Here is a 288,358-nt window from a genome sequence, read left to right on the forward strand (position 1 = left end):
TGGCCCAGAGCCGCTGAAATTATTCAAACTAGTCAGTCCTAAACCTGTTTACTCTGCCTCACTTCTTCCTTCTCACAGAAACCAGGATAAAGGCTCTTGCCCACATCTCCTCCTTGCTCCCTTTGCCTCCTGATCAACCCCAGTGCTTCTTTGTGTGGCCTCTGGAGTGGCATGCCCCCTCCTCTTGGGAACTGTTAGGACCAATCTTTTTACTGGCGGTATTCTGTCTCCCGATCTGATCTGTTAGCCTTCACCATACATGAATAATAATAAAACCTACATTTGAAAACAAAAAACAAACAAACAAAAAGAAATCACTTCTCAGTGCCTTTCACATTTTCTGAGTGATGTCTCTGTAGCTTCGCCCATGTGGGCTCTACCTTTGGGTCTGATGCTTAAGACTATTAAGACTTTGGACAAGTGATCTCTCTGAGCTGTTAGACATTCAAGAATTTGAAGCTATTATTATTATTATTACTACTACTATGACAAATTCCCACTTGAAATGGGGATAATTAAGTACCCGCCTCGTAGGATTGGCATGGTAATGACATGAGACAAGGCTCCTAGCACTTTGGCCTGTGGTAATTGCAGAGTAAATGGTAGTAGCTATGAGCAGCAGTAGCAGTGTCACATCTGCTGTGCAAATTAAGTTATAAAGTCAGCGTATCAAGTCAAAATGAAGTAAAATTATGCTTGGAAAGTCCTACCAATTTCCCATAAAGTACACTATCCCTGCCTTTGTGTATATCCTGTCCAGCTGAATTACTTCCCCCATGCTCACCCCGTGGCATATGCTTACTGAATGGAATGGCAAGTGGAATTGTTTTTTCTATTTCTTTTATTTTCCCGTATTGGATGGGGAGGGAGGGGCGGCGTGCACACACAGCCGAATTTGCGTAAATTAAATGCAGTGGACGGGACACCACTGGCTTCTTAGTATTAGGAAGCTGGCTCCCTTCAGTGTTATCTACTGTGAGCCCTGTCCTTGGCTACTTTCTTGTTCTCTGAGACAAAAGAGACTGAAAGTTTTTTAAAGGCTGACCATGAGACTCCTTTCTATAGAAACAACAGAATTTTAGTTGGAACGGATCTTGAAGGTGCTGGCCAACGCACTAGGTGGCAGAATATCAGAGTTCCAGATGTGACTGTGCTACTTACAAGCCGGATGAGCCACTCAATCTCTCTGCCTTTCAATACGCTCACAGGTGAAATGATGGCCTGTGCTGCCTGCCTCCCAAGGTTGTGGAAAAGACTTCATGAGACAGTAATTATCACAATAAAGATACTAATAATACCTAACACTCACTGAAGACTAAGTTATCTCATTTAATTTTTACAATACCCTTGAATGAAGTAGTGCCCATAGTTACCCCAATTTACACATGGAGAACCTGAGACACCAGGTGTGTCAAAACACTTCAAAACCTCTGAAGTGCTTTGCAAGTGTAGGAATGAGTGGAATGAGCATGTTCAGGGATAGAAATATAAATGTGACCTTGGGCAAGTCATATCCCAAAACCCGGCCTAATTTTCTTATCTGTAAAATGAGAAGGTTGAACTCTTTCAAGGTACCTGAAAAAAGCTTGGAGTAAGGTCTGTTGTCTATACACTATAAAGTAAACTATTTCAAGAACAAATTCTAGTAAGTTCACTTGTCAAGCTCTCTCTAGTAGCTCTATTCGGTTTACATGTTGAAGCATGCATGACATTTCACTCATTGCCAAATCGCCCTTTTCTTTTATGTTTATTTGACAAGCATGAATGCTTGGAAATGTTCTGAATATTTCCTCCTTAGAGCACAATAAAAGGGCAGAGGAACATTCTCAGTAAAGCCTGCTTAGTGCCCGATTATAATTTAATAATATTCATGGCTCCTCTGGTGTGCCTTACTGAAATATTGAATGTGCGTTTCTCTGTAAGGCAAACAGCATGTGTTTATTTCCCCATGTTTTAATTGTAAATATGACATTAAAATTTTTCAGAGAGAGAGAAGGAAAGGAAGGAAGGAGAAAGAAAGGAAGGGAAGAAGAGAGGGAGGGAGAGAGAGAGAAAGACCCTCTGCTCTAACCCAATCCCAATATTTTTCATTCCAAGATGCTTCCTTCAGTCCTTGTTCATCTGCTTCCAGATTTTTCCACAGTTCATTCATTCATTCCACAGGTATTTATTAGCCCATACCACGTACCAGGCACTCACTGTTCTAGGCACCGAATATGCAGCAGTGAGTAAGACAAAGTCCCAGCCCTGGTTGCAAGCCCTGTGTACATGCACTGTTATTCCCTCTCTTTTTTTCCTTTGGCTTAACATTCCATCTTAAGCATTTTTCCATGTGCCTGTCCTGAAAGAATGAGGACAGAGAGCATTGCTGCTAGGGAAGAGACTTGAAGATGATAATAATGACTATTTCTTGAGCAACTCCTTTGCAATAGGCACCATCTACATGATATTCATACATGATCTCATTTACCTCAATCTTTACTACAACTCTGTGAGGTCAGAAATATCATTTTATCCCCATTTTACATATAAGGAAACTGAGACAGCGAGGTTATTACTGGCCCAGATCCCATAGTTTATAAACTGCAAAGCCAGAATTGGAGTCCCAGTCTGCGTCGCCCCAAACATTTCCCTGTAGTCTTGGGATGGAACGGAGCCTTCTAGTTCTTCCTTAAGGGGCTTTGCTTTGGTTCCATTTCTTTCTTTTTGAGGAGGGTAGGGTGTGGAAAGTCATTCTGCACCGACTTTTACTCAATTTCATAACTATTTCAGGTTGGAAAGGAGATAGAAGTAGAGTGAAAGGAAGTAAGATGCAATTCAGAGGAAGTGAAAGAAAATAGGAACTCTTCCTGTCTTTTTCCCTTTTCTCGCCTCAGGCTTTGCCACGACATCTTTTTGTTTGGAGAAATAATGGAGAAAATTAGAAATGGCACAAAACACAAAATATTAAGGTATAGGAATTAGACCGAATAGTCGAGGAATGCCAAAGACCCATAGCTTTATTGCATACATGCACCAGTGGCTGGAGGGAGGCCAGGGTCACCTTGAACTCTTGAGATATCTCCAAGGTAATAACAGCAACAAAAACAAAATTCCAATAACAGGAATCCCCGGACAGTTATGCAGCTCTTTATGGTCTTCAACGCCCTGCACCGCAGTTTCTCAAATATGAGCCATGTGTGGATGCTTTCTATTGGCAAAAAATTCATTTAGACCCTCAGTGTTGATCTTTTATTATAATGTTACTTAAATACATGCTAACGTAAAAGAGACATCAACTCCTTATGCTTATAGGAGTTAAACAACTATATAGTCAGAATGATTTTGCATATTAAATGCAAACAAAACTATAAAAATCAAATCACTAACATTAATTTAATCTGATGGATGATGTAGTTTTGCTGAAACTAAATCGCTTTCCCCAATGTGAGTATTGGCATGCGCATTATTAAAACACTTCCTCCGAATTAACTATAAACTATCTGCCTTCATTTGGAACAAATACATCATTTAGCATGAGGTCCACCTCTGTTCTTTTCTCTTGCATCAAAAACAATAAGACAGTACTCTTGGGGCTGGCCCCGTGGCCGAGTGGTTAAGTTCGCACGTTCTGCTTCGACGGCCCAGGGTTTTGCCGGTTCAGATCCTGGGCATGGAGATGGCACTGCTCATCAAGCCACGCTGAGGCAGCGTCCCACATTCCACAATTAGAAGGACCCACAACTAAAAATACACAACCTATGTACTGGGGGGCTTTGGGAGAAAAAGGAAAAATAAAATCTTTTAAAAACAAAACCAAAAAAACGCCAGTACTCTTTGTACTATTATGAATGTAAATAGAAGTGCAAATTCTGATGCTGAAATTGCATGGCAGTACTTAGTTATGAGGTGGTCATCCACTTAGTACAATCTGGGAGACAACTCGAGGACCACAGTTTTGGGAATATCAGCGATTAAGAGCATAAGCTTTGGAGTCCAACAGATCCGAGTTTGTATCCTGGCTCTGGCTTTGTCACTTTCTAGTTGGACAAGTTATTGAACCACTCTGTTCCTCAGGTTTCCTTCTCTATAAAATGGGAGTGATAATAATAGTACTTTAATTTTGCCAGCAGAAACAGGCACCATGACCCACTTTCTAGACGTGCATGATGTTTAAGCCTGAAACTGCACAGAAACTTCAGAGCTCCTCGGTAACTTACTTCAAAGCTCCTCTGTAACTCGAGAACTACATGGAGTTGGGCAAGTTGAAAAAAAATGTCTCTCTGGCCTCCCACCCTACCCTCCCAATATCTGCATATGCTGTTCCAGGTTCGTGTTTTAGAGTGGAAATGGAAAATGCGATTGAGCCTAAAAGGGGAAACAACTGGCCATGCCAGTAAATAGACAATTGAGAATGAGTTGAACCCACGCCACAAGACAGCTGTTTTTATCTGAAGCCCACCAGTAGGGGCTTGCCTTTTTGCTTCCTGGCCTGGCATGAATCCCTTGGTTCCTGAGGCCCCCAAGGTTGAAAATAGCTTTGCCACCTGCCAATGGTTGGTATATTTTTAGGACCAGCAGGATTGGAAACAGAGCTTCATATGCCTGGAACTTGAGCCAGGCTGCTGGGTGGGTCTCTCACCTCCATTGGGTTGCTAGGTCCTGAGCTGCTGGATCAAATCCAACAGCAAGTCATAGAAGAGGAGAGAGAGTTCTGAGAGGAGCAGATCGGAAGAGTGAAAAGAGGTGGGGTTTGTTTGCTTTAGGGGGGAGAATGGGCTGAGCAGAAGGTCTTAGCTAGTGGATATTTGGATAAAGGATATAGGAAAGTTGTGTACACAGTAGGACCCCATAAGCAGAAATCACAGTACTAGATCTTTCTTTATTTTTTAAAAAAAGGGGAATTAAAATTGCTCTTATTGTCTCTTACTAATCTCTCAAACAAAAAGCCCAGTACTCTTGAAACTGTCCAAATACTGTGTGTTTGAAAAATTATAACAAACAAATCCAAAGATTTTGTTCTCTTCTTCCTCTATCCCCATCCTACTCAAGAGAAAAACTAATTCATCATATCTCACTGTGTGTGTCTCTCTCCCGAGTGATTTATCAAAGGCATTCTTCCGAACCAATACAACATTCCTTCTAGGGGGAACACACAGAGGGAGAGAAGAGATGAATAGGTGAGAGAGCAGAACAGGAGGACCTAACTCAATCAGGGAGACAGAAAACAATTCCCTGAGGAAATAGTAGGATTAAAGCTAATTGTACACAAATGCTCATAGCAGCTTTATTTGTAATAGCTGCAAACCAGAAACAGCACAAATGTCCATCAACTGGTGAATGGATAAACAAACTTTGGTGTATCTGTACAATGGAGTATTAGTAAGAAAGGGGAATGAACTATTGACACACCCAACGTAGATGAATCTCAAAATAATTGTGCTGAGTCAAAGAAGCCAGACCAAAATGAAAGGGACATACTATAAGATTCCATTTATATAAAACTCTAAAAAATGCAAACTATGTGCATTAAATATGTATAGCTTTTTGAATGTCAATCATACCTCAATAAGGTGGTTTAAATATGCAAACTAACCCATAGTGACAAAAAGAAGCTCAGTGGTTGATTGCAGAGGGGTGTAACAAGGGGAGGCAGGGATTACCCAGGGCCATGAGAAAACTGTCCAGAGTGATGGATATGTTCACTATCTTGATTGTGGTGATGGTTTCGTGGGTGTAGACATATGTCAAAACTTATCAAATTGTACACTTTAAATATGTACAGTTTGTTGTATATCCATTATACCTCAATTCATCTATTTTGAAAAATATTTTTTAAAATTGAGTTTAAGATCTGAAGGATGAATAGTATGAAACTGTGGTGCAGAAGTGGGGGGAGGGACAGTGGGATGGGGAAGAGAGCACTCCAGGTAGAGAAAACAGTGCACAAATTTTCTGAGGGGGGAAGGGTATGACATGTTAGAGGAGTTCAGAAAAGTGTTATTTAGAAAGATTTGAGAGATCCAAGGGAAAAGTGGCAGGAGATGACGTCAGAGAGGGCGGCAGAGGCTAGATCATGCAGGGCCTCACATTCATCTATTCTTTTAGCAAATATTTGCTGAGTGCTCACTACGTGCCAGGAACTGTTCTAGGTGTTTGGGATTGTATTAGTTTGCTAGGGCTGCTATGTCAAAGTATCACAGACTGGTGGGCTTAAACAACAGAAATTTATTTTCTCACATTTCTGGAGGCTGGAAGTTGGAAGTCAAGGTGTTGGCAGGGTTGGTTCCTTCAGAGGGCTCTCTCTTTGGCTTGTAGATACCCGTCTTGTCCCTATGTCTTCACACGTCTTCCCTCTACACGTGTCTGCATCCTAATTTCTTTTTCTTATAAGGGCATCAGTCCTATTGGATTAAGGCTCACCCACAGGATCTCATTTTATCTTAATTACCTCTTTAAAGGCCTCCCTCCAGATACAGTCATATTCTGTGGTACTGGCAGTTAGGACTTCAACATATGAATTTGGGAGAGGATGCAGTTCAGCCCGTAATAGGGATATAGCTGTGCACAAAACAAAGATGTGTGGTCTTGTGGAGGGGGTCTCATTCTAGAGGAGAGAGGCAGAGAACAAACAATAGTCATAACAAAGTATATAGACTGTTAGAAAGTGCAATGGAAAAAAGAAAAAGTATAAAATCTTTAAAAAAAGAAAAGGGGCGGGGGGCCGGCCCCGTGGCCGGGTGGTTGAGTCCGTGTGCTGGGCTTAGGCAGCCCAGGGTTTCACCACTTCGAATCCTGGGCGCAGACATGGCACTGCTCATCAAGCCATGCTGAGGTGGCATCCCACACGTCACACCTAGAAGGACCCACAACTAAAAATACACAACTATGTACTGGGGAGCTTTGAGAGAAAAAGGAAAAATAAAATCTTTAAAAAAAAAAAAAAGAAAAAGTAGGGCAGGATGAGGGGACTGGGAATATGAGCTGTGTGACAGGTGGAGGTGAGGATGGAAGCAAAGAAGGAAAGTTACAAATTTTGTTCTTTATCCTGGCGGCAATGAAAAGCTATTGGAGGGTTTGAAACAGAGGTGGGACATGATATTTGCTATTGAAAAACATCACTCTGCTTATGGAAACTAGAATAAAGAGTGGGAGAGGCAGGTAGGAGGATATGGCAATAGTCCAGATGCAAGGTTATGCTGGCCCAAATTAGGCTGGTAGGAGGAGGATGGGATAATGTTGATAGATTTAAGATATGTTAAGGAAATTGAATCAATAGGATTTTTTTTCTGCTTTATCTCCCCAAACCCCCCAGTACATAGTTGTATATCTTAGTTGCAGGTCCTTCTAGTTGTGGGATGTGGGACGCTGCCTCAAAGTGGCCTGACGAGCAGTGCCATGTCTGCGCCCAGGATCCGAACCCTGGGCCGCAGCAGCTGAGCACACGAACTTAACCACTCAGCCACGGAGGCGGCCCCAATAGGATTTGGTTTTTGATTGAATGTGGAGTGTAAGGAAAATGGACAAAACAAGGATGACTCCTAGGATTCTGTCTCACAAAACAAGATGGATGATGGTGTCATTCGCTGGGATAAGGAACGCTGAAAGAGGACCTGGCTTGGGAGAGAAGATCATGAATTTGATTTTGGATGTGGTGCGTGAACTGCCTGTATGATACCAATGGTCAATTAGGTATGTGGGCCTGGAGGTCAGAGGAAATGTGTGGATTGGACGTACAGATCTGGGAACCAGCAACATATAAACTGTAGAAACAATGGGAGTGGATGAGGTCATCAATGCCTGGCAAGACTACTTTGTTTCTCTGGTCTGTTTGCTCTCCCACTTATAGCAATGACAGTTTCACACTTTCTCCATCCTCTGCAAGACTTCTACCACCTGGACTCAATCAACACACAAACATGTACCACCACCACCACTATCATCATCAACTGACCCCCGGATTCCAACCTCTCCTCCTGAATCTTGCCCACTATTCCCTTTCTCATCTTTTTTAAAAATTATTTTATTGAGGTCACGTTGGTTTATAACATTGTGTAAATTTCAGGTATCCCTCTCTCTTCTGTATCTTCAGTCACTCCCTCTTTATTTTCTCCATCTTATCATCATTTAAAGATGCTCAAGCCTTTCACATCTTTAGAACAACTTTCCTCGAGCCCACTTCCCCCTCTAGCTATCATTCTTTTTTCCCCTTCATTGTTAAACTTCTCCTAAGAGTTGTCTATTCTCACTGCCTCCATTTTTTCACTTCCCACTCACTTTTCACTCTACCTTAATCTGTATTCCACCCCACCATCAAGTGAAATCTTTCAAGAAGGTGGGCAGGACCTTCATGTTCCTAAATCTAATGGGCAATTTTTTATTCTCTTTGTCCTTGATATCTCAGAAGCATTTGTAACAGTTGACAGCAGTTGAGAACAAAGGTTGCTCTCTTAAAGTGCCAGGCTCACTTCATTCATGTATGAAAAAAATATCTGCCAAATAGTCAAGTCTAAATAACCATAGTTTTTCTGTCGTTCTTTCAAGTAAATGTGGAGTTCCATGAAAAAAGCAGCTAGTTCAGTTTGTAACTCAACTGAGCATGTTATTTCTTTTGAGACGACCATCACACTTTTTTATGCAGAAGTGCTTTGCGTATTCTTTTTATTTTATCACACAGAATATTAAAAAGACCTTACTCAAAGGTTGAAATTTAATCAAATTAATACATTTTATTGCTTCATCAAGTAAAACTGGATTTTTTTCTTTCTTCAAGTGTGCAGTGATGAAAAGTACAATGACTATTAGTACAGTCTCATGCCACTGCCTTGTTTCACCCACCATTGCTTTTGCACCATCGGTGAAAATGTTCACACAGTAAAAAGGAAAGAGCAGGGCAAATAATAACTATTATTAAGCAAATAGTTTTGACCTGTGGGATCTTGGAAAGGGACCTCTAGGGACCACGATTTGAAAAGCATCATGTTAGATTAATCAGGATTTGCCCCTACACTGGTGCATAGAGCCACATTTCCTGAGAGGTGGATAGTGGAAAAAAGTGGGGTTCTGTTGGCATGGAAAAGGAACAGAATTGGTGTTGATAGCCAAGGAAATATCTTTTCATTGAAAAAAGCAGGTGTAGTGGGATAATTACGGGGAAAATGGTATAATGTGAGGTTTAATCAGAGAGTAGAATTTTGAATTAGGATAAATTTCTGCCGATTACCAGGGTAATCTAGAGTGTTGGAGTGGGTGGCTGAGTGGAGGAGAGGGTCATTGGAAACAAGGAGGTCAAGGGATAGAATGGCCAGGGTAATGGGTGGGTTGACCATGTGGACACTGAAGGCTCCCAGGATGATGGCAGCAGGACTTGCAGTAGAAAATAAGACTAAGAGCCAGTTGCTAAAGTCTCCAGTGGATACAGAACACTGGCCAGAAGTTCAGTTGGTAACAGGGACCAAGATGGAGAAGCGTTAGTACAGTCAAACACTATGGACCTCAAAGGAGGAAGTAATGGTTTGAAAGTGACATTCGTCAATGTGGAGGACACCAGCCCCGCCTCCCAGCCTATGGAATGTGGGATGTTGAGAGACAAAGTAGACACCATTTGTCTACAGAGAGAGCTCAGCCTACAGAGAGAGCTGCAAAGGAAATGTCATCCTCAGAGGAAAATCAGATTTCCATTAAGGTAAGAAGTTGGAAAAGATTGCTCAGAAAAGATGTTGAGGATGTAAAGGACTGTGATAGTTATGTAGCGGCCATTCCAGAAAGGGCATAATGGCAGTTTTTGGTTGCTGAGAGAAGAGTGAAACTTCGGGGAACAAGAAAAGAAACAGAGTATCATGGCAGGAAGTATATTTAGGAGATGGAGTGGGGGGAGGTATATGACTATAGGGGCTTAGAGTTGGGAAAAGACCTCTGAAAATAAACCTGTAAGCTACCCTAGATTTAGTCCTGCTGGCCTCTGGGAGGGCCAGATTTAGGCCTCTAGAATTCAGCTAAGTTTTGAAAAAAGGCCATGGGTTTATCAAGTCCTGAGGATACTAGGGATGGGCTTGGGGGGCGGGGAGGTGTAGGAACGGATGGTCTTGTGTTTTGTTAGACTAGAGGACACTTCAGCTAATTTTTTCAGAACAAAGGAACATCTGTCTCAAGTGTGCAAATCCATACCTCTCAAGAGATGGGAATGTTTGCAGCTGTGATATGAACTTCTCCAGTTTCTAACAATCCCATTCAAGTTATTTAAAATGGAAGGGGCTTCTACTACAGCAGCTATTCAGTTACAACAAGCGCAGTTACAACACTGCATGCTATAAACACAACAAAATTTGAGTTTAAAAAAAAGGCTATGAGAATATTATAAGTGGGACAAAAAAGGGCCAGGATTGTTCTTGGTTTAAATATTTTAAGATATTACTCCAACCAAACAAAATAAAGGGATTTGTTACCTATACCTAAATAATCTCTAGTTATTTTTTTTATTTTAAAGATTGGCACCTGAGCTAACATCTCTTGCCGATCTTCTTTTTTTTTCCCCTTCTTCTCCCCAAAAACCCCCTGTACATAGTTGTATATTCTAGTTGTAGGTCCTTCTGGTTGTGCTATGTGGGACACCACCTCAGCGTGGCTTGATGAGTGGAGCCACGTCTGCACCCAGGATCTGAACCGGCAAAACCCTGGGCCGCCAAAGTGGAGCGTACGAACTCAACCACTCGGCCACAGGGCCGGCCCCACTATAGTTTTAATCTGAGCAGTGTCTTGGTTTGTCATGATGTTTTTAAGGCAATATGACTACAAGTAATCACTTCCATTGTGGTCAATTTGACCTAGAATGCTCCAGCACTAGTAGATGACTGAAGGTGAGAAGGTGGTTTGAGTTGCTGACGGATAAATTGCCATAGCAGTGTTCTCTTACCTATTTTCAGAGGCTTGCTAATGTGGCCACAGAAGAGTAGCGTTGCGCCCAAAACTCCTTGGTCCTTTGCAATCACAAAGGGACAGACAATCAGGGGCTCTCCATCATTGCTGAGAATATACAATTATGCAAACTCAAGTAACCCAGCTTAAAAGTACCTTTGGCCAATCCCATTACTGGGTATCTATCCTAAGAACCTAAAATCAGAAATCCCAAGAGTCCCTTGCACCCCTATGTTCATCGCAGCATTATTTACAATAGCCAAGATGTGGAACCAACCTACATGCCCAGAAACTGATGATTGGATAAAGAAGATATGGTATATATACACAATGGAATACTACTCAGCCATAAAAAAAGACAAAATTGGCCCATTCGCAGCAACATGGATGGACCTCGAGGGTATTATGTTAAGCGAAATAAGCCAGTCAGAGAAAGACGAACTCTATATGACTCCACTCATAGGTGGAAGTTAACATATTGACAAGGAGATCTGATCGGTGGTTACCAGGGGAAAGGGAGGGTGGGGGGAGGGCACAAAGGGGGAAGTGGTGCACCTACAACATGACTAACAATAATGTACAACTGAAATCTCACAAGGTTGTAATCTATCATAACATCAATAAAAAAAAAAGTACCTTTGGCCAAAGTGTATTTTGATGACATAATCATTTGTAACTTAGTTTTTATTGGCTAAATATGATTTTATTTGGGGATTTTGCTTCAAAGACTAGGAGCTTGTTTGGGCGTGTGTAACCAGATTAAACTAGAATTGGCTTCTTAAACATGGAGTTTAGGTGCTTTAAATGTTGGATTTTGTTTATTTAGTAAAGTTACCGATTCTAAATACATATCTAGACTCTGATTTTATTCCACATGCCAACGTTAAAAATGCATTTTATAGAGTTGTACAGAGAATCTCAAAGTTTGTATAGTCACTCCTATTTTACAGATTAAAAAACTGAGACTACAAGAGGCAAACTTGCCCAAGGCCACACACAACTAGTAAGTGTCGAAGATGAGGTTTTACCCAGATCTGAATGCCTCTTACCCATGCTCTTAAACCACCGCACTGCACCGTAGTACACCTGCCTTCTGCAGTGGACATTTGGAAAAATACTTAAAACTGGATTATAGGCCTGGCCACTTTTGAAGTACAAAATCACACGGGCTGAAGTGAAGTATAATTATATACAAGCTACATCTTAAGTATGTGTTATTGCAGGATCTCCCTGCCATGGCTTACTCATCCTGACCATTGAAATCGTTTGTGCCTCTGTGATGAAATGTTCCCAGATGTGCTGTGGCATGCATGCTTACCTTAAAAACATTGTTTTCAAGTATATTAGTTCAGTCTGCCTTGCAAGTGTGCCCATGAAGTGAGTGGATAAGTAGGTGAGTGTGACAAGTTATATACATCTTGGATACTTAATGAAATTTTAGTGCTGCCCTTTGGCGTGTTCCCTCAACAAGGTGTCCCAAAAGTCTCAGTGCAGTTTTAAGCTTTAAATAGAAATATATTTCATTGAACACCTACAAGATTACTTGAGAAAAATCCCAGATTGGTCTGCCTTTTATGAGAGAAGCCAAGGAGCTAAGCATGAAGTGCAGAGTCACAGGGAGAACAGGCTTTGGAAAGGAACAGAGTGAAAGGGTGGAGACAGCAAGATAGCAGAAAGCTACTCAGGGCACGATGTGGGACCTCCTTGACAGCCCTTAACCTTTTCAGTAAAGTTACCAAATTTAGAAAATGCTGACTATCTGGATCTCTTATGGGAAATGGCAAAATTCCTCTGGGTTTCATGCAGGACAGAACCAAGACAGCATGCATGAGTGTCTGACAGCATGGAGGCACTGAAGTATGAGGATGTAAAAGCATGGAAATCCTCTGGAAAGTTCTGAGATATGAGCTGGAATTGGGGGTGACCCAAGCCAGTATCTGGGCTACACCATCATTAGATAGTGTGGACCCCCCTTGAATTTTTACAACAAAGTTGACTAGTCTCAGTGGCCCATAGCCTTTATTTCTTTCTTCGTCAGGTCTCAGATTCTTCATAATAATAACTAACATGTACTGAGTGACTTCTATGTTCTAGTCTCTTTACAAACATGCACTATTTCCTCTATTCAGGCCGTCATCTGAGGAAAGCTTTTACAGATGAAGGATCTGAGCTCAGAGAAGCTAAGCAACTTACCCCACTTTCCACAGCTCGTGACTCTGCTTCTTCTAGTAAACCACACTACCTCGGAGGCCTCATTCCACAGTCATCTTCTATATTCAAAAGGAATTCCTGACTTTTGCTTCTTGTCCCTTAATATTATGCCTGAGACCGTCTCCTTGTCTTGGTCAATTTTCTCTGGCATAGTGAATAGAGAGCTGGTGTAACAGTGTTGTAACCTGACAGGTGCAAAGAGAGCAAGTGCCTGGGTTGCCACAACAGAAGGTAAAAACCATCCTTAGCTCTGCCCACAGGCTCACTAAGTCATAGGCTCCTCTTGGTGTCACTGAGGCCACCTCAAGTTCCTGGAGCACGGAAAATGCTCCTAGTATTTAAACAATAAAACAAAATCATTCATACATAGTGTTGACATTTAGTAGTCAATTCAATAAATGTTCTTGACTAAGTGGTAATATAGTAATTTTTATTTGTAATATGGGTCATGGGGTAGAGAGGAAGAGAAATACAGAACATTTTTCTGTGGTTGATTCTATAAGTTTGAATGGGGAATCAGAGCAGGAGAAAGTCTATTTCCAGGACCTTGAACAGAAATTTCTGGCCAGGCCTGCCACAGACTTGAAGTCCAGCAACCTCATTGTAGAGACGGGTGAGTTTTGAGGCCCAGCATGAAGAAAGGAATTGCCTGAGGTCATCCAGCTCTAGTGGGACAATGGGAATCAGTTCCTACTTTTGCAAAAAGTACTCAAAGCAATTAAAGCTGTCTCTCTGCTCTGCCACCAAATGCCTGCAAGTATGATTCCTACTACTTAATTTTTTCCATGAGATATGGCAAGCATGAAAAGGAGAGGAGCTCTCAGCAAAGGCTTCCACAATGGAATAGCAATGCAGTATGTCTGAACAGTCTAGAATTAAACGAATGGCCCTTAACACATTTGTATGCCTGGATTTGCTGTGTGTCTGGATTGTCAGGGGATGAGAATGCAACTGAAGCCTCGTTGGTGTTCAACCCTGTTATAGCCACCTCTTCTAGTCCCAGCCCCTGCCTCGAGGTAATGGGAGAACTAGGTGATATTCCCCACTCCTCTCAGAAGGCCCTTCTCAAACTAACCTCAGGTCAAAAGTAGTACACCTATATAAAGGCTGTGAGCAATATGTTCTCCTGAGTCCTAATCCCAAGACTGCCAGTGTCAACGCCTAGCAGACTGCATCTCTCTGAAGTACCTAAGGTAGGCTTTACCAAAAGGGAGGTCATTCATTCTTCAACAAACATTTGCTGACCAATGACTCTGTGCATGGCACGAGGCTAGGACATGACGATACAGAGTTGAACTGTGGTTGCCCTCCATGGGCTCCCAGTCAAGGAGGTGAAGCAGACGTAAACAGACAATTTCACAGGTCAGCTCAACATAAGCACCTATAATACATCAGGCACAATGCCACACCCTGGGGATGCGAAGGTGGATAAGACCAAGTCCAGCCCTCACCATCTCAGAGACAAACAGGAAAACAATGACAATATGGTTTTTAACTGCTGTGAAAGAGGTCTGCCCAGGGAGCTGGGGAAACTCTGAAGAGAAGGATCTAAAGGGAGCGTTCATCACCAAACCATTGTGGCACTGAGAAAATCCTGGGAAATCAATTTGATTGAGGCAGTAAAGGCGCCTGTTTAACACTTTGGCTTCATCTGGTAAATCTGATTCGCTGCAAGCCATATAACCTCAAGTCAGTTTCTGAGAGCTTGGGGCAAGGACAAGGAAATTCAGGGGAAAGTTTTGCCCATTGCCTGCCCTTCTGTAGCCTCCTTCCAAGTTGAGCTCCAGTTTTGATTTCTCCTTATCTAAAAGGCCTTTCCCAGGAAGAATCCTAAACTAATTCATTCTGATATGTGAAGGACTGGTAATAGCAGTGTCTCCCAGACTTGCCTGAGGATAAGAATCACCTGGTGTCATTCCTAATTGTGCTGTTGACCTTTCTCCTGGTGTGATATTGTGATTTATAATAAGAAATATATACTTGTCTTCCTTCCAATTTCTGGCACAGAGCTCCTAAATCCCTTGGAATTTCCTAAGTGATGAGAGCAATAAAGATGTCTTGATAGTCATAATAAACCTCTTTCAACCACACCTGAGTTAATGTTAATAAGGTGGCTTTTGGAAAGCACCTAAGGATTGGGGCTGGTTGCCAGGGGGACCAACCAAGTGATTAGAGGGTTGGAACTTTCCATCCCTCTGACCTCCAGGGAAGGGAGAGGAGAATGGAGGTGGAATCAATTACCAATAACCACTGATTTAATCAATCATGCCTGTGTAGTGAAGCCCCCATAAAACCCCAAAAGGAGCGGATTCAGAGAGCTTCCGGGTTGGTGGACCAGAACACTTTCATGCGCCACCATGCTGGGCCTCAAACTCAACAGAGTGCTTGAGGTCCAGAGACTCCTTTGAGACCTCACCTTATGTATCTCTTCTTCTGGCTGTTGATTCATATCCTTTAATATCCTTTGTAATAAACCAGTAATCTAGTGAGTAAAGTGGTTTCCTGAGTCCTGGGAGCTGCTCCAGCAAATTAATGGAACCCAAGGAGGGGGTTGTAGGAACCTCTGATTTACAGCCAGCCATTCAGAAGTACGGGTAACAACCTAGACTTGTGATTGGCCTCTGAAGTGGAGGGCAGTCTTATGGGACTGAGCCCTTAACCTGTGTGATCTGATCCTATCTCCAGATAGATAGTGTCAGAATTGAGTTGAATTGTAGGACACCCAGCTGGTGTCAGAGAATTGATTGGTGGTGTGGGAAAATCCCACACTTTAGAATCGTTGGAGAAGAATCTTACCTGGAAATTTTTATTCAATAGGTCTGGGGTAGGTTCTGGGAATCTGTTTTAACCAGGGCTCCAGGTGACTCTTATCTTCAGGCAGATTTGGGAAACCATGATATAAAGCATTATCCCCAGGAATTCACAATAAAGGCTTTGATTGCTAATGTGGAATCTACAACACGCATACCTACGTAGCAGAATGTCAAGATTTAAAAAAACGTAATAATAAAACATACCGTATGTTTGAAGGGCATCCCAAAGTTACATTATCACGTCCTACAAATATTAACACATTAGAACCTCCTAACAGCCTGGTAAACTGGGTAGGCAAATTTGTCCCTATTTTAGGGATGAGGAAATCCTGCCAGAGTGTAGCTTGTAATATAATTGAAGAGAAATCAAATACGCATTAAATGTTGCAAGAACAACACAAAGCAAGATGCCTACTTTTGCAAAAGAATACCTTATAACACAGTATACAAGGTCTGAAGGGATATGGAGCCCAACGGTGGCCTGAAGGGCAGATAGGAGTCCAAAGCCTCCCAAAGGTAGGACATATGTCTGCATTTGGAAACTCAGTTATTTTCTATGGCACCATGAAATTTTTCTACACTGGATCCTCATGTGAACTGTACCAGTTCCATTTTCCACAACCACATATTATACCATAAACCAGTTTGACCTGCAAGGGAAGTACAAGCTTTGGTCCTTTTGCAATGCTCTGCTGCCTAACCAGTTTGTTTGCAAAATGACACGTGGCCGGGTCAAGATGGAGATGCCCCCGTGAAGGGAGGGTGGTTGTTGTATGAGGTATTGCTTGGATCCTTTCTGGGCCTACTTAGGGCTTCAGATGCAGTGGAGTTGAAGGATTTCATTTCATCCAATTGTGCTGATGTCTTTTCTGGATCAGGCATTGTGCTGGCAGCTGTGGGTGAGCTTTCAGGAATTCATAGTCTAGGTAGGAGAGAAAGGAAGACATATACATACATGCCTGGTGATTACCTAAGTCAGGAAGAATTGCAAAGCAGAATAAGCAACGTTCTGTGGTGATGAAGCAGGAGTTAATAGTTCTCATGGAAGATCCTAGAAGGTTCATTGGAGGAAGTGGCATTTCCACTGGGCCTTGAAAGATAGGTAGGTCTTCCAAAGACAGAGAAGGGCATTATAAACTGAGGGCATCGGTGAACAAAGCCATCAGAATCCTGAGCCCAAGGGAGATCTACTGTCATCCCATTGCTCTGGTGGGGCAACTGAGAATTCTTTGGGTGGGGCAACTGAGAATTCTTTGGGCCTTATACTTGGGGGGAGGGGACGTGTGGTAGCTGCACCTTACTCTTCCTTTCTGAACATCATTAAAATTTAATTTTGAAAATTCTATCTTTAATGATACTCCAAGTGGCCTATGAACGTTAGTGACAGCACAGTCTCCAGCAGTTTATTGGGTTAGAGTATTGGGTGCATCAGAAAAGGATTACAGAGGACCCTATATACCATGCTAAGGAGTTGTAGGTACTGCTGAGACACTGAAAGGTTTTAAGCAGAAGAGCATACAGTCACCTGTACATCTTAGAGAAATCCCTCTGGTTCTGTCTGGGAGACGGTGTAGATAAAGGCAAGAGTGGAAGGAGAGAGTTCAACCAGGAGGCTACTGTAGGCGTCCGAGCAAAAAGTCAGGGGCCTAAAAAGAGTCTGTAGCGCTAAGGATAGAGCAGAGACAGGAGGTCAAGACCTGTCTTAGAGGTAGAATCAACTAGCCTTCGGTACTCACTGGATGTGTGTGTGTGTGTGTGTGTGTGTGTGTGTGTGTGTGTAGGAGAGTAAGACGGGGGAGGAGTCAAGGGTGACTGCCTAACAAGTGCAAAGAGAGATGGCCCTCAGTAAGAGTCTCCAGTCTCCTCAACGGCTCGCAGGAGGGAAGGGGAGGGGGCAGGCTAGAGACCGAGAAGGAAGAAGTTTGGAGCACGGAGAAGTGAGAAACCCGAGAGGCCAGGTGGCATAAGGAAGCCCCGCCCCCCGGCTCCGGACCCGCCCCCGACTCCACCTCTTCTCTCTCTTCCCACCCACCCCAACCGCGGCTCATCCTCGAGGGCGGAGAGAGGTGGCATTTGAGTCCTCCGGTATCCCAGCAGGCAGTGCAGTCTAGAGACGCTGACAAAGGACCGGAGGAGCAGTCGCAGCTGCTTTCCGAGGAGCCGGTGTTGCCGAGGTGAGAGTCCCCCACCGCCCGGTCACCCACTTCCTCCGACTTCGGGAAAACGTGGAAGTTACGTTGCCGGGAGACCCCGCGGAAAGAATGAGCCATACTCAAACCCAGAGCTTGGCTCTGTGACTGACAGCAGGGCTCCGCGGCGCCGGGATGCGGGTGGGAGGTGGGGAGGAGGCAGATGGAATCCTTTCTGCCCCATCTCTGACTGTCAGTTGCCCCACCGCCCGGGGATCCTGGCCCCAGGGTCTGGCTGGCCCGTGTGTCTCTCTCGTGCCCCGGCGGAGGCAGCAGGCTCGGGATCCTCCCGGTGCCTGCCCGGCAGAGTTCGGTTGCCCCGGGGATGCGACTCCAGGGACAACTCTTCGGTGGATGTTGTGAGGAGGGCTTGGGAAGGGAGATTGACTCCCTGGTGGGGGTGACACCGTCCTCGCCCTTCCTCCTCCTTCCTCCTGTTCCACTGGTCCCCCCAGCGAGCAACTGGAAGGAAATCGGCGGGGCTGGAGCGAGGTGTCCCGGGATGGCTGGAGGGAGATGAAAGTGGGGTGGAGAGGCAGGGAGGGAGAGCGAACGCCTTCTTGGAATAATGGGGGTGGGGGATCGGGGGTACGTGGCCTGTATCCTTCCCCCTTCCTGGACCTCCGCACAGATCCTGATGGTTGCACCAGCTGCTCGGCTGTAAACAGGCTCACATGACCGGTTTCACATGGAGCCGCCGGTGTGGGGACGCGGGCTGGAAAGGCTGGGCCCCATCAGGTGGAGCTGAAGTCCTAGGACGGACCGTTTGATACTCCCTCCCCAGCCCTCCAGCCCTTAATCAATGTTACGCAGTTTCCACTCTGGGGAAAGTAACTGACATCTGTCGTCTCCGGGGTGAAGTAGCATTTCTACCCCAGTAGAATCGAAGAGACCTCACATGGGGGAGCGAGAGGGCAAATATTAAATGAAAACGGTCCCACATTTTTGACCTTTGAGGGAAATAAGAGATGGACACAAACCTGAAAAATTGGGTCTTTTAGGATCTTGCCTAAGAAGCGGTCCCATTATTTCGAAATGCATTCGAAAGAATTCCAGACAGAAAAGGAAAAGTCTACTTTTTCAGGCAGGGCACACATGGGATTTAATATATTCTTGATGATGAAAATCGAGTCCACATTTCCTCTAAGAGCTGGGAAATCTCTCTGCCTATAAAATACTCTATACAGGATATTGAATAGGGAGTGGACACCAACTTTTAGATCACACATATATTTGGTATAAAGCAGTGGGAAGTTTGGAAAACAGGAAATGGGACCAAGTGTGCCTTTCACGTTGTCCAGGTCTACATGTCCAAACAGGATGCAAGATTAAACTACGTTCTGAAACATTTCTCGAATTCTCAAAATAAGAAGTTTACTCAAATACCAGGATATTTGAGAATTTGGAATTTGAAAAATTCACAAAATTCTGAGGGGTAGTTGTGATGGATTCCCTTTATGTGTAATACATAATTAAATGTAATGGACAATATTCAGTATAAAGTCACCCCTTTATAGGTAAAGATAGAAAATAGAACAAATAGCTTATAAAGTAATGCTCGTTTCTCCCCTGAAATTGTTCATGCACATTTTCTTCCCAAATATTTTATTTTTAAATTTTTTTCCTCATGGAGCTTTTACATTTAACTCTCATTTCTGAAACATCAAACAAGAAACTACAGGAAAAGTTTCCCCATCCTATACTAGCCCAATAAAGTGATTTGCTATTCTTCTCTTTCTGTTTTTCAAACAGTTTAAGATGAGAAATAGAGGAATTTTAAATCTTGTTTAACTTAGCGGATGATCAGTGTTGCTCTGAATCTTGTTTTGCCACCTTATAGCATTCTGAAGAATCTTGCCCTACATAAAATATATTAAGTGATTTACTCTTTGAGGCCCTCCATTTCCTCATCTGTAATATGAAAGTTTTGTTTTAATTTCCAGGGTCCCTTATAGCTCTCAAATACTATAAAAGAGTCCAGTTTTTTATTAGGAACTATCCTTGGACAAAATAAGCCAAGATGCTAGTATCCACTAAAAGAACGTGCAGTAAGTAACAAGAGGTATCCAGAGTCCTACCAGGAATAGGAATTGCACTCTGCGAAATTCTTATTAGGTAAATTAGTCATCTAGGTTGACCTGTACCTCTCCTCCTTTGTGTCTTCGCCATCAGGAAATTGAAGATTGCCTCAGCTAACTCCTGCCTCCAAAATTAGAAATAACAGTTCCACCTGACTTTCTTGACCTTCAGGGCACAGTACAAAGTGATTCTTTCACTCATTCCAGCTTCTTCCTGAATTGAGTGGGCTATGTGATCCGTGATGAAGTTAAAATAGAAAAAGGCTCTAGCGAGGTCTCCCTTTGGCAGTACCTTGGTTAGGCCACCAGAACGAATGTCTTTTTTCCCCCAGCTTTTCAGGGTTTGAAATTTAATTTGGCCGGCACATCTAGAAATGATCAGTCGGTCTCAGAGATTGAGTCACACTAACCAAACTCACAAAAGATTTCTGTGTTAATAGGAAGCCAGTTTACTAACTTCCAGTAACAAGTAGAACTGCCAGGCAAGCCATAAGACTCATGTACAAGCCAGGGCACCAAACTGCTCTCAACCTCCCGTTTTTCTAGGGTCTATGTGGACTGCATCTTTCTTAAAACACCTAGTGGTGGATACACTCAACAAAATTACAGCTTTCTTTTATATAAAGACCATTTCAGTCACACCTTTGTATAGATATATTCTAGTCACCTGATGGAACGTGGGCCATCTGTACAACATCTCTAAAATCTGTTTCCTCTCCATTCTTACTGCCTTTGTCTAGGTCCTCATCTCTCCATGCCACATTCATTCAACAGTTATTTTTTACTATAACTACACTGGAGTCAGGCGCTGTGCTTGACTGGTCAATGGCAACCTGTTTCCTATTTCAGACCTTATCCAGTCAGTTCTCTGCTTAAAGGTTTCCCATTGCCTGCAGCAGTGGTTCTCAAAGTGCGGTGTGCATCTGAATCATCTGGAGGGTTTCTTTAAAATACATGGCTGGGCCCCAACCCCAATGTTTCTGATTCGGAAGGTCTAGGTGGGACCCAAGAATTCATGTTTTTAACAAGTTCCCAGGTAAAGTTGCTGTTGCTGGTCCAGCACCACATTTTGAGAAACACTGGCGTCCAGAGTCAAGTCTAAACCCCTAAACTTGGCTTGTAAGATCTTTTACCATTTGCCCCCAGCTTACCTTTCCAGCCTTATCTCTCGCCACTCCCCCATACGTGCTATTTCTTAAACATATGCAATACCAAACCTCATTTTAAGAATCCCTTTCATGCCTCTACACATGTTCTTCCTGGAATTCACCCCCTCTCCGCTCCTTATTCAAGGCAGACCGTGAACTCTTATTTAAGGGAGACCGTCACTTTCTTTATGCTCCCAGAGTATTTTGTATCTACCAGCATTTTAACACTTGTCACATCCTATCCTAATTACTATGTATATCTGTTTTTCCTGCTAGACTGAGTTTTTGGAGGGCTGTGACAATGTTTTCATCTTTTCTCCATGTTCCTTAGCGCAGAGCCTGGTAGATAATAATAAGTGCTCAGTAAATGTTTGTTGAATGAATTTGTGATTCTAGAACTTCCAAGAGTGCTACTTGTAGCAACATATATATTTCATATAATAAAGTGATATGAATTTTGCTTTGAGAATGGTACATACATCTTGAAGTAACTGAAGACATTGGGATATTATAAAACAAGGGTTGGAAAGAACTCATTTAAAAAAAATGTTTTAGAAACATTACTGAAGAGCATCCTTATGTTTTTAAATCTTAGAACATACACTACTCAGCTTTTACATCTTGATATGTAGTAGCCTATCACTACCTATCATTTATAGCAGTCAATCCCATTAGTAAGATATCAAATTATACGAAAAATCTAGAAAATGTATAAAGACAAAATTGCCTAATATTGAGCAATCAACTATTTAGAATATAAGGTGAACATTATGACATCGCTTGTGAAAGAGTTGACTTAAGGAACATGCCATCAGAAGTCCTACTGGACAATACTGGAAATTCAATGAGGGAGAGGGCTCAGCTGATGAAATGGTAAGGAAGGAGGTTTTAATACTACTGAGCCTAAAGCAAAAGAACTTATTGCTCTTAACTGTTTAGTATTTCGTTGGCCATGGGCAAGGACTGCACCAAGTATGGAGGAAGGAGATAGCGCCTGAGCCCAGATAAAAGGGAACTGGCCTGGGGGTGGAGCTGGGAACCCCAATCAGAATAAGCACAAGAGCCAGGGACAGGTAGTAAGTAGCTGGTGTACTGTAGCCAAGAAGGTGGGTCACCTTTCTGGGGAAATCTGTACTTTGAATCATCCTTAACCATTTCCAAACTTTGAACCACTTCAGTACAAGAATCCCTAAGGACCACTAATTTCATTTGATTTTTCTTGCTGCCTCCCTTGCCCCCAAAAGGGGGCAGAGAGCAAATGACAATATGCTTTTAAAGTGGTTTCTGTGTTCTTTAACAGTCTCCATGTTTTGAATCGATGGTGGTAAAAGATAGTGAAACTCCCCTCTTTATCTTAGAGTCGAGTCTTTTCCTTCCTCTGCTCAATCCAAAGAGACAAAATAATCACACTGGTCTCCTGGACTGATGGTGGAAAGTGTGTGTGAGGATTTCAGTGTGTTTAGACTTTGTGTGTGTGTGAGAGAGAGAGAGAGCAAGAAAGTAAATTTGCAAACTGGTCACAAGGTGGTGTACACACATAAGGTTTTCCTTCAAATTTCCTTCATGATTGCATCTCCGTGCCTTTGGTATGGAGGAAAAGGACAGGGCAGTTTCCTGGACCACCAGCTCCCAGCTGCACTATCTCCCCATGAGGTCAAGATACGTTGGAGCCTCGGATTTTTAGATGCGGCTGGCCCCGTTGGGCACTGTGGAGCCCAGTGAGATGATGAGAGGGAGAGTGGGGACAGGCAGCTGGGAGTGCTGATCCTCTCTGGTCTCTTTCTACCCCGGCCCACGGCAAGCGGCCAGCAGAGATTTACTGTTCCTCTAATTGAGAGCCTTTGCCTGCATTTTATGAACAAAGCGTGTTCAGCTATGGGGAAGGGGAATGTACCGCGATGGAGGAGACAGTTGTTAGTAGACACCTGCAGGTTGACTGACACGTTCATTGTCTTCTGCTAAGTGCCTAACACTGAGCTTGGGTCTATGCGGGACGCTAAAAGCAAAAACCCCACAGAAAAACAATATGGCATTATGCCTGAAATCTGGAGAGTCAAAATTAATCGCATCACACAAGTGTCAAAATATTGTCCGTACAGTAAGTATTTTAGGAAATAATGTCCTAGAACTAGTAAGATCCATGTAGATCAGAGTGGCAGAGCAAGGCTACAAAGAGGGGGAATTTGAACTAGGCTTTGAAGAATGAGTCAAAGTTTGGTGTCCAGAGAGGAAGAATAAAATAAACTTTGGCTATTAATGCCCTAATGAATAGCTACTGACAGGCATAGCTATTCTTTCATAATCTGGAGAAGGAAATGTGTGCAACTTAGTAAGTGAATTGTCTCTCGATTTTTTCTTTATAAAACTGAAAAGGAAAAACATGCATCAAAACCTGAATTTTGGATCATCCTTGGAGAACTCATCTCTTCTGGAAAAGCAGGGAGACTTTCTAGAGATGAGGACATGCATGGCAGTCAGTGTCAGGGAGGCAGGACTTTTGAACTGAGACACAGAGGAGATGATTACAGTATAGGGAAATGGGAGTCTGGAGACCAGAGTTCTGCCACCAGTACCCTGTGCAACCTTGAGTAAGTCCCTTAACCATACTGGGCCTGCTTTCCTCATCGGTAAAATGAGAAGGGTTGGGAGCTAACATTGTTTGACTTTGTGTGTGCTTGACTTTTGGAAAGCAACCTTATAAACTGATCTTCAGTAAGGTTTTACCAGCTTAGTATATAAACTGTCCCCCCAGTTTTTGCACTTTATCATTTTGCAGTATGGATTGGAGCAAAGAGAAAGAAGTGTTAGTCTCTGGAAAACCATCCATTAAAGGCAGGTATTACGCTTCATTATCTTTGTTATCAGAGTCTCTAATATCGCTCTGGTGATAATTCCTCCTGTTGCTAATTCCTCCCTAATTTCCACTGTTTGGAGTTTAAGAGGCAACTTATATTTTAGCCAAGATAAGTGAGAAATGGGCACAGGGATATGAAAAGAAATAATAAAATGCTCAAAAATGATTAAATACATCTTTAATGGTGACCAGGGGATAAACAGCCTATTCATGATTCATGGGAAAATGTGGATACAGTCAACTTGTAAAGAGAAGGCTTCAAAATTAAAAGAATAAGAATTTGTACTAAGCCAATATTTAAAGCTAGTAAAATTTCTACTCTGACCTGTGCCGACTAACTTCTCCTTAAGGTTAGAACCAAGAGTTTAGCACTTGTTCCATGTGGTTAATTTTGACTTCTCAGTGAGATTTATGAACCATCTCATACTCCTTTATAACAAAGAGTTTTGCATTTCCTAAGTTTGCAAGTGATCTTAAATAAACCTTTGATTTTCTCATTGTAATGAGTTTCTGTTGCATGTAAAATTATTTTAAATAATTGAAATCGTTCTATTTAACACATAGTTTAAGGTTTTCAATGTTACTAAAGGATCATAAATTGGAAAATGCAGTTAACAGAGATTTTTCACACATTGTTTCTAAATTCCATCTTGTGTTTCAGAACTGACACCCTTTTCAAATTAAGCCCTAGTAGAGTTGTTTAATTTGGCCCTTTGTTGTTGTTTTTTTACTTTTGAAAAGGCATTCATTGGGTTCAGAAATCAAAAGATACACAAAGGTATGTAGAGCAAACTTCCCTTCCACCCCTGTCCCCAGTCACTCAGTTCGTCTCTGCAGGGCAGCCCTGGCTATCCTTCCAAAGATATTTTACCCATATCCCAGAAAATAGGTTTACATATTCTTTTCTCTCCCTTTTCCACATACATGGTAGCATACTCTACATTCTGCATTGCACCTTGTGTTTCTCACTTTACGCTTGAGGATCAGTCCTTACGCACACTACATAAAGAGCTTCCTCTTTCTTCTTCTTTTTTTTTAAGATTTTATTTTTTTCTTTTTCTCCCCAAAGCCCCCCAGTACATAGTTATGTATTTTTAGTTGTGGGTCCTTCTAGTTGTGGCATGTGGGATGCTGCCTCAGCATGGCCTGACGAGCAGTAACATGTCCACACCCAGGATTCGAACCAGTGAAACCCTGGGCCGCCAAAGTGGAGCGCTTGAACTTAACCACTCGGCCACGGGGCCGGCCCCTTCCTCTTTCTTCTTGATGGATATCTGGTCTCCCAACGAATGGCTATATCATACTTTATTTAATGAATCCCCTATTAATGGACAGTTGGGTTGTTTCCAACCTTTTGCTATTGACAGCTAGCTCTTAGTGAGTGCGAAGCTTCATTCTAGTTGCTTCACATAAATTATTTTATGTAATCCTTAGTGCTGCCAAAAAATCCTTTCACATACATGATTTCACACAAGGGGAATATTTATGCTGGACAAATTCCTAGAAGTAGATCTCTAGATCAAAGGTGTGTGCATTTAATTTTGGCAGATATAGTGGATGTGCCAATTTATATCCCCGCCAGCAGCACTGAGAACATGCCTGATTGCTCACACCGTGTGCTATCGAACTTTTTGATTTTTGCTCATCCGACAGGTAAAAACATGTATTTCAGTATAGCTTTAGTTTGTATTTCTCTTGTAAGTGAGATTACACATCCTTTTGTAAGTTTAAGAACCACTTATATGTCCTTTTCTATAAAATATTGTAGCATCTGCTCATTTTTAGATTGAGTTGTCTTTTTCATGATGATTTGTAGGTCCTCTCTATATAGTAGGGAAGTTAGACATTGCCTATGATATGAATTAAAAATGTTCTCTTGGCTTTGATTAAAAAGTTTTTTGCCATGAAGAATTTTAGAAGTTTTTATATAATTGATATTATCAATATTTTTTGGTTTCTGGTTGTTAGAAAGCCTAAGATTATAAAAAAAAGATTTCCCATGGTTTTTAGTGTTTTGTGGTTTTATTTTTTTACATTTAAAGCTTTGATCCTTCGAAATTTACCCTAATAAAATTTGAGGATTTTATAAGGAGCGAGGGATAAATTCAACTTTTTTTCCCTAGATAGATACCTGGTTTTACCAACATTTATTGACTAAACTATCTTCTACAAATCAGAGCTGTTGCCTCTTATCATAAGCTCAATTCTCGTCCTAACAGAGTTTTAGAATGAGATGTTGAAGATTATGTAGTGATGCTAAGTTTGGATGTTCTAGTCCTCATAGTCAAGCTTACCAAGAAAGTAATTATGGAGCTTATTATTTCCTATTGAAAACAATAACATACCAAACTTCTGAGAGCACATTATCCAAATAGAAATATGTATGGCTCTCGGCAAAAGAAATTCATGGCAAATAAAAACTGAGAATTATTTAATCAGATGCTTTTCAGAATAATCTTTGTTTTGCTTTATTGAAGTGGACAGTTAGTTTGGTATAAAACACAGGACTGGGAGGCAAGAGACCTGCGGATGTGTTTTGTCTCAGTCTAGTCTCTTCCTCATTTAACAATAACAACAAACACTTAGCACATTGCCTGGCCTACGGTAAGTGCTAAAAGTTTACATATATTAATTCCTTCAGTATATGTAATTAATAAAAAGTTTGTAATCTGTTATGAATTATACAAATGGTAAATATTATTACTTATAGAAATGCTGATAGGCCCTTTCAGTTCAGGGAAAAAAAACCCACTGACACTATTATGAGCTACAGGCATGCTATAAAGTATATGGCTGTAAAGTAGAGTGATGATCCTAGGACGGCCTGTGGGCCACAGCCTTCCCAGCGTTCCCCCTTACCTTCACATTTTTGTGCCTTTGCCTGTGCTGTTCCCTAAGTCTGAATGTCCTCCCTCCCTACACCCCCCCAACACAGAAGTGTGTACCCTTTTTTCCTTTAAGGACTACCTCCAATGTCATCTCCTGGCCTCTCTTCCAGGGAGAATTATTCATGTGGTCTTCTAATTCCCTGGCACTTTATATACATTACCGTAGAGGGAGCTTAAATATTTATTTTGTTTCATCAGTTGGTCAGTTGAGTTTCTTGAAGGCGGGGCCTGCACGTTATTCATCTTGGTATCTCTGCGCAGCTCCTGACGTAGTTCCTGGCCTGTAATAGATGTTCAGCTGGAAGAAAAGAATAAAAATTTGCATGCACGATTATACAGTAGCCTATTTGATAAAAGCTGGAAAGGCCTCAATCAGAATGAGCGCGTGTGAGTCCTGATAGCTGGCAAAACCAAACAATTGAATCATTTGTTATGTTTCTCTTTGTATGAGAACCTGAACGCCGAGTATTAAATGGTTTATGGCCTCTTTTAAAAGGTGTGATCTACAGGGTGAAAATCAGACATTTTCTGTGATTGTATATTTTAGCATTTGCATTTTATTTTAAAAAGCCACACTTAGGGTTCTAGCTAAATGAGTGTTGTTGATTAAAATTAGATTAGGAAATACAGAAACATTGCACTTACCAGTCAGACTTCTGCCAGCTACAACTATCTGGAACATATTCAAAAGCCCCAGAACGAATCCAGAAAGGTCTCCGAAGTTGGAAGAAAATAGCTCTCATAAAGCCTGTGCAGATGACGTAGGAAGGGAGGCACAGCGCCACTCACATGCCAGAGCCGACTTACTGACTGAATTCTCATAGAAAATTCCAAGGACTGCTTAGCAAGTGTAGATATTTGGCTTCCTTTCAAGACATTTTTGCTTGTCTTGGGTTTCAGTAGAAAAAAGGTTAAAAGAATTCTCCCACCCGTGCTGACAAAAGGCACTAACTAAAGCATTGTTGAAATGAGTGTAAAAGTGATTCTCATGTTTTTCTCCCATAAATTGTGGTAACTTACTTTGTTTTATTTTATTTATTTATTTTTTTGCTGAGGAAGATTAGCCCTGAGCTAACATCTTTTGCCAATCCTCCTCTTTTTTTGCTTGAGGAAGATTAGCCCTGAGCTAACATCCGTGCCAGTCTTCCTCCACTTTATATGGTGGGTCATCACTGCCACAGCATGGCATCTTGAGTGGTATAGGTCTGCACCTGGGATCCGAGCCTGAGGACCCCCGGCCACTGAAGCAGAGCGTGCTGAACTTAACCACTAAGCCACGGGGCTGGCCCCGTATATTGTTTAGTCTTTAAGAATTCTGATTGGCTCAAATAAAATGTGTTGTGACAATATTTAATTTATTCTACTATTTAAAAAAATGTGTTTTAAAAAGAGTAATGTCCCTTTGATCTCACCTTTTTGAAAGGGGCTGACTAATTTGAGGTAGAAAGCCTTCTTTACTCCTTTATTCAGGTATTTATGTAATTTATCATAGGTTGAAATCTTTTTTTTTTTTTTTGAGGAAGATTAGCCCTGAGCTAACTACTGTCAATCCTCCTCTTTTTGCTGAGGAAGCCTGGCCCTGAGCTAACATCTGTGCCCATCGTCCTCTACTTTATATGTGGGACGCCTGCCACAGGATGGCTTGACAAGTGGTGCCATGTCTATACTCGGGATCCGAACCAGCGAACCCCATGCACCAACCCAAATGCGGCACCACTAGGCTGGCCCCCATAGGTTGAAATCTTAAATGTGAAAAGAGCATGTGTAAATTTCTTTGCATAGCTTGGTAGAAGCTATATAAACAAGCCAAGAAGAAAAGTCAAAAGGCATTTTAAATGATTTGGGGACCTATTTTAATGTATACTGAACATGCTTTTTGTGGAGGGACAGCAAATGACAACAGGTCTCATTCAGTTTTCTTTCTCCTCTTTCTAGATTGCCAAAATGCTTTGGAGTTTTTAACTGACTTTAAGAAAAGTCCAAAATAGACTTGAGACTGTAAAAACAGAAGCTGCAGCAAGGGGGATTCAGTGCCAATGCATCAACAAAAAAGACAGCCAGAGTTAGTGGAAGGAAATCTTCCTGTTTTTGTGTTTCCCACGGAGCTAATATTTTATGCGGATGACCAGTCAACGCATAAGCAAGTGTTGACTCTGTATAACCCCTATGAGTTTGCCTTAAAGTTCAAAGGTGAGTCTCCTCGGTGAGTCTCCTCGGTCAATTTTATGGATTTTAACTAGTCCCTACTAATTTTTTACTTGTACAAACTAATTTTTTAAAAACCACTAATGGCCATTGTGACTTTTTCTTTCAGTTTTGTGTACTACTCCAAATAAGTATGTTGTCGTTGACGCTGCAGGTGCAGTAAAGCCTCAGTGTTGTGTGGATATGTAAGTCAAAATCACTTCCTGGTAACATGTTTTAAGTGTGTTAATATTTCTGTGTTTAACTTGAAAAAGAAAAGTCTCAAAGCTGTTCCCACATAGGGATTTATTATATTTTGAGTTTTTGCTGAAAGTTTTAGTCTATCAAAATTCTTTTAAAGACGTTTCTAAGAGATTCTAAACAGGTCGACCAAATACTTATATTTCATTAGGTTGGAGCTGATGTGTGTGTTAATATCCATGAATGTTTCCTCATTGTTGTGCTTTTAGTCATTGCAGGGACATTTATGAAGGTAAAGTTTTAACTTATCCCTTTAAATTTCTCTAGCTATAATAGGGAATTCAGCTTTCTTTGGAACATCCTGCTATTATAGTGATATTTGGGAAACTAATAATACTACACTCTTAGAACAATGGTAATATAAGTTCATCTGAGATGATTCACCTAATAAGCCTGGAAGTTACTCTATATAAACAGGAAACAAGTAGGTAACTACTCATCTGTAAAAGGTTATCTGAGCTCTTCCAGATAATTTCGTTTTAGAGTGTCAGATAAATGATTGTTTGTTCAAGCTGTTCATATTTAATTTTCACTTTAGAACTCGGGGTGACCAGATGGGTCCATTGACCAGCCCTTAATTTAAACTACCAAGTAAAATGTATTTAAGTCTTCCGTGAGAGTGAGAAGCGGAAGTCTTTTCCTTTGAAGACATTTTCATCATCTCAAAGCCGTAAAGTGATGTATCTTTGAGGATGTGTTTTTGCATACTTCTTTTGGTTTTCATTCGGTACACAATAAGCAAGGACTATTCCAAAGAAATGTAGTGTCTTGCCAAATAAATGTGTTACCTTTGACCTAGTTGTTTTGTGTTCTCTAATAAGAATGAAGTAAAATAAATGGAATTGCAGATAACGCTCGTAAAAATTAAACTGTTTTATACTTCTGAGAAATACGGAAGTGTATCGTTAGCCTCCTGTTGCATTGGTCACACTGGATTACTTACTTCAGATTCGATTGCTTGTTTTTACCTCATGCATGGACTTCAGTTTTAAATCTAGGGTGAGGTTTGTTACTTGAACAATAAATAAGTGGCAATAGAAATTTATGAGTCTTTTGTGGGAAAGAAACAATTTTATATATCCTATTTAGTAAATATTGCTGCACACAGATATCCAGGGAAAAAATAACATTACTAAAAGGAATTTTCTTTACTTAGCATTGTTTTACTTAAGACTTTTATTCTATTTTTAAGTTATTTTATTGGGGTCACCTGGGTTTATAACATTATATAAATTTCAGGGATATATCATTATATTTTGGCTTCTATGTAGACTGCATTGTGTTCACCACCAAAAGTCTATCCATCTGATCTGTGTTTTAGAGAATGTATTTTTGTCAACTATTTCAAAATGACCCAATTCTTTAGGAATTATACTATTATTTTTTTTTTAAGCATCATTAGCAAATTTCTGTATTTGAGTATTTGGTTATAGCCAGTTAATATTGTTTTACTGTATGCAGTCCCTTGCTGAATTCTGTTTGACAGGCCCCCAGAAATCTAAACAGCATTTCTTTTTTAATGTTTTCAGTGTGATTCGTCATAGAGACGTTCGATCCTGTCACTATGGTGTAATAGACAAATTCCGTCTCCAAGTTTGCGAGCAAAGCCAGAGGAAGGCTTTAGGAAGGAAAGAGGTGGTGGCTACACTTCTTCCGTCTGCAAAAGAACAACAAAAGGAAGAAGAAGAAAAAAGAATAAAGGAACATTTAACTGAAAGTTTATTTTTTGAACAGTCGTTTCAACCAGGTAGTTTGGGGTTGTTTTTAAAGCCTTTGCGTATACATTTCTAACTTTAAAATAATCAGCGAGCTAAGAATAATTACTAGAAAGATAATCTGCCACTTTAAACCTAATCAACCACTTCAAAACTAAACCTAGAGATCAGGTACCTAAAAAGAGGCCTGGAGCTGGACTTTAAGAGGAGACAATGTGTCTCACTAGATGAGGCTGTAAGGAGGAGCAAATGTCGCCCTAGCCTTTTTTTTTTTTAAGATTTTATTTTTTCCTTTTTCTCCCCAAAGCCCCCCGGTACATAGTTGTATATTCTTCGTTGTGGGTTCTTCTAGTTGTGGGTGGTTTTTTTTTGCCCTAGCCTGTTAAATATATAAAACCTGAGGATGCAGGCACCGTTCTCTACAGTGCTAGCACAATTTGGCAATTGTATACTCTTGTTTCTGTGACTTTCCTATATCCTTTCTCATTTAATTAGTTCGAAGGAGAGAGACTGTGTTTGGCAATAGGCCAAGCTTGGTGCACTGTTCATATTATTGTGAAAAAAAAATCTCATTAAAGTTGAAGTTAATTAAACTAAGTAGATTATAATATCCCCTGTGGGCTATTAATTGAATCCCTCTCCATTCCTCATTTCCTTCCAGCTTAGATATTCAGAAGTGTTATGATATATTCTTTCAACATTGACACTATCCTCATATTCAACTCCTTGGGCGTCATTCCTCCTCCCTCTTAGCTTCTCATTATCTCCCTCCTACCCAATACAAGAGGAGAAAGATAAAATTTTCCATAGAAAAACATGGAAACTTTTTGATAGTGATATATGAACGTGATAGCAGCTGTCCTTGAAATTGCAACATTATATATGAGGAGTTAAAACAAATCTACTTGTCATTAAATTAATTCACAGATCCCTATCAGTTTGTTCATCTTAGAATGTTTATTTCAATAACACAGGGAGTAATGCCTCTTTGATTTACTGTAGCCAAGAGTCTTCTCAGTCCATGTAGGGAGGGCCCAGATTTTCTGGTGACACCAAGACTAGGTTCTAGGTAGTAGCTAGTAGATTCTTTTCTTCTCAGAAACTATTATTGACCGACACGACCAGCTTTTCATCTTTTGAAGTGGAAGGAGAACCACTCGTCAAATGCCACTTTGATCTCAGATCAATATTGTGAAGTTGACCTATAAATATTTATGAAATGCAAGATTCCCCTTTTAAAATGCCTCTTCTAGAACAAGAAAGGCCATATAATGAATATTTGTTTTTTATGTTAAATTCATAATTTAAAGTAGTCATTGGAGCTCATTTTTGTATTTAACAGACTGGTTTAATAGCAAAGAATAATAAGGGTTAAAAGCTTAGTTATATATATATATATATTTCCTTTTATATTTAAATTTATTAGAATTCAGGTAAAAATCATTCTAAAAAGCTAAATAAATACAATGTATATTAGTTTTATTTTTATAACAGACCTTTGGTATTTGAAGTATATTAGAGAATTCTTCTAATTGTCAAATTGGAGTAGGTCGATGAATGAGGATAAGTGATATTGGCATAACACATGGTGGTCTCTGTTTTTAAAACAAACAAACAAGCAGACAACTCCCCAAGACATCCATGTCAGGAAACTCAATGAAGTCAGGCACCTTATTTGTCTTGTTCACCATTATGCCCTTGGCACCCAGCACAGTGCCTGGCACAGGGTAGTTACTCAGGAAATGAGTGCATGGGCTGCACCTGGCATGGTCTGTTGGCTTGGTTTTCTTTGTCTTTCGGTTTCCACAGCTTCTGCTACTCTTTAGAGCAATGGTGATACCACAGTAGAGCCCCATACACAGCCTTGGCCAACATGGCCTGTTTGCAGGTAGTCACCCCAATGCTTCTAATAATACGACAGGAAATTGAGTAAAGTTTTCTTCTTTAATAGAGTATAATGGTGACTGATTTAGTCAGTGTTGACAAAGTGATATGTTTAACTTCTGTTTATTAAATTAATAGTAAATTAAGCGTGGTTTCCAGTATGTAGAATTCTAAGGTATTTCACCTAAGTTTCTCTGAACTAAAATGCTGAAACGTTGAGATGTTTTAGGGTAGGTATTTAAATGTCATTATTTTTGCACATCTTTAGCTGAGAAAACGTTTATTAGATTCATTACAAGACCAACAATGTTGTGAGGCTCTGTGAACTAGTTGGAAAATGGTTGAAGGCAATATCATGAAAGATTTGGATTTTAAAATATATTGAAAGGCAATAAAAATGAGGAATTTCTTCTCAAATTGTGTAAAAGACATATAGCTATAACAAATTCAAAAAAGAAAATAGCACCTATAATCCCACACACTTAACAAATCTGCTTATATAAGTGTTCCCTGTTACTTTCCAGACCTTGTCTATGCACATAAATACAATTTTATATATATTTTTTCATTTAACAGAAATTTAACTAAGGGAAACCCACAAAGCATGCTTTTACCAAGTACCAAAGCCCAGGTTATTAAAAAGACGTTTTAAAAACATGCAGCTGAATCTTAGTGGGTTTGTCTTAATTACATTACTAATAAACTGTTATGTCTATGCGATGTTTGAATCAGTGCCCTCTGGCTTAAGAAAATAATGCTCTTTATTATTGTTTATAATAATAAAAGATTGAAAATGACCTACAGGTCCATCAGTTGAGGATTGATTTATGAATATTCATAAGATGAGATGCCAGGCAGGCATTTACAAGGATCTGATAGAAGGATAGATGGTTATATATTGACATAGAAAGAGGTTCAAATATATTTCTAAATGACAGAAAAAAAAACAGTTATAGAATAGTATGTATAATATGGTCTCATTTATGTAAAAAAATTACCTTACATCTTTATATGGGCATTTATAAAATTTGAAAGGATCTATACCAAGCTGTTAACGGTGTTCTCTCTAGGAGGATGGGATTACATAGGAACTTTTATGTTTTCTATATCTCTATGAAATTGCTACAACAATGCTGTAATATCAGAGAAAAAACTATTTCCATTTTGAAAAATTTCAAGAATTTATGCAAATATTTTTGGAATTTCTCTAAATACTAAAAATTCCTTGAAATTGTCTTTGTTGTGGGTTTGCAGCGAGCAGTATAGTTGTCGTAAATAAATGTTTTCCTTGAAAATTTATCTTAGCAACAAATAAAAATATAAAGGTCCTTCATTTGTTAACTAAAATAAGACTTGTTTTTAGGTCTTTATGCTATTGTTGCATCTCAAGCAATAATCGCTATACAATTTGAATTTATTTTCATCTATCTGGCTTTGGTGAGGCTCAATTAAACTTCTCATAACAGCTAAGGTATTAATAATTTAGAAAAGCTGCATTTAATAATAAAATGAACAGTGTTATTTCATCAATAAAACACAAAGATTGTGCTGCTATTGGCTATTTCTTTTAATGAAAGGAAGGGTAGTGGGAAAAACCGTATGACAGAAAATACTGTTATTGAGTTTCTTAAAAATATAGGTATGAATATTGTACACATTTAGCCAGAACTGTAGACTAGCAGACCTAATAATAAATGTTTTTAAATTTTTATTTTATTGTGGTAAGAACACTTAACATGGCATCTACCCTCTTCACAAATGTTTTAAGTGTACAATACAGCGTTGTTAACTATAGGCACAATGTTGTACAGCCGATCTCCGGAACTTATTCATCTCGTGTAATTGAGACTTTATGCCCTTTGATCAGCAACTCCCATTTCATACCCCACCCCAGCCCCACGCAACCACTATTCTACTCTCTGATTCTACGAGTCTGGTTATTTTAGATTCCTTGTATAAGTAGAATCATGCAGTATTTGTCCTTCTGTGACTGGCTTATTTTATTTAGCATACTATTTGCCAGATATTGTTTCTGCTGCATGCTTTCTTCTTTGCTGTAAACGGTATAGAGCAGAGGAAAAGAATTTTCATAGGCAACTTTAAAACACTCAAGAAGTGCCGTTTTGCTACCATAACATTTTCAAAAATGGTAGCAGGACGTTGCGGTTAGTTATTAGGACCAAACCTGTCTGGAGACCTACCTAAGATACTTCCAGAAGGTAGAGGGGCTCTAGTGCGATGAGCTCCAAATTGGAGTACACACAAGCAATCCATTGGGGTACAGGAAGAAAATATCCGAACTTGAATTTCTACCTATTTTTAGCCCGAATCATTCAGTTAAATTCTCTTTGTGTATTTCATATTAAGCATAATAGTACAGTATTCATGCATATAATTTTATAAACATACACAGATGACGCATGCTCGGACCCTTTCTACCGATTACGGTGAGGTGGGGGGGCGAAGAATGGTGACCTTTCAATAGAACTCACCACTTTACAATACCATTCAACATTCCATCCTGTAATGACCCAGGGAAGGTATGGGCTTCCAGATAAGTCCAGCAGATAAGCCCCCATAGAATGGGAACAATGGGGAAAGAGTCAGAGAAGTTAGACAAAACCAGACTCCTGGTGAGCAGTAGGCAGTATATGTGACCGAATTTTTGTCTTAAGTTGTTTTTAGAAGCAAGCTCAGGGATTTTTGTCTTTTTACAGAAAACAAAACTGTCTCCTCAGGACCTAGCTTATTAACTGTCTTCCTGGGAGTCGTGTGCATCGCAGCTCTGATGCTTCCTACGCTGGGGGATGTGGAATCGTTGGTGCCTCTCTACCTCCACTTAAGTGTGAATCAAAAATTAGTGGCTGCTTATATCTTAGGTAGGTGTTTTCAAGATGCATTTGGAGCATATGTGTAGGCAATTTTTATGGCTCGGAGGTGGTAGTGGTGGTCTTGTGTGTATGAGGTGATGGTTTGATTTTTTTTTTAAGAAAAACATAAAAGATGGCTTCAAAAGCATGTTGAGGTGTAAAGTGCATTTTAAGATTTAATTTTTGGCTCACATGTAGTTCTTTTCAGCTTATCTAATACATAATACTGTACTTATTCAATTATTTTCCTTTTGCTAACGTACAATGGTGCAAATCATGTATAAAATGTAGAATGCATATATTCCATGATACAGCAATTCTACTTCTAGGAATTGATCCTAGGAAAACACTTAGACAAAGTGCATACAGTGATAAAGATGAACAATGCAGCCTTATTTAATATTGTGAACCTTTCTCTTTAAACCAGTTCCCTTGTTTCCTAAGTCATTCTTTCAGTCATTCTGGCCTGAAATCTTAGTTAATGAGTTCAACTGAACAAACATTTATTCAGTACCTACCATGTGTCAAGGAGGAGGGTTCTGGTGACGAACGTCTCTTTCCTCATCGTCTCCTCTCACTTCTTCTGACGTGCCAGCTCTTTTCAGTATTCTCTCTCAGTATTCCTTGGTGCACTCTCTTATTTTTTAATTTCAAAGTTGCCTTCTAAATTGTCTCCCTACCTTCTGTCTGTGTTCCTTCTCTTCCTATTCCTGCCCCTGTCATTATTTTCCCGCCCCTAACCATCCATCACATTGCTGTCAGATTGATTTCCATTCCGTCTTGGTTTAACCACCACTCCCTATTCAAAAGTTTTCAGTGGTTCCCCATAGTCCATGGAATGAAGTAGAACTCCATAGTTTAGCATTTAAGACTCTCCACACTACATAAATTCTTGGTTAGAGCCCGTTAGATTATTTATTGATCCCCGAAAAGCTCACCTGGAGCCCTGATCCTACCTCCATGTTGTTACTCTTGCCGTTCCCTCACCTGAAATGCCTGCCCATCTCATTGTTCTGTATGTTTCCTGTCCATCTCTTAGGCTTATTTCAGCTTTACCTTTGGAGGTATCTTTTCTGATTGCCCTAGTCCTACGTAATTATTCTCCTTCTTGGTACTTTCTCACTTTTTTTTTTTTTTTTTTTACCCCTCGCTTAGGGCTCAGCATATCCTTATAATACTAAATTTTTATAGTTTTATGTATGGAGTCTCTTCAAAAGAGACAAGCCAAGCAGGAATCTGCTTCTGTCTTTCTGTGACCCTAGGGCCCTGGGATGCAAATAGGCTCACGTTTTTGTTGAAGTTGGCTGGCTTTACTGACACTTCAAAATGCCATGTCTGCTATTATTATAGCTGATGTGACTGGGAAAGTGGGAGGTATACTTGATGGTTAAAAAATTAGCTATGGCCAGGTGTTAGTGACTTAATTAAATCTATCCAGTGACTGGCCATTGCTGTAAATTGGATTTCTTCTGTATAATACCAACTAAATTCAAACGGACTTTGAGTTCTTCGTAGAGTACCTTCCGATGTGCTGGATTTTATCTGCTCGTTGAGATCTCAAACAAATGCTTATCGAATGGAAAATTTTGTAAAATGCATGTCTTCAACTGTTCTCCAATTTTTTCTTTCAGGTCTTATCACAATGGCTATACTTAGAACATGAGCAAGGAATCCAGTTGACTTCTGAAGTAAATTTATCTTGAAAATATGAATATGGACTGCCTTTTATCTCTTTCACTCCATTAACATGCTACAAACTATTGAATGATTTACAGTAATTGCAAATGTATTAATATATATTTTAAATTACTCTATAATTTTATTCAAAGGACTCCACATTATGTTACAGACAGCAAGGATGCTTCTGAGTGACACCTAGGAAATTATTTGAAGAAGTTCTTTTTATATCTGAATCTATTGTGCAAAAGACTTTAATTAAAACATTTGTTATTTTCTCATCTTTTTTCTAATTCACTTGGATCGTTAAGGTCATGTGTCCTTCAAAGTTAAAGGCCTAAAAGACGAGCCAAAAAATAAAATTACATATATTTCCTAGCTACGAACATCAACGTTACTATGTAGATTATACCTTGTCCTCTGTCATTATAAACAGTTGCCATGGTGTTTCTAAAATAAGAGTTTTACAGTTAATGTGTGGAGGGTAAAGAAAAAAGCATAAAGTCCTGAGGGATCATGCTTATCCTAGGGTCTCACAGAAGACAGGACATGTTTAATTCATCTGGCGGACTACAGAATAGGTTGTGGTCCAGACGCCAAGCATGTGGGGTTGTTTTTTTAAACCTAATAGAAGCAGGGTGACCTCTCTCTTCGGTCTAAAGGAAGGCAGGCGTTTGTTTTGTTGGTTTACCCTGGCTTTACCTCTGGACGATGCTTTGTGTTAACAGGAGGAAAACTCACTTCATCTCTTCTCAGCCCTTTGCCTGACTGTAAGTGACTAGCCCGGAGTGGGATTACCGGATGCTGGGGAGATTATGTGGAGATGAGTTTTCACCTTCAAATTCGAAGCCAAGTATAGAAAATCCTTGTTATCTGTGTCTATTTTATATCAGTCACTGAGACATGTTTTAAGTTTGTATTTATTAAAACAACTTTACCAAAAAGAATCCCTGAAGCACAACTATTTACATTTCTTTATAGCCTCTTCTGGTCTCTAACATATATATGCAGTTTTAACTGTAATTGTCATAGCAACTGATCTTTTGACATAGGATTTTTATCTGAGAGCACAATGCATTAACAGTCTCTTGAAAATCTCTTCCAGATCTTTTTACAGAATGAATTTATGCACTGCTACTGTAGTATTCTCAAGAAATGTACGTAAATACAAAATGTATGCCTGAGGTTGGTTTTTGCAGGAAACAGTACTTTGCTTCTCAAGTAAAAGCTTTTACGTATACTCTTTCATAGAAAATCCTCAATGTTTAACCATTTGGGGAGCATAAATCATTAAATGGATCATGTCTGTACATTGTGTAATGACCGAAAAGCACATAAATGTAATCTATTTTGAACTTTGTAAAGAAAAAAACAAACTTATGTTTGGAGGCTATCTTTCTCTGTCCATCTCAACTCGTGTGTGTGTGTGTGTGTGTGTGTGTGTGTGTGTGTGTATGTGTGTGCGACAACACATTGTAAAGAACAGAAATTACTTTAAAAAAATAAAAGAAAATGGAGATCCGCGTTTCACATTGATTTACACATTTTATTTGGGCTACCTCTAAGGAACTCAAAGTTTTAGTCTCCTATTTCCTAAAGCTGTCTCCAATTCCTGTGAGTTAAATAGGAAAATGAGAAGTGAAATACGTGAGCTAAAATGTCTTAAGTTTCTTAATTTGCCAAAGGAGTTCATTTTCTTTTGAAGTTTTGAGTAGGTAACAGTCACATGCTTCAAAAATGAAAAACTATAAAAAGGTATACAGTGAAAAATCACTCCTTGCCAGCCTGTCCACCCCAGTCCCTGTCCACTCAGCCCCTTACAAGTGACTGCTTTTATTAGTTTAAATATGCTTCCATTGTTTCTTTATCCAAGTACATATATATTATTTTAATGCTTTTATGTGTAAGTGGTAACATGTTCTATATACTACAGTGCACCTAGCTTTTTTTCACTCAACAGTATATCCAGGAGAACTTTCTATATCAGTGATTAAGGAGTATCCTCATTCCTTTTATTACAGCTGCATAGTATTTTCTTGTATGGCTTACAGCATAATTCATTTTGTCAGTTCCCTCCTGACAGTTCTACCAGCAATGCATGAGAGTGCCTGTTCTTCCACAGTCTCATCCACCATGTGTTATGCCAATCTGATAGATGAGGAATGGTATCAGTGTAGTTTTAATTTTTATTAACTTATAAGTGATGTTGAGCATCTTTTCATAGAGCTATTTATTCACATTCTTTGTCTCCCACCATCTACTTTCTGGTGGGTGGGTGGGTTTTTTTTTCTTACTGACTTGTAGGAGCTCTTTGTGATATGCCTTGCAAATATTTCCTTTCAGTTTATCGTTTTTCTTTTGACTGTGGCTTATGGTGTCTTTACCATGCAAAATTTATTCTTGGGTAGTTGAATTTAGAATCTTTCATGGCATCTGGATTTTGAGTCATAGCTACAAAACCCTATTCCACTCCAAGTTTACAAACCATAGATACTAATACACACACACACACACACACACACACACACACACACTCCAGTTAGAAGATAGAGTGAAGAGAAGAATCCATTTACAATAGCAAAAAAGTAAATTAAAAAAACCCTAGGTTTAAACTTAAAGTCCAAAACCTTTATAAGGGAAACTATAAGACGCTCCTGGTTAACACAAAACTAGAACAAATAAAAAGACATCTGGGATGTTCTTGGATAGGTAGTCTTAACATCATAAAGATTGCCCTTCTAAGTTATATAAATTTAACATGACTCCAATAAGAATACCGAGAGGTTTTGGTATCTTTTTTTCACCTAGACAAGTAGATTTTAGAGTTCGTATGGAGAAATAGGTATAGCTAGGAAAACTCTCCAGGAGTAAAGGGAGAAATTTTTGCAGAAATTAAAACTTATACATAACTCCGATAATTCCAACAGTGTGGCACTGGCCCTTGAATAGACCATTGGAAAAGAATTGGAAATACAGAAATAGACCCAAATACATCCGGGAACTTAGATAGAGGTGTCCTCTCAAAGCAGTGAAGAAAAATTACTGGTCAATGAATGACATGAAAACAACTGGATAGCCATCTAGAAAAAGGCAGTTGGATTGATGCGTTCCACCAAGATAAACTCCAAACGGATCAAAAATGTAAATGTAAAGAAATGAAACCATAGAGGTGATAGACAACAATATGGGAGAATTAATCCCTTTGGAATCTTGGAAGGGGTTGATTCTTGATGACTCAGCAGTATTTCATATCAAAGACTAAATTTGTAACCAATGTCTCCCCTTAGCAGTTGTTTGTTTTCCTCCCCTCCTCAGTGTGTAATTCCTCAGTTTTTTAAAAGGACCCCCCCAAAATGAGTTTCCAAAGTAGATTCCCAGAATCATAAAACAATTGGATCTTCCCTATTAGAGATCACTTACTTCAACTCACTTAAGTCCTCTTTAATTCAAAACCTGCCACATTTTGACAGGCTGTAATCAACAAGAACTGGGTGACTGGCAAGTGATCATAAACTGTGTCTACACTGTCTGGATTTACAGTCCACATTGAGTGTGTGGTGGCGCTGGGGAAGGGCAGAAGAGAAAGTGCACCTCAAACAGCCTTTGATCCAATTCCATGCTGCAGGAGTCCAAGGGACCTGAGCGGGCTCTTAAAGGGCAGGCTTGATTCATATACAGAGAGGAGGTGGGTTCACAAGAAAAGGTAAGGATGAATGTGCCACAAAGTGAGGCGAGTTGATTTGCAACAATTTCCAGGGGGACATTTGAGACTATGACGTGTGTGCCCTTATTTCCTGTCCACCATGAAGAAAATATCTTCCTGCCATGATTAAAGGGGCTGAACATAGGCTGGTGAGGAAAGAATCAAGCGTACCATGGGGCCACAGGTAATACAAGGTTTAATGAGGGACAAGGTAAAGATGTAGTTGTCATCATGAAAACAAATATGATTCATCCTGAAAGCAGCTAGCAAACAGGAAAAGCACAGCAAGATGCATGGCAATAGTTGTAATTATCTGTCACTGCAGGTGTTTCTGCCACCTTAAAATCGTTAGGCCTGCACAATTCTGCCACCCGAGTTCACTTCAAAAGGAGTTGTACAAGTCAGCACGTAAAGTTTCAGGTTTCTAGAAGGGATTCTGGAAATGAGCGTCTCCCAGATATTCTCATTCGCCGAACAATTAAATGGGAAGACTATATAGCAGCTGCCGAGGAGACACCTACAGGGTTTCAACATGAACACGGAAATAGAATGCTGAGGTTTCAAAACTTTGCTATTATGAAAGAGATTGAAGATTTCAAGTAGTACTGAAAGCCCTGACATTTTGAGACAGCATGCCTAAAAGGAACAATTTTAAATAGACCCAAAGAAAATTGGAGGAGGGGTGGGACTGGGATCATGTGGCTACACGAGAAGATTCAAATGGAGGGCCCCGCAGAGCCTAGCTGTCGTATCCTAGGATCAGAATGTCATATTAGTGATTATTTCATCAGGAAAATATTTGCTACACCTATAATCTGGAAGTGATAAACAACATACCAGAGCAGAACATCCTTCTCCAGGATTAAATACCAAACAAAGTAACAGAGTTGACCCAGCTACTGGCCATTGGGATGAGGCCTTGTCCAGTTTCCACATCAAAGACCCTTTAAGTAAGCCATAGGCAGAAAAAAGAGGGATCACTTAGGACACTGGTTTGGAGAGGTTTTATATGATCAAGAAAACAAAGAAATGCAAATAGACTAAACTCAAGCTGGCTATTTATCTTGTGCATTTAGGTTCTCCCTGATTTGCCCCCGTCACTTGGTTAATCAAAAGATTTCCAAAAAATTAAAAAAATTAAAAAATTACTGGGCTATGTCAGCTCAGTACCTAATAAAAACGGAGCCCGGTTCAAGGAAGATGATGATGGGGTATGTCCAGCTCACTAAATGCATTTTCCAATTAGCTGGGCGATTGCTTTGTGAATCACTGACTTAATGAGCACACTAGCTAGGCAGTTCAGGACGTGATCCAGGTAGGTGGGGGAAAGCCCTGATTCAATCAAGTGAAAAGAATAAATGAAATGATTTCATGAGGGTGTAGACAGATTTTAGTCCACCAAGGTAGAGATAAATAATGCAAAATCTATCTTGACAAAATAAAGTGTGAGCTGTGCTAATGTTAAGGGAAAAAAATGTGCTAAACCCTGGGATGAATGGGTAAATTACTCTTGCACAATCATAAGTCACGGGAGGCAAGGTTAGGAATGGAATTATTTGGAGAATTGAAACAAAAGTGCTCTCTCTCTCCTAATGAACATGTTTTTGGAGCTAATCTTGGTATGTACTAGGTAACCTGTATCTTCTACTGTTTTCAGGCTGTTAGGAAACAGGTGTTTTCCATTTGTGGGGTTTTTCTTAATAGACTTTATTATTTAAAGCAGTTTGGGGTTCACAGCAGAAAGTACAGAGTTCCCATACACCCCTTGCCCCCACCAACTCATGAACAACCTCCCCCACGCTGTCCACATACAGCAGTGGTGCATTTTTTACAATGGATGAACCTACAATGACACATCATTATCACCCAAGGTCCATAGTTTGCATTAGGTTCACTCTTGGTGTTGTACATTCTATGGGTTTGGACAAATGTACAATGACATGTCTCCACCATTATGGTATCATTCAGAATAGTTTCACCGCCTTAAAAATCCTCCATTGGGGTTTTCTTCTTTAACTTAAAACAAGTTATTACGGAAAGTGTTAAATATGTACAAAAGCAGAAAGAATAGCATGATGAACCCCGTCCATGTACCCATCACCTGCCTTCAGAAGTTACCAACCATGGCCAAGCCCAATAAGACATCTGCAAAGGCTATGGGAACACAGCTATAGGCAGACTCGTATTAGTTTTGTGAGAAAAGGGTTTCTTCTCAGTAATTTTTGAGTAATTGAATTATTTTGGGGTGACCATGCATTAAGTATTAAATGTGCGAGGAAGTTTGCAAATGATATCTAGACCCTTGCTACTCCAAGTGTGGTCTGTGGACTAGCAGCATGGGCATCACCTGGAAGCCTATTGGCAATGAAGGCTCTCCGGGCCCCCCCCCCCCCGACCCCCCACCAGAGCTACTGAATCAGGGTCAGCAGTTTAACAAGATCTCCAGGTGATCTGTATGTGCATAAAAAGTTAAAAAGCACCGATTGTCTGGCCCAGGGTAGACACTTAAAATAGCCTCCTAATAATCCTGCAACAACACCTCAAGGCAAATATCATCATGCCCAATTTACAGATGAGATAACTGAAGCTCAGAGTTATTATTTGGCCTTTTCAAGATCTCACAGTTAACAAATTTAGACCTGTCTGGCTTCAGAGTTTATGATTTTACCACGTATAGCATGCTGCCTCCCAGCTATGGAGTTCACTTTTGGGGCAACTCAATAAAAAAAAGAAAAGGAGATGGTATGCGTTTACACAACACAAAAAACCACTAGTCATCTTGGTGGCAACAACAACAGAAAACCAAACTGGTTGCTATCATGCAAGCAATCGCTCCACCGAGAGACCTTTTCAGTTTGCAACCAGCTATTATGGTATCATGTAGACAGCTAAATATCTCAGAGCAGTCAGAAAACAAAACAAAAAGACTAGAGCACTTATCAAAGTTACTCCCCTTTGACAGTGACTGTTGACCCAAATAGGAACCAAACTGGAAACCACAAGCTCTCTCAGAACAAAGAGAAGATTTGCTATAGACCCAAAGAACCGGTAAATGCATTTAAAAACATCGGTCAGACCAGTTTGACATCACAGAGATAGGAAGGGCAGGTAGTTGACTATTTCACTTTCCAACCAGCTGCCTGGTTTCAACCTATACCTCTGAACTGTTTACACCAGTAAGGTAGGCTTACAGAGCTGAGCACTGCTGGGCAATGCAATAGGGCCTTCTGTTTTCTGGTAGCTTTTTGAAAGGAGTATTACAGGAAAAGGTAGGAAAAGCATAATTCCTGGAGCACACCCCCAGTTTAGCAGGAACTCATTAGATCTTGGGAACTTCTTCCCTGGGAGGAGATTAGGCCATTTCCTTCTCTTTCTGCTGCCCTAATGACTTGGAGGACCTGCATTGATGGATCAGCATGGCTACTCGGTTTTGCAATGAGCTGATTTGATGATTAATTAGCCTCTAGCAGGAACCTGAAGTTCTCAGCTCAAAGCCCCAGGGATCCAGTTCGGGGCAATCTGCCCTCACAAGCAAAGAGCAGGTGAAGAGGCACACAAACTGGCCTGGTGATAGGCTGCCACAGGGGTTATGATTCACTTTCTACTTTACAACCAAATGACCTGGACATAGCTTGCTGTTGTGAAAGTTATCCGACTGAAAAATAGCAAACCCACTGGCTCAAAAAAGCTAATTGTCTCTAAGCATGAAATCAAATTCCTAATGTATCTTCTCTGCCTTGTAAATAACTATTTGGCTCACTTTACCCCACATTCTTTTTTTTTAATCCCACATTCTAACGGATTTCATAATGTTTTATGGCCAACCTCACCCTCATGCAAAAAGTAAAATGAACAATACTAAGAATTTAGTCACAATAGGCCAAAAAAAATAAAACCGCCTAAGGTAAAATAGATAAGACTTATAAAAGTTATTTTAAGAATGTTTTTCTAAACATTGAGGAACATTTCAAAACAGGGTATTTTGAATACTGTATTTTAATGTCTTAATCACTATATTTTCCCTCTGAAACTTTCACAAAGACATTTCTAAGATCTGTTTATCTCAATGACCACCTTCACAAGGTTAGGAGGGCAGTTGCTGTTTATCCCTCTTTTGCAGATGAGGAAACTGAGGCTTGAGAGTTGAAGTGACTTGCCCTCCACAAGAAAGCCTCCCAGTGAGAATGAGCCAGAGCCGAGATCAGCATCTAGACCATGAGCTGGCCGTCTGTTTTCCCTTACCATGGGTTGAAGAAAAAGATAGCACAAGAGTAGCTGCAAAATTACCCCCTTAAAAAAACCAAGGCACCTGAGAATATGTCAGGATTATTAAATTAGTTGGAAATATCTTTTCGCTTTGGAAATTACAAATTACACCCATGGGTTATTTGGTGAGGGGGAAACTGCTGAGACATGAGTAGCTGCATGCATCATGTAAAGTGTGATGCTGACCCAGAGCAATGGCACTTGGGGTGGGACACATAGCTAGCTGCACTTTCTCCTTCCCTCCCTCACTGCTCATACTCTCCTCACCTAAGGGGAAGCGAGGAGTGTTCTGGAAGGCAGGGGCCTCTACTCAGAAAGTTAATCTCCAAAATATATAAAGAACTCATACAACTCAATAGCAAACAACCCAATTAAAAAATGGGCAGAGGATCTTTGGACATTTTTCCAAAGAAGATATACAGATGGCCAACCGGCACATGAAAAGATGTTCAACATCACTAAATATCAGGGAAATGCAAATCAAAACTACAATGAGATATCACCTCACACCTGTAAGAATGGCCATTATCAAAAAGACAAGAAATAATAAGCGTTGGTGAGGATGTGGAGAAAAGGAAACCCTTGTGCACTGTTGGTGAGAATGTACATTGGTATAGCCACTGTGGAAAACAGTATGGAGGTTCCTCAAAAAGTTAAAAATAGATCTACCATATCATCCAGCAATTCCACTTCTGTATTTTTATCCAAAGAAAATGAAAACACTAATTCAAAAAGATATATACACTCTCATGTTCATTGTGGCATCATTTACAACAGCCAAGATATGGAAACAAAGTGTCCATTGATGGATGAACAGATAAAGAAATTGTGGTACATGTATATACAATGGAATACTATTCAGCCATAAAACAGAACAAGATCTTGCTATTTGTGATAACACAGATGGACCTAAAGGACATTATGCTAAGTGAAATAAGTCAGACGAAGACAAATACTATATGGTCTCTCTTATATGTGGAATTGAAAAAAAAAAACCAAGCTCCTAGATACAGAGAACAAATTGGTGGTTGCAAAAGGCAGGAGGCTCAGGGGTGGGAGAAATGGGTGAACTGTGAATAAAAATTTTTTAAAAAGAAGGAAGAGGGCATACACTAGAATGCAGGGTCTCCTGGCCCAAAGACAGATGCCCACCCCACCTCTACCTCTGGGGCTGGCTGTGAAGAAAACCATTAGTGTAAAGTCATTTCTTCTAAAAGGCATGTCCTAAGGAGTCTGAGTGGATTTGTATATGTGCTGCTGCCCAGTTGAGGAGAGCATGGTGCTCGTTGTGAAGTGAAGAGCGAGTAAAATTTGTGCAAAGACCTTAGCATGACTTTGAGTCACTATTTTCTGATGTTATTACAATAGGCTGTAGAGTGCCCTGTAAAGCTCTCTTACCCACAAAGGAATCCTGGGGAATTGGGCTCCAGGGGAGTGGGACTGCAGTTCAGATTATCTCGTGGAATGAGCCTTATAGATATCATGTAGGTAACACACTCACAATCAGCCCAAGAAATAAATTCCACACATGAACCACTTACATTTGAAAGGCCCCAGTTGCTGGGGGCCAGACTAATCTGTAGTTAAGAAAGGGATTTCTGGAATTTTCTGTGAGCCTTCCAGGCTTCTTGCATGTCATCCCTCTCACTAGGTAAAAGGAATGGAAAAAGGAGATGCCTGTTTGGTACAGGACAGTGTGTGATGGGAAAATCAGCACGTGAGAGGGCATTTTGTAATATTTAATCTAAAGATAAGAGTTTTGCTAATTATTGCATAAGTTTATGGAAAGAAAAGTTTATGTCCTTGCTCTAAATATTTATGTTAAATACTTCAACACTCCTAAAATCCTGGAGAAGGTTCTAGTTTGTGTGTCATAACGGCTGGGTGGACTCTTGGAAGAGATATTGTAGAGGGGCTTTGGGCACAAAACGGGAGACTGGGCTGGAGAAGTCACTCATTCAAGCCTGAGATTCTGTGAAAGCCAGAGGTGCCAATCCATTTTCTTAAGAAAACTGTAGTTTTTACAATGCAAAATTATGGAGATGGAGAGCAAATTAATGGTTACCAGAGGTCAGGGATGGGGGGGGGGGGGGGGGGCAGGGTGGGTGTGACTATAAAGGCGTACACCAGGGAGATCTTTGTGGTGACGGAATAGTTTTGTATTTTGATTGCGGTGGTGGTTCCACAAATCTATACATGTAATAAAATGGCATAGAACTATACACACACATTGCACCTATGTCCATTTTCTGGCCTTTATATGGTGCTATGATTATGTGTGACGTAATCATTGGGGAGACTGGGTGAAGGGCAACTTCCTGTGAATCTATAATTATTTCAAAATAAAAAGTTAAAAAAAATTCTAGCACAGTTCTGCATTTCTCTTAAGTGCCTACAAAACCCTTCATTTATCCAATTTTTCTTTTGAGAGAACCACACCCCCACCTCCCCACCTCCACACACATAACTCCTTGACTCTTGAGAATTAGAACTACAGACTTAGAAACAAACTTTTCCTTTTCCATCTTAATTTCTTCATTGGGAAAAAAAATGTCAGAGAATGCACGTGCCCCTTCTTTTCTTTTAATCTGATGTTTTAGATGGAACTATTTGATTGGCAATGCCTTGAGCAGACTGGGGAGATTCTATATCTGATTAGGCCAGCTCTTCTCCCTGCCATAGAAAAAAAAGCAGAAACAGGTTAAATTCTTTTCATGCCTTCCATGTGAATAGAAGCATAAGGGTAGGAAGAAGGGAGCGGACAGGCCAGGAGGGTGTGGGTGTGGGGTCTTGTGGTTCTGAAAGGAGAGGCACCAGGCCACCACACAAAGCAGAGAGGCTCCTCTCAGCTCAGAGGGAGCTGTGCTTCTGGGGGTGAGAAACATGGAGAAACTGCCCCAGGAGGTCAAGCTCTTGGAAGAACAACAGCTCAGCTAGCCTCAGAGAGGGGCAGTTTGAGCTGAATGCAGAAATGTGAACCAGTTTCCCCTCACCACCTCCCCAAGTACACCAGAAGAGGAGACGGACAGAGCCTGAGCCCTTCAGTGGGAACAGATGGCTGTATGGGCAGGTTATAAAGGGATTTGGGATGAGAGCACCTGCCCCAAGCTGTCAGCTTTCTGACATACTCTATCTCCCAGAGGCCCCATCTTGGCCTTTGTAGATTCCACACGTCTCGCTAAAACTTCCTCGGTACATCTCATCTGGCCCATGTAACTGAGCACTTGATTATCAGTTGTCTCATATTATTCTCTTACTTTGAGTTACATGGGGCCTGGGTTCAAATCCTAGTTCTGCCGCTTGCTAGGTATGTGATCTTGGACAAGTTGTCTTAACCTCTCTGCTTCTCAGTTTGCTCATCTGTTAAATGGGGGTAATGCCTTACAGGGTTTGTAAAGTGTCTGGCACCTAACTGGTACTTAGCAAATGTTAGCCTTCTCTTTGTTCTGCTCATTGGTTCCCATGTGGATGCCACATCACTCATGAGACTGGAAGCTCCTAGAAAGAGCTTCTTTCTGTTCTTTCTGCCCCAGGACCTAGCATAGGGTTGGGCACACAGCACATTGTTAATGAGTCCTTGTTGGCTAGGCTAAATGGTGCTTTCCAGCTGCCTCAGTGATACTAATGGAGATCCACAAATGGGTGTAAGGGAACATCAACATTCCATTGCAAAGATATGAAGGTAATATGCTGAATTTTTTACTTCCTTGATACAGTGTTATAGTAAAACTGTCCACACGATAAGGCCTGCCTTTAGTGCAAATATAATTTTAGACAAATATTAGGTAGCTTGAGTAAAATTAAAGTCAAGGTTCAAGTATCTTGACAAAATGGCTTCTTGATCAGTTTATCAGTTGTGGAGCAGAAAAAAATCAATTACAGACTGACATGCTTATTACCACAGAATTGAGAAGGTCATCCAATATAGCAAAAGAAGATGAAATTGACTCAAGTCACATCTATACTCCAGTCATTGTCTCGGGACTACAGCTCAGTCTACAGTCATTTGTGAGGTACAGTGGAAAGAGCAATAGATCAGGAAATGAATACCAGAGCTATAGGCCCAGATTTCATCATTCATTCACTCATTCAGCCAACAAGTACGTGCTGAGTGCCTAACACGGAGCTAGGCTCTATGCTTCACAGACGTGATCCTGCCCTGTATGGAATTTACTATCAGTAGCTGTGTGATCTGTGGGAAGTCACTTCACCTCTCTGGGTCTCATACTCCCCATCTGTCAAATGGTGACAAATCTATTTATATCATCATTATGAGAATTCTATGAGGAGATGCAGGGACCAGAGCCCTGCCGACTGTGACTGTTCTCTAAGATTGTCTTCTACGTAATGGTTACATGAATAGCTTGTGATCGTTTGAAAATTATGCCCAAAATCAATTTCAAGGGCGCTGAGCATGTTCTGCCTATCTCGTTTTCCTTCCCTACATGTTGACAAGCCAACCAAGACCAGAGTGAGCAGGAGGGACAGAGAGCTCTGTTACATGGGGCTGAAGCATTATAGGGAACAGCACTCTGCTTTGTGTTCTCAAATGGCTTCGATTTCAGACATGCTTCCCGTTATGGGTTGAATCGGGTCCCCCAAAAAGATATGTTGAAGTCTCAGCCCTGGGCACCTGTCAAGGTAACCTTATTTGGAAAGAGGGTCTTTGCAGATATAACCAAGTTAACATGAGGTCATTAGGGTGGGCCCTAATCCAATATGACTGGTGTCCTTATAAGAAGAGGGAAATTTGTACACAGACACATATACAGAGAGAATGCCATGTGAAGACACACGTAGTCACAGAGGGGAGACGGCCATGTGATGATGGAGGCAGAGATAGGAGCTATGCAGTCACAAGCCAAGGCATGCCTGGGGCTACCAGAAGCTGGAAGAAGCAAGGAAGGATCCTCCCGTAGAGGCTTTGGAGGGAGCATGGCCCTGCCACACCTTAATTTCAGACTTCTAGCTCCTGGAACTGAGAGAATCAATTTCTGTTGTTTAAAGCCACTCAGTTTGTAGTAATTTGTTACGGCAGCCCTAGGAAACTAAGATAGTCCCCAAACAGAAATGGCCCTGTCACGTACTTCCCTCTGCCCTCCACATAGTCATAGTGCCCTTTCCTTTTCTGTACATGAATCCACATGAAAATGATGCCTTGATCCCTAAAAACGTGGGTGTCCAGAGTGGTGACAAAGCTTTTACAGAATACTGAATTCTGTTTTATGTTTTTCAAATAAGTCAAAATGAAAGGCAAGAGTGCCATCCCCCCCACACCCCCACTTACCCTCATTGCTCTCAAGTTTGATGGAAAATAGTAAGAGCAGGCAGGTATGGGACCCGCAGGCACGAGACCTAGTGAGCAAACAGCTGCCACTGCTAGCCCTCAGCATGGAGACTATCTTCGGAAAATCGTGGAATCCATTTTGGGTCCTGATAAAGGCCAGCAGGGCTTGAGGGAGAACAAACCGCAACCAAGGTTTCCAAGCATTGCAAAGTATCAGTGGGTTCTGAAGCCAAGCTGCCAGCTTGTCCCCAGCTAGACTCCACGCTTGCAGCCAACCAGGGGCTGCTGTCCCAGCAAAGGAGGCCTCACTTCTGTAGGACGAATGAGTGATTCATTTAATCAATGTGTATGTTTTATTTTGAAAATCACTATTTGGCAACAACCAGAGTAATAACTGACTCAGGAAAGAATCATCAACGGATCCTAAAACTAGTGAGTGAAAGTTTTATGAGAAGCCTGTTATTTATGTGGTCTCAAAGTATCTCCCCATACATTAGTTATTAAGTACAAAAAGGAAAATAGTATCTTTACAGTGGGACAACCTGGCAGACATCATCTTAACCAAGCAATCAAAGTTAACATCTCCAACAATCCTCAGGTGCCTTTTTATGTTTTACTTCTGCCCAAAGTGTATAACCCCTAGCCATGAGGACACATCAGGCAAACCCCAATTGAGGGACATTTTACAAAATAACTGGCCTGTACTCCTCCAAAATGTTGTCATGAAAGACAAAGAAAGGCTGAGGGCTGTTCTAGATTTAAGGAGACTTTAGAGACATGACAACTAAATACTGTACAAATGTGTGATCCTAGACTGGATCATGGACCAGAAAAACAATAGCTATGAAGGACATTCTTGGGACAATTAACAAAATTTGAATGTGACCTGTAGATTATATAATAGTATACTGTATCAATGTTATAGTTCTTGAATTTGCTACCTTTGCTGTGTGTATCTAACAGAATGTCCTTGTTCTGAGGAAACACCTGTTGAAGTATTAGGCGGCAAAACTTCTCCGCAACTAACTCTCAAGTGTTTCAGGTAAAAAATGTGTTTGTGTGTGTGGAGACAGAGAGAATGGTAAGTGAAACAAGATGCTAGCAACAGATGAATCTTGGTAAAGGGTATGTGAAGGTTCTTTTTACTATTTTTGCACACAATTTTCTGTAAGTTAAAGTATTTCTAATCAAAAATTTTAAAATATATTACTTTAAGCATTTAACCATGAGCCTGACGCTGTGCTAGGTGTGTGAGATAATTCAAGAGAGAACAAGACATGATCCGTATGCTGAACCCAGGAGCTCACAGCCTGGGGCAGGCGAGACAAATAGAGGCCTGCACAATTCGATGCGATAAGGCATGCTGTGACAGCATAGAGAAGGGATGCTAAACCCAGAGTTGCTGGGGGGAAGGGAGTCAGAGGAGACTCTTTACAGAGGAGGTAAAGGGGAAGCTTAAAGTTGGGGGAACTAATTAAGTTTGGGGTGCCAGTGGGACATGCAAGCAGAGCCAACCAACAGACTGTGGGGTATAGGGAAGATGCCTGGGCCCGTAGGCAGCAAGAGGAAGCCACCTGCCCCTTGAGGACAGACAACAAGGCACGGATTAGCAGGTGCCAGGCCCAGGCCAAAGTCACCATTGCTTCTGAGGTAACATAAGAAGCTCAGACATAAGCAAAACAACTTCAGGCTGAAAGGGTGAACACAAGTGTGCTTACTGATGGCTTAGGCTGAACTTTGTGGTGCTGTATACGGAGTGCCCTAGAGACATCAGCCCCCAGATTGATAAAATATAAGTAACCCGGATAAGGGCATGGCCCCAAATTAAGTTAGGATTGCTAATAATAGCCTGCAAGGCAGGAAGAGAACAACAAGTGATCATAAGAAACTAAAGAAGTGATTTTTCGAAAACAGGATGAGCTTTACAGCAATAAGGATAAGGTAGTACCCAATTAACACACAACAGGATGGGGAGAGATTGTTGTTAATAGGAAAAATCCTGAGAACAGTACTGGGTCCCATAATAAAGGGAAATCAGCGAGGCAGTACTGCTGTTTCAGAAGTCAATGGGGGAATGGGAATTTCCACTCAATTACGAGATACAAGAGCCAGGATGAGAAAGTGTATGAATGTTCCTAGCAAGGGCCTGGTGGGAGGTCATTTTTTTTCTTTCTTTGAAAACTTTTGCATTATGAAAAATTTACAAAAATAATGAGAACAGCATTAGCTTAAACCACATGAGATTGCCAAAATGTGACCATTTTTTACTTAGAAAAATGGTAATTTCATGTTTTAAAAGAAAATGAACCCTCATATACCCATCATTCAGCTTCAGCAATTATTGACACATGGTCAATTTCATTTCATCCAAATCCCCACCCATTACCCTGGCAAACTGACTGGTTTGAAGCAAATCTGTGGTGAGAGTTTTTGTTATGCTTTTGTTTTATAGATTTAATATCTATAGATATTAAGTATATCTATAGATATCTATATCTATTAGATAGATAGATTTAATACGTATAAAAAGAGATTCAAATAATATATATATATAATGTTTTCAGCTAATTATTTTCTCAGCAAGTAATACATACACGGCTCAAAATTCAAAAGGTACGTCACATCGCACACCTTTAACATGTATAATTTTTATTTGCCAATTATACTTCCATACAGCAAAAAAAAAAAAAAAAAACCGTATAAAACAAAAGGACAAGTGAAAAGTTGCCTTTCAAACCCTGTCACCTAGCCAACAGCTCACTCTCCTTGAAGGCAACCAATTTAACAATTTTTATGTCTCCTTCCAGAGATATTTTACTCATATGTTAGCAAATGGACTGAACTACTCACACCAATCTGCACCTTGCTTCTTGCACTTCGCGAAATATTTTGGAGATCATTCCATATCAGCACACAAAGAGCTCCCTCCTTTTTTCCAGCTACTGAGCATTCCATTTTATGAACCATAAATCATTTAACTAATCAAATCACTACTGACAGACTTTTTAGGCTGTTTCTAATCTGTTGCCATTACAGACAGTGCTGCAATGACTCCCCTTACACATTCATTTTGCACAAAAGCAAGTAAGTCTATCTGTAGGAGAACCCCTCAAAGCCAAATGGCTGGATGACAGGGAACATACATTTGTAATTATGATAGATACTGCCAAATTGCCCTTCATCAGGTAGGAGTTATTTTAATTCTGTCTTCACCCTTTTACCACGCACAGTTTCCTTGCTGCTCCTTTCTGCTTACTCCAAGGGCCCCATAGAGAACCACTTCAACATATCAAACTCAGACACATCCCTCTGACTTCAGCCTGCTATGGATCCCCCTCTACCACTCTCTGGCCCCCATGACCATCAGCCTGTCTGTCCTCTCCTCTCCTTTCTCAAAGGCCATCAGTAGCCTAATAGCTTCCTTTCACCCTTCCAAGCTGGCCCCATGATCAACCATTTTAGCCATGCTGGTGTTGACCCCTGGACTTACTCTCTCAGTGACCTTCCGCAGCACCTGCTCTGCCAATCCTCAGCCCTGTGAACACCCTCCCACCCATTCTCTCCATCCCCCCCTCCTAGGCTGCTAACTGTTGCTGGAGAAGGTCATGAAATTGGCTCTGCTACAAAGCCAGGCCAGCCAGCTTCACCGGGGCCCCAAGGGCTGCAAGGCAGTCCTTTTATATATCTGTATCAAATTTCTCCCAGTGATCGTTCCAAATCCTCTCCCTCTCCTCAGATCTCCTACACCACCCTCACCGGGACCCCTCAGTCAAGGTCCTAGCTTTGGATTTCAATGACAGGACACAGGTCATCCAGCAGGAACTCCCTGAATCCCCCCCTCTTTACCTCGCCCTTCCCCACTTCTCTGCATTTTCTCCTATGCCCACTCCTATTTCTCCTATCCACCCCTCAGCCTCATGGGAACTTTCTCCTCCAGGTTGCCTCTTCCACCTATGACCTTGACACTAGGTTCTCTTGCCTTAACCTGCACTTGGCCCCAGGAGCCATCCCCTTTCCCTCTGGGCAAGCTCTCCCTTCCGGTTAGGTTTCTCCTCTTAGCCTAAAAACACTTTCCTCATATCTGTGTCATTGTTTCACATTACCACCAAACTTTTAAAATTTAGTAATCTTTAAAATTACGCAAGTAATTCATGCCTCCTGGCTTCACTTCCTCCTTCCAAGTCAGCCCCAAAGTTTAATAGAAAAATTGGAAAATAATAATAAGCAAAAAGAAGAAAATAAAAACCATCCGCAATCCCACCATCCAACTGTTAATATTTTGATATATTTCTTTCCAATCTTTTTATATGCACATATATACATTTATATGTCTTTATGTATTTCTTCTTACCAAAGTGGACCATAGTATACATACTGTTTTGTCGTAATATATTTCAGACATCTCAGCTTTGCTACTTATTAGGTCTCTGACCCTGGGTAAGTACATTAACTCCCCTGAGTCCATTTCCTCCTGCGTAAAACGAGGACTATTATAGTAACTACCTCACAGGGCTGTTATGAGGATTAAATGAGATAAAAATATATAAAAATACTTATCACAGTGCCTGACACATAGCAAGTTGAATTAATGTTAGCTATTATGATCTTCCCACATCAATAAATATAGCTCTACATAATAATTTAATGAGTTCTGTCACTGCTGCGTCTAATAGGAGTGACTAAAGGCCTGCAGTGACTCACCAACACGTATTCATTTGGCACATGAGCAAGTGTATCCATGGGACAAACTCCTAAAAGCAGAATTGCTGGTTCAAAGGTTATGCGCATGTGTAATTTTGATAGATATTGCCAAATTGCCTGCCATCAAGTGGGAGTTACTATGACTTCTCTAACTTTATCCCTTATCGATGGATATTGAGGCTGTTCCAAATTCTTCTCTGATACAAACCCAGACTGTGAAGAACATTCTAATAACTAAATCTTTGCATAGGTCCGTGATTATTTATTCAGGGCAGAGGAAAGAGTATGAGTAAATGCAGAGATGGGGGAGCAAATGGTGTGCCCAGGAAACTGCTAGCATCAGTGACAGAGGGGAGAAGGACAGGAGGTGAGGCTGGAAAATAGAGTGGGACCAGATGATGAAGGACTGTGAATGCCATGGTCATTTTTTCAGTCATATAATATATATTAATATATTGTATATATTATAAATATTACACTATATTATAAATATATATTTAACATACAAATAATATTATAAATATTATAATTTAGTGACTCTCATATTATAGGCCAGGCACTATTTTAGGCACTTTGATCACTTAGGGAACAAAAACAGAAAAAGATTCCTGCCCCGGGGAGCTTATGTTGTAGCAAAGAGAGAGAAACAATAAAAATAGTAAGTAAACTATAGAGAATAAATGATAAGTCCCATAGGAAAAAGGCAAAGTAGAGCAGGCTAAAGGGGATCAGGAGGGCTGGGAGTGGGGGGCAGCAGGTGCAATATTCAATAGAGTGGCCCCTCCATTACAAGGTCTGAACTTACTCTGGCAGTGAGGGATCACTGAAACAGGCATTCACTTGCATTCATCACCATCTTTGCCATATCCACACACCACCTGATACCTGACGATTTTCTTTAAATCAACTTACCTTTCCCTACTTAAATTTATTTTAAAGGAAGCTTTATAACACCAGCATAAATGGAAACCCAATTTTTCACGCCATGAAGGTCTAGAAAGGGAGACTGGAAGACACCTAGGACTGGCCTCTTCCCTTCCTTTCACAGACCAACTTGTGAATAACAACAAGAACTTTTAAAATTGTAGGCTCGTTATCTGCCAGGTAGCTTAGCTTAGTTTTCTACGCAGCAGATAATTTTATCTTCACAATAACTCTATGATGCAGGTGCCATTATTGAACCCGTTTGTTTAGGAGGAAGCTTGGGCCAGTGATTAACCTTCCCAAAGCCCAGTTTCCTCCTGAATAAATGCGGACAATAATGAGGATATAGGGAGAAAAGGGCCCATGGCTTCTGCCCACTCCATGTAGTGCTTGGAGGAGACTGGGAGAGGTGACAGGGAGGGGACAGAAACTCCCAGCAATATCATCCCCTGACCACTATCCCCCAATTGCCAACGACTGAGATTAGAACTAAATCACTGCTTTAAAACACAAACACCTCCCCCCAGAGTTAAATTTATTGGTCACTTTAATTTTCCTGTGAAAAACTTTAATCAGAATGCCCAAATTGATTTTAGACTTGCTAGGATGGGGGCTTTGATTAGAAGAGGGGAAGAAGATACATTTCTGGAGCATCAGACCCAGCCCATTTGGGGAGAGGGCAGACCTGGGCAGATACCAGGTGGGGGAAGAAGGGCTGGCATTTGGACAGCTGGAGGGAAAGAGGCAGCAGAAAGCAAGGTGGGAAGAAATGAAAGACAAAGAGTATCAACTTCAGTTGTCTCTGATTCAAGTCCTTTTGGGAAAGAAGTAGAATATAGACTCAATGAATAATACATGGGTAGAGAGACAGTGCCTAGGCTATGTTAATCTGCTGAGTCTCCCAGAGCATACCAAGCTGTTCAACTTCCTGAGAGCTGTGTTTTGTTTTTGTAAGCCATTTTCATTTATAGGAAATAATATGGGACTTGGAACCACTCAACCAAAGAATTTAAACCAGAGATATGTCTTTCCCTGGTTTCAGTTACGATTGATTAATGAGAATGCCACAAAGTCACACAGATGAACCCAGCTTCCCTGAGAGGTTTACAACCAAGAAAAGTTCAATATAATGCTGTAACCCTAGAATGTGAGCATTGGGGCAGTCCTTCAATATTTGCTTTATAAAGGGTAGATCAACTCTTGATGAAGTAAGTAATAATATTTTTAAATGGTTAAGAGAAAATTGGAGACTAAAGAAAAGCTTTTCATATAAACAAAAAAGTAGGAACAGAAAGGGTTAGATCTCTAGTACAGAGCAGGCATTGCCTAATGACCCCAAATAGCCCATAAATGTGATGTGTTACGTAGGTCCTACGTCACAGAGGAAAAGAGTATAGGATCTGTTTGGTGCAGACCATCTACGATGGGATAGAAATCCCCAAAGGCAAGTGCACTACCCCTGATTTCACAACATAGGCAAGGAGACATCGAAATCCTTTAGTTGATAGACTGGTAAACGTGGCACCACATTTTCTAGTACACAAACAGCTTCTTTCTCCTGCCCAACATTTGAGGAGTCCCAGACAAGCCTCAGACAACTCTGGCACTTATGTCAGAGCTCCTATTTGATAAAGTGAGATTAGCAAAGCTTGTTGCTTGGTAAGCATGTGCTCTATAAACCCTTGGGTCTTGGGTATGGTGAAAGAAACCAAGTACATCTAAAGTTTCATTTCACTTTTTAAAAATTTCTTTCTTGTCACCAAGATCCAAAGGCTGATACCATGCTTCATGGCTTTCCAGGCACCCACATCACCTAACTCACAGGACACTGGTAAATATCTATGAAGTCAGACTCTTCTCCTGCCAGTAGTTGAGGGAGTTTGGGAGGCTATGTATGTCACTGGGACTACAGCAAGCCGTAGCTTCTCTTTAACTGAATATGATTTCTCTATGAACTTATCTTGAAGTTAACTAAAAAGAAGTAGGAAGTCATACGAAGGTATTCCTTAGAATTTTAGGAGCCTCTTTAGAAAATCAAGTCAGTTTATTTTCTAAATCTTTTGAAGGAAGCATGATTTTAGCTGATCATTTTAAACAGTAATGAATAATTGTATTTGGCCAAATACCAAAACCCAAGATATACAAGGTAAATTCTTTGAAAGCAAATATAATCTGGTGAACATTTTTGATAAAATAAACATATTAAACATATGATAAAATAAACATTAAATAATTGATAAACATATTTCCTCACCCTCATTGATGGCTTTCTTATCTCAAGCAACATTTACCACAACAAATCCTTTTGAAAAGTAAGATCTCAAAATCAAAACATTGTTTAAATGAACTACATACATGAACTACATAAATGAACATGCATTGCTGAACAGGAATATAAAATGGTCAAATCACTTTGGAAGACAGGCTGGCAATTTCTTATAAAGTTAAACACACACTCACTGTATAATATAGCAATTCTACTAGGTATTTACCAAAGAGAAATTAAAACATACGTCCACACAAAAGCTTAAACATGAATATTCATAGCAGCTTTATTTGTAATACCCCCAATTGGAAACAACGCAAATGTCCATCAAAAGGCAAATGGATAAACAAAGTGTGCCATATACATACAATGAAGTGCAACTCAGCAATAAAAAGTAATGAACTACTGATACAGGAAGCAACATGAATGGATCTCAAGGACATTCCAAGCAAAAGCAACCAGACACCAAAGAGTACATACTGTATGATTATATATATAAAATTCTACAAAAGAGAAATCTAATCTATAGTGATGGAGAAAAGGAGATCAGCAGTAACCTGGAGCCAGTGGTGGGGGTGGAGGAAGATTAACTACAAAAGGGCAATGGACATTTTCTGTGGCAATGGAAGTGGTCCATATTTTGGTTGCAAGCTTAAAATGGGTGCAACTTACAGTATGTATGTAAATTATATCTCAATAAAGTTGATTTTAAAGATAGCATAAGTGGAAAACTCTTTAAAAGTTGAAGATTTAAGTTATTTCTGCTTAACAAATATAAGTATTAAGCATCTTGTATAAATTGTATACCCAGATGCAGTGCCTACAATTAGGAAACTACTCTCTTGAAAAAACTAAGCACAGAGGCACATAGCGCGGTGGAAGGCACTGGGCTCAATGCTATGTGGAGCTGGTATATACAGTTTACCAGGCTCTTTTAAATAGTGCCTACCATGTGGAAGAATGGCAAAGGATTCATTAGGCAGAAAAGAAGACCAATTATATACTAGGTTGGTCAGGAGAACTGGGATCAGATCAAGGACAAGAAATGATATTCTACATCATAACGAACCCTGGCTTGTCATTGTCATCTTGTGAAGTCCTTCTCAATAGAGAGGCCCATCAACCTGGATGCAGCTTGACCTTGTTTAAAATCTGGTACCAATGACTGGGACAAAGAGTGAAAAACGGTATAGGAAAAGAGGTTCTTCAGATTCCTTGGTTAGACTGCAAAGAAGTCCTTGCCCTCCCCATCAGTATGGAAGCTCTCTCATTGTCCTTTCAGTGTTTTGGTAAAAACTTTTACTAAGGTTTTAATAAGTGCAGGAGATTGGATGAGGAATTGATCTGGAATATTTTATTCATCTATATAGCTTTAGAAATTGAAAGATGGGGGGACATAGGTAATTGATTATCTCTCATATATAATTTTAGGATAGTATTCAGAGTCCAGTCACACTGAACTGGGAAGTATTCTGAAATTACTTTTTTAATTAGATGAATCTAATAATATCACAATTTTTTAGGAACTGATGTGAGAAGTAAAAAAAAGTGTAGAGTGTTGTGGTCATTTCTGGGTAGCACACTTGTAAGCTATTGACAAACTGGAAAATGTTCAGAGGCCAATGGCCAGGATAGTAACAAGGTCTGGAAATCTTCTTATAGAAAAAAAACGAGAATGGAAACCTAGAGGAGAAAAGATTTGTGGGGACACGGTAGCTGTTGTCAAACATCAGAAAATCTCATCTCTGGGAGAGGAGATGGATTTTGCTTATTTTGTGGCATTCCCTATGACAAACTAAGACCAAAGGACAGAAGGCATATTTTAGTTCATTATCAGGAAGATTTTTGTGTGTGTGAGGAAGATTGGCCCTGAGCTAACATCTGTTGCCAATCTTCCTCTTTTTATTCCTCCCCAAAGCCCCAGTACATAGTTGTATATCCCAGTTGTAAGTCATTCCAGTTCCTCTATGTGGGATGCCGCCACAGCATGGCTTGATGAGCAGCGCTAGGTCCACGCCCAGGATCCGAACCGGCGTACCCCGAGCCGCTGAAGTGGAGTGCGCGAACTTAACCACTCGGCCATGGGACCAGCCCCAGGAAGAATTTTTTAATGAGTAGAACTTTCCAATAGTTTAAAGGCTCTTTGACTCTCCTTCAACAAAAGTTCAAATAGAAGTAAGTGAAGAGTCCAATAGTGGTAAGGGAGTCCTGATCCTTTCATCCTCTCCCTCACATAATTAATAACTGCATATGAGTTTCTAAAACATATTTGTTTTAACTTCCATTATTTCTTGATTATATAAACAACAGATATTCCATGTGGAAAAATCTGAAAATACAGACAAAAAGGGAAGCAAATGAAAACAAAATCATCCATCTTCTCACCTCCCAGAGACTTAAATATTTTGGCATACAGCCTTACAGACTTTTTTCTGTTATATATCCATATAAAATACATACATATACTTTTTTAAAACAAAAATGAAATCTCATTAATCACACTACTTTTTTACTTTACAATACAGGTAAACATCTTTCCATGTCTTTCTCCATACACAAAAATAGACTCAAAATGGACCAAAGACTTGAAGGTAAGACCTGAAACCATAAAACTTCTAGAAGGACATATAGGCAGTACACTCTTTGACATCAAATTTAAAAGGATCTTTTTGAATACCATGTCTACTCAGACAAGGGAAACAAGAGAAAAAATAAAAAAGTGGGACTTCATCAGACTAAAGAGCTTCTGGAAGGCAAAGAAAACCAGGATCAAAACCAAAAAAACAACCCACCAACTGGGAGAAAATATTTGCAAATCATATATCTGACAAGGGGTTAATCTCCATAATATATAAAGAACTCACACAACTGAACTAAAAAAAAAAAACCCCAATCAAAAAGTGGGCAGAGGATATGAACAGACATTTTTCCAAGGAAGACATACAGATGGCCAATAGGCACATGAAAAGATGCTCAACGTCACTAATCATCAGGGAAATGAACATCAAAACTACACTTCGATATCACCTTAAACCCATTAGAAAGGTTATAATCACCAAGATGAAAAATAGCAAATGTTGGAGAGGTTGTGGAGAAAAGGGAACCCTCGTACACTGCTGGTGGGAATGCAAACCCGTGCAGCCACTATGGAAAACAGTATGGAGATTTCTCAAAAAATTAAAAATAGTAATACCATATGACCCAGCTATCCCACTACTGGGTTTTTATCCAAAGAACTTGAAATCAACAATACAAAGAGACCTATGCACCCCTATACTCACTGCAGCATTATTCACAATAGCCAAGATGTGGAAGCAACCCAGGTGACTGACGATTGGATAAAGAAGCTGTGGTATATATATATATATATATATATATATATATATACACAATGGAACGCTACTCAACCATAAAAAAAGACAAAATCATCCCATTTGCAACCACATGGATGGACCTCGAGGGTAGCATGCTAAGTGAAATAAGCCAGACAAAGACAAACACCGTACGATTTCATTCATTTGTAGATGATAAACAAACAGACAAAGAGAACAGTTTAGTGGTTACCAGGTAGAAGGGGAGTGGGGGTGGGCACAAGGGATGAAGGGGCACATTTATATGGTGTCTGACAAATAATAATGTACAACCGAAATTTTACAATGTTATAAACTATTATTACCACAATAAAATACAATATATAAATAAAAATTAAAATAAAAAAAAAATTCCCCATTCCCTCTACCACCAGCCACTAGCAACCTGTAATCTACTTTCTGTCTCTATGAATTTGTCTATTTTAAATATCTCATATGAGTGGAATTGTATAATACTTGTTCTTTTGTATCTGGCTGATTTCACTTAGCATAATGTTTTCAAGGTTCATCCACATTGTAGCACGTATCAGAACTTCATTCCTTTTCATAGCTGAATCATAGTCTATTGTATGGACATACCACATTTTATTTATCTATTTATCTGGTGATGGACACTTGGGTTGTTTCCACCTTTTGGCTTTTGTGAACAATGCTGCAAGGAGCATTGGCATATAAGTATCTGTTTGAGTCCTTGTTTTCAAGGAGTGGAATTGTTGGATCATATGATAATTCTATGTTTTATATTTTGAGGAACTGCCAAAGTGTTTTTCACAGTTGCTGCATCATTTTACATTGCAACCAGCAATGTATGAGGGTCCAATTTCTCCACGTCCTCACCAACACTTGTTATTATCTGTCTTTTTGATTATAGCCATCCTAGTACATATGAAGTGGGAGCTCTTTGTGGTTTTGATTTGCATTTCCCTAATGACTAATGATGTTCAACATCTTTTCTTGTGTTTATTGGCCATCTGTATATCTTCTTTGGAGAAATGTCTATTCATAAAGTCCTTTGCCCATATTTTAATTGGGTTGTTTGTCTTTTTATTGCTGAGTTATAGGAGCTCTTTATGTATTCTGGATTAAACTCATCAGACATGATTTACAAATATTTTTTCTCATTTTATAGGTTGTCTTTTCACTTCTTATTAATGTCCTTTCATGCACATTATCTATTTTTTTCTTTTGTTGCTAATGCTTTTGGTGTTATATCCATTGTCAAATCCAAGGTCATAAAGATTTACCCCTGTTTTTTCCCTAAGAGTTTAATGGTTTTAACTCTTAATATTTAGCTCATTGGTCCATTTTGAGTTAATTTTTATATACGGTGTGAGGTAGGAGTCCAACTTCATTACTTTGCACGTGGATATTCAGTTGCCCCAGCACAACTTGTTGAAAACATTAGGTTTTTCACAATTACAAATAACAGGACAGTAAACATCCTTTTCAACCTGTCCCATATTTTTCCCTAAGAAAAATTTCTCGAAGAGTTGCTGTATCAAAAGATGTGCACATTTTGAAGGCTTTTGATACATACCACCAAACTTGCTCCAGAAAGGACATTAGGAATCCATCACAGTAATTTCAGATACCACTTTCCCAACACTTTCAACAGCCTCATATATTATTAAAAAAATTTAAATCTCTGCTAATCACTGTGGCATGGGAATGTATTCCAAAGCAAGTTTAAGGGAGTTTTAGCTGAACTTCCCTTGACAGCCCCAACATGCTAGCCTCAGCACCCTCCTTTCCAAAGGCTTCACGTTTATGAAAAGATTATCCAAGAATAAGACTCGATGTAAACCACTGCAGAGTTTAATATAAGTCTAGTTAAGGAAGTAAACTAAACCCTTCCTCTCAGAATAAAACTAGAAATGGAAAGTATAATTAGGTTCCTCTGCTGGATAATGTAATTTCAAAATATTTCCTTCCTCAGCACAAAGTCACAAATGAGCTGTTTACAACTTTCAAGTGTGTCCTTCTCATTTCTGTTTGACAGAGAGTTACCAAGCACAGGAACCATGCCAAGAAATCAACTAAAGCGAAGTTAGACAGTTGTTTGTAAAGCCATATAATAATTGTTGAGGGAAAAGAAAAAGCTATTTTGCTGTGGTCTGCTCCTTAGTACCAGTTGAGCACTTCCAAATGTGTATTGGGAGAGGTTTTATAGTTGATGTCGCTTTTGGTCCTGTCTCCTTTGCTTCTCTGAAACAAACATACCAAGTATATCTTTATTTTGTTTTGCCTCAAGCTGTAGTTACAGTAGAAAGAAAATTTTATGGTGAGTGCTTTGTCAGTGGGAACTTGTTATTAATATGGAAATCCTAAGAGGATCATTTATCCACACAAAGTAAGAAACCAGGGGGAAATTAGCTTTCTACATTTCATCATAAATCATGCATAATTCATAGAAGAGAGGAAACTATTGATGAGGCTGAACAAAATGAGTTTCTTGTTGCCAGAAAGAATCAAAATATTAGGTATAAAGCTGTCTAATTTCCTAAATATTTTCTTAAAGCCTTCTGAAGTTTAATGCCATCATGACTTTCACTGTCATGCTAGCAAAGATGAAGGCAGATGTTTTTACAGAACCAATAAAATTTTAAGAGGCAGAAGCGACCTTATAAATATCTTGTCCAATTCTGTTTTATAGATTGGAAATCTGAAACCCAGAGACGTGAAGTGATCTGCCCAAAGTCATACCGAGCCAGTGACAGAGGTGGAGCTACAAGTCAGGTCTCCTGACTCCTGTACTCACTAATAATGTAGTCTGGTCACTCCCCTAAAAGGTTGATATGCACAATTATGTTACCAATTTACTTTGCTGTCAAGTAATGCCACCAGATCTCCAATTTCATACATATAGCTTGTTGGTCAATTTATAGGATTCAGTTAATAACCGCATTAATTGAATGCATTTCTTCTGAGAGACCATGGTCATTAAGTCTCCCACTATTAAGAAAGTTGAGCAAGTTTCCAAGATTCCTATATGATGTTTGACTCTCTCTACCTATGTATTATAGACATTCGTGAAACTCAATCTTATTTGCTCTTGGGTTAAGAACCACATTTTGAAGAATCTGTGAGATATCATGGAATTTAAGAGAAACAAAGCTACCTTTTTGCCAGAGTATTTATTGTTCTCTGGCCTTTTCTAAATGCACCATTTCAACTACCTGACAGTGAAATTTACCTGGATGATAGATTTTTCAAGCTCAACTTTTAAGATCTAAAATATTTAAAAACACTTCAGGCAAATTGTAATTAATTTTCTCCATAGATATCCAAAGTACCACACATGCATTTTCAGCATGGATATTTATATATGGTTGCTTCTAGGTGAATTTTAAAAATTCATTTAGGTGATGAGATTAAATATATCCTGTAGTGGGAGTATTGATAATTCAAGGAGCAGGGACAAAGATTAATGCAGAATTAGAATCTTAACTCATGTGCTTTTAATAGCTCATTTGATTTGCTTCAATTCTCAAGAGCCAATGAAACAGGCCCCCTAGATACAAATTCTAACCCCATCCCCTCTTTTCAATATAAAAGCTTTCTAATAGTGAGAGTTGTTCAACAGTAGAATGAACTGTCGTGTGAAGGAGTCAGTTCATTACTACAAGATTTCAAACTAAGGCTAAAAGACAATCTGTCTGGAGTTCTTCAAAAGGATTCCTGCATTGAAAGGTAGATTAAAAGACTTCTAAAATCTTTTAAGTTCTAAGATTCTGATTCCAATATTGTCTTTCTCTCCTACTTTTATAATACAGAGATCCTTTCATATGTGTATCTGTAGTCATATTATCTTAGAATGCCTTGCATCATTATTATTTTCGTACTTATGCTATGCGCTTGAAGATAAGGATGGTACCTCACCCATCTTCATATATCCTATAATTTTTTTCTTAAGGGTTGAGTAGACTCCATGCATTTTTCTTTTTAAAGATTGGCACCTGAGCTAACAATTGTTGCCAATCTTTTTTTTTTTTTCTGCTTTTTCTCCCCAAATCCCCCCAGTATATAGTTGTATATCTTTTTTTAGTTGTGGGTCCTTCTAGTTGTGGCATGTGGGACACCACCTCAACATGGCCTGACAAGTGGTGTCATGTCCGCGCCCAGGATCCAAACCAGCAAAACCCTGGGCTGCCAAAGCGGAGCTCGTGAACCTAACCACTCGGCCACAGGGCCGGCCTCTATCCTACAATTTAAGTACAGTTTCCTGTACACAGAAAGCATTCATTAGATACTTATTGAATATACTTGAAATTACAAGCTTGATTGGTTGATTTAGTCATTATAAATTTTAAGAACCATATTTGTTTTCCTGATTGAGAATCTAACTTATTACTGCAGTGAGCTTCATGTTAGGATGAATTTGGAGTGCTGCTCTTTTGTAAGGTTACAAGTAAAACAGGAATATTTGATTGAACATGAACATATATTTAAGACTTAAAAATGATGCTTTAAAGGGGCTGGCCCCGTGGCCGAGTGGTTAAGTTCGCGTGCTCCGCTGCAGGCGGCCCAGTGTTTCGTTGGTTCGAATCCTGGGCGCGGACATGGCACTGCTCATCAGACCACGCTGAGGCAGCGTCCCGCATGCCACAACTAGAAGAACCCACAACAAAGAATATACAACTATGTACCGGGGGGCTTTGGGGAGAAAAAGGAAAAAAATAAAATCTTTAAAAAAAAAAAAATGATGCTTTAAAAACATTTGAAAAACATATTTCCTCCTTCATTTATCCTTTTATTGACAATGTGAAAACTAGCATATACATACCGGTACATACATATGTAATATATTTATAAATAAGCATATTTATAATATTTATTATCTATTTTTAATATATATTTAAATATTTAAATATATTTTTATATAATATATGTATTTATAATATATAAGAGGAAGACATACCAACACTTATATACAATATGGTCACCTCCTGTTCTCATATTTTTTTAAGATGGGCTATAAAATAGATGATTTAAAAAACTAATTTAGGGCCGGCCCCATGGCTGAGTGGTTAAGCTCGTGCACTCTGCTTTGGCAGCCCAGGGTTTCACCAGTTCGGATCCCGGGCGCAGCCCTAGCACTGCTCATCAAACCATGCTGAGGTGGCATCCCACACGGCACAACCAGAAGGACCTACAACTAGAATATACAACTATGTACTGGGGGGCTTTGGGGAGAAGAAGAAGAAAAAAGAAGATTGGCAACAGATGTTGGCTCAGGGGCAATCTTAAAAAAATAATATAAAACAAAATTTTTAAAAAACTAATTTAATAAAAATGAAAGGAGCAAAGTAAAAATTCCAAAGTTATCCTGCTGTGGGTTGAATTGCGTCCCTAAAAAGGTAAAGTTGATGTCCTAACCCCCGGTACCTATGAATGTGACCATATTTGGAAATAGAGTCTTTGCAGATGTAATCAAGTTAAGATGCAGTCATACCAGATTATGGTGGGCCCCAAATCCAATGATTGGTGTCTTTATAAGAAGGCCATGGGAAAACACAGGGACACAGGGAGAACCCCGTGTGATGACAGAGATAGAGATGAGTCATACATCTACAAGGCAAGGATTTCCGGAGCCACCAGAAGCTAGGAGAGAGACGTGAGGAGATTCTCCCTGAGAGCCTCCAGAGGGAACCAACTCTGCGGACACCTTAATCTTGGACTTCTAGCCTCCAGAACTGTGTGATAACCCAGTTCTATTGCTTTAGGCTACTGAGTTTGTGGTGCTTTGTTATGGCAGCCTAAGGAAACTAATACATGTTCTGCACAATGGAAAACTGACATGACAATTCCTTGGCACGTGTAGGATGACAAAATACAGCCTTACCATAATTTTTAAAAGTCAACCACAAAATATCATGTAAGAGTTAGAACTGCTTTAGTCTGAAAATCAATAAATGGAAAATCATTGAAGAAATGGATCTTCCCAATACACAAGCTGGAAAAGCAACAGAATGGAAAACTACAAAATCCTTAATTATGAGCATATCATAGTGAGTTTTGACATCCTAGGGTACAACTAAAACAAGAAAAACTAATTGAATAGAGTGAAAGAAATTGTCTGAGTTGAGAAAAGTATACCGAGATAGTCAAGATTACCAAGATTTATTGATAAAAGTTCATTATACAACTGAGTAATAGTCTCACACCCATTGTTCACTTTCTCTGTCCTTAGTCTTTGTCCTTGAACATTCTGCAAAACTTTTTTTTTTTGCTAAAGAGTCAAAAGTGCATGATGACCTTTTTGTCTGGCAATGATCTACAATTTCAGCAAGGAACATCACTGCAATCACACCTCATTCCATGAGGGCCCCCTTATATGTTCACAATTGGTCCACTAAAGGTCTGGCAAGTAAAAAAGCTGAGTAACAAAGGTAATATTGATTGTTTACTTGTCCTTAGCCAGTCTGTAGCATCCTGTCCCAGCTTCGGGAGACCATCATGATCCCAATCATCTCATAAATACTCAGTTTCATTTATTGATAGGTGAACAGAGTCTCCTCCCACATATATGTCCATTCTAATCAATTCTACAGGGGACATTGTCCAAAAGTTCTTGGTGTCACAGTCTTTTTCCCATGTGGGGCATTCTGATTATTTCCCATGACATGGAAAAACGTTTTATAAATATTGTAGGCAACCATTCCTATTTCATTAGGTGAGGAAATTTAAACCAATTCTCAACTTCACTTCATGAGGATACATTTTTATTTTTCAAATTGCTAATATGACCCCCAATTACTTAAAGCACTTACTATAGATTTAAAATCCTTAACACGTGATTTTTCTTATTGAAAAAAACCCCTTAAGACTTTTGAATAAAAAATTGGGGTTTAAACAGTTATAGCCCTTAGGGAACAACTAGAAGCACATGATTCTTGCAGAAAAACCCAAGCATATTAAGCCTCTATTTAATCAAATCAGTAGTCGTGATGACGAATAAAAGGTAATTCATAGAAATGTAGACCACAACTTATCGACATTGTCTTTTTTCCACACTTAATTAGAATACAAAATTACTCAGGGATAATCAGGTTAAGCACAAATTGAGTGAATTTTCCTGCTACTCAATTAGCTTTTATTCATCTTGCTTCCCCTACCTGTCCCTTCCCAACAAATTAAACATTCAAGGATTCATGTGCAAAATAGGCAATGCTTGGATCAGTATGGTATAACTAGCTTAGTTTTAAAAACAGCTTTTGATAGCTAATTTTTCCCTATCAAGTAGAAACTAGTAATTACTGAAAATATTATTAAAAACTAGCATGGGCATTCAGCACATAATAAAAAGTCATTTTACCTGTTGATTAATGGAACAATTATATTTGATCAGAACTTATAATTATCTATTTATTCCCATAAATAAATAGAGCTCAATTATTTTTTTAAAAGTCAAGTTGTTTCTATACATTAGCAGCTTGAAGATGAATGACTGTGTCTTCAACATAGCTCTTATTTGGAAAATACCTTTGAAAATATTACTATATTGCTTTTAAGGGCATACGCAAGAATTAAACATGCAAGTTTTGTAGATAAACAGAATTTTAGGAAATTAAGGAAAAAAGATAAATAGGAAATAATCTAAATTATACCATACAATTCTGTTGTTGCTCCAACGTGTCTGTGTGTGTGTATGTGTGTGGTGTATGAAAGAGAGACAGAGAGCATGTGTGTTCCGCCATTGGTGAGAAAGTCTTGGGATGGGTGAATCACTTAGTTGAAAGTACATCAACTAGAATAAATGGAGAACCAGAATCAGAAGGCGACACAGGAGAGTTTGTGACAGTGCTGATTTTAGCTAGTGAATTACAAGAAGATCCTGCATTGCCGTTGTTCCCATCAAGAGCATCCGAAGATAGACTAGGAGAGGAACATGTAACCCACTGATAACAGAATTAAAGAGATCTCTGTGAACTCTGCTTCGTCTACAAATGAACACAAAATATGTGAAGCAAAGAACTGGCACTCGTTACAAGAGCAGTTTCACCAGAACAGTAAAACAAAACCAACAGTAGCAATAAATAGAAATCCACTCACTGTATTTCCCATTTTGATTATTAAAACATGCTTTCTTGGCACTCTTTTTCAATAATACGCTCAGCCTAACACAGCACACAAAAAGCCAAGGTAGAAAAGATGGGAAGAAGATGACTTTTTTCCAAGTTTGCACTTGTACGCATTTCGCTATTACCTCTTAATCTAATGCCAAAACCCTACTTCTAAGAACGTATCCACCCTATATTAATGTCACACATAAATGTTAGTGAGAAGAACTAAGGTTAATAGTATTCATTTGGGAGATTAATTTTATAACTTCTAAAAATATTTAATAATGTACCCTACTTCTGAATATATACAATACCCAAAGTAGACTTAAAAAACAAGTGAAAATGGTCAATAAATGTTTAAAACCTCATGCTAATACTCACCAGGCATTCATATCAGACACCTGGTTAGTATCAGAAGGAAGCACGTCGGTTGGGCCTTGGAAAAATCTCTTTGGCTGATCTTCAAATGCCATTTCAGCTATGAGAAAAAAGCAGACCAAGGTAGATATGTTTTATGTAACACATTTATTATGCTTTTAATTGCAAAACTAAGACTTGTTCATTGCAGTTAATTTATAAAATACAAAAAAATGCAAAGGAAAAATTTTTATACCACCATTATCCAACATAACTACTTTTCAGTAATTCCTGAATGTTTGTGTATATATATGATTGTTTTTAAACAAAATTGGATTTGTACTGTATATAATATCGATATGTAATCTACTTTTTGTTTTTAATGGTTATAATTCTCATATTATTAATCAAATTCTACAACATGATTTTCTATAGCTATGTAGTAAGGCTGCACCATAATTTAATCGCATTCCTTATTTTAAACCTTTTGGTTGTTTCTATCTTTATTTTGCCAAGCCTATACAATGAACTAAATAGATCAATTCTTTTATAACATACAAGGAACAAAAAATAAATATATTTTTACAGATTTAGAAGAAATATCTAATCTCAAAAAAATGCATTGCTATAATCTTCACCTTGAAGTAAATGTTAAAATCTGCACAATGTTACACATTCATGTGATAATTATATCTGGATGTGAGAAACACCCATAACTTGGGTGTTCAAGCCCATAACTTCTGGAGTGGAATATATTTGAATAATAAAACACTAAGGCCACCTACTCATTAAAAAATATCCCTAGAAGCAGAGATTCCACAGACCTTCCTTAGGAGTATAACCAGGGTTCATAAAGCTCCAAAGAGGTCTGGGTATCCTATGCCATGCCAGACCACACTTACACAGTTATGGAAAAGCTACTCATCTCTCCTTTTTGGTCTAAATTTAAAAGAAGACAAATCAAAACAAATTCATCATAGAAGAAGATTGGAATTTTCTTTGCAAACCATTATTACTTGTAAAACGGTATTTACGTTACCCAGTTCCTGCAGATTTCTCAGAATTCCCACTTGAGGCCTTATCTGCTCTTGCTTACTCCGAATGGAAGTAACTGCTGCTTACCACCATAAAATATGCCTTCATATGCTCGGAGACGCTAATGTTTATCTCACACTCTCCTCTGCTTTACAGAGTCCTCATTCTTTCTTGTTTCTCCCCCCCAGGACCCCCTTTTGGTTTTTCATACCATCGTTCCCTACACTTCACTTGTATTAGTGAGCTCCAAATAGGCCACAGTTTGCTGTTTCAAATAAATATTCATATTCTAAAATATATAAATAAAATTTAATTTCTGTTTAATCTGTTACTGCATCTGAAAGGCCAGATGAATTTTGACTAAATTTGTATAGGCTATGTTTGGGAGGGTTTGACTTAAAATATAGACTATATGGTATATATAGAAACCGCTTCGCAGTTCCTAGGGACACCTCAAAGAAATGAGGCCGTCATCGTCCAGAGCAGCTGCAAACTAGGAGCAAGAGACTTGTGTGAGACATGCCATGTCCACCAAGACGCTTGGCAGAAACCAAGTCTATTATGTTAAAATTGAAATATAAAAGCAATTTTTTAAATCATAAATTCTAAGAAAATTCCAGGCACTTTCAATGTCATAAAACACTTCATGTATAAATGCCTTAAAAGGAGAATTATTTTAATTTAGTAAAACACTAGCTTCAATTTAAGCACATTTTATTTTAAATACGCAAATGACCCAAATTTCTAACAGCTCTTAAACTGTTAATATATTTGAATGTCTTTTCAACAGCAACCAAACTTCACAGCACAGGCAAAAGAGCCCTAAGCTAGGTCATCGATCCATTGTCATAAAACAAGGTGCTTAGTTTGGAAAAGAGTATTTTCCAGAATTGATCTAACCTTAGTCTTAGAATATAGGAAGTACATGTTGAATTAGGTATGCTGTTAGGAATATTACCATTAATCAACCCAAAATACATGGAACATTGGAATACATTTCAATTTCTTTCCCTAGAGTTTTGCTCTCCTCCTTTTCCTTCGCCTCCCCTCCTCCCTCCTTTTCTTCTTCTCTTTCCCATCTTAATGGATTTTTCACAAATACACATTATTAAAGTTGAATATCCTTTCCTATTTATCCTTTTTTCCTCCCTATTAGAGTTAAACTTTGTACTAAGCCTATAATTCAGTAGTGGTATTAACAAAAAAGGAAGAAGAAGATAGCTTAGTGAGGCAGCATTGAGAAATGGGATCCAGGACTGTGGGAGTTTAAGAAAAGCACTTTTGTTCTTTCCACTGCCCTTTTATTACTGAGTAGGTGGGTCATTTTCCATATACTTAACCGAAAGTAACCCTCATAAAGAAATGAAACATCAAAGAACATACATCTTAGCATACATCTTTAGTGTTGTAAGTGGATCTAGTTTGTTTCAACTTCTTCATACGATATCAGCGTGTCCGTGCGGCAGGGGGGCAGGGAGGGCAGGGGCTGAGATTCAGTAGAATATTTGATGACTGACTCTGTGCATTTGTTCATTCCCCACCTTGTTTCAGAAAGTATTTAAGGCAGCTAGCTTGGTGAATTATACTGATACAATGAAAATCATAATAGTTGACTAAACCGAAATTAAATTTCTCAATTCACATTTATGTAGCACATTATAACTTTCAGAATGTCTTTACACATAGTTTCATTTGAGTAAAACAAAAGGCCTCAATAACTTACCAAATACATTTTAAATAAATAAATCCTTTAAAAATGAATTTTATATAACATTTGATTTTATATGATATTTTATAAAAATAATTCAAAGTGATATTTATTTCTGCTGGTAGATAAAAATACCTTTTCTTTTTAATGGTCCAAGAATACTTGGTGTAATAGTGTTGGTGGGGCTTTGACTTCTTCTTCTAAAATGAAATTATGACAATCATTACAAGAAAATATTTGAACAAAATGAGCTACGACTATTTCATTATAACATATCTAAGGACATACACTTTAAAAGAGGACTCTGTGTAGTATCCCACAGCACATTATTTTATTGCTTTTCTCTAAATATGAGTAAAAAAGGAAGCCCCGAGGACAGCAGACTGTCTTGTAATTTATAAGGATTCAGGATTTTCCCAAGTTGTGGGGGAAAAGCTAGAGGGACCTGCAGTTCTCACTGTGACTTGCCTCGAATCAAAATGAGAATCATGGGTGAACGAGTGGGGGCAGTTGTTTAAAGCTTCAAGAGTTAGCTCTGATCCTCACCAACAAGCTCAGTCAGAGGAAGACCATATTCAAAGAAGGTTAATGAGTTACTGATTCTTCATATGTTCACGTTCTCAAATGTTCTCGGTCACTTTATTCTTTTCGATATACAAAATGACGAACCAAAACAATGACATTTAATTTAGCTAAAAAGACATTGCTTCTTTGGTTGTCACAGAACCTGGAACTATAATTTCTTTTCAGTTTCTACTATTCTTATTTTCTAAGCAATTTGGGATTTTCATACAATATAAACTTACATTGCAAATTCTTCCATAGGATTAGCAACAGGAGCCAGAGGTGAACCGGTGCAACTCATACAAGTTTGCGATGACGTAGAAGAACACAGCTAAAACCAAATTGGAACAGAGGTTTTAAAACGACCACTTTTCTCTGAAAGCAGATCAGTGGTTTCCGAGGGTGCGTGGGGTTTGGGGGAAAGGAGATGGAGTGCAACAGATCATGAGGAAATTTAGAGTGTGGGAACTGTTCCATATCTTGATTGTGGATACAGTTACAGGATTGTACACAATTATCAAAATTAATCAAATCATATACTTAAAAGTTGGTGACTTCTGTTATATGTAAATAATAGTTTAAGAAATGAAAAGGACGGCAAAACTGTCATTTAGAATCAGATGTCCTATAGGAAAATATATCCCCCAAGAGATCTGGGTGGACAAACCTTAATGTTTCATAAATATTTCAAGGGACACAGACTTTTAGGCACTCGTTTCTTACCTGCTCAATCCCCATAGGGGGAGAAGCTGCTGGGGATAAATCAAAGCACTTTGGAGAAGCTGGCTTCTCTAGGTTGCTGTCACTCTGTGTAAGCAGAAAACAGTGTACAATTATAGCACCAACTGCTTACCTATCAAATATTTAGGGAGATAGCTGTTACATGGGGAAGGGCATCCTTACTGAGTTAGCCGTTGTCCACGCTGCGGAGCTCTCATCATCCTGAAACAAGCAGAGAACCAAATATTCACTTCAATGAGCAAAGGCACCCTTTGCCCTTTGGGAAGGAGAGCTACATGGCAGTTGAGGGGCTTCCCTAGTCTCCAAAAAGACCTAGAATGTGAGCACTCAATATCGAGCAATCCTGACTATATACATAGAGCCTAAATTGAAATTTTGCTCTTTGGGTTTAACCTGTGCTTGATTATTGAAAACTATAACACTATGTCCAGGAAAGAATAAAAAAGGATTTGGTTAGAACTAAGATACAAATGGAACAGCAAAAATAACTACAGCTATGAAAAATGTTTACAGATTTTATGTAGACAAAATGAGTACTGCATAATTCAGGATTTTAAAATGCGCTCTTTTCCTTTCCAGGTAAAGTTATGTTACATGCTCCCTTCCTCCTCCTAACGCACTCGCATATTCACTCACTCGGTCATTCACTCACGCCAACACCTAAAGCAATTAGAATCGGGTCAGTCAAGGGAATCCAAAGCATCTACAAATTGTATTAGCGTCAAAACATGAAAAGTGACAGGATCCAGCGGTTATCTACTCAGTCTCCAGGACCTACTCCTAAATCAGGGGTAGATGGCCATCTAAGGCACTCAGGGCCCAAAGGAAAATAAGATGTCACTGCTTCTGCTGATGACCCATTTCCTTATGTAATAATTCCCAAATCTGAAAATTGACATCTAACCAGAATCTCTTCTACTCAAATTTCAGCTCAATTCTTATTCTGTCATTATCTGAGACATCCATGGAAAAGAACCCTAAACATCATTCAACTACCACAACTAAGTAATCATAATGTGTACAGAGACATTAAAAGATGTTAGCAAGGGCTGTAACTAAGTTCCAAATATGTTTAAATTAAAGGTTGTATGTTAAAATGCTAGTGGGAGTATATGTGTTACAGGCATAAAAATGTAGTATTTTCCCAGTAAATCTACTGTCATTGGTTTAAAACTCTAATACATAGTTAATAAATTATGTAGAAGGGAGTGAAATCATTTATTATTTTGTCATCTAAGCGATTTAACTAGTACAACTGAACTTTCGTAAGGCCGACTAGGACAGAGAGGAAGCTGGTACACAATGATGGTTTGGTATCAGACAACTATTTACTTTGAACCCCACTTTCAAACAATGCTAGTTATTTTGATGGGTAAATCATAAACTTTCCTAAGAGCAATCAGAAATTATTTATGCAGCACTTGTAATTTTAGTTTCAAATGAGAGCTTAGATTTCTAGAAATTACAGCAAAACTAGGTAGCACCAACACTGAAAATCAGTAACAATCTCAAGTTTTCTACAAAATTGAGTGTTAATACCATACCAGGTTCGAATTTTCTTTCCAAGGTTGACCTATCTGTATTGCGGTTTGTACCTCCCTATAAAAGAAAAGACATCAGTACTGCAGTTGCCTGTCTAAAGGAAAAGATGTGACCGAATATACAAATGATAGAATAGAAACTCAAAGTACAGTACTCACCATGTACGCATTGCTTCTCTATTTATTAAATCCATGCCTTCCTCCTGAAAGGTGAGAACATGAGAATGAACTGAATACAAGTTCCTATGGTTTTAAAAAGTGATTTCATTTGGCTGCACCTTTAGTAGTATTCCCCGAGCTATAGAAGGGCTAGAGTATAAACGAATTTCTAACAAGTGTCTGGTTCTCTTCATTTCATTGTTGCACCTACCATACCAAAGATTTATTACTTACACATTACAGTACATCCGATATGCAGGAACTGATTAGATGAAAAACTTTGTACATTTCTTCATTCAAAAGAGAAAACATCAAACATTCAATATTATACTATTTCTCCTACCATTAATACTATGATATTAATAAATAGTACTCACAGTTCAACACAAACTAAATGTCTATCAGTGTGGGTTTGCTTAAGTAAATAATGGTACTAGGGCCGGCCCTGTGGCTGAGTGGTTAAGTTCATACGCTCCACTTCAGTGGCCCAGGGTTCGCTGGTTCAGATCCTGGGCTTGGATCTATGCACTGCTCATCAAGCCACGCTGTGGTGGCATCCCACATAGAGGAGCTAGAATGGCTTGCAACTAGAATACACAACTATGTACTGAGGCTTTGGGGAGAAAAAAAAATGTTAAAAAAATAATAATGGTACAAGCATGATTTAAATCCAGTCATTGACATTGAAAAACATGTATTACACATAGTAAGTAGGAAAAAAGATAGGCACTATTTATGTAAAATTGTAAGCAAGAGGTATTCAGAAGGATGTTCACCAAAAAGTTAACAGTACTTATCAATGAGTAGTGAGATTTGGGGTAATTTGTTCTTTCCTTGTACTTTACCATATTGTTTGACCTTTTTATAATATTCAAGTATCATTTTTCACATGAATAGTTATTTTTAAAAATAACCCACATATGGAAAGACATTCTATGTTCATGGATTGGAAGACTTAACATTGTTAAGATGGCAATACTACCCTAAGTGATCAACAGGTGCAAATGTAACCCATAACAAAATCCCAATGGCATTTTTTGCAGAAATGGAAAAACCCATCCTAAAATTCACACGGAATCTTAAGGGGCTCCAAATAGCCAAAACAATCTTGCAAAAGAAGAATAAACTTGGAGGACTCACACTTACTGATTTCAAAACTTACTACAAAGCTACAGTAATCAAAACAGTGTGGTACTGGAATAAGGACAGACATATAGACCAATGGAATAGAAGAGAAAGCCCAGAAACAAACCCTTGCTTACATGGTCCAATGATTTTCAACAAGGGTGCTAAGACCATTCAATGAGGAAAGGATGGTCTTTTTAACAAATGGTGCTGGGAAACCTGAACCTCCACACACTAAAGAATGAAGTTGAACCCTTCCTTACTCCACCTATAAAAATTAACTCTAAATGGATCAGACCTAAACATAAGACCTAAAACCGTAAAACTCTTGGAAGAAAACACAGAGCAGGGCTGGCCTGGTGGCAGAGTGGTTAAGTTCATGTTCTCTGCTTTGGCGGCCCAGGGTTCACAGGTTTTGATCCTAGGCATGGTCCTAAACACTGTTCGTCAAGCCATGCTGTGGCGGCATCCCATACACAAAGTAGAGGAAGACTGGCTCAGGTGTTAGCTCAGGGACCATCTTCCTCAAGCAAAAGGAGGAAGATTGGCAAAAGATGTTAGCTCAGGGCCTATCTTCCTCACAATGAAAAAAAAGGAAATAGAAAACATAGGGCAAAAACTTCATGACATTGGATTTGGCAATGATTTCTTCAATATAATACCAAAAGTACAGGTAACAAAAGAAAAATAGATAAATTGGACTTCATAAAAAGGTAAAACTTTTGTTCAGCAAAAGAGACTATCAAGAGAGTGAAAAGACAATCATAGAATTGGAGATGTTTGCAAATCATATATCTGATAAGGAATTAATATACAGAATATGTTAAAAAAAACCTACAACTCAACAACAACAACAAAACAATTCAATTAAAATATGGGCAAAGGACTTGAATAGTGTTTCTCCAAAGAAGATATACAAATGGTCAGTAGGCACATAAAAAAGATGCTCAACATCATTTGTCATTAGAGAAATGCGAATCAAAACCACAGTGAGCTACCACTTCACATTCATTAGGATAGCTATTGTTTAAAAATATGGAAAATAACAAGTGTTGGTGAGAATGTGGAGAAAGTGGAACCGTCATACATTGCTGGTGGGAATGCAAAATGGTGCAGACTCTGTGGAAAATAACTTGGTGGTTCCTCAAAAAGTTAAACATATGATCCAGCAATCCCACTCCTAGGTATATCCCAAAGAACTGAAAGCAGGGACTGAAATAGATACTTGTACACCAATGTTCATAGCAGCAGTATTCACAATAACCAAAAGGTGAAAACAACCTAAGCGTCCATCACCAAGTGAATGGATAAAAAAAATGTGGTATATCCATTCAACAGACTATTTTGTTGTTGTTAGTACTGTCAAGTGGATTCTGACTCCTAGCAACCCTGTGTACAGCAGAGTGGAACCCTGCCGGTCTTTCTGCGCCATCCTCTCACCTTCCAGTGCTATATCAGACAATGCTCTGCTGCAATTCATACGGTTTTCATGGCCAATTTTTTCGGAAGTGGGTGGCCAGTTCCTTCTTCCAAGTCTGTCTTAGTCTGGAAGCTCTGCTGAAACCTGTCCACCATGGGTGACCCTGCTAGTATTTGAAATACCAGTGGCATAGCTTTCAGCATCACAGCAACATGCAGCCACCACAGCATGACAAGCAACAGATGGATGGTATGGTCCTCTGACTGGAAAATGAACTCGGGCGGGGTAGTGAGAATGCCGAATCGTAACTACTAGACCACCAGGGCTGGCCAATAAGAATGAAGGTCTGACACATGCTAAAATATGGGTGAATCTTGAAAAAACTATGCTAAGTGAAACAAGCCAAACATGAAAAAACAAATATTGTATGATTCCACTTATAAGAGGTACCTGGAATAGTCAAATTCATAGAGACAGAAAGTAGAATACAGGTTACAGGAAATGGGGGGGGGTGAAATGGTGAGTTATTGCTGAACAGGTAGAGTTTCTGTTTCACATGATGAAGTAGTTCTGGAAATGCAAAGTGATGATGGTTGCCCAACATTCTAAATGTATTTAATGGTACTGAATTGTACTCTTAAAAATGGTTAAGGGGCCGGCCCGGTGGCGCAGCAGTTAAGTTCACATGTTCCACATCTTGGCAGCCCGGGGTTCTCTGTTTCGGATCCTAGGTGCAGACATGGCACCGCTTGGCAAAAAGCCATGCTGTGGTAGGCATCCCACATATAAAGTAGAGGAAGATGGGCAGGAAGATGGGCACAGATGTTAGCTCAGGGCCAGGCTTCCTCAGCAAAAAGAGGAGGACTGGCAGTAGTTAGCTCAGGGCTAATCGTCCTCAAAAAAAAAAAAAAGGTTAAAAAAACCTCCACAGTCCAAATTCATCCTGGCATTCTTATTTTTATTTCTTTATTTATTTTTGGTGAGGAAGACTGTCACTGAGCTAACATCCTTGCCAATCTTCCTCTATTTTGTATGTGGGACGCCATCACAGCATGGCTGATGAGTGGTGTAGGTCTGCGCCCGCGAGCCAAACCTGCGAACCCTGGGCCACCAAAGCAGAGTGTGGAAACTCAACCACTACGCCACCAGGCCAGCTCCCATTCTGGCATTCTTAAAAGCATATTTCACACATACTAAAGCATCTAGGATAGTGCTGGGCAAATACAGTGCTAAAAATTATTGGGAACATAAAATAAGCAGATGAGCGTTCCCTAAATGGGCCTAGAATCATATTTGAGAGACAAGCTTTATTTATATTGTCAGTACTCTCCAAAGTAAGCATGATCATAGCCCAGGAGGTGTACAAGATGATCTAGAGAAGCAAAAAGAAAAAAAATAGAAATTCAATTTTTATATTTTTTAAAATTTAAGATAGTAAGTAATGAAGGCTCGCTGATATTAGACATCCAGATTGATGCAGGTGCCCTCACTCAGCCCACAGAGTCTAAAGATCTCATGAAAGAAGAGCATTTTTTTTTTGCCTTTAGCTAATGAGAACTAATTGCAGTTCATCTGTGCCAAGTTAGGTGGACGTATACATATATTACCCAGTTTTAACTAAACCAAGTTCCACAAAATGCACAAGCACCTTAACAAGATTCCTACAAGAAACCTTGGACAGAAGATTAATAATGAGAGTCTAAGTAAATAACAGGGAAATGGCAAAGGTGTAACTTATGCTACTCTTAGCACAGCTCATCATCTGCCACGTTATTGTGAAAACACAATGCTGAGCTAATCTGTTCTATCAAGGAGCTGGCTAAAATAATGTTAAATCCTTAAGACTATTGGAAATATGAATTCATATTCACTCTCAATAATCTACTATAAAATTAAATTAAAATTTTTCTGAGATCATTTCATCTTTATCTCATCCTTTTTATACTTCTATTTTGTATATATCCTATGATTCACATTATATACAAGCACAGTAGTATAGATGTCCATAAGGTAAATACAGTATACATATATTGGAAGCATGTGCTCAAACATTTTTTACTGATGCAGTGTGTGATCAAAAGTTTAAAGATTATTGTCTACAGTATAAACAAATGTTATGAGTAGTCTGTAATGGAAGAGTGGTGCGAGTTGTGTGAGTCAAAATTTGACCTAGGCCTTGAAAGATGTTTAAAATCCGGACAAGCAGAGAGTGGAGGGAGGGTATTCCAAGCAGAAGGAACCACATGAACAAAAGTTTAGAGGAGAGAAAGAATATTCAGGTTGGAGGGTAATGAGACGAGCTCGGCTGAAACCAAGTTTGTGCTACAAAGCAATGAGAGAGAAAACTGGAGAGGTAAGACAGGGCCAGCTTTATAGGATCTGAAATAATTGAAGAGTTTTAACTTCAAGAGTTTGGGCAGAATAGCATAGTTGTTAGGACCACAGGCTTTGCAGCCACACAGAACTGAGTCGAATCCCAGCTCTGTACCTCACTACCTGTGAGACTTTAGGCAAACAACTTAACCTGAGCCTCAGTTTCTCCAGCCATATGAAGATGCTGATAATAATGAGGACAATGAGGTGTGGTACATTCTTATCATAGTGCCTGGCATATGAAGATGCTGATAATAATGAGGACAATGAGGTGTGGTACATTCTTATCATAGTGCCTGGCAACTTATGTAAGTAGGTGTTCAATACAACCTAGCTATTCTTCTTCTCATTTAATAGGTAATGGAAAGCCATTGTAACTGTTTGCACAGGAGAGAAAAAGGTGAAAACGATGTTTTAGAAAAGCTATCTTGGTACTGGTTGTGGAAGTTGGATTAAACTGGCAGAGACAGGAAATCTATTAGAATACTGTTACAGTAATCTGGACCCAAGGGACAGAAGGAAGTAGTAATGGGAACAGAGAGGATGCTGTAAAGTAAGAATTAATAGGATTAGATGTCTAATTGGATAGAGTGGAAAAATAAGGAAGAACTGAAGATGAACCTAGAGCTTTGAGCCTTAAAACTGTGACTGACTATTTTGATGCCATTATGACAAAGGAGGGAAATTGGGAAAGGTAGTTTAAGAAGTTAATCAGTCTTTTAAAATAATGGAGTAACAGTAAATCTTTTCAGTAAAATGTAATTGCTAGTATAGTTCTTCCATTTAATCTTTATGTAGATGTTTTCCTGTAGTGAGAAGCTCAAAATATTTTGTAATTCATTCAATCAACAAGGAAAGAGCAAGTTTTCCCAGAACTAGGGCAGAATTTTACTTATTGTTCCTCCCATCGTAAGTTGGAACATTAGCCAACATCAGCTATTTTGAGGGTCGTTAGTAAAGGCGGGTTGGTTCTTTTATCAATTATATCTTGCCTATTTCCAAAATGAATATAAGATGGCTTATAATGAAATAAGATTGTTAAAATAAGGATAAAAGTTCAAGAGCCACGTAAGTGGCAAGGGCACGGAGTACTGTATCCTAGAAACCCACGTTAAGGAGAGATGCTGCACTTGAGCACTAAACTTACCTTTCAACTTTTTAGTACTGAGGGTAAAAATGGAAATGGTAAGTTACTCGCTTTTGCTCTCTAAAGAAGAGTATGCTGGAAAGATTTTAGTCGCCCAGTGCCAACACAGTGCTCAATAAACGCTTGTTGAAAGAATGAAACAATTTGTAACGTAAGAGAAAATTAAATTTCTTTTAAAACAAGCTGGGCTATTTCCTTAAAGAACGCCTCTTCCTAAAAGAGACTAGGTACTTAGTAGGTTCCAAAGAAAACTCAAAAAGATATCACAGAAATCTAATGTCATTGCTTTACTAGACTAGAAAATGGTGGCAAAGTCTGTAAGAAAGACTAACTGGGAAACCTAGCCAGCAGAAGAAAAGCTCACAGACACACCTTCCATAACAGATGATATCTATAGTTGTTCCTACCATAATCATGCCTGGTTCTCCAGTTGCTAAAATCTGTTTTAAAGGGCTTCATCTCATAAATCTCCCTTATACTTGTGTCTAACCCAATTTAACTTATCCAATTCAGGTAAGACAAAAACAAAACTGTAATATGTGTTGCTAAAGTTGCTTGCGAAAATATAAATACAAGGGATATACATTTGTGAAGATATAAATACAAGGGATGTACATTTCTGAAGATATAGATACAAGGGATGCTGGAAATGCATAAGTAGATAATTTTTAAAATTGATTTTACTTAAGACACTACAGACAAAGTCAGGTTCTTTCTGCATGCCAATGATTTTATATCCTATTTAACAAGTCAGGAAATAAAGTTATAGAACAAAATACTGGGAGCAAACCACTATAGACTGAATTGTGTCCCACCAAAATTCATATGTCAAAGTCCCAAGCCTGGAGTGCCTCAGTTGTGATTTTATTTGGAGATAGCGTCTTTGCAGATGTAGTCAGGTTAGGATGAGGTCATTAGGATGGGCCCTAACCCAATATGACTGATGTTCTTATACAAAGGAGAAATTTGGAGACAGACATGTATACAGGGAGAAGAGCATATGAACATGAGTCTGTCCATCTACAAGCCAAGGAGAGATGCCTGGAATAGATCCTTCTCTCACAGCCCTTGGAAGGAACCAACCTTGCCAACAACTTGATTTCAGACTTCTGGTCTCCAGAACTGAGAAAATAAATTTGCTCTTTAAGCCACCCAGTTTGTGGTACTTTTTTATGGCAACCCTAGAAAACTAATACACAAACTATTTCTGCAGGGCGGTTATTTATGTTTAGGGCTTTGGGAGATAGCGAACTAAAGGCCAAGTGCTTTTAAACCTCTTGAAATACAAACTCAATTGTTATTAGGAAAGAAAAATTACATTACAAGAATAATTCCTGAATATTTGCAAATTGCTATGTGTTTAGAAAATTAACTTCCACAGTAATCATTTCACAATATATGCATATATCAAATCATTACATTGTACACCTTAAACTTACACAACGTTATATGCCAATTATATCTCACTAAAGCCAAGAAAAAAGAAAATGAACTTCCAGCTTGATGTTCTCAACCTCTCTAATTCCTAAAAAACACATAATAACCACAGTCAAGAAGAAATGATCCATTAACTACTTTAACAGGAAGGGGCAACTGAAACCATATACTTATTTAAATTTTGACCCAGAAACTAATATTGACTTGGGGCTGTGTGCTTATTTACAAATAAAGGCAAATTTAATCAAGTCAATTTATAGGAAATATGGGAATAAAAGAACATATTAAACAACACCACATGGAAGCAAAATCAGAATGTGGGGCATTCTACAGGACAAATGGCCTAGCTTCCTCAATAAATAAGTTGCATGGAACAAAAACAAAAGGGGAAAGTTGTTTTAAATAAAAGAGAACTAAGAGATATACCAATCAAACATGATTGGAACATGTTTGAATCAGTAAAAAAGGCATTTTTGAGAATCAGGAAAAATTGAACACGGACTAGTTATCAGATGACATTAAGGGATAAATTTTGTTAAATGTAATGATGGCATTGTGATTATGTAAAAAAAAAAAGTCCTTCTTAGAGATTCATATCAAGTGTTTACAGGTAAAAAGATATCAGGTATTTACTTTAAAGCACCCTTCTCCCCCCAAAATAGAAGGAAGTAGATGAAAAATGATGTACAAAATGTAAATAATAGTTAAAGCTGGATATTGAATACATGTAGGTTCTATTTTGTGTTTTTAAATTTCCATTTAATTTTTTTTTATTTTAACTTATATACTAGACATTGTGCACATATTAATTCCTTTCATCCTCACAATAATCCCATGAGGTAGCTACTATTTCCCCCGTTTTACCAAAAAATGAAATAAATGCCTTTATAAATATTATTAGCATGAAAGTTCAGAATGTAATGAGGTGAGAACCAGACATTTCTGTTTTGTACGTAAAAGGTTAAGTTCAACAGCTAAAAAGAAGCCATGGATGAAGAATGCAGGTAAAGAAATATGAAACTTAAGGTAGCTATTGGACCATTAAACTATTGATAACGTCTTAATTTTCCATTCAATCACTACCCAGATTGAAAGTTAATGTTATTTCTGTTTTCCCACTTCATTCATTTTCCACTTGTGTTTCATTTGAAATGCTTATAATATATATTCTCTCAATATGCAAATAAGTTGGTTTACAATTATATTACAAACCAGTTAAAGTAGTCTTGATTTCAAGCTTCATAATAGAATAGCAACATGTAATCAATTTTCAAACATTTGGTCTAATTTAGAGGAAGCAACAAAACAAATTGCACAGATAAACCGGAGATCATTTTACTGGTTTTAGGTTCTTTCATTAAGAATTTCTAAAATGGCTACATAGTCACAAAGACAAACAGTAAAAGAATGTTTTATTTACTAAAAAGCAAAAGAATCTTTTTACCTTACTTTCTCACTAGTGGATGATAAGCTGGACCTTAGGGAAGCCATGGTGAGGGAGGGAGAGAGGGAAAGGAAGCAGGAGCTGGACAGCTAGAAACGAGAGTTACAAGATGCTATGGCTTTTGTGCCACTGAAACAGGGAAAGGATGGCTGGAAAAGAATCCAGTAATTTGGGGCTAAATCTTGGCTCTGACACTAATTCTGGACATTGGATAAATTACTAAATTTCGCCCATCTTTAGTTTCTGATTGTATAAGGTTGTTATGAGAGTAAATGAGACACAGATGTAAAGTGCCTATCACAGTGCTAAGTGAAGAATAAGTGCTTCCTAACAGTTAAGCCCCCCTTGAACAAAAGTCTGCTTGTAGTTGGGTCAAAACAAAATCCCACCAACAGTGGTGGAGTGGTGATTTGATCTTTTGAGTTCTGTGGCTAATCCTTGGATAAATAAAAGGTTTAATTCTGTATTAGGCTTTTGCTATTAAACACACACACACACACACACACACCCCTGCACAAAACATAAGCCAGAGTGGTACAAGTGTTCCTGAACTCAGATCACTAAGAAGTGAAGACAAAAAGATAGCATAAAGATCATTTTATCTGTCAAATAAATTCATCTGAGGGTTTAAGAAAACCATGATAACTATGGTTATTATGAGCCTGAAAATTATCATTATTTTTGCCGAGGAAGATCCACCCTGAGCTAGCATCCACTGCCAATCTTCTTCCTCTTTTTGCTTGAAGAAGATTGTCCCTGAGCTAACATCTGTGCCAAGTTTCCTCTATTTTGAATGTGGGATGCCACCACAGCATGGCCACCGCCAAGTGGTGTAGGTCCATGCCCAGAAACTGAACCCGGGCTGCCAAAGATGAGCATGCTGAATTTAACCACTAGGCAATGGGGCCAGCCCCTGAAAATTAATTTTTGTGTATAGCCTTCATCGTCTTCTTTAAGATCTTTGGAAGAAACTAGATTCAAGGTAAAAGAACTTGCCATATTTCAGGAAATTATCAATTTATTAAGATAGTTAATAACCTAAATAAATGTAGGACTCCTCAGTTGTTTTTCTTTTATTTTTTAGAGAAACTATTCCTGGAATTAAAAACTTAATCACATGTGGCTTCACTTAGAATTATTGAACTATAAGTTGTCTTTTTTATTGAGGTAACATTGGTTTATAACATTATATACATTTCAGGTGTACTTCATTATAATTTGACTTCTGTATATACTACCTTGTGTTCACCACTAAAAGTCTAGTTTCCATCTGTCACTGTACAAATCGCCCCCCTTACCCCTTTTGTCCTCTCCCCACCTCCTTCCCCTCTGGTAACCACCAATCTGTTCTCCGTATGTATGTGTTTGTTTGTTGTTGTGTTGTTTCTTTATCTTCCACATATGAGTGAAATAATACGGTATTTGTCTTTCTCTGTCTGACTTATTTCACTTAGCATAATACCCTCAAGGGATCGGGAGAAGATATTTGCAAATCATACATCTGATAAGGAGTTAATATCCAAAACATATAAAGAACTCATACAACTCAACAACAAAAAACCAAACAACCCAATTGAAAAATGAGCAGAAGGTCTCAACAGACATTTCTCCAAAGAAGACATACAGATGGCCAATAGGCACATGAAAAGATTCTCAACATCACTAATCATCAGGGAAATGTAAATCAAAACCACAATGAGATATCACCACACCCATGAGGATGGCAATTACTAATAAGACAAGAAATTACAAATGTTGCAGAGGATGTGGAGAAAAGAGAACACTGCTAGTGGGAATGCAAACTGGTACAGCCACTATGGAAAATAGTATGGAGATTCCTCAAAAAATTAAGAATAGAACTACCATATGATTCAGCAATTCCACTTCTGGGTATTTACCCAAAGAACATGAAAACACTAGTAATTCAAAAAGATATATACATGCCTATGTTCACTGCAGCATTATTCACAGTAGCCAAGACATGCAAACAATCTAAGTGCCCATTGAAGGATGAATAGATAAAGAAGATGTGGTATACGCATAGGTATTTTTTAAAAGAAAAATAAACTTTACATTTTTTAATACACAGCTATCAGTTTTGAAAGTCTTCTTATCTGTTTGATTTGATGAAGGTGACTAATGCAAGTGTGAATAGGAGAAGGCAGCAAAAACTGAAATTTAAAATATAAGTCAAGCTTGCTTTAATGTTTCTGATTAATTATTTCTAAACAGTAAGTCAATGTTGAATTACCTAAAATATTTATTGAGTGCCTAATGCATGTTAGCAACAGTATTAGTTAAGTTTAAAATTTTTAAAAAATCAAAATTCCAATTGAATCTTGACTGAAAATTAATCAAAAGTCTCTCTCTCTATATATATATATATGTGTGTGTATCAAAACAGAACAAAATAACTGTTAACATAAGAAACATAGGGCAGAACATCAATAGAACACTTTGCTTATCTCCACCTTTCCTCTCCTAAGGCACCAGATGTTAAAATCACCTCATTCTTCCTGCCAGTTTCAGCCCATCATCAAAGCTTAGTGATAGGCATTGCCCAGAAAAGGCTGAAACAGTCATTAAGTCAGCAGAAACAAAATGACTCCATCAAACACCTTGGAATCTAGCTGGGGAAACCAAACTTTCATAAGATGGAATGACTTAAGGCAATCACTTTCAAGTAGTTCAGTACATCTGACTCTCGCTCAGATACTTGTTGTCTAGGCCCTTTCTCTTTTCAGGGATACTTTAGGAAATAGAAAAGGAGTTTGGTCTTTTCTCAAAGCTTATGAGGACTCATACAAGAGGGAAATGAAAGAATGGAGGGATTTAAGCCTAAGTGCGGAAATGAGGCTTGAAAATTACCTCTAGAATTCATTCATCCATTCCATCAGTATCCTGGTTAGTTCTTGAAATGCCAGATAACGAATTTACTAAATCTTACTTTCACATTATACCTTAAGAGTACATTGAGTTTTCTGTTCAAAAATATTTAACGAGTACCTACTATAAGCCTCAGCGCTGTGTCAGGCCCTGAGGATCCAAAGATAAGTAAGGCATTTTCCTGTCCTTGAGAAATTTGAAGTCTAGGTAGGAAAAACTAGGCCACAGGTAAGTGCCAGAACAAGTTATGATTTGTGGGCATTCAGAGGACAGAGAATCTAACTCTGTCTGGGGTCTCGGAGAAGGCTTCACAGAGGCTTCAACAGAGGAGGGAGGAATCATTAGACGGAGACGAGGAAGGACGGTATTTTACGGAGCGGGAAGAGACGTTCAGGCAGAGAGGCATACGTGGGGAACAGGGATGTTAAGGGTGGCTGAAACTTGTACATGATAGGGAATGGCAGGAAGTAACTTTTGGGAAATTTGGCTGAAACCAGATTGTGGTTTATGGACTTTAGCCTTTGAGCCCAATAGGAAACCTAAAGCATAGGTCCCTCTGAGTTCTTAAACCTCAAAGATATTGTACACAAGAAGATCACACCTGTTTTAGAAAGGCAGCCCTAGCAGTATATGCGGAACAAATTGAGGGTGGAGGGAAGATGGACTAAAAGCAGGATCTCAGGCCAGGTCAAAGATGAGGGTGTAAATGAAAAATGGGGGCATGAAGAGAAGGAGGCAGATTGGAGAGATGATCAGAAAGCGTAAAAAGAGTTAAAGACTGGCCTGAGGTTTCTAGCTGAAACCTATAAGCGGACGGTGGCCAAGAAAGGCAGTAAGAGGAGCGAGTTGGTGGATGGGGAGAAGATGAGTCCTCAAAAACACGTGTTGGACAAATAAATGTTTTCATGAAGCAGATAGTCTGAATTTTTATTAGGTTTTAAAATGTATCATATGACTTTTTAAGGAGTATATTACCTCACTAGTTATATTTTGCTTAAGAAAGGGTTAAAATCAGTTTGTTTTTTCTAATTTGTTAGAAGGTGGAGGAAACAGCCAAGGGTGTAAAAATAACAGCAGAAAATTCATATGTGGATAACTGAAAATTCACTACATATAAATTATGCCTGAAATTAGTGACAATTACTTCATCATCATAATTCACTATCAGAAAGATAGGGCTCTTAAGTATTTCAATATTTAGTGAGCCCTTATTATGGTTAAACCACAGTTATGACCCTCAGAGACCTTACACCAGACATGAAAGCAAATATCATACAAGAGACAAGGAAATGAGTCCTAAATGGAGGCAAATTGAGGTGGGAATAAAAAGCAAAGGTTAAGTGAATGGGCGTAGGGGGTGGGAGTGGGGGACAGGTAAGAAAGGCATAAGGCGGCATTTGAGTTGGGCCTTATAGGATGAGTTTGACAGCACAAGCAACAAAAAAGAGAAAGTGCTTGGCATGTTTTAGGAAAGGTTATTAGTCGTGTGTGAGTGGAAGGCCAGGTGTCTACAGAGAGACAGAAGTCTCAGAGGCCAAGAGGGTGAAGATGCTTGAAAACCTTGAAGGCAATACTCAAAAAGTTTGAACCGTGGAAAAATTACCTTCTTTGGTATACAAAGAAGAGATTATACCTAATAGCACCGTCTATTTAACTTTGGAATAGACATTCTCAGATATTTATCAGCCCTGAGCCTGGTTAGTTTCCATCCAGAGGATGGGCATAAAGGAGGTGTCAGATGGCTATGGACTACAGACTGACCAGAAACTCAGACTGCATGGTACTTACTAATCATGTCCCAGGGTTGATATTTCAAGAACATTTTTAATTCAAATCAATAATGCCACTAGCTGACCCTCCTCACAAAAGTCAGGAAACTTTTCTGGATAAAACTTACATAAAAGGAATAAATTGGATATATGATTTGTTGCTATATGGAATAGTGTTCTGAACAATGTAACAGAGTTTCTCCTTCAAGCATCTATTCATAGTAAATGTGATATTGGTGATAATGCATGTAATATGCTTAGCACAGTGCCTGGCACATAGTATGTGCTCAATAAATGGCAAATGACTATTACCACCACTACCGCCATTATCACCACCATCATCAAACACATCTAGAATTCAATGTTTAGTGATCTATAAACAACAACTTGGATTATCTGTGGCAGATTTATAAAACTAAGCTATCTTTTCCCTGCTACCCAGAGTTCTTTATTCTTTTTCCCCGCTGATCTTTTAATTAGTTAATTTTTAAAATAGACTATTTTTTAGAGCAGTTTTCGGTTCACAGCAAAATTGAGTGGAAGGTACAGAGATTTCCCCTTCCTTCAGGTACATATAACTTCCCCCACTATCAAAAGCCCCACAAGAGTGGTAAATTGTTACCATAGATGAACCTACGTTGACACAGCATTATCATCCAAAGTTCACAGTTTACTTCAGAGTTCACTCTTGGTGGTGTACATTCTATGGATTTGGACAAATGTATGACGTGTATCCACCATTATAGTATCATAAAGAATAGTTTTGGGGCCCAAGTAGAGGTGTAATGGTTAAGTTTGCACGCTCTGCTTCGGCGGCCCAGGGTTCACAGGTTTGGATGCCAGGTACGGACCTAGCACCACTCGTCAAGCCATGCTGAGGCAGGTCCCACATAAAAATAGAGAAAGCTGGGCACAGATGTTAGCTCAGTGACAATCTTCCTCACCAAAAAAAAAAAAGAGAAAGAATTTCAGTGCCCTAAAAGATCCTCTGTGCTCCACCTATTCATCATGATCTTTTATTTTTCAACAGAAATTGACTCACCTTTTTTCTCATTATAAAGCAATACATGCTCAGTATAAAACATAATTAATAGGAAAAAACAGCATCACCCACCATCATGACCATAGTAAATATCTGTTTTATTTTTTCAGACATGGGTCCTACTTCACATAGTATTTTGCAGTTTGGGTGTTATTGGTTTTTTTAAATAACTTAACACATTCTAGTTCTGCATCTGAGGATGCTCACAGCTCTTGGCTGTTATTCTCATAGATAACTCAGCATATCTATACTGAAGGCAAGTATATACCTACATAAGTCTTAAAATAATAATGAAGTGATACTTTGAACAAAATCAAAGCATATGCATAATGCTGATACAGTAAGCTAAAGCACTAAGCCTTGAAATTCTCATCATCAAATAAGTTAAAATGACTTCAGTTCTGCCAAACACAGTCCATTATATAAAATGATTTATTTTAAATATGCATTATATTAAACTTAACCTTATGCAAATTAAGAGCCTAGAATTCCTAAGGAAAATTATGCATTTAAAGAAATGCCAGGTACATGGTTGCTCTGTATATGTACTATTACTAACAAAAACATCTAGGGGGCCAGCCTGGTGGCATAGTGGTTAAGTTCCCACACTCTGCTTCAGTGGCCCAGGGTTCACTTCTTTGGATCCCAGGAGTAGACCTAGCACCACTCATCAAGCCATGCTGTGGTAGCATCCCACATACAAAAATAGAGGAAGATAGGCACAGATGTTAGCTCAGGGTCAATCTTCCTCATCAAAAAAAAAAAAATCTAATACTTATTGAGCATTTAGTATGTGCCAGTGCCACGCTGAGTGCTTTATACTGATTAATCACCACAACAAACCTATGAAGCAGATACTATTACATTCCCATTTTACAGAGGAGGAAATTAAGGCATAGAAAGGGTACTCTGCCCACAAATAACCAAGCTCGTATGTACGGTGCCATTTAAAGGTCCTCACCTCTCAGTCATTCTTTAACCCAATCCAATCTGCGTTCTTCTCGCCCTACCCCCCTCTCCACTGAGCTTGCTTTCAAATATAAGAAATTCATGAATAATCTCCATTTTGGTAACTGAATGTACACCTTCAGGTCTTTATCATGTCTGACTACTTAACAGCCAATGACAATATTTTTCCTTGGTTTTCATGGTACTACTCTCTTCTGAGTCTCCTCTCGCCTCTCTGACCATTCATCTTTGTTTTCTTTGGTGGAGTCTCTTGCGACTGATGTTTAAGTGCTGGTGAACTTTAAAGCTTTTTCCTGTAGCCTCTTCTCTTCTTCTTTTATACTCCCTCCATAGGTCATATCATCCATTCCCCTAGCTTTAAATTATGATCTACTGATGCTTCTTATGTGTGTCTCTAGCCCAAATCTCTATCCTGAGCTTCAAACTAGTATATCTAACATCTCCAGTCAGAGATCCCAGAGAACCTCAAACTTAACACGTCCAAAACTAAACTCGTCTTCTCTTCTAAATCTACTCTTCTTCCAACATTCCTTTCTTCTTCTGTGGTAGCACCATCCCATCAGTTGCCCAAGCCAGAGACCTAGTAGTCACCTTTGCCTCCACCCTTTCCCATTCTCCATCAAATCTATCAATTGATTCCACTTTTCAAATATCTCATGAATCTGGCACTTTCCTCTGCCCACTGCCATCATATTAATCCAAGTTACTATTAGCTCTTTGCCAGGGTTACCGCAGTTGCCTCCTATCTGATCTTCTCACATCTACTTTTGCCCTCTTCCAATCCACCTTCCAGTCTGCAGGCAGGGTAATCTTTTAAAAATGCCAACCTGATTACGTCAATCACAGACTTAGAATTCTTCCGTGGCTTCTCACTGACCTTAGGATAAAGCATAAAATCTTTAACATGACTTGGAAGGCTCTACAAGATCTTGCACTAGTCTGTATCTCCAACCTCTTCTCCCACCACTTCATCTTTACTCCCACTCTAGCTAGAATGCACTTCTTTCAAATTCTCTGCACGCTCTATTCTCTACACACCACACTCCCTTTCACTTCCAGGCCTTCAAACATGCCATTTTTACCTGGAATACTGTCTGCTCCCGCAACCAATATCCCAAACTAACTAACTCTTACATATCAATAAGATCTCAGCTCAGATGTCATTTCCTCCTTCAACTCCTCAAACTAGATTAGATCTCCCTGGCAACTAGATCAGGGCTTAATTCACAGTACACTCCTAAAAGTATTTGTTAACTTGGCTGAGTAGAAAAGAAGCCTGGATAGGTATGGAGAGCTTTGATAGACAAGCAAGTACTCAATAAATATTGTTGAATGAATGAGGAAATAAGTGAGTGAATAGAAGGAGGAAGATTCGTTTAATGAATAATTCTAACTCTTCCCAATACAATATAAGTGCATCTGTGGGAATAATGATAAATATTCTATGAAGAGGAAAATTTCCAGTTTTAAGATTAGGAGGCAATATTTTTAAAGGGGTTCCAACCTATAACATTTCACCAAAATATGTTCTATAGATTCCATCATATTAAAAAATCATGGGGCCGGCCCCATGGCCAGTTAAGTTCACGTGCTCGGCTTTGCTGGCCAAGGGTTTCGCCAGTTCGGGTCCTGGTCATGGACATGGCACTGCTCATCAAGCCATGCTGAGGCAGCGTCCCACATAGCAGAGCCAGAAGGACCTACAACTAGAATATACAACTATGTACTGGGGGGCTTTGGGGAGAAGAAGAAGAAAAAAGAAAAAGAAGAAGAAGATTGGCAACAGATGTTAGTCTAGGTGCTAATCTTTAAAAAAAATCATATAAGAGAAATCTATGAACAATTATATGTCAACAAATTGGATAATCTAGATGAAGTGGACGAACTCCTAGAAACACACAAATTACCAAAGTGATTTCAAGAGGAAATAGAAAATATCAACAGACCCGTAACAAGTAAAGAAATAGAATCTATTTCAAAAACCTTCTAACAAAGAAAAGTCTAGGACTAGATGGCTTCACTAGTGAATTCTACCAAACATTTAAAAAGAATCACCACACCAATCCTACTCAAACTCTTCCAAAGATAGAAGAGGAGGCACATTTCCTAACAGATTCTATGAGATCAGCATTACCCTGATACCAAAGCCAGCAAAAATGCCAGAAGAAAACTACAGACCAATATCCCTTGTGAATATAGATGGATAAATCCTCCTCAAAATAATAGCAAACCCAATCCAATAGTACATTAAAAGCATTATACACCCAATCTATCCTAAGAACCTGAAATCAGCAATTCCAAAAGTCCCATGCACACCTATGTTCATCGCAGCATTATTCACAATAGCCAAGTCATGGAACCAACCTAAGTGCCCAGCAACTGATGATTGGATAAAGAGGATATGGTATATATATACAATGGAATACTACTCAGCCATAAAAAAGGACAAAGTTGTCCCATTCAGAACAACATGGACAGACCTTGAGGGTATTATGTTGAGTCAAATAAGCCAGACAGAGAAAGATGAACTTTGTATGACTCTACTCATAGGTGGTAGTTAACATATGGACAAAGAGATCTGATCGGTGGTTACCAGGGGAAAGGGGGGGTGGGGGGAGGGCACTAGGGGTGAAGTGGTGTACCTACAACATGACTAATAATGATGTACAACTGTAATTTCACAAGGTTGATAACTATCATAATCTTAATTTAAAAAAAAGCATTATACACCCAGATCAAGTGGGATTGATCTCAGGAATGCAAATGTGGTTCAACATAAGAAAATCAACGTAATACATCATACTAACAGAACGGAAAGGAAAAACCACATGATCATCCCAATAGATGTAGAAAAAAACATTTGGAACAATTCAACACCCTTTCATGATAAAAATATTCAACAAGTAGGACTAGAAAGGAACTTCCCCAATGTGATAAAGAGCATTTACCAAAACCTCCAGCTAATCTCATACTCAATGATGAAATACTGAAAGCTTTCCTCCTATGATCAGGAACAAGACAAGGAAGTGTGCTTTTGGAAACCAGAGAGAAGTGGTGGGTGAACCACACTGTAAATGCACTAAATGTCCCTGGATTGTATGCTTTAAAATAGTTAACTGTATGTTATATGAATTTTATCTCAATAAAAAGATTTACACAGTGAATCATTTATTCACTTTGGCTTACTGATCAACAAGCATATTTCCTCTGTTTACAGGATAATTAGTAGATAAGAGTTGTAATTTAGAGATTGCATTATAACACCATGAAAAACAAACTTTATTTTCAATTCAAGATAACTTTGAGATAAAAGTCCAACTAAAAGCCTGAAAAATACTCTTAGGAGAGTCTGCAAATTTTCCTCTCAAAATGAGAATGTTCTTTTAAAAATTAGAAGCCAGATGGTCTTAAACATAAAACAAATCTCAACGTTAAATCCATATTGGATTTAAAAGTTAATTCTGCTGCAGCTGCAGCAAAGCAATCATAACTGTAGTCAATGTGTTTATTTTTTTCTTCACTAACGTTTAGAGCTGTGGTTCTCAAAGTGGGAACTTGTCAGAAATGCAAATTCTCAGGTCCTGCCCCACATCTCCTGAATCACAAACTCTGGGGTTGAGGACCAATATTCTGTTTTAACAAGCCTCCCAGGTGCAAACTCAAGTTTGAGAACCAATGGGTAAAACCAATAGCACAAGTCTTGGCCAGTGAGGCTGCCATAAGCATTTTCTTACCATACAGTGTTGGGTTATGGATGTTATACTGTTTCCTCTAGCTCTTAGCGTGTCAGCTTGGAACATCTGTGAATTATCACTAAGAAGAAAAAGAAAATATTTGTCATTTAAAATCCATTACAAAATTTTTTAAAAAGAAATAAGATTTCAAATACTTAAACAGCAATGCCATTAATGTAAATGGCTTCTTTGTGGAGACAGCTGTGCAGATGTAGAAATTAAAACACACACATATGCACGCGCACACACACACACATACACAAAGCCTTAGTTGGCTGAGCCTAAACAAGTGTCCATGTCAGGTAAGGAATTCTCAAGCAAGCCACTTTACATCTAATCGTGCTACCAAGAATAAGTATAACTTATTGTGGCCTTGGAAATACATCATTTTCTGTGTAAACCTGTAACTGATTTAAATTTATGATTGGAGCCATAATGTGCTAGAACTAATTTCCTCTCAACTCCCAAACTTCCACATGAACAAGAGGGATAACCAATAGCAGGTGTCGATAGAACTGAGATTTTCACAGATATGTTTCCTTTGGCCTATTGTTAAAAATGTTTTTGAATTAGGTGGGCACATTCGAAACACTGAGAGATGTCACGTAAATAATCCAGATTCCAGATTTCTGACTTCTACTGAAAAGTTGCAAGATGTCGCCTCACTGGGTCACATTCCCACAAGGCAACAATGGACTGAAGCTGAGCAGATGCTGCCTGCTGAGGATGGTGCTTGTGTCCTCAGCTTTGATGGTGCTCACCCCACTGGCCTTAGCCCTATCCGAGCTTGAGACCCGGAAGAAGTCATCTTTTCCTTTGCCTGTCTTCTTTTTGTTATAGCTTTTTAATCAGAAACACTTTAAGACTCACAAGATATTGCAAAAAGGATACAGAGGGTTCCTGTGTACCTTTCACCCAGGTTTCCCCAATGACAATAAGAAATCATCTTGAACGTTTTCTTTCTTGCCACCTATATCCAATCAGGCCAGGGCTTTTAGGTTTTACGGATATAGTCTCTTATATCCATCTTATTCCTTCCAGGCTCCTTGCCAAAAAACAGTTCAAAGCCTTTTACTTTTCCACAGACTCTGCTAATCTACTTGGTCATCTCGCCTCTCTTCTTTCCCTACGGCAATCTATCAAACAGACTCCCAGACCACCTTCCTAAAGAACAACTTGCTCTCCTGCTCATGACTTTCAGAAACTGTCTTCACGGCTGGCCGAATTCAGTTACACTCTTTACTAGGACATTCAAAGCTCTCCACAATTTAGCTCCAGAGTTTTAGATTTCATGGACTAGTAAAATTTACAAACAAAATCTTGGTACAAACACAGTTGCTACCATTTTCTTTTGCCAAGTAAGGTCATTAAAAAAAACTCACCATCTACTGACACCATTGTTTCATTTATAAAAGGACATTTTGGTATTTAAAAAAAAGAGTAAAAGTAACAATCCCAGAGCAAAGCACAGTCCTGCCCAGGAAAGGATGATTGGCACCTACATAACAACATATTTAAGTACGCTGTATTTAACTTTTTTTAACCATGGATTGGTGAAAATGTCACCGGGGATCAGCACTGGTCAGCAGATGAACATTTTGGAGCCAGTGATCCAGGTAGAGTGGATCAGCTCTCTGGAATACATCTGTGCTTTTCCACCTTCAAGCCTGTTCCATATACTTGGAATGCTGTCCCAGCTATCCAGCCCCCTCTCTTCCAGTCTGCATCCTATCATTCTGTTTGTTAGGACCCATCTCAAATGACACCTGTCCAAGAAACTTTTCCTTATCCCTCACCAGCCCCCGTGTCATTTCTCACTCCGTTCTTCCAATTCCCCTTGCACTTTCTTTCCCTCCCTAAGCACAGATCTTACTCTACCATACACAAGTGTTTGAAGTGTTTATTTTCCCTATTAAAAGCTTATTGAGCCTTGAGATACATCTTTGCAGCATGGTAATTTGCACAGGACAGTAACTCAATACTTTATGAGAGGATATATATATGGGTGTAATTTTTACTTCCTGTCCCAGTCATTTTTCCCTATCAGAACAGGAATATATTTGAGCAGTCACTTATAAGGGAGTTGGAGGGACACTAACGGGTTATATATTTCCACTATCTTTTGTGTGTGGGGGTTAATTCTTAAGGCTGGCAATTATATTCTCCCCTAAATTATCGTCTGCCAATTTTAATATTTAATTTTTATTTAATATATTTTTAATTATCTTAATATTTAATATAAATTTAATAAAACTATAACTGAAAGAGTTAGGCATCATTGAGGCAGCATATACTTCAAGTGGTATGAGTCACTCAACATGAATTGATAAAATCCTAGGTGATACCTAGAACTGAGTTAAGTACTACTTACACTTTGGAAAAAGTGAAGGTAATATAACTAGATAGATGTTCAATGCTCCACATCAAATGATCAGTAAACAACTCTGTGTAAACTACAATAGATTTATGCCAGTTATATTCCCAAAGCAATCATTCTTCATAGCCGCTATTCTTCTGCCAGGTTGTAAGAGTTTAATAAACCAGACGGTTGGCAAATTTTTTTCTGCAAAGGGCCAGATAGTAAATATTTTGGGCTTTGTGGGTCATACAATCTCTGTTGCAACTACTCAACTCTGCGATTGTGGGAAAGCGGCCATGGTCGATAAGTAAACAAAAGAGCATGGCTATGTTCCAATAAAACTTTATTTACAAAACCAAGTGGCAGGCTGGATTTGGCCCACAGCAGTAGTCTGCCTTTCAAAACAGAAGTGAGGCAGCAACAGTTTAAATGCAGGGTCAGGCTAAAGGTATTTCAGCGGGAAAAGCGCTGGCAGAAAGCCAAGAACTTAATCTAGGATTCTAATAAGGGCTAGAGAAGGAGAATAAAAAAACTGCTCCCTTTAAATAAAGTCATTGACACCAGTAGTGAAGTCAGTCAACTAGAGGGCTAAAGAGTATAAAGAACCAAGAGGTTCGAAACTTTCAACTTTGATATTTTTATTAATGCAAGATATACACAAAACAGCACAGGAACTTCTTAAAGACAGTAACACTTGTATTAAAGAGTTGACATTGAAGGAACACACTCTGCAAATGCCAGTACAAGAGAGATTCAAAGTCCTCATACACAGGAAGCATCAAGCGAAATGGGAAAATTACCTGAAAGAAGTGCAACAATATTTAGTGAGCTGTGAAAGAGGCATGGCAACAGTGTTAGAGGGCCGACCAAGCGAAAGTGAGGCAGCGAGCAGTGTACACATGACACTGAAAAGAACAGAGGTGAAAATGAATTCAACTAAAGCTCAGTGTAATTCTACTCTAAATTTTTCTTGCTTCAGTGTAACTTCTCTGGCCATACTCTAAACTTGCCACAACAGCATAAAATATGCCCTCAGGAGATCATTTGGACAAGTTCCCTGACCTCAGGCGTGTCATATATCATTCCTGTGTTACATCTTTTTCATAGACAAGAGTCCCCTGGACGTGGTCTACTTTATGGTTTCTTTAACTCCTACTAGCTAAATATGCAATTGCCGCTCATCTTTCTGTACAAATTTCACTTCACGCATCAGGATCTTAAGCTATGGAATTCAATACCGTTAACTATGCTCTAATATAAACTCAAAAATTTCAAACCCTTTACAGAACAAAGCAAAGTATAAAGGGATAACTGCAATCACTCTCTTTGCTTCCAGGACTTTGGGGATTGGGGAAAGCAGCCTGCCTGGCTGCCCCAGCACCTATTATGTTAAACAGGATCCACAGGTTCCTTCAAGTACATATCCTCCATCATCTCTTTGCAACTTGTTTTTTCATTTCATAAAGGGGTCCAGGGGCCAGCCCGGTGGCATAGTGGTTAAGTTCACACACTCTGCTTCAGCGGCCCAGGGTTCACCAGTTTGGATCCCGGGTGTAGACCTACACATCGCTCATCAAGCCGTGCTGTGGCCGCATCCCACATAGAAGAACTAGAAGGACTTACAACTAGGATATACAACTATGTACTAGGGCTTTGGGGAGAAAAAAAAAAAGAGGAAGATTGGCAACAGATGTTAGCTCAGGGCCAATCTTCCTCACCAAAAAAAAGAAAAAAGAAAAAAGAAAAAAGACTGCTATTTCCAAATTGACCAGGGTGTCATTAAAAAAAAAAAAAGGAAGATTCCCAATAAAACCAACACTCTCCCTAAGTGCTTTCTTCTACTAGCATAATGGGTCCATAAAATACTTCCATTCACACAACAGGATTAAAATTCTGAATTTATAGAATGTTCTTATTCTCAGCACAGCATGCAGAGCCGCCCCTTTTAATTTTTCTATCTGCCTATGGAAAAAGGTAATGTATTATTTCTTGGTCAATCTTCCTTTGTTTTTCATTTTGTAACAATATATTCTCCCTTACCTAAAATGACCAGGAAGCTGCATTTGTTTAGACTTAACCAGCTTAGACGTTGATTAGTAGTGGACACAGCACTATCACAGGGGTCACTGGCTCTACTACTATGTCATTTTGGACATTTATGGGCCTCAGTTTCCTCCTATGTTAAACAAGGAGGGGAGATCTGGTCTGAGTTCACTTCTAACAGTTGTGATTTACATCAGTTAGTATGATGCCAGCGAAAGGTGAGGAGCAAAGTTAATAACACAAGTAGTGGATGCATTTTTAGACATTTTTATGGTATTGAGAAAACTTTAAGATACTGGGATGTGAGATCCAAGATCTCACTTTAAAATTCTATTTTAAGAAATAATAAGTTTGAGTTATGCTAGACCTTTGGATATGTGCAGAAAATTCAGTTAACCATCCGGGCAGTGTTTCTAAATCTTTTATTTTTTCATTAGCAGCCCTCTAAGGAGTCTGTTTAGATATTTTCCCCCTCCAATTGCTTCCTCTTGAAAATTCCCACACAATTTTCACATGTATATCTGTGCTTTATACACAAAAAGAGTAAGATTTTTTCATACACCCCTAAGAACCAAGTTGGGAGCAATATCAGCCATTGATAATGCAAAATTTAGGAGATCAAGTTTCTGTGGTACCTAAACTTTTTGTTCAAATAAAAACCAGGTGTAAAAAAGGCCCAAGCTTATTTGTTTGACAACCATTTCTATTTGATGGAGGTGAGGGTAAAGAGGTGACAAAGCAGCTGAGAGAATGACAAAAATTACAGTCATCACAGAAGATCTGAAGGCGAGGGTGAGGCGCGCTCAGTTTCTTCAAAGGAATGGGTAAGAGATGGAGTGAAGTTAGAAAAAGTCGTGCTCAAGACCAATTGGTTGCTGCTTTCGGGTCCTGGTGGCCTGTCAGAAGAGGACGTTCAGGTTCCTGTGTGTCACCCTCAGGATGAGTGTGCGCTCTCCCTCCGGCCAGCCCATCCCACTTCCCCCCAGGCCAAGGGTGAGATCTCCGAACACCAGGGACAAGGGAGATACCTGCAAAACCTCAATGAATAAAGAGATGGGACTGCTATGGGAAGTCACTTTCTCCAACACTTGCCACCCACCCCCCTGCTTGCCTCCTCCGGTATCTCAATCCTGCTCACCCAAGCCCATTGATCACAGGGGCGCTGTTGGATCTTCTCAAGATGCTGCCATCTGTGGTGCTTGAACTCGGCTGGAGCTCCAAGTCTAGTTCCATTTTTTCCAGCGGCATGTCCGTGTCAAGAGAGAAGCCACTGTTTAGATCGGAGTTCTCAACGTTTTCTGGCTCCCATTCACATAAGGACACGTCAGCTTGGTCTGGAGACGATGTAGGGAGAGAGAAAAAGGGGGGAAAGAGAAGAGAGGAGGAAGCTCTTAGACGAGTGGGATGCTCACTTTTGCAGCCCTACCATCCCTAACACAGTGGGCACAAAGTGGGGCAGGACTGGATCTAAACCTCCTAACCTCTAAGTTCGGGCCCCTAACGCTGACATCCTTCCCCTCCAAGCCTAAATGAAAATGAGGAATTTATCTTAGTCCTCCTCCTTGATCTCTCTCAGCCAAGGCAAACCCAGTAAGCCTTCCCGGCCAAAATAAAAACTACAACCTGCCGCCTCCGAAAATCAGTTGAGCACCGCCCCTCTGCGCATGCGCCTCGTGCCCTGCCCGCCGACACAAGCTTACTGCGCAAGCAATGACCATTATTGCAGGCGCCTTTGTCCGCGTTGCCAGGGGCGCATGCGCAGTTCGCGGGCCGCCTGTTTTCCCAAGCCCGGTCTTTTCCTGTTCTCCTAGTACAGATTCACCGTGGTTGTTCCTCTTCTCCCATGTTAACCCTGGAATGGTTTCGTTAACCATTATTTAGGAAAGAAAGGGTGGGGAAGAGTAAGGTGTATGGGAGCGCCGTCTTTTCTGCCCTACGTCTAATACTCCATTTTCTCAGTTTTGGTTAGCCCGCTATCCCCTTATGACTGAGATCAAAAGCTTGTTACCTCTCATGACGAATTTTTCCATCCTGTTACAGCAGACACACCACACCTTTGCAATTTTAAAAAAGCTAAAGCCTGAAAAAAAATCCCAAAGCCACTCCTCAATGCTTAGAGGCCACCTGCTCCCAAAGGGTTTTGGTAAGGCGCTAACCCAACTGAACCAATTGCACAGACGAATCATTACTTTCTACGTGGTTTCTTTCTTTTTTTTTTTTTTTACCATAATCGTACATTGTACGTTTTTACACTGAATAAAATCTAGCTCCTCAAAGCTATTAATCTAAAAAAAAAAAAAAGATTTGAGCTAAAGCAGGGAGGCTTATTTTCTTAAAACAAATATCTCAGAATTTAGTATCCATCCAAATCAGTGTTTGCGTTTAACATTCAAAACATTTTAAGAACTGCTCTTTTAGAATTTTTCACCACCAGTTAATGAGCCACATTGAACGCTGAAATCTTAACTCCATGCTAATAATTTTGTAAAACTACACATTTTAGGAGCCATATAGAGAATTGGCAGAGAAGGCAAGTGAAACTAGTGAAATAGGAGTTACTAGTTAAAATAGTCATAACATGGTATAGCACTTTACAGTTTAAAAGATGTTTTCACATACTTATCTCGATTGGTTCAATCATTAACCCTGCTCAGCTAGTCAGTGGTGAACTTAATATAAGGGGATTGTCTTAAAACAGCTTATGACAAGTTATAGCATGAAAGATCATGATCATTCTTCATTCATTCTGAGAACAGAATAGGAAAAGCTTGATTATATTAAGCAGAATTAGGTTACCTAAATCCCAGACATGAGGACGATTTGGAGTCTCCATTCCTGATGTAAGACAGACTAACAATAGCTGCCATTTGGGGGACACTTACTATTTGCCAGGTACTGTCCTAAGCACTTTAAATATGTGATCGCATTTAATGCTTACAATAACTCTGAGAGGCAGGTACCAGCATAATGCCCATTTTTCAAAGGAGGAAACTGAAGCCCAAAGGGGTTACTCAAATTGCAACTGCTAAGTGGTAAAGCCAAGATTCCTGTGCCCTATTTAAGTGAAAAGACAGGTGAGGTGCCTCTGGATATTTCTCTGAACACTATTCATATACTCGTAAGCACTTGATACTTGTTAAATTATTTTATGGATAAATGCAGGTTTAAATAACCTGTCATTCACAACTATCTAGTAAAGCAGGTAACTCATTTCTACTTTACAGTTGATAAAATTCCAGAGAGATTAATGGCACATAATTAGGTAGCAGTAGACTCAGCTAGTACCAAGATCTCCTGAAAGCCACTGTCAAAGTTCCTAGGGTACCTGGAAAGTTTAGGAAAGATGGCAGTTAAAGCTCAGTAAAGTCAGGGTGAATGTAGAAGGCAGTGGTTAAATACAGAACAGAGGGTCAAAACCAAACTTGACTGAGTAGCAGAAAAATATGGAGTACACCACAAAACCAATAGATCTTAACTCCATTCTACTGCTCATTTTACTTTTCAAAGAGTTTGTTAATATGCTTGGCAGGTAATAAGGCTTAACAGATATATTTTGAATGAATAGACAAAATCTTATCATGCCTAAGCATTACAGATATCTAACTTTTAAAAGTCTAAGTACAATAACACTAAGAAAATAGGTATAACAAAATGACAAGGAAAGAGCAATTAGGAGACTGTTTATAGAAAAGGGGTAGCAATATGAAACAACGAAATACATGAGATGGCAATAAGTTTCCAGCTATCACCAAAAAGGAAGAATTCTCTTTAACTAAAGTTCAGCTACATGTCAGGAACCCAAAACCTGTAAAGATAGAGACAGGACTCATAGGTCACACATAAGGTGGAATGTCAAAAGGAGCAACTACTACGAAAACAGAAATAACTCTGTATACTGCAGTGGCAAACACAATATTTAAAGAAATTATTTTTACTTCTTCCAGTTTCTACTCACACACTATTATACCAACCTAGCTGTGTTTCATGATCAGCTTTCTCCGTTCCATAGAAATGTGCCATGATCTTGGATCTGGTTTGCTTAAAACTATACCTTGACACTTATGCTACTCCTCTCTTCGTATGTCTGTCCCAGTCTGCTGCCATCTGCCTCAGGCCTTTTACCTATAAGAGTTGTGTCCTACAAACATGTCATAATCAGCTCTTTATTTGGCCAGTTGTCATGGCAACCTTTAAGCAACCTATTTACCTTTAGTTATCACAAGACCAAGTCAAATACACCTTGAATCCAGGCTCAGAAACCAAACACCCCAAACTTCCCAAAAGATTTACATGAAGGATAAAAGAAACTAGGTAACTAGGTATAATAAAATTTGAAAATGACGGCTAAAGTAGCATCCATCTTCTCACATATCCTCGAGTTTCTCCTAATTTTAAGCTCCTGAAAGTTAGAGATTCTGCTAAATTGTTTGACTCCTCTGAGTTAGGGACTGTGCATGTGGTCAACAAATGATTGGTTAGTAGCTATTGTAAACAATAGAATGTAGTATGTTTTTTTTGAGCAGATGGAGGGGGTTGCTGAGACCTTGAGTTAAAAAGAGATACATAAGTTGATCAAAAACAGAGCTTGCATTTATAATCCATCTGGAGGGAAAAAAATAGGCAATTTAGAGGAAACTTTCCAAAAGTGCTTTAAAAAATCTTATGTTACAAGCAGAAAACAACATTGAGAAACAAAATGATGATTGGGCTTGGCAAGTTTAATATGGTATAACTGAACTGAAGAGGCTGGTAATACTATTTTTGCTAAATTTTGAAACCAATTTTATAATTATTAAATTTCCTGTACTTTCTACCTATGTATGATTAACACAATACAATGGCCATTTTCTCCCAGGGTCATTCCAGTGGTAAAGATTAAACGAGTTAACATTTCTGGAGCTCTTAGAATAGTACCTAGCACACAGTAACTGCTATGTAGGTGTTTGTTAAATAAAATAAATAATTCCAGGTCTCACGTGCTGAACCCTGATTGTTAGGGTCTCCGTAAATCCTAGAAAGACAAAAAAATCTAGTTCTGCTACTTGTTCTTCAGGACTTTTCCTAATACGTCTTGTTGAAGCTAAAGATGCTTGTAAAATGGAGATGAGTATTTCTCACTAAATATATGAACTCTCATTGGAGATTCTCTTTATTTTTACGCCATTGTTTGTGTTTTTTCATTTCCTTTTGGCCTAGTGCATCCAAATGGATGATGTGAATAAGAAATCGGCCCCTGCAGACAAAGACCAACAAAATCGAGGGATTTAAGAAATAAGCAGACATCACAGAGGTGAGAGCATACAAATTGGGAATGAAAAAACGTGTTTCTTTTTCCCTTAAATATTGGCCCAAACTCCACTTGAAAGAGGATGCTTCAGTGTCTCCATACTATTGGTTCTTTTTAAAATCGGGCGCCAGAGTGCCCGGGCCAATGCCATCGAGGAAGGCGCCGGGCCCCCTGGAAACGCTCCTCCCCTTTGGAGGAGGTTTGCCGGGCGGGGCTCCCACGCATGCTCCGTGTCCGTGGGCCCATTGGCGCGGCCGCCGCGCGCGTGCGCAGGACCCGATGGATGCCCGGACGCGGAAGACCCGGCCCGGCGGAGGTTCCCGCTTTGGAGCGTGGGAGGCGGAAGAGGCGGCAGGTTGTAGATTTCGGTCTTGGCCCCAAGGGGTTTCCCCGGGCCATTAGACCCCAAGAGAGGAAGAGGAGGCACTGCAGCGGCAGCTGACGGGCTGGACCCCCCACCTGTCCTCCAGGCGGGGAGGGGGGCAGGGAGGGAACCACTGATCGCAGGGCTGAGGAGCCTCCGGGACCGGGTCCCGGAGCATGGGGGCTGGACCAGGGCCCCAAGCATGGAGAGCTGGAGCCGCCGAGGCCGTCTGGCCGGGCCCTTCCGGATTGTCAGCTCCTCCGTGCTAGCGCTGCCCGGGCAGCCGCGGCGTCTGTAGCCCGGCCCCGCTTAAGGTCGTTGGCCGAAAGATAGCAGCATGAGTTCCGCCGCTGCCTAGTTTCCTTCCCCTCCTTCTCTTCTCCCTCTGTCCTCCTTCTCCTTCCTCTCTCCTCTTCCCCATACCTCGTCCTTCTTTCCCTCCCCCGTGCTCCTCTTTTCCCTCCACCTTGCCCTCTTCCTTCCCCTCTGTCCTCCTTTCCCCCGTCTTTCTCTTTCTTGCCCCCTTCTGCCCTCCTCCTTTGACCCTCTCTGTACTCTTGCTTTTCCATCTATCCTTTTTCCCTCCCTCTTGCTTTTTTCCCTCCTCCCTTCATCCCTGTCTTTCCTTCACCCTCTTCTTTTATTCTGTCACCCTCCACCACAAGCTCTCGCTCCTCCTCCCCTTTCTCACTGTCATCCTCTCTTCCTCATCCTCATCCTCCTTCCCTCCTCCTCTTCTTCCTCCTCTCCTGCTTTTCTCCGCCCCAGCCCCCGCCCCTAAGCCTCCGCCCCTTAGCCCCCGCCCCCAGCTGCCAGTCCCCAGCAGCCCAGTCCTGCAGTGAGAGTCTTGGGAGTCCATAGCTAAGCACCAGGAGCCGAGCACTGTCCGCTGTGCCTGGCTGCAAGTTTCGACATGGCTCAGGAGAAAATGGAGCTGGACTTTGAGCCTGACACATCTGATGGGGCCACCCTGAGGAGATCCAACAGCGCTCCCCTGATCCATGGGCTCAGGTGAGCAGGGTTGGGGAGGATGGAGTACAGGCGTTCAGGGGCTCCTCGCCCCCTGCAAGCAGTCTTCCTTCTCTAAGGTGAGAGTTAGAGGTCGTTTGGACGCTCCAAACTGAGGGGTTGGGCGTGTGTTTGCTTGACAGTGACCTGGGTCCCAAGGTGGAATGAAAGTTTGACCCCAAACTCTGGGCAGTGTGGGGAAAACGGGCCCCTCTCTTCCTGGGGCTCTGTCGGCCCACTTTAAAAGGAACTACAAGAAGCTTCTGGCTCTTATAACAAGTTGCTTGCCCTGCCTGATTTACACCACTGAATGTCAGACTGAAGCCCCTGGAACTAGACTTGCAACTTGACACCTGTCTCTAAGAGCTGCTGTTTCGAAGCTCAGTTTAGGAACTCTGGCATTAACAGAGGTTTACTTTCATAAATCACAATTTATCTGATAACTTGTAATTAAATGGCATGTTCATGTCATATTAAGTGATTCAGATTTGCTGTAATGTTTTCAGATCCTAAAACTGCCTAAAACGCATTCCAGTGAATAGGAAAAGAAGGGTGGCATGTAGCTTAGGTCAGTGAAAACACAGATTTTAGAAAACAATGGAAAGAATTGACCCTTGAATTTTAGTGGTAGAGTCTTGTGTTTTCATGTGAATAAGTCACCAGAGAGGCTATTTTAAGGTAGAATTGTGCGATAGTGAAGGATAGGTTGGCAGACCTCCTGAGCCTATTACATTTCACTTTTATCAGTAGATAATTCATCTTAGGTAGAGAGCCAATTTATGCGACCCTGTAGAAATGGAATTAGTCCAAATAAGGGGATGGGAATAGAATTAGCCAAAAACGTTAATCAAGCACAGGGAAGGCAAAGAAAGAGGTAATTCTTGTCTAGCTAACTGATTATAATATCCATATTTTGGGGGAAAAATGGATTGACTCTTTTTCTTTTATTAAATTTTGAAACTGAGGGGCTGATGGAGTGACTTTGCTTTCCTAATGCTATCCTCAGTTCTACATTTATTTTTGATACTGTAGGAATGAACTGGTCTTTTTTGGTTGTCTTTTTAAATCTGGTAAGCAAGCAATTGCTAAGGACAAGTCAATCCTGTTGACCTGCATTTAGACTGTTGTAGAAATAACATACTGTGTTTTGAATCACGATTTAAGTAATTACTTGAAAGGGAGCATGATGTGACAGAAGAAGGGGTGAGGAGCCCAGGCCCAGTCCCGATTTTCTCCCTGACTGGCTCTGATCATGAATGAGTCACTTAGCCTTCCTGAGTCTCTGTTTTCTCATTAAAATTTAGGAGGGCTGGATTAGGTGATCTCAGTGGTCCCTTGAAGCCCGATCCAGTTCAATCCTGAAAATCCTCTTGACCTCTTATCATGGGCATGGTACTCTGCTAGGCACTGCAGGGATTTTATACAAAGATGAGCACAACACCTCTACCAAGGGGTTTGAGACACATGCACGCTTTTCTTTAATAAAAGGTAAAGTCAGTGTCTCAAGAAGCATCTCATTTCCCATCGTGCCCTTTGGGTTCAAAGGAGGGAATGACTGCATTAGATTTGCGGAATGAAGAGAGGCTTCATCATGGAGGGCATGGCACTTGAAATGGGTGTTGAAGGAGAGGAAGGATTTCGACAGATGGTGGTGGGAGGGAGGGCATTTGAGGCAGAAGGGGCAACATGAGCAAAACCCCAGGTATGTTTATTCAGTTGAACTGCAGGGTCCGAAGGTAGAACACACGTTTAGGGCAGTAGTGTGAGACGTGCTGATGGGGCTCATATTGTAGAAGAGGGACCCCCAGCCCTTCTCACGTCATGGCCCACACAGAAAGCAGTAACATTCGCAGATCCCCTGGGGTAAACAGATGAGGCTGCTGGTGTCTGGTGGTAACCGGTTTGGGGGCGTGAGCTCTGGCCAGAAACAGCTGGAGGCAACTGGCCTGGAGCTCCGCCCCATACCTCTCCTTGCTGCCCCCCTGGCCACGGAGGAGATCAGTATCTCAGCCAACCTGTAACCCACAGCACACCACTGGAGAAGCTCTGACGAGGACGGTGAGGAGTTTATTCACTGTATGGAATGAGGAGCCATTGACGATTTCATTGTTAACTAGAGAACTGGCTTTAATTTAGCCAAAGGATATCTTAAATGAGGAGACATTAATAACTTTATTTTTATTTTTCAGTGACCTTTCACAGGTTTTTCAACCTTATACGTTTAGAACTCGGAGGAATAGTACAACGATCATGAGCCGTCACAACTTGGTAAGTATAGAAGTAAGTATCCTTAGTGGTTTGGATTAGGGGAAACACTTCCAAATGTAGTTCTTTCTTACGATGATATGCTATGCACAATTGTTTACAAAAGAAAAGAATATCTTCCTTATCTTGTTTATCGCTTATGCTGGGGCCGTTTTCAGCTTTTGGTGCAAAAGGAGACCTGGTTAAAAATTTTCTTGGTTGTGGGACTTTGTATTTTTAAGAACCCTTCATTGTTTTTTGTCACTGCTTGCATCATGGTTGTGAGATAAGTCAGGATTAACTTCTAGTCATAGCTGAGAACTGGGGTCTTTATTTGTCCTTTGATGCGAGAATCACTTTAATGGTAGCAGAGTATGTATTTCTGCCACTTATCTGTTGGACAGTGCTGTTTATCCAAAGACTCTTTTCATATGCTTGTGCTTATAGTCTCAGTAGAGTTGCTGATTGTGACTGTTCCATCTAGCCAGAGCTGTCGGGGATCCCCTCATTCATTGGTCATGTTAGGAGAAATTATGCTGAGGTTTTTATAGAGTAGCACTTCCTATGTGGAGCCCACTTATCCAGTAGCTGCAGCTCTCTCGAAGACATCTGAAATATAAGCAGACAGACCTCTAAATGGCTGAACTAGATTTCCATAGTCTGCGCACAAAGGTTCATCAGTTTATTTATAGGAGAGTCTTTCTGACCCCTGAATCATGTAAAATTTATGCACAGTAATAATAAGCTTCCAACCCAGTAGTGTGTGAGAAGCAGCAAATTGGAAGAGGTACATCTGGGTTAAAGGTGTACTGATAGCTGCTAGCGGGGGAGGAGAGGGGAACACTGAAAAGTAGACAGAGGTTTTTAAAAAATTAGTCTGTGGCTTAGTCTAAGGCCTAAGAGCCTGTTAATAGACCCTGAGGGTGTCACTGGCATAGAACCGGAAGATAATTGACGTTCTTAAGGAGACCTGGGTCATTAACCTTTTCTTAAATTATAGTCATACCTACACTTGTATGGTATTTTCATGTTACAAAGTACTTTCACACGTTTAATTCTCATAGCATCCCCTGTGAAGTATGCAGGGCAAAAGATGTTTTTCCCAATTAAAAGAGGCAGCAGCTAAGACAGCCGATAGGAGTGACTTGCTCAGAATCACACAGTTAGTAAGTGCCAGAGCTGGGACTGGAATAGAGGTGTTCCAGTGCCATTCTGTTTGGTAAAATCTGTTTAAGAAAGGGAAAAATATAACACTTTTAAGAAAGATATCCAGCTGACTAAAAATAAGGGAGAAATGTCAGCTATCTGGAGATTTGCTTCGCTTTACCTCCTTCTTTGAGGATGCTAGAAAATACAACTACTTATTTTTGCTGAAATATATGAAAAATGTTTCTACAAGTTACACAGCTATGTTTCTGATACCAATAGCATAGCAAAGGGAAAATGAACTTGCCTCTCTACTCTTCACTTTGCTCTTTTCTAAGATGTGAAGATTCTTATCAACTCTCTCTAGGCTCACCTCTCCCAACTGCCTGACAAATACCCTTTGCTCTGGCTGCCTGAAATACCTAGTTTGCTGCGGGGGCCATGTTGATTCAGTGCTCTTTGTTGATCCCTAGGCTATCCTTCATCCCATCCCCTTCTCCTTTCCAGCTTTCTGGTTTGGCAAGCCTTCCACAGCACCCTTTGGGTGCTTCTATCATAATATTGATGACATCAAAAACATTATATCACAGTGTACTCTATAAATCTTAATACACTTACCTGTGTCCCAAATTAACCTGCAGAAAGTAAGGTGTTGGTGAATGAAACACAAAGGAGGGACTGATGAAAGAGAGATGCAGAAGTAGAGTCTTCCTGCTTTGACAACTGATTGGATGTAAAGGCAGGGAGAAGGAGGACTCAAAGTGACTGAAATTTTGTTTCTTGGTGACCAGGGGAAAAGTGTTGCCTTTATTACAGATCAGGGAGATTGAAAAGAATTGGCCGTTTGAAGGGACAGAAGGTAAATTCTTTCTGGGTATGTTGGGTTCATGGTGCCACCGGCCCCATGCTGTTCTCCAAAGCAATATTCTAAATCTTTTTTTAAAAACTCTGCAAGCTTCCTATCTCACCACCTTTCCCTCTCGGCAGATGACCGTTCTCGCTTCACAGAGAAGGCAGGCACCTATCTTCTGTAAATGTCAACTTTCTTCTCCTTAAAATGTCTCTTCTTCACTGGCTCTTTTCCCCCCACCTTCTTCTCCCGACTCACACATCTAATAACTGGAACACTAACTATTCTTTTTCTCATGGGCCTCTCTTTCCCTTTTTTCCTTTCCCCTCTCCGAGCCTTTTCAAAACTTAATCTACACTCAACTGCCTCTAATTCCTCGTTTCCTAATTTCTTGCTGACTATTCAGCCAGTTTGTAATCTCGCTACTTCTACCACCGCTCCATTAAAAAACTGCTCTTGCCAAAGTCACCAATGCCCACTTGATTTCCAATGTCAGGGGCCTCTTTTCTTATCCCGCTTGAGCTCTTTGCTTTACTTAACACCACTAACCAGCACCTCTTTGAAGTTCTTGGTTTCTTTCTCAGCCTATTCGTTACTCTTGTTTCTGGTACTCGACAGTTTTGCTCCTCTCTGTCCCTCTTTCGAGTCTACTTTCCACTTCTGTCTAAAATTGACAACTTGTACGTCATGTAGATACAGCATCTAAATTTCTGACTTTCTCTGCAATCAGCTTTTGGCAATACTTACTTTGGCTTTCCTGATTATTGCACTGTCTTTGGGGTTTCTTTTGTTCTCTGCCAGACACATCCATACTGTCTTTCACGTTGTGCTGTTAGAGTCTTTCCTGCCTTAGTTACTTGCCTAGTAGCTTCGCGTTTTTCAAATGACCTTATTAAGAGTTCACCAGTAAATGTGTTACTTTCATAATGGAAAAAAGTAACTTTTAAAAGGATTTTACTGGTAAAGTTTTTCTTTTCTTTTCACAGCCTAGAAGAGGAAAAAGTAAAAGAAAGGGGTGGGTAATGAAGGGATATCTTTTGAGGTAAACTCATATTTCAGTGGATAATTTTTTAAAATTATACCTGAATTAGCCTTTGCCTAAAAAACTTAGAACAGTTTATTACCATTTTATACTACTCACTACATTAATATTCAAAAAGGTTTTATAGGATAGGACAACTTGTAAAAGGATAATTGTCTTACTTGGTTTTTTAGTATTACCAATTCACCTGCATTTCATCAGGGAATAAATAGTAGTTGTTTACATTATGGCTATTAGAACCCTATAAAATCTCTTGATAGGAATTGTTTTCTACATTTTGTGATCAGATTATGATTATCTTGAAGAAACGTGATTTGGCCCCCAAATCATTTCAGCTTTGTGTTATTAAAAAATGATTATCTAAGGAAAAGCAGCAGTTATTTTTTAAAATACACCTTGCCTTCCACATTGATTTTTCTTAACTAGTAAGGTTTGTGATGATTTGTGTGTTAGTGGTCACATTTTAGAACTAATTTAGATCATGCAAACCAGATCTCCTTATTGCAGTTTTAAAGTATTTTCGATGAACATTAATCATAGTCGAAATGTTAGACTGAGCTTATTAGCCTGTCTTCCTCTGTTGCTACATTGATAATAAAACTGAGTAAATCAGTTTTTTCTTTCCCTTCTTATCTAGTTCCTTATTTTAGGTAAGTGGGGTAATGGATATTTCCAAGGCCTGGAGTCTTTTTTTACATAAACGTACACAGCTCTGCGTTCATTTGGGAAAAGTGTTAAAGTCAGTGTGTGTCTAGCGCCAGATGGTGCTTTGAGGTTGGACACCTGGTGTACTTTCTAAAGACTGAATGTACTGCCTCTAGTGCGTTGATGTTCAGTGATTTAAAGAGCTAGGTTGCTAAGAAGAATATGAAAAATTATCCGAGAAGAGGTTGTACACCGGTACTCACAACAGACTGCTACTTTGTGATTCAGAAAATAGTAAATGTTGATTTTTTTCTTTCCAGCTGCTGTCATCCTCACCTAATCGCGTTCCTAGCAGCAGACTACATCAGATCAAAAGGGTAAATTGTACTTCGTAGCTCAGATCTACAACTTTCTGAATTTGACATATTGATTTTATTTTCATTGTGAAGATTTCGACATTAGAAATGAATCAGGCTGCAACTCTGGCTAGTTGTAGACAGATTAAAATGCTTCTGAGTATGCTGATCAAATGCAGATGTGGCATGGGTGACAATCTTCGAATGTTAGTTCTGCTTTACTTTGATTATGTCAGATGAAGTAGAAAAGTCTTTTTTATTGTCTTTGAAATAGAGAACTGTGTGGATAAATATTATGTTTTCAGCACATTTGTCTTTGCAGGAGGAAGGCATGGATATGATGAACAGAGAAACTGCACACGAAAGGTGAGTGCTTCACAAGAACAGGGCATAGCCTAATGTATGCCTTGTTTGTGAGCACTGATGGCATTTCATTTTTGTTTGTTTTAGGGAAGTGCAAACAGCAATGCAGATAAGCCAGTCATGGGATGAGAGCTTGAGCCTGGTAAGGTTTTCACGTTTGCTTGCTTTTTATTTTCTAGAAACCTTTCTGTTGTCCGTTGGCTTCATTAATTTTTTCGTACGCTTCTGACCCTTCTGTTTCCAAAGTTCTGTTCATTGCTGATCTCTGCTTTTCCACCAGAATATTAGATTGCTACTTTTTAGAGTCTGTACATTTGTACTCTAAAAATGTAGGTGTGTTTGAGTAGTAAAGAAGCACTGTGATGTGCTGAATTGTGAATTATGAGGAGCTAACACTTTATGTTTACAGAGTGATAGTGATTTTGACAAGCCAGAGAAATTGTATTCTCCTAAAAGGATTGACTTCACTCCAGTGTCTCCGGCGCCATCACCCACCAGAGGATTTGGAAAGGTAGGCTTGTTAACAAGATATTAACTCTCTTACACTGAGCCGTTTACTCTCTAAAACACACACAGGAATCCCCTCACTTTTAAAGAAGCCAATGACTGGAAGGAAAATTAACGAAAGTCTATGATAGTAATTTGAAAAAAAAATACTATGTATATTCTCTCATGTATATATATATATATATATATAAACAGCTAGGAAACATTAAGGATATTGTTTCTGCCTTTTTGAGAAGAACCTATTGGAAATCTGAGCACTAGAACTATTTCAATATTAAATATGTTTTTTCTAGCAATGTTTTTCACCATCCTTGCAAATGTTCGTGAGCAGCAGTGGGCTGCCACCAAGTCCCGTTCCTAGTCCGAGACGCTTTTCCAGGTAAGTGAACCTGCTTTGTAAGTATGGTTGAAATGCTATTCATGAAATTTATCTCTTCGATGAACTTTTTCCCCAACATTTTATTCCGGAAATTTCCAAACAGAGAGCAAAATTGAAAGAACTTCACAGTGAACGTCCATATGCCTGCCACGTATATTCTACCATTAACAATTCACCAGATTCATTTTTTGAGACTTAGTGCCAGTTTATATTCAAAGGGCACGCGCACACACACACACACATCCTTTATAAGGATAAGGAAAAATTTAAGATTGTAAACCAGTCAAATCCAAATAACTTTAATAAGGTTTATCTTTGTTTTAAAACTGTCGTGGATATTTTGTCTTATAGAATGATTTTTAAAAATAGCTTAATGGGGGGCCGACCTGGTGGCGCAGCGGTTAAGTTTGCATGTTCCACTTCGGCGGCCCGGGGTTCACCCATTCGGATCCCGGATGCAGACATGACACTTCTTGGCACGCCATGCTGTGGTAGGCATCCCACATATAAAGTAGAGGAAGATGGGCACAGATGTTAGCTCAGGGCCAGTCTTCCTCAGCAAAAAGAGGAGGATTGACAGTAGTTAGCCCAGGGCTAATCTTCCTCAAAAAAGAAATAAATAAAAATGAAAAAATAGCTTAAGGGGCTGGCCCAGTGGTTTAGCGGTTAAGTTCACATGCTCTGCTTTGGTGGCCTGGGGTTCGCCCGTTTGGATCCCAGGCACAGACCTACACATTGCTTATCAAGCCATGCTGTGCAGGCATCCCACATATAAAATAGAGGAAGATGGGCACAGATATGAGCTCAGGGCCAGTCTTCCTCAGCAAAAAGAGGAGGACTGGCAGCAGATGTTAGCTCAGGGCTAATCTTCCTCCAAAAAAAAAAAGTCTTAAAATACCATGTTATTCGAGATTGCCATATGCTAGGTCAGATCACGCATTGGTATATCAGTTACTCAGCCTACAACACAGGCATTTTCCATTTCTCCCTATATGACTGTCAATTTTATTGATTTATTGGTGGGCTATATTTATCTTGCATCTTAGAAGTATTTCAAGTCATCTCATTTGTTTATTCTTTGAAGCAGGAGGAGTCAGAGTCCAGTCAAGTGCATTAGGCCCAGTGTTCTTGGTCCTCTTAAAAGAAAAGGTAAGTGTCACGCTTCTGATGTTAAACCTAGTCGAGCTTAAATTACAAATTAGAATTTCTGTCTGAAATTAGTTCAAGGCATGACTCCTTTTTTCTAAAGAAATGTGAAATATTCTTCCCAATGTGTGCTTTACTGATTCCAGATTTTGTAAATTAGTTATTTGATACTGTCTGTATGTTATTACACTTCATAACTAAATCTTATTCATATATTCATGTTATCAATATATATTCCAAAAATTTTGCCTCTCAGTGATCTGAATATAAAAGAGATGCAAGTTGATATGTTGCAGAAATAAATGCTTATGTCATAGCAAATAGGTCTGTAAACATGCTGTATACTCAAATACAAGCCACCACCAAATTACACCTCGGGAAAGAGAATTGCCTTATATTCAAGTCTCCTTAGGGTTTTTGATATAATGGGATGCTCTCTTAATTACCTTATTTTGAACCACAAAGCACTAAACTAAAATGATCTCATTCAATGCTAGTTTTGGATGCTTATAGAGGGGACCTGATAGAGTCTATTAAAAAAAGGCAAAGAGGGGCCGGCTCCATGGCCGAGTGGTTAAGTTCGTGCGCTCCGCTGCGGTGGCCCAGGGTTCGGATCCTGGGCGCGGACATGGCACTGCTCGTCAGGCCACGTTGAGGCGGCGTCCCACATCCCACAACTAGAAGGACGGGCGACTAAGATATACAACTGTGTACAGAGAGGGGGTGGGGAGATAAAAGCAGAAAAAGAAAAAAAGAATGGCAACAGTTGTTAGCCCAGGTGCCAATCTTTAAAAAAAAAAAAAAAAGGCGAAGAAATTTAACACCGGTTTAGTCCTTATTCCTGGGGCTGTGACCACATAGTTGCAAGTGTTGGATGGCATTTTAAATAAGAGTTTTAACAAAAATTTTCCAAAAGCAGTTCAGTAAGTGATTTCTTTGTGCAGATCACCTTCAGGGCCAGTAAACAAATCAGATCTCCTAATGTTAGGTAAACAGATGCTTGTGGCTTTGGTACAAACTTTCCAGTGATACACAGATTCAAAAAGTACTGTGATTCACACGACTTTAAAGATGGTGTGATCTGGAAAATAGATCCTGATACAGTGACTATAGTTGTATTTAGTGAATACATTTTATTTTATAAACCAATAGCCTTTTTCCTTAATGCTATAAGGAATTATTTAGAATCCTAAGAACCTTCTGAGGAGCTATTACATGAAAATAACACAGGGGAATTAAAGCTATTATTATTGTTGTTATTATTATTAATTTTAAATTTGTTGCAGGAAGTTGCAACAAAATTGCAGAAAGTGTAATTAGTATGGTTGTTTAGTTTCAAGGCTATTCCAAAATATACCAGCAGATGGAGGGGTTCTTTGCTAAAAAGGGCTGAAGCCTTTTGCTGATGAGGTGGAGTTGAAAGATGGCAGCACCTTTTAAAAGCTGCATATTAAAGTATGGGAAGAGCAAATAAAAATACCACCTTTCCTGAATTTCAGCAATTTTCGGAATAGCTCAAGAGGAAAGATAATATGAGTTTATTGATAATATGGAAAAAAATGAATGTGGCATTCGTTCTTCGTTGATCTTTTTCCATCACTAAGAATGTTGTACAAGTTTAAGTTCATAATTACTAATTTCCTAGTGGAGTATAGTGAGGCCCATGAATTAAATTTTCTTTAATATTCCGTCTAAGGCTCAGATAAAGAGCTTCAAACCCAAGGTGTGTGCACGTTGTAAATCATAGCTTCGTTGGAAGGGGGCTTTTTCCGTCTAATCTGCGGTTGTGAGTCTTTGCACTTCTAGTGCTAAAATGTTAAGCATTATTCCTATTGATGCAAAGTTTTTCTGTTAACCAGTTATGAGAAAATCTATAGGATTGAGGTCACCACCAGTACAATAGCAATTTTCTGAGTTGATTAATAATTGCTGTTGGGGCCAGCCCGGTGGCGCAGCAGTTAAGTTCGCACGTTCCGCTTCTCAGTTGCCCAGGGTTCGCCAGTTCAGATCCTGGGTGTGGACATGGCACCACTTGGCATGCCATGCTGTGGTAGGCATTCCATATATAAAGTAGAGGAAGATGGGCACGGATCCTAGCTCAGGGCCAGGCTTCCTCAGCAAAAAAGAGGAGGACTTGCAGTAGTTAGCTCAGGGCTAATCTTCCTCAAAAAAAAAAATTGCTGTCAGTTACAGATGTGCTTTCAAACTTACATTTTTTTTTTTTTGAGATAATGAAAGCCTTTATTTGTCCTATTAAGACACTAGGCCATCAGAGTCTGCCTCAGAGGAACACCTGGGAGCACCTTCTCTCTCTGGTCTTCTTCTCTGTTTTCCACTCCCATCGACCCCTAATTCTTTTTCTCCATCTGCCCATCTCCTAGTGTCCTAGCTCCCAATTGCAAACTTACATTTTTAATCTTCATTTTCACTAAGTAGCCCAAAGCAACCTTTGATTTATATGCTCTTTATCAGACTGCATGCTTTTTAACCAATTTAACTTCAACTCAGGAAGTGTTCTGATATTCAAATATATAAAATCAGTAGTCTTTACTAATTGTCCAGCATAAATGATTATCTGCTAGGGCCTTCAGCTGTTTGGGGATACTTTATTTCTACTATGCTTAGCTTTGATTCATTCTGTCTAATGCCATCGGTGTTTTACTCTTCTTTTGAAGAACTTGACTGTGTCTGTAGCTACAGATAATCTTAGGGCTGCTGACTTTTTGGTTGAGGTTCTGTGGAAGTATATTTCTTCCACGTTAAAGCACGTGGAAAAATAGCCTTCAGGGGCCAGCCTGGTAGCGCAGCGGTTAAGTGCACACGTTCCGCTTCCGCAGCCTGGGGTTCACCAGTTCAGATCCCGGGTGCCAACATGGCACCGCTTGGCATGCCATGCTCTGGTAGATGTCCCACATATGAAGCAGAGGAAGATGGGCACGGATGTTAGCTCAGGGCCAGTCTTCCTCAGCAAAAAGAGGAGGCTTGGCAGCAGTTAGCTCAGGGCTAATCTTCCTCAAAAAAAAGAAAGAAAAATAGCCTTCAAGTAATGGCTTGAAGACGTATTCTGAGCCTTGGTTAAACAAAGATTACCCCATTTTAGCACTAGGCCTGTATCTGTAAAATCGTTTTACAGCGCCATCCTGTCTTTCTGTTGTAGGTGAAATGGAGACCGAAAGCCAGCCTAAGAGGCTCTTCCAAGGCACTACCAATATGCTGTCTCCGGAGGCTGCGCAGTTGTCTGATCTCAGTTCATGGTAAAGAATGACATGAAATCAAAAGGGTGTTAGGATATGATCCATTTAAAAAGAGCCACATTGAAAGTATATTGGTTCATTTAAAATATATTCAAGTTTTTATTGTGCTCTGTAGAGGGGAAATCTCCATGGAGGTGTAGATAATGTGAACACACAGATCATTTGAAAGTCATGAGTGCTTCCTTTGTATTTTTTTGGCACCTTTACCTTCGTTCCTAGCTCCCGTCAGGTCAGCCTTTCTCAGTAGATGCTAACGGTATGGGAGAGTGTCAACAGCTGGATGGCATGAGAAAGTTCCTGGGTTGCTGTGGGTAACGTGCATCGACTGCAGCTGCTCTGCCTGCGTTTTGTATTACCCCCTTTTGACTTAGCAGAGCATACCAGCATTCTCTTAAGCATGGCATTTTGTAAATGGCATTATCTGTTTTATAAAATCTGTTTGAAAATTTGGGGGTATTCCGTCACGATAGTAACTAAGCTTTCATTTTTATGGTAACGCTTCCTGATTCCTGTGGTCTATTCACATAATGTTTCTTAGTCTTACTCCTCCTAGGTTAGGTGTCCAACTTAAGGCCCTTTAGTGTTTTTGTGCTAGAGTTCACTTCTTTTCCAGTCCCTGAAGTTGAGCACTTGAATGCTGACATACATTTTGAAAGGAAGGGGAAAGGATAGTAGCAGTGGCTAGGGGATATTTTGAAATCTTTTAGTACATTCTGATGAACTCACTGAGCACCCGTGCTGTACACACAATTGTGTAGTGCCTTTCAGAACTTGTTTCCCTGAGTTTTATAGCTGAAGGTCTATCTTAAGAGCTCACGAGGGCATTCACTTTAAAAATAAAAGGATCGGGGCCAGCCCCATGGCCAAGTGGTTAAGTTCACATGCTCCGCTGCGGCGGCGCAGGATTTTGCCGGTTTGGATCCTGGGTGCGGACATGGCACTGCTCATCAAGCCATGCTGAGGCAGCGTCCCACATGCTACAACTAGAAGGACCCACAACTAAAAATACACAACTATGTACCGGGGGGCTTTGGGGAGAAAAACGAAAAATAAAATCTTTAAAAGATAAAATAAAAATAAAAGGATGGTGCCCTCTAAATGGGAGAATTGTGTAAGACACTTATACGGTATCAAGATTGATGATTCCTTCCTTCCAAGTCACTTATTCATTGTTTTGTGTAGGATAACCTGTACTTCTAGTTGACCAAGAAGTCACATATTATTCTACTTTATTAGACTCGTTGATCAGCACTGTTCTAACCTTGGAACAGATGCCTTTTAGATTGTTCTAGCTATTTTCAGCCCTACAGTCTTTCTCATCTCTCTGTCCTTGGTAGCTCAGTGTGCTAATTTTGGTACAGAGTGCCTTTCCAGGTATGTAGATGATTGCAAAGAGAAAACTTGTCAAGCTTGTCAAGAGGACTAGTGGATGAAACTCTATACTTAGTGGAAACTGCATATCACTTTTATGGTAAAGTGTTTTAATATAGGCACATGACGTTATAAATAGATCTGCTTACCCAGTTACTAACGAAGTAACCAAGTTAGGTAAAAGATACGAAGGCATTTTGCCAAGCTGAAAACATACAAGGTGAGGTGATTTTTTTTTCAAATATTGCCTTAGGCTGACTATGCAGGATGCCATAAAACAGTTCATACGAATAAAGAAGGAAGGAAAGAGAAGGTATGGTATTTACCAAGGGTCCTCTCCCCTCGTTCAGACGTTTATTCCTCTGAGCAGCACAACCTGAGCTGTGGATGGTGGTGGCTGTGGCGAGGCTTCTGTTTCTGTTGCTACCACTCCCATTCTCCATAGACCTGTCACTGCCTATGAGAGCCCGGGGAACATCGACATTGGTGATGAAGGATGTTTTTGATCCAAATCCACAAAAAGTTTTGCCTTACACTGGACAGGTTTACTTTATTCACAGCCGCTCATAGAGTGCAAGCAAGCCAACATATGGCTTAAGTAATATGTTAAAAAGAAATTTATTGCTCAGAATTCACAAAACTAAGTATCAACGATATGTAAGTAATTAAACATTCAAATGATGTTTTTAGTAAGTTTGTAGTATCTGGACTTCTGAGGATGTTAAAGCTTAAAATTGCACTAAGATTTTTGGGATACCTTATATACTAATATTGCTGACATTTATGTCTACAACTAAGATTTTAAATATGAGTTATTCTTGATATGTAAAAATTGGATCCTGCTTTCACAGAAACTTTTTTTCTGTCTCTTTAATGCAGTTTCATTGATCAGACATCCATATTCTTAGAAATGAGGAGAGAGGCAGGAACTAGGTGTGTTCTGGTTTTTATTGCCAAAGATAGCAATCTACTTGATAACGAAACTAAGGAAAACAATTTTTATACCATTTAGGGAGCAGAAAAAGTATCAGGTCATTAGTAGATGTTATCTCATCATTTAAATCGTGATAGTTTATTCCCTGCCCCACCCTGCAAAGAAAATACCGGCCCCGTGGCCGAGTGGTTAAGTTTGCATGCTCTGCTTCGGTGGTCTAGGGTTTCGTGGGTTCGAATCCTGGGTGCGGACATGGCACCACTCATCAGGCTACGCTGAGGCAGCGTCCCACAAGCCACAATTAGAAGGACTCACAACTAAAAATGCACAACTACCTGGGGGCTTTGGGGAGAAAAAGGAAAAATAAAATCTTAAAAAAAACAAACTCTAAAGTTTATATACTACATAATCATCTTTAAAATCTGACGTCTTTGAAGTAGAAATTAAATGTGAAGTTTGATTATGGACTCATTTGGACTTTGTGTCCAGTGTGCCAACTGCTGCCCAAAGAAATAGTAGGTCTACTCCTTATGTCATATTTTTTACTAAATGAAAATTCTGAAATCTTTGCCAGTCAAATCTGGGGAATATTGCACGAATTACGTCATTCCACCTTTAGTCCGTGTGAACATCAAGAGTTTGAATATAGCCTGGAGATCCATCTTTGCATGGGGCTTTGATTCTTTTGCATCTTGGGAACTCTTATTCTTCTTCTCCTCCTTTTGGGAATAAAACTACCTGTGGCATGCTATAGAAAATCAAGGAGTTTTCAGGGCTATTAACCATGTAGTGAAGATTAAGTGGTAGTCTTTTGCTCTTACAGAAAAGGAAAAAGTCTCCCATGAATTTTCTTGCCCAGTGCATCACTGTTAACGTGACTGCTAATTTAACCTTTATGGTTTTATTTTAACATTTTTCATTCGATTTACCTTAGTGACTGTAACGGTTTTTTTTAAAGATTGGCATCTGAGCTAACAACTGTTGCCAATCTTCTTTTTTTTTTTCCTGCTTTATCTCCCCAAATCCCCCCCCCATACATAGTTGTATATCTTAGTTGCAGGTCCTTCTAGTTGTGGCATGTGGGACCCCTCCTCAGCGTGGCCAGACAAGCAGTGCCATGTCCGTGCCCAGGATCCGAACTGGCAAAACCCTGGGCCGCCACAGCGGAGCGCGCAAACTTAACCACTTGGCCACGGGGCCGACCCCTGTAACATTATTTTTAATGTTATGTGTGTCATGCCAAGAAAATTTCATAGTGAATGTGTGATGTACAAAGAATAAGATTTAGTCATAATGTATTTAATAATAGAAATGTAGACATGTAATTTGAAGATGTCTATGTGAGCAGCTTAGACATTGGTGCAGATACTTTTAAACTCCTCTCCCCAAGGTGACTATGGAAATGATCATATTTAAACGTGTGATCTTAAAAACTTAGAAGTTGGGGCTGGCCCCGTGGCCGAGTGGTTAAATTCTTGCGCTCTGCTTCAGCGGCCTAGGGTTTTGCCGGTTCAGATCCTGGGTGCGGACATGGCACCGCTCATTAGGCCACGCTGAGGTGGTGTCCCACATGCCACAACTAGAAGGACCCACAACTAAAAAGAAAATATGCAACTATGTACTGGGGGGATTTGGGGAGGAAAAGCAGGAAAAAAAAAAACTTGGAGGTTGTACGGAAAGATAATGCTGGGCCTTCCTAAGGTAACACAGTAGAGACCAGGGAAGATACCCTATGGATCAGTTTAACCTACACCAAGGGATAGGAGGATGCTGCGTAGTCTTACCTTATGCCACAATCTGTGCTGGGCTTGATAGGGCCGTGGCTAATTTCTAGTGCATTTACCTGCCTGCCATTAATCTAATGGCACCCATTTTATTGACTGGACAGAGCACTAAGTGGCTCAACCACATGAGGTGATAGCACAAGTCACACTGGCCATCCTAGTTTTGTTGTTATCATTTGAATGTTTTAATGATTCTCTTATTCTTTCACCCTTAGTCTTTTTAGACAGAGGGCGCTACTTTAACGGTCACAAGTACTTTTGGTTGTGTGGTTTATATATTGTCTCAATATGTGTATTCAGTGGCTGGGATGAATTAGTTCATTTTTGATTCATGTGCTCCTATATTCAACTTGAATTGTCCAGGTCCTTTGCTTCCCTACCACTGTCTGGCTTTGGGCCATCAACCTAAGCCTCATTAGCACCTCCATCAGAGCTTAAGCTAGGAAAGAAAGAAGAGAGAACCTCAGATTGGAACATACTTTGTTGCTTTTTGAAGCCCTGGTGGAAGGTTTAATAGCAGACACTGTGAAAATCACTTTTATCCGGTGACCTCTCTATGGGTTAAAAAAATCCCGTAAATCTTGTTTTACACGGATATACTAACAGTGGGTAATTTGTGGCCCTTAGTCTCTGCTTCCATAACCACGTGTAGTAGTGCCAGATTAGTTAGGACAGAAACTAGATTTTAGTTTAGTGAAATGTCTGGTTAAAGGTTTACCAAGTTCTGAATCTAAATTGCACTCGAGACTAAATGTAAGTATGCTATTTTTCTGTTAATGAACAAAATTTTATATATGTTTATATTTAATAATAGGGAAGAAATTCTTGAAAAGATATGAAATGTTCAGATTTATATATTTTTTCTTGGTAACTTCTTGCTAACTTCCCCATTAGCTTATTTCTCTTAAGGTAACCAATAGTGTTAGATGACAGATTTCTCTGCATGAGTCATGTTCTGTGTTTTTGAGTGAATACAAGATTCACCTAAGCAAACAGGTCTTATTACAAATGGAATCTTTTAAACTAGGGCTCACTATAGGTCTAGTGGTTGGGATAAGAAAGTCTTTATTTATATTCAGATTATCTGCTTGGTGGCCAAATTTTAATCTAAGCCTATTTCTTCCTGCCAAGTAGCACAGAGCGTGTCCTTCGGCTGCCCAGCCAATATGTGCTTTGGGAAAGTAAATTCATTTTAATATTAGTCTAGGCAAAATGCTGCAGGAGGAAAAATCACATATGTTCCAAAGGGAAATATAAAGGTCTTTTGATTTTCCAATGTCTTAGATTATCTGTGCAACTTTCAGTAGTTTGAATAATTCATAGTTTAGACCCATTTTGCCATTTGGTTGAAGAAATACCAGAACCAGCTAAATTTTCCGAATTTCTTACTTAAAAGGGCTATTATTAATGATGCATTTGACAGCAGTGAGTGTAGAGTAGGAGTACTGTGGCGTATACTGTTTCCATTTTTATTTTTACTTTTCCAAAGCCTATTTGTATTCTGTCTCCACCTAAAACAATCCAGAGGCAGTAGAAAGAAATGACGTTTTGAAGAAAAATAGAAGCGAAGCAGGGGGGAAAAGTTATATTTCATTGAGGGTGGTACGGGGCCCAGAAACTTCCAAATGTACCATAGGTTGCTTAATACTGGAAATACATTAACTTGGAAATTCATAAAAATGATAATACTAGAGACTCATAATGTTTAGCCTCAGAGCACGTTAGACCAGGATGGGCTTTTGGAGAGGAGCTAGTGACATACTTAAACTAGAACTCATATTTCCTGATTCATAATTTCTTTTCCAATTCTATGCTTTGTTTCCTTTTTAAAAATAAAAAGTGTGTCTGTGTCTATCCTAAAACTGCCTGACTACCTCTCCAGCTTTGTCTCTCACCGTGTTCTCTTTACTCTGTACTGCAGCCACACTAGCCTGCTTTTGGCTTCTAGAAATACCCTTGCTTCCTCCCAAACCTTACCTAGTTAATGCGTACTCATCGTTCAGATGACAGCTCAAATATCCTTTTGGGGGAGCCTCAGTCCTCCCTATACCTCCAAATTAGATCAGGTTACCCAAGTTAAATACTCTCAGAGCCCCTTGTATCTTCCTTTATTGCTTTGATCACGTTATAGTTCTATGTTTATTAGCAGGATTATTTAAATGTCTGTCTCCTGCACTCTACTGTAAATTCAATGAGCGCAGAGACCACATCTGTCTTTTTTTAATGATTGGCACCTGAGCTAACAACTGTTGCCAATCTTTTTCTTTTTCTGCTTTTTCTCCCCAAATCCCCCCAGTACATAGCTGTATATTTTAGTTGTGAGTCCTTCTAGTTGTGGCACGTGGGACGCAGCCTCATCGTGTCCTGATGAGAGGTGCCATGTCGGCGCCCAGGATCTGAATCAGCAAAACCCTGGGCCACTGAAGCGGAGTGCATGAACTTAAGCACTCGGCCACAGGGCCAGCCCCCATATCTGTGTTATATACCATTGTATTTCTAATATCCAGCATCTTCCCTGAACTTAGCAGGTACTCAGTAAATATTAGAATAAATGAATGAGTGGATTTGGGCCAAATTAGAACATAGAGCTTATATGCTGGATTGATGGGAGTCAACTAGGAAGGCAGCCTACTGCCAAATTGTGAAGGCTTTTAATTGTGAATGCTGAAATATGAAGCCAGACTTATGAGGCAGGTGGAGTGATTGTTGGGAGCTGTGAGGGCCTGGGCTGGGTGAGTAGGGTGTCCCTGGGCTGGGTTATAGAGGCTCTGATGCCCAGATCAGGAGTTTTAGTGAAAGGATGGGAGCGGAAGCCAGTTGTCGGGATTAGAGAGCAATGGACTGCGAAAGTATTGAGTCTATAGATATAGAGCATTTCTTTAGAAGGTTAACTGGATAGTAACTAAAGGCATCAAAGAAAGGAGTCTTTAGAGATAGCAGAGAGACCTTTAGGTTTTGAAAGCAAGAGGAAAGGAAACAGTTTAAGAAATTCATAAAATGAGAGGAATATAAAAGGCAAATAATGGAGGGGGAAATTAGAAGAAAATGTTTGAAGTGAAGGCCTGTTGGCAGTGGGGAAGTGGGAAATCTCGAGCAGTTGAGAGACTTTGTTCTGAAGTCGAGGAACCGTGCAGCAGTGTACTTGATAGACTGCTTCAGACGGTCCGAGGCCCCTCCATGAGGAACCATTCCTCTTACTCCGAGGCTGATGGGAAGATAAGAAAATAAATGTAAGGGTAGAAATCTCTTGAGCGGAGGGTAAGGGAAGTCCCTCATGAAAACCCTGACCTGTGCAGAGGAGTGCTTATTGTGTGTTGGACATTCTGGTGCCTCCAGGAGAACACTCAGGTGATACAGAGCCTTGAGTGTCTTATTTGGGATTTCCGTGACTTTGTCCTTTTGCAGGTATCCGAATATCGTACGTTATGTACTTCATTGCTGTTGCTTTTATGCTTTTTATTATTTACAAATGCTGTACTGATTTGTGAGTTCTTGAAACTGTGTTGTTGCATGTTATGTTTACCTTTACCCTGATAGATGCATCTGCTTATAATTCTTTTTGCTTTGTCCTCAGTTCAGATATTTTGGATGGCAGTAGTAGCAGCAGTGGCTTATCCTCAGACTCACTGGCTAAAGGCAGCACAACCGCAGAGTCTCCAGTAGCATGCTCCAATTCATGCTCTCCGTTCATCTTGATGGATGATCTCTCACCCAAGTGACTTACCTATTTCTGATTCAGTGTTTTAACTGCTGTTTCCTACATAAAATATTCAGTGAGGAACGCAGAGAACTTTGATCCATAATGAGGATTAAAGTGTTACAGATTGAAACCTCTTTGATGCCGTTCTTTTTTGGCATCTCTCTTCTCTAAAGTTCAATTTTACGAGTGTAGTGACCTTACTTATGTCTCTTTGCTGATCTCATTTTAGATCTAGTGACTAAATCTCAAATACTCACTTTTGATTGCTTAGAGAATATATATTTTTTTCTCAGTGCCTCAAAGAGCACCTATTTTAGAGTCTATATGTTTAAGGAAAGCACTGATAATGTATTTTCAATAATGGTTCTTTTTTCCAACAGTTGATATGACAGCTAGAGTTGATCAGAAGTTCTCTTGCTTGAGAGATTTTGTTTTTGCTCTCTGTTGACTACGTAGTTTCAAACCTCTTTATTTCACAGTAATAGATGAATTGCTTTCGATTATATCAAATTTTTATTTTTCTGCATCAGCTTAAAGTACATTATTTTGTTTCCCTTTCCTGTTTGAGCTGCTTACTTGCCATTTCTCACAGAGGGGAAGAAATAGTTGCTTTCATTACTATCCATATCGCTTCTTTGCTGTTGGAGTGTCTGACATGAGGATTGATTTTAGTGCCGAGAATGGAAATGGACTTACAGGATGCCTGGATTAGTCACCACAGATTCTTATGACTCAGCTACCACAGTTGACATTTTTCTCCCCAGACCTGTTGCCCTAAGGAATATATAAAATATTGTTAATGTTTCTAGGTGGTGTTATCAAGGAGAAGAAATTCCTGCCTTGACCAGATGTGTGGAGCATCTACAAATGAATGAATAATGTTATTTACACACAAACCACTGTGTAGGAAAGCATACATGGAGCTTGACAGCTTGTCTTGGGTGGTACTGTGGGGCCTGAGGCGCCTTGGGGTATAGTCATAAAGATCTGTACCATGATGTAGGATAGACAAGGGGGCTCTATGTGTGTGATTGCCACATACTGTTTCAATTGCTGCTTTTTGCCAATTACTTTTTGTCATTGGATGCGTTCGTTTTGTCATGTGGTGAGTGGTGCCGCCGACTGTGTTTTGGTTACGTGTTGCCACCAGAATCAGAATCCAGTTCCTGTTCACGCTGCCTTATAGTAAGGGCAGTTGAATATTTACGAGGAAGCTTTTAGGAGCTGAAAAAGTCAATGTTATTGTGCATCCTGCTTTTTAAGAAGCTGTTTGAGCTGTGAACAGTGTACATGATAGTAAGTCTGAGGTACCATAAGTTATTTAACTTTTAAAAGAGGAAAATCCTGACAGAGCTATTTAAAAAACCTGAGTGTAATCTATTGTTGTGTTATTTATTATTTAAAAGTGTGTAGAAATGTCTGTTGTGATAGATTTTTTTAGTGTTCAGGCATCATGGTTGGCTTGTCTGTATTTAATATATGAAATTTGCCTACTAGGATCATACTATTCCATTTTTAAATGAATGTAAGAAAAGAAAACTACTGCATTTGTGTCTTTTGAAGGCAAAGATCCTTGAATGTTACAGGAATATGATGTGCTGCGGGTACTCACAGGCTAGTAATGCTGTGTGGCTTGAAGGGAAACCTATTCTCTTTGAGTCATGAGAGCGCTTTCCTTAGCTTGTTGTAAGTGGTTCTGTTACAGCATCAGATGTGTTGTTGGTTTTAAATCGTCATAACCGCCATAATGGCCATTAATGGCTTTATTTCTTGTATTGCTTTCACCTATGCAAAGTCCATAATCTTTCAAACCTAACAGAAATGTATATATTATGAAGATCGTTCCCTAGTATGCCACCGTAAAGAAAAATTATTTCGATGGTATTCAGTGTATTTATTCTGTTTGTGAAAGAACCATGTTAAGATGTTGCTGCCTATGTCATACTGAGAGATGGTTTTATCTTACAGGATATTTATCCACCTTTGCTCTACTGTCTTCTTTGCCTTAAAGGGACACTTTTGGCCATCCTTTTTTGGCTCTAATTTAGGACTCTTTAAGAAATAACCTTTGGAATGTGATGATATTTAAATTTATTTTTGAAATTCAGTGGTGGGGTAGAATTGGGACAGGAAAATGAAATTGTTCCAGTAGTATGAGAACTAGGAGGCAAGATGATTCGCTTTATTGTTTAAACCAAGGTTCATTTTTGTTGTTTAAATTGACTAGAAAGTTAAGTTTGTGCAGGAATTGTTTTGAAATAAATAAAAGATAGAGATGCTAATGTTCAGATGAGCTTTGTTGACAGTACCACTTTATTTTTATATAAAGTCTAATATTTGAAAAGTGATCATTGTTATAAATTAAAATTCTCTCTTCCTATTCTAATATTATATGATATGTCAGGCTTCTATTTGGAAACAAGTACAAGAGACGATATGATAAGAAAATCCTATAGATGCTTTTTTTGCTTGACTGACTTATATAATCACTGTGTTTCACGATAATTGCTTTTGGAATAATAGGAAGTTTTGTGAAATGCTGACTTTGTGTATATCTTAGAATGCAAATTTAATAAAGTGTGTACACATGCATAAAATTCTGTAAAAGTTTTTAAAGTCTATTTCTTTTCTATTTATTAGTAATTATTTTCTGCCTCCATATCTCAGTATTGCAATCTGTGTGTCTAATTGCAGTCAAGTTTGGAATCAAAGGACATCAGGACCACAAAAGCACTAACAGCTGTACTGAAGTTTGGGCTGTTTCCCAAAACAAAGAGAAACCTCTCCACACGATCTGTCAAATTTTAAAGAACATTTTGTAGAATTTGATAATGTAGAGGTTCTTGCCAAGACCACACATATTTCTTACTTATTTCCAATTTACTTTATCTTGTTATTTTTTTTACATATTCATAAGACTCTAAATTGTTTTTAGAACAAGATAGAGGGGTAGACAGGCAAAAACTAAATGCCTTTTATATATGACTCAGGTTGTAAACACTCAGTTTTCTTTTCAGCATTTTAAAAACATATGAATATTTTATTTCACACTTACAGAAAAGTTGTAAGAATTTGCCCACAGAAGTCTGTGTCTCCTTCATCCAGGTTCCGCACTTGTTAACATTTAACTACATTTGCTTTATCATTTCTGTCTCTCTCTCGTATGTGTGTGTGTGTGTATGTGCATGTGTGTATATATAAATGCATGTGTACACATATTTTCTGAACCATCTGAGAATGTTGCAGATACGATACCCCGTTATCCTTAAATGCTTCAGTGTAAATTTCCTAAGGACTAGGACATTTTACATAACCGTGTTACAACTATCAAAATCAGGGAATTAACTTTGATACAAAACTACCATCTAATCCACAGATCCATTCAAATCTTTCCTGTGCTCCCAATAATGCTGTTTTACCAAAAGGAAAAAAATATCTGTATCTTTTCTTCTGACCCAGAATTCAATCCAGGATTATGTGTTATACTTGCTCATTATGTGTGTTTGGTTTCCCTCAATCTGGAAGTCCCCCAGTCTTTTCTTTTGTGATCTTCATGTTTTTGAAAAGTACTGGCCAGTTATTTTTAAAAATGTCCCTCAGTTTAGGTTTGCCTGGTGTTTCCTCATTATTAAATTCAAGTTATGCATTTTGGGCAGAAATACCACAGATGTGATGCCATGTTCTCAACATCTCATTGCAGGAGGCGCGTGGTGTCCTGTTCTGTTACTGGTGATGGTTTAAAGGCCTTCTCAGCACAGAGAGATTACATGTATATGTCTAGATACATACATACCTATATCTGTTCATCTGTTAAAAATCGTGAGTTCAAACTCGTACCTGATTCCAGTTCAACCCCACAGGGTTCGTTCCAGCATCCACCCTATCCATATTTACAACTCTGACAGTTACAAACATTACATTCTCTGAGAGTTACAAACCTGATTTTCTTTTTCTTTTTTTTTTTTTTTTTGAGGAAGTTTAGCCCTGAGCGAACTGGTGCCAATCCTCCTTTTGCTGAGGAATACTGGCCCTGAGCTAACATCTGTGCCCATCTTCCTCTACTTTATATGTGGGACGCCTACCATGGCATGACGTGCCAAGCAGTGCCATGTCCGCACTCTGGATCCAAACCAATGAACCCCGGGCTGCTGAAGCGGAACGTGCGCACTTAACCGCTGCACCACAGGGCCGGCCCCCTCAAACCTGATTTTCTTTATCCTTGATATAATTGCTCATTTCCCCTGTACGTGACCAGTTTCTGACCCTGCTACGCTGGCTGATTCCTCAGCCCCAGCCATCTCTTTGGCTCTGACCCTGATGTCCTTCCAGCCCCGCCAGCCATGACTGCCTCTACAAAAGGAAGGGAAAGGGAAGAGGGTCTAAATACTCGTTTTAAATATCCCAGGTGCACACAACCCTAGCCACCACCCCTATGCTCCTCTTTCTCTGGGTTTAACTGTTCACAGCTCGGGGATTTCATATATTCATCAATCTAACAAATACTTATTGAGCTCTGTCCTGGGAACTGTAAATGCAGATAAACTTTGTGCCTTCAAAGACCAGCCTAGCAGAATAAACAGAAGTACACCGATCATTAGAAGTACTGATTCAAGTCTGTTGGGGAGCACAGAGGGAGAGCACCCAACATAACCTGGGCAGTGCTTCTGGAATGCTTCCCAGAAGACATAGTAACACTGAGGCTGGATCTTGAAGAACAAACTTGAGGTGGAGGTGGGAGTCAGGTAGAAGGAAATAGGATACAGTCAAGAAAAAACCAAGGCACCATCACAGAAATTCACAAGTATCTCAAGCAGCTTGCTAGTCTGAGAAATGAGGCTGGAGTGAGAAACAGAGGCCACACCTGGTCTTTTAGGATTTGAGAGTCTTTAGCTTATGTAGGTGGAAGCCATATATGTAGACATCAGCAGGCAGATTGTATGGAGAAGAGGCTTTAGCACAAAATCCAGACAAGCATCAGCATTTAAGAGCAGGGTTAAGGAGAGATGGGGTGGCAAGAGAGGTAGGAGGAAAACCTGGAGAAAGCAGCTAACAGTATCAGTGAAGCTAAGGAAGGAGTCGTCTCCAGGGTCACTTAAGATGAGGACTGAAACTTCCGTTGGATCTGATAATTAGGAGGCCCCCAGAGACTTCTGTTAGTGTACTTTTGGTGAGGTGGAGGGGGCAAAAGCCAGATTGAATAAATGGGGGTTCAGGAAATGGAGACAAGCAGTACAGTCTATGCTGAAATCTTTTAACTTCCTCCTTCCTTTCTTTCCCAACCCTTGCTCGACTACAATACAAAATCGTTCGCATTTTCTCCTCTGTATCCTCAGCAGCGAGTACTTTCTCTGAAACATAATAGTCACTCAATAAAATTTTGTTGAAGAGTAACCCCACACTCTGACCAATAGAGGGAGCTGAAAGAAAGTCACTCTCGCCTGTAGAGGGAGCTGAAAGAAAGTCACTCTCGCCTGTAGGGGGAGCTGAAAGAAAGTCACGAGGGGGTGTTAACCTAGGAAGGAACTGGAAGAAAACCCCTGGAAGCGTTAACCACACACTCTGACCTCTAGGAGGAGCATCGAGCTTCTTGTCTTTCAGACATTCCTGAGGAAAACTTGCCTGAGGAGTCTGCATCAAGGAGTACCAACTTCAGGTAATATTTATTAATATACACCTAGTATGTATCCTCTGTTTGTGGCAGTAATACCGATTTTCCGTTTGTGATAATGATATGAAGTTTTCTGTTAAATTTAGCAAATAATATTTTTAATATATTTTAAAAAATAAATATAACAAAGAAAAAGTAAAGAAACATCTTAAGTAAACAATAGTATGAGTGACAGATATTCTAGATATGGCTAAAATCTTCAGAGTAAAATATAAATCAGAACTCAGATCCACGGAAGCATCGGGTCACAGTGGTGTGTGGAATTGTCGGTATGAAGAGGTTAAAAGCTGTTGAATGGGTGCAATGCTCGTTTTGGCTGCCTCTTTGGATTCTCTCTGGAATTCTGATTCTGCCCTTTCTTCTCCTATGGAGTGTGGTGAGAGCAGTCTGACATCTCTCCTTTAGCTTCCGAGAAGACACCCGCCTCTCACCTTGAAGGTCAAGGGGGAGCTTGGTTGGGGCTCAGGGCAAAGGGGCCTACGGAGCACTTGAGGCCTGGTTTGCTAGGTCCTGGTTTGCTTGGACCTGAGGGGTTTCCCAGGGACTTTCAGTGCTAAACAAGAAAGTCCCGGGCAAACTGGGACCAATCAGTCACCCTAAAAGGTTTCTTGCCTCCCGTAGGTGTGGTTTTTCTTTGCTTTGTGTTTCCTTACCTGTCTCTTCTGACTAAAGGAGTGGTTAGAGCTCCAAAGCTAAGGTCAGCATGTAGCCCTCAGAGAAAGAAGCTGCTAGTCTGGGTCACCTGAGCCCTATTTTGTGCAAAAGAAATTTTTAGTGTCATTCATCTGGTGGTTATACTGAAGTGTGAGGTGAAAGCCTGAGGTAGTAAAATGTTTCTCGTCTGAATCCGTATTTCAGGCATTTATCTCCCCCAGGACCTGTAGGGTGGGGGTGGGAAGTGGGGGACTGTGGCTGTTGTAGGTGGTGGGTCAGGAATTCTAGGATTTGTAGTCCTGGCAGTGTATATTTCCTCCTCAAAGACCAAACTAACATCTCATAGCAGTGTTTAAAATTATTTTCTTTTTTGTTGTGTTTTTCTTCATTATTTATACATTTTTAAATTATAAATTATGAAGAAAAAAAGCTCATTAAAAAAAGTAGAAGCCTTATAGAAGTATGCAAATAAACTCCTCCCAGCACAGCCGTCTCATCCATAATGTAATAGTTTGATTTGTATACCTAATTACCTTTTTCTATACATATGCAAACATATTTACAATATGTACACATGCATAGTTTTAAACTTTTTATTGAAGTATAACATACATACAAAAAAGTGTACAGCTTGATAAATTATTACAAAACTGGATGTTCTGGGAATGTTCTAGAATGTTCTATGTGACCTAGGTGATGTTTACATGGATTTATTCACTTTGTGATCATTCATAGAGGGTGACTGGCTAGAAATGGGCACAGGGGGGCACACTTCAAGAGTTCTGGAATGTTCTATGGGACCTGGGTAATGATTACATGGGTTTATTCAGTTTGTGATAATTTGTAGGGGTGAATGGCCAGAAGTAGGCATTCGGGAGTGCTTCAGGAGGTCTAGAGTGTTCTATGTCGACCTGGCTGATGGTATCTGGGTTCATTTTTACCAACTGTGTAGTATTCTCTTGTATGAACATTCCATAATTTATCTAACTAATCCTTAATTGGTGGTCCTTTAGGTTCTTTATAACTTATTAGTATACACAAGTAATAACATATATTTATCTTTGCTTCTGTAAGTATTTCTGCAGGAGAGATTCTTAGAAGTGATAAGTTGCTGGGTTAAAGGGTGTGTACATTTTATTCATTATTTTCCTTTTGCAAAGGTAATACAAGTTCAGTGTAAAAACTTCAAACGGTAAAAAGAGCATATAGGGAAAGGTCCTATAAAAGGTCTTTCTTCTGCCTTTGACCCCCAGTTCCATAAGGTCCTTCCTCAGAAGCAACCACTGTTGTCAGCTTCTGGTGGTTCTTTCAGAGGTAGTCTATTCATTTACATATTTTATAGGCACTGCCTAAAGCCATACCTCCACCCCACCAAGATTGTATTAATTTATAATCTCACCAATAGAATATGAGAGTTCCCATTACCCATTGGAGATGATTCAAGAGTTGTGAAAAGATTTGAGTAAAAGAAACAGATTTTATTCCTTCACTACTTCATTCATTGGGAATACATTCACTTGTTTCAAAATTCCAAAGGTACAAAAGGGCAGACAGTGAAATGTCTCCCTCCCATCTTCATCCGCCAGCCACCATAGCTTCTCTCCTCACAAGCAATCGTGTTTTCAGTTTCTTGTGCATCCTAACAGAGAAAGTTTGTATATGCAAGCAAGTACATCTATATATTCTTCTTTCCAAAATTTTGCACAAACAGTAGCATATTTGTATGAGCTATCACTGGTAATCTTGCCCTCCACCCCTACAAACCTTAGTAACTTAAAACAATAATTGTTCATGTTTTCTCATAAGTCTGTGGGTAAGCCGGATGGTTCTATTGTTCAGGGCCAGGCTCAGCTGATCAGTTGATGAGTCAGCTGGGGATTGGTTGCTCTAGAATGGCCTCAGCTGGGATTATTTGGCTCTACTGCACAGGATCTTTCACCCTCCAGCTTGTTCTCATTGTGGTGTCAAGGTTTCACAAGTATAGAAGCACTCAGGCCTCTGCAAGCCCAGGCTTGGACCTGGCACACCGTAACTGCTACTATTTTCTACTGACCAAAGGAAGTCACAAGGCTATCCAAAATTCAAGGGATGTGCGGAGCTGCAGAGTCACATTGGAAGGGGTGTGAGTTTAGGGAGGGGAAGAGGTAGGGTCATTGATTCTATCAAACACGATGCTATAGGAATTGTTCTGTATCTGACCTTTTTTTCCTGACACTACATCTTGGAGATGATTCCATATTAGTCCTCAAAGAGCTTCTTCAGTTTTTTATTCCACTTTATTTTGCTAGTCCCCTGTTAAAGGAAATTTTGATTGGCTCCCAGTCTTCTGCTGAATTATCTAACATTATCTAAGAATGCTGCAGTGAATAACGTTGATCATATGTGAGATAAATGCCTCAAAGTGGGACTATTGTGTCAAAGGGTGTGTGTGTTTGTAATTTTGATAGATATTTCCAAATTCAATTTTTAAAAAATGTTCAACTTTTTATTTAGAAAAATGTCAAACCTGTGGAAAAGTTGAATGAACACCCACATTCCCTTCACCAGGATTAAACTGTTGTTAACATTTTGCCACATTCGTTCTCTCTCGCTACCTCTCTCTCTCTTTCTCCATCTCCTCCCCTCTCTCTCTATATGTATATATATATTTATGTTTACATGCACATTTTTATAAACCATTTGAAATTAAATTGCAGACATCAAGATCACTTTTTCAGCCTGTATTGCCTAAAAACAAGGGTGTTTGCCTACGTAATCACAATTTTGTTAGGACACCCAAGAAATTCAACATTGATAAAATAATAATATTTAATTCGCAGTACATATTCGAATTTTGCAAATTGTCCCAATAATCTCCTTTAGCGCTTTTTTTCAAAGATCCAAAATTCAGGATTGAGGTCATGCAAATTCATTCAGTTGTCATGTCTCTTTAGTTTTGTTTTAGTATAGAACAGTCTCATACTGTTTTTCATCTTTCATGAAATATTCATTTTGAAGAGTCTGGGCCAGTTGTCTTGTATAATGTCCTGTAATTTGGATTTGTCAGATTGTTTCCTCATGATTAGATTCGGTTAAACATTAGATTGAACACTTTTGGCAAGAATACCACATCAGTGATTCCCCTTGCGTCACACCAGGAGGTACACGATGACAGTTGTTCCATTAGTGATGCCAAGTTTGGTCATTTGGTCAAGATAGTGTTCTCCAGATTTCTCCACTGTAAGGGTACCTTTTCTCCTTTGTAATTAATATTATATTAATATTTAAAAAGTAGGCGTGGCCACATAAATATACTGTTTCCCAACAACTTACACCCAATAATTTTAGCATGCATTACTGATGCCTGCCTGAATCAGTTTTTATAATGGTGGCTGCAAAACGATGTTGTACTAATTCTGTCATTCTTTCCACATTTATTAACTAGCATTCTTCTGTAAAGAAAACTGCCCCCCTTCTTTTTGCATATCATTCAAATTCTTTTTTTTATTATTATTCAGTATGTTATGAGCAGTTACCATTATTGTACTGGTACATGAACAAACAGATCAATGAAACAAAGCAGAAAGTCCAGAAATAGATCCAGGCATATATGAAAATTTAATTTATAATAAAAGTGGTATATCCAAATCACTGGGGCAAAGATGGGCTTTTTAATACATGTTGTTGGGATGACTGGATAGCCATAAAAAATAAATAGATACAGGGCCGGCCCTGTGGCCTAGTGGTTAAGTTTGTGTGCTCCGCTTTGGGGACCCAGGTTTGCAGGTTTGGATGCTGGGTAGGGATCTACACCACTCGTCAGCCATGCTGTGGCAGTGACCCACATACAAAATAGAGAAAGACTGGCACAGATGTTAGCTCAGGGAGAATCTTCCTCAGCAAAAAAATAAAGAAATAAATACATAGGTAATTTGGTTCCACACCTCATACTGTGCATTGGAATAAAATCCAAATGAATCTAAATGTAGAAAATAAAGCCATACAAGTACCACAAGGAAACAAAGATGAATTCCTTTATAACCTGGATGTGGGGAACGCCTTTCTAAGTATGCCTCCAAATCTAGATGCAATGAAAAAGATGGATAATTTCAACTACATAAAAATGAAAGTAAAAACCTTTTGCATGGCAAAAAAACACATAAACAAAGTCAAAAGACAGATGACAAAACTGGGAGAAAATATACATCTTGCATAAAAGGCTAATATCCCAAATATATAAAGAACACTTAAATTCCAGAGTGAAAACACAGGCTAAAGATCCCAAGAGGAAAATGGGCAAAAACATAAATACACAGTTCACAGAAGAAAGTATGCAAATGACCATTAAGTGTATGAAAAGATACTTTCTTATCTTTCTATAATTATTTTCTCATGCAGCCAAACAAGAAAACTGCAAAATAATTTATTGTTAAAATTATTCCAACATTTGTTTGATCTTATTGCTAAAACGGCTTCCTACAATTTCATTGCAAACCTGCAGTATTTTAGCTTGACTTTTGTGAATTAACTTGGGACTGTAATCACTATAACTTTGTTTCTTCATGAAAATGAGTTCCAGGCACAAAAAATAAATATGTCAATAGACGTTTGAAATGTAACACATTCGCAAGTAAGTCGAGGGGCTGCATGTTTGTGAGTGCCTTTGAATTTGTTCATGAGCCCTTAAGCAGTTGTCCTTTTTTTCTGCCACTAGAAATCCTTGATGTATTTTTCTATTACACTTAATTTTCAACATGGAGAATAAGCCTTTCTTTACATGTTGGTTTTTTTACCTCGGAACTTGAATGAGTCACTTGATTTTCCAAGCCCAGAAAAGCAGGCTTCCCCTCAGACAGTCATTGTGAAAGGGGCCTCTTGGTAGTAGATCCTATTTTCTCTAATACCGTAATTATAGATTGATCCAATAAACGTTACTTTGGAATTTCGCTGTGTTTAAAGGCACTATAGAAAAGTCACATGGATTAGACTAGAGCAGCTTGAGTCTGCTACAAATCTGTTTTATCCTTATCTTTGAGTTTTGATAGTCTATATAAACAAATGTGCTGCTTAGCAGCAGTTTACTACAGTAAAACAACAGTTTGCAGGGTTTGTGTTTTTTTTTAAGGCTTTGCTGAATGTGAATACGAAGTGAATTGTGACAACTAAGGGTTTGACGTTAAAATTTAGGTAGCAACCTTTCAACAACTTATTGTAGATGTGCTATATGCTCGTTGGAGAATATATGAAAAGTAATGGAAAATAGAAGAAAAAGTTTCAAGTGAAAATAAAAATCACCATAATTACACCAGGCGGAAATGGCTGCTATATGTTTGTGGGTTTTTTCCTACATAATTGAGCTCATATTCTGTATGCACTATTTTAGTCTATGAAAGCACTTAAACATTGAGAGTAGTTTTTAAAGAAATAAATTGTCATCCAGAGTATTTCAGTTTTATGGGCTTGCACACTGCTGTGATGAATGGTTTGAGAATTCCGCATCTTGAAATCAATTCATACAAGTCCGGTTTCGATTACCTGCAGATGTCAGTGTGGATCTGAGTGTGGTTCAACAGTTTGTTCCAGGATGCGCTGGGACAGTTGAAGTCCAGTTGTGAACCAGTTGCTTATTAAACAAACACCAGTTTCGTTTGGATGAGAAATATGAGCTGCAAGGGCCTTAAGTCCTCCAAATTTCTTGTTACAAAATTTTAATAAGCATGGATATATTCTTTAGTTACAGAGGTTCACAGAAGATTATACACTCTCGTTCCCACCCCTGATTGTTTGACCAGCCTTTCTTAAATTTGTTATAGTGCTAGAAAAGTGGAGGTGATGTACTTTGCTTATTAAATTCGGCGTCAGCCCAGATGGCAAGTCTGAGGGCTGTATACGAGCTGTGTTGGTTTACTCTCTGCTATTACTGCATATTTGAACACAAAGTTTAAAACCAGTAATTCCAGCTCTCGAAGAGCACCGTCTTTGCTATCCCTTCCAACTCTTCCTTTCTTTTCTACATGAATCCACTGTCCTCCAACTTCACAACATAAAAGGTCAAAGTGTTTATTAGGCTAGGAAATTGTCGGAGAGATTTGCAATGGCTCATCGTGGCAAAACCCTGTTTTTCTCAGACAGGCCATAACACAAATCTGCCATCTGTTTCGTAAGCTAGCAAGCTTCCTCTCAGCTATAATTTGCTGTATATACTGGTACATAAATTGTTGGTAGCTTATGTTTACCTAGCAACACAATCTGTTTGGCAGAAGGCTGTGGGAAAGGAGGCTCTTCTTTTGCTTCCTTTCTTTTTTTTTTTTAAAGCAGTTTCTTAATCTACAAATTTTTTTCAAATGCAAGAAAGGCAGATGTACTGGCTTAAACAATTTGCCTTTTATATCACTTTAACCCAGACTGCCTAGTAACTGCCTAATTTGGAGATTATTTTTTCTACTTGGATTACCTTTATGTATTTGAATGCCCTCTTTTAAATTTGTTTTCGTTTTGTAAGCAAACTTCATACAAATCACTGTGAAAAACTCTCTTGACCTTGTGCAGTCAAAGGTCACTGACTTTTGGGACTGCCCACATCTGTCCAGTGTAAATTTCTCCTGTTTTCCCAGTGTTCTTAGTGTCACTTACGGGTTTTGGATGTTGAATTTACATTTCAAGAACATTGGTCAGGGGACAGAGAAAGACAAACACTGTATGGTATCACTTATATGTGGAATCTAAAAAAAAGTCAAACTCATAGAAGTAGATAGTAGAATGGTGGTTGCCAGGGGTTAGGGGGTGGGGGAAATGGGGAGATGTTGGTCAAAGGGTACAAACTTCCAGTTGTAAGATGAATAAGTTCTGGTGACTATAGTCAACAATGCTGTACTGTATACTTGAAAGTTGCTAAGAGAGTAGATCTTAAGCATTTTCACCAAAAAAAAAACAGGAAAGTATGTGATGTGATGAATGTGTTCATTAACTTGATTGTGGTAATCATTTCACTGTTGCACACGTATGTCAAATCATGTTGTACTCTTTAAATGTATTACAATTTTATTTGTCAACTATACCTCAGTAAAGCTCAGGGCAAAACATTGGTCATGACCTCGTGGTCCTTAAGTGTAACAAAATCAAGCACCATGCACTGTGTTGTCTGCATTACTTTAATTTTCCTTTCAGCTGAATGAGCTGTATATTTCTACCTACTCACTTTCGTAGCTTTCTAATCAGCAGAGCAATGTGTCTGCTGAAAGAAAAAAAAAAGCCAAACAGAGAAAAACAATTCTGACTTCCTTTCATAATACTTATAGACATATGCTGTTAAAGGCTAGAGTGGACTTTATGCATTCATTTTGAGAAGGGAAGGGGGTGTCATCCTGTCAACTCCCTTCGCACAACACAGGGTGTAATTTGCTGCTATTGCCTCTGTGCAAGTGACTGGTTTTGCATTTTGATCCACAACTATTGTGTAGTTTCCTATGAAGAGGCTGTGTGGAAGTTACTAACCCACTCCTCCCTCCAAAAAACAAAGCAAGAAGAAGAAGTCAAAAGGAAGAAGAACTTCTATACTATCCTGAGATTTTGAAACTAGTCATAGGAAAGACTATAGTGGAATTATTATATGGAAAAAGTTCCTTTGGCCAGAGCCTTCCCATGTCTCTTAGTTTTCAGTCTTTGTTTCTGCCCCCTTCAGTAACTGACTCTTCACATGCCCAAAGTGTTGTGAGGATGTGAGAATTAACTGGGATGGAGAGGGAGATTTCTCTGCATTCATTGATGATACGAACACTTCTTCATGGTGCTCTCCCAGTAATGCCAGGCATGTAGGTGAGAAATTAGCATCTTGAGCCGTGAGATCGAGACTCATTTTCATAGAGCAGGTAGTTAAAGGTGAACAAGGGAAGATGAGCTCATCATAGAAGGGCTGGCAGGAGAAAAGTAGAGGACTGGGCCTTCGGGACGAGAGGGAGATGTAGGAAGGATCCTGGAGGAGTGAATGATCAAGGAAGGAAGCTCGTTGCCTCATCTAACCATCACTTCTTTAGCAATGGTGATGTCCCAGGGACAGGAGGTGGGAGAAACAGTTTTGACAGGAGAAATTTTAAGAGGGTGATGACTGGGAAAAAATGGTAGAGGATGCCTCAAAAGTTTTTGGTGGCTTCATTTCTGTAAAGAAGATAAAGAAGTCATATTGCAGAGGACAAAGAAAGAATTGCAGGCAGGAAAGCAAATACGCATTCTAAAAGTCGGGCAGCATTTAGAGACTGGTAGCTACAAGAGTAGGAGGGTCACTTGTAGGGTAGCTGTTACCATTGTTGTTGATGATAATGAGATTGAAGAGACCGTGGGATAGGTAAGAAATCAGAGGACCCTATTGAACGCTGCTATCCAGGAGAACTTTCTGCAATGATGGAAATGTTCTATGTCTGTGCTGTCCCATACAGTAGCCACTAGTCACACGTGGCTATTGAGCACTTCAAATATGGCTAGCGCAATCGTGAAACTGAATTTTTAATTTAATTTAATTTTAATTGATTTACACTTAAATAGGTACATGTAGCTAGTGGCCACCGTGTAGGGCAGTGCAGGTGTAGGGGATACATGCGGCTGGAGAAAAGTGGGAAGGGATGAATCCTAGAGTGGAAAAGGAGGGGATAACTTAGATAGTATTCAGAAAAAATGGTCATTGGATGTGAGAGAGATTCTCTCACATCTCCTTACTGGAGACTTTTAAGGGAGTTCGGACCCATAGCTTCAATTTTTTCAGCAATCTTTGTCAAACTTATCTACTAGGAATGGAGGAGTCAGGAGGAAGAGGATTTGGGGGCCTGAGGAGAAAAACTAGAATCTTCACAGTATAAGGGATATAAGGAACAACTGGGCAATGGTGGAAGCCAAGCTGCAGCTGACAGCATAAATTTGTGGTGGGTCAAGTCTAAGGGGGTTGATATGGGCCAAATTTGTCCTGGGCCAAATGTGTGCAATTCCATACAGGGACCTTTTTGAAATAAGATACAAACTAAAAGGATCTGGAAAAGATTATTATGCAGTTCAAGTTTAGAAAGCTATGTTTATGTGTATCTCAGTAGTTCTATTACTCTACCCTAAATGTTTCCTGGTAAATTTCTTTTTTTTTTCTGATGAATTTAATTAAACCTTGATAGTATAAAGTGTATTTGAAAGAATCTCACCAGACAGGTTGAGCCCCTTCTGCCTGGGTGGTGTTTGGTTAGGGTGATCTGCCAGATTTCACTGTTTGTTTTCTTCTTGAAAGAGTTTGGGGGCGGCTCACCCATCTCTGGTGTAGGCGTAGCAGTGACAGGAGGCTCCCTTACATCTATAAAAATTATAGAACTGTGCAAACCCATTACTATTCAACTATCACCCTTTCCAGATGTCCTTGGGGGACAGGAGCAGGAGATGCTTACTGCAATATAGATCCTATTTGTGGGAAAGGAGAAAAATGAAAGGAATGAGCAGATAGGAATAGAAACTGATCAGCTAGGGCTTTTCCGTATGTCAACAACATCAAAAGAATTATGAACTAAAGAGAGTGTTTTTAAAGTCCAGGTATAGACAGCATTTAAAATCTTGATTTTTTTTTTAACAGAAATATCTCACCAAGCTCAAAATTTTAACTTCAGAATAAAGTGCACACTTTGGCTACCTAGTCAATTCTGTGGATATTTCCATGTAAGTCTTTGATTCTTGTTTTCATTGCAGCTTAAAACTCTTGGGAGAGGCTAGTTTACATCAAAAGTCCATGACAAATAACCCTGATTGGAACTCTTCCTCTAACATTAAGAATTAAAATGAGCATGGTGTGTGTCATTGAATACGTTCCAATGGCCAGAAACGGACAACACAACTTCTCCATTCTGTGGAATTCCGGCCAGGGCTTTAAAGGGAAGTAAAATAGATGTTGGATCCTCAACTTGCCAATATCTGACCTAGATAATTGCCTCACCAATTGTTTCGTCCATCTAGAAAGGTGATCTGCTATAAGATATCACGACATTCCATGTATCTAAGCCCTGATATCAGGGTAACTCCTGCCTAAGTGACCCCAGTGGCTACAACCAGATGAAGTTTCCAAAGATGAGGATAAAATCGTGGGAAGTAGAATCTGGCATGCCTCTTGGGTATAAGGAGTAACTCAGAAATTTTAGAATCTCAATCTGTTCATTCAGGCATTTGTTAAATATCTTCCAAGAACCCCTAACATTCATGGTGAGCTGGGGAGAGGACAGAGATTCAAAGACGGTATGAGATATGAATCTGGTCCTCAAATATGTTGTACCCTAGTTGGGGTAACAGATCTGAAGCTTCTAAAGCAATTCAAGAACAATTAGGTGTTAAATTGCACAGTAAGGACCAGAAGGGTGACTAGAATCTATTCCCTTAAAGATAAAAAAGATATGTGATAGCATAGAAAGGACCCAGGACTAGCATGTCTGAGGCCAGTTTTGTCCCTAATTGACTGGGTCATCTTGGTCTGGAACTGTCTAAGTCCTTCATTGGTTTTCTTATAAGATGGAGACAGTGCTACCTGCTAAGCCAGCTTCCACCGAGGGTTTCTTTGAAAAATAAATGAAAGAGATGTTGTAGATGAGAGTCTGGCCTGGCATGGAAGGCCATACTGGATAATTCGTGGAGTCCTTTTCCACAGTTAACATTCTATGATTTTGTCGTAGTAAATATGAAAGTGCTTTGAAAAGTGTAAAGAAGTATAAAATGTAGCATTTGTATCACTATCATCATTATAAATGCTCCTTGTGGATTCCCAGGGGCTGATGTTCTCCCTGCATCTGCTAATGGGCCCACCCCGTAGCACATTTCCTGACTTCCAGGCCAGGGTTCTCTTCCTGACCCCAGAATGTCTCTTAAAAATGAATAAGCTAAGTGACCAGCAGAGAATTTCCCAAGGAGGTCCCTACTATTTCCCCACTCCCACACACATTTATTTTCTCTTCCCTGGCAGAGTGCAAGCTTCACTACAGGCCAGTGAACCAAATAATGTCTTCTTTTAAAGTCATTAAGCTGAGTGACCAAGCAACTCAAAATATAGCAGGGTGTTTCCCAGGGAGGTCAGGTCACCACTCTCCCCCCTTCCTTCCACGTTTATCTTCCCTTCCCCATCAGAATGCAAGCTGCCATGCAAACCACTGGGCAGCTGCTCTTCTGGCTTCCTGGATAGGCCAACTTTAGCCACAGGAAGCAAGCAGCCGAACAGGGTGCTCTTGATGCAGATTGGCAATGGGTTAATGAGACATTTCATTTAACTCTAGATGGTCAGTGGTGTTTCACCTCACTGAGTATATTACTGTCCTGAATGGAAAGGCCCAAGGGCAATGCTTAGAAATGAGTTTAAGCTGTTATACATCAACTAAGGATAAAGTCCTCCGTGCTTCTGTCACACGTTCACTCTGCTCTATACCATTCCTTTGACTTAGCCTACACTACCTTGGATTGTTGATAATTTTTCCAAAGCATATGGCATCTATCCCTTACTAAAACCCTTTTCGGCCCTTGAACATTGAGCACAATGTTCTGTACACAATATTCACTTGATTTGAAAAACAAATTCCAAGTAATGTAGAAAATACGATCTTTCAAAGTATTTACAGTCCAAAAGAAATTATACTGATACTAATCCAAGAAACTTGGAAGTCTTTTCGTTTCCACCCTTTCACCTCAAATAATGCAGATTGGTTTAACAGCCCACCACGTCTCACTAATATTAATGTATGGTTACCTCTGGCAGTCAGTGCTGGGGTCTAGGAGTGGAGTTTGGGCATTAGTTAGCATTGCCAATGACTGTGATATATCATCTATAATATATGATACGTGATACAGCCAGCAGAGCCAAACAAGTCACTCCAAGAGTGAGTTATTGGCTTTCTGGACAGAAAAAGGTATTGGGTCAAGTCCAAAAACAGCACTGAATTTTCCTACTCTGTGAGCAGCAAGAAAAATGAGGGCCAAGGTGACCACAATCCTATCTAGCCTCTACATCTGCATTTACCAAGATGTTTTTAACATCCTTGATGTTAACTCCAGAGAGGCAGTGAAAATGGACCCAAAGTGGAGAGATGTAAAGGGTGCCTTTCTGTCACTTGGGACACTTAGGCAACCAGCCAGCCTGGCCAGCTGAGGGAGAACAAGGCAACCTGCCCAGGGAGACCAGGCAGAGGTCAGGCAAGGAACCGAAACCGTTCTGCAAGAGGGGTGGGAGTTTTGAAAAATTAAAAACAGGTCAAGGAGGAAGCCAGTGGTGGGAACTGAGCCCTGAGGCACATGCCTATGGTTGTATACCTTCTAGAACAGGGTGTCACACTGAGCTCTGCCAGTAGCCCAGCCTCGCCTGTGTCAATGCATGGAGTCCTCAAACTTGGCTTGGATGACTCTTAGTTTCTCAGGCTGATTCATTTTAAATTCAACATCAAACAGATGAGGAGTAAGGAGGGGAACAGATTTGAGGGCCTCCTTGCCTCTGAAACTGCAGCTAGCGTTTTTCAACCCAGCATCTTCAAACAAATGGAGAGCCATGTTAGCTTCCTTTGGGGAAAGGAAGGAACCGGGCTCGCTGTGGTTTGGGTCATGCTTGCTACTGAGGCATTAATCAGGATCCTGACATAGCTGGAAAGGGCTGGTTTCCTCTTCATGTATAGAATCATAAAGGGGGCACAATATTCAAACAAAAGGCCAAGGAAACCTCTCCCACAGATCCTATCAACTGCAGTTTTGGACCAAGGAGACTGGCCAGAAGGGAAAGCCCATTTTAGAAAAGGACCCTGTTTTTCCAGGCAGTGACATTCCTGTTACTCCGGATATGACTATATTTCCAAAGAGGTCACTGGGGTAGACCTTAACTTCAACTGGCTTTCAGGGAGTGGCCAATTATTCATTGTAGGGTTATGTTTTTATTATCTCTAGCATTAAGGAGCACAAGTATCCTACACTTAAGATGCTGGCCATTGCAGTTTGCTATCCTAGCATCTATTCTACCTGTCTCACATTGCTTAGCACAAGTGTAGTTTGGGGGATTGTTTCCAACTTCAGTGGGCGGAGCCTGATCAGCCTAAGCCAATCTTGGTAATGCCATGCCCCTGGATGTTTCAGATCGACCTGGCTACAACGATTAGTTTGGGAACGGGCATGTGACTCAGTTCATATTAATGAGAGATGAAGGAAGATTTACTGTGGGCTTCTGAGGAAAGCTTCCTCATTGGTGAGAAAAAGGTCTTTCTCTCTAACATGTTGTTATATATGGATGTGAGATCTGAAACTGCTGCAGCCTCTCGCTCAAACTTGAGGAGAAAGTCAACTCCGGGAGGAGGTCAGGACAAAGAGAACAGGAGGGAAAAGGAGCTGGGGCTACAGTTTTATGTCAGCTCTGAACTTCCTCTGGACTTCAAGTTCTGTGAGCCAAAAACTTTCTTATTTGGGGTGGGCAGTGGGGAGATGGTGACAAGAGAGGCTGGCTGGTCGCTGAGACAGCAACTCCCAGCTCATCCGGCAGGGACTCTGGAGGACTGACATGCACTAACTAGACCCGGAGGAAACTAGAATTCAGAAGACCGGTTTATTCATTGACAGTGGAAAGTATGCTTTCCAGTGCTTGGAATACTTGTGTCCTCTAACTTCCCTTCCCAGTATCAAGATACCTGGGCAACCAAGTTGGTAGTAATAATAGCAAAAACAGCAAATAATAATAACAAACAGCCTAATTTGCCCGGAGCTCCATAGCTAGTGAATAGCAGAGCACAGGATCTAGACTCCAATCTATCCAAGTCCAAAGCCCAAACTCTTAACCACGAATTTATCTAGCCTTTAGTGGCAGTCAGGAGGTTATTACGGTTAAAAAAAACTATGGCGGGCTGGCAGGTGGCGCAGTGGTTAAGTGCACATGTTCCGCCTCGGTGGCCCAGGGTTCGCCGGTTTGGATCCCGGATGCAGACCTACTCACCGCTTGGCACGCCATGCTGTGGCAGGCGTCCCACATATAAGGTAGAGGAAGATGGGCCCCGATGTTAGCTCAGGGCTAATCTTCCTCAAAAAAAAAAAAAAAAAACCACCAAAAAGCAATGGTAAACTTTTACTGAGCTCCTGCCATATGCAGGCCCTGTGCTAAGCACTCCATGTGTATTAACTAATTGAATCCTCATCATAATCCAGTGGGGGGAGGTATTATTATAATTCCCATTTTAGGAAACTGAGGCTTGGAAAAGTGAACTAAATCTCCAAGGCCACATGGTGGGGTTAGTAAGTGGTGGGGTTACCCGGTATGAGTTTAGAGGACCCACTATTCTCTAGGGAATCATAAAGGGAGGGGACGAAGAGTAGCATCTGGGTTGTCTCCTCTGTTCTGATCTCGGAATATGCCTTTCTGATGGCCCAAAGAACGTAGGGACACTTCTGTAAACACTGCTGCACACTTACTGACAGCTTCTCATGATCCAGGTTTCTTTAGTCAGTATTCACACTCAGTTACCAAAAACTTTTATCACAACCACATCGAGATAACTGATTTTGTATCAGTTAGCCTTTTCAATTGATGCCTTACGGTTGAGATTTTAGAAACCATTCTCAGTCTCTTGTTGATTTTGAGGCAATACCTTAGTTTTAACCAGCAGTTAGAGGGTTTTTTTCTTTAAAGATTGGCACCTGAGCTAACATCTGTTGTCAATCTTTTTTTCTTCTTCTTCTTCTCCTCCCCAAAGCCCCCCGGTACATAGTTGTATATTTTACTTGTGGGTCCTTCTAGCTGTGGGATGTGGGACGCTGCCTCAGCGTGGCCTGATGAGTTATGCCATGTCTGCGCCCAGGATCCCAACCAGCGAAACCCTGGGCTGCCGAAGCCGAGTGCGCGAACTTAACCACTTGGCCACGGGGCCGGCCCTAGAGTTTTTCGTGTTAACATCAGTTGCAGAGCGTGACATTGGCTGGCCTTGTTCCTAAAGCCTTGGAGTCTATCTTGTTTGTATCCTGTAGGCCTCTCCTTACTATCTTCAGCATTTTTGTGGTGTCAAAATGGCCATTCTTGCCTGAACCATACATCTTTGCACTAAATTATGTTCCTTTTGGTTCTTTACTCTGTCTTTATTTTCTAATTTAATTGTGTGAGTTGTTCTATGTTTGGAAGTCTTCTCTCTCTCTCAACAAAATGGCAAACTTCTTGCAGGCACTGACTGTGCCTTCTTCTTCCTACACGTTCCCCACAGCACCAAACAGAGTGTGGAGCACATAGTAAGCATCAGTGAATGCTGATAGAATTGAATTATGAACTATTGTCTCATGTTCAGTCTTTCCTCAAGGGCTTTCGGTTAGAACATTTGGCCGGAATGCCATACAGACAAAACTGAATTAGGAAAAAAACATGCAATATATGTTACAGTCAAGGCTCAGAATTTCACATTACCTAATGTTTTGACTTCTTTTCAAATCAGTTAGTTATTATCTGGTCTCACAAACGTTGCCTTTCTTTTCATATCTCTTAGGTAGGAATTTTCTTCTCTTTGCCCCCTAACTTCACATTTTTCTCTCTCCAACAAATCCTTGAGTGAGGTTTTTCTTCTTGCTGAAGAAGTCACTGCTGTGGCCATCTCATAGTGACCTAATTTGGAACGTATGCCATTTCACTTCTGTCTTCACTTTTTTTCTTTTTTTTATGTTAACAGCTGCATGTAGATGACAATAGCTCAAAGGTGACAACAGAAATGGAAGGCCCAGCCCTTGCTGTCCTTGTAGCTTACACTCTAAAAGGAGAAAGATGGAACATCCACACAGGACAAAGCACACATGTTTGAGGATTCCAGTGCAGGAGCAGTTTTGTGGAGTCATCAGTTTGAACCGAATTTGGCCCCTTAAGGAAGTCAGCACCGAAGCCAGGGCTGAAACTTTGCTTATGCCCTCTGTGGACTTCAAAACCCCACTGTTTTGAATTGAAAGAAGACCACTGTTGTCTTCTTTACTTCGTACTCCACACCCTGGACAATGCGGCCACAGTCCCGTGTTCTCATTGCCTGGGCAGGGCTAAGGCGGGGGTGGGGGGGGGGGGGGGCCGGCTCCTTGAGGGGGGGAGGGGGGGGGGGGGGGGGGGGGGGGGGGGCGCTGCTCCATCATGGAGGAAAGAGTAGGCGTGTCTGCCCACCTTCAGTGATGAGGTCTCCTTGACCTGACAAGTTCAATAACTTGATTTAGGCAGCAGTGGCCCCCTTTAAGCAGACATACATGAGAACTGACTTATCTGAGGATGAAAAAGGCCCTTCCCCGGCACCCCCTCCCCGGCCCTGTGCCTCTCTGCACCTGTGACTGTTTGAAATCCCCACCCTGCCAGCTTTGTTCCCCAGTAATCCCTGCTGAGGGAATTTGGGCCTGCTCTCCCCAGCCACTTCCATCTGCACTTGGCTTTCGTCTTGAGTCCACAGTTCTGGCAAGTGCTGACTTCTTTAAAGCCAGTGTGAGGAGAGTGCACGTTCAAAATCATCTGCCTGGGGTTGGAGGGAGTGGAAAATGGAAAACATGCTCATTTTGGAGGCATCTCAGTTTTTTGGAAAAAATATGAAACCTCCACTGGTTTATTGTTTGTAGGCTGCCAAGTGTGTTCTTTTTTCCAAGACAGAGGAAACCATCTTTGAATCTCATTCTTAATAACACACACATGAACTATACACAGTGCTTCTCCCACCCAGTGCAAAACTGCCAGATAAGGTGGGGTGAGGGTTTGGCTGCTTCTCCTTGTTGTTGATCACAAAAGGTTCACAACGGATCCACTTTGAGCAAAAGCAAGGTGTGGATCACTCTGTCATTACTCAAAACTTCCAGACAGTTCCTGTCCTGGAGATTTGTTATCCCTTAACTACCCTGCTACCTACTTCAACAAAAAGGGAAATATGAAAAATGGATGTCCTCTCCTTGCTTCTGACGTTTTGTCCTCCAAAGTCCCCCTCCCCATACTGTGGTGGAGGGAAAGACTGAGTATCCATTTGTTAGGGGCATCCTTTTTTGATTTGGTGAAAGGCCTTCCTTCCCATTTGAAGCACAGCTTAAACATAAACAATAAAACCTCATAAATCCAGCCTCTGTTTACTCAAAATGAGGGGTAATTGGACACTAGATTAGAGAATCATATGTTTTTAAAATTTTTTTTTTTTTTTTTTGGTGAGGAAGATTGGCCCTGAGGTAATACCTGTTGCCAGTCCTCCTCTTTTTCCTGGGGGAAGATGGGCCCTGAGCTAACATCTGTGGCAATCTTCCTCTATTTTGTATGTGGGATGCTGCCACAGCGTGGCTTGATGAGTGGTGTAGGTCCACACCCAGGATCCAAACCTGTGAACCCCAGGCCACTGAAGTGGAGCACACCAAACTTGACCACTAGACAACCGGACCAGCCCCTAAAATAAATTTTTTGTTGGAGCATAACATACACGTTAAAAAGTATGTAAATCATTAGTGGGCAATTTGATGAATTTTTACAAAATGAACATACCCATGTAACCAGTATCCAGATCAAGAAACAGAACGCTTTCCCTGTATTCGTTTCCTAGGGCTGCTGTAATAAATCACCACAAATTTAGTGGCTTTTACAACAACAGAAATGTACTCTCTCACAGTTCTGGAGGCCAGGGGTCCCACATCAAGATGTCAGCAGGGCCGGGCTCCCTCCAGGGGCCATAAGGGAGAATCCTTCCTTGACTCTTCCAGCTCTAGTGGCTCCAGGCTTTCCTTGGCTTGCGGCCACATCACTCTAAACCTCTGCCCCTTCTTCCCATCTCTTATAAGGACATTCATTGGATTTAGGACCCACCCAGATAATCCAGGATGATCTCATTTTGAGATCCTTAATTTAATTGTATGAGCAAAGACCCTTTTTCCAGATAAGATCACATTCACAGGTTCTGGGACATGACTATATCTTTTGGGGGGCCACCATTCAACCGACTATCCCCCTCATCTCCTCTCCCAGCCACGCCCCTGTCAAAGCTAGCCACTGTCCTAACCTCTAACAGCATGGGTTAGCTTTGCTTGCATTTGAAGTTTATATAACTGGAATTATATAGGATGCACTCTTTTATGTCTGGCTTCCTTTGCTCAACATCACATTTGTGAGAGTTATCTACATGTTTGCTTATAGCTGTAGACCATTCATTCTTGTTGCTCTATAGTATTCCATTGAATGACTTTATCACAATTTATCCATTCTACTCTTGATGGACCTTTGGGTGACTATTCCTGTACATGTGTCTTGCAGCACATGTGCATGCACTTCTGTTGAGTATACCCAGGAGTAGAATTACTGAGTCTGAGGATGTGTGTATGTTCAGCTTTGGCAGATAATGTCAAAGAATTATAGATTTTTAAAGTTAGATAGAGTAAATTTTTGAGATCAAGACCAGATGCCTCACTTATATAAAACTCAAATAATCCCAAATCCACTTAATTCAAAGTCCTCTCTTTCCCCTGGCCTCAGACCTTTTGATTTGGGCAGATTTTATTGCATATTGTCATTCTGGCTTAGTACTACATCAGAGTGTTAGGCCAAAATCACACTGTGTTGCCTTTGTCAGCTCACACAAGTGAAAGAGAGCTTGGTGGCATTGGCCATGGGAGAAGCAAGAAGCAAACCATGTGGCCAAGAGTGTTAGCTGGAGTTGGTCACCTTCCTCCCTACGTTTAGGCCTCGGTTTGCTCCAGGAGTAAACTAGTGAGGATTAAGTGTCTCAGGCAGGCTCTTTCATCCTCACTTGTGGGGGCAGAGGAGTGATGTGTGCCTAGAAAAGAGCAGTACACATGAAGCTTTCAAGTAAAGAAGTGTACGTTTCAGAAAAGAGTCCCATCTTTTGGACCCTGAGCTACGGAAAGCCAAAGGCAGCTCAAAGCCAAACAGAAAACAATTAAACAAGATAGCTCCCCCAACACCCACTCCCACCCTGCTGTGTCTAATTTTTTAAAAACCATTTGTTGTAATTAAGCCATTGCCTCATAAAGTTGTTTCACCAGAAACTTTAGTTTCCCCAGGAAGAGATGAAAATAACTAAACATTTTGTGTCACTGTTCCCACGATTCTTAAAAAATCATGCTGGTCTTTAATAGCACGATATGAAACGTCTCTTGTCGATAAAGAGTTGTTTCACCTCAGGATAACAAGGCAACATAATCTGTAATGACAATTTTTACGCACATTTTAAACATGAATTCTTCATATAGATTACCAGGCATGTTTGACTCCAACTGTATTTTCCCACATAATTATTTCTTTTAAATCTCCTAATTATTCCATTCTGTTGAATACCATCTGTCCTACTGAGGGACAATTGTGTCTAAACAAATCAACAGGTTTTGCGTCATTGTCTAAATATGAGGGAGAAACAGCCCCCAAACTATACTCTGGCACTCTGGTGGAAATTAACAGAGTTCTAAATCCCACATTGGGAATGCCTCATCTCTAGCTCCCCTGGAAGCTAACTTTCATAACTTGTGGAGCCCAAAACAAAGCCAAATGAATTTTGGAAGGGTCAGTGGGAAAGGGATTGGGGTGGGACTTTCCCAGAGAATGTTTGAGCCTTTGCTTCATGAGCTGTCTTGTCTCCCGGACAGTTTGTGCTTCTCAGGGAGGGTGGAGGAGAGAAGAGAAGCCATTCTCTCTTGGTACCTGGGTTCAGGGGGTCTGGAATCCTGGGCTTTGCCCAGTTTGCTTGGGGACAGCTATCTCACCCTGGGAACTCGATGAGCAGTGTAATTATGTCAGGAACCTTGGAGAAAGAGCACAACATCTGTGGGAAGAAAGTTGCCGAGGATTGTCTGCCTTGTGTCATGTTATCTAGAGAACTGCTGATGGGTTTCAAATAATCAAATACCGTGCACTGGGAAAGTTCTTCTCCCTGCAGCCAGTTCCAGGCACCCCAGAGCTCCGGTGCTTCTGCTAAGGGCCTGCAGCCGTTGCTGTTAGCACTCTACCTTCCAACAATAATTGACCTTTCTCCTTTTTTATTTTCTTTTTTCTCACCCTCTCTGTCTTGCTCTCACTGCCTGCCCCCCTCCAACTTAGTTTTCTCTTTATATGTTTATTTCTTCCCTCAAAGATGTAGCCAAGAAGCCCCAGTTGCTCTTGGGGTTAGAAAGGAGGTCAAGTCCACTGCTCTGAGCATAGCCAGCAGTTCTGAGAAATCAGTAAGTCCCTGGAGATTCTTTTCCTCTCTCTATGATTGTATCAGCCTCACTCGCCCCTATCACATTCTCTTTCTATACATGCTCACTTCTAAATCAGTTCTTTCAAAGACAGTAAGCATCTGCCTTCAGCTAATTAACTCTGATTTGGTTCGAAGCCCAGTCAAAAGGGACAAGAATGAAGGAGTAGACTGTCCTTCAGCCCCAGCCTCATTTCCCATAGACCCAACTGGCTTCTTCAGAGGCCTTGGTGTGGTTAGAGATTCCGTATCTGCTCCCCGCACAGCCCCATGCAATGTCAGGGGGAAGGGTAAAGGAGCTCGCCACTATACTCTTGGGAATTGGCAGTGCTCCCAATTGGGTGGTGGGCACATTAGCACACACACACTTCCCGGACTCTCCCCTGGCCCCTGCCCAGAACCCCAGCAAACTAATCACGAGGAAAATGTGTGTGCGTGAATGTCAAGAGTGAACGGGCAGGTGGCTTGCTTCAGAATTAGCCTACAGCATCTCTTTTTCGAGCTGCCATCCAGTATTGGATATGGTAACCACACCAGTTAACACCCCAGATTGGTTTGGGATTATGAATGGAGGGAAGGGAGATCCCCGTGCAAGCAAGCAGCTGTCCCTTTGGTTAATTATTGGGATCCACAAGCCCATCCCCATTGCCAGGGCTCCAGTGTCGAGATGATGAAATAGGTGATTAAGGGACTTGGAGGCCAGTCCACACTGCAGCTTTGTCTGGCGTGTTCCAACGACAAGTGTTATTAGTCCACTAATCATAACATTGCCTGCAGTGGAATTTCCTTGGGAAGGAATGGAGCAGCGCCTCCATGCCAGAGGGCTGCACTGCATGAAAATACTAACACATCACAATTGGCTGTTCTGTGGGAAGGCGAGTCCAACATCCAATTCAGGAAATAGGTCACCAGGCTGCTAGATGCACTGTTATTTTGATTTACTTCCTTAGACTCTTACAGATTTTATACACTTCTCTCTGGGTAGAATCGACCTCCATTGGCTTCTGGAGTGCCACATGGGGAAAGATGCAAGCAGGTTCTGAAAACATGGCATGAGTTTTCTGTGGGCAGGCCTGTGGGAGGAATCAGACACAATGCCATTCAGGTTGATCCTCCTCGCCTTGACCCCTTTTGGTGGGTCTCCTGGACCAGAGGTCTGAGGCCATGGCTTTTAGGAGCTTGCAGCTGTGCCTGCCAGACAACAAATGTTTAGAGAGAGGTTGAAGAGATACAAATGGGTTGGAGGGCGCCAGAGCCTTCTCAGTAATGAGCATAGCAAAGCTTCCATTTCCAAGGATCTTGGGAGGACGAGATGTACTCATTTGGAGGATCGCACTGCCAAGGCTGTTAGTACCAGCTGTCGGATTCAGGGACCACCCTGTTGGTGGGGTTAGGGGCCCGGCCAACACTTTCCTTTATTCTATACCTCTGGTCACTTGGACTTTAAGAAGCAGGAGTCAGGGGGGCTCTGGGGCTCTGTCACCAAGCAGCTGCCTTCTCTTTCCTGGATCAGTCTAGAGTTCCCCTGATTTTTCCTAAACCCGAGCAGTTGTCCACTGCCTTGGAGTGTTAGCAGAGGGTATTTGTGGGTCCACTGGTATTTGCAGATTTCACATCAGGCCAAAGCTTATATTTCTTTTTTTTTAAGGTAGACAGATGGTCTGACACTGGGGGCTCTGAACTTACGCTCTGTTCTCTCTTTGCTTTTAACTATTCAACTGCTGGGTATTTCTGGATTCATATCTTTCTCGGTGCCCAGAGACATACTGTGTTTTATTGGGGCATAAGTTCTTGGCTCCAGCTCACCTGCCCAGAGATGCCATCCCAGCACAGTCTTTTAGGAGGTGGAGATTTGTGCCAATGGTGCACTGGGGCATTGAGATACCATGGGAGAGTCTGAAGAGGTCTCTTGGAGAGTAAGACCAGAGGGCTTGCTCCGTCTCTCTCGCTCTCTCTTCCTCCCTATTAGTCATAAGCCATCTAGGCAAACAGGAAAGGAGAATCTTTGTGATAAACTCCCCTAGCATATTTTCTATTTCTTTGAGCTCTGGGCTTAAGAGTTTCACTGCCTTTAAAAATTCTAAGGAGCCCGTTAAACACAATCTCTACCCTTCAGTTTTGTTTGTTTTATAAATCTTTAGAGCAGAGGTTGTCACACTTAAGTAACTGGAGTCGAATTTATAGTCAGCCCAGAACTACCACATGGTTACTGCATATACTGCAGAGACGAGGAAAAGATAGGCCTCTGGACTCATGAGAGCAAGCATGGCACAGTGCTACAGCAGACAGTAGTGCAGAATGGTTACAGAGGTGCTGAGCTAAGCCGCTGGGTTTGAGTCCCAGCTGGGTTGCTTCCTAGCTTCCTAGCTGTGGGGCTAGGCAAGTTCCTGAGCCCCTGCTTCCTACACTCCAGATGAAAATGAGAGAGTTCTTAGCGTCAAGGGGCTGGGAAGGTTAAGTGAGAAAATGTAGGTGACATGCTTTGTTAGGCCAGTCCTGGAAATTAGCAAAGTGGCCTCTAAATATTGACTTTTCTCATTATGAAAATCACCTCCTCGGCTCTGTAGTCCCATTTCCTGTTTAACAGCAAATGAAGGCGTCACAGGAGCCACCCCCCATCTGAGTCTGGCTATTTTCGAGGCTCCCTTTGGAATAGCCCGGCCCCAGCGGTCCAGGGGGTGGGAGGTGGGGAGGGAGGCAGGCATTATTCTCTGGGTTGCAGCTGTGGCAGCCAGTACAGTATCCCCCACATGCCAGATGAATCAAGCTGAGGGCCAGATCTGGGCTGTGGGCCAGAGGCTCCCCACCCTGATTTATGGTGTGGACAGAGATGTGGGTGTTTTGTGAATATATTTTGATGATGATAAAAAAAAGAGAGGGAGAGAGAGAAAAAAAAAAAACACCCTTCCTAAAAAATGTGCTGAGGGAGGGAGGTTCAGGCCTATCTGCAAGATTAGAGCAGCCTGGGAGCAGCAGCAACTCATTAGAAGGGGGCCCCATGGAAGAGCAGCCTGTGATAGGCAATGCCCCTTGAAACGCAGTGAATTGTGAATGAGGCCCCTGTATGCCAGCCATTGGGGGCAGATCAGGCCTGCTGTGCCTCCGCAGGTGTAGAGTAGGGGACTAAGCCTGCATTTTAACCCCTGCAGGCCCCACGAGCAGGGAAACAGAGCACTGGACTTGCTGGGCTCTGGGGAGACCCCCAGCTCCCATGCTTTCCTGGTGCTAACACTTCTCCAGAGACCAGCCAGGCTTTGCCTTTGTGGTCAGGCCTAGGTCATTGCCAATGCGCTGGCGACAATAGGGTAAGTGTGGGAAGGCCGCCCTGGATGGAGTTTGGAAAAAAACCACATCCAGGATTTATTCTCAACCTTCAACCCAACACATTTGAGAGGGTTCCCAACTCTGAGGCTGAGGGAGCAGAGTGGAAGCAGGGAGGCTGAGTAGGGGCTGGGAGTGGGGGCCCTCTCCAGAATGTTCCCCCTCCCAGACAAGGCAGAGCCAGGCACAGCCTTCTTTGCTTTACTCATGAAATATCAGGCACAGCTGTCCTGCCTTACTGTATTTCATTGAGAAAGAACCTCAACCAGGTTTCCTAAGACCCATACAGATCTTTGAAGACAAGAGATTTATTCCCCAAAGGAGAAGCCACTAGGCAGACGTTGTGCTGGAGCACACAGCGTGTAAACTCACGTTGGTCTGCAAACATTTTTTCTCCGAGGGAAGGGCAAGTGAACACTGTCATGCCGATAACCTGTAGTATCTGACAAGTAAAATCTGTTTGGATCTTTTTACTTCCTCACCTCACAGTGCTCCTGGCCTGGGGCCCTCAAGCCAGGCTTCATCCGGGTCCACAGCATCCCCACCACCCCATCATGCTCATTTTTGCCTTGAAGCTTTTGCTCCATCTGGAATCCTCTTCTCTTTGATGATCCAAAGTCTCCTTGTCCTCTCACATGCCAGTTCTCTGAGGAAATAGCCCCAGCTACCCCTGGTCCCCCCATTGTTGCCCGGCCCAAGACTTTGGGGCACATATTGCCTGTGTGTACATCCTCATGAACTTCAAATTTGCCCACCAGTCCAGAGGACAAAGAAAACTTGGCCAATAAAGAAGTCTAAAGGAGAGAGGCTAGCCTCTCTCTGTTTGGCTGCCCCTTCAGGCCCAGTTCAAGTGGGGTTTTTAGAGCTTTTCCTGTGATTTTTTTTTGCACATACTCACCTCTTTTATGTGTTCACTTTACCAAGACACAAATCCACCACACCCACAAGATCAACCCTGGGGGACTTTCAGAGCCTATGGTGATTTCCCCCATCAGGCAAAGCTTCTCCTGCCCTGAGCCCTGGAAGTTCTCTGCTTTATATCTGGGATGAGAAATAAGACTCCATGAGAGGGGCTCTGGTCTGTATCACTCGAGGCTGGCTCCTTTGCAGGATGGTGAGAAGCCCCCTGAAAATGAAATAAAATGGCTTCTCAGGCTCTTCTTTTTGAATTTCCCATTTCCTGCCTCAGAGCTCAACAAAGGACTTGTGTATGGAGTGGGTATGTGAGTGTGTGTACCATGGCAGGAAAATGCACACAGGATCCTTGTTGTTCATTCACTCTTCTTGGGAGGAAACAGAAGTGGGTGTCTATTCTCAGCAGTATTAGGGAACGGCAGTGGGGGCCCCTTACCATCTCTCCTTCCAGCTTGCTTGGGACATCTTTTACTAACAGCTTGGTTTGATGTAACCAAAATGTTGCATCTCTGGCTTCTGACGACATCCCACTCCCCACGAGATGCCCACAAAAAAAAAGCGTGTTCAGTTGACATTTGGGGAGACTGTACATATTCTTAGCAGACAAGGGAGCCTGGGGCCATTCCCATCTCAGAGTGCTGGTGTTTCATTCTAATAAAGGTCAGGGTTTCTCCTCCCCCACACTACTGCTTTTTGATGACCTGGCAACAGCCAGCCTTCGGTCAATGCTTTGGATGGCCCTATGTCAGCATTTGAGAGCATCTGCTGGGGGCTGGGCTTCATAAAGCTTGGGTTTTCCTTGAGATCCTGTTTAAAATGGAGTAAGGAGTGTGGCTACGTGCTCATCACAAACCTGGGAACAAACTGTTGGCTAGCACTATCGTGGGGCCCATTTACAGACCAAATGTCCTAATTATAAATGTTTCTTATCTTGTCATTAAAGCAGATCTGGCAGGCCCGGGACTTGGCAGCCCTTGGTTAGCTGTTAGTTCCATGCTACTGTACGGCTGGGCAGTCATAAAACTGTATCTCTGTGAAAAATAGTCCGTAACGTAGACCAGCCTCCTCTGCACCCATTAGCCCGAATTGGTATGACTTGATGGTCCACTCTTGGGCCGCTCAGACACTGGATTGAACTTCTGTCTGGAGTTTTAGGTGGACTGAAGGGAGGGACCCAAGGGCTGCGTGTAGTGAGGTTGGATCAGAGGCTATGGCCCCCAGCCCCCCTCCTCCTTCGGCACCACTTGCCTTCCTGCTGCCAGTTATCCCTCTGTTCATATCCGCATTCTGTGCCCTACTCTGTCAAACCCTGCTAAGGAATTAACTGTGCGTTGGGAGTTAGTTGGTAAGAGCCTGGGGCATAACAGGAATACTTGCATATTAACAGGCCTCTTGAGGAGGCCAGAAGCCTCCAAGGATAGAGGCCACAGTGCTGGGTAAGAGCTGATAGGATAGCTGTTTCTGAACTGGGTCTCCTCAGAAGACGGTGGGCATTTCAGGCATCAGAAAGGAGCGATGGGGAAAACGGGTGGTGGGGCTTCCCAATGCCCCAGAAATCCCACTGAATAGACCACACTGAGTCTCCAGTGAGATGGTGCCGATCCCTCTGCTCCTCCCTGGTAGCGAGGTAGAGAGCGTTTACGAAGTACCAGGTGGCACGTGTACCTTTGTAAGTTTAGGGGCAGGGCCCTACTGTAGCTTACAGTCAAGGAGGCTGAAGGCTTTACCCAGCGTTTCTAAAGCCTGTTCTAAAGGCTTTCATTTGATTTAAATGTCTCAAAAATAGAGAAAGGACCCAATCTTCCATTGACACAGAAATATAAATTTGGGAATCAAATCCAACCAGTGCTCATTTATTCACTTTTAAAAGCAGATATTGAGCACTTCATATGTGCCAGGCAGGTCCGATTATATCTCCATTTTATAGACCAGGAAACTGAGGCTCAGGCACATTAATCGGGGTTGCACAGCTCTGATATGGTGGCACTGGAACGAAAACGCGGTGCAGCATAGAGCACAGATTCTGGTGTCAGGCTGCCAGGAGCATTCTTTGCCTTATAGACAGACGTGTAAAATTAAGGGGTGTTTCTTTTTGTAAGTGTTCTCTGGAGGGGACCTCGGCCGCCTAGGACAACAGCTGTAGCTCAGTGGAGAGGTTTAGTATAAAGATATAGACACGGGAGCCATAGGCATGTAGAAGGCAAGTGAAGTCCAGTGGAGATGAGAGCACCAGCCAGAATGGCTTGCTCAAGGTCATACAGCCGTCAAGGGCAGAGCCAAGTACACGCAAGAGCACTTCCCTCATCGCCACTCCCTTCAGCTGGGTGGAAAAGCGAAGAAAAGCAACTTCACACCAGGACGCTGCTCCACACTTCCCCCATCCTGACCCTCAGCCCCTTCTTCTTGCTTTACAAACAGGAGTTGTTTCCCAGGTAGCAGTAAGAGTATTGATGATCAGAGGAATTTGTGCTGAGAAATATTTCCAAGCTAACTGACGGAACTCCAGGATAAACAGACTACTCCAGGGTTTTCGGCACCACTTCCCCTGAAGAACCTTGCTCCAAAGGCTCCCACAAAAAAGACTCTCCATCTCAGAAACTGGGTGCTGTCTGTGAGGATGTTTCCAGAGCAATGGCTATCATTTGACAGAGGCTGGTCCTCTCTGAAATGGTGATATTTATCTGTTACAGCTCTCCACCTTGTTCCTTTCTCTTCCATGGATCCCTCAGACCCTCATGCTCTCATGTTTTCTTCCTTCTCCAGATATGATTGCATCTTATGTTGGCTGTCTGCATGTGCACAATAAAAGCATCTCTCTGGAAAGAACATCATGATGGCCTATATGCTCTTTCCTAGGCCTTTGTTTCAAGGGACGGGAATCTTAAGCCAATAAATATCTAACAGTGGAATTTCAGGCGTTGGCCAGCAAGTGGGAGGGTTAATAAAGGGATATCTAGAGAAGGCACCTTTCTGGGACTTCTGAAATTGTACTACTGGCTCTGGCTCTGAATGTCAGCTCCTCATTTGGGAACTAGTATCTATAGCTGGAAAAATCTCAGACACTCCTTACATGGTCGACTGGAAAGGGCATGGGCTCTGGAGCCAGACTGTCTGGGGTCACATTCCAACTCTGCTACTTACCAGCTGTGGGACCTTGCATATGTTACTTAAATGCTTGGTGCCTCAGTTTCCTCATTCGAAAAACAAGATGGTTATAGTACCTAATTCACAAGGTTCTTACATGGGTGAAACAGGATAATTTGAATATATACAAACACTTAGTATGGGGCCTGGCACAATGGTAAGCACTTAACAAATGGTATCTAGCCTTGCTATTTCCTTGCTCAAGCTGCCTTTTCCTTCAGGTCCCTGAACCATATGGGTCACTCTGGGGAACTCCATTCAACTGGAATTATTGAGTATCTGCTGTGTGTCTAGCCCTGTGCTGGGGACACTGTGAGGAATACAACAGAAATCTACAAAGGAGCAACTTTTTCAAGGAGCTTCTTTGGTGAGATGTTTTGCGCTTCCTCCCAAGAGCCCCATCTAGCAGCCAGGTAGAGAGGCCCAGGGCTCTTCCTTACACAGCACAGCAAGGGGTTTAAACTCTTGGGCTCTGCAATCAGGCAGGCGTATGTTCACTTCTGGCCTCTGCCTCTTAACTGTGGTATGACCTTGGCAAGGCACATTACCTCCCCATGCCTCAGTTTGGGCATGCCTTGGTTCTGCATCTGTAAAATGTGCATCATAATTGCATCCTTATACATGGTGTGCCCATCAACATAGATGTATAATTATTGCTTTACGCAGTTGTCTTTTAAATCAGATAGAAAAAAGGGAGTCATAAAAATACATTAATATCTTTAATATTTACCTATAAATATTATATTTACTGGTGTTCTTTATTTCTTTACTTCTTCATGTCGATTTGAGTTACCCTCTAATGTCCTTTCATTTCAGCCTGAAGGGACTCCCTTTGCCATTTCGTGTAGTGCAGGTATCCTAGCAACAAACTCTCTTTTTGGTTAGCTGGGAATGTCTTTATTTCTCCTTCATTTTTAAGGATAGTTTCGGTAGATATAGAATTCTTAGTTGACAGCTTTTGCCTCTCAGCACTTTGAATATGTCTCTGATTCCTGATGAGAAATCAACTGTTAAACTTATTGAGGATCGCTTGTATGCGATGAGTTACTTTTCTCTTACAGCTTTCAAGATTTTCTCTTTGCCTTTGGCTTTTGACAGTTTGTTAATGATGTGTCTATGTGTGGATCTTTTTGTGTTTATCCTACTTGGAGTTAGTTGAGATTTTTGGGTGCGTAGATTAATGTTTTTCATCAAATTTGGGAAGTCTTGGGCTCTTATTTTTTAAATATTCCTTCTGCTTCTTTCTCTCTCTCCTCTCATTCAGAGACTCCCATTCTGTGTATGTTGGTACACTAGATGGTATCCCACAGGTCTCTGAGGCTCCAGTCGTTTTCCTTCATTCTTTTTTCTTTCTGTTCTTCACACAGGATAATATCAATGGCTTCAACTTTGCTGGGTTTTTTCTTCTGCCTGTTCAAATCTGCTGTTGAACTTCTCTAGTGAATTTTTCATTTCAGTTATTGTGCTTTTCACTCCAGAATTTATATTTGGTTCTTTTTTCATAATTTCTATCTCTTTATTCATATTCTTTCTTTATTGAGATGTCATTCTCATACTTTCCTTTCATTCTTTAGACACGATTTTCTTTTGCTCTTTGAACATATTTAAAATAGCTGATTTAACTCTTTGTCTAAAATGTCCAATGTCCAGGCTTCTTCAGGGACAGTTTCTATTGATTGTTTTGGTTTTTTCCTGGCTATGGGCTATTTCTTTGCAGGTCTCATAATTTTTTTCTTTTTTAAGATTGGCACCTGGGCTAACAACTGTTGCCAATCTTTTTTTTCTTTTCTTTTCTGCTTTATCTCCCCAAACCCCCTTGTACACAGTTGTGTATCTTAGTTGCAGGTCCTTCTAGTTGTGGGATGTGGGACACCGCCTCAATGTGGCCTGATGAGCGGTGCCATGTCCACACCCAGGATCCGAACCCTGGGCCGCCGCAGCGGAGCACGCGAACTTAACCACCTGGCCATGGAGCCAGCCCCTAGGTCTCATAATTTTTTATTTAAAACTAGACATTTTGAATATCATAATGTGGTAATTCTGGAAATTAGGTTCTTCTTCCTCCCCTGGGTTTGTTGTTGCTGCTGCTTGTTGTAGTAGTTGTTGTTTGTTTGTTAAATGACTCTCTATTTGAACTTCCACCGGAGCTGGTTGTCCCTATCTCGTAGCTACAGTTTACAAAATATAACTCCCCCTACTGTTTACTTTGGCTGCCCCACGACTCTTTTGATGAAACTTGAGGCCAGTCATTGGGAGAAGCAAGTTATAAATATTAAACTTGTCTTATGCTTCTTAGATCTCAGCTGAGCAACCTCTATTCAAGGAACTCATAAATCACAAGGCCAACCAGTATTCATTATCTGCCTTCCTGTCAGAAGGAGAAAAAAATAATGAGACATTTATATGGCATGAGAGAAGATCCCGTTCCACTCTTCTAAGAGGCCTGAAAAGACTCTCCTAAAGAGAATAAGTGACAATCCAGAAAGAGAATTGCAATCTGTGTCACTCAGGATGGATGCCCCTAGCACTGTCCTTCTATTCCTGATCCTCCCTACTTTTGAGGGAAGAGGAGCACACCTCTGCAAACTAGAGTTGGCTAAATCCTGCAGTGTTGCCAGTGACAGGGGTTCCTACGTGAGGTTCTCTCCCCACTTAGAGGGCAGCTTTAATGGCAATCTGGAGGCAATCAGAGACCAGGGCAGAAAGACTAGAAAGGTAGCATGAGGACCATGGGCAAAGTGTCTCCAGCACTGGATGGGGAGTGGGGAAGGGAGAGAAAGGGGGAAAGGGAGACAGGCAATGGGACAAAGAATGACAGATAAATTCTGTGCCACTGGGGCAGGCTTAGAGCAAGATGCAGTTTGCTTTTCCCGATTTCATGTTTTCACCAAATAGTTTTTAACGTTTATTTGGATTCTTGAGATGTTCCTCAACCATCCACTTTATACATTCATTCGACAAACATTTACCAGATGTCAAGCACTGGGACTACTGTTATGAATAAAACAAGTCCCTCATGGTTATGGGGGAAACCAATGTATAGAAAATTACAGTATAGTGAGAGCAGGGCTATGACTGAGGGAAAGCCAGAGAACTGAGAGCCCCAAGAAAGCCCCTTACTCCAGCTTGGAGTGGGAGTAGGAAGTAGGATTCTATAAGGCTTCTGGAAGGAGGTAATACTTAAGCTGAATCTCTAATCTTAAAGCACAAGATGTTTGTCAAGTGTTGGCAGGAGGAGCGTGTGAGGGTGCAGGCATGCTAGAGAGAAGGAACAGCAAATGCAGACAGAAGCCAGAGAGAGCTTCTGGTACATTTTGGAATGGAAAAATAGCTTTGGAGGATGGACATGGAGTGTACGGAGGGTACCAGAAGGAGATGAAATTAGAAAGCTAAATAGGGCCAGATCATGAAATGCCCTGCGTGTTTTAAGAAGGCACCTGTGCTTTATCTTGAAGTTTTTAGGGGAGTCAATGAAGGATTTCACAAGAGAATGACCGGGGTAGTGTAATAAGGCAGTTAAGAGTACAGAACCCATACACTATAGATGTTCAAAGAATGGCCCCTCTACCAGCAGCAGCAGCATCACCTGGGAACTTGTTAAAAGTGCAAATTCTTGGGCCCCCATCCCAGACCTACTGAATCAGACACTCTGGGGGTGGAGTCCAGTCATCTGTGGTTTCGCAAGCTCTCCAGGTGATTCCAATGCGTGCTCAAGTTGGAGAACCGCTCCCTGGAGAGACTACCTTGGTTGGAATCCTAGCTCTCCCACTGCATAACCTTGGGCAAGTTTGAAACTTTTCTGAGCCCCGGTTTTCTCAGCTGTCAAATGGGGATTATAAAGTTGTTGTGAGGATTAAGTATGTTAATATATGAAAAGTGCTTAGAGTAATACCTGGTCCAGAGTATGTGAACCATCATCATGAATATTATTTTCATCCAAGTTCCTTCCGGATGGCTGAACATTTTTACCTGACCTGTGGGCCTTAGGTTAGTATCATGGCTCTTCCATTTCTTCCCTTCTCTTCCCTCACACGTAGAAAGATACCTATTAAACATCTACTACAAGCAAAGTGCTGCTTAAAGGGAATTCACCTGGCGATAGTGGTCGCACCCGAATGAGAATCCAGGTCTGCTGACTTTATAGAAGAGACGGAACTCAGAGTGTGGCCTTGAGCAAACCTCCTTCCCAGGTCTTGTCCTCGGTATGTTCATCTGTGGGGTGAGGGAGTTGGAACAGATGATTTAGGAGGACTCTGACATTCACTGATTCTGCTTACCTTTAAGCGAAAGGGTAAGGGAGGTAAAGGGGCCCTTTTGTACGGTGACGGATGGAAGCTGGACTTTTTGTTTGTTTTTGGTTTTTTTGAGGAAGATTAGCCCTGAGCTAACTATTGCCGACCCTCCTCTTTTTGCTGAGGAAGACTGGCCCTGAGCTAACATCCGTGCCCATCTTCCTCTACTTTCTATGTGGGACGCCTACCACAGCATGGCTTTTGCCAAGCGGTGCCATGTCCGCACCCGGGATCCGAACCAGTGAACCCCAGGCCACAGAACGGAGAACTTAACTGCTGTGCCACTGGGCCGGCCCCAGAAGCTAGACTTTTGAGGGTGAACACAATGCGGTCTATACAGAAGCCGAAATATAATGATGTGCACCTGAAATTTATATAAAGTTATAAACCACTGTGACCTCAATAAAAAGATAAATAAAATAAAATTGAAAAAATAGAAAACGAGTCGGATTCAGCGGACATTGAGTACTATTCTACTTAACTTTCACAGAATTGCACAAGCCTATGAGATAGATATTATTATTATCCCCCAATTAAAAATGAGAACGTGGAAGCTGAGAGAAGATGAGCGTGCCCCAAACTGCACAGCACCCAAGTGGCAGGGCTGAGATCTGAGCCAGGTCTGGCTGATTCCAGACCCTATGTCTCTTCTGCCAGGTCACATTGCCTCCTGTGGCACACTGTGCCTTCCTTCAGAGAGATAAATTGGCTTTCCCAAGGTCACACAACTAAGCAAGGGGCAGAGGAAGGACTAAAACCCCAGGTTTTCTGACTCCAGGGCCGGCCTTCGGTCTACAAATCACAGCGGCCTGTAACAATGAAAGCTAACAGCATGCTGAGTGCTGGACAGATTAATGGCCCGCCTCTTGCCTACAGGCTCCAACAATATAAAGTCAATAGACAACACATAAGCCGTGTAAGAATAGCAATGTGGCACAGAGGTCTGCAGTCCTCTGTAGGAGTCAATTTGAAGCGCCTGGAGGGATCCGAGAAGGTTTGAGATGGACTTCCTGACTGAGGACTCTATCAGAAGCTAATGAAGGTGTTAGGAAAAGCAACATGCTGCCTCTTTTTCCAAGCAAATAAATGGATCGAGTCGAAGATCTCCCCATTCAGCGATCTCCAAAGTACAGTGTGCACATTGGGGTACAGGAAGAAAGTATTAGAACTTCTATTTCTATCGCCTGTTTATCACTTTTGAATCTCTATTTTCTGTATGTGCTTTATGATGTAAAATATACATACTGAACAGGTTCAGGAGTGCGTGTTTATAATTTACAAATTCTAACACACACATAATTCATAAATATTTTTCTATTTTTGTATATGTCCGTAATTATTATATGTGTGTAGTATGTTAATATAATTTGCAAACTAGAAATATATATATACGCAAATAAAATGTATAAATCAATATATTAAAATTATGTATACATGATATTTGGGGATGTCCTTGAAAGCTGTTTTCTAAATAGGGATGTGGGGAGGTAAATCCCCCAGCCCGCCATCATCCACTAAGACTAGCAGTATTCTGAGGCCTACTTATGTTCTCGTAGAGCAAAAGCCCAATCTCTTTTGGCATTTAATAGCCACAGATGTGTGTTGGTCCATCTGGCCTGGTCTAAGTGCCCACCCTGTGTGCAGAGACTGTCCGAGTGAGAGCCCTTGCCCTTGTAGCGTTGACAAGCACGTGGTCCAGGAGTAGGGGGAGTCAGTAACATCAGTTTTGATCCATCCACACAAAGGAATTTTATCTCATGATTTAAAATGATGCTGGAAAAATATGTTGTGATGTGGAGAGATGGTCTTATATTGTAATTGTAAAGAAAAGTAGTTTACAATTACAGGGGGATGATTAGTATCTTTATTTTTTTAAAAAAAAACCCACAAATCATGTATATATGCATGGAAAAATACAAAGAGGAAAATAGCCTAACATACTCATCGTGGTGTGCAATTACAGGCACTTTTATCTTCTTCTTTGTAGTTATCTTTGTTTTCTAAAATTTCTATAAGAAGTTCATATTGCTTTGTAATCAGGAAAAACGTTCTTTTAAAAAGAAATAAATTGTTCGCCTGCACTTGAGAAAGATGTAAACATGCTCTCAGTGAGTAATGCAGACCCACAGAAAGAAAAATGAGCCCTACTTGTCTGTTTCCTACAAGAGAATCCTGCAGACTTGACCACACTAGCGTGTGGTGAGGGCACTGGAGAAGTTTCTCTCAGGTCTCAGAACCAGAAAGAGCTGCGCTGGTTTGCTTTTATCTTGTGGACTCTGTGACTCATGTAACTCAATGATCTTCAAACGTATTTGCCTGAGAATCCCCTGGGATTTGCTTTTAACTTTTTATTTTGAAGTAGTTTTAGATTTACGTGAAAGTTGAAAAAAATACTACAGAGAGTTTCCGCATTCCCTTCATCCAGTTTTCCCTAATGTTAACTAACTTAACCAGAGCACAGTGATCAAAACCAGGAAGTTAACAATGGTACAATAATGCCAACTACATGTCTTAGTTCAGGCTGCTGTAACGAACTACCACAGACTGGGCAGCTTATAACAGACAGTTATTTCTCACAGTTCTGGAGGCTGGATGTCTGAGAAATGCATGCCAGAATGGCTGGGTTCCGGTGAAAGCCCCCTTCTGGGTTGCAGACTGCCATCTTCTTCTTGTATCCTCACATGGCAGAAAGAGAGCAAGAGAGCTCTCTGGGGTCCCTTTTGTAAAGGCACTAATCCCATTCCTGACGGCTCCATCCTCATGACCTAATCACCTCCCAAAGGCCCCACCTCAATACCATCACGCTGGGGGTTAGGATTTCAACATGTGAATGGGGGGGGGGCACAAACATTCAGTCCCTGCACTAAACAACTGAGTTTATTCAGCTTTCCCCAGCCTTTCCACTGATATTTTTTCTGTTCCAGGATCCAATCCAGGATCCCACATGGCGTTGAGTTGGTGTGTCTCCTTAGTCTCCTCCAATCTGAAACAGTTCTTCAGTCTTTCTCTGTGTTTCATGACCTTGACACTTTTTAAGATACTGGCCAGCTACTTTGTAAGAAAGCCCCTCAACTTAAGGTTGTCTAATGTTTTTTCATGATTAGATTGGGGTTGTACATTTCTGACAAGAATACCACATAAATGATTGTGCCATTCTCAGAGTTCCTTGACCTTTTAATAACTGTGTCCCCTTACACATTTTCATCATACAATTTAAAAATAAGTGTGAATAGGGGCTGGCCCCGTGGCTGAGTGGTTAAGTTCTCGCGCTCTGCTGTAGGCGGCCCAGAGTTTTGTAAGTTTGAATCCTGGGCGCGGACATGGCACCACTCATCGAGCCATGCTGAGGCAGCATCCCACATGCCACAACTAGAAGGACCCACAACTAAGAATATATAACTGTGTACTGGGGGGCTTTGGGGATAAAAAGGAAAAAAAATTTTTAAAAAGTCTTAAAGGTAAGTGTGAATAATTTCAAAGATATTTCCAATCTATTGAATCTATTGTAAATATCAGCATTTAAAATAAAATGGTTACTTCATTCTTTTGAATGTATTAAATGGAACCTAAATACCAAAATGACTTTTACCCACCATCATTTTATTTTAAAACATATAAATAAGATCTTTTTAACATTTAACATTTTACTCCACAAATCTGTATTTTTAGTTCACTTCCCCCAGAGAATTTTATCTTGAGAATACATTTTTATATATGAAAGTCTTATAATGCTTCCCCTATTTGACTTCTCTGTAACAAAAATATACTTATTTTTAATTCCTGTGTCCATAAAACACTAGTTATTAAAAATTATTATACTTACTGCATACAAATAATCAAAACAAAATAAATATATTAAAAGATTTTGAAAATGACTATTAGTTACAAAAAGTAAATTTTTCTTTAAATGCGTCTCTTAATGAAATGGGTGGGACTTTTTTTCAGGTATCCATGGATAAATATTACCAAAAAAAGACAGTATTCAGCATCAATTCTTCTCTAATTTTCTTTCTTTATACACATAAGGACTGAGAAATCTTGTTCATATAAATAAGAAGATGAGAACTGCAAAGTTTTGTTTTTTTTTTTTAAAGGTATAACTTTTTTTTTTTTAAAGATTTTATTTTTTCCTTTTTCTCCCCAAAGCCCCCCGGTACATAGTTGTGTATTCTTCGTTGTGGGTTCCTCTAGTTGTAGCATGTGGGACGCTGCCTCAGCGTGGTCTGACGAGCAGTGCCATGTCCGCGCCCAGGATTCGAACCGACGAAACACTGGGCCGCCTGCAGCGCAGCGCGCGAACTTAACCACTCGGCCACGGGGCCAGCCCCGAGAACTGCAAAGTTTTATTATAACAGTCACATAATTATATAAGTTCCTTCTGAGTTACATACCAAAGATCAGAGTGATCTCCCAACAGAAATAACTTTTTTCCATTTCTTATTGCAATATAATTCACATACCATAAAATGCACCCTTTTAAAGTATAAAATTCAGTGGTTCTAGTACATTCAAAAAGTGGTACAACCATTACCAATATCCAATTCCAGAATATTTTCGTCACACTAAAAAGAAATTCCCTACACATTAACAGTCACTTCCCATTTCCCCCCTACCCCCAGCGCTTGGCAACCACTAATCTTCTTTTTGTCTCTATGGATTTTCCTATTCCTGGCATTTCATATAAATGCAGTCATATAATATGTGGCCTTTTTTGTCTGGCGTATTTTCCTTTGCTTAATGTTTTCAAGGTTCATCTTTTTTATGGCTGAAAAATATTACGCTGTATGGATATACCACAATTTCTTTATCCATTCATCGGTTGATAGACATTTGAGTTGTTTCCACTTTTTGGCTATTGTGAATAGTGGTCTTATGAACATTTGTATACAAGTTTTTGGATGGACATATGTTTTCATTTCTCTTGGGTATATGTACCTAAGAGTGGAATTATTGGGTCATATGATAACTCTATGTTTAACCTTTTAAGGAAGTGCCAGACCATTTTCCAAAGTGGCTGCACCATTTTACATTCCCACCAGCAGTGTATGAGCATTCCAATTTGCCACATCCTTACCAACACTTGCTATTATCTGTCTTTTTGATTATAGCCATCCTAGTGGGTGTGAAGTGGTATCTCTTTGTGGTTTTCATTTGCATTTCCTTAATGGCTAATGATGTTGAGCATCTTTTCATGTACTTATTCGCCATTTGTATATCCTCTTTAGAGAAATGTCTATTCAGATCTTTCGCTCACTTTGAGTTGGGTTGTCTTTTTATTATTAAGTTGTAAGAGATCTGTGTATAGTCTAGATATATGATTTGCAAATATTTCTCCCATTCTGCATGTTGTCTTTTCACTTTCCAGATGATATAATTTGCAGTACAAAAGTTTTTGATTTTCTTGAGTCCAATTTCTGTCTTTTTTGTCACTTGTGCTTTTGGTGTGCTATGTAAGAATGCATTACCTAATCCACAGTCATGAGGATTTACAACTATGTTTTCTTCTAAGTGTTTTAGTTTTTATAGTTTTAGTTATGAGTCTCTTGCCATTTCTAATTGAATTTTAGGATCAGCATGTTAATTTCTGAAGAAAAGCCAGCTGGGATTTTGTTAGAGATTGCATTGAATCTGTAGACCGATTAAGGGAGTATTGCCATCTTAACAGTATCATGTCTTCCAATCCATGAACAAGCAATGTCTTTCCATTTATTTAGGTCTTCTTTTATTTTATTCAATGATGTTTTATAGTTTCCAGTATGCAAGTCTTGTACTTCTTTTGTCAAATTTATCCCAATTATTTTATTATTTTATTGTAAATGGAATTGTTTTCTTAATTTGATTTTCAGGTTGTCCATGATTAGTGTATAGTAATACAATTGATTTTTGTATATTGATCTTGTATCCTGCAACCTTGCTGCACATAATTACTAGCTATAATAGTTTTGTTTGTGGATTCTAAGATTTCCTACGTGTAAGATTATATCATCTGTGAATAGGGATATTTTTCCTTCTTCTTTTCCAGTATGGATGCCTTTTATTTCTTTCTCTCGCCTAAGTACCCTGGCTAGAACCTTCTCCAGTACAATGTTGAATAGAAGTGGTGAGAGTGGATTTCCTTCTCTTGTTCCTGATCTTAGGGAGAAAGCTTTCAGTTTTACACCATATTAAATTTGATGTTAGCTATAGGATTTTCATAGACATCTTTTGTCAGACTAAGGAAGTTGCTTCCTATTCCTAGTTTGTTGAGTGTTTTTATCATGAAAGGATATTGGATTTTGTTGAATACTTGTCTTTCCTTTATTGAGATGAACATATGGTTCTTGTCCTTTGTTCTATTAATACAGGGTATTACATTGATTGATTTTCATATGTTGAACCAACTTTGAATTCCTGGGAAAAGTCCCACTTGGTTTGTACATAATTCTTTTTATATCCTGTTGAATTCAGTTTACTAGTATTTTGTTGAGGATTTTTTTATTATTATGATAAAATACACATAACATAAAACTCACCACTTCAACTATTTCAAAGTGTCCAACTCAGTGGCATTTAGTACATTCACAATGTTGTGCAATCATCACTACTATGTAGTTCCAGAATCTTTTCATCACCCCAAAAGGAAACCTCATACGCATTAAGTAGTCGCTCTTCATTCTGCCCTCCCCCTAGCCCTTGGCAATTGCTAATCTACTTTCTGTCTCTGTGAAGAGTTTTTATATCTATATTCATAAGGGATATTTCTCCTTGGCAATTGCTAATCTACTTTCTGTCTCTATGGACTTACCTATTCTTAATTTTATTGAGAGTTTTTACATCTATATTGATAAGGGATATTTGTCCACAGTTTTTGCCCAGGTGTGAGGTGAAAATGGCTTGGGTGAAATACTTTCTATTTAGACAATGACTACTACAAATTCTTTATCAGTAAGCAACCTGTAAAGAGGGGGCCTTGGCTTTCTGTCAAACACAATTATTCACAGGCCCCTTTGTGCCCCCTTTATTTGGCAAGGGAGAGAGAGGTGGGCAGAGAAAAGGAGAGTAATCTTTCAGCTTTGTCTCCCTTTTGTCTGGTGGAGGAAGAGGGCTGCCCAGCATTGCTCCAGGCACAGTGTAGACATCTGTCTTCTTTACCTTCTCATCTGCCCTTTCTGTTGCTGTGTCTAGCCCCCGGTGGCCTCAAGTAGCCAGGTCCCAGGATAGTATCTCTGAGGTCTCTGCTCCCCAGCTGGGGCCTTAGGCCCTAAGACTACTCTCAAAATTGGTTCCCTGTTGGGTGTTCCTTGCCTCTAAGCCTTGCTAACTGGCCAGATGGCGTCCACTTGCTTGAGCCATGTGTTCTTGTTTGCTAAGGCCTCCCTAAGTTACCCCATCCAAGTTGCCTGACTCAGGAATGTCAAGCCCCAAAGCTGTAAAAAAGGTGGCTTGCTGGAGGCCAAGAAGGAGGTATTTCTGGAGCCCAGGGTGCTCTTTATTTACTTTTCAGGTAATGCTCATGGGCGAGTTCATTATTTGGTGAAGTAGGTTCAGGGAGTAGGGAGTGAAAGGTTACACTCTTACCCTCACAGTGCCCCTCGCAGCCCAGTTCACCCTACAGATTTGTCGAGAGCTAAAAGTCTCTGGAGAGAATTTGTGATGGAGAAAATTCTTTTGCTTTCGGGAGGCTTCCTGGATCACACCTCTCCAGCCCACAAGGACACTTCCAGACTCAAGGTGATGTCATTGGAGTGTTTTCAGATAGAGAATTTAAGGCTTGCTCTGACCTCATGTGCTTTGTGTTTACGGCTGAACTCAAAATTTCCAAGACTTGGATTCATTTACCTTTAGTCAAAAATTCCCTTTCTTGGCTCCATTTCTAATTACACATGGGCCTCTTAGTCTTCTTGGCCATCATGTACCAGTTGATCAAAAGTGCTACACATTTAGGTGGGACCAATGTGACTGACGTGTTCTTTTACTTTCACATTAGTGCAATATTGCTGACATGATGTCAACTCACATGTGTGAAATATAATGTGTGATATTTGACAAACTGAAGCACGTGGTAAGGCAGCCATTCTTCTTTCAGAGCCAAAGACTCCACTCGAGAGTAGGGTAGTGACTTCCCATTGGGGTCTTCTCTGTTGATGGCAGAATCAGACTGGGGAGCTCTTTGATGAAGAATCAGAATGCTGGGACCGGCCTGGTGGCGCAGCTGTTAAGTTCGCACGTTCTGCTTCTCAGCGGCCCGGGGGTCGCTGGTTTGGATCCCAGGTGTGGACATGGCACCACTTGGCAAAAGCCATGCTGTGGTAGGCATCCCATGTCTAAAGTAGAGGAAGATGGACACGGATGCTAGCTCAGGGCCAGTCTTCCTCAGCAAAAAGAAGAGTATTGGCAGTAGTTAGCTCAGGGCTAATCTTCCTCAAAAAAAAAAAAAAAAAAAGAATCAGAATGCTATTTCCAACCCCTAGGCGAGTAATGGACTATATGAATGGTTTCAGAATTTTAGTAGGCAGGCCTACCTTCAATTCTTGCCCTCACTCTGGGGGGCAGTCCCCACTGAAGGCATACGTTTTTCCTCCTAGACTTGCATGGCTGATAAAAGCTACTTGTCATATGTACCTAATGTGCTTCTGCTCCCTGAAGACTACTCCAGATGGTTTGGTTTTGGGCATCTTCATGGCCAAACCAGAGAAGGCAAATTCCCTGCAAGTAAGCTCCCACTTTTCCCATCTTCATCCATAGCAGGCCTTAGAGCCCTCTTTTCCATTGAGTCAGGATGAGACCATAAAATCTTTAATTCAGCACCCCTGGCAGTCTGGACCAGTTGCCTGGAGTTGGTATACAAAATAATAATAATAGCTAACATTTTACTGAAGACTTATGGGTCAGGCTCCGGCTAAGTGCAGCACAGGCATTATCTCTAATTCACACATTAGGCTTGTTATGATACTATTATTCTTATTTTACAGACAAGGAAACCGAGGCCAAGGGAAGTTAAGTTATTTTTCCCAAGGTCAAATTGACAGAACCTGGACTAAAATTCTGGTCTGTCTGACTCCAGAGACTGATCTCTTAACCATTACACTATGACAATTCATTCATTCACTCAACAAATATTTAATCAGCACCAGTGATCTGTCAGCACTGATCTAGGCACTGGGGATACAGCATTCAGAAGATCTCCATCCAGTGGAACAGGATACCGTAGGGGCCTCTTGAAGGAAGAAATCTATCGATGACTTAACAGTGGATCATACATCCATTTCCTAGCGGGATAAGGGATCTCAAAAATGTGAGAGCTCCAAACTTGAGCACAGGGAGTGTGTGAAGAACTCACGTCACGAGGCAAAGGGGCAATGGTAGAGTTTGAGCTCAACTCTGGTCCTAACAGGGCTCTGTGTGCTTAGTATAGGCTGTGGCTCATGCTCCAGTGTTTGAGGTGGACAACATGCCCCATTCATCTCTATAACTGTGAAAGTCAATCACCCAGGGCCCCACTAACCATAGGCCAACCTTAAGTTTCTCAGGTATCCCATGTCTACTTGCCTTTTTTGCCATTAGCAGCTGGATGTGTGAAGTTCACAGCTCCCTCCAAAGAACCCTTGGACCAGGTCACAGGCAGGGCTGAATTTACCCTTCCTATAGATACATTTCTCCATTGTAAAGGGCAAAGGAGATAGATCAAAGGACACCTGGGCCCATTTGCTTGATAGGGAGACCCGGGGGAGCTAGAAAGGAAGGGGGAGGAGGGGACCAGGACAGGCTAGAGCTGTGCCATGATTTATTGGCTTGTTTTGCTCCTGCACTTCTGTTTACCCAGCTGGGCCTGCTGCTGCCCTGGGTACCGGCATGTGCACAGCCACTTTGGCCAGTCTTTGGGGCGGTGTCAGAGAGAGCTGTGGACTGGGCCAGCCTCTGGCAAAACCGAGGCAGTGGAGTTTGTGTTTTATGTTTCCAACTTCCCTGCCCCACTGGGCCTTTTCTCACTTCCATGGGGCACCCCTCACACACAGACACATCCCAGTATCAGTCACAAAATCCCTCAGGGCTTCTTCTCCTTAGTGGAAACTGGTGTCACTCAGGCATCTAAGACACACTTATACTAACAGGTAAATATCTGCCAATAGCCTCAAGCCTAATTCTTCTAGCATTTTAAAATACCGGGCACCTCTTTAATTAATCCTTTCAGGGTAGAGAAGAGCAGAGCCTCAGGAGAGGAAATGAAACAAATAGCTTACAGAAGAGATGCAGATCCAAGAACACGATTCAAATCCCTGGTCTAGGCCAGTCTTCTTTCTGTTAATTGGCAAAGTTAAAACAAATCCTGGCATCTCGATAATGCTAGCTGCCTCGTTTAAACAGTGATAGAAAAGTCTTGGCAGGGGCTGGCCCTGTGGCCGAGTGGTTAAGTTCACGCGCTTCGCTGCAGGCGGCCCAGTGTTTCATCGGTTCGAATCCTGGGCACGGACATGGCACTGCTCATCAAGCCACGCTGAGGTGGTGTCCCACATGCCACAACTGGAAGGACCCACAACTAAGAATGTACAACTATGTACCGGGGAGCTTTGGGGAGAAAAAGGAAGAAAATAAAATCTTTAAAAAAAAAAAAAAAGAAAAGTCTTGGCAGTCCCCGAACTAGAATGATTTCAGAACTCAGTGTGTGAGCGTGTGTGTGTGTGTGTGCGCGCGCGCATATGTGTGCATATGTGTGCATGTGCAAGAGGAAGGTGGTCAGGATTGGAGGGTTTAAAGGGCCCTTCCAGGCACATGTGCTCAATGTTCTGTCAGTGCATGGAGTCAGTTCTATTTTTCTTAAAAACTAACCCAACCCCAAACCAAACAGATGAAGGTAGCAACTGGTGGCAAAGGACACCTGAGCCTGGGTAGGCAATAGAGAGTGGTGGTTCTGAGTGGGGGCTTTGGGGTCAGACAAACTTGAGCAGGGGTTTCAAATCCAAGCTCTGCCACTTACTAACTTTGACTTTAGGCAAGTTGGTTAGCTTTTCTGAGTCTCAGTATCACCCTCTGCAAAATGGGGGTAACACCTACCTCACTGCATTGTTGTGAAGATTTAACATGATGAAGCTTGCTGAGCATTTAGCAACCGATTTGCATGTGATCAATACCTGGGGCCTGTGAAGATCAAAGATGAAGATTCCAGAGAGCAGGTGATGGGGCACTTGAGAGCTTCAGCACTTTAGGTGTTCGTTCCTAATGTTTTCAGTTCAAAGGAAAGTTTAGAAGGCGGAAACATCCCAAGTGTCCACTGATGGATGAATGGATAAACCAAATATGGCATATCCATGCAGTGGAATACTATTCAGCCTTAAAGAGGAAGGAAATTCTGACACAAACTACAACGTGGATGAACCCTAATGGCATTATGCTAAGTGAAATGAGCCAGTCACAGAAAGAAAAATAATTTATGATTCCACTTACATGAGGTACCTAGAGTGGTCAAATTCATAGAGACAGAAAGTAGAATGGTGGCTGCCAGGGGCTGGGGGAGGGAGGACTGAGGAGTTGTTGTTTAATAGGTACAGAGTTTCAGTCTGGGAAGATGAAAAGATTCTGGAGATGGATGGTTGCACAACAATGTGAATGTACTTAATGCCACTGAACTGTACACTTAAAAATGGCTAAGATGGTAAATTTTATGTTGTGTATATGTTACCTCAGTTTAAAAAAACTTAAGTTCGGGGCCGGCCCAGTGGTGCAGCAGTTAAGTGCACACGTTCTGCTTCGGTGGCCTAGGGCTCGCTGGTTCGGATCCCAGGTGCAGACATGGCACCACTTGGCAAAAGCCATGCTGTGGTAGGTGTCCCACATAGAAAGCAGAGGAAGATGGGCATGGATGTTAGCTCAGGGCCAGGCTTCCTCAGCAAAAAGAGGAGGGTTGGCAGCAGTTAGCTCAGGGCTAATCTTCCTAAAAAAAAAAAAAAAAAAAGAATTGATGGGATTAGGGGTATACACATGAGGAATGAGAGAAAAAGAGAAAAGCCCTGGTAAATAGGTGACTGCCCCAGTGACAGCCTTGCTGGGCTTCCACGCTGTTCTACCGCAAGATGAGAGGGCAGCCGATTTCCATGAAGGGGCAGAGAGACAGAGAATACAGAAGCAGGAGAGGAGGATGGTCTGGGGCTGTCCAGGTGAAATAAAAGATAGAAAAGAATGGAGGTTTCTGAACTCTGAAAATGCAGCACGCAAGGAAAGAAGGCTCCATCCCTAGGCTGTGGTCCCCCAGGGTGAGCCCGCAAGCCCATTTGGGCCACAGCTGCAATCAGGCAGGGAGACCTCAGAAAGGAAGGAGGAGGAAATTTGGACTGGCCTGGGGTGAAAATTGCAGAGATTCACACATGCAATCAGCTCCTCAACTCCCCACCACGTCCAAGGCAGAGTGACTGGGACCAGCCTCTCCTCTTCTTCCAGTCCCACACCCTCCAGGCTCCACAGGGCCCCTCAAGCCTGCCCTTCTCCTTCGGTTCAGCTGCCTAATTTCCCTGAATAGGAGGTTGCTGAGGCGGGGCTGCCAGTCCTCACATCCCTAGAGGGCCTGCCTCCTCATTGGACCATCCCAGCCCCTGCACACATGGCCCCTGTCCATGTGGACACACCTGAGTCCAGGAACGACACAAGCTGCAGGGCTCCCAGCCCAGGCACGGAGGTAATTAGGCACGTCTTCTCTGCTCCTGAAGTAATGTTTATTTGTCTTGCAAATTCTGCCAACCAAAATGGCTTGGGCTGTGATTTACCAGCACACCGTTATGTCATACTTCCTTACTGCTTTTATGACCAAGAAAGACTCCAGGCACAGTAGCCATATTATGTCCCAGCAAACTCCTGCCCAAATTAAGTCACTATTTCTAGTCCCTGTCGCTGGTCAAAAATGACATCTAAGGTTAATTGCTGTTTTAGGGGCACATTTTAAGGCAAATGCAAAAAATAATGAATGTACCTATTTTCTGACTGAAATTTGCATCCATCCCTTTGCCCTCTCCTGGCAAACATGTTTTATGTTTATTTAAATGGCCCTTAATAAAAATGTACAGCTGCAAAGCATCTTACTACTCAATGCTTTCTACTTAAAAAAATTGCCCATAATCACAGTTGACTTTCCTATTCGTAAAAGAATATTATTTTTCATCAGTGTCTGGCTGCGGCCCAATGTGTGAATGTTATAAATGCAATGGGAGGCTTATCTGAGATCTTAGGCACTTCATTCATTCACTCCTTCAGTCAATCAACAAACTTGTTTTGTGGACTTATCATGTAGGGTTTAGTACCTCTGGGAACAGAGGGAAAAGCATGTGTGGAGACATGAGAGAGCGTAGCAGGTCACTGATATAACAAGGGTAGCCATTGTCAACCACAGTTGATGTGTCATGATTGGCTGTAAAGTGTGACATAAATAATTTGTTACTGATAATAGTGAAAGTACCAAAATTGCTGATTGGTTTAGTTATAATTTGGAATGGGGTCAAGGTTATCCTTGTAATAAACAGCGTCACTCTCACCTGCTTGCATTTTTGTATGTCTTAACGAGAGTTAAAGAAAAGGGTCCGATTAATAGCCAGCATGCCAAGAATCATGTATTCCCCAAGTACACCCATGGGAGTGTGTCATGCACACGAACATCATCTGTCAGTTGTATCACAGTTTAGATTTTTGGAGTGGCCCACAAAGTGTGTGTAATGAGGGGGTGTGGAGAGAGATGAACCTGGGAAGGCAGGCTGGGTAGGTGCAGCTTTTCAGAGCTTCAGTAAGCACATTTTCAGCTGGGTTGCCCCCAAATTTGGCAGAGCTAATTGTCGTTGATATAGAGCTACTGCTCCTCTATCAGGTTCCAGGATTTCCTCAAATACAGAGATGGGCTCTTAGGTAAGGTAATGGCTGTCAGCCCATACTTGTGAATTTAGCCTGTCTTGGAGATCCCATAATTAACTACTTCTAGCACTGGCTGCATTGCATGTTGAGCTTCTAAAAATGAGAATGTGACCCAGCAGGCAGTTTTCAGGTTAGGTTGCATGGAGTGAGTGTATTGTGGGCCTCATATATCTGTCTTGGAAAACAGATGGAAATTCTCAATAGTGAGTCAAACTAGAAAAGGAACTTACTAATAATGAGCTTGATATGCTATCTCTCCTGGGTCTGTGGGAGGCTGCTGGAGTACAGAGAAGGGATGCCTCAGTTGCCTTATCTTTCCAACATAAAATGGATTTCTGGAGTTCGCCAGAAGATATTAGGAATGATACCTCACGTGCAAATAGAATAAGCGATTGGCTTGGTGTTCTGATTTGAAAGGAGCTGCAAATGTTTTCCTGCCCCTGAAAATGCTCTCCCACTGGTGCTTGATTGTCTGATATTAGAAATTGGGATAGAATCACTTTATTTGTTTAAAAACTATGCTTTGTTCTTTTAACTATTTTTCTTTCTTTTTTTCAAATGTGTGCTTTGGGAAAGGAAGATAGTTCTTTTAAAAATAAGAAGCACATTCAGGAATGAACTGGAAGCCTGCTAGAATTGTTGTTAAGAAGACCAATTATGTGTAGATGCGACCTCAGTAATTAATCAGTGAACATCTAGCAGCCAATAATCTGAAGGGAGGGAGGAGGCCCTCTCCTCTGAGAGGGAGAAAATGACTCCCTTCTGATTGAAAAAGCACCATCCCAGACCTTCCCGCTGCTGACATGCAGATGTACATCTGGCTGTAATCTCTCACTCCCTGCTAGCCTTTGCCAAACTGCGTGGAACAGAAATCCAGTTTCTCCCCCAATGTAAAGAGACAGAGAGAAATTGAATAGTTAGATAGTTAAAATTCTGAGCACTGGCTAGGAGAAGGAACATGCCCAAAGCAATAAAAAGACTCTCACTTAAAAACTGTGGCTGAAGAAAGATTTGAGCAGTTTAAACAACTGGTAGAGTTGATTGGGGTGAAGGGAGTAGGAGTCTGAAAGCCACGGACAAGCCTTGATACTCTGCAGACAGGCCGAGAAATATTTCAATTGTGTTAAATCTACTCAAGGGTGATGAGCAAGATAGAATAAATGCTTGATAAAATGTGAGGGGATTTATTTGCACGTAGGTGTCCATGTTTCTATAAATCTTGCTCTAAATTTTATTTTATCTGGAGTTGTTTTAAATGCAGTTTTATTTATAAAGAATGAAAGCATAACTGAGTGAGGAAATGTGCTCTGTTCCCTTTCTCTGAGCTATCCAAACGAAGGGAAACCTATCATTCTGTCAAAGTGGTGGCAACTTACCCAAACTGCAGGACTAACACACAGGAGGAAAATAACACCCTTTGAAGTTTTGTCTTCAAAACTTCATAACCCACAATTCATAAGTGACAGCAAACACCACAGTGCCTCAACCTTTGGATTAAACACTGCAGCCTTCTTTAAAAATGAAAACATCCCTGGGAAGCTTAACATATAAAGTTACTAGTACCTTAATATGGTGGTTCCCCCAAACGGAGCATTTATCATTTGACACCAAACCTTTCATTTCTATTGAGAACTTTCAAAATGCAAGAAAGTACAGAGAAGAATATAGCCAACGCTTGTGTTCTTGCCACGCAAAGTGGAAATACACCACTGTATTTACTTTGTTTTCCACTTTTTTTAAATGAAAAGAATAAAATACTACAAGAAAAGCTGATGTTCCCTTCATCTCCCACTTCCAGGTAACCCATTTTCCTTCATTTGGTCTATTTTCTTCCAGGCCATGACTAATGCATTAAATGGTTTTGTGTGTACTTTTGTTACTCAGCACGATGTTCTTGAGATCAGTCCACGTGGATGCATATTGACCTAGCTTGTTTTCACTGCTGAACAGTAACCTATAGCGCAACCATGACACATTTAATTTATTCATTCCCCAACTGATGGATATTTAGGTTGTTTCTAACATTTTGCTATTAAAAACAAACAAATTGCAATGGGCACCAGTGTCCACGTGTCTTTGTACGCTAGATGGAAAGCTCTCTGGGGTACGTGCCTTTTAGAAAGTAGTGTAGGATTGCTGGGTTAAAAAGTGTGTGCACTTTTAGTTTTTCTGGGTCTTGGCAGATTGCTTTCTAAAGTGCTCTACCAAATAACAGCCCCACCAGTGGTCTATGTATTCCATGACACCATACCATTAGACAACTTTTCAGTTTTAATTTTTGCCAATCTGACAAGTAAAAATAGTATCTCCTTTTTTTTTTCTTGTATTCCCCTGAATACTAGTGAGGTTGAGCATCTTTTTATGTATTTGTAGATCTTTCCAATTTCTTCTGTCTGTTGCCTATTGGTATTCTTTACCCATTTTTCTTTTCGGTTGGTTGCCTTTTTAAAATTGAGTTATTATATGCCTTTTGCATGCTGTTTCTTTATGTGTGGCAAATGTCTTCTTCCACTAAATGGCTTGTCTTTAACTTTATGGTGTTACGTTTTCTATAGACATTTTAATATTTAATGCAGTTACATTTATCAATCTTTTCTATTAAAATTTGTGAGGGTTTTTTGTGTCTGTGATTAATGAATTCTTCCCTACTCTGAGATCATAAAAGTATCCTATATTTGCATCAAAATGTTATAAAATTTTGCTTTAGACATTTAGATCTTTAATTCATTTTGAATCGGTTCTTAGGTAGGATTTGAAGAAGTTGTCTAATTTTATCTTTTCTCACATGGGTAATTTTAACCCCACTTATTGAATAGTCTATATCATATCCTCCATGATTTATAATCAACCTCTGTCATATACCTAGTTCTCATAGATTTATATGAGTTGTTTTTAGGCTTTTATATTCTACTGGTCTATTTGTCCATCTGTCAATACAACACTATTTTAATTGCTCTAACACTATAATAAGTCTTGATAATCTGTCCCCTATTGCTCTTTAAAAGTGTTTTGTCTACTCTTGGTGCCTTACTCTTCCATGTAAATTTTAGGATCAGTTTGTCAAGATCCACAAAAAGTCCTGTTGCGATTTTGATTGAATTTGAAATAAATTTTTAGATTAATTTGAAGAGAATTGCCATGTTGATGTTAGGTCTTCTCATACATGATCATGGCATAGCTCTCCTTTTTGAGGTTACCTTTTTCTAAACTTTTTCTTTTGATATAATTACAGATTCTCAGGAGATGGAAATGCAGAACAGAGACACCCTCTGTACTGTTCACTCATTTTCTCACAGTCGTTCCATCTTGGTTTTTTAAACAACTTTATTGAGGTATAACTGATATACCAAAAAACTGGACATATTTAATGTATACAAGTTGATGAGTTTGAAGATATGCGTAAATGCCTGAAACCATCACCATCACCACAATCAGGGAATAGAAGCATATCCATCACCTCTAAAAGTTTCCTCCTGCCCTTTTTTTGGTTGTTGTTGTTTTGTGGTAAGAAACTTAACATGAGATTTACTCTCTTAACAAATGTTTAAGTGTGCAATGCTGAGTTGTTGACCACAGGCGCAATGTTGTTTAACAGATCTCTAGAACCTAGCCATCTTGCATAATTGAAACTTCTATCAGTGATTACAGCTTGCATAACTAGAGTACAACAGCAAAACCAAGAATCTGACCTTGGTACAATGTTCGTGTATAGTTCTAAGCCATTTTATCGTGTGTAGATTTGTGTAACCACCACCGTAATCAAGATACAGAACTATTCCCTCACCACAGAGAGCCCTCATGCTACCCCTTTATAGTTACACTCGCCTCATCTCTAACCCCCAGAAACCACTAATCTGTTCTTCATCTCTACAATTTGGTCATTTCAAGAATGTTATATAAATGGAATCATACAATTTGTAAACTTTTGAGATTGTCTTTTTTTATTCAGCATAATTCCCTGGATATTCATGCAGGTTGTTTGTATCAATAGTTTTCTCCTTTTTATTGCTGCGTAGTAGTCCCTGGATTGGATATACCACAGTTTGTTGAACCATTTGCCTGTTGAGGGGCATTTTGGTCATCTTTGTTTTTCATGTTTTATATACGTTCTCTCTTTCATTTCTGTTTTCATCTTCCTGTCCTATAGGTTACTTGAACATTTTTTAGAATTTCATTTTGATTTATCTACAAGTTTTTTAGTGTATCTCCTTGTAGAGCTATATATATAACATATCACAGTCCACAGGTGTCATCATTTTACCTATTAGAGCTAAGTGTAAAAACGTTGCCTCCCTTTGTGTTCCTTTATCCACCCACCCCCAGTTTGTAATATAATTATCTTAAATATTTTCTCTACATACACAGAGAAACATATCAGACAAGGTTTTACTTTTTGCATTAACCATCAAGCATAATTTAGAAAACTCAAGAGAAGAAGGAAAACCTACTGTATTTACCCATATTTTTTGCTCTTTGTTTCTCCTTCCTTCCTGATGTTCTAAGATTCCTTCTTTTATCATTTCTTTCTGTTTGGAGAATTTCCTTTAGCATTCTTTAAGGGTTGGTTTACTAGTGACAAATTCTTTTTAATTTTCCTTCACCTGAGAATGTCTTGATTTCCCTTTCATTCATGAAGGATACTTTTGCTGGATGTAGCATTCTGTGTTGGCAATTCTTTTCTTTCAGCACCTGAAAAACATTGTGCCACTTTCTTGTAACTGCTATAGGTTCTGATGAGAAATTCACCGTCATTGGAATTGTTTTTCCCTTATAGGTAAAATATTCTCTCTGGCTGCTTTCAATATTGCTTCTTTGTTTTTAGTTTTTAGAGGTTTAATTAGGTATCTCAGCCTGGATTTCTTTGGGTTTATCTTATTAGGAGTTAACTAAGCCTATTGAATATATAGGTTTATGTCTTTTCCCAAATTTGAGAAATTTTCAGCCAGTATTTCTTTGATTACTTTTCCAGCCCCAACTTCCCTCTCTTCTCCTTCTGGGATTCTTATGACACAAATACTATATCTTTTGCTATAGTCCAACAGGTCCCTGAGGTTCTGTTCCTATTTTTTCAGTCTACTTTCTCTCTCTTTTTCATACTGGGTAGTTTCTATTTTTCTATCTTCAAGTACTGCTTCTTTTCTCTATCTCTTCCATTTTGCTACTGAGCCCATCCATTGAGTTTTTTATTTTAGTTGTTTTATTTTTTCAATTCTGAAATTTCCATTTGATTCTTCTTTATATCTTCTATTTCTTTGCTAAGATTGTTTTGCCCTTTGTTTCACATGTATTTGTAATTACTGGTTTAAGCGTTTTTATGATAGCTGCTTTAAAATCTTTGTCAGCTAATTTTAACTTCTGTCATCTCAGTCTTGGCATCTGTTGATTATTTTTTCTCATTCAAGTTGAGATTTTCCTTTCTTGGTATAACAAATTTTTTTTCATGAAATTTTGGCATTTTAGATATCATAATTCTTTGAATCTTCTGTTTTAGAAAGCCTCTGCCTTGTTACTGCCAGCTGGAGGTGGAAGCTCAGACCCCCCACGTAGTCTCCACTGTCACCGTGGGGGAGGGGCCTTGTTATAGTCCCACTTCCCGCTCAGCCCTCTCTGACAACATCTTGGCCAGGTGGTGGTCAAGGCACTTCCTTATAGCCTGGGGAGGGTGAAACTCCAGGCTCCCCACTCAGCCTTTGCTGGCATGAGTGGGAGTGGAATCACATATTTTTTCTGTGGGTGTTTGGCTAGAGTAGAGAGCAGTTATTGTTAAAAATTTTCTGCCCTACTAGGTTGCTCCTTTCCTGGTACTTTGGCTAGAGAGAGCAGGATTTGGCTGGGGCTTTTTTTTTCTGTCTTTATTGGTGTTTCTGGGTTGCCAGTTCCCCCAGCACCCAGTATGGGATAGATGAGGCAAAAAGAACTCACTCACATGTCTCCTCAGTTCCCAAGGTCCCTAGCCAGTCTGTCTGACTTTTCTCTCTACCTGTCACAGTCTTCTTATATTTGTTTTATGCATAATGTTCATGGTTTTTAGCAGTACTTAGCAAGAGGAAGAGCAAAAAGTACTTCTACAGCATATTGTCCTGGAACTGGAAATACAAGTTCATCTTTTATGACTCTCAACATTTTTCATAATTTTCTCCATAGAGGTCTTACACAACTTTCACGTGTATATATGTATATTTATTTATTTATTCCTAGATTGTATATATTTTGACTAGTATCACTCATTTTTTAAAATTACATATTCTAATTGATTATTTCTGGTATACTAAAATGATACTAATTTTTCATATTAATATATTCAGCACTCTTGTTGAATTCCCTTATTAGTTCTAATACGTCGTAGATTCTATTGTATTTTCTATGTAGGCAGCCATATCATCTGCAAGTATGATGATTTTTTTCTTCCTTTCCAATCCTAATATATTTTTTTCTTTTTCTTATACTATTGCATTTGCTGGGTCTTCAATTACAGTGTCAAACAGAAGCCATAATGACAGGCATCCTTATCTTTTTTTTCTGAATTTTAAAGTAAATGCTTGTACTCTTTTATCATAATGTATGATTATTATAGGTTTTTCATAGATACTTTTTATCAGAGTGAAGAAGTTTCCTCTTATTGCTAATTTGGCTGATATTTTTATCATGAATGGGTGTTTTATCAACTTTTTTGCATATATTTTGATGATGACTTGGTTCCCTTCCTTTAGTCTGTTGATGTGGTGAATTACATCAACAGATTTTCTGGTATAAAACCTTCCTTGCATTCCTGGAATATACTCTATATGGTCATATGCATATATGAATTTGGATTCATTATATTTTACTTCATAATATTGCACCCAAGTTTACAGGTGAATTTGAGCAATGTTTTCCTTCCTTGTACTGTTCTTGTCTGATTCTGGGATCAAATTACACTAACCTTATAAAATAAGTGAAAACATTTTTCTTTTGCTGTTCTCCAGGTTGGTCAGTGATGATTTCATTTATTTTCAAATTTATTAGCATAGGGTTGTTTAAAATATTGTAAGATTTTTATATCATTAGTATTTCTTTTGCCAGATACATACCATTTGGATTATTATAGTGTCTTGTTGAAGTGTTCCTTTTAATGGGTAATGACCTCTTTATCTCTAATGATATTTTGCCCTTAAGTTTCAAAATCTGATATAGTTATGCAAGCTTTCTTTAAGTTAGTATTTTCTTAGTTTATACCTTTCTGTTCCTTTACTTTCAAACTTTCTATGAAATTATAGTCTAGGAGTGTTTCTTAAAAATGTGATTAAACAGACTTTAATCTGTTCATATTTATTGTGTTTCTGTTATATTTAGATTTATTTTCCATCTTATTTTGTATTTTCTATTACTATGTTTTTTCATTGCTTCTTTTTTCTTCCTTTCTTGCCTTTCTTGGATGGATTTAATTTTCTATCTCTCCTGCCTCTCTCTAAAATTTTGGAAATTGTATTTCTGTTACTTTAGGGGTTACCCTTAAATTTTTTACATGCATCCATTGACTAGACCAAACTTCGAGTTAATATATATCTCTTTGAATAATAAAATAACTTGAGTATGTTTTAATTGCAATCTTCCAGTTCCTATTTTCAGTCTTCTACTTCCTGTCTTCTTATCTTCCATCTTCTACTTCCTATCTTGGGCAATATTTTGGTTCCACCTTACTTTTCAATACCCCCAAAATTGGTGATCATAGTGTTATTATTGGGCTTTTTTTTTCTTTTTCTTTTTTTTAAAGCTTTATTGAGATATCACATTTTAGATCAGGTGAATTTCATCAGGTGAATTTCATCAGGTGAATTTGGTATATTTCATCATATAAAAAAGAAATCTCATTTTTACATTGATGTTTATTTATATTTGCCTAGATGTTTATCAAGTTTTTTTCTCTATTGTTTCTTGAACCTCACTCCTTTATTCTGGTTTCAATTTTCTTTTTCTTAGTATACATCTTTTAATAGCTCTTTTAGTGAAAGCCTATGACTGATGAACTCTCTCTGTTTGATAAGGTTTTATTTGAATTGTCTCCACTCATGAATGTAATTCAACTCTATATAAAATGTTAAGTTAATAGTTATTTTCCTTTTGCACTTTGTAAATATTATTCCATTGTCTTCTGTTGTTGCTGACGGGAAGTATATTTTCTATGATCTACTTTCAGTCTATTTTTTTTATGTCAGTCAGTTTTTGTATGTAGTCTGTCTTTTATCTCTGGTTATCTTAAGAGTTTTCTATTTGTTTTTACTATACATGTCTGGGTTTGTATTTATTTAATTTTTTTTCCTTAAAGATTGGCACCTGAGCTAACAACTGTTGCCAATCTTCTTTTTTTTCTTTCTATTTTTTCTCCCCAAATCCCTCCAGTATATAGTTGTATATATTGTAGTTGTGGGTCCTTCTAGTTGTGGCACATGGGACGCCGCCTGAGCATGGCCTGAGGAGTAGTGCCATGTCCGCGCCCAGGATCCGAACCAGCGAAACCCTGGGCCACCCAAGCGGAGCACGCGAACTTAACCACTCGGCCACGGGACTGACCCCCGGTTTGTATTTATTTTATTTATCTTACTTAAGACTTGGGCTTACTTCAGTCTGAGTTCCTGTAGTCTTAATATAAACTACACTCATAATACATTGTTTTCAATTTACAGTTTCCATTTTTTAAAAGTGAATTGGGATCTTAAAGACACTTACAAAGCCATACTTCTGATCATTATTATTTTTCCCAGTCTTTTATGATTGTCTTATCCATATGCAATCCCACGCCTTTGGGGGGGGGGGTTCTTCTTTATTGAGTCTTTCTAAAGCTTTCAAATTTCATAGAAAGGACTCTTCATTTTCCCACCTATATATCATCAGTTTAGAGAATGTTTATTTCAATTACATAACATGAGACTGGGAGCAAACACAGCTGACTCTTGGTAAATATACAACTTAACTGGTGTGAGCAAAAACACTTGGATGTACTAGAGAATGGCCTACTAGCTTCAAGCATTCAGCATGTCGTGGATATCAGTCAATATATTTTACAGGAGGAATAGACAGAGTTGATTAATCAGGAGAATAAGTAAAGGGGAGGTTAGATAAGAGAACTTCTACTGTGTTGAGTAGCTACTTTGGGCTAAGTACTGATTTCAGATATGGGGGCAGAGTGGTGAACAAGATAGACGAGGCTCTTGCTCTAGTGGAATGAGGAGAGAATAAACAAATAAATAAATAAACAAGATAATTTCAAATAATCATGAGTTCTATGAAGGCAATAAGAAAGGGCAATGAAATAGAGGATGACTGAGAGGTGAGAGGTAATAGTGGCTTGGATTAAGATGTTAGTAAGCGAATATATCAGTAAATATAAAGAGAAAGGGACAGATTTAAACTCTATTTTGGAGATAGACTTGAAAAGACTTGAAAGATTCGTTATGTGGGGACTGAGGGTAAAGAAAAGAGGAGAAATCAGATCAACGCCTTGTTTGGGGCCTGAGTAACTATATGGCTGGTGATGCCATTTTCTGAAGTATAGAAGACTGAGGTAGGAGTATATTTTGGGGCAAAATTAAGAGTTATCTTTTGGTTACATTAAATTTCAGATTCTGTGACATATATACAAGTGAATATTCCAAGAAGACAGCTGGATATATGAGTTTAGGGCTCAAGAGGTGATGTCAAGATTGTAGATATACATTTGGAAGTCAGCAGTTTATAGATACTGTTTAAGCCATGGGATTGTATGAGATAACCTAGGGTGTAGTGAAGCCAGAAAAGAGGGCTAAGGATTGAGCTTTAGGGAGCTTTAACATTTAGAGGTCAAGCAGAGAAAGGGAAGACAGCAAAAGATCCTGAGAAGAAATGGCAAGCCAGGCAGGAGTAAAACCAGGAATTTATCCTAATAACATGATTGGACAAGCTTGTAAAGATATACTTGTACAAGTATACTCCTCACAGTATTTTTATAATGGCAGAAATAGGAAAGAAGTGTCTGTAGGGAGATGATTAAATAAGTCATGGTGCATATATACTATAGACTGTGCTAGGCAGACATTAAAATGATGACAGAAATCAATGTTTGTTGACACATAAAAAGCTCCACAACACATTATTACACGAAACAGCAGGTTACAAAACAGCGTACACAGTATTAGCCCATTGATGTAAAATGATAGGTGTGTATGTGTTGGTGTATGTATGTAAATAGGGCCAGGAGGGTAAGAGTTGTGTTTTTCTGCTGTTTATTCATGTATCGCTTGAGTCTAAAACAGTGTTGAGCACCTGGTAGGCACTAAGAAATATTTTTCGAAGGGATGAATGAACGAATGAATGAATGAATATTGAAAGATGCTCACCAAAGTGTTGAGTGGTTATCTCTGGGTCTCATGATTATGGATATTTTATTCTCCTTTCTTTTATATATATTTTTTAATTTTTTGTAATGCGCATACATTCTTTTTATCGGGAAGAAATTCTTTTAATATTTGAAACCACTCCCTCCCTCATCTGTTACCTATGACCTCCAAGTACCCCTATTTGGATGAATATACTGCAAAGCAGTTGCTTTGCCATTGTAAATCCATACTTAGGAGGAAGATCAAAATGATAGCAAAGAGATGTGTTGGCATTTGGAGAGCTGGAGGCAGGAAAAGTGACCTAGGAGGTGAAGACCAACAGGAGCTGCAGGAAAGAAAGCCTTGTGCCTTGGAGGAAAGAAAGGAGTTGAGCTGGGTTTCTCAGAGCAGAGCAAAGCACAGCACAAGAAGCTGAGAGCCCCTTGCAAAACCTGCCCTGGGGGGAGAGGAGCCTGTGGAACCCAGAGGGCACAGTGGATTTTGCAGTCTACGTTCTTAACTCACAGTTGTGAATGGATATAGGAGTTTATAACAAAGCCAACCTGTGGCTCCAAGACTGTGCTGTCTTGTATAGAAATGCCTTATTCCCTTTGGCAGTGGCAGTAGAAAACGACAGAAGCCTTCTGTTTGAAGAAGTCCTTGGTTCTCTATTTTTTCCTGAGGCTGTAAGAAAAGCAAGTGGCATTCTGTTTTTTGAATAACTGATTGGTCATACTTTGGGATTTCATATGTGTATTTGCCCAACTGCTCTCTATCCTCCCCTCCATTCTCCCGCATTAGCTTCCTACTCCCTAGCACCAGAAGATACCTAGATTTCTCCAGTGTAGAAGGTTAATTTCATGCTAGCATTTCTCCTGTACTGCATTATGCTAAATGAGTGCTCATTTCCTTCCTGGTCTTGAGTTACAAAATGCTCTCTTCTGTTGCCCAAATCTTGGAAAGTGCAGGCTCCAGGAAAAGGGTGGTGGTAGAGATAGGATTGCCAGATAAAATACAGGATGCCCAGTTAAATTTGAATTTCAGATAACCAATGACTTTTTTAGTGTAGGTATATCCCACATATTGCATGGGACATACTTATGCCAAAAGAAAATTAATCGTTGTTTATCTGAAATTCAAATTTAACTAGGCGTCTTTTTTCCCCCCCTAAATCTGGCAAGCCTAGGTAGAGAAAAAAAAACATCTTGTGATACAAGCATTTTCTCAGTGCTTTTCATCCAAGATTTACCAGATGTTTCTTAGATGGACTTTCAATTTACAAAATGGGAAAATAACTAACTGATTAAGTCAAGATTAGCCTGGAAATCAGTGCTAGGGCTGAAAATTTAAGTTTTTGAGTTCTCCAACACATGATCGAACTCAGTGATCCTCTTTATCAATAATTTATTGGCTAGAAGGACGCAAGATTAGAATTATCGAAAAGACACAGATTCCCACGAAAAGTAAAATTTAAAAAGAATCTAAAGGCAATGACTCTTAAGGTTTTAATTTTCTGTAGACATGGACATAACTAAGTTTAGTCTCCAAGGCAGTGTTTCTCAAAGTGTGGTTCCTGACTACCTGCATCACAATTATCTGCGAAGCAGTCCGTAGATACAGACAGAAAGTGAAAATAATGGATCCTTTCAAGGATTGAACCCATGATCTTTGTCTCATTGGCACCACAATCACTTCCTCCTTCATCTCTAGAGACTTTAGTTTCACGAAGAGCTTTTATCTGGAGGATCTCGATGGCAGAGGGTTTGTGGGTTATTTTTAAGGTTTTGTTTTCTTAATTACACATTACAAAACCAAAATTGGTAAAAGGTGAAATTATTAAAAGGCAAAACTGAAGAGAGGTTTGACATCTCCCCCAACACACCCAAATAAAGGAATCCCAAATAGCGTTTAAATGTAAGAGACTAGATGATGGACCTGGCCTATATTAAGTCAGCAAATTTAATTTGATATTGGAAACTGGAGAATTCTCTGTCACCTTCATCTTGCCTTGATGCCCAGCCATTCCATAAAACTTACTCTCTACTTTTCTTGGGCCTGCCTCCAAGAGAGCAAATCAGATCTTAATAATTTGGTACAGAGCCGCAGTGTAATTGCTCCCAATCAATATTGTACCCTATCAGATTGGACAGCAGAAATTATTATCAAAAATTAAAAAGAATAAGGTCAAGAGGTACAACTGGCTTTCAAAGCATCCCTAGGACATGCGTAAAACCAGAATGACTTTTTTAATTGAGGAATTATGATTATTCTCTATTAGAGCAAAGCAAATATGTTCAGTCAATCTGTCACTTCACATTTATAACAAACAGTCTCACATTTGGTCAATTCCTTAATCACACACTAATAAAAATAACATAAATAGTTTGGTAACTCACCCCATGCTACTAAAATGCAAGTAACCCAAGATGGCTCTGCTATGTCATTCTCATCTCATTTTATCACCAGGGACTTCATTCTTCTTAGTTGGCCTTATGTGCTGCCAGTTGATACTTGCCTAAATATTTCCTTCATACTCAGAACATTATAGTTACTTTTTCAGGCTTCAAATATTTCCAACTAATTCTAGAAATACGTAAGGTACGCCTGAAACGCTGACAGCTGTAGCTTAGACCCAAAATAGTCAGGCCTGCTTTAAGAGACACATCGAGCAAAGAGAACCAGGAGTTTGAAGGTGACAGCTGAACAGGCATCAATAGGAAACTGCCAGGTGCTCAGTTGATCCAGTTAGAGATGGGAACAAATAGATTCCATTTCTAGAAATAGCACAGAAGATGCCAACAAGTCATGGGATATACGTGATAGAACAAATCTTCCTTTCCATTTTCTGGGTAGCTTGGAGGTGTCTCAGGAACCTTAAACTTGCTGCAAAAATTAACGTGTCTAAAAAATAATCTTTGACATTGATTTGTTTAGCTGCTGTTATTTTCAAGTCACTTTGCTAGGCACTTTGGGGGAACGCAAAGAAGTTCATGATACAGGCTCCACTACTCACAAGGAGTTTTCACACCAGTTGGGGAAACAAGTCAAGTATGGGGAAATCCTGTCTTAGGAGAGGTTAGGTTCCTGGTAAGCAAAACAATATAATTTTTAGACGAAATACACCTCGAAAATTGCTTTGAAAGGTGCTCAATTGGAGACAGACATACTGTTTTTCAGTAAGTCCAGCACAGGTTTGTTTTTATTTTTTCCTCCAACATTATACCAGATCACTCTTTCTTTAGTCAAGAACCAAGCCAGTTGGCTTGCATTTAGGGGCCGTGTTGAATTTATAAAGCACATATATTTAAGCATGGGGATCACACAGTGAGAGGCCCACAGGAACTGACACCATCTAAAGTAACAGTGGATTCACATCTCTCAGTTCAAGTTAACTCCAGGGCAAAGCTTACTGAGCTAAATGGAGGATAGAATCGCCAACACGATTTCAATTACTCTCTCTCTCTCAAGCTTGCTTTCTGTATATCGATGGATTCGTATAATAATGGTTTGCTTATGACATACTTCTCCATACCCATGTACCAAGATAGGAGAGGCCATGAGAAGGCAAGCTTCACCACTTACTGACTGTATGACTTTAGTCAAGTGAAACCCACTGAGCATCCATTCCCTGATACATAAAATGAGAATAATAATTGCATCTTCCTGACAGGATTGTTCTGCTGATCAAATGCAATGATGCTTACCAAATGCTTAGTCTAGCGCCTAGTAACATAAAATTTTCAATAATGGCTAATTATTTATATATATAATATGTATCATTGCCTTTATTTTATTTTTTCAGCTCTATTGAGGTATCATTGGCAAGTAAAATTGTAAGATATTTAAACTATACATGGTCGTGATTTGATGTATGTATACAATATGAAAGGATTTCCACCATCTAGTTAATTAACACGTCCATCACCTCAGGTATTTATCTTTTTTTTTTTGGTGAGAACATTTAAGTTCTACTCTGTTAGCAAATTTCAATTTATAATACAGTGTTATCAACTATAGTCGCCATGTTTTACATTAGCTCCTCAGACCTGATTCATCTTATAAGTGAAAGTTTATACCCTTTTTCCAACCTTTCCCTATATCCCCCACCCCCAGCCCCTGGCAACCACTTTCCTACTCTGTTTCTATGAGTTTGACTCTTTTCTTAGATTCCACATATAAGTTATACCATGCAGTATTTTTCTTTCTCTGTCTGGCTTAAGTCACTTAGCATAATGGCCTCAAGGTCCATCCATCTTGTCACAAATGATAGGATTTCCTTCTTACTCATGGCTGAATAATATTCCATTGTATATTTATATCACATTTTCTTCATTCATCCATCGATTGACACTTAGGTTGTTTCCATATCTTGGCTATTGTGAATAATACTTCAATGAACATGGAAGTGTAGCTATCTCTTCAATAGCCAGTTTTCATTTCCTTTGGATATATACTTACAAATGAAATTGCTGGATCATATGGTATTTCTGTTTATAGTTTTTTGAGGAAACTCCATACTGCTTTCCATAGTGGCTGCACCAATCCACATTCCCACCAGCAGTGGACTAGGGTTCCCTTTTCTCCACGTCCTCACCAACACTTATCTCGTCTTTTTGATGGTAGCTGTTCTAACAGGTGTGAAGTGACATGTAATTGTGATTTTGATACGCATTTCCCTGATGATTAGTGATGTTGAGCACCTTTTCATGTACCTGTTGGGCCATTTGTATGTCTTCTTTGGAAAAATGTCTATTCAGATCCTCTGCCTGTTTTTAATCAGATTGTTTGTATTTTTGCTCTTGAGTTGTACGAGTTCTTTATGTATTTTGGATATTAACCCTTTATCAGATATATGATTTGCAAATATTTTTCCCATTTCATAGGTTGCCTTTTCATTTTGTTGATGGTTTCCTGCTGTGCAGAAGCTTCTTCATTTTTATTTTTTTAAAGATTGACACCTGAGCTAACCTCAGTTGCCAATGTTCTTTTTTTTTCTTCTCTTTCTTCTCCCCAAAGCCCCCCAGTACATAGTTGTATATTCTGGTTGTAGGTCCTTCTGGTTGTGCTATGTGCGATGCTGCCTCAGCATGGCTTGATGAGCAGTGCCATGTCAGCGTCCAGGATCCGAACTGGTGAAACCCTGGGCCACCGAAGTGGAGCACACGAACTTAACCACTCGGCCACGGGGCTAGCCCCCAGAAGCTTTTTAGTTTGATGTAGTCCCACTAGTTTATTTTGCTTTTGTTGCTTTTGCTTTTAGTGTCAAATCCAAAAACTCATTGCCAAGACCAATGTCAAGGAGATTTTTTTTATGTTTTCTTCTAGGAGTTTTAGGGTTTCAGGTCTTATGTTCAAGTCTTTAATCCATTTTGAGTTGATTTTTGTGTATGGTGTAAGATAGGGGTCCAGTTTCGTTCTTTTGCATGTGGTTGTCCTGTTTTCACAACATTGTTTATTGAAGAGACTATCCTTTCCGCATCATGTATTCTTGGCTCCTTTTTTGTAAATTAATTGACCATACATACATAGGTTTGTTTCTGGCTTCTCTGTTCTGTTCCATTGATCTATATGTCTGGTTTTATGCTAATACCACACTGTTTTGATTACTATACATTTGTAATATAATTTGAAATCAGGAAGTGTGATGCTTCCAGCTTTATTCTTCTTTCTCAAGCTTGCTTTGGCTATTTGGGGTCTTTAGTGGTTCCATATGAATTTTAGGATTATTTTTTCTATTTCTGTGAAAAATGCCATTAGAATTTTGATAGGGATTGCACTGAAACTGCAGACTGATTTGGGTAGTATGGACGTTTTAATGATATTAATTCTTTCATTCTGTGAGCACAGAATATCTTTCCATTTATTTGTGTCTTCTTTAATTTCTTTCATTAATGTCTTATAGTTTTCAGTGTACAGATCTTTCACCTCCTTGGTTAAATTTATTCCTAGATGTTTTATTCTTTTCAATGCAATCGTAAATGGGATTGTTTTCTCAATTTCTCTTTCTGAGTTTGTTATTAGTTATAAAAACGCAACTGATTTTTGTATGTTTATTTTGTATACTGCAACTTTACTGAATTTGTTTATTAGTTCTTACAGTTTTTTTGGTGGAGTCTTTTGGGTTTTCTCTGTATATCATGTCTTCTCAAATAGGGACAGTTTTACCTCCTCCTTTCTGATTTAGATGCCTTTTATTTCTTTTTCTTGCCTAATCGCTCTGGCTAGGACTTCCAGTACTACGTTGTATAAAAGTGGTGAGAGTGGGCATCCTTGTCTTGTTCCTGATCTTAGAGGAAAAGCCTTTAGCTTTTCACCATTGAGTAGGATGGTAGCTGTGGGCTTGACATTTATAGCCTTTGTTATGTTGATGTACATTCCCTCTGTACCCAGCTATTTGAGAGTTTTTATCATGAATGGATTTTGAATTTTGTCACATGCTTTTTCTGCATCTATTGAGATAAGCATATAATTTTTATCCTTCATTTTGTTAATGTGGTGTATCACATTCATTGATTTGTGGGTGCCAAACCGTCCTTGCATTCCTGGAATAAGCCCCACTTGATCATGGTGTATAAACCTTTTAATGTATTGTTAAATTCAGTTTGCTAATATTTTATTGAAGATTTTTGCATCTATGTCCATCAGGGATATTGGACTGTAATTTTCTTTGCTTGTGGTGACCTTGTCTGGTTTTGGTATTGGGGTAATTCTGACCTCATAAAATGAGTTTAGAAGTGTTCCCTCCCACTTTTTGGAAGAATTTGAGAAGAATTGGTATTAATTCTTCTTTAAATGTTTGGTAGAAGTCACCCATGATGCCATCTGGTCCTGAAATTTTCTTTGTTGAGAGGTTTTTGATTATTGAATCAATTTCCTTACTAGTAATCAGTCTGTTCAGATTTTCTATTTCTTCATTAATTCAGTCTTGATAGGCTGTATGTTTCTAGGAATTTATCCATTTCTTCCAGGTTGTCCAATTTGTTGGCATATAGTTGTTCATAGTAGTCTCTTATGATCCTCTGCATTTCTGTGGTATCATTTGTAATGTGTCCTCATTCATTTATAATTTTATTTATTTGAGTCCTCTCTCTTTTTTTCTTGGTAAGTCTAGCTAAATGTTTGTCTGTTTTGTTTTTCTTTTTAAAAAACCAGCTTTCAATTTCATAGATCTTTTCTATTGTATTTTTAATCTCTATTTCACTTATTTCTGTAATCTTTGTTGTTTCCTTCTTTCAACTGACTTTGCACTTGGTTTGTTCTTTTTTCTGCTTCCTTGATGTGTAAAGTTAGGTTGTTTATTTGAGCTTTTTCTTTTTTTTAATGTAGGCATTTATCACTATGAACTTCCGTCTTAGATGCTTTTGCTGCATCCCATAACATCCCATCATTGACTGTTATAGCAAGTAGTTTTTATGTGGTGTATCAAAGGAGAGACATGCCTTATGTGTTGATGAAGTTCAGGGGAGGGAAACATAACTGGAAGAGTGTTGGCAGGGAGGGATAAAGGGTGAAGTGATTTTTTAATTTGGCAAGGAATGGGTAACACTGGAGAATTAGAAGAGAGAATACAGGTAGAACACAGAGAATGCCAAGGTATGGACAAGTGCGGGTGCTCAAGAGACCAGGAGTAAATGGAGGTGAGTGAGAAAGCCTGTGTAGTAGAACATTAGGAGTGCTATTGGACCAAGAAGGTGGGAAGGCGGGGCCATATGATTGAAGGCCTTGAATGCCAGGCTGTGATTCTGGAAGAATTGTTTGAGATTTTTCACTCAAGGATGATAGTATGCTAAAACTTATCTAAATATACTTTCCAAATGCAGCTCATCTGTCAAAATCCAACTCACAGCCACTTCCTTCTGGAAGCTTACTGGACCACTTCCCCCTCCTGGATCTCACTCTTACTTTTCCAAATTCTGTTGAGACTGATTGCTCTTCCCCCGAAATAATTTTGACCTTAAGCTTCTACTGCCTCATCTTAGGAACTAAATGTTTTCTCTGTGTGCATATGGGGGGGGAGGGGAGTCTTTTCTCTGAAGATATAGCCCTGCCTTTCACTTCCTCTCCACCACACAGAGCTCAGCACAATGTGGGATCTGAAGGAATGATTTGTAAATTAACTCAGTTATTATGATTATGGGCATGCCCAATTGGAACAGGAAAAACGAAGTGTCCCATAGGCAGGGTGAGTGCTGGCTCTGTGAGGAAAGTAGGACAAGAAAGATGGACAGGCTTCCCTGTCATAGGCTCATTCCTGAAGCCCCAGAGTCAAGTTTTTTGAACATTTTCCTAAATATCTTTGCCTAAGTTAGCCAGGGACCTGCCAAGTCAAACAAAGGCTGGTTGGCTGGCTGGGCTAACTGGTATAATGGCTGCAGGGAATGGAGGGCTGGCCAGAAAGAGATGCCCCAAGTGCAGTCCTGTGGGGGAGACCAGCTTCCTCACAGCCCAGAGGAGGAAGAGAAATAGCTTCTATCTTTAATCATAGCTGTTCAAGAAACAGGCTCTGCTGAGAGCAGCAGACTCTAGGAGAAGAAAAAAAATAGCATCTTTGCAAAGGAAACTTTTTTCCAACCTGAGGTCAAGGCCAGGAGTCAAACGGTAAAGGGGCTGGGAGGGAGAGACTGGGTATGACATGAAAGAAGACAGCCTGTTACACCCCTGGTTCCAAAGAACCACCTATCCGTGCCTGTCACAGTCCATCTTCCAAATACTGATCATATAAAGTAACCCATCTGTGACAAACCTTCATTTGTCCAATACGGAAGCACGATGCTTTTCTAATATAAATCTGCATGTTATGCCGGTTTGCAGAAGCCTCCAAACACATCAACAGAAGAAGCTATTTGAAATGGATTGTGGTTAAGACTTGTCCTCTTCCTCATGTGCAAACTGATGTCATCCCTGACAATTCAGAGCCCTGATACCTGTCGCTCTCCCTGGGCCCCCACACTGCTTTCTGGATTCTCAGCTGAAACTGTTTCCAGGGCTCCAAAATGACCCCTCCTTGGGCCTCCACCAATCAGAGTCTCATCCCTCAGCCCACCCATGTTATCCAGATGTTGGGGAGAAAGCATTCTGATTTAACTAACGCGCACTAAGGTGTAAGTGAAGTCATACACGAACTAGTCCAGGTGTGTTTGCATTTCCAGAAGGGCCATCCTAAGGAACAGAATTCTAAACAGTCAAATTTCCAGAGTTATTTTGGGGCGTTGTGTGATGAGACAAGTCTTATTGGGCCAACTCAAATATACCACATGGGTAACCGCCTCAGCCACGTCTAATGCCGTTCCCTTCTCTTGGAATGTTCTGGCCTCTCCTGTCTCTCTAAGTCCTATTTTTCCTTCAGGGCTCAGCTCAAGTCTTACTCATGAGCCTGCCCAGAGTGCACCTGGCTCAAATTTCTGCCCCACTCGGAAGTCACTGCTCCTCACTTGTTCCATCTGGGTTAGTTTGGTTTCCCCAAGCAGATCCTGAGCTCTGTGAGAGCAGGAATCATGTTTTAAACTTCTTGTCTATCTTCCACAGCTCCTGGCATGATGCTGGGCTCGTAGGAAGTGCACAAGGAATTTTCATAGTAACAGTCATTGCTTTCCCACATGTTATCCGATTTGAGTCACAGAAGACTCATAAGGAAAGGTGTCATTACTGTCAGCCCTCTCTATCCGCAGATTCAACCAACCAGGGATCAAAAGGCCTATGATGGTTGCCTCTGTACTAAACATGTACAGACTTTTTTCTTGTCATTATTTGCTAAACAATACAGTATAACAGCTATTTGTTAGTATTTACATTGTATTGTAGGTAATCTAGAGATGATTTAAAGTATACAGGAGGATGTGTATAGGCTATATATAAATACTATGCCATTTTATATATGGGGTTTGAGCATCTGCAGATTTTAATATCTGCAGCATGGTGGGTTGGGGGGAGTGTTCCTGGAACTAATCCCCCATGGATATTGAGGGACAACTATACTCCTATTTTACAGAGGAACTTATAGGGGAAGGAATACTACTGAAAAGGAAGAAGTTAATTTAAAAATTTGTCTCCCTTTTATTTATGGAAATTTTCAGTTTATCAGTTAATACGATATTTTTGAGTTTGACCTCAGTGATCAGCACTGTGCTGTTGGAAAAATAAAAGAGGCATAGACCTGGAGCCCCGCCCTCAAGTCAGTCATGGAGCCATGGCTCCAAACCTGGTTGATCATTACGAATGCTTCAGGAGCTCGTGAACACACAGACTCCCAGGCCATCCCCAGAGACTCTGATTGAGTAGGTCTGGATAGGGCCCGGGTCTTTTCTCAAAGCCGCTTGAGGAATTCTGATAATCAGCCATGTTTGAAAACCATTGCTCCAGTGATGCATGTACTTTTAGGGCTTGACAGGCCTGTGGAGATGATCGAGTCAGGTGTTTCCCAAAGGGCGGGCACATTACTGATGGGACTGAGGCACCCCAAACTTTATTTTTAATTGTTACGTATTTATTTTAATGTATATTAGAAGAAATATAACCATTCCATAAAAAACTATGATTTCACAGATAAGATCATTTCCTTTTATTAAAAATGTATTTAATTCTGACACATGCTACAACACGGATGAACTTTGTAGACATTATGCTAAGTGAAATAAACCAATCATAAAAGGACAAATACTATACGATTCAACTTATATGAGGTACCTAGAGTAGTCAAATTCAGAGAGACAGAAAGTAGAATGGTGGTTGCTGGGGGCTGGAGGAGGGGCATGGGGAATTATTGTTCAATGTGTACGGACTTTCAGTTTTGCAAGATGGAAAGAGTTCTAGGAATGGATGGTGGTGATGATTGCCTGACATTGTGAATGTACTTAATCTCATTGAACTATACACTTAAAAATGTTTAAAACGGTAAATTTTATGTTATGTATATTTTTTACCATAATAAAAATGTATTTAAATTAAAAAGCAAGAGAGAAAAATTTTAAGTAAGTAAAAGTAAAGACAGGTTGCAGATACAGCAAACGTGAAGGTGCTGTGCAAATGACTGGTGTTTGAGAAACACAGTTGTAGTTTAACTGTCTCATTTCACTTAGGAAGACACTGAGGCCAAGAGAAGGGGAGGGACTTTCCCAATGTCACACACTGAGTCAGAGACAAGGCCAGGACTAGCACCCAGGTCTCCTGACTCTGTCAGTAGTTTTTCATTTATATCATCTGATTAGTTGCTAAAATATCATAGTGTAGGCTACAGACACAGGAGGTACTCCATGGATGCCAGAGAAGTCAGGAGAGCTTGATGGAGGAACTGGAACTAGACACAGGTCCTGACAGATGGAAGAATTTGTAAATCAGAGGAAATGGAAGGGGGCACAAACACAAAGGCCGGGAAGCAAGAATGAGTGTGGTTTGTGGTTTATACTGACACTGTGAAGCCAGAACCCTGATTAGAGAAGTGGGTTTATGTTCTAAAATCATAGAAATCTGTTGAACGATAGGTTAATTTAGACTTGCTACAATAAGCAATAGGCAACTCTTAGAATTTTGAGTAGAGGTGTGACATGCTGAAAGCAGACTTGTGGGAAGATTAATCTGGCAGTGGCCAACAAGATGGATAGAATGAAATCAGACCAATGAGTGGGCTCTTCTAGGAATCCAGCCATGGTGTGACAAGATCCAGAACTGGGATGATGGCAGTGGGACTAAAGAGGCAGAGGAAAATCAAAGGCTAGTTCAAAGGCAAGTTCAAAGGCAGAACAACCAGAACTTAGTCATCTATGAAAGGGCAGATGAAGGAAAGAGAGGAATTGAGGGTGATTCCAAGGTTCTAGGCCTGGATGATGGGGTCATGGTAGTGCCCTTAGCTGAAACGAAAGAAGTCAGAAGAAGAGATGGTCTGGAGTAAAGGTGAAACATTTGGTTTTGGACATAGTGAGTTCGAGGTGATCGTGGGACATCCAAGTAGAGATGGTCTCCAAGTAGCTTGAAATATGAGACTGGAGCTTGAGTTAGAGGTCAGAGGTCATTAAACTCATTTCAATTCTGGATACTTTACCCAAGGATGGTCTTCCAGTGACATATTCATTTTTATTTAGCATTAATTTAAAAGACATATTGTTTTCATAAAGAAATTGTGGTGTAAGACTTTGAACGCAAGGGAGCAAGTATTTAAGTGCCTTCAAAGCCAGAAAACATCAAGGAAAGGGTGGGAATGGCCCAAGTGAGTAATTATAAATTTTCCCTTCTGGAAAGAAAAGAGAGAAAAACCAGGGTGTAATTTCCAGTTGTCCTTTCTTGGAGCTCTAACGCATAGAAGGATTTAGTGTCCTTGTCACCCAGTGCAACATTTCAAAGAACTGCTGGATGAGTATTTAGTAATGAACCTTTGGGAACACCTTGTATGGAATCCAGCTCCTCGGCAGCTAATGCAGTATGGCAGCTGCCTGAATGATTCACATCAGGGCATCACGTAACACCATATAATTTGACAAAGTGAGAATGGGAAGATTGACAATATTTGCTGTGTTGTCTGTTACACACTTGCTCAGTGTATGAAAGGCTATACCCCCTTAAGTATGACTGACAAAACTCTTGGACTTGCTAACCCCCAAAAATCTCAGCTCTGATTTCTATGAGTCAAATTAATGGAAAATGTCTGAGTTGGGAAAAACAGCAGGTTTAGCAGATGTTCCGGTGTCTCTTAGAGAGAGCAAGAGGGAAAATGGTTTGCTCTGGACACATTTGCAGAGAGGACTGTGTGAGCATTTTCTTCTAAACCTGTTTCCTGGAGTCAGGGCTGGTCATGAGGGAAACACGTGAAGTTTCTCTTTAGCGCTTTCCCCTCTCTTCCCGTCTTCTGTTCCTCTCCTCACAGCTAGTTTCAATAGTCTAAGGGCTTACCTTCAAGTGCCCGGAGCTATCACACAGCCCCCAGTCCGCACTGTGAGGCCTCACTAAAACTAATCATAACTGCTGTGTATTGAGAGTTGACAATGTGCCTGATGTTGTGCTAGGTGCTTTAATATGCATTATCTCATTTAGTCCTCAAACGATCTTATGAGGTAAGTACTAGTATTCCCCTTAGTGTACAGACTGGGAAAGTGAAGCTTACAGAGGTTAAGTAGATTCCACTAAGGCACAAACCCAAGTCCAGCACTTTCACTACATCACTCTTTGTCATAGAGTGATAGGAAAGAAAGGGGCCGTAACCTAGCCAGCCAAAGCAGCCAGGTCAACTCGAGCAACCAGCAGACTCTCACATCATATTTTTGAGCAAGGAACTTCTCAGAAGCCCTTAAGTCTACCCGCTAAGACAGACTTCACTCATGGTCTAAAGGAAACCGAAAAGACTTTTTCTACTCTTGACCTGTGTGAAGGGAGAGTTTTGGTTTGACAATAAGTTTACAGTCACTCTTTAGATGCTTTCAGATGAGGGAACTATAACACACATTTTCCTCGGGCTTTTCAAACAATTTTGAACTTGCACTTTGTTTCTATCTAGCTCCTCCCATGACTGGTCTGTGGCAGAGCCTTAATGCCAGCATCCCTTTCATAACCTCTTTCTACTGATAATCAGTCTTAAGAGTGGCACAAGATTTGAGGGACACTTGGAAAACCCTTATCCCTCTATTAAATTGCAAGTCCTCTGAAAGGGTACTATCATCTCTTCTTGAATTATCGCCCAATTCCTTATTGCGATTAGTTCATTTTACTGTTTTCCAACATGAAGGCTAAGAACAACCCTTTTTGGTAATATTGGAAGAAGAAAAGGGGCAAGGGCAAGCTGCAATTGGGACTTTGAAAGGGGGCAACCAAGAGGAGCCTAGGCTCCTTCTCAAATTCATCAAGGGTCGGCACTGGCCCTGAGCACATGGCTTTCTGTATGGCTAACCAATGCAGAGCTCACACTAAGACCCATTGTCTTCCACCTATGATTCACAGGAGGTTGGAGGAGGCTCTTTAAAAAATATAATAATAATTCAAGTGCTGTCCTACTTTGGGGAAGCTGACTACTGCTGACACACCCTGCGTAGGGCTGAGTTTCAAGGTATTTTGTCAAGCAGTGGACAGGGCTCATACCAAGAATTTCACACTCTGTCGCTTAGCCCTCCCTGCGCCAAACAAGATGGCTGGCTGAGGTGAAGGGGGATGTCTAGCCAGAGAAAGTCATTTTTCTTTGTTTATTTACTTTTCAATAAAACTAACCAGCCCACACAAAAGCCAAACCAGCGATTCTGCTGCCTTGGTATATCCTGGGTTTTGTATTGTACTCTACAAGAGATACTCTTGGCCACCAACTTTCCCATCTTCAGACCAAAGAACAAGAGAGCTGGAAGGGAACTCCTAACTCATCTAGTTACATCTTTAGTTGCATGGATGGAGGACAGAGAGGCTCAGAGAAGGAGATAGATTTCCTCAAGGTCATTCAGTCAGTTAGCTGTGGGCTAGAACCCAGATGTCCTGATTCCTGGATGAGCACTCTTCCACTTCACCACATTGTAACCTCATCAACAGCAGACCTCCGATTAAGGGCCTCTTGGCTTACGTCCGTTTTAGCTTCCAAAGTATTCTCTTAGCTGGCTTTTAGGACTCACTTGGTAATCCAAGGCCGTTTGGATAGTGCCTAACTGTCATCCTGGATTGTTCTTCCCAGATCAGCTGCAATCCGGGCCAGGATGGAACACTGCCACAAAATCAGTCCTTCCTGGCCTCTTCACTATGAGTAAAGGAAAATGAATGTCTCCATATTCTGTCTGGGGCTCTCAGATTGCTGAACAGATGTCTGTCTCAAAATGACTCCTTAGACACTGGGCATGGAAAAATATCAGTTACAAGCCCTGATAAGGGAACACAAGCTTTTAAAGTGCGAAAGAGCTACTGTTGCCTACCTCACTCTCCCCCTCAGGACCATATCTACAAAATGTAGAATCTTCTTTGTCAAAGAAGATGTGTATACACTCCCCTGACTTGAAACTTCCTGATGAGCCCTGTGTTTTTGAAAAATTGGCTTTTAAGCCCAAAGCTTGAGCTCCTCTCAGAAGACCTTACCTGTTCTTCTACTAGGCACTAGAATCCAGACAGTTTTTCCATTCACATGAAATAACCAATATTTCCCCAATCCTGACCGAAAAAAGAAAAGATGCCATTTTGTCCAGCCTGATGTATTCCATATGTTTGCATGCTTCACCTCCTCATACCCACCAGCCTGTGGCCCAGCATGGGCACTATTTTTGGAGCTAACCTAAGCGAAAGGATGGTGGCATTGGGGTGAGGAATTTGAGAATGGATTCCTATGTCCCAGGTGCTAGGCTCAGCTACTCTTTCACTCTAAGCCTCAGCCCAGTAAAAGTAATGATCTGGGGTTGCTGCCTAATGCTGCAGATGCTTAGTTCCTGCTGGGTCTACTTTCAACAGCTCAAATATAGCAGGGACACAAGTTGGAGCATGTTCCTCAGGAAGGGCACATGACATGTGGCCACTCACTCCGCAGAGCCAAAGCTACTCCTCCGTAGAGGCTGACAGCTGCTCTGCTGAGGCCCTCTGGAGGGGCTAGGCAGCCTTCCAAGATGGGGCCATTATTCTCCACCATCGCCTCCTGCCATCAATAGAGAAGCTCAAGTGAGGCTGTCCTCCTACATAGTCCAAGTCAGGGGTGGCCCTGCATTTACTCTGTGGGATTTGAGGTAAATGCCTAGGGCCAGCTTTAGGCAAAGCTGAAAGAGGTAAACGTCTACGCTTTCCCGTGTAAGGGCTGTCCAATGGAGCCCTAATTATCTCTCCTCCCCAGCCATTATGCTGTCAGAAATTTTAGACCAGACATGCCAATTATGGAGTCTGCCATCTCCACCATTTCCTTCTAAGGGAAACTACATGGCCCACAGTCCCTCACTGAAGAAAAGGACCCTAGACTGATTATTCCTTAAAACTGGAGTGGTGACTTCCTAGGTCGTTGATGGGCACCTGGCCCCAGGGCAATCGATCTCTCAACTCGTGCATGACCTTTGTATGAAGTGGCCTAGCAAGAAAAATGGTACTCAGAGGGACAATGGGCAGGAGCTAGGACACAGGACTTGTCTCCCTAGAATGTAACTGTGAAAATACTGTGGTTTTCAGTTTGTTAGTAGCGGAAGTACAGATGAAAAGACACTGGGTGAACGCATAGACCAATTGCAGTGTTTTTTTAGTGGCAGAGTACTTGAGAACATTCTGGCTATTAAGGAGTTGAGGAGATTCAATGCCTAGAACTCTCTCGGTTCCTGAATGATGCCAAATCCTGCGTTCCCACTGGAGTCCCATTCAGAGGGACATTCACTTGCCTTCATGTAGTTGGGAGTCAGGCTGAGCTATGCAAACAGGGATCCTTCTGTTGAGGGTGATTGGGAAAAATTCTTAGCACTGGGTGGGCTCCTTTCCCTTGGAACTCAGTTTAGACTTTGTATGGGTAAGCCTACCTAATCTCTTACACATTTTAGAGCAGTCCAATCCTCAGTCCTTTTCTTCCACTCCGCTCCTCTGCCCACTTTTAGTCTAGATTGATCTAGCTCTAAATTGATCGTCACTTGATGTGGCCAGCTTCCCCTCAGGGTCACAAGATCACCCTCCCTCTTTCTGACTGGGCATCACAACCCAAGTCAGTCCAGCCAGGCAGTGTACCAGGGGCTTCTGCCACTTTGCCCGTAGTGGGCATGCCAATTTAGGTTTTTCCTTCAGATCTAGGCCAACATGATTTCAGATGCCCAATTCAATTTTCAGACCTTATACGTGGTACCCACACAGACTGATGTGGCACCAAGAGGGGTTGGGCACAAAGCCAGTGTTGACTTGTGGCAGCTCCAGAAGCGGAAGGCCTTTCATGAGAAATAAGGATCCTTCCAAGCCTCTTGACACAATAACTTGCATGGATGGTTTTGCAGTATTTTTCAAGTCACATGGACACTCCATGTTTGGGCTCGGTGTTATGGACAAGACTCTGGAAGAACTCTATCCCCAACTTTACCAAAAGCCAGCCCTATCATCTGTTTTCAATCTGGACTGAATTAGCCTGCAATGGGAAGCAGCAAAAGATAAATGATACAAGGCCACTGTTTGCAAACCTCTGGCAATCTGTGATGGAAAAGATCTGTGACACTCAGATCTTTGTGCCATCATATGGCAAGAGCTGACCAGAATTTCTTCTAGAAAAGGAACCTAGATTCTAGACTCCTCTGAGCAGACCTGTCTGAACAAGCTTGTGAAAGTCACCTCTCCAGTTTTGCTGTTTAGGGTGGAGGATGGGCAGGCCCACAATGATGGAGAAAGGGTGCTCTAGCTAACATCTCTAAGATCTCTGCAGATGGTGGGAGAAATGGCCATGGAAGTTCTGGGATGATTCCAGGGCCCACTGGACTAAGCCAAACTAAGTCCCATTTCACTGCTGAACCCACACCCCAAAAATCAATTTTGTAACTTCAATTGCAGGAAAAATGAAAACTTCGAAGTTTTGTACCCCTTGATTTTTCTCAGTGCACTGAGACTTCATGGAAAATTCTGGAAATGGAGGCAGGGAAGAAGAAAGCATTGAAATTGAACAAAAACTCACACACAAAATAACACTGTACATATTTTCTGGGCTTATCTCTACCACTTGTGAACTGGACAAGGATAAAAATGATATCTTGGTTTCACAATTGAAGAGTTCATATGCCCTTTTACTTTATCTGCACTTACTGTCTGAGTTTGGCTTTAAAGGGATTTATGTGACACTTCTCCTAGGCCATCTGATTAGCTTACATCCTAGACTGAAGGGCAGATAGGGAGGCACTTGAATCACCTATGGCAAGGCCAGACTTCAGTAACCCTGACCGAGACAGGAGAAGCCATTTGGCCAAAGGTTTTTCCTTCTCCCTTGAGCCCCTCAGAACCCATCTAAGCTAGCTTGCCTCCCTGACACCCCCAGCGGCCTCGGCTCCATGCCCCATCGAACTGCCCTGTGAAGAGCTTCATTTGTCAATAGCCCTACTCTCCAAAGTGCCTGCTATCAGATAAACTAAATCAGGTTGGAGCCGGCCCCGTGGCCGAGTGGTTAAGTTCACACGCTCTGCTTTGGTGGCCCAGGGTTCCCTGGTTTGGATCCTGGGTGTGGACACAGCACTGCTCATCAAGCCATGCTGAGGCGGCATCCCACATAGCAGAACTAGAAGGACCTGCAAATAGAATATACAACTATGTACTGGGGGCTTTGGGGAGAAGAAGAAGAAGAAGAAACAAAAGATTGGCAACAGATGTTAGCTCAAGTGCTATTCTTAAAAAAGAAAAAACTAAATCAGGTTAATTATAGACGCACAGAACATCTGAGTCAGAAAGGGCCTTAAAAATCACTTTGCCCAGAAGAATGCCAACAAATAAATATGGAAGAAATCATAGAATTAGCAGATCACCATTTTGCAACCATCGTCTTGATAATGAATGCAGGCAATAATCATCAATATATGCTGAAACTCTAGGGCACAAGGCTTTGTTAGTTTCATTTCTTGTTTATGGTGGTATCTGCCTGATTTCTCCATTGTAACAGTATCTTTTCCCCTTTGAAATTACAAACCTAACATCACTAACAATAGAGCAAACTTACATTACGTGTCTCCTGATGTAATGCAATGATAAGGACACAACATCATTTACATAATATTTTTAAAATAAAAAGCACTTTGTTGCACAAATTGATACCCAAAGAGGGAAAGGAACTGAGTCAAAAACTAGGATTAGTATCCTTGCTCCGTGGCCTCTTGGGGCACCGTCTAGTTCCAACCGTGATGATGTTGCTGCTGCTCCTGCTGATACCTTCTTTTTTTTTTCCAACACATGTTTTTTGAGTTCTACTATGACCCAGGTACTGTGTTTGGCACTCTGGAGTCATTAGTGAATAAAACAAAAGATCTCTGCCTTCATGGGGCTTACATTCATCTTCACATTTTTGCATCTTTACCATCTTAATCCCCATCCTCATCATTGCCCTTCCGTTGTATCCACCTTCTTTTAAATTTGTGGTCCTTTGCAGAGAGATTCCTAAATGGAAATATCTCCAGGGTGTGGAACAAAGTAGGAGTTTAATAAATACTTGTTGAATTAATGAATGTGGGTGTGCATGTGTGTGTGTGTTGAGACTGTGTGTATATTCCCACTCCACAGCTGCACTTTAGCTCAAGCTATCCCCCCAGCTTGAAATAGTATCTGCACGTCTCTCTTTTTATCCTTTAAGGCAGCCTCATTTCCTCAATGACGTCTTCCCGAGAGGATCGCCTCCTTTTAACAACCAAAGCTTTTACCACTAATTTCATTCTCATCACACACAATACTGTGACAGCTCAGGGACTGGAGTTTGGTTATTTAACCCCGGTAATGGCCACCAATGGATTCGGGTGCATTCCTCCAAGGTAGAATACTTTCCATTTTCCCAGGGAACCTGTGGAAACAACAATACCCAAACAAAAGAACAGCTAATGCAATTTTAGGCCCTGAGAAGAGGGAGTGACCCTCCGCCCCTTCTCTGATGAGGACCCTTGGCATGCAGAATTTTCCTGGCCTCGTCACATGAATCTGATTGTAATTCTTTCCTCAACTTGATTGTATGACTCTGGGCAAGTCTTAGGCCTCAGAAATTCAATACACTCACCTGTACAATGAAAAGGTTGACCTCTGGGCACTGGAATCTTTTGCAGTTTTCTATCTATTAGGCTTGATCTCCCCTGACTTCAGGAAGGGAGGAACTAGCCACGACTAAAGGCACAGTGACTTCTCAAATGGCCCTCTGCACCACCGTATCTGCCCTGTTCTAATTAAAAGTGCAGTGTACAGACACTTGGATATTGGCCTTAATTAAGGCAGCCAAATGAAAAGCTAGAATTACAGCCAATGCCACACATACAGAACAGGTTTTCTAAGCCTTGCACTGCATAATTTTCCCAAGAGGTTGCAAACAAGTGATGCAAGGATAAGGGAAGGTGTTTTGCTTTCTTAGAATACTGGCTCATACAGAAGCCCTTCCAAAGACAACGAAATGGCTAACACTTGAGGCAGGGCCTGTTTCTCCTTTTCTCTCCCTTTACTGCTCAACATCTCCAGGGCACCTTGAAATGTGATGTAAAAAGCCAGGCAATAGAGTAGCTAAGATGGTATGCTCTGGCATCAGGCAGACCTGGGTCTTCATCTCAGCTCCGTCATTTGCTGGCTGTGTGGCCTTAGTCCAGTTACTTAACCTCTGATGCCTAGTATCCTCATTTGTAAAAGGGAAGAACAATGGTACTATGTGTAGGGTCATTGTGAGGATTAAATGAAGTGATGAAAGAGGAGCACTTAGAATAATGCCTGGCACTTAGTAGGTGTTCTGTCAGTGTTAGGAGAAAAATTGACAAATCAAAATACTGGGACACAAAAGTACCCACGTTCTTCTGGGGATTTGAGGTGACAGAATGTTTGAAATTGGGGCTGTCCTAGAAAATTCAGTCTCTGTGCCTAGAAAGTAACTTGCATTCTGCTCTTTGCGAGCTAGTCCTGAAAACTCTGCCCAATGGCTTGACCAACTGGAAATTTACCTCTCATTGGGGGAAAAAACAGAGACACGCAGACTCTAGGACCTGGCAGGAAGCTCAGAGAGCAGCGAATACAATCAACATCCTCTCCACCTTCACCCCTAGCCACCCAAAGGACCCAGAAGGTCAGAAAAAGGAAGTGAATTGCTCAAGGTCATGCAATAAACTAGTAGTGGAAAGTTGGTTACCACTTCTTGATCTTTTTCCTGAATATTTTATAAATAAGAGTTTAGAAAGAAAATGTGTGCAGCACAAAACAGGTAAAAAAAAACACAAATCCAAGAGAGTTAAGCTGGTCCCTATATACCAGGGTTTCTCAACTTCAGCACTATTGACACTTTGGGCCAGATAATTCTTTGTTGTGGGGGCTATCCTGTGCACTGTAGGATGATTAACAGCATCTCTGGCCTCCACGCACTAGATGCGAGTAGCACGCCCCACCAGCTGTGGTAACCAAAAACGTCTCCAGACTGCCAAGTGCCCCCTGCCGGGGGGTGAGATGGCTAATCACCTCAGGTTGAGAAGCACTGTTGAATAGGGACAGCACTGTAACTGTAGCCCTCTAACTTTTAACTGTCCTGTCTCCAGTGTGGATGGCATCTAGCCCCATGGTTGATGGCTCCCAAGTCAGTGTCTCTAGCTTTGGCCTCTCCTACCCACTCCAGTCTCAGATATCCACTGCCCACTTGACGTCTCTCTTGCACATCTAACAGGCATCTCAGACAATATGTCCAACACTGGACTCCTGATTCTTGACCCTGTCCTTTTCCCAACTCGTTCTTGCCCATGTTCATTCATTCTTACGTTATACAATATTGCACACCTACTGTATTAGTTTCCTGTGGCTGCTGTAACAAATATACCACAAACTTGGTAAGGCTTAAAACAACAGAAATTTATTCTTTTACAGTTCTGGACACCAGAAGTCCCAAATCAAGGTGTCAGCAGCACCGTGCTCTCTCCAAAGTTTCCAGGAGAGAATCTTTCCTTGCCTCTTCCAACTTCTGGTGGTTCCAGGCATTCCTTGGCTTGTGGCTGCATCATTCCGGTCCCTGACTCTGTCTTCACATGGCCGTCTACTCTTCCTGTGTCTCTCCTATGTGCGTTTCTCTCCCTTTTTTTTTTAAAGATTTTATTTTTCCTTTTTCTCCCCAAAGCACCCCCCCCCCCCAGTACATAGTTATGTATTTTTAGTTGTGGGTCCTTCTAGTTGTGGTCTTTTTTTTTCAGTGAGGAAGATTTGCCCTGAGCTAACATCTGTTGCTAATCTTCCTCTTTTTTTTTTTTTTTTTTTTGCTTGAGGAAGCTTAGCCCTGAGCTAGCATCTGTACCAATCTGCCTCTATTTTTTGTATGTGGGTTGCCACCACAGCATGGCTGATAAGTAAAGTAGGTCCACACCCAGGATCCGAACCCATGAACCCAGGCTGCCAAAGTGGAGTGTGTAGAGCTTTAACCACTATGCCATGGGGTCGGCCCCTATGTATCTCCTTTAAGGACACTTGTCATTGGATTTAAGGCCCACCCATATAATCCATATGATCTCATCTCAAGATCCTTAACTTAATTACATGTGCAAAGATCCTTTTTCCAAATAAGGTCACATTCACAGGTTCTTGGGGTTAGGACACAGACATATCTTTTTAGAGACCATCATACAACCCACTGGGCGTACTCTGCACCAGGGATGTTCCAGGCACTGGAGATACAGTGGCGAACAAAGCAAATTCCCTGATCTCATGGAAACTACACTAGACTGTAGGAAGATAGATAATAAATGGATAACTATATAATATGTAATGTCAGGATATAATATAAAATGCCAGGATATAATAAATATAATAATGCTAGGAAGAAAAATACAGCAGGGTAAGAAGACAAGAAGATAGAAAGTGACAGGGGCTGCTCCTTTTGATAAAGTGAAAGCCTCTTGGAAGAGGTGACATTCAAGTAGAGAACTGAAGCATGGGAGCAAGGCATGGTAAATTTCGGGGAAGGTGCTAGAAGCAGAGGGAACAGCAAGTACAGCGGCCTTTAGAAAGGCTCCTTCTTGGCATGTTTGAGAAGGAACAAAGAGGCCAGGGTGAATGTTGCATAGGAAGTGACCAGAAGAATGACAGGAAATGACTTTGGAGGGGTTAACAAGAACCAGAGCACATAGGGAATTGTGGTCCACGGAAAGGCCTTTGGTTTTATTCTAAGCGTTATGGGGAAACCATTAGACTGAGGCTGGAGGTCAGGAGAGTGACATGGCCTGATCTGCGTTTTGAGAGGCTCAGCCGGGCTGCTAGGCAGAGCCCAAAGTGCAGCAGCAGGGTAAGCACGTAGGGATCGGCGGAGATTCCAGCCAGGGGAAGGGGAGAGATGGTATCACCATCCATCCAGTCGCTCAGGCCAAAAACCTGGGAGTCATTCGGATTCCTCTCTTTCCCAATCCCCCTCATCTAATCCATTGGAAAATCCTGCTGGCTTCATATTCAAAATATATCCAGAGTCTGACCACCTCTCACCACCTCCACCACTACCAGGCTTGTCCAAGCCACCGTCGTCTCTCGCCTGGACCACGATAACAGCCTCCTCACTGGCCTCCCTGCTTCAACACTTGCCTCCTAGTCATTCCCAACACAGCAGCCAACTCAATCTTTTGAAAGCATAAATCAGAACATGTCACCCCCTGGCTTAAAACCCTCAATGGTTTTCCAGTGCACTTAAAAATAAAATCCAAATACTCTACCATGGTCTCCCTTATATGGCTCCCACCTACCCCTCCAACCCCATTTCCCACCATTCTCACCTTCACTTGCCACATTTCAGCCACTCTGGCCTTCTTTCTGTTCTTTGAATCCTTTCTGCTTCTTCCTACCTCAGGGCCTTTGCACTAGCTGTTCCTCTAGATAGTAATATAGGTGTTCTCAGCTGCTATCACCTTCTTCAAAAGGCCTCCCTGATGACCCTCATGAAAGTGGGATCCCGACAGTCATGCTATTTTCTTTCATTTTCTTCAGAGGACTTATTACTTTCTGAAATTATATTATATCAGGAATTTTTAAAATTTATTATGTATTTGTATGGTTACTTGTTTAATATTGTCTCTAGTCTAGAAGGTAAGCTTCATTTGTTTTTTTTTTAAAGATTGGCACCTGAGCTAACCTCTGTTGCCAACTCTTTTTTTCCTTCTTCTTCTTCCTCTCCCCAAATCCCACCAGTACATAGTTGCGTATTTTTAGTTGTGGGTCCTTCTAGTTGTGGCATGTGGGATGCCACCTCAGCATGGCCTGACGAGCGATGCCATGTCCGCACCCAGGATCCGAACCAGCAAAACCCTGGGCCGCCTAAGTGGAGCTCATGAACTTATCCACTCGGCCATGTGGCCGGCCCCAGAAGGTAAGCTCCTTAGGCAGAGTTCCTGCCTGACTTGTTCACTGCTGTAGCCCCAGAACCGAACACAGTGCCTTGCAAATCATAGTCCCTCAGTTAATATTCGTTGAGTGAATGCGCTTCACTTGTGGTGTTTGGCTAGACACGTGCTTAAGGACCTTCTAGTGGCTGGGCATCAGAATCACCTGGAGGGCTTTGTAAAAACCCATATTGCCAAGGCCCCTCCCAGACCCACTAAATCAAAATCTCTCAGGGCAGGGTCCAGAAATCTGCATTTTGAACAAGTACAAGTATTAACTCATTTGATCCTCACAATAATAATTTTGATATTCCCATTTTACTGATGAGGAAGCTGAGGCACAGGGAGGTTTAGCAATTTGCCAAAGGCCACCCAGGTAGGAAGGAGTAGAGTCAGAATTCAAACCCAGGCAGTCCACACTCTTAACCACTATTCTATGCTGCCGCTGCACAGGAGACTCTGTGATCAGCTCCATTGGGACCCACAGATAAATCTTCTCTGATGAGAACAGTGAGGCCCAGACAAGAGAACAGACCTCTTTAAAGCCACAGTCAGAAATGAGACAGGTTTTGTGTCTCCCTATCTAAGAAGCGCTCCATTTGCTCCAGTCATTCTGTGTCCTGTGAGGAGCAGGGCCTGGGAGCACATTGCCCACATAAAAACCCAGTCACAGAGGTTATCTAGAAATGTTTCTGCTATCAGTGCTGATTGTCAGGGAATGCAGGAACACACACGCATTGGGTTCTCTAACCATCTCTCCATGAACACAAGCTTAAAGGCAGAGATCCCCTTCGCCCAGAAGACAGTTAGCAAAGCCGAGGGCATGGAAGCCTGGATCAGTGGGGCGTGGACCAGTTGAGCATGGTATGCAGGAGCAGCCCCCATAAAGTCTGTGGAGGGGGTAGCATGTGTGGTAGAGCTTATCCGCTCCAGCCACAAAAAGTGTACCAGGCCTAGGCAGCCTCCACTCCCCCGCCCCTGCAGCCCCCACTGAGGGAACCATGGGATGGCCCAGCCAGATGACATGCATCAATTACTCTCCAAGGAGGCCCTGGGCCAAACAGGCTTTTCAATTTCCAGATGCTTTTTAATTAAAATAAAGGCCACTCTGTAACCTGACTTTGAATGGACAAAGTTTCCTTAGTAGAATAACTATACAAGTTCACCCTTTTTCCATTACTTTTCATTGAGCAATTGAAACGTTTGTAACCAATAAATTATGACTTGAGTCACATGGCAGCAAGGGGCATGGAAGGGTTAAGTGACTTATGGAAGGTCACTCTGCTGAAGAAAGACTCCTTTGTTTCTGCCTCCCCTTTTGCTCCTGCCTCTGCTAGTGTGCAATCTACCTTTGGGGGAGAGAAAAGAGGCTAGGCTGCCTTGCTCAGAACAACAGAGGGTTGAGCAATGATGTGGTGACCTTGTCCATCTGGGAATTCAGGCTCTCCATCTCTGTCCCAAAAGGAATCCTGTGAGCTCAGATTTTCTGTATTGGTCGTCCACACTGTGAGTTCTGACTGTGCCTCATCCTCTGGGATCAGAGGTGGCAGGGGGAAAAAGGACCACTTTTATTTCCAGGCCACAGCGAGAGGAAATGTTTGGGGAGGCCTCTGGGGTGACAAGCAAACCTCACCAACTTTTATCTTGGACTTGCCTTTTGTCCAATTCCAGCATCATAAAGGAGGAAGGGGCCAGACAGCAGCCGTGGGCTCTACTGAGATGTGATAGCTAACTGTTTCTTCTTGATTATAAACCAGCTCAGCCCTTAACAGAGTCCAGAGACAATGGATGTCTATGGGCCCAGAACAAAGCCTGCTGATCCCAGATCACAGGGGTGGATGTGGTCTCAAATGATGAGCAGTTCAGCTCCCTTGCCTCCGATGCATTGATGTTACTGTTCTCCGCACACTATGGACCAGGCAACTGAGATCCAGGTGGTTATAGGATTTGTCCGAAGACCCTCTGCTAAGAATTGTGGAGAATAACCAGTAGGTGTTTCCTGGATCTTACCAAACATCCCCAAACTCCTATCCTTTGGATCTTTTTATGTGAGAAGAGCTTTTCCCAATTTCTCTTTTCCTTGTTCTGCTGAAAGATTGGGCCTAATCTGCATTGCCAGCTGTAGAGACAGAGAGAGGAAGGAACGAGAAACCAATGAGGGAACCCATTTTCACGTTTTCCTGGAATGCGCCAAAATAGTTTCTTCCACAACCTAGAAGTGCCGAAGCACTTAGTGAGGTCTATCTTGGGTCACGTGCACGTGAAACTAACATAGCCAGTAGGAGAGTGGAGAACCCAATTAACCCCTGTTTGAGAGGCTGTTGATGTTTGTTTTTTTACAATTCTAAATTACCCATTTCAGTGCACCACAGAAACTTGGGGGTCACGGTGCATGCGATTGAGGTTATGGGAAGAATGCTGTAGGAATCAAGTTTATTTTGTCTTGGGTCTTTTCTCACTTTGGCCTTCTTTTGTTGGATGTGTGAGCTTTCCTTGTTTGGATCTACTGAAAACACAGAAACTTCCCCGCCCCCTACCACAGCCCTCCCATTTCTTTCCTGAATGGCCTTTGGGATGGAGGCTGTCGATTGAGGGTGTCTCCACAAGGTCTTTTCAAGCTTCCCAAGAGACTTTGGGGCATGAGGCTGAGAAAATGAGTTTTAGGATTTAGTGCTTAGAATGTGTTTTCACACGTCATCTTAAAGCTAGAATTTCTGAGGAAGATCCAGGATATCAGGTCCCTTTGGACAACCTTAGTATCTTCCCATAGCCATTAAACTTGTGAAATATCACCAAAGGACCATATCCTAAATGGCTCCTAAGTGGGCTGCTGGACCAAGATTGTGGTGTCCAAGGCAAGCATCTTGTGTTTCAGCCCCATAAGGGATCGTTGTAATCATATCCAACAGATGTGTAGCTTCAAAAAGGCAAAGGATGGTAGCCTTTAGAAAGATCCATCTGTTGAACGTTTTCCCTTTCATCTCCAGAATAGATAGAGACTGTGTGAACAATACTGCCCAGCCCTGCACTAGATGACAGTCACATTTTTTCTCGTTAACAGAAGAGTGAAAACAAGTGAGGAACATTTGGGGATTGACCAGCAGTACCTAGGCCACATTGTTCGAAGCTCTTTGGGCCCTCACTCTGGGATTAAGTTATGTCAGAGAACAAGGCAAGTCCCATTCTTCCCTCTACAGATGGAGATCAAAAGGCAGCATCGGCCTAACCATCCACAAATCACTCCAGCATTTGACACCCGCTGTCAATAAACACCATCTCTCCGCTAGCAAGGTGGCAATCTGGAACAGCCTCCTTCAGAGATCCGGGTGGGCTCTGCATCCTATGCCATTTCTCATCTGGGATCATTTGGTTCACTAAGTCTGTTTGTAGAATTTAATTTTTAGGACTATGATGAGGCTTTCATGTGTAGAGTTTCTAGGTTGAAAGGAAATGGTCATAGAATGACGGGCCATTTCCTTTCTCACACCCTGTCACCAATCCACTCAGCTTTTTGTTTTCCGTCTCCTTCCTTCCTTTCTTCCTTCCTTCCTTCTTTCCTTTCTTTTTATTTCCCTATTTCTGTCTCTTTTTCTTCCTTTTTTAAAAAATAAGCCTACAGAGGCTCACCCAGTGTAATTTCAGCAAGTTCACAAGCCTGGGATGTTTCTCTCTCTCACTTTTCCTCCTGTCAGCACTGACTGGACTCCCCAAAAGGGCCATTTCAGCTGAAACAGATACAGAGGGAAAAAATCCATCTTCTTATGACTTACATAAGGAGTTGGAGCCTCCCCGCAGCCCCCAGTAAGTCTCAAGTTTGCTTCTAATAGTATGGCTGAAGAAGCCTCTGAAATGACAAGATTTATCAGCACACCTAGCAGTGGATTCAACAGAGGAAAAACTCACCCCGTGCAGTCTCTGAAATCCCAAGCTTGGCCCCGCTCTTCACCCACCAGCCGGTCAGCTATCATAGGGCATTCTTAGTGCAGCAACTTCTGCACAAGAGAGGTAATCACCCCCTCATTGTTCACTGGTATATTATGAATTGGGATTTCTTCCAATGAAGCCCCCTTTGGAGTAATTTCTGAAAGAAGTTGACTTCTGAAAGAGTTTCTTGCTCTGTTTCATCAGAATCGTGAGTTTTTATTAAGGTTACTATTTATTAAAGATATTTCCTTCAGAGCAGGGATGTGCCTCCAAGCAGCTGGTTAGATTAGTAACACCGTCATTCTCAGTCACTGAGGAAAATAACTGAGTACCGCGTGATTTTATTACAGCCACCGAAGGACTCTCTGGAGACATCATTTAACATCAAAATAGAAGGGAAGAGAGAGTGAGCAAGGAAGTGCACGAGAGAACTCATGCTTCATGTGCCTCTGAGCACAAAGCCAACTAGGGTATTGGGACCACCCAGAGTCACCATGTCAGCCTCTGCATTTCCCACAGTGGATGTTATTATAAGCCCTTGGAACTTGTGGGAGGGGTGCTTCAAGGTCATCTAATGATCCTTGAACCCCCTCTACAGTCTCCACCCCAAATGGCTCTCCAGCCTCTTCTTGCGCTCCTCCAGCGGTAGGGATCTCACTTCCAGGGGTGATTTGACACTCTTAAACGGCTCTGACTGAAAAAGATTTTCCTTTCCTTTGTTCAGTCTCTCTACTCTATTTACTGAGCACATACTATGTAACAGGCACTGCTCTATGTCCTGGGGATACAACAGTGGATGAAGCAAGCGTGATCCCTGCCCTCATGGAGTTTACAGTCTAGCAGAGAGATAGATAATAAAAGAGCAGGACTCCCCTCGCCCCGCTCCTGACTATTCCCTTACACATTGGTTGGCAGTGCCCAAAATGTAACCCAATGACTTGGGAGGATTGTGCTTGATGTATGGGGCCAGAGCAGAGCTCGTTGATTCTCAAGACTAGACTTTGATGAATGCAACCTGAAACCACTCTTCTTTCTTGGTTTACTGGCCACATCACACATTGTCTTACAGTGGGCTGTCACCAGAAACCCCTAAGCACACTCCTCCCTTTTTTTTGTTTTTTTTTTTTTTTACATATTGTACCATTAAGCCAATCTTCTCCTATCCCGTATTTGTGCAATTGATTTTTTGGACCGAATTACAGGACTTTACATTGATTTCTCTTAAATTTTATTTTGCTAAAATACCCTGTCATTCCTGTCCATTGAGCTAGTTGGTGATTCAGCAGGACAGGAAGTCCTTTGCAAAATTTACTCAGGAGCCTGTATATAAAACTAATAACACTGGATTATCATGGAGAGAAACTGGGTCTAAGCCAAAAGTCGGAGGCCTGACAAAAACCAGTGTGTCACAAGAGTTTCACCTCATGGGGTTAAAATTTTTTTAAAAACAAGGAAACAAAGCAATCGTATTCTGCTTTCATTCCATAAAATAGCGCAGGAAACTCCAAAGCATAGCATAGATCGCAGTCTTCTCAGACAGATCCCCAACTGCTCACCATGTGGTTGATATCCAACTGGGTCTGTGAACTCGAAAGCCATCAGTGTCTTTGTTAGGTGACAATTGGGAAGGGGGATTTTCAGATGCCGAATCTTCCAGGCAATGGGACATTATTGGAGAAGGTGCCCATGACCACTAGCTGTGGGAATGAGCTGTGTGAGTTAGGGTGGCTCCTTGTCTTGTCTACATGGCAGGGCTGGGGGCTACGCTGTAACTTTGGTGTTCCGTGGGACAACAGAAAGAGCAGCCAATGACCCTCTGTTCTGCGGAGGCCAGGCAGAGCGGGTTCCCTGGATGGTGTGCTTGGGTGGATAGGTGTGTGCTGAGAGACTGGGCTTCAGGGGCTAGCAAACTCAGCCAGCTAGGCAGGCTGGCAAGCCTCAATTAGGCAAACACCCCTAACCTCCTCCACCCCCGCCCCCAGCTCCACATTCTTGAGGTTTCGTTCCCCAGACCTGAGTGAAAGACTGGCTGCCTGACTGCTAATTATTCCTGGAAGTGGCATGCTATGAAGTCTGCAAACATTTTCTGCAAACATTGGCCCACAAGAGGCGAGCTGTTGAGTTCTGGAAGCCAGGAGGCTGGAGGTGGGAGGGAGTTTGGGAGGCATTCCTCAAGCATGAGGCAGTAGGATCCCTTTGCCTGCTGGATCTCTGCTATAAGGTCAGCGGGAAACAGATGCATCAAGGACAGTCCCCAAGGTGGAATGGGACCACCCAGGGGAGCTGGGCTTTTCAGACTTGTTTTTCAGGTGAACATATGAGCCTGGGCTGGGGGCTTTCATGTAGGTGGACTGTTGATGACTTTCTGTCGTCAAAAAAGTTTCATCTGCCACCCAGCCAAAGTTTGCTTGCACACATGTTTTCCAGAGAAGAGACAAAAATGTGTTTCGGGGGGGAGGGGGGTGAGGAGGAGACTGGAGTGACAGTTACATTAGCCGTATGCAGGGCCATCCTCATCACCTCGGCATTTCCTGGAGATTGTTGCAGCCTCCTGTGAACCCCAGCCAAGGTTCTATCGAGATCCAGGGCAAGCCCCATGGCCAAGAGCAGGCTGGCCCGGCTCAGAGGGAGGAAAAGGAGACCTCAGAGAGGGTAGTCAGGCTTCTAAGGCCCTCTTCCATCAGCGCCCACCCCACCAACTTCTTCAGCCTCATCCACCACTGCTCTGCGTCTCCAGCTTCAGTAACACCAGACTGTCCCCCAGCACCCTGCTCGTGCCAAGCAGTTCCCAGCCTCTCTGCCACTGCTTATGCTCTGCCCTCTGTCCACAATGCTCTCCCCCCACTGCTTCTCCAGCCTAACTCCTACTCATCCTTCAAGACTCACTTCTGATGTCACCTCCTTTGGAAAGCCTTCCCTGATTCCCTCGGTCTGAGTATGGCCTTCCCTGCACTCCCACGAAACGCTGTGCTTTCTCATCACAGCACTTCTCACACTGTGATGACAATCGCTCGCACTTACCTTGGACTTAGGATGTGCGAGTCACTGTTCTAAACTAATTCTCTAAGTGTATTAACATTTAATCCTCACAACTCTACCGTGCTCCTGGTGTCCTGACTTGGTTGATGAGGAAACCCTCTTGGGAAACCAAGAGGTTAAAGACCTTGCCCAGAGCCACACAGGTAGGGAGTGTTGAGGCTGGACTTTCAACCCAAGCCATCTGGCTCTGGAATCTGCCCCACCGGAAAATGAACTCTTTGAGAGCAGGTGAGTAAAATCATCCCTAAATTCTCAGCGTAGACATTCTGGGAGCTGTTGAATAGACTTAACTGAACCACATGTGACTACTAAGCCCATGGGGAAGACCCTGGAGAGGAGGGAAGGGCCTGAAGAGGCCTCCTCTCATGACATAGCTCTCCCGCCTGCCCCTGTCGACAGATGTCCAGGCCTAGCAGACCCCTCAGTGGGTGAGCTCCCTCCTCCAAGCCCAGAGCACAAAGGCCGGAACTAAACCCAAGAACCCGCCTTGGGAGGCCGTCTCTAGGAGGCCATTTCCACTGGGCCTGCCTGCCTCCTTGCCACTAGTGTAACCATGACTGCTCATTTGGTTTTGGTTAAAGACAACAATATACTCGCTCGCTGGGGGAGTGGGTGGGGTGGGAGCGGGCTTTGTTTGGAGGATTCACACAGTGCATCCTGCCCTAATCCCAGGGAGATTTGGAGCAGCCAGGAGAAAATCTTTCCGAGTCCTAGAACTTTCTGTCTTCAGCCTCGAAGCCTTTGCGTGAAGGCTTCACCTATGTGGCATTTCTATAGACAAGTGTGAGCTGGCCATTATGACTGGGTCTAGACCCACCACCAGTCCTTTCCAGGACTCTCAGAGGCCCTTTTGAGGCAATAAACAGATATCCCTGTTAAAAAAAACAAATAGAGCCTGATGCGCAGGATCCAGAGCACTGAATGATGAGGCTGGGCATTCGACTCTGGGCAGGGTGGCTATGGGTGTGGGTGCTGGAGTAGGACTGCCCCCACTCGCATCTTGGCTCCACTACCTGATAGCGATGTGGCCTTAGGCTCCTCATCTGTAAAATGGGTGTAATAACAGCACCCATCCCCCTCATAGGGTTAAGGGAAGCATTAAATCACTAAACTGAAAGCAGCTCCTGGCACGTAATAAGTGTTCAAAGATGACAAACTAATATTATCAGCCTTGATTCTCATACCAGTTAGCTCATGGCGTTGGGCAACTCCTATTTTTTCCGGTTCCCTCATCTGTAAAACAACGGGTTGGACTTGATCCCTAAGGCCTCTTCTAGCTCTCAGTTTGTCTAACAACATAGTTTTTCCACCTTAACTTATATTTTCTTTTTTCTTAATTGAGGTACCATTTACATTCAGTTAAGTGTTTGAACCTCATGCTACAGCTCCGTGAATTCCCACATATGTGTGTACCTGTGTATACATCTGTGTACACCACCCAGACCAAGATCTAGAACGATTCCAGCCAATCACAGGCTTTCTCGTGCCCCCTTCCAGTCAACACCTGCCCCCAAAGTTGGCCGCTATTCTAACCTTCATTACCGTAGATTAGTTCTGCCTCCTTTTGTACTTTATATCAATGGAACCATAAAAGCATGTGGTCTGCTTTGTGTCTGACTTTTTTTGCTCAACAGTATACCTCTGAGATGCATCTGTATTGTTACGTGTACCAGCAGGGTTTTTTAAATTGCAAAGTAGTGTTCCACTTATGGCTATATCACAGTTTATCCTTTATCCAGCTGATGGACATTTGACTTGTTTCTAGTTTGAAGCTATTATGAATAGGCATACTGTGTCCATTCCTGTATTTGTCTTTTGGTGAACATACTTGTGCCTTTCTATTGGGCGTATACGCAGGAGTGGAATTGCTGGGTCATAGGGCAAGCATCTGTTTGGCTTTAGCAGGTATTGTCAAACCATTACAAAAGGGTCTTACTAATTTACAGTTCCATCAGCAATGTATGAGAGTTCCATTTGCTATAAATCCTTGCCAACCCCAAATATTGTCAGCCATTCTATTTCACCTGTTTTGGTGTCTGTGTTCTTGGCTACAGCTTTGTCTGTGTGGCTATAGACATGGTAACACATGAATGTCATTGCAGCTCATCTTTGACTAGCCAGATGTGGCTTTTCAAGAAGGAAGCCATCCCTAGCAGAGCCTCTGAAATAGGCACTACTTTCAGGGTAAAAAATATCCAAGGGACATATGTCCAAATTGGCCTTCTGACAGTGACTGTTTCAGAAGAAAGACCGCACTGTGCTAACATCATTTAGAAAAATGTTACTTGAGAGCAAAAGACAAAAGCAGCTCCAACGTTAATTCCTAACTTCTGGCTGTTTGTGCTGGCCCAGGAATTTAGACTTGAATAAAACTGGCCACCCACCCAGGGCAGCTCAGAGGAATCCAAGGGGGTTAGTGCCAGGTATCCACAGCATATTTTATAGCAGCTTTATGGAGCTATAATTCACCTACCATACTATAGTCACAGAGTTGTGTAACCTTCACCACTGCTCTAGAACATTGTCCTTGCTCCAAAAAGAAACCCTGTAGCCATTAGCAGTCACTCCAGTTCTTTTCTCCCTTCCAGCTCCTGGCAACCCCTAACCTACTTTCTGTCTCTATGGATTTGCATATTCTGGATGTCTCACATAAGTGGAATCATACAATATGTGGTCTTTTGTAACTGGCTTCATTCACTTAGCATAACGTTTTCAAGGTTCACCATGTTGTAGCATGCATCTGTACTTCGTTCCTTTTCCTGGTTGAATAATATTCCATTGTGTGGATATACCACATTTTGTTTATCTATTCATTTGTTGAGATGGACATTTGAGTTGCTTCTACTTTTTGGCTATTGTAAATAATGCTGCTATGAACATCCGTGTACAAATTTTTGTGTGGACATATGTTTTCAATTCTCTTTAGTGTATACCTAGGAGTAGACCTTCTGGGTCATGGGACAACGAACTCTATGTTTAACTTTTTCAACAACTGCGAAACTGTTTTTGCAAAGTGGCTGCACAATGTTATAATCCCACCAGCAATGTCTGAGGGTTTTGATTTCTCCATATCCTCACTAACACTTGTTATTTCCCATTTTATGTTTTAGTCTAGCCATCCTGGTGGGTGTGAGGTGGTATCTCATTGTAGTTTAATTTGCATTTCCCTAATGACTAGTGATGTTTAGCATCTTTTCGTGTACTTATTGGCCATTTGTATATCTTCTTTGGAGGCCTGTCTATTCGGATCCTTTGATCACTTTTGAGTTATTTGTATTTTTATGATGGAGTTGTAAGTGTTCTGTATATATTCTAGATACAAGCCTATTATCAGACATATAATTCACAAAAATTTTCTCCCATTCTGTGGGTGGTCTCTTCCCTTTCTTGATTGTGTGCTTTGAAGCACGAAAGCTCTTAATTTTGATGTAGCCCCATTTATCTATTTTTTCTTTGGTTGCTTGTGCTTTTGGTGTCATAGCTAAGAAACCATTGCCTAATCCAAGGTCAGAAAGATTTACACCTATGTTTATTTCTAAGAGTTTTATAGTTGTAGCTCTGTCATTTAGACCTTTGATCTATTTAGAGTTAATTTCTGTATATGGTATAAGGTAAGGGTCCAACTTCATTCTTTTGCATGTGGATATCCACTTGTCACAGCACCATTTATTTAAAAGACTATTCTTTCCCCCATTGAATTGCCTTGGCACCCTTGTTGAAAGTAAATTGACCATAAATGTGAGGGTTTGTTTCTGGTCCACAGCATTTTTAACTGACAGAAAAGAACGGTCAGATACAGAGGGCCCACAATAGTCCCAATGTCTTAGGCTAGCACACCCAGAGGCCCCTTATCCCTCCACTCTGTAGAGAAAGGGTACAGCCCAGGGAAACAGTTGTCATAAAAATTAGGTCTAATGACTCAACCTGGAAGCAAATTATGTTGGAAAGTTACATGTGTTTCCAGAACTAACCTTCATTTCTCTGGAAAGTTATGCTTCAATGTAAACCCCATTTCTCTCTCTGAGCATGCTGCACTGAGTTTAAGGAAAGCCTTCCCTTCTGACTGAGGCCTCTTTCCTCTTAGCTTGGCACTTCAACCAATGTTAACCCTCTTAAGACGGCCCACTCTGAGTTTAAGCTGTAATTAGAGCCCAGACTTTCAGAAACCAGAGGAGTTTGGCTTCAGTTTTTTTCTCAAAGGAAAATGCTCTTATCCATGCCTTGTTTGCCTCACACACGGCCTCACACTTTGGGCAGCATCCCAGCAAGTGGCAATGGATTTATTCTGGACCCGTCCTTCCCACTTTTGTTGACAGGATTCCAATTGACCGTAAGCACCTAACAGTTGAGGAAGATTGCCAAGGACAGAAAGGGAACCTGACCTCCCCCAGCTTTGGCCCTACCTAGCACCTGATGCCCCAGCTCATGCTGTGAAGAGATTCTTTACCTCTTCACTAGAAGAGTTCCTTGACTTGGGGGAGGCAGTGTGCCAGAGTGAAAAGGGGGACAGTCTTTGGCTTCAGATAACCTGGGCTTAAATCCCTGATTCTGCATTTACTTGCTGTGGTGGACATGGAGACGCACCGCTCAGAACCCCTGTGGAGAAAGAAGCCGCTGCCCAGCTGTGAGGAGTGTGATTAGTTGAGAGCCTCTAGCCATTAGCTCCTTCAGGGTCTGCCTCAGCTTTGGAGCCAAGGTCATGCTGTTCTTGGGGTGGCCCCCAGCCAATGACTGATCAAGGAGGTGATCCAAGGCCCATTTCCACCACACAGAAGACTCTTCTAGAAGGGAGTCTTTGCTCCGGAGCTCCCCTTTGGGCTGGTAGACTTTAACGGGTCTGCACCGTGGTCTCACAGACCCCTTACCCAATCCTGCTTCCATTTCTCTCAAGTTCAAGACTAGGGGCGTGAAGGAGCCTTCTGGGGAGCTGGAAGTGTTCTCTACCTTGGTCTAGATTCTGGTTACGTGGGTACACACACACACATGCACACACAAACATGAAGCTTATACTTACAGTTAGTGCAATGTATGGACTTAACAATATATGTTATGCCTCAGTTTTTTTTAAAGGGAAAAACAGTGAGGAGTTTTTTTACTGATTAGCATATTTAGATGTTAAGGTTTTTTTAATTTAGAAAATGCAGAGAAGTAGAAAGAAAAAAATCACCTATGGCCCCATTCCCCAAAAATAAGCGCTGGAGACGTTTTAGGTTTTACATCGTACTCTCCAACTCTCTTATCACTCCACCTCTTTATGGCACTGCTTTGACTCACGGAGAAGGGAAGTTACATCATCACTTCCACTTTCCTGGGAGCAGTGCTGGGAGGATTGTTTCCAGACTCACTTTCTAGCCCTCTTTCACTCCTTCCCTCAGGACCTGAAGCTAAGTAGGGCCCAAACTTCGATGTCTTAACATGCACATCACCCCACACTGAAGCTGGGATCTTCTGGGCCTCTGGATCCCTTTCTGGAACAGCACAAATCTGGGACCCAGGTTCACGGGGTATTTTGCCTTAACAGGAGTTGAAACACTAACTCAGGCCCCAAAGGACTTTTTGATGGGAACGAAACTGACTTTCTCCAATGCTGAAATGGTCCAAATTCAGAGCAGCCAAGCTTTTTGCCTATTTTTTGTGTGAATTGTGGGAGAAAGGCATTTTCCAGTTTGCTTAGATGACCACAAACTGTCGAGGTGACTCTGTAGGAAACATCTCAAGGCAGATTGTAATTGAAACCAGGCAGCTGGAACACAGGGGCTTTCTTCTTAGACAACTGGTTCTCAAAGTGTGGTCCCCAGACCACAGCGTCAACGTCACCATCACCTGGGAACTGGTTATAAAGGCAAATTTGGGGCCCTCACCATAGACCTGGTGATTCAGAAACTCTGGGGGTGGGACCCAGTCATCTGTAGTTCAACAAGCCCTCCAGGTGATTCTGATGTACTCTCAACTTTAAGAACATCTGTTCTAGAGGTTTCTAAATTCCACTGCCAGGGAAAGAAAGAATGTACTCACGCATGCTCTGCTCACGCTCAGAACTAGTGTACTGTGTCCTTAGCATGACTTAGGGGCATGTGCCAGGTCCACATAACTTCAAAGTTTCTTGTTCTTTATATCATGAACCCAAGGAAATGCATTCCTTTTGTCTCTGTTGGCTGAACAAAGATGAAATATAGTCTAATGTTCCCCCAACAAAAAGATTTATTAATTTGTACTAATGACTGTTTAGAGAAAAACATAAAAACCAATGTCCTTGTTGAGTGCTCCTTCTTGAGGGCAAAATGTGGATGTTATCTGTAAAATCAACACATTTGTCACCAAAGTGAAATGTTGTCTTTTGCTGAGGATTTTCCCAGGCAGCTCAAGGCCTCAAGGACTAGACAACCTCCCCCGATCAAATGAAGCGGGTTAGAGCTTACACCCATAACTCAGATGCCTTCAGACAGCTCAGATGTAAGTTTGCTTTCAGGTTAGTAGCTTTGCTCATACCGCGCTGAGGAAAGGAGACCACGAACCTGTTCAAAGCCTCAAAGAATTCCCACAGACCTTTGCCTCCTGAAAATATGACCAGTGCAATGATCCCATGGATAGGACAGCAAAGGCACAGGCAACAAAAGCAACAATAGACAAATGGGACTACATCAAACTAAAAAGCTTTAGCACAGCAGCCAATCAACAGAGTGAAAAAGGCAACCTATGGAATGGGAGACAATATTTGCAACCCATTTATGTGATAGGGATTAATGTCCAAAATATATAAAGAACTACTACAATTCAATAGCAAAAAAAAAACAAATAAGCCAGTTAAACCATGGGAAAAGGAACGGAATAGACATTTCTCCAAAGAAGACATACAAATGGCCAACAGTTGTATGAAAAGATGCTCAACATCACTGATCATCAGGGAAACGCAAATCAAAACCACAGTGAGATCTCACCCCACACCTGTTAGAATGGCTATTATCAAAAATCAAAAGATAACGAGTGTTGGCGAGAATGTGGAGAAATCAGAACCCTTGTATATTGCTGGGAGGTAAAATGGTTCAGCCACTATGGAAAACAGTACGGAAGTTCCTCAAAAAATTAAAAATAGTACTACCATATGATCCAGCAATTCCGCTTCTGGGTATTTATCCAAAAGAATTAAAATCAGGATCTCAAAGAGATATTTTCACTCCCATGTTCATTGCAGCATTATTCACAATAGCCAAGATGTGGAAAAAACCTAAATGTCGATTAACAAATGAATGGATAAAGAAAATGTGGTATATACATACAATGGAATATCAGTCAGCCTTAAAAAAGAAGGAAATCCTGCCATTTGTAACAGGGATGAACCTGGAGGACATTATGCCAAGTGAAATAAGCCAGACACAGAAGGACAAATACTGTATGATTCCACTCATATGAGATATCTAAAATAGTCAAACTCAAAGAAGCATAGAATAGAATGATGATTGCCAGAGGGTAGGGGGAGAGGGGAATGAAGAGTTGCTAATCAGTGGGCATAAAGTTTCAGTTACACAAGATGAATAAGTTCTAGAGATCTGCTGTACACCACCGTGCCTATGGTTAACAATACTGTGTTATACACCTAAAAATTTGTTAAGAGGATAGGTCTCACACTAAATGCTCTTACTTCAGTAAAAGATATTCACTAAATATGGTAACTATAAAATTGATGAGGCTGGCCCAGTGGTGTAGCAGTTAAGTTCGTGCGCTCCATTTTGGTGGCCCAGGGTTCACTGGTTCAGATCCCGGGCACAGACATAGCACTGCTCATCAAGCCATGCTATGGAGAGTATCCCACATATAAAATAGAGGAAGATGGGCACAGGTGTTAGCTCAGGGCCAATCTTCCTCAGCAAAAAGAGGAGGATTGGGGTGGATGTTAGCTCAGGGCTTACCTTCCTGAAAAGAAAAAAGAAGAAATTAGAGATCTGAAAAAAACCCACAAAGATATGATCAGTGGTGTGCTGTTAAATGTTTAGTAACCTGCTCTCTGAAAAAAAATGCATGTATATATCTTGATTATAAATGTGTAGCACACAATTTACAAATAAAATAAAGTATATAATATTCATTCTTGTAAATTTCATATAGCCAAATAACTCTAATAGAATACTTTATTTGATTTTTTCCTATCTCTTGTTTCCAAAGCCAACCTAAGGTAGCAGTTAACAAACAAATGTGGTTCCCATGTGACTATTGGTTTATATATTGATTTATTGAGTAAGATAAAACTGAAATAACAGAATGTATGTCGAAATGTCACTGGTTCACACCAGTGGCATGAGTGACTTCTTCACTAAATCAGATAATAGTTTTTGAATACTGGAAGAATATTTCCTCAATTTTTTGTGTTATTTAAAATGTAACAGCTACATGGGGCCGACCCCATGGCCAAGTGGTTAAGTTTTTGCACTCGGCTTCCCTGGCCCAGGGTTTTGCCGGTTCGGATCCTGGGTGTGGACATGGCATCGCTCATCAGGCCACGTTGAGGTGGCGTCCCACATGCCACAACTAGAAGGACCCACAACTATAGCATACAACTATGTACTGGAGGGATTTGGGGAGAAAAATTTAATAAAAAACATGTAACAGCTACAGAGATGACACAATTTTAGGTTTAATCTGCACTATTAACATTTCTCCGTCACTTTCTTGAGTCTAGACCATGGGTCATCAAAAATTTTCTGTAAAGGGCCAGATAGTAAATATTTTAGGTTTTGTGGCCACATAGAGTCCCTGTTGCATGTGCTTTTTCAGTTTTTTACAAACTTTTAAAAATATGAAAACCATTCTTAGTTGGTGAGCTGTACAAAAACAGGCTGTGGGTGGAAGTTCACTGACCCCTGGTCAAGACAATCAACAAAAAAGATAGATAAAGCACTGATTTGTAGCATTTGCTAATTTCCATGATGTAAGTACCCCTAGCATGGCTGAGTTCAACCTACCAACTTGACGTCACTGAACGTGGAGTTGCAAAGAGATGAGCAGTCAAAAAACATTATGTAGTATTTCCACTACACAGATACAAAAGACATAAATAACCTCAAGAGCATAGATAATAGTAAAGTGTAGTAAAATAATTAGGAAGTGATGAGTTTTGAGGATTTCTTAGATTTGTTTTTAATCTAATTTATTTAATTGTAAGTTTCTATAATTTAATTTTTAATGATGGCTGTATTTAACAAGCAGTTCTCAAAATTTCTGAAAATCTAATAATTGGCTCTCGCAAGCTAATATGAGCAACCACACCAAATTTCAACCCATTTGTTTGGTTCTGTTGGATAAAAAGAGGATCCACTCGATTTGCTCCATTATTCCCTGTAACAAAAGGATTTACTACAGGGTTTCTTTGAAGCTTGCAGTTTCCTTGGCTCTTCTAAAATAGGAAATGATTTTAGATGTTATTTTTACATATTTTCAAAAAGAAGTCTGTCTCTATTCTCAACAGCTTCCTGACCACCTTTTGCTTCCAAATAATGAGAACTATTTAATGGAAAAAGGAACTACTGTTGTGTGGTTTTAAGAAAAGCACGTACTTTGTTCTTTCAGAAGTAGTTACACAACACCTCTGCTTATAAGCTGGGGAAGAGTTCCAATAGCTTTTCAAGGGCCCTCCTAAGGCCATGACTTTCTTCTCATCTTCTCAGGTAATGCCACTCATTGCACTTACTCATTTATTCAGCTATTTGAACATCTACCATGTGGCAGCCACTGTGCCGAGCCCTGGAAACACAGTAGAATGCAAGAGAGACATGGACCCTTCTGGATCAATAAGTACACAGATCATTATTTACTTATACTTTTCGCAAGTGCCTCAAAGGAGATCATATAACATAGGTGCCTGACCTATTCCGGGGGATTCAGGGTGTGACATTTAATCTTGCTACCTGAAGGATGAGTAGAAAGCCAGGCAAAGGAGGAGGGAGAACAAAGTAGAATAGTCTTCCTCCCAGATGATGAGAACAGCCTATATCACGCTTGTATAAAGCACAGTGCATACAGTACACGAACAAATATACCGTATCTCTTTGGTATTAAAATTTCATGGGAGGGGGTGATTAGGGAAAAGTGTCTAAAAAGGCTCCTGGGGGGAGGGGAGGTGACAGTGAAGAAAATGTTGAGAGACATTGGTCTGTATAAAGAACTTGGCACTTTTGAGCAATTACAGTAGCAGTGGCAGAGCTAAGATGCTGGCCTCCTCCCATGAGGACTGATGACCTACCTGCAAGCTCCTGAGCCTGATATTAAGGCAGGAAGTTAGAGGATGCCTGGTTTTCAACAACTCTGGAAAATTTCTTCTATTATCTTTCAATACTGCCTCTTCCCCATTCCTTCTATTTTCTCCTAGGGGACACTTGTTAGAACTTCTCATTTTATCCTCCCTGTAGCTTAATGTCTCTTTCATATTTTTCATCTGTTTATTCCTCTGTTTTGAGTTCTGGATAATTTCCTCAGATCTATCTTCTAGTTTATTAATCCTCTCATCAACTGTGTCTGGTTTGTTGTTTAATCCATCTATTAAGTGTTCTTTTTTCCATTTTAATGCCCATATTTTGGTTCTTTTTCAAGTCCACCCATATTTTTCAAACTGTTCTATTCTTGCCTTATAATTCCTATTCTTTTAAAATATATATTTTTGAACATTCTAGGCATGCTGATTTTAACGTCCCTTTCACATTTCTCTATTAGCAGTAGTTCCTAAAGGGTGAATTCTCCCATTTGTTGTGCCAGTCCCATAATGGTTTATTTCCTTACGGACTTAGTGAGTTTTGGTTGTAAGTTCATCTTCAGAGTCATAGTTACAAACACAGACTCATATGCTGTACTACCTGGGTTTGAGTTCTGGCTTTGCCACTTGGTAGCTGTGTGACCCTAGGCAAGCTACTTAGTCTCTCTGATCTTTAGTTTCAGTATCTGTAAAATAGGGCTGTTCTGAGAATGAGTGAGTTGTTATAAGCAAAGCACTTAGTACGGTGTCTGGCATGTAATTAAGTACACGGTTACTGTTGTTATTACTGTTATTTGGCAAGAATTGTTTTACCTGGAAGGCCTGCCTGCATACCTTGGGTTACATGACTCCCTCTCCACTCTCAGCTCAAAGTTGCCAGGACACTTCTGAACTGCTTTTTTCCTACCTCCATCCCCATTTATGGGCCAGCCCTTCCAGCTGCTGGCTTTCTATAGGAGCTCAGATCCTGCTCCCATTCCCACTCTGCCATTAAAACCCTGCACTCAGGATCCATGTTCACTTTTGATTGCTATGTAGCCTGTGTAATTGCAATTCTTGCTCCCTGCTGTGGCTTTGAGCTACCTCTTCATTTCTGGCACTAGAATTTGGTTTTGCTTTTGATCTCTACTAAATCTTTAAATTTTTAAAAAACAACGCACTTGGAGTGGAGGAGGAGCTTCCCGCAACAGCTCAGGCAACCAAAATGACCAGAAATCCCTGCCTGTCCTTTCTAAAGAGGCTTATCTCTCATTTGGACATGAGCTACTTGAGAGAACCCAGGACACGAAGGGACATGTTTTATTTGCTTTTATATCCCCTGTGCCTAACACAGGTCCTGATACATTTGACATACGTTTACTGAATTAAGAAGTGAAAGACCACATTGGCAACAGCGAGCACTACAAGCAGCCACCTCACTGCTTGGTTTCTCTAAGAATTACCGTCACCAGCACGGTGTTGGGCCTGACCCTCCTTATCCCTGTGAATGAGCTCTGTTAAAGCGATATGATTTCTAACAAATGAAAGTAGGTATAATTCATTCAATCAGTGTCTATCTTGAGAGTAAGCAACAGATGTGTGTTTCTTCTACTTTCAAAGAAAATACCAAACTGGAAACACTTCAGAGGCAACAGATTATTCTGATTTTCAGAGTGTTTTCTTAAAGCACCAGAGTAAAATGTTAAGCAGGTAGCTGATGCAATCTGGCAGAGTGTATAGCTCTATTTATATAAAGACACACACATATATCAGCCCATCAGCAGTATTTGTGTAAACAGTGACTCTCCTATGAAGGTAAAGGCCACCCCCCTTCAGTGCCAGTGACTGAGATACATTTTTCCAATCCTGGGGGCAAATACAGACGCGGCAAGTTCCTTCTTCGCCTTGGAAATTTGGCAGGCACAGCAACTTTGCCTCTGTTGCCACATTCCCTTGGGGTTTTATGACTCTGTGCATATGGCCCGTGTGAAGGCTTCACTTAGGTCACCTTACGCCTTTGGCAGCCAGCATGGTGTATGACGATTCAGGAAGACCCTGGTGTTTCCCAGATGGGTCCAGATCTGGCCATGCAATTACTGCCCTCCAGCTGGGAAATGTGACGCGGGGTGATGAAGTGGCTGCTGAGAAGGAGGCAGTTTGACTCTGAATTTGGTCTGTTCTTTATTTAAATCCGAAGATTGAACAAATACACACACATATAAGCACGCACACGTATAAAATCAATATCATACACACACACACCACTCCCCAATTGCAGGGGGTGTTCTTAGGGACTTCATGTGGGATTCCCCCGAACATATATTTCCTAAGCTGATCCCCTATCCTGTCCCCCGTTTACTTGCCATCTCATCATTCTCTCTTCCTTCGCTCTCCTTCTTATTTCCTTATCATTACATTTAATGCTCAGGGAGTTCCCATTAATCCGGATGCTCAGTCTAAGGCCCTTTGAGACAGAGGCAGGGACCCTAAATCCTTTTCCAGGGTGAGCCGCTTTGCTTCATTCTCTCCCAGGTCCGCAGAGCGGCCTATCTCTGGGCCTGGATTCTGAGGAGAGCCAGATCCACAGCAGCTGCCCCATCACTGGTGTTACAACACTACTCTCAGGGGGGCATTCTCGTTTATAAAGGCGCGCGCTGGAATCAACTTGGTCCTAATCACAGCAGCTCTAATAACGCGTCCCTCCTTCCATCAACAAACTGTTTACTGTGATGACAGAGGCAGCGGAGAAAGAGTATGGGCATTGGCTTTAGACAGACGGGGGTTCAAATTCCAGCTTCAGCGGTTAATAGCTGGGTGACCCTGGGCAAGTCACTTAGCCTCTCTGAGCCTCCGTTTCTTAATCTATGTAGTTGGAATCAAATAGAATATATATTCAAAGTGCTAGACACATAATAAGCACTCTATCAATGGGAGCTATTACTCTGATTGGTTGGATGATGGTCACAGCCCTTGGTTCTTCTTGTCCCACCCAAGGCAGAGATTCTCGGAGTGTTTTGTCAGAATTAAAAGGAGGGCTCTAAAGATGGACAAAGCATCTTCTCCCATTCAGTCAAGTGGTAAGCTCTGAGCTGCCAAGGGCTCAGCACAGCACTAGCTCTAGGAGAAACAATAAACAGATCTACTCCTGCCCTCAAGGGGCCCCAGCCATCTAAACTAGCAGATAAGATGAAAATGTAAACATTGGAGATTAGGTTTCAACAGACGAATTTGGGGGGGAGGCACAAACATTCAGTCCATAGCAACTAGCATCTGCTCAGTTATTCCCTAGAGACCACAAGCGCCGTGGCAGTTCAGAGGGGGAGGGCTGCTGTGGGCAGGAAGTCTTCCTGGAGGAGGCAGGGCTTGAGCAGAGACTCAAAGATAGCACAAGAATTGGAGAGACGCTTTGAAGTGGGAGCAGTGTGGGCGTGTGCCGGGCAAACCCAAGAGGCAGGCACAATTGTTATTTCCTACAAATAAGAAAAAGGAAGGCCAGATAAGCCTAGTGATTTCGCCCAAGCCACTCAGCAAGAAATTGGCAGCACTGGGATTTAAGTAGAGATGTGTCTCGGACGCTGAAGTCCGTGTTCAAAGCCGGCTCTGACAGAAGGAAGATGAGCTTCTGCTGGAAAGTAGGAAATAGGGAGCCACTGACAGTTGTTCAGAGAAGTGACACGATGAAGGCAGTGTTTCTTCTACATTTACGGGGCAGCAGATGTTTAGGGGAAGATTCTAGCACTAGAGGGTCAGTTAGGAAGCAGTTGCAGTAATTTAGGGGTGAGGCATCGAAGGCCTGACCCGGGGTCAGGGGCATGGTGGGACTGGAGGGGCATAAAAACAGGAGGCGTGTCAAAGTGCAAAGAGACAGACTTGGGAACTGACTGAATATGGAGAATGCAGGGGGAGGGGACTAAAGAATCGGGTGTGAGGTCCAGGGACTGGGTAACCCGCCGCTGGAGATACTGGGAAGACTAACAGGGACTGATTTCCTTTATTACTATTGCTGTTAAATGTTTTTATTGAAGAAAATAATGTTTACTATGAGGAAACCAACAAATTTGCGGAGCCAACTCTCAAGATTAAACGATGCTCTTCATTTCCTCCGAAAAACGCACTGAGCCGCCGGTGCGCTGAGAATGTGCTCCCTAGTAGGCCCAGGCATTTCTGCTCGAACTGACTTCTAATCAACTGGCCGACCACCATCTACGAACTGACCAACTAGCTAGTCTTCCCAACATCTCCAGCGGCGGCATTACCCAGTCTTCTGGGCCTCAGACCTGATTCTTTAATCCCCTCCCCCTGCATTCTCCATATTTGGTTGGTTCCCAAGTCTGTCAATATGCCCTTTGACACGCCTCCTGTTTTTAGGCCTTCTCCAGTGCCACCACGCCCCTGCCCCCAGGTCAGGCCTTCAAGGCCTCACCAATACGGGGTATTCTACAACACAACTAACCTGAACTCTGCAAAGAGTCAATGTCACACACAAAAACATGGAGAGCAGGCATCATTGTATATTAAATGACGCTAAAGAGCCGTAAGTAAATGCAATGCACAAATCTTCATTTTGGATTCTTTTCTTTGGATTTAAAAAAACTCTAAAAGGTATTTGGTGGCTATTAGGGCAATTTGAATATGGATTGGAAATTAGGTGATATTAGATTATTTATTTGCTTAGGTGTGATAACGTTTTGTGGTGAGGAGGGAAAATTTCCTTATTCTTAGGAGAGTCATTTTGAAGAATTTAGGGTAGTGTGTCATGAGGCCTGTAACTTACATTCAAGTGGTTCAACAAAGAAAAAACTATGTGTATGTACAAACAGATCGATTGATAGAAATATACACAAAGCGTGTCAAAATGTTAATAGTGGAATTTTAATAGCTATATGTGTGTTCATTGCACTGCTTTTTCGATCTCCTTATATGTTTGAAAATTTTCAAAATAAAAACTGGGGGAAAAATAATTCATGAACATGCTAAAAAAGTTAAGAGTACAAAAGGGTATTTGGTGAACCTTTCTACCCCTGACATTCAGTACTTCCTTCCCAGAAACAACCACTGTTCACATTTTTTGAAATTTTATCTGCATTTACCAGCCTATATAAGTATTTGTGGATCGTTTTTTTAAATAGATAGGTTCATGCTATAAATCTTTTTAGCTACAATAGTCTCCCTTATCTATGCAATTGGGGGAGTAGCTGGTCAGTTAATTAGAAATCAGTTCAAGCAGAAATGCCTGGACCTACTAGGGAGAGGCGTCCCGGCGCACCAGCGTTCAGTGCGTTTTATGGAGGAAATGGAGAGCATCCTTTAATCCTGAGAGTTGGCTCCAGAGGTCAGGTAAGCGAGCTTCCACTGTAATGTTGGCAGCTTGCTTTTTTTTTTTTTTTTTTTACCACTTTACAAGCCTTCTGAGAGACTGTTCCATATGACCATGTGTAGATCTGCCTATTCTTTCAGCACAGTTTTTAGGATGAGTTGCTTTTAGGATGAGTATGGTTTTAATCATATTGTGCTTGGGGTGATGAGGGGGGCATCTGGGTGGAAATTGCCTGGGCTTCCTGAACTTGCCTGATCCTAAGAATCAGTTGGGTAGTTTTTGAACAAGCTCCTAAGCTTGGGCAATGCTGCTACGAGCAGCTGGAGAAACGCAGCTGGGGCTCCAGTCACAGGACTGCTCTGAGGGGTGGAAGTTCCACTAATGGCGCTAGTTAAAGGCATGAGAATAGATGGAGAGAAGGCAAGACGCCAGAGAAATGCTGAGGGCCAAGGACAGAGCCCACAAACTCCCATGTGAGCTTCCGCCCCCTGCTCCTCCCCACCAAAGATAACTGCCTCCTGTCGCAATCATGGGGGGCACATTTCCAAAGCATGTGCGCCTTTGAATATGAAAACCCTCCCTAACTGCCCGCACCTGGGCAAATTCAAATCCCGCACTCGGACCTCAGGCTTCTCCCTGCAAATGGGAAGGATTTGATTGGAAAAATGTGACTCTGGAAACCAGCTCTGGGATTGAACTGAAATTGCCTGAAAAATGAGAGCATTGGCACAATTAACCAAAAGGGACTGGATTCCTTTACTTATTTATTTCTTTCTTTTGCAGCTGAATCCTGAACAGCTTGCAAACCTTGGGAGGCAGCCATCCCATTATCATTCCTGATATGGACTTGAATTTCTAAGAAATGACTTTTTTTTAAGAGCTGTGGAATTAAGCCCGTACTAGAAGCGGTCCTAGGAGTCCCAGTCACAATGTTGTAAGAACAATCCTGAGACGAGAGCCAGAGCTCTGTGGGGCCCTGAGTCCCCACCGACCCCGGAGCCATCCACTGACCCCAAATAGGTCCCCTCAGGAGTCCTGGAATACCCAGTTCTGCATGTATTCCCCCTCTGAATTGGGACTAGGTAGGGTAGGCAGCTGGGTCCCTGTCATGTGAGGGAGCCAAAATGCCAGAGGACCCCACTGGCTTGTCACACTGCCTAAAATGTTCACCTTTCAGTGTGAAGCACTGAAGTCCCCTGCCTTCTCTAGATCAAAACGTCTTGGAGGTACAGACAGGATCCTCAATCTTTTAAGAAGATCGGCTTTTCACTTAAAGTAAAAAACCAAATGGAGAAGGGAGGGTGGAGCTGTGTCTGGTCTTTGGTGTAAGCCTGGAGGGTGGGCAGGTGGTAGGGCGAGGAAAGGAAGCCGAGAGGGATCAGGGCCTGCAAACACGGCCCCTGAGTTACTGGTAGAACCTTTGGGAATGAGGGAGATGAGGCGTGGGGCCCAGGGAGAGGCGAAGTCAGCAAATGCATGAGAGGCCTGGGCCAGGACTCTTATATATAGCCCCACAGGCACACGCTGGCCCTAATGATTGTGACATCGGGAAGCCACCACCACAGTTCCCAACTCCCTAACTCTGTTGTTACCGTGGCCATGCCGAGTGCATGTGCTTCACATTTTCCATGAGCCTGCAACCTGGAGACACTTCCATATGCCCCGTTATTTGGTGGCACAGACAGATGGACCCCAGTGCCAGGGTGGAGCCACAGACCCCGTGGCTGAGAGATCAGGCCTCAAGGATCTTGCAATATACTTTATTCCAACTCTGCTATGTCTCTTAAGAAATCCACAATTTTGAAATTTATTTTTTTACTTTTAGCTCTCTCCACACACACTTTTTAAAGCATACACTATGTGCCAAGTTCTGGAACAAGCATGTTAGATGTATCATTTAATACATAATCCTCATCACAAGCCTGTGAGGTAGGTTCTATCATGAACCTCATTTTACTAATGTGGAAACTGAGGCACAGAGAGGTTAAGTAACTTGGCCAGCACTGCTCAGGTATCTCTTTAGTAGCAGAGCTTCCAGAAGTCAGCTAGCCTGCTAGAATCCTTCAGATTACCTTTCCTAACTCACACTTACTTCTAAATTGTCTCTCTCTGTTGATTCAACTCCTGTAGTGAGAGATTCATCTGCAAAACGAGGTTGCCTGGAATAGCGTTGCTGTGGCGTCAGCCTGACCAGGGCCCAGCCTCGCCACTCACCTGGGTGCAGTCACCTGCAGAACCATAGAACAGAGATAACAAACCTCGCTAGGGTTGTTTACAAACCTCAAAATGTTTTAGAAAAAGGGCCAGCCCCAAGGCCTAGTGGTTAAATTCAGTGCGTTCCACTTCGGCGGTCCAGGTTCAGTTCCCAGGCAGGGACCTACACCACTCATCAGCAGCCATACTGTGGCAGCAACTCACACACAAAATAGAGGAAGACTGGCACAGATGTTAGCTGAGGGCGAATCTTCCCAAAAAAAAAAAAAAAAAAAAAAAAAAAAAAAGCTTTAGAAGGATCCCAAAATGTCCCTGAAGAACAATAGTCAGATCACTGCCCTTACCACCAGAGAATGAAAGAGCATCGTGGTAGCAACTATCCATCCAATTTGAGCCACATGACCTGCAAATTTGGGTCTTTTCCAACAAAAGCCTTCAGTTAATTCAGCAATTCTGGCCTAGGCTCCTTTCAGAGTCTGCCTAAACTAGCTAGATGGTTGCATCTGGGTCACTGTAACCCAAAAAAGCTTAATTAAAATCAGGAAATATAGGGGCCAGCCCTGGTTGCCTAGTAGTTAAGTTCAGCATACTCTGCTTTGGCAGTCAGGGTTCAGTTCCTGGGCGTGGACCTACACCACTCTGTTAGCAGCTGTGCTGTGCTGCTGGCCTGCGTACTAAAAAATAGAGAAAGATTGGCACAGATGTTAGCTCAGGGCGAATCTTCCTCAGCAAAAAAAAAAAAAAAAAAAAAATCAGGAAGTTCCTCTTCTGCAATGCTATAAACTCTAGATATGGCAAATTAGGCTGTGAGGACATAAAGGCAGAAAAGGTGCTTTGGGTATAGCATAGTCATTTGGGACACACACATACACACAGACACCAGCATAAATTGAGAAATGAGAAAAGGGGAGTATTTGGCTCTAGATGAGTTTCCTTTGGTAAGGACCGTAGAGAAAGGGACTTGGTACTGAAGACACTTTGTTTGGATATGGGGGAACAATCTCCAGCCTGCAGGACCTCAGGCAAGACTTTGCAAGGTGGGTGTTTGGGTGGGTGGGGAGGGGCAAGTGGGTGATGACTGGCAGGCTGAGGGCATGAGGAGGACAGAGGAAGAAAGCAGGGCAGAGGAGAGGGGGACGAGAGACTGGAAAGTGAAGGGAGCAGGCATAAAAGAGAGAGAAGAGAAACAACAGAGATGTTTGGAATAGGGACAGCACGAGGAGAGCTGTGCCGCTAGCAAGCTGCCCACCACCTTGATGAAGTCATTTCCTGTTTCTCAGCTACCACGGGGGCACTGGAGGGCTCACAGCGATGACGTATCCCATAACGGGCGCTTACCCGCTTCAGGATCAATCCTTTCGGAGCTCCGTTTGGGATAGATAGCTTTTCAAAATGGATTCACACTCCGCTGCTTTCTGAAACAAAAACATCCTGAAGTACCTTTTCTGGAAATAGTGGTGAAAAAGGCAAGGAGTTTGCTTATGAAAATTGGTTTCATTCTTTCGATAAATAATTATTAAGGGCCTTCTATATGCCACGCACTGTGGACACTGGTGGACACCACAGACCTGGAGCCTTCTTTTGGACCTTGTTCTGCCTGTACTTTAGCCCACTTTCAAGGGGTCGTTAGGATCAGCACTACGGCTTCCTGAGCTGTGCTGGGCCGTGAGGGTCTTAGGAATAAGTTGGGTTGTTTGCCCTTAGAGGAAAGGGCTCAAGACTGTGATGCTGGGACCTCCTAATGTCAGCTGACATTCATGCTGTTGTTACCATGTTGCTTCTCAGCTGCCACGTTATTTAACACATATTGGCCTGGGCTGGGGCCTGGCAGCGGCTTGTCTCTTCCACAGAGTAAAGTGTATGTGTTTTGTGATAATGGCCCCTCGGCTGCATTTCCTCTTCCCCTCCTGAGTCCTAAGCCGCATTCCTCGTGGGTGAGGTTGCTGGAAGTAGAGCTTCCGGAGAAGTGAGGACTTACAGTGTAGTCAGTGGTGCGCTGGTAAATGTTTAACAATTGGCCTCTCGGTTGGTGGGGGAGAAGGCTGCTGATTTATAGCGTTTGCCGACTTCCACGGTGTAAATACAACTACTGTGGCCAATTTCAAGCTCCCAACATGACGTCACTGAACAAGGAGGTGGGAAGGGATGCACATCAGGGCGCCATTGCAGAGTATTTCCTCCACGCAGATGCAATAGATGTGAATCAAGAGCATAGATAATAGTGAAGTGTAGTAAAATGATGAGGAAGTGATGAGCATTGAGTATTCATTTGCTTTATCTTGAATATAACTTAATTGTAAGTTTATAGAATTTAATTTTTAATAATGACTGTATTTAACAAACCAACCTCCAAAATCGATGTTCAGTAATCAGTTCTCATTATCCAGCTGAGTGTGGTACTACCTCACTTTTCTCAGCCTCAGCAGTAGAAAGAGAAGCTAAGTAGACAGAGCCCCGAGGCCCTCACCCCCACTTTAACCAGAGCAGCCCCATTTGTATTCATTTTATGCATAACGGGGTTCTGTGTTTGAACAGAGAGTTCCAATGTTTAGAAGATGGTTTTTTTGAAAGGCACTGGTGTAGATAGTCTATGAGGCTCCTTCCATTCAGGATACCCTAAGTTAGCCAAGACTTGATACCATCCCATCTCCCCCTTCATTCCTGTGTCCGCTCTTGTCACTCAGGCTTCCTATTCCTGCTGTTCCCAGAGATCCTTCTGTCCCATTGCAAGGATCTCCGTCTTCACTGAAGAGAGAGCTGTTGTCGCCTGAGCTGGTTTATAGTGAGATCCCTCCCAGGCATATTTTACTCTTCAACATGTGACTCCAGAGGACTCTAAAGGTCTTTCAGTAAACGGGATTGATTTCTAAAGGGCAGAATTCCGGGGGGGGGGGGTACCCTTAAAATCAACCTGTTTTATATTTTTGCATCCTCCTTCAAAAATCTCTGGATTTCAGTGGATTGCTGGGTTAGCCCCAAAGAGCTGCCCAACAATGTATCTCTATTTTTCTTTATACAACATAGTTTTCTTTGAGTAAAAACTAAAAACTTTTCTCAGCAAACCTTTGGTTGCTTTTCCCCTGAATGCAAATTTTTCAGCCATGGAAATGCAGAGGGGCCGCGGGAGTTATGGATATGACACAATCCTTTTCTGAAGGCAAATTCACTTTCTTTAGCCTGCCAGAGAAATTATTTTTCCAGGAAAACTAAACAGTAAGCACATACTTGGATGTTCCTTTCAGGCAAGAGAGGAGCCCTTTCTATCCCATTAAGGTCAGGCAATTGCCCAAATGATTTGCTTCACTGCCTATCATAACGGGGAGTGTGGGACAGAACCAGCGGGGGCCTACTCTCATCTCTCTCCGTCCAGCAGTCACAGTTGAGCAAAGTTCATAGGCACAGGCACCCTCTGAAGCCTGCAGTCAGAGAAGCTGAGGCTGGGGCCACTCGGGAACCCCCCAGCACACACACACACACACACACACACACACACACACACACACACACACACAGAAGCCCACAATGTTCCCACAGCTCAATGCAGCAGCTCACCAAGGTCAGTATTCTGAAACCAAAAGTGGAGTGATAGAATATGGAGCATGGAAGCTGGTAGCCCAGGAGTCCATGGAATGAGACACGATGGTGAGTTCCTGGCCAGTTGTCAAGTCTGTTGGGTGCACACTGGTCAAATGCAGATAGGCTAGCCAGTGGCCCAGAAGCTAGGGTTGGGGGCGCCTACTGTTTCCTGCCTACATGGCTACCTTCAGAGGCCTAGGGGTACTCTCTATAGCTTTGCTTCTCGGGTTTTGTCCACACTCCTGACACCGGCAGCAACCCCCCTTTGCCCCCATTTCACTGAGAGTGATGGCTCACTATCTGAAGGCTCCAACTGTAAGGAGGTATGAATGCATGCCCAACACATAAAACAGACTCAAAGCCAAGCTCTGTCCAGTCTAGGCCAACTTAGGTGATAAATCTTGCTCAATTCCCTGGTCAGAATACCTCTGGCTACCTCTGCAAGCCCAGTCTATTCTTGATCCAGAGCCCTTTGGCCAAGGTCCCTGCACAGTCGGCACTTTCTCCTCTTCTCTGTCCAAGCTGAGCTCACTCTCCCCTGGCTCCCCCCAAAGTCCTTAACTTTCAGAATCGGAATCTTTTGAACCCAAATTTACTCTCTTACAAAAATCTCTTCTTTTACCTCTAAATTTATTCCAACCTAGACTCCTGAATTCTCTTGAGTCTTCCAACACTTGAATGCTAGGGGAATTTGGTCTCTCCAGCAGAAGCAGAGAGGCACTCCTTATTTGTTTAGTAACATCCAATGGCTACTCTCGTTTATAGAACATCCAAAGAAGATATCAATTTCAGAGTGTGCTTTCCCTGTATCACTTGCTCTTGACCTTGGAGAGAGGTTTGAAATCTAAATGTAAGCCACCAGCAAAATATTGTCTCTTCAATGCACCAAAAGAAGGGAAAGTTAGCTTATCTTTCAGAAGCCCCCAAAGTATTGTGGACTAGCTGAGTGCGTATAATTAGAAAAAGGAAAAGGGAAGGCAAGGAAGATTCACATGCAGCTGGAGAAGTCTCATGATAAAGTGAGTTTTCTCAAGAATTGCCAGCAAGCAAGGCTTGCAACCTTCGGGAAATGATGAGTCCAAGAATTTCAGAAGAGCCCCTGCCCTTCACCTGGTCGAGGCCTTGATACCACCAAAGAGCTCTGATTGCTCCATTCCAGGCTCAAGAAGCCAGCTGCTTTTCATTGCCACTTTCCAAAGTGTGCTCGTATCCATTATCTCACTTGATTCTCACCATGACCTTGTGAGGTAGGTAGGACAGTGATTAGTTTTCCCCAGGCTCACTTCTGGAAGATGCCCAGGAGTCAGATTTTGCACAATTGTAAGTTGATAGATTTGGCTCCATTTTCACATGCTAACAAAACCTGGCCTGGTCTAATCCTTATGTAAAGGGAAGATTCATCATGCAACGTTGACCTAAGCTAGGCAGAGAGAAGCCTGATCATAGGGGTGACAGGATGGGGGATTTAGTAATTCTACTCCTCCATTCTTTTCCTGGAACTAAAACCCAGGCTTTTGAATGGGGAGGGCTGGTGTTATCCTCAAGCTACTCAAACTTTCTTTCTCGAAGACTGGATGCTAAGGCCAAGTTCCCATATATTTATCTATATTTGATCCATCTTTACCAATTAATCAAGTGCCCATTGTGGGCCCAGCTCTGTGGGGGCACAGAGATGTATGAGACGTGGGCCCTGACCTCCAGAAACTTACAGTTTTGCTGGGAGCTAAACTTGTGCACACTAGACTACAATGCATAGCAGCCAGAACAATGAAGAGAAGGTCAGGGAGGACTGATGTAGCCAGAGGAGGTGTTCCGGAGAGTTAGAACAGAGAGGTAGTTAGGGGCATGAGCTCTGGGGTCGGGTAGTAAACATGGCTTCGAATTCCAGATCCACCACTACTAGCAGTGTGAACCTTGAGCAAATCACTATACCTGATCCATAAAAAGGAGTGAACATTAATAAATGCTTATCACATAAGATTGCTGAGAATATTAAATAAGTACCTGGCACATAGTTAAGTGTTCAACAAATAATATTATTAAGGCACTATTTAAGCTGACCATTGAAGAATGGGAGAGGATTTGGAGACACTCAGGGAGAGAGACAGGACAATACAAGACACTGAATTAAACAAAGGCATCAAATTAAAAAGGAAAGGAGGTGTGTGAGGATACCGTCTTACTAAAGCAGAGGGTACATATTAAGGGAGCAGGAGAAAATAAACTTTGTTAAGTTGGGTGCAGCTAGATGGCAAAAGGCCTTGACCACCAAGCAGAGGAATTTAGACTGAATATGATAGGAAGTGAGAAGCCACCAGAGATTTTTAAGCAAGAGAATGACTTAAGGGTAGTGGTCTTAGAGTAAGATTGGCCTGTGGTGTATTCAGTGACTTGGAAAGGGACTGAGGGATATTCACTGTTTTAGGTATGAATTGATATGAGCCTCAACTAGAGACATGAGTAGAAAACAGAATAGAAAACATTTGAGGGCCAGCCCTGATGGCCTAGCAGTTAAAGTTTGCCATGCTCCACTTCAGTGCCCCAGGTTCAGTTCCTGGGCACAGAAATACACCACTCGTCTGTCAGTAGCCAAGCTGTGGTGGTGGCTCACATAGAAGAACTAGAAGGACTTACAACTAGAATACACAACCATGTACTGGGGTTGGGGGAGGAAAAAAAAAGATGAAGATTAGCAACAGATTTAGCTTAGGGTAAATCTTTCCCAGCAAAAAAAAAAAAAAAAATTGAAAAATATTTTGGGAGTAAATTAACTGAATAGGTAATTGGATATAGGAAATGAAATAGGAGGAAGAGTTCAAGAGGGTTCCAAAGTTTTGAGTCTAGATGACGTGGAAAGTGGTGGTGCCATTGACAGAAAAATGAGAGTCAAGAGGAGAAGTAGGCATGGAGGAAAGATAACGGATTCAATGTTCAATTTGAGATAATGATGAGACATCCAAGTAGATATGTCTAGAAAAAATAATGATACCCAAATGTCCGAGAGGGTATAGTTTTCTTCTTTTACTTTCTCTCTGAACAGAGGCAGACTTCATTCCTGGTTAGATGATTATATTATCTGCAAATATTGACAGGGTTGTTCTTTCCTTTTTGGTGCTGTTAATTATTTTTCTTGTTCTATTGCATTGGCCTGGACCTCCAGTAATATGTTGAATAGTATAGTAACAGTAATACTAGACATTCCTGTCTCATTCCTGACTTTGAGAGAAAGCATCTAATGTTTCAAAATTTGTCAATGAACAGTTATGTAGTGCTTCTCTGTGCGAAGCACTGTTATGAACACTTTACAAATTATTTAATCCTCCTACAATGTTATATGTATTATTATTATTATTATTATTATTTTCATTTTACAGATGAGGAAACTGAAGCATAGAGAAGCTAAGTAACTTGCCCCAGGTCACACAGCTCACAAGTGGAAGAATAGAGATTCAAACCTCCACTATCTAGCTTCAGAAACTGTATTTTTAACCACTTTGCTATGCTTGCTACCTCTTTAAGTGTGGAGTTTTCTGTAGATTTCTGGACGATACTCTTTATCAAATTAAAGTTTCCTTTTATTCCTAGTTTTCTTAGAGCTTTCTAAGAGCAAATGGGTGCTGAGTTTGTCAAATATTTTTGCTGCATCTATTGAAATAATCATATGGCTTTTCTCCTTTAATATGCAAATATAATTAATTACATTGATGTCACTTTAATGGTGAACTAGCCTTGCATTTCTGGGGTTAAACTCTAATTGGTTATGTTACATTCTTCTTTTTCAAAAGTGCAGGATTTGATTTGCTAATAATTTATTTAGGGCTTTGGTATGGTGTTATTTTTCTGTTCTCCCACAATTTGGTATTGGTGTAATGATAGTTTTGGAAAATAAGTTGGAAGTTTTTTTATCTTTTCCAATGGTCTGAAGTAGCTTGTTTGATAAGGGGATTATCTGTCCCTTAAAGGCTTTGTACAACTTACCTTTAAAACCTTTGTGTGGGTGTTAAGAGGGCTGAAGTATATGCATCTTTGATTCTATTTCGATTTCTTCCCTAGTTTATCGGTGTAATCGGATTTTCACCTTCTTCTCAAGCCAATTTTGGTTATTTATATTTCCCTAGAAAACTGTCCGTCTCATCTAGGTTCCAAATTTATTGGTATAAATGTTAATACAAAATACCAATTATTTATAACTTTACACCTATACCAGGACTTACACAATTACTAAGAATATTCAATATTTTCCTACACTTTTTAATGTATTCTAAACATAGTTCTCTCTTTTCTTTCTTTCCCTCTCCCTCTCTCTATCTGTTTTTACTCCTGAGCATGGTTTATTTTTTTTAGCAAACTTGCTAACTTTGCCTATTTTAATGGTGTTTCCGAAGAGCCAGCTTTTGCTTGTATGGATCAACTTTCCATTTTTTGTGATTGTGTATTTTATAAATTTTTGCTTTCATCTCTATTAGCAAGCCTTACTCCTGCAAAGCCCATCTGTCTGGAACAGCCTTGCCTCCGTCCCTTTAGCTTGGCTAACTCCTACTCATTCTTCAGTTTATGCATCATGTCTTTCAGGAAGCCTTCCCTGACCCTCCAGCATGATTTAAATGCTCATCCTCTGTCCTCCCCCAGCAATTTCCAGCGCTCATCAACCTGTTATAATTAGCTGCCTGCTTGTCTCTCTCCCCTATTAGATTGTAAATTCCTTGAAGGCAGGGACCGTGTCTGGTTCATAATTGTACCTCCAAGTGCTTAACATTGTACTTGGCATCCCCAGTAGGAATTCCAATGGAAATGTTATTGGAGGTAGCAACCCACGAGCTTGCAGACAGATCTAACAAAGGGGCTCCCACCAGTCTGTTGCCTGAGGTTTGGGGTCTTCAAAAAAGGAAAAAGCAATCACCCTTGATAGAATTTCTTTTCTTGATTTTTAAAAAAATCAAAACCCTTCAAATGTGTAATTCCAATGGTCATCCCTTGGGAAGGAGTCCTTTCTCACTCCTCTTTCAGCCTGCCTTCCAGCATGGATCTAGAAGTTTCAACCCCAAAGGAGACAAGGCCCAGAGTTACCCATAAAGAAGCTGAGACTAACTGGAGTTAAAGGGTCTACAGATTGCCCGAGGACTTTTCCATTTAAAAGCAGCTTTCCTGCATAGGGGCACTTTCCTTCTCTGCAGTAAGGGTGGCGGGGGGACCTCATCCCATACTTCCACTTCTCTTGTTTCCAATCTAATCTGAAACACCTTTCCCTCTGTATTCACCTTTCCCCTCAATTCCCTCCTTTTATTCGGCGTTGACCCTGCAGGTTTTTATTACTTGTGTCCAGGAGGTGTTTCGAGAATATGAACTGAAGTAGTAGTTTATGAAATTGGCAACATCTATGCATTGCTGCCCTAGGTTTTCTTCTGGAAACTTCTGTGGTTAGCAGTCAGGTCCAAGGAAAGCAGAACACAGGCCGAACTGAAAGAGAAGCATACCAAAATCATGGAACACCGTGAGCATTAGGGCCGGCTCCTGCCCACTTCTCAGCCCCCAACTCCACCCTAAGCTACAGTCTGAAAGAAGACTATTTCTAGAGACAAAAATCAAACTGGAGACTTAGGGTTTTCCTACTCACTGTGAATTTACTCCCTAGGAAAGATGGTCTCACTTCCTCGCATAATCTGGATTCCTCTTTGAAGAAGCGATCATGAAACTAAAAATACAAAAACACTTTCAAAAGAGAATTCAACCTGAAATTGAAGGGAAGTCAGAAGAAGCAGGACCCAAAGTATACCCACTCTATGCCACCTGCTTAAGACAGAACCAAGGGAAGCAATATGGCCCACAGGGAATGACGTGGGCCCCAGGGCTGCAGGGAGAGGGCAAGGGGCTGATGTTGCCAGGCAGCCTGCTTTAGACCTTTCTGAGGTTGCTTTGATGACAGCAAATGTGTTCCAGGCACTGTGCTAGGGTCTAGGGATTTAGCAAAGAACAGGACACAGTTATGCCTTTGAGGAGCTTATAGTCTGGTGTCTGTACGGGACAGTGTCCACATTTGGAACTCTCCTGGCTACTGTGATATCTGGCACCTTGACTTGAACATGCATCATCTCCTCAGCATTTGCAGGCCTCAAAAACAGGAACTGCATCTCATTCATCTCCATACCCCCAATATCTAGCACACTACTTAAAACATGGTAGGCACTCCATTAATATTTGTTATATGAATGAAGAAAGGCGGGAAAGGGAGAGGGAAGGATGGAAGGAAAGAGGGTTAGCTGTGAACACTAGTGCCAATACTCCAGAATCCTGAGGCAGCCCCCACTCATGGGACGAAAACCCAGGGATACCAAGGTCAGCTTCATAGATTCTGATGACTTTGAATCGGTCACTTTCATTGTTGTGTTTCCTCATCCTCGAAGGCATTAAAATAATAGAGTAGGAAAACAGTTTGGTGGCTCCTCAAAAAGTTAAACAAAGAATTACCATATGACCCCACAATTCCACCCCTAGGTATATATCCAAAAGAATTGAAGACAGGGATTCAAATTAGTACATGCATACACATGTTCATAGCAGCACTACTCATAATAGCCAAAAGGTGGAAACAGCCCAAAGTCCACCAGTGGATGGATGAATTTAAAAAGTGTGGTATATCTATACAATGAAATAGTATTCAGCCATAAAAAGGAATGAAGCACTGGTACCTGCGACGACCTGGATGAACCTTGAAAACATTATGCTAAGTGAAAGGAGCCAGAAACGAAGACCACATATTATATGGTTCCATTTCTATGAAATATCCAGAATAGGTAAATCTGTAGAGACAGGACGCAGATTGGTTGTTGTCAGGGGCTGGAGGGAGGGAAGAAATAGGGGAAGTCTGCTTAATGAGTAAGGGATTTTACTTTGGAGAGATGGGAATGTCTTGGAGGTAGATAGAGATGATGGTTGTACAACACGTGAATATACTAAATGCCACTGAATTGCTCAGTTTAAAATGGTTAATTTTATGTGAATTTCACTTCAACAAATTATTTCTTTAAATAGTAATATTAGGGTAACCTTAGGAAAAGCCAGGCTAGAAAGCCCCAATTCTGAATCTGGGCAGACTGGGTAGCTGTGGGCAGTGGTAGACTAGATGGGCATAGAGTGGGAACTATTTCCTTCTCTACCCCCCACACCCTCCACCATGCTCCAATGCTTGTTTCTTTCCTACTCAGCTAGGTCAAGTGTTCATGCCTATCTCCATTCCTGCTCATATCCAAGAATCATCTGGAATTATTCTTAAGAATATTCCACTGTTGATCATAAAAAACGCAGTCGTTATTTGTTGGGATTTCTTTCAAGAAATCCCAAATATCAAAGATTTTAGGAATACAGGAAGCCAGCATGAAGACATAGGTCAGCTTAAGAAGATGGCCTTTCAAAGAGAGTCTTGAGAAAACGTTGATGCAGCCAAGGTGATTGGTGAGCACAAAGTGTTGGGTACCTGGGGAACGCTAGGAAATTCTTGTTGATCGACTGATTCCTTGACTGAACAAATAAAGACGTTTACACAAAGGACCTCACTCCAGTGAGTCCCTATCTCGTTTATGGTCTTCAGGTCACATTTTGAGTAACAGCCTTCATTCATCCATTCTTTCTTTCATTCAACAAATATTTATTGAGTATCTCCTCTGTTCTAGAAAGCACAGTGCTGGGGATTCATCATCCTAGACATAGATAAAAGAAATTCACATACAGTCACAAAAATTCTTTTTAGGCATAATTTCAGCCTTTTACCATCTCCAAACTTGGAGCCTGAGTAAACTGATGGGCAAGAACAGGGCAAGTTATGGTGACAATGATGGTGTTTCTGTAAACTAGAATGTGTGGTCCAATAAGTATGGTTAAGGGGCAACAGAGCAGAATACTTTAAAATAGGGCCATCTAGGGAAGCAGCCCTGTGACAAGGGAGGTGGAACAGCTTGGGGGAAAGTGTGATCAATATCTTCTTCCCATCTGTCCTGTCCTCTCTGGCCCCCTCCCCACACCTGGCCCACCTGGAGACCAGGGATTGAAGCAGTGCTCCCCTAGACTGATATAGTTACACACACCCTTTGTGTATCAAATGCTCTCTCCCACCCCCAGCATAGCTCCTGAGGGGCCCCGTGTGAGCACTAGGTCGCCTGAAATTGAAGGGAGGCAATCTGGTGAGAAGTAGGGAGGGTCTGCTTCTTGCCGCCTATGCTACAGTTAATCCATTGCCATCTGTCTTTATTTTGCTGACTCACTGCTTTCATTTGGGTTGGCAGTTCTTTTGCTGTTGGCTGCAGTCTTTAACTGTTTACAGAGGGCTGAGATGGATGGAGAATTAGGGGCTTTGCATTCACTCCCTGGATGAAATCCTACCCAGGTACTGTGGGCCTCTTGTCAAGGGGCTGAGGCCAAGGCCCCTGGATTTTGATGGATGGTGGAGATTAAGTGTAGGGTAACACATCATTTAGTCTGATTGCAAGGCCAGATTTCTCCCAAGTGCTGCCAAATGAGCTGGGAGGTCATGTGAATTGTCTGCCCAAGCACAAGGGAGCATGGTGCCTTTTAATTAGAAAAAGGATGAAGGATATTCGGGACCTTGGTCTGTCAGGGAAGTTGGAGCACCCAAATCCCATACTTCATTCAAGGTTCTCTTTAAGCTTCACCTCATCCATGGAAGCCTTCCCTGCGTAAACTCCCATCCCCACACTCCATCCCACCCCTCCTCCAAAATGCACTCCCCTACCCTTTGAATCTCATCAGCATTTGGTTGCTATTGTGTGCGATCCTGGCTCACTGTCATTTTGGAGCCGACCTTCATCAAGTTTGCTAGATTCCTTCTCTATCCCAGTGAGACATAAGCTCATCAAGATGTGAAACTTTGTAGCCTTTATAGCTCTGAGTGTGATGATGGACATGACACATTTGCAGCCTAAGGTTGGGGTGATTACACAGTTTACTGTCCAACCTGGGACATTTTGTAGGGTGAAGGGCAGTGCTATTAATAATGACACTGGGATAGCTGGAGTAAACTGGAACCATCCTGGGCAAACCAGCACCTATGTCCACCCTACCTAAAGCACTAGGTTCTTTTCGACTTCTTTTGTTCCTACCTCGGTTCCCAAGCAGGACTGCTCAACAGTGAGGCTGAGTAGGCAGATAGACTAAAACCCCCTCAACTCCCTCTAACCAAGAAATGATCTAATGCTGACAGAAAGCAGCCTTAAAAGGGTTAAAACTGATGTGAGCCTATTACAAACCCAGGGCATCTTATTACAAGTCATTCTATCAGATATCCTGGAAGTGTTTCCAGTGAAGATTCCTGTAGATTTCAGAGGCCAACGGTGGCTTCCTCCAAGTCACCTTCTCCCACGATCCAATGCTATATGACAAAATAGAGATGACTTACTTACAAAAATTATCCCCTTGGAAACTTAACCTTACATGGCCAAACTATCCCAGGAAGATGGCGTTTCCAAGCCGTCAACCCTGGAAAGTATTCTCTACCAATAGGACAGGATTAAAAAGTAGCCTCCAGAAATTGGAGCCCTCATACACTGCTGGTGGAACTGTAAAATGGTGCAGCCACTTTGCAAAACAGTTTGGAAGTTCTCAAACAGTTAAACACAGAGATACCATATGACCCAGCAGTTCTACTCCTGAGTTATACCCAAGAGAACTGAAAACAAATGCCCACACAAAAACTTGTACACGAGGGCCACTCCGGTGGTGTAGCGGTTAAGTTCACGCACTCCGCTTCGGTAGCCCAGGGTTCACGGGTTTGGATCCCGGGTGCAGGCCTACACGCCACTTATCAAGCCCCACTGTGGCAGCGTCCCACATACAAAACAGAGGAAGACTGGCACAGCTGTTAGCTCAGCGACAATCTTCCTCAAGCAAAAAGAGGAAGATTGGCAACAGATGTTAGCTCAGGGCCGATTTTCCTCACCAAAAAAATCTCCACAAACTTGTACATGAATGTTCATAGCAGGATATTCATAATAGGCAAAAGGTGGAAACCACACAAATGTCCATCAACTGATGAATGGATAAACAAAACGTGTATATCCGTACAATGGAATAGTATTCAGCCATAAAAGGAACGAAATACTGATGCACGCTACAACATGGATGTACCTTGAAAACATTATGCTAAGTGAAGGAAGCCAGTCACAAAAGACTACATCTGATGATTCCATTTCTATGAAATGTCCCGAATAGGCAAAGCCATAGAAACAGAAATATTAGTGGTTGCCTAGGACTGGGTGGGGTGAGGAGTTTGGGGAGGGGTTGGCGGGGAGTGAGAGCTAAAGGGTACAGAGTTTCTTCTGGGGGTGATGAAAATGTTCTAAAATTAATTGTGGTGATGGTTGCACAACTCTGTGAATATACAAAAACCACTGAATTGTACGTTTTAAATGGGTGAAATGTATGATATATGAATCATAGCTCAATAAAGCTGTTAAAAAAGTGGCCTCCAGACCTGAGCAGGGCTTAGTACCAGCTGTCCAAGCTGGACTAGTGCTCCTTTAGTAAAGACATGGGCACTCTCTTCCAGGCAGTTCTTCTCAGGCTTCACAATGGCCAAGCACCAACTTGGGCAAATGCCTTACAAAGGCAGACCAGGGGGAGAAGCCTTGTTAATACCCACAAGCCTTTGGCATTTTCTTCATTAGCCTTTATGGAACCATCCAACACAAAGTCACAGGTCCGATAATATTTGACAGGAAAAGGCCTTAGAGCCTACCCATTCCAATCCTCCCCGTGGAGATGCTCAGAAAGAGGAAGTGAGTTGCCCAAGTCACACAGCTAGTCAATGGCAGGGCTGGGACCAGAACCCAATGTTCCTGACTCCCACTCTAGTTCTCTTCTCCTGCCCTGGCTTCTCCATTGCCTTCCTTTTCCCTTTGACCCTTCCTGCTGAAATCCAGGAGGAGTCAAGTCTGAGAATCCAAGGTCAAAATCAGAGTGAATTTCCAATTTTGAAAATATGGTACAACTTGACTAAATAGTGGGTCAGGAAATCTGCATTGTAGGTCTCCCAGCATCAGGATGTGGACAGAGTACAGGATTTGACCCCTGGTACAACTAAATTTGTGGAATAATCACATGCTTCTCTTTATACTGTATTTGGCAGTATTAGAAGAGAAAAATAATATTCATCTTAGGAAAACCTTGGTAACTGCAAATTTGCTGGCAACCTTATTTCCTCTCGCTTTCTTGGAAGAAACCAAACGAAAAAGCAGCTGTACAAATTAGCCCTGACCAACAGGCCCGGGACCAAAACAAAACAAAACAAAAAAAATAAAGCCAAAAACAAATCAGGCTAAATATTTAAATCAGAATGGAAAACATATCCAACTGCATACGCCTACTGGAGCTCTTGAAACTGCTAATCTCCACTTGATTATCGACAACATCATCTTTCTGGGAGGTCAGGACAAAGCCGAGGACAGCGTGACTGAAACTTATCAGCAATTTTCCACACCCCTTCATCTGCATTCCCAGATTTTTCCGATAAGTCTAATTGAAGCAAAACCATTTATCCTGCTTGTGAGAGTCAGACTAATACCATAGTGAAAAGGAAATGTGCTTAGTAGGGTATCAATTAACAGCCCCTGTGTGCCAGGCACTGTGCTGGTGCTGGAGGAAGATGTGAGAGGAGAGAAGGAAGACATGATGTCTGTCCAACAGGAGCCATACACCCCCAAAATGAGGTGAATCATGGCCAAGGCAAGGGCAAAGGGCAAGAGCAAAGTTGAGGAGGTCGGAAAATTTATATATGTTGAGTAACAGTCAGGGGACCGGTCTTTCTGGAATAGAGATTTCTTTTAAGGAAGTCATGAGATATTTGGTTGAAAAAGAAAGTTGGAGACAGATTGTGGAGGCAATGTATGGTTTTGAGGAGGTGAGTGGCCAGATGAAAACCACATCAGGGAAGCCCTCTCTTGCCTATCCCCTAAACACTGGGTTAGGTGCTCTCCTCTGGGCTCACAGAAGCCCTGGGCACTTTGCACACTTTCTTATAATTCTCTGCTCCCTGGACTTCTTCCCTTCAAACTAATTTTCTTGTGGGAAGAGCTTGTGTCTGGTTGATGCGTACATCCCTAATGCCTAACAAAGGGCTTAGCCCATGGTCAGCACTCAGGAAATGTTTATTGACGGGATGAGACGGGACGGGATGGGATACAAGATTAGGTCTTTGGAAGAGCCATCTGGAAGAGAAGGCAGGGAGAGGAGATCAGTTAGAAAGATGTTGCCATACAGATATGAGGAAATATGACCCTGATCCCAAGCAGAAGCAAAGGTGACAGAGAAGAAGGGAGAATGTCAGACACATTTTGAAGGAAGAATGGACAGTACTTGGGAACCTTAATTAACATGGACCTGAGGAAATAAAACAAAATGGCTGTCAATTTAGAGTAGGTTCCTCACGAGGCAGTGTGGTAGGTCCTACAGACCGTAGTTGGATTAACTAGCCCCTGCTTCTACTTTGTGGGCAATTGGTCATGGACCCAGCTGTCTATGGGGACCCTAGCCCTTCTGTTTTTTCACATCTAGAGGTGAAGGGAACTAGACCATTGCTGAGAGGACTTTGCCCAGCTGTCTCTGTGCCAGCTGTGCTGAGCCCCCAGAGAGCACGTGCTGACCACCAAGACTAGGCTCCAGAATGATGAACCGACGTTTGGCCATCTTAATCCTATGGGCTCAGCTCAGCTCCCACCACCTGGAGGTGTCAAACAAAGAAAAGTGTCAGCCTAAGAAACAGGAGTCTCCTTTTCCTCATCCTGCTTATTTCGTTCCACCTCAGTCTTTCTGCAGCTCAGGAAGGGAGGAGTGAGAGAAAACCACGGAACTTTTCAAAATCCCATTTTCCAAAAGCTAAATCAGATTCATTCTGTGTCTCTTGCACAGACTGCATTAGTCTGGGTAATGTAAACACTGTGAGGCCACAGCTGTCTGCCAGCTGCAACGTTGAAGCCCATTTCGGGGGGCATGAAAAAACCTGTCTGTAACTATCACAGATGAGAAGTGTTAGCTAATGAATGGTCCCTGCTGAGTCCAGAGCCCAGCTGAGTTATTTCAATCTTGGGCTTTAGCAGAGATTTTTATTGGGTAACAAATCTCAAATGCTCTAGTCACCCTCTAGACCCCGGATTGAAGCCCGTTGCTCAATCCCCCCCAAACGAATTCACTCCAGGGACATTCCTGGTTGTAGCTCAAGAATCTTGGCATTTGGAGTGTTGGGTGATTGCTCAAGGAGCGTATGTCGGAGGCCTAAGAATCTCATGAGCCTCCTTAGGTCCCCTGCAGTAGTGTGGACAGAGCAGGGCTGTCAATGGCTTCCACTAGGGCCCATCAGCTCTGAGTGGCCTGACCAAGAAGCAGTTGGCTTCGAGTTGAACACTACCATCTCTGCTGGGCCTCGGCCTAATCCTCTGGTTCTTGCTGGCACTTTTCCTACTGCTCTTGTGCCTCCTACATGGGCTCAGGTGAGGGGCAAGGCCAACAGAGCCAACGTACCACCAGCTCCAATGAGCTGAGGGCTAGGGCCCAGCCATTTTGTTCGACATCTGCCTAGAGCATGAGTACCTCGAAGCTGTATCCTCCAGCTTGCTCTGGGGTGGAAGCAGGTGCCTGATTATCACCCCTTGTACATGGGCACTGTCTCAGAGCTGTCTGTGAATGAGAGACACACAAAAGAGAAGCCAGTGCTAAATCCAAGCCGGTGAGTTTTTTACTGTGGTAAAATACAAATAACCCAAAACTTACCATTTTAATCCTTTTAAAGTGCACCAATTCACTTTAATTCATTTAGTACGTTCATGATGTTGTGCAGTCATCACCTCTGTCTAGTTCTGGAACATTCTCATCACTCCCAAAGGAGACCCCATACCCACTAAGCAGACATCCCCCATTCCCCTCCCCGCTCCCCACCCCCCAGCTCCTAGCAACCACAAATCTGCTTTCTGTCTCTATGGATTTACCTATTCCAGATATTTCATGTAAGTGGACTCATACAATATGTGGCCTTTTGTGTCAAGCCAGCATTTTTTGAGTGCCTACTATGTGTGCTAGTCACTGAAACAGGCATGAAGATTCAGCCTCAGGTGCACACCACATAGCAGCAGCTGCTGTGTGTCTTGGAATACTTAGTTCACTCAAGACACATGCTGGGTGATTTATTTGCCCCATCCCATTTAATCCTCACAACTCTCTGAAGTGGGTAATAGCATTGTCCCCATTTTAAAGGTGAGTAGTCTGAGGCTCAGAAAAATTGAGTAACTTAGCCAAGTTAAGATTCACACTAGTAGTTAAGATTCCAACTTAAGTCCTTCCATTATTTATCATGTATTTAACCCAACTTCGAGCCAATCTGCTTACTTAGAGCCAACATACTACCTTCGTGGTGTGTGCTGCCTGCCCCAACTTGCCTGCCGTTCAATCCCCGCTGTGACAGACCCCATAGACAGGGGAATAATCTCACGAGGCCCTTGTTAAAATCCCCATGTGCTGCCAGGGATAGGAGTCTGGCCTCTCGTGTTCACATGCCCCTGGGCACACCAAAGTTTTCTTTAGTTCCCAAAGTGCTGAATATAACCCTACTCCTTTCTCACCCACTCATGAGAGCATAGGGAAATATTAGAGTTATTTATAGAAAAATCCGTGAATCTGCTTGAATTTATTTTTTAAGTAAATCATACACAAGCTTTGGTATTTGATTATTGGAAACAAATAATAACTGATTTTCAGACACCAGAGTATCCTGACATCAAAAATGAGAACCTCTGGGCCAAAGGCATCCTCCTTTATGCCCCATCTAGATGCTCCAGAGACCGTATAACTCAGTTCAGTTGGTTCCAGCTTGCAGGTGAATTCCCAGCTCGGTCAGGTTGCCCTGGAGACTGAGGATCTGGCTGTTTCAAACAAAGGTCTGGAGTGGCCTTCATGAAGCAACCTTGAAGGCTGTGCACCTGGTGTGTGGACTTTTGAACAGTGACCCTGACATTTGACAGAGACTCTCATGTCCCAACCACATGTGCAAGGCCTGACGCAAGTTCTGCAGCAACAGCCGGGGAAAAGGAAAAGGAAAATGCGAGTTGTTTCACTGTTTTATAGACTCCAGGATGTATGTTGAAAAGACCCACAAAGGAGAGTGGCACTCCGGCAAGTTCAATGGAACTGAAAGAGACAAATACTGATACTCAACAGTCAGCTTCTATAATAATAATAATAGTGGCACCGCCTGAATTCAAATAAGCAGAACAGATGTTCCTCATGTGTTATGAGTTGAAAATCATTCCTTCATGTGGGATCAGTTAAAATCAAGCTTGAGACTTAGTGTATGTTTAATATAAAAACTCTCAATAAAAAGACTTTGGAGGCAAAATCCAAGAAAGGGCATGCTACAATCATCTGTGCAAATAATCAACCATTTAGCATTTGCCTGGAAGACATCAAGGGACGTAAATGTGTGAGGATGGCAATCACTGGGAATGGAGGTGGTGATGAGAGAAATGCTTTTTGCCATCAAATCTGACCAGAGCTCAGCATGTAGCGTTCTTCTCATCATAAGTGGGGCTTGGATGTTGGTGTTGGGGGGAGCCCCAGAGCAAAGGAAAAACCAATTCTTTTGACATTTAGTATACATTAGAAGAATTTCCAAAAGATGGTCTCTTAGAAATACATGAAACTGTCCTACAGAATGGCAAATTTCAACTTGAACGAGCCCATTCCAGGCACTGGGGTGGGGATAACGAGAGAACTTAGCCGTAGTCTCTACCTTCAGGACCCCCTCCACGCCACAGAAGAACTTAACATCAGAGCTGGAAGACACACTGGGAACTATGATCCAACACTCTCATTTCGCTGACGAGGAGATAGGCACAGGAGTCTCTTAGATGTGCCCAAGGCCACACAGTGAATTTGTCCCTAGGCAGAGCTGAGACACGAGCCTTGCCTTTCAAGAATCCACTCTGGGAGCCTACTAAATGAAAGAGGCAGAAATCAAAATGGAATATAAAAGCATTATTGCCCTTTCACAATAATGACATAAAATTAGATTTCTACAAGAAAAAACAGAACTGGCATGCCCTTTCATTCCACAGCACCAGCTAACAGCCCGTTTTGCTTTAAAGAATTAGTGGAGTAAAATAGTCACCTGATCCCAAAGAAGAGAAACATGAAACAAGCAGCCACAAAGAAAGTCTTAATGAAGCCAGGAAAGGGCCAAGGGCGTTGGGAGGCTGCCTTACAAGGCCAGGCAGGAAAGATTAGAGCAAAATAGTTGGGGAAGATGAAGGCGTAGAAGGAATGTCATATGATTAAAGTCTGTAAACTCTTGAAGGCCACGGATGTAAGGGAGTTAAACATGTCCTCCAGATTTTGGAGTACAAGAGAGAGGTGCAGCCTTTGCAGCGCATATTGGGCAAAATAGAAAAATAGAAAAATAGGCCTTACTGTACGCAGTGGCTGCTAGATGCCTAGTAAACACGAAGGAAATGTGCAAACCTTCTTCCAAAAGGTGTTAAGAAGTAACAAAGTATTCCTCAAAGAACTTCAAATAAACCAATTCTTGGTTTAATAACAATGTTAATAATAGCTACCATTTAGCGAGCACTTACAATGTGTCAGGCACCACGCTGAGCTCTTTACATGGTTTTCTCATTGTATCCTCACAACCACCCTGTGACCATTTTTCAGGTGAGGAAACTGAGGCTCAGACAGGTTAAGTCATTTCCCCAATTTCAAAGAGCTGGTGAGCGGTGGAACCCACCCTCAACTCCAGGTCTCCCTTAATTCCAGAGCATGGAAACACTCAACCGTCCTGCCTCTGTAATAGTGATGGTTTGATTGTTTAGGACTCTCCCTCTGGCAGTAAAGAGATCTGACAAAAATGATGTTCTAGAATGTTCATTCCAGTTGATGGAAACGATGAGTAGGAAAGAGAGACCCTGGGACAAGGGAACCAGTTAGGAGGCTGAACCAATGAGAAGGGATGAGAAGCAAGGATTTTGTGAAACCACTGCAAGGGGGTACTGACAGACTACAGACATATGGGATCCTACTGTGCCAGACTTTGCTTTTTTCATTTAGGACATCATGGAGATCTTTCGGTGATGATACACATAGATCCGTCTTACCCTTTTTGTGACTGCTTAGGGTTCCATTCTATGGGAGCACCACTATTACAAATGCTTTTGGTAGACACCCCAGATGTACATATATCTTTGCATCCTGGTATATATGTAGGGTCAATTCCACATGGTGGAATTTCCGGGTTGAGAGGAACATATTTTAAATTTTGATAGACTTTTTGAGAAGATTTTCATAGTTGAGATGATTCGTATTTTAAAATAGAGTTGGGGAAAAACCTTCCTTGGTGGTGTTAAGGAATGATGTATTATAGCAGAAATAAATGGATTGGTTGCCATTCAAAAGGGTAATCAAAAAGCACGGGGCCTTCCATACCTTTCCCAACCAGACAAACACCAATGTTGTCACAGCTAACGACAGGAAGGAAAGGAACAGAAGGCATGGGGACCCTATGGGAACCATTTTCAAATATTGGCGATCGGGTAGCTCATCTCTCCATTACTTAATTTTAAAGGAAAAGAAGCTGAGCTGGAGTGTCGAGCAGCTGGGTGGCTGTGGGCTACATTTAATCAAGCAGACAGCCTTTTGAGAGGCTCCCAGAAGGAAGGCTGTCAAACTGAATGAAGGGCAATTTTCAGACATAATAGCAACTTGACTTTATTTGTAGCTTTGAGAAGGTTGACTATTGTTTTCAGACAGGGAATCTAAATAACTTCTTAAAAATAGCTCCCAAAGGGAAGAGAAGGTAAACTTGAGTATTATTACTAAGCAGAACAATCTGGCCCCCCCGAGTGACATTGTAATACACTGCTAGTGGAGCCAGTTCTGTTTGGCAAATCCCCAGCTCTAAGTGCCTCTAACCAAACAGCTGCCTGGCCCTGGTGCTCAGACCCTGGGCATCCTGAACCAAGTAAGAAGTAGGAAGTGGACAGAGAGAGGAGATAGCTGAGGGCCAGCCCTCTCTCCCGGCTGGACAAGTCACAACTATCAAATGTGAGAAGCTGTTAGGGAGAGACCTACATGTGAAGATAATAGGCCTGCTTTGAAAATTTTCACAGAATGCACTAACTAGTAAGCAGAATCCTTCCACCATTTTACGTAGTCACTCAACAAATGTTTATTGTGCACCTACTACGTACCAGGCACTATGCTAGGCATTAAGAGTACAGTGTTGAACCAAACGGTAGTGGCCCCTACCCTCATGGAGCTTACTGTGTCCTAGGAGAGATGAGTACTAAACAAACACAGAAATAAATACATAACACAAATGGTAATGAGTACTTTGAGCACAAAAAAAAATAGGTTCTGTGAAAGAGGAAATGTAGGTGGGTCGTGGGCTGAGGGAGTCAGGGTGGCCTCGCCAAAGTAACCTGGCATTTAGAGTGAGTCCTGAATGAAGAGAGGGGGGCCAGTTACTTAAAGAGCCAGGGGGAGAGGGAAATGTGTATGAAAGAACTTTGGGGAATCAGACTCTTAAAGTCAGGCAGAAGGCTACCTGGGAAATACTCTACCTTTTGCTCCCCACTGGGTAAACCAAAGTGCTCTAGGCCTTATGGTTGCTCGCGGGCCCAGAGACCCAGGTGAGTTCCAGAGACCAACCTGGAAGTTGCCCAATGAGGATCCATGGTGACGGCCTGCTTGTAGGTTCAGCCAGTTCCATAAGGTGAGTTTCCAAAGTATTCCTAGAGCCTACAGCCTCAGAGAATCACGTCGCAGGGATTTCCATCTCTGCCCATGGCTTTCCATCGACAGAGAACGCCTTCTTGCCAAAGAGCTGTGCCTCACCTTGGTTAGGGTTAACGAGCGAGGCAGCTCCGGCCTTCAGGAAAAGTGCAAGCAGCAACGAGAGTGAGAGCAAGAACTGGAGCCAAGGAAGCAGGCCCTGCCAACAACTTCCGTTCCTTCCCTCTCCTTCGGCATGGCTGCCCGAGGAGCCCCCGGCGACTGTTTATGGTGATCTGTTTGTTTCGCAATTGACAAAGAAGGAGGGAGCCCTTTCTGACATTTTTGCCCAGAGGCCCCAGATTTCTCAGGATGAAACTGCCAAATACGCAACTTTGGGTGGATATTTGGCTGAATCACTTTGAAGGGCCTGTCAGTGCCTAAAATGGAAATTGTTAGAAAGCAGAGGAGGGTGGTTGCCAGCAACCATGAAATGGTAATGACCAAATCATTTATTTTTGCAATGAAATGTCATCCCCGAACACTACAAAGGCTGGGGTTTTTTCTAACTTAAAAGTACTGACTACCTATAAAAAATCTTCAAAAGTGATTCTGTGTGCCACACACATGTACATACATGCCCCTGTCCCTCTCCCACCCTGTCTCCCCTCCTAAACCAAGCCTCTTCCACGTTCCTGGAGCCCAGCTGCAGCCTGGGATGAATTAAGAGGTTGGCGGATTGGGAAGGTAATCAAGCTTTAGCAACCCTATAAAACGAAGGGGAGTTCATTTGGTTATTCATAAGATGGTGTCTGGCTGACTTTACCACATTGGAAAGTCAGGAGGCAGGAATAGGCTATACCCCAAAACATGATGTGGGTCTTTTAACAATCTGTTCAAGCCTAGCTGGCGTTGCACTGAGGCGACGTGACACTTCGTGAGGTTTTGCTGTGTGTATCTGCTCAGTAGCAGATCCAGCAAGATCTCCAATTCTGTACCTTTTATTTTTAAACTCTGGTACTTTTTTTGTTTGAGTTTAGGAGGAAGAGACTAGAAAATACATTGCGGGCTGACCCTGGGCAATGGAAGGGGATCTACCATTTCTTTGAAAACGGCCATTAAGATTCTGTTGCCTATGCCAATTCCTGGGCGGCTTTAACCACAGACAAAGCCTCTGGTCCTTCTTTACGTTTTTCCGTATTGACTCCTGTGTTAGGATCAGTGGAAATTTATCCGACCATAAAATTAATTTTAAAGTAATACTTTACAAGCCTTATGGCTTGAAAATATTTCAATAAAGTCTGCACATTCAAAACTGAAAGTGAGATGCTTCCGTTCAGCTCTCATTATAGTCAGCTTTGAAAGGTGTCAGACTTTGGCTCACAATCATCAGTCCCAAGTTTTGATCAGCTTCTTTTTCAACCCAAGTGATTCTCCCCAAAGCCATTTGTGATTGCTAGTGTGAGATCCATTTTGTAAGCAGATCTGTGTTAGGAGGGGTTGTAGCGACGTTACCGTTGCGCCACGGACTTTGGTCATCTGAATGTGGCAGTTTTGCTTGGCATCTCGCTGCATTTGAAAGCCACGCTTCTGGAATCCCCGTTATGCAAGGAGTTGGGTCAGCCTACTGGCCAAGTGGCTCTGCTGTGGGGGATCCCTCCTTCTGATTCCCTTCTAGGGTTGGCTCAAAGGGGAGCTACAAATTAGGCCAACTCTGTAATTTCTGTCCCTTTGCCGACCTTTTAAGAAGCCCTCTCAAGCCTCAGTCCACGTGTATCTAATACCACTATCTCAGCCTCAGTTTCCTCATGTGTAACATGAAGGACTTTGACTAGACAAGCTGTAAGTTCTCCTCAAACTCCGACATGTGATGCATCTAGTGGATTTACCAGCACAGAGGCATGTGTCCATTTTCCAACACTTTCTTTAGTTTGAGGAAACATTTTATATAACCTTCTTTCCCTATGTTTCCCTTTTAAGAGGAAAACACAACCCATTTCCAGCATCATAAAGTCAACACATTGTAGCTCTGCATGAGGAAGCTTTTTTCTCTGTGGAAGGGGCACAGAATGCCGTGGAAATCAGGGCAGGCACCTGTACCTGACCAGGGATGCAGGCAAATGAGACAGGTGGGTGGGCAGTCCTTCCAGGAGCCAGAATCATTGGTACCATCCTCAGTCCTCCCATGAAGCTGGCCTACTCAGAAGCATGATGGTTCAGAGCAGATCCATGAGCCAGCAGTCCTGGGTTAGAATAGCAGTTCTCCTGCTTACCGGCTGCTTAACCTTGAGCAAGCTAATTAACCTCCGTGTGCCTCAATTTCCTAATCTGTAAAATGTGAATAATAATTGTACTGTTGTGAAGATTAAATGAGATCAAGTGAGCACATAAAGTGCTTAGAATAATATCCAGCACATGCATATTAAGTGTTCAGTAAATGTTAACCATTTTCATCATCAGGCACACACGTCCAGGCATGGATCCAGGAGTGGAAATGGTTGTGTACACAGGGCTATCCTCTCTTATGTGTCCAAGACTTTCTGTGGTCTAGGACAACTTTCGGGAGGTGTGTGATCTGGAATAAGTGACTTTCTCGTTTCTACAGAGCTAATAGTTCAAAAGGTGGTTAGTCTATCCCAGCCTGCATCTCCCTAGGTTCATAAGTCAGTGATAACAACCAAAAGGACGGAAATCTACCTGATGAGGAGGGACGGGGTGGTCCTTTAAACAATCATCTCCCCTGCTTGCAGAGGACTTAACAGAACTCAGACTTGAAGGCTCTCAGAGTTGACAAAGGATCTTTAGAGAAGAATGTTCCCTGAGGGTTCTCTATGTCTACGGAGGCCCAAACAAGAGAAAACAGATTGTGGTTAGACCCAGGGAAGACATTTTTACCACAGATGGATAAAATGCTGGGCCAGATTCCCAAAACAGGTTATGCAGTGTCTTTCCCTGGTAAGTTGGGAAACAATGGTTGGCCATCTGTCATAGACGATCAGAGCAGGAAGAGCCCTTAGAGGCCATCTTATCCAAGCCTTGATTTTAAGGATCAGAACCTAAGATCCAGAGAGAGGGACAGTTGCCCTGGAGTCATATAGCTAATTATTGGCAAAACTACGATTTAAATCCTAGGCCAACAGATCATGCCACTGAACCATCCTGGTCTCTTAAGGCACTCAAACTTCTAGTTCTGGAATGCTCTGTAGTACCAACGTACTAAAAAGTAATTGAGGCCCACCCAGAAGGACTCGAAGGTATTGAGCAGTGCCCAACTTGCGATTCCGCCAATTTATCCATCTGATTTTGGAGCTCCGGCTGTCAAAGTGTTTCAGCCAAGCCTCTTCACTCAACTAACTAGTCTTCTTAGCTTACCATTTGAAAGCAGCTGTGGTTAAAGCACAGCTTGCTGACTCAGCCCATGTAGTAAGGATGACTAAACACAAGAATTTCCTGTGGGGGGGATGGAAAATATCTTTCAAATGCATTTGCTTCAGGGAACCATTCTGATCAGTCAGGAGCTGGCCCACCGTGGGCCCACGAGGAAAAGCAGCAGGCTGTCCCCGCTCAGCACCAAGGCAGGATTTGCAGATGCTTCCTTTCTTTTTTGCTCAACAGCGCTATGGCTGTCTCGGCACCCTTTTGGTCTGGCTGGTATTTGCACAGAGCTTCATCTGCCAACCGGTACAGCCCAAAGCCCAGGGGCACGGATGTCTCCCCTGACTGGAGGGGCCTTTCACATTCCCCAGCTCAGAGGCGGTCCCCCAGGGGTGAATGGGGCTGATCTGCTTTATCTCAAGGCAGCTTCAATTCTGAGGCCACCTTGAACTCGAAAGAGAGGATCATTTATGCTGACTGATCGGAAAACAATGTGGGCTGGCTTCCATCTCCAGGGCTCACTCTGGGGAGTTTGCAATCTGAAGTAAAGTCTGAATACACACAGGTCTGAATACCACACAGACGCTGGACAACTTTAGGAAACGAACATTGACCTTCAGTTGGATTGCTCGCCAGCTTAAGGCGTTAATTCAGTGCTGCTAAAATTTGGATAAATATTTCAAGGCTCTTGGCTGGGAAGGGAGTCTGCCTTGCTCAATTAGAAAGTTGGAGACACCTGGTGCATTTGGGGGGCAACACATTTCTACAACTTGCAAATTGGAAAAGGGGTAAAGAAGGAAAGTGAATTTTACGCAGCCATCTTCTGAAAGCCCCGTACACCTCGGACAGCTCAGACAGAGCTGAGTCAAGTCCAAGGGGCCCGCCTCATCCTCTCCCTATCCTCTCCCCATCCCCACCCGTGCGTCCACAGGACAAAACAGGACCAACTGCCTTAGAGGTCTCAAAGAGGGTCGAGGATTTGTTTTTCTTAAGTGAGTAACAATTTCTTATTCCAATGGGGAGAATCTGGGACAGGCAACGTGGAGGAATGGCAAACAGTCTGGTCCAGGGGGAGGGGAAGGTGGGAGAGAACGTCCCAGTTCCTCGCCATCCAGCACTGTGAGCTTGGAAGTGTTATTTTACTTTCTAAGCCTGTTTCTGACTCTGTAAGCACTTACATAAGCTACATATAGTGCCTGGTAATAATGTGGCCTCAATAAATGTTTCCTGAATGAGAGACAGAGCAAGAGAATGTACGACAGAACAGTAAGGATTTGTGTGGCTCATGGAGTTGGTTTGAAACAGATGAAATAATGGTTATAAATTCTTCTGATGTCTAACCGTTTCCAGTTAATAAAGTACTTATATACTCACTATCTTATTTGAATCTTACAAGGTGCCTGTGAGATGAGCAGGGTAAGGATTGTTATCTGTCTGACAGAGGGAAGTGAGGCTCAGAGAGGTGAGGAGGCAACGTACAAAGGAACGAGGGCTCCAGATCCAATGCCCCTTTAAACATTCTATATAACCTCTTATTTTCAAGTGAAAAGGTTTTTAAAGGAGAAAGTGCTATAGGATCTTTGCATCAGAGCTATGCCTTGTTACTAAGCACCCTTTGTATAAGGGCTCAAACACTGGAGGTGGATTCAGAAGAAGAAACATCAGGCTATAACTAACAATGGTATTAAAGATAACAGTAAGACCTTGTCTACGCAAAACACAAGAGGCCGGGGGAAATGGCCTTGGAATGACTTGGGTTGGGATTATCTGATATTTTTGTAAAAGAACAATAGGGCCTCTGGTTGGCAGGGAGCTAGCAGTTGCTATTTGGAATAACATGGGCCAGTGTAAGGAGGTTGACTGTAGACTCAGGTGAGCCAGCCAAATATATACTTAGTCCGCCTCCATCAGGTACCTGGCCTCTCGTGGAGCCATCAGCTGCTTAGCAGGAGAGGACTTGTGCTCTGAATCTTCTCCAGATTTCCATCGGTCTTAAAATCTTTGACTCATGGTGCTGAATGGGGTTGTTTAGGTCATATACGTCCAATCCCCATCCAGTGAAGCCACTCCTGTCCGCAGAGTGGTTGCCCACCCTCCAGTGACAAAAAACTTACTACCACTCTATGTGTAGATTCTAGCTCTGCATTCCAGCCAGTATGATGGTCATCTGTGCCATTGTCATTTCTGATTGCACAGGGCTCTAGGTAAATACAGAGATGTTGATTGCACATGCACCTCATGCAAGCAATTAGGCATGCTCCTGAAAAGTTATATGAAAAAATCTTTCATAAAGCAAAAGTCCTGCTTTTGTGCCCTCAGTTGGCTTGTTATTTAAAGGAATCATTGTTCCCTAATTTATCACTCTTGAAAACATAGAATTAGGTTTGTGTAAAGCATGAATTTTTAACCTGGGGTCTGTAGTTCTTGGATGAGATATAGAAAGCTCTGTGAATTTTTCTGAAACTATGTGCAAAATGGTGTTTGCATTTTTCTGAAAAGAGAGTCTACACATTTCCTCAGATCTCAAAGGGGTCTACCCTCCAAAAGGTTAAGAACTATTGGCGTAGAGGAAGGTAAACTATAATTGTGTTTATGAATCTCACAGTATGCAACTTCAGCTGCAATTTATTAGGAAGGTAGCTTTGTCTATGTCAATTGCCATGGTCTGATTCTCTTCCCTTCTGCTGCCTCTCAAGGATAAGTACCCTTGGGACATGTGCCACGCTTTGATCTTCTCCCTGCCCTATTTGCAGGATAATGGGCACACTAATAGGATTTGAGTGGTGATTATTATACACTGGAATAAGGTATTTGATAAAATTTCCAAGTCCTTGTCCTCCGTTCTCAATCCCAGAGTGCAACCTATAAGGCAGACATGTTTGTTGCACAGCAGCTTGAGGTTTGGAAGCAGACAGCTCTGTGATCTTGAGCAAGTCACTTAATCTCTCTGAGCCTCAATTTCCTCATCTGATAGATGGGGATAAGAACAGGGTTGTCATGAAGATTATCAGTGAGATGGTGGACATAATGTGCTTGATACATAGTAAGTGCTCATTAAATAACAATGCCAACAGTATCTGTGCCAGGTGACCAAGTCCTTAGGAAGGTCCAAAGCTCTTTTCCAAAGACATGGATAGCTCTGTCTGGGGGCCACCTTGCTGCCCAGGGCCATGCTCAGTGGCCCATTCATGAGCATGGGAACAAAACCAACTGGACCTTTGTTATTTTGTCACAACATAGGCTTCAGCTTGTCCGGCACTTGTCCTCTGCTAAAAGCTGTTGAGGAAGCCTGACACCATGTTTGATTATTGAACCCAGGAGTTCTATGTAGGGATTTGAGCTGTCTATGGGAGGCCAGGACAACTGGCACAGTCAAATCAGCTCCAAACCTTCACAGGGCGCTTTGACCCAGCAGCAGTAACAGTGTCCAAAGGGCTTTCCCACCCCTGTCCCTATCTGAGCTCAAAACAGCCAGATGAGGTCAGCAGGACAGGTGTTGCAGAAGCCATTTATTGCAGCAATGATAGAAGCAAAGTCTGGGGATTTTGAGGACTTAGTGAAAATGCAATGTTTTGCAAAAGAGCAAAGTTAGTGTGTTAGCAAGAGATGTTTATTGAGTATTGGGTTTTGAGTATTGAGTTTATTGAGTACAACTGAATATAGCACAGAGCTGGGCACTTGGAAAGGCTTACACAGTCAGGTCGGGGTGTCACGAACTCCGTGAAAGTGAAAAACAGAAGGTAGTCTAACACGCCACTGGATGGTCTGGTACAGTTAAGGGCTGTAAGACTTCAGTGAAGGGAAGACATAAGTTGGTTGCAGGACACAGGAAGGTTTCCTAAAGGAGGTGGGCCTTGGGTTTAGAGAGGCAGAGGGCAGAAGGGAAGTGTGGCAGGCAGATAAGCAAGAGCAGAGCGGCTGGGGAATGGAGGAGCTTACACAGTGGTTAACGATGGGGGTGCTTTGGAGTATTGGGGATTTAGGTTACAGAGGTTGTGGAAGACCTCAAATGCCCCAACAAAGAGGAAAGGGGTCTGGACTTGATGTGGTGGGCGGTGAGGAGCAGCTAAGTGTGGCAATAGAGGGGTAAGAAAAGGGAATGGAGTCAGAGAGTCCCACTGGGAGCCGGGAATAAGAATCCAGACTTAAATGGTCAGAGTCTGGGCTAGAATGAGGTCGTGGAAACAAGAAAGGAGAATGATACCAGACAGCGTGCTGGTCTCTGGAGCCTTTGCCTAGAGTAACACAAAGAGCTTTCTCCCTGTACGGAGCAAACTGATTTGGGGTCTTTCTATTTCTCTAGCATGAGTGATGCCTCCTTCATTGAGGAGCACGCGGGCTGCTTTAAGATGACCAGGCAAAATAGCTTGCAAAGGAGAGAAGCCGGGAGGGGCTCCCTCAGGGTGCAAAATGGGTCTTTCCTGAAGGATGCACAGAGGGTTCTTTGACTTAGAAACTCCCCTCCATTTAGAATGCTCTCCCAGTCAAATGTTTCCAGTTGTCCTTTCTTGTGGTCCGTGGGAACTATACAAAACTTACAACTTCTGAAAATAATACTAAGCTGTAGTAATTTTCAAAAGTAATTGGGAAAGATGAACTATCTGAGGAGTGACCAGTAATAATCATAATAGTCAACATATATTGAGGGTTTGCTAAGTGTGAGGCATATTACTAAACAATTTAAAAACTTTATCCTGCTTAACCTTCACAACAGTCTTTTGAAGTCTATTTTACTATTCTCCCCATTTCATAGATGCGGCAAATGAGGTTTTTAGAGAAGGTAACTAAATTGCACAATGTAATTTAAAAAAAGAAAAGGAATTCCCCCTAAGTTATGTGCAGGTTAGTGCCCCCTGTCCCGGGGAGGCTTTGGGGCGTGGGTGACAAACCCCCCACAGCCCCTCTTCAGCCGCTGCCCAGGGTTCTATTTGCCGTAACAGGTCTTGTGAAGATTTTCAGGTGGAAATGCCTTCCTCAGCCTCACAGATGGGTCATGGACCTGCTCCAATGGTGAACCAATTTTGTTGCCATTTCAGCACGAAAGGTACAGAAGAGAGGTCTGCGAAGGGGGCTCAGGATTCAGTTTCCAGGGTTGTCCCGAGAATTTCTTCCCCAGATTTGAGCATTTCCCTCCGGGGAGAAAACCCAGTGCTGTAAAGTGGTTGTTCCCTACTGTTCAGGATGCCCCGTGGGGGGTGGTTTGTGGGGAGACCCGTCTGAACCATCATGTTAGGTGGGCTCTGAAGCACAATTTCTACCTGCTACATATGCCTGAGAGGCCCAAGCTTGGCTCCGTCCCCATAGACCCACCAACTGCAGATGGGACGGCTTGCCCCTGGCAGGGAGGGGCCAGGCACTCGATCCAGGTTGCCCACAGAGGCTGGATTCAGCACGGGGTCAGCTCCTGTGCCAGGTAGCGCAGAGCAAAGGTACCATACATTCACAATTGCTGAAGCAGAGAATCTTGGTTTTACAAACTTCAAGAGGAGTATACAGGTGACTTTGTTGTGTTTGAATTGCCTTTACTGGATGAATAGAGCCCTGTGGCTCCAGGGCTTAGAGAGGATTGCGTGGAGATGGCGTTTTTCCTTGTGTTTTTTCTATATAGATATATTTCCTTAGATACATATGTCTGAGAACCGTTCACTGGTTCTCACTGAAACTGATGGTTGCATGGATGTGACTTCTGTCTGTCCTTCTAGGCGGTAAGTCCTCAGCTTATATCTGAGTCTGCGCACCCTGAGAGGTCCTGTGCAGTTGTGTTCAGGGGTCCCTTCAAACTAAGACCCTGATAGTTTTGAAACTTTCTCGGATAGAAGCTAGGGGTAGGCAAACCCTGTTTAATTGCTGCGAGCAGTTTGTAGCTTACAAGAGATGAAACCTTTGCTTTTCGTTTAATTTTAATGATGACAGCAGCTTCTATATATTGAGAGCTTCTTATGTGCCCGGCACTGTGCTAAACCCTTTATGTGCAGAATCTCAGTTAAGCTTCACAACATCTCTAAAAGTGAGGCACCATTGTTATCCTCTATCTTACAGATGAGGAAAGTGATGGAAAGAGAGGCTTAGGGACTTGACTAAGGTCAGGCAGCTCGTAAGTGGAGAGCTGGGGTTTGAACCCATAATCTTGATGACCATGCAAACCTTCCCCAGCAAAACTGCTCAAAATTCTTATCCCTGCAAATTTCAAGGAAATATTCTCTAATGAAATTAAAATGTGGTTCAAGAAGCAAAAATGGCTTCGCGAGGAGGAAGATATATGAAGTTGTCTACATGGGAGGCAGGGAATCGTTTCTGCAGGCTAGTTTGCTATTGGAGCAATTGGATGTGGACTGGGGAGAGAAGAAGGCAGCTGAGGGGATGGCAGGGAGTCCGACAGCCAGCCCCTTGAGCTGGGCTTGAGACCCGACGGGGAGAGCGTCAAGGCCAGAGGCAAACAGACCTGGGAAACTGGCACCAGTGGCACTGCCTCTAAGCCCGAGTGTCCTTGAGTCGGGCAGAGGGGACACCCAGCTCTTTGCACTGACCTACACTTCTCTTGTGACTGGTGTCTTTTTTTTCATATTTTCTAACTGATTATTGCTGGCATATAAGAAAGTTTTTTATTTCTGCATGTTCATTGTGCATCTAACTACTATATTGAACTCTCATTAATTATGATGTAAAATTACAATTCACTCACATCTCTCGGGTTTTCTAGATATGCAAGCATATTGTTACAATATATATATATACCCATATATATATAGATATATATATACCCATATATATATAGATATAGATAGATAGATAGATAGATATCTTCTCCATTTTACAGATTAAAGAAACTGAAATTCAGAGAGCTTAAGTAACTTCCCCTAGGTCACACAGCTAATAAGTGACAGTGCACAGATTAAAAAATAGGCCTACCTTCAGATCCTCAGCTCTAACTTACTATACAATTCTCTCATACATAGATGACATATTTTTTTAAAAAATGGGATGATACTGTATGCATTCTTTGTAATCTCCTTCTTTCACTTAATATACTATAACAACCTTCCTATGTGCCTAAATATTACACAAGAACATGATTTTAATGGATGCATACAATGCCTTAATCATAAGAGTAACAATTAAAATTTATTGAGTGTTTAAAATGTGTCAAGCATCTTAACATGGATTATTTCATCTAAGTTGTGTTTACATGAGGCCAGAATTACTGGTTATTGCAATCACATCAGTTCAAAAACTCCAGCCTGCCACTCTCCTACCTGGTGGCACCCTAGCCTGTCACCCCCAACCAGCTTTGGAGCTGTGGGATCTGCGTGGATTGCTGTGTCATCTAATGCAAACTGTCCATGTCTTATTTATGTGGGTAAGAAGCAAGCAGCAAGTGTCTGGGCTGAGCATAGGGCATAGCACGTGTGGCAAGAGTGACCCTGATGTTGCTGGGGGGGCCTCGGGGGACCTAATGTTACTAGTATAAATAAGGGACCAAGAAAAGCTGTTCTCTAGTTTCCTGGAAGCTTTGAGATGATACTGGACCCCGGGGAAAACTGTTGCAGAGAAGAGATTTTAGGAGGTGCAGGAGCTAATGGCAAACAGGCACCATTGGTGGGTTGAGGGAGCGCAAGAAATAGTGAAAACGTCAACATTAATATTTTGCCCACAAATCTAGTCCTTTCCATTGATCTCAAAGTACACTTAATGCACACTGGCTGCTATGGACTGAATTGTGCACCCCCCCGACACACACACACACATCCATATTTTGAAGCCCTAACCCCCAATATGATGGTATTTGGAGATGGGGCCTTTGGGAGGTGATCAGGTTTAGATGAGGATGTGAGGGTAGGGCCCTCACGATGGGATTAGTGCTCTCACAGGAAGAGACACCCAAGAGCTTTCTCTCCCTCTCTTTCCACCAGCCATTTGTTTCAACTGATTACCTACATTTTGAGAGTGTTAGAGAAAAATGGCTGACGCTTCTCACATGGCTCTCAGAATAGCCTTAGAAAATACATTTCATTCATTCTTTAAAAAAAAAAACTCCACAATAATTGTTGAGTGCCTATTATGTGCCAGGAGCTCTTCTAGACAGTGACCAAGGCAGACATGATCCCTGCCTCCGTGTAGCATACGGGCTAGCTTACAGTCAGGCATGAGTGAATAATCTTGTAATGAGTGAATTCCAATTGTTATGGAGTGCTACTGAAGGAGAAGTTCAAGGGGCTATGAATGGATATAATAGGGATCATGACTTGGAGAGAGATGATAAGATGGCTTCCCTGAGGAAGATGAGTCCTGATGGATAAGTAGGAGTTGTCCGGGTGTGCATGTCCGTGTGTGTATGCATGCGCGTGCATGTATTACAATAGGCATGGTGGGGGATGACAACGACGTTGCCAGCAGAAAGAATGGCACCACAACTTTTATATTGTGGTAAAATACACATAAAATTTACCATTTTAACTACTTTAAATTATGTAATTCAGTGGCATAAAGTACATTCACGATGTTGTGCAGCCATCACCATCTCATTCCAGAACGTTTTCATTATGCCAAAAAGAAATCCTCTACCCAGTAAGTAGTTACTCCCCCTTCTTCCTTCCCCCCAGCCCTATGTAACCACTAATCTACTTTCTGTCTCTGTGGATTTGTATATTCTGGATATCTCATATAACTCGGATCATACAGTATTTGTCCTTTTGTGTCTGGTTTCATTCACTTAGCATAATGTTTTTGAGGTTCACCATGTTGTAGCATTTATCAGTATTTCATTTCTTTTCATGGCTGAATAATATTCCATTGTATGGATATACCATGTTTTGCTTATCTGTTCATCAGTTGATGGACAATTGGATTGTTTCCACCTTTTGGCTATCATGAATTGTGCTGCAATGAACATTCACATACAAGCTTTTGTTTGAACCATCTGTTTTCAGTTCTCTTGGGTATATGCCTAGGTGTACAGTTGCTGGGTCATATGGCAATACTGTGTTTAAATTATTGAGGAATCAGTGAATGGCACCACTTTTATTATTGAAAAGAAAAACCCAAAGCCAAAATACAATCATTTGAAGCTATACTTTAAAATATTAGAGTAGTCTAGCCAGATTAGTGACAAAATGGATCCCACTCTCAAGGAAGAGAATCAAAGTGAGTCACTCAGTGCACACCCATCACTACGGTTAGAAAAACCACCCCAACACCGTTTTCTATTGGCCAGCCCAGGGATGAGCATGAACTTTCTCAAATCTGATGCTGAACTGCTTATTGTCGTCCCCAGTCACTACTGAGACTAGTGATATCCTCATCCAACTATGAACACCGGGAGGACAAGGGCATATCTGAGTCATCTCCGCTGCTCCAGTGCCTGGCACAGTCAACATTTGCTGGTGGGGGGAAGACAGGAATGCCACCCAGCCCCCTGGGAGAGATGGGCTTGGGCAAAGTCTCTCTTTGCCGTGTCCCCACAGCGTTCTGAGCCACCCCTACCCTCACAGCAATCCCCTTTCCATCATCCATCACTTTGGGTGGCACCACCGCTGTCACTCAGTAATAAGCAAACCAAGTTATAGCACTTTTCACATAAACAAATTGGCAAATCACAGAAACTGATGTTTGTCAGACCCAGGTATCCTGATTCCTATTTTGAATAATATGATCATCATTCCCTTGGGCAAATCCCCTAGGGGCTGGGCATTTGCTTTCCTCCACTGTAAAATGGGAATCCTGCTACTGGTCTCTGGTCACCCCACAGCATTGTGCAGAGAGTCAAAGCAGACATGGAAGATGGATGTGTGAGCATCCCTGGGCTTGTGGAGTTCTCACCAAGTGGGCAGTGGCTGGGCATGATCCCCTTTGGAGCCTGTCACTGCTGTTGACATTGAGAATGCTGGTGTGGGAACAAATGCTGTCTTTGTCACAGGCTCAACTACAGGGGCCTCTCCTTCCCTAAGCTGGCAGCTGAGGCTAAGTACTTGAGATCCCTGGGCCAGCTGTTGTGAAGTAAACGCCGGGCAGTAGGTAAGGCAGGATTCAGAACTGGGCAGATAGCCAGGCCCGAGTGGGAACACTGATGGGGGGGTGGGGCGCAAAAGTTGGCAAACAAGTGTTTTCCAAGGAGAGGGTTAAAAAATACAATCTTGCTTTAAGGTAGACAAAGCACCAACGGGGGAGCGGCCTAAAAATTCCTGCTTTAACTCACTATCAGCTGAAGAAGATTCTAGTACCAGAAAGGCACTGTGAGCAGTGTTTCCCCGAGGAGGCTACCCTGGGAGCACAGAAAGATAGCCACACCCTTTGAAGTCTGCTGGGAGCTCACAAAGGGCGGTGTTGTTTCCACTGAGGAAGAATGATAGCCCCGCATAATGGTGTCCTTATTCTCTAAACCTCAGACCTTTCACGATGAGGGGCAAGAGAGGCTGCAGGCCCAGGCAAAGGGGGAGGGGGAATACTTGGCAAAACGCACGTGCTTTTAGCTTGCTTGCTAGTCAACATGGAAGGTATTCCCTGGGAAGGTGGCGTGGTCAAAGTCTGGGAAGTTTTTCAACTCTCTTCCTGGGGGAATTGCTAAACCACACCAAGATACCTTTTAAATTTGATGATGACTGATGAAAGTTTCCAAGTGAACATATCTTCTATCGTACCTGATAGATTTCAGTGAAACAGGGCACAAGCTTCGAGGTTCTAGAGATAAAAGATGGATGAGGAAAAAATGGTTAAACCTATTGTTTTAAATCAGAATGAGCGTAGTGGTATTTCTGAGGGGCAGGATTCCTATCACACAAGAGGGGAAGTCAATAGGCTGGCAGGAGCTGTGAGAGGCAGCTTATTCACCAGTTACTGGGAAATGGAGCCCCAGAATTGGGCTTTAACATAGCCTTGACCAACTTCAGGATGCCTATGGTGTTGCATCATGCATGCTTATGTCAGGGACCACTTCCAAAATTCTGACTCATTTCCCAGGCCGACGAAACCATGTCAGCATATGAGTTACATCCCTGGTGTCATCCCAGGGAATTTTTGTCAGCCCTGGTGCCCGGGAATGATTCCATTAAACCTGGAAGAAGCCGTGTCGTGTGATGGCAGGAGCCATGCGGAGCCCTAAGGTCCAGTGCTAGCTCTCTCGCCAATTAACTGTCACTCCAAGTGAGACTTTTAACCAATCTGTGTCTTGGTTTCTTCAGTGGTTAAAAAGAGACTTTAATTTGATGATTTAGTCCCTTCCAGCTTTAAAAATAAAAAATGCCTGTTGATAGCATTAGATTCAACAAAGAATTGTTGTGAATATGCATATCATCTCATTTTATAAATTATTTTAGGTCTGGAAGGGATCTTAAAGATCATCTAGTCCAACTCCGTTATCGGACAGATGTAGAAACCGAGACCCAGGGCGGAGGGAGTTGCCCGATTAGCGCAGAATCAGGCTTATAGATGAGGTTTCTCGATTGCCAGTCCAGTGCATTTTCCACTACACTTATTTTTAAATCAAAGTAATACATGAGCAAGGTTTAAAAATATCAAATAATACATGGCAGCTGGTAATAAAAAACAACAGTTCTCTGCCCCACTCCTAGTCGCGCTCCTCAGAGGCAACCATTTTGAACAGATTCTGTTTTCAATTCATCCGGTGGTTACTTCAGTCTCTCTAAATAATATGTCTACTCCTATTTCTTGATTTATCCATTTTGGACCTTATCTATTGACTCCCTGCTATAAAAACTGAGGATTTAGCTTACTTAACATTACTCCCAACCTCCTTTCTTTCCTGAACCTCCCCATGTTTGATAGTATTATCTTTATGAGATTTTCTTAATTCACTTTTTAAAATAGCATACAGTAAAATTTACTATTTTTGGTGTACAGTTCTGAGTTTAGACAAATACATAAAGTCATGTAACTACCGCCACAATCAGGATATGGAACAGTTCCATCACCTCCCAATTTTCCTCGTGCTGCCCTTTGTAATCAACCCTGCTCTCTACCCCCAATCCCTGAGTAACCACTGATTTGTTTGATGTTCCTATAATGTTGCCTTTTCCAGAAGGTTATAGAAATGAAACCAGAGATTACATGATTTTTTGAGACCACTTTTTTCACTCAGTATAACTATTCTGAGATTCACATCTCGGCGGTTCACTTGCTTTTTGTATTGCTGAGTAGTATTCCATCGCATGGATGTACCACAGTTTATCCATTCATCAGTTGAAGGACATTTGGGTTGTTCCCAGTTTCATAGCATTATTTTTAATTATTCCATTGGTTACCTTTTTACTTGAAATCATATACTTAAATCTCTATATCTTGAGCCATCACCCTCTATATATTAAGTAGGTCTTCCTTTTCAGAATAGTAAATGCTTTTGCTTAGATTTCAAAACATGATACTTTCATTCATTTAGCCTCAGTTTTAAATGGATTTAATTTGAGGGTGTCATTTTTCATGGGGCTGGGGGAGCTTGTCCAAATGCCATCCAGGAGCCCTATTCAGGACTGGTGCTATTCCAAGTGGTTCCTGTAAGATAGGGGGCCTTCTCTAGTAGCAGACGTGCTTGTTGCTGGGAAGATAGACATGTACTTTCTGTTCTGATCGTTGCTAACTCAGGCAGTAATATTGGGGAAAAAGACCTTTCTTCATGTGGATTTCAGCTTTTGTCTGTCATGCTTTTTCTGTTCCAGCTGCCTTTCCCAGTGAGCACAAAGCCACATTTCAAAGGAGACTGACAAATTATCTTTAGCTGCCAGAAGGAGGTTAGCTGTCTGTGTGTTCTGTGTCTCCCTTCTCTGATAATCAACAGGTTAACTTTCTAAAGGGAACTGACAAAAGCAGAAATTGTCCTTTCGCCCAAACGTTTGTTTTTTTGCTTTTTTAAAAGATGTGGATTGTAATATTCCTCTCCAGTCCTACACAAATTTACACCAGGAAATAGAGTGTGAGCGATCACAACTGATCCTCTATTGTCTGCAAGATTCATATTAACGCATTTCTTTTTTTAAAGTGTTTACAAGCTCTAAATTATTTTTTTTAATTTGCTAGCACAGTATCTTTCCTCAAAGAGTTGCCATTTAAAGGTTGAATGATATCAGCCCTGGCCATACAGATTTATAGGTTGTTATATTTCATTTGCATTTTGAACCATCTTTGTGTGTCTGTTATCTACCTAGCACTTACACTGCGTGACAGGAGGGAGTGCCATGCCTAGAACAGTACCCTACACATAGTAGGTGCTCAGTAAGTGCCTTTTGAATTGAAATGGCCCAAAATAGTGTCATGTATACCTGATGGTGAAGTATTCTGTATTAATGCAGTGAGTCAGGCGTTCCCAAACACTGCTGGGAATGCAAATTGGTACAACTCTCCCCACAGGGCAATTTGGCAATATGTGCCAAAGGTTTAATAACATTCTTATCCTTTTACTCAGTAGTTCTCTTTCTAAGGACTTATCCTTAAAAGCTAATAGAGATGCACAAAAAAGATATAAATACTAAGAAATTGATTGTGGCATCGTTTAAAATACAGAAAAAGTGGAAACAACTTAAAAGCTGTCCATACTATGAAATCCTATGCAGTAACATTTGTACTATGAAATGCTATGTAGGTATTTAAAATCATGTTTAGAGGAGTATATAATGACAGGGGAAACGCTGACAACCTAAATTAAGTGAGGGAGTGAAGGATAGATAAGTGAGCATACAGCATGATCCTGAGTGTGTGTGCGTGTGCACATGTAGAAAAAAAGAAGACTGGAAGGAAATAAATAGAAAAATTAATACTCGTTATCTCTAGGTTGTAGGATTAGGAATGATTTTCATTTTCTAATTTCCGTAACTTCCAAATTCTCTACAATGAACTTGTATTACTTCATAATCTGAAAAATATCTTTTTAATTTTAAAGAAATACTATTTATGATAGCTGGAGCACTTACATTCATAAAATCCTAGTAATAAGATATGAAACTATTTCTTGAACCAAAGTCAACTCTTCAGATGCCACGTGGAAAGTCACGGCAGTGTTTAGTTTTCAGAAAGACAAAATGAAGCCCAGAAGTCATTTCGGGTGTAAGCGTTATGAGCCCAGTTTGACGTTGAAAGGCAAATGTGTTCATCCTTTTCGCTAGGCCTAGTTAGGTTTCGTCCTTCTCTCTCCCCAACCCCACCCCTTTTTAAACTGTCCAGATCTGTGGAACAAATGTTGAGCAAACTGGAAATAAATAAAATCCAATGGCTTTAAGATACCACAAGGCCCTCCCTTCCTGTGCACTGATGGCTACCTGCCCACTGCACTCCCCAGAGTGGAGGGCCGGAGTCAGCCAAAATGGAGGCTTTTCTGAGTCAAGCATGAAAACTGCAAATGCTCAAAAGAGAGAAAAACTTAGCAAGTCTGAAAAGATTGAGACACAACGTGTCCAACCCTCCCTCCCCTACATTCTTAGCTTTGCATAATATAAACTCGTGGGCTCTGCTGGGAAAAGAAACTGCTAAGTAAAAACTCAATCATAGAAGGCAAATTCAGAAAGGACTGTCCCCATTTCAAAGAAATCTTAGGATCCTAGAACTTTAGAGCTGGAAGGAAAATATTCTAACAATACTGGCTCCTTCCAAACACAGATACTATGCCAGGAGCTAATCAAATGTTGTCTCATAAAAAACCATCTAATGATGCACCCCATGTACAGATGAGGAAAGCAAAGCCCAGAGAGGGGTTGTGAATTGCCTTAAATCACAGTTGTTGGCTGCAAAGTTGGGGCTAGTTCCTACAACTTCTGGAGACTCTCAGGTGAAAAGATGGGTTTTTCTGGTACAATCTTCCCCTCAGCTCAAGATCGTCCAAATATTTACTGTGCAATTATGCTTGGATATTTTGCCAACAGCTCAAGCTAATCAGGTCCAAAATCAAACTCATAGTCTTCCCTTGGCTCCCGGGAACCCAGGATCTAAACCAAAGTCTGTTTGACTTTTTACTCTCTTTCACCAGCTACCAAACACTCTGGGAACAAGTCCTGTCAATTTTTCCTTCAAAAAAATACCTCCAGATTCTACCCAACCTATAACACAACCCAACCTCTACCTCCTTAAGAAATCTCTTGACTACTCTAGCCCCTACTGCTGCCTCTCTTCTGGTTTCATACAGCTCTTCTAGTCTGCACTACACAATTCAGTTTAGCATCTGTCATTCAGAGGCAATTAGCATTTGTTCAGCAGCATTCATTCATGCAACAAATATGTACTGAGTGCCTACTATATGCCAGGCCCTGAGATGGAAAAATCATTTGTCTTTTCTCCCCAACTAGACATTAAAAACCCTGAGAGTCTAGGCTACAGCTTTCTCCATAGCTTCTTAAACACTCATTGCAGCTCTTGGCACATATTGAAGACTTGCTTGTTCAAGAGCAGAACAGATTTAAAGAATCTCTCACCAGCTCAGCAGCTGGAGAATGCTGGGGATGCCTTAGTCTATGGTTCTGCCTCAACGTCTCACAAGTACATGAGTATGATCCACTCACTCAATGAAGACAGCGTATTAAAATGTGGCTTTTTAATACCATACCTTCAGAGATAAGTGATGAGATTTAACTAATAGGAGATGTGGGATCCTAAAAGTCAACTGGGGACTTCTGCCTCCAAGGAGACGGAGTAGATGCGCTTTTTCCCATTCCTTTCACTAAGTACAACTAAAAACCCTGGACATCATATATAAAACAAATGTAAGAAGACCAATAAGGAGGGAGAGAAGAAGACAGACCAGCTAGGGACCTCAGGAACTAAAGGATGACATGGTGGTGAGTTCCCTGGGTTCTCTTCTTGCCACACATATGCCAGACTGGTTGCTGGAGAAGCCAGCAATTCAGAAAACACCAGCAGAAGTAGAGGAGCAGAGAAAAATCAAAGCCTGCTCTCTCTAGCCAAAGGGCCAGTAAATGGACAATCTACCAAGATAGAAAATTTTTCAACAATTACTGCTCTACTGTAGCCAAACACCACAAGAAAAACTGTAACACCTACCTCACCCGTGCCAGCAAAGGCTGACTGGGGAGCTTGACCCTCTACCCTAATCTGGCAGTAACAAGGCAGTACTCCCATTTCCCCTGCCAGAGCAGTGTCAGAAAAAAAAACAGCTAAAACAGAAGGATTAAATAAGATTCAGAGTCTCATTGTGTAATACCCAAAATGAGCAGTATTCAATTGGAAATCATTCATCATAGGAAGAACCAGGAAGATCTCAAACTGAATGAAAAAAGACAATCAATAGATGCCAAAACCAAGATGACAGGGATGTTGGAATACTTGGACAAAGATTTTGAAGCAGCTATCATAAAAATGCTTTAATGAGCAATTATAAACTTTCTAGAAACAAATAAAAAGAATGGAACATCTCAGCAAAGAAATATAAAGGCTCAGCAAACAAATGAGATATAAAGAAGAAGCAAATGGAAATTTTATAACTTAAAAACTCAGTGGATGGGCTAAACAGAAGAGTAGGGGGACAGATGAAAGAGTCAGTGAATTTGAAGATATAATAGTAGAGAAAATAGACTAGGAAAAAATATGGGACTATAACACTAGATACAACATTCATATCATTGGAGTCCCAGAAAGAGAGGAGAAAGAGAATGGGGCTGAAAAGCATTTGAAGGAATAATGGCTGAAAATTTCAAAATTTGGGAAAAGATATAAACCTACATATTCAAAAAATTGAGAGAAACCCAAACAGGATAAACCCAAAGAAATTCACACTCAGGCACATCATAATCAAATTTCTGAAAGCTAAAGACAAAAACATCTTGAAAGCCGAAAGAGGAGAAAAGATATTACTTACAGGAAAACAATGGTTTGAATAAGGAATAGGCACATTTTTCAAGTGCTAAAAGAAAAGAACTGCTAACCCAGAATCCTATATCCTGCAAAAATATCCTTCAGAAATGGAAGAGAAATCAAGACATTCCCAGATGAAGGCAAACTAAGAGAATCTGTCACCATCACACATACCCTTAAAGAGTGGCTAAAGGATGTTAGAGAAGACATGATAAAAGAAGAGATCTTGGAACATCAGGAAGAAAGAACACAATAAGCAAAAACATGAATAAATCCAATAGACTTTCCTTCCCCTCTTGAGTCTTCAAAATTATGTTTGGTGCTTGAAGCAAAAATTCTAACACTGCCTGATATGGTTCTAAATGTACATAGAGGAAATACTTAAGGCAATTATATTATAAACTGGGGGGAGTAAAGGGACATAAACGGAGGTAAGGTTTCCACACTTCACCTGAACTAGTAAAATAACACCACCATTAGACTGTGGTAAGCTATGTATATACAATGTAATACCCAGGATAACCACTAAAAATCTATACAGGTATCCACTCAAAACCATGAAAGAGAAATCAAAAGGATATTCAAAAAAAATTCAAGTAACCCATAGGAAGACAGGAAAAAGAAAACAGAGACTTTTCAGGAAGAACAGAAAACAAAAAATAAAATGGTAGTCATAGACCCTAATACATCAATAATTACATTGAATGTAAACGGTCTAAATACACCAATTAGAAGACAGAGATTGGCAGAGTGGATAAGAAAAACATGACCCAAAAAATACACTCTAAAAGAAACTCACTTCAAATGTAATAATATAGGGAGGTTGAAAGTAAAAGAATGGAAAGACATAGAACATGCAAACATTAATCAAAAGAAAGCATGAGTGTCTCTATTAATATCAGATAGGCTTCACCGTAAAGAAAATTGCCAGAGACAGAGAGGAACATTATGATATGTGATAAGGATATAATGATAAAATGGTCAATCCACCAGGAAGACATAGCAATCCTAAATGTGTATGTGCCAAACAAGTGAGCTGTTTTTGAGGTAAAATATGTGAAGCAAAAACTGATAGAACTGAGAGTTGAAATAGGTAAATCCACAATTATAGTTGGAGATTTCAACACCCCTCTCTCAACAATTGATAGAACAACTAGACAGAAAATCAGCAAAGATATAGAAGAACTCAATAACACCATCAATCAACAGGATCTACTCAACATTTACAGAACACTCTACCCAACACCAGCAGAATACACATTCTTTTCAAGTACCCTTGGAACATATGCCAAGATAGACCACATCCTGAGCCACAAAACAAACCTCAACAAATTTAGAAGCATTAAAACCGTACATAATGTGTCCTCTGACCATAATAGAATCAAAGTAGAAATCAATAACATAAAGATAACAGGAAAATATCCAAACACTTGGAAACTAAATAACATACTTCTAAATAATCCATCAGTCAAAGAGGAAGTTTCAAAAGAAATTTTAAAATACATTCTAAATTGAAAATGAAAACACAGCATTACAAAATGTGTGGGACACAGCAAAAGCTGTGCCGAGAGGGAAATTTATAGCACTAAATACATACATTAGAAAAGAAGAAAGATCTCAAATCAGTAATCTAAGCTCCCACCTCAAGAACCAAGAAAAAAAAAGAACAAAATAGGCACAAAACAAGCAGAAGGAAGCAAATCATAAAGTGCAGAAATCGATGCAATTGAAAAGAAAACAATTTTAAAAATCAATGAAACAAAAAGCTATTACTTTGTAAAAATCAACTAAATTGACAGATCTCTAGCAAGACTGACGAAGAAAAAAGAGGGAAGAAACAAATTACCAGTATCACACCAAAACAGGAGATATCACTACAGACTGTGCAGACATCAAAAGGATAATAATGGAGTACTATGAACAACTCTACACACATAAATTTAACAACTTAGATGAAATGGACCAACTCCTTGAAAAACAAACTACCACAACTCACCCAAAATAAATATAGTTAGTAGCCCTATCACCATTAAGGAAATTAAATCCATAATTTAAAAACTCCCCAAAAAGAAATCTCTAGGCCCAGATGGTTTTACCAAAGAAATCTGCCAAACGTTTAAAGGAGTGATGCCAATTATACATAATTTCTTCCAGAAAGTAGAAGTAGTGGGACCATTTCCCAATTCATTTCATGAAGCTGGTATTGGCCTGATACCAAAACCAGACAACGACAGTACAAGAAAACTACAGACGAATATCCCTTATGAATATAGATGCAAAAATCCTTAACAAAATAGTAGCAAATAGAATTCAGCAATATAAAGGAATTATACACCACGACCAAGTGGAGTTTATTCCAGGTATGCAAGACTGGTTCAATATTCAGAAACCAATCAATGTAAACCACCATGTTAACAGGCTAAAGAAGAAAAATGACATGATCACATCAATTGATGCAGAAAAGGCACTTGACAAAATTCAATATCCATTCATGATAAAAACCTCTCAGCAAATGAGGAGTAGAGAGGAATTTCCTCAACTTGATAAAGGGTATCTACAAAAATACCTACAGCTATCGTTATACTTAATGGTGAAGAACTGAATGAATGCTTTCACCCTAGGATCAGGAAGAAGTCAAGGATGTTCACTTTCACCACTCCTGTTCAAAACAGTGCTGGAAGTTCTAGCCAGTACAATAAGGCCAGAAAAGAAAATAAAAGGCATATTGATTAGAAAGGAAGAAATGAACTCCTAGAGCTAATAAATGAGACCATCAAGGTCACAGGATATAAAATAAACATATAAAACTCAATTGTATTTCTATATACTAATAATGAATACATGGACACTGAAATAAAAAATACAATACCATTTATAATTGCTAAAAAAAGACTCTGACATATGTCTAGCAAAATATGCATGACTTGTATGCTGAAAACTACAAAAGGCTACTGAAAGAAATAAAAGAAGATTTAAATAAATAGACATACCATGTTCATGGATTTGAAGGCTCAACATAGTAAAAATGTCAATCATCTCCCCTAACTGATATACAGGTTTATCATAATTCCTAATCAAAATCCCAGCAAGAGTTTTGTAGAATTTTATCTGAAATTTATACAGAAAGTCAAAGGAACTAGAATAGTTAAAACAATTTTGAAAAAGAATAAAGTGGGAGGAATCACTTGGTCCTATTATGTATCTATTATATAGATATTACATGTCACACAGTATTCAAAGCTGTGTGGTATTGGCAGAAGGGTAAGCACATAGACCAATAGAACAGAACAGAATCCAGAAATAAACCTACATAAATATGCCCAACTGATTTTTTTTAAGTACAAATGCAATTCAATGAAGGAAAGATAGCGTTTTCAACAAATGGGGCTGGAGAAATTGAACATCCATAGGCAAAAAAAAAAAAAGAACCTTGTAGTAGTCAGGGTTCTCTAGAGAAATAGAACCAATAGGGTGTGTGTGTGTGCGTGTGCGTGTGTATGGAGAGAGAGAGAAAGGTTTATTTTAATAAATTAGCTCTTGTGATTGTGGAGACCAAGTCCAAGACTGCAGGGTGGGTCAGCAGGCTGGAGACCCAGGAAGAGTTGATATTGCAGCTCGAATGTGAAGGCAGTCTGCTGGAGAATTCCCTCTTCCTTGGGGGACGTAAGTCGTTTTCTTAAGGCCTTCAACTGATTGGATGAGGCCCACCTGCATTATAGAGGGTAATCCACCTTACTCTAAGTCTACTGAATTAAATGTTTATCTTTTCTTTTAAAAAAAAAGACCGTCACAGTGACATCCAGATGTGTTTCACCAAATATTTGGGTACCGTGGCCTACCCAAGTTGACACATAAAATTGACCATACAAACTTTGTCCTAAGTCTCATAACTTATACAAAAATTAACTCAAAATGGATCATGGACTTAAATGTAAAAAAAAAACTTTTAAAAATAAGCATAGGAGAAATTCTTCAGGACCTGGGGCTAGGCAAAAAGTTCTTAGACTTGACACCAAAAGCACAACACATAAAAGGAAAAATCCATAAATTGGACCTGATTAAAATTTAAAACTTTTGCTCTGTGAAAGACCCTGTTAAGAGGATCAAAAGACAAGCTATAAAGGGGGGGCAGGATGTTTACAAACCACACATCTGACAAATGAGTCTTATGTAGGATATATGAAGAACTGTAAAAAACTCAACAGTAAATAAACAAACAATCCAATGAGAAAATGGGCAAAGGACATGAAGATACATTTTACTAAAGAGGAAATACAGATGGTAAAGACATGAAAAGATGCTCACATCATTAACCATTAGGGAAATGCAAATAACCACAAGGAGATGTCACTACACACCTATTAGTACAGCTGAAATTTAAAAAAAACAGTGACAATACCAAATGCTGGCAAGAAGGTCGAGAGACCGGATCTCTCATCCATTGCTGGTGGGAATGGGAAATGTTGCAGCCACTCCGGAAAACAGTTTGGCAGTGTCTTATAAAACTAAACCTGCAATTACCATCGGACCCAGCAATCACACTCCTGGGCATTTATCCCAGAGAAATGAAAACTTATGTCCACACAAAATCTTGTGCACGAATGTTTATAGCAACTTTATTTGTAATAGCCAAAAACTGAAAACAACCAAAATGTCCTTTGATAGGCGAATAGTTAAACAAACTGTGGTACGATGAAAAGGAATGGATGAGAACTTGGATGGACCTCAAGGGGATTATCCTGAGTGGCAAAATTGTTTGCACAAAAGTCTCCACCCCTCACTCCCCATCCCCCAAGCCACCACCCGTAACTGCAAACATTCCAGAAGCAGTTCCCTAGGATTCAAAAGACAAATTGGCAAAAAGAGGCATCCCAGGTGATTTCAATTTTGTGGCAGCGTATGCATCTGTTTAATGTGTCTCCCATCTGGGACTGTAAACTCTATGAACAGAGGAACCTTGTCTTAGTTGTGTATATTCCCAGCACCTAACACAGTGCTGGTCCGAAGACAGTGCTCAGTACATATTTGTTGGATGAATGAAGGTGGGTAGCAAGACCCTGATTGAGTTAAACATAGTTACTTAAAATCATATTAACAGGGCCGGCCTGGTGGCATAGCAGTTAAGTTCGCATGCTTCGCTTCAGCAGCCCGGGGTTCTCCAGTTCGGATCCCGGGTGTGGACCTACGCGCCGCTTATCAGGCCGTGCTGTGGCAGGCGTCCCACATATAAAGCAGAGGAAGATGGGCGCGGATGTTAGCTCAGGGCCAGTCTTCCTCAGCAAAAAGAGGAGGATTGGTGGCAGATGTTAGCTCAGAGCCAGTCTTCCTCAAAAAAAAAAAAACATATCAAGGAAAATAAACTTTGATTTGTATTTATTTTCCCTCACAAAATAGGGAAAACATTCCTTATCCCACTTATCACATTGGAGAAGACTGAATAGATGTGGAGATGCTCTGGAGTAAAAAGCACCAGTCAACTCCTTGGGCTAGCAATAATCAAGCAATGGCTTCCTACCCTTTGAGTTTTGGGGGTCCCCTGTATGTGCTCTAAGGCATGGAATTCAGGCCCTGGATGTGCCAGCATGGAAACACGGACATCAGCACTCATGTGTCCACCACTTGGGGGTTTCTTTCCACCAGCTGAGGAATCCTTCAAACCCCCCAGTAGAGCCCAGGGCTTGATAGGACTATTTGCTAGGTTAGAGTGCCAAAGCCTACTCAGGCTCACTAAGGGCTGCTAGGCATCAAAAATTATGGCTACCATTACCTATGTTTATTTCCTCTAGGGAATAATTAAGTTGGGAGAGCCCAAAAGATTTGAGAGGAGACTCTCCTTTAGACTTTGAACTTAGGGCCCAAATGCTGTTTCCCACGCTTCTCCAGGTTTCCAATTTCCTGTCACTTACACTGGAGCCCCCTCCCACTAGCCATAGGGAAGGAGAAATGGAACCAATAGGGTGGGAGGAATTGGGAGTGGGCGCAGATACGACAGGTCATTTCAGGGACAAGTCCAACCTGGTTAACACGTAAGCTTGCCTTTTCTTCTCAACATAAAATGATTCAGCCCCAGGCCACCTAGGCTCCCCGGAGGCCCTCACCCCGGTCTCTTAGGAGAAACAATGTTCTTGCTGGCTGAGTTCCACATGCAATCCCCAACTCACAATGAACACTGCTCTCCTCCCAGCCACCTGACACCAGAGCTGTTGCTCAACCGTCCCTTGTTCTGTGCCTGCATTGCTTAAATTAGCTTTTCTCCCTGGGCCCCCAACGAAGTCAACTTCTTCCCTAGCTGCCTTTCTGCTTTCTGCTGCTCTTCAGTGAACCCATCCCCAATTCCTCCTCACTTCTTCCAGCCTGTGCTTTCTACGTCCTGAAGCATTCTTCAGGCTCCCCTCTCCCCTTGCTGATAACACTCTGGTCAGATCATTTTCTCAGTGCCCTCTCCCTACACCCGTCCTGGGGCTGTGTCCACTCCACTCTTGTTTGCTTTCCATGCTCTCTATCTCTGGGAGTGGTCCTTTACCTACCAGCAACTGGCAATCACCAAACACCCACAGGTTCCTGAAATTGCCTTTGTCTCCACTGCAAACAGGGAGAGGGTTATAGGAAAAAAGTGTGCAAGATATAAATATTACTGAGTTTTCTGATGAGAGTAGTTTTCAGCAAAATAGCTAGAGGTGGGGGTAGCTAACCAAATCATAATCAAAGAAAACCTATTCAAAGGCGTTTTATAACACTTTCCTCTGTGCATACTATTTCTATATGAACCTTATTCAAAGTACTCTGAAAAAGAATGCAAGGACGAGAACCTTAGACATTGGGCTTTTCTAGGCTTGACTACATTTTTTAAGCAGGGGACAAACTGTGGCAGTTCATAAAAACAAGAAATATGTTAACAGTTGTTTTATTCTGCATGAAACTTGCCCCCCACCTATTTTTTATAGCCTGTATAATATTTATTACGAGTAATATACATATGCTATATATATATACACACACGTAGTGATTTCATATATATAGTCACTCCAGAGTAAAATGCGTTGTTTAAGGGTAATTGCCTTCCAGTCTTTTTTATTCACAGGCATTTGGTAAGTCTTTGACAGTCATCAATTTAATATTCAATTTCCCTTATTCTTGGATGATCCTGAAAATCCATTGCATGTAGTAAATTGTAAAACAGTAGAGGTGTGCATTTGAATCATATACTAAATGAGTGAATGAGTCTAGCCAACCAACAAGCAGATTCATTTTATGGGAAAAGTTCTATTTTCTGGTGATGGTTGTACATTTGGAGACAGACAAAAATTTCCAGGCCGCCTGTCCCTTGTGAATATAATAGACGTATCATCTGTGAATGTCAAGATCATGTGTGTGTGTGTATTTCTTATATATTCAGTTGAAATATGCAGTTTTACATCCTGTTTTAGTTAACGTTACTTTTTGAACATTGCAATTTTTTTCATCATGATAATTTTGATGGCCGAATGAGATTCTATAGCATTTGACAAGCCAAATTTCCTTTTGTGTCCAATTCTATTATCGGAATGTAAGTTACTTCCAGGTTTGTGTTATTATAATCAATACTGTTGTGGATATCTTCAGCATTAACCTGTCTGAATTTTTGACAATTTCTTAGTGTGGATTTCTAAAATTGCAATTTCTGGGTCAAAGAGTATGAATATATATATATTTTTGATTAATGTTATGATAGATTACAACCTTGTGAGATTTCAGTTGTACATTTTTGTTAGTCATGTTGCCCCACCTATTTTTTTAAGGCTAGAAGCAGAATGAAAGAACATCATTTCCAAACAGGGTGAATCAGAAGTAGATGCTTTTTTTTTTTTTTTTTGGTGGGAAATTTGCCCCGGGCGAAAACTTGTTGCCTATCTTCCTCTTTTTTCCCTCTCCCAAAGCCCCAGTACGTAATTGTATATCCTAGTTGTAAGTCCTTCTAGTTCTTCTATGTGGGATGCCACCACAGCATGGCTTGATGAGCAGTGTGGTGTGTAGGTCCGTGCCCAGGATTGGAACCATGAACCCCAGGCTGCCAAAGTGGAGCCCACGAACTTCACCACTACACCACTGGGCTGCCTGAAACTTGCCCATTTTTATAGGTTGGAGACTAAGAAGGGAGAAGGAAAGGGCAAGCATATGGACATTAACGCTCACCCCCTCCCACCCTGCCTGCCACATTGAAACTGAGCAGGTGTCATAAATAACCTGACGTGCTTGAAAGCCACGGCAGAGGCCCTTGTAAGGAGCACTTGAGTGATGTAAGAGAAAAAGAAAAATCGGGAAGCATCTTCCTGGTGCCACCTCCTCACCCTTTGCCATTTTCTGTGCTGTGCCTGGGCCCTCTCTTCATGAAAT

At 41.2% G+C, this 288,358-nt stretch overlaps 3 protein-coding genes, 1 long non-coding RNA gene and 1 other non-coding gene across 13 annotated transcripts; 3 read left to right on the plus strand and 2 right to left on the minus strand.

The window, feature by feature from the left end:
• Positions 1 to 6,228: 6,228 nt before the first annotated feature.
• LOC124245913 (uncharacterized) lies at positions 6,229 to 13,257 on the minus strand. The gene is made up of 3 exons (XR_006890359.1): positions 13,087 to 13,257; positions 10,892 to 11,001; positions 6,229 to 6,586 (listed from the first exon to the last, which is right to left on the minus strand). It is a non-coding gene; the product is annotated as an uncharacterized LOC124245913 (long non-coding RNA).
• Positions 13,258 to 17,968: 4,711 nt separating this feature from the next.
• MOSPD1 (motile sperm domain containing 1) lies at positions 17,969 to 39,195 on the plus strand. The gene is made up of 6 exons (XM_046673291.1): positions 17,969 to 18,091; positions 29,010 to 29,264; positions 29,389 to 29,464; positions 31,049 to 31,266; positions 35,836 to 35,997; positions 37,620 to 39,195. The coding sequence occupies exons 2-6, from the start codon at positions 29,111 to 29,113 to the stop codon at positions 37,649 to 37,651; spliced, it is 642 nt and encodes a 213-aa protein (XP_046529247.1). The 5' UTR covers positions 17,969 to 18,091; positions 29,010 to 29,110; the 3' UTR covers positions 37,652 to 39,195.
• LOC124245679 (P2R1A-PPP2R2A-interacting phosphatase regulator 1-like) lies at positions 26,523 to 104,152 on the minus strand. Of its 6 annotated transcripts, none has more exons than XM_046673285.1 (11): positions 104,071 to 104,152; positions 101,238 to 101,433; positions 95,698 to 95,776; positions 76,352 to 76,395; positions 76,196 to 76,250; positions 74,814 to 74,852; positions 74,634 to 74,717; positions 74,153 to 74,241; positions 73,482 to 73,546; positions 70,628 to 70,724; positions 26,523 to 27,372 (listed from the first exon to the last, which is right to left on the minus strand). In XM_046673285.1, exons 1-11 carry the CDS (start codon positions 104,117 to 104,119, stop codon positions 27,369 to 27,371), a joined length of 801 nt encoding a protein of 266 aa, XP_046529241.1. In that variant the 5' UTR covers positions 104,120 to 104,152; the 3' UTR covers positions 26,523 to 27,368. The 6 variants fall into 6 exon arrangements, with proteins under 6 accessions (XP_046529241.1, XP_046529240.1, XP_046529245.1 ...); XM_046673284.1 differs by lacking the exon at positions 26,523 to 27,372 and adding an exon at positions 48,111 to 48,307; XM_046673289.1 differs by lacking the exons at positions 26,523 to 27,372; positions 104,071 to 104,152 and adding exons at positions 48,111 to 48,307; positions 101,723 to 101,754.
• A 1,527-nt stretch (positions 104,153 to 105,679) lies between these two features.
• PABIR2 (PABIR family member 2) lies at positions 105,680 to 129,079 on the plus strand. Of its 4 annotated transcripts, none has more exons than XM_046673486.1 (10): positions 105,680 to 106,761; positions 108,948 to 109,038; positions 113,006 to 113,062; positions 113,364 to 113,407; positions 113,492 to 113,546; positions 113,814 to 113,915; positions 114,205 to 114,290; positions 115,375 to 115,439; positions 118,594 to 118,690; positions 126,354 to 129,079. In XM_046673486.1, the coding sequence occupies exons 1-10, from the start codon at positions 106,664 to 106,666 to the stop codon at positions 126,496 to 126,498; spliced, it is 840 nt and encodes a 279-aa protein (XP_046529442.1). In that variant the 5' UTR covers positions 105,680 to 106,663; the 3' UTR covers positions 126,499 to 129,079. The 4 variants fall into 4 exon arrangements, with proteins under 4 accessions (XP_046529442.1, XP_046529443.1, XP_046529444.1 ...); XM_046673487.1 differs by having other exon boundaries at positions 115,378 to 115,439; XM_046673488.1 differs by having other exon boundaries at positions 108,948 to 109,026.
• LOC124246248 (small nucleolar RNA U109) lies at positions 121,681 to 121,820 on the plus strand. The gene has a single exon (XR_006890451.1). It is a non-coding gene; the product is annotated as a small nucleolar RNA U109 (small nucleolar RNA).
• Positions 129,080 to 288,358: the final 159,279 nt, after the last annotated feature.

This window comes from Equus quagga, chromosome 10 (assembly GCF_021613505.1).
Source record: "Equus quagga isolate Etosha38 chromosome 10, UCLA_HA_Equagga_1.0, whole genome shotgun sequence".
Lineage (NCBI taxonomy): Eukaryota > Metazoa > Chordata > Mammalia > Perissodactyla > Equidae > Equus > Equus quagga.

Excerpts from the sequence above, each read along its gene's own strand:
- PABIR2 (XM_046673486.1), top strand. The coding sequence starts at position 106,664 with ATGGCTCAGGAGAAAATGGAGCTGGACTTTGAGCCTGACACATCTGAT. Across the intron at positions 113,547-113,813 it reads GGGATGAGAGCTTGAGCCTG|AGTGATAGTGATTTTGACAA; the intron begins GTAAGGTTTTCA and ends TTATGTTTACAG. Across the intron at positions 118,691-126,353 it reads TTGTCTGATCTCAGTTCATG|TTCAGATATTTTGGATGGCA; the intron begins GTAAAGAATGAC and ends CTTTGTCCTCAG.
- MOSPD1 (XM_046673291.1), top strand. The coding sequence starts at position 29,111 with ATGCATCAACAAAAAAGACAGCCAGAGTTAGTGGAAGGAAATCTTCCT. Across the intron at positions 29,265-29,388 it reads GTTTGCCTTAAAGTTCAAAG|TTTTGTGTACTACTCCAAAT; the intron begins GTGAGTCTCCTC and ends TTTTTCTTTCAG. Across the intron at positions 29,465-31,048 it reads CCTCAGTGTTGTGTGGATAT|TGTGATTCGTCATAGAGACG; the intron begins GTAAGTCAAAAT and ends TAATGTTTTCAG.
- LOC124245679 (XM_046673284.1), bottom strand. The coding sequence starts at position 104,119 with ATGGCACATTTCTATGGAACGGAGAAAGCTGATCATGAAACACAGCTA. Across the intron at positions 74,718-74,813 it reads CGTGGACAACGGCTAACTCA|AGTGACAGCAACCTAGAGAA; the intron begins GTAAGGATGCCC and ends CTGCTTACACAG. Across the intron at positions 74,242-74,633 it reads CCCCTATGGGGATTGAGCAG|CTGTGTTCTTCTACGTCATC; the intron begins GTAAGAAACGAG and ends ATTTGGTTTTAG.